This window comes from Salmo salar, chromosome ssa14 (assembly GCF_905237065.1).
Source record: "Salmo salar chromosome ssa14, Ssal_v3.1, whole genome shotgun sequence".
Classification (NCBI taxonomy): domain Eukaryota; kingdom Metazoa; phylum Chordata; class Actinopteri; order Salmoniformes; family Salmonidae; genus Salmo; species Salmo salar.
Window position 1 is genome coordinate 86,350,744 of NC_059455.1, and position 235,701 is coordinate 86,586,444.

Here is a 235,701-nt window from a genome sequence, read left to right on the forward strand (position 1 = left end):
GCATGTAGAGAAGCTGGCCTTCCTGCAGCAAGTTAAGCAACTGGAGACCGGTTTAGCCCGGTCCCAGGAGTTCACGATCACCGGAGAGATGTTGGACGGGACGGCAGGTCAAGCTGGGCGGTGTCTGGGTTTGATCCCGAAAGACCAGGTCCGTGAGGCCCAGCGTGGCCACGGAGAGAGCGAAAATAAGCAGCCAGACAGAGCATCATCCACCGGTAGGGCCAGGGTCTGCTCCAAAGCCTCATGGCGAGAGAGGGGAGACGGAAGGGTTCACATAGATAAGTCAGCACTGAATCGTATCACCTACATCCTTTACAAATGCTGTGCCTTTTGGCTACAATTTAATCACGAAGCTTCAGGCTTGCAAGTCCGGAATTAAATGTCCCAAAGGTGTTACGCACAGATGTTGTTGTTCTACATTTTTTCATCCATGCATGGTAATTCCACCACCAGCCTATATTCTTCCCAAAATCGTATTTCTATGCACTTCGCCTTAGCTTGGACAAGTGCATCCGAAGTGCCGGTGGTTTGCAGTTCTATGCCCCTTGTTCGTGATGCTCATTGCTGTGGGAATGAGAGAGGTGCGTAAAATATGCCCTTCCACTGCGCTCCCGTGGTCCTAACGCAAGATTTAACCCTTGCAAGAATAACGGATTTGAAGCATACACCTGTTCAAACACTGTAGCTCTCTGTCACCATAATGACTTAATGGGAATAACAGTTTAGGAAAGACCAAGGTAAAATTTGTTTTATATTGGATATTCGGTAGATGTTCGGTTTTCTCTCATCAATAGCTTTTGAACCAAGCATGCCATGACTATGAAGATGGTATATTCTGAATCAGATTGGATGGAGATAAAGCCACATCAACTTTTTTTTTATAATAAGATTTTGGCTATCAATCTTTAATAGCTCTTACACAAAGCGTTCCATGAATATGAACATTATATTTTCGGAATCAGGTGAGGATGGACAACAATCCACGGCTTTGAAAAAAAGTATTATATATATTGTTTTGGTTTCAATCTTCAATAGCTCTTACACAAAGCGTGCCAAGTCTATAGAAGTTATATATTCTGAATCGGGAGGATAGACAAAAATCTAAGGCTTTAGTTTTTTTACAAATTTCGTCATGGCACACTTTGTGTAAGAGCTGTTGAAGACTGAAAGCAAAAATCAAATAAATAAAAATAATACAAAATAAAAACAGTGGATTTTTTTAATTTTAGGGAACCAATATCTATAGCCTTAGGCAGGCTACTATAAAAACAGAAAAGAAAATAGAGGCAAATAACTAAAATACAATAGGTCATCCAAATCCATTTGTCATTAGTAACTATTTAGCCATCATTAGGGCCTATATCTGTTGTCAAACTGAAAGAAGGGGCAGTATAAACAGAGAACAGACCTGCTCATCAACATCATTTATTTGTGTGGCTCAGTTAGTAGAGCATGGCACTTGCAACACCAGGGTTGTGGGTTTGATTCCCGTGGAGGACCAGTATGGGGGAAAAAAGTATGAAAATGTATGCACTCACTACTGTAAGTCCAGAGCATCTGCTAAATGACTACAATGTAAAAAAAAAATGGTGTGTGAGCGTACTTCCCTCCTAGCAGCGACCTCAAGACAGCATCTCTCCCTGGTGCATCACACATCAAAGTTTTTCCCCGAGCCAGCTGGCCAACTGCTTCGTGGTCCCATGACTGACTGTTTGCGCTGTGAGGCCGGTGGCCGCAGACACGATCTCTCCAGTTTTCACATTGATTATTGGCAGCCTCCACGGCTGTTTTCTTCCCCACTGTTGGAAGCAGGGCTCCACAGGGGCCCAAGTCTCCTTTCCTCCTCCCCTCCCTTTCGGTCAACTTTTAGATTGAACATATTTTCGATGAGAACCATGCAGCCAACTTTAACGCTAGTGTGAAGGTGGCCACAGTATGCTGAAAGGACAACATGAGAAATACATAGTCTACATAGTCCATATAGTCTTAAGTCTGTCTCTGTCTTGTCTCTTTGTATGTTTTTCCTTATGTCTCAGTCTCATGATATATCACAGGGGTGGGCAACTCCAGTCCTCGAGGGCCTGGTTGGTGTCACACTGTTTCTCCATCCCTAGCAAACACAGCTGATTAATCATATTGAATTCTAAACTGAAGATCATGATTGGGTGATTATTGGAGTCAGGTGTGTTAGCTGGGGCTAAACTGTGACACCAATCAGGCCCTGGAGGACTGGAATGGCCCACCCCTGATATATCACCTCGGTGTCCCATGGTCTTCTCTCTGTGTTGACATGCCTGTCTGTCAGTGTTGACAGAGTTAGTTCTGTCTTTATAGTTGGTTGTCTCTATAATTACACCGAGTGAGTGGGTGGTTTAGCTCTGCCCCCCCTTCCCCCACTAAACGGTCCCCTCCAGGATGAACTCTGCGTCCCCCCCACTAAACGATCCCCTCCAGGATAAAATCTGTGTGTCCCCCTCTAAATGGTCCCCTGGATAGGATGACAGGACGGAGACATCAGTCTCCCTCAGGCCCCTGGGTAATGATGGAGTCCACTGAGGTCTGTTGATTCCATGCTCCCGTGTGTGAAGTCTCCCCTAGATACAGATCTAGGATCAGCTTCCCCTCCCTTAATCCTAACCTTAACCATTAGTGGGGATAATGCAAAGTTGACTTTAGGTCAGCATCTAGGGGTGACCACCCTACTCCTGATTACACAGGAGGAGGAGAGGGAGGGCACACCTGGAGAGAGAAGGAGGGGGAGAGAGAGAAGTAGAGAAAGAGGTAAAGTGAAGGAGAGAGGATGAGATGGAATGAGAGGGAATGGAGAGAAGGGAAGAGAGAGGTGAAGAGAGAGCCGAGTAAGGGAGAAAGAAAGACTGACTAAGTGACAGAGGGGGTGAGAGGAAAAAAATAGGATCTAGAAAATGAAAGAAAGGAATGTTAGAAAGAAGAAAGAGAGCATAAGTTACTGGGCAGATTTCTCATCCCACACATCCTCCTCAGGAATGTTCCTTCCTCGTCTAGAAGCCAGTGGTGTAAGTAAGGAGGGGGGCAAGGGCTTGCTTGTAACCACCACCCTCTCACACACACAAACACACACACGTGTGCATGCACGCACGCCTTAAAAACACACACACACACACACACACACACACACACACACACACACACACACACACACACACGTCAGAGAGGTATGTTAGTTCTGAATAGCCTATTTCTATCTGACCGTTCCAAGGCGTTGGGTCCTGCTGAGTAGGTTGTATTTGGTCGTCACTAGTTAACACAACCCTAACCTTAAATTAAGACCAAAAAGCACATTTTTGTAGCCAAATTTGACTTTGTGACTGTGGAGTCTGATTTTGTTGCTGTGTTATGTATTGGAAGCCCTTGTTTTCTGTCAACACTTCCTGGTTTTGTGTGAACTCAGATGACAGTTATCAGGTCTAGCCAGCAGAGGGGGGCATGAGTGTTCTGTCACAGCCAGAGAGTAAATATTCTCGGTGTCCTGTGCTTCAAGATCAGTAGCTCTGGATCATTAGTTTTCCAGATTCCAGCAGACCCTTCAGCCATTGGGACCAGAGTGACAGCCAGTAAATCAAATAAAAAATTCAGGTTAAACAGGTAGAGGCCTCCCTCCCAACCCCACAAGACCTTTCTCTATGTAAATAGTTTTCATTACATCACTTATTTGAAGCTTCACTAAGATCCTTTCATTTTCAGCCAGAGCTAACATAGACTATATCCCCAGACCTCAGACATCATCAGAAATATTGTAAATTGTGAACCAACCCCCGGTCACACAAAACCAATATACATTGGAGGTTGGTTCACTACAAACAATAGATGAGTTGAAAATGTCATTAGATTTTAAAAACCCAAGACAAACAAAGATATTTATGTGTGTGTGTGTGTGTGTGTGTGTGTGTGTGTGTGTGTGTGTGTGTGTGTGTGTGTGTGTGTGTGTGTGTGTGTGTGTGTGTGTGTGTGTGTGTGTGTGTGTGTGTGTGTGTGTGTGTGTGGGTGTGTGTGTGGGTGTGTGTGTTGCAGTTTGGTGCCTGGAGAAGCGTTGGACAGCGAGGACAGCATCATGGTGTCTCAGACCCACTGAGACTATAAACAAGAGCAACTCAATCTATACAGAAATAGTCTCCACTTGTGAACGAGACAGTTATCACTCAAATTACAATGTTCGTTAATCAGATCCCCAGAACAGAAGTGTAGTCTGGCTCTGCAATAAGCCCTGCGCTAAGAATAGACATACACTACATGATAAAAAGTATGTGGACACCTTCTCGTCAAATTTTTCATTCAAAAATCATGGGCATTAATATGGAGTTGGTCCCCCCTTTGCTGCTATAACAGCCTCCACTCTTCTGGGAAGGCTTTCCACTAGATGTTGGAACATTGCTGCGGGGACTTGCTTCCATTCAACCACAAGACCATTAGTGAGGTCGGGCAGTGATGTTTGGCGATTGGGCCTGTCTTGCAGTCGGCGTTCCAATTCATCCCAAAGGTGTTCGATGGGGTTGAGGTCAGGGCTCTGTGTAGGCCAGTCAAGTTCTTCCACACTGATCTCGACAAACCATTTCTGTATGAACCTCGCTTTGTGCATAGGGTATTGTCATGATGAAACAAGAAAGGGCCTTTACCAAACTGTTGCCACAAAGTTGGAAGCACAGAATCGTCTAGAATGTCATTGTATGCTGTAGCGTAAACATTTCCCTTCACTGGAACTAAGGGGCCTAGCCGAACCATGAAAAACAGCCCCAGACCATTATTCCTCCTCCACCAATCCTTACAGTTGGCACTATGCATTGGGGCAGGTAGTGTTCTTCTGGCATCCGCCAAACCCGATTCGTCCGTCGGACTGCCAGATGGTAAAGCGTGAATCATCACTCCAGAGAATGCGTTTCCACTGCTCCAGAGTTCAATGGCGGCGAGCTTTACACCACTCCAGCCAACGCTTGGCATTTTGCATGGTGATCTTAGGCTTGTGTGTGGCTGCTCAGCCATGGAAACCCATTTGATGAAGCTCCCAACAAACAGTTCTTGTGCTGACGTTGCTTCCAGAGGCAGTTTGGAACTTGATAGTGAGTGTTACAAACGAGGACAGACGATTTTTATGTGCTTCTGCACTCGGCGTTCTGGTTCTGAGAGCTTGTCTGGCCTACCACTTCGCGGCTGAGCCGTTGTTGCTCCTAGATGTTTCCACTTCACAATAACAGCACTTACAGTTGACCAGGGCAGCTCTAGCAGGGCAGAAATTTGACAAACTGACTTGTTGGAAAGGTGGCATCCTATAACGGTGCCACGTTGAAAGTCACTGAGCTCTTCAGTATGGGCCATTCTACTGCCAGTGTTTGTCTATGGAAAGTGCATGGCTGTGTGCTCGATTTTATACACGTCAGCAACAGGTGTGTCTGAAATAGCCGAATCCACTAATTTGAAAGGGTGTCCAAATACTTTTGTATATGTAGTATATCACACAACGACTAATGCCTCCTCTACATTTCCCTCTTGTTTCTAATCCAATTTTCCTTCTTCTTTGCTGCCTGAATCTCAGTATTTTCATTCTTCCTTCATCTCCTCTTTTATTTCTTCCTGTCCCTGAGACTATTTTACCTCACCCTCTGCTTCCTGTCCCTGAGACTCTTTTACCTCACCCTCTGCTTCCAGTCCCTGATACTCTTTTACTTCACCCTCTGCTTCCTGTCCCTGAGACTCTTTTACCTCACCCTCTGCTTCCTGTCCCTGATACTTTTTTACCTCACCCTCTGCTTCCTGTTCCTGTTCCTGGGACTCTTTTGCCTCACCCTTTGTTTCCTGTCCCTGATACTCTTTTACCTCACCGTCTGCTTCCTGTCCCTGAGACTCTTTTACCTCACCGTCTGCTTCCAGCCCCAGAGACTATTTTACCTCACCATCTGCTTCCTGTGCCAGAGACTATTTTACCTCATCATCTGCTTCCTGTCCCAGAGACTCTTTTACCTCACCCTCTGCTTCCTGTCCCTGAGATTATTTTACCTCACCCTCTGCTTCCTGTCCCAGAGACTATTTTACCTCACCCTCTGCTTCCTGTCCCTGATACTTTTTTACCTCACCTTCTGCTTCCTGTCCCTGAGACTCTTTTGCCTCACCCTTTGTTTCCTGTCCCTGAGACTCTTTTACCTCACCCTCTGCTTCCTGTCCCTGAGACTCTTTTACCTCACCGTCTGCTTCCTGTCCCAGAGACTATTTTACCTCACCCTCTGCTTCCTGTCCCATAGACTCTTTTACCTCACCCTTTGTTTCCTGTCCCTGATACTCTTTTACCTCACACTCTGCTTCTTGTCCCTGAGACTCTTTTACCTCACCGTCTGCTTCCAGTCCCAGAGACTATTTTACCTCACCATCTGCTTCCTGTCCCAGAGACTATTTTACCTCATCCTCTGCTTCCTGTCTCCGAGACTCTTTTACCTCGCCCTCTGCTTCCTGTCCCTGAGACTCTTTTACCTCACCGTCTGCTTCCTGTCCCAGAGACTCTTTTACCTCACCGTCTGCTTCCTGTCCCAGAGACTATTTTACCTCACCCTCTGCTTCCTGTCCCAGAGACTCTTTTACCTCACCCTCTGCTTCCTGTCCCTGAGATTATTTTACCTCACCCTCTGCTTCCTGTCCCAGAGACTATTTTACCTCACCCTCTGCTTCCTGTCCCTGATACTTTTTTACCTCACCTTCTGCTTCCTGTCCCTGAGACTCTTTTGCCTCACCCTTTGTTTCCTGTCCCTGAGACTCTTTTACCTCACCGTCTGCTTCCTGTCCCAGAGACTATTTTACCTCACCCTCTGCTTCCTGTCCCATAGACTATTTTACCTCACCCTCTGCTTCCTGTCCCTGAGACTCTTTTGCCTCACCCTTTGTTTCCTGTCCCTGAGACTCTTTTACCTCACCCTCTGCTTCCTGTCCATGAGACTCTTTTATTTCACACTCTACTTCCTGTCCCAGAGACTCTTTTACCTCACCTTCTGCTTCCTGTCCCTGAGACTGTTTTACCTCACCCTCTGCTTCCTGTCCCTGAGACTCTTTTACCTCACCGTCTGCTTCCTGTCCCAGAGATTATTTTACCTCACCCTCTGCTTCCTGTCCCAGAGACTCTTTTACCTCACCCTCTGCTTCCTGTCCCTGAGATTATTTTACCTCACCCTCTGCTTCCTGTCCCAGAGACTATTTTACCTCACCCTCTGCTTCCTGTCCCTGATACTTTTTTACCTCACCTTCTGCTTCCTGTCCCTGAGACTCTTTTGCCTCACCCTTTGTTTCCTGTCCCTGAGACTCTTTTACCTCACCCTCTGCTTCCTGTCCCTGAGACTCTTTTACCTCACCGTCTGCTTCCTGTCCCAGAGACTATTTTACCTCACCCTCTGCTTCCTGTCCCATAGACTCTTTTACCTCACCCTTTGTTTCCTGTCCCTGATACTCTTTTACCTCACACTCTGCTTCTTGTCCCTGAGACTCTTTTACCTCACCGTCTGCTTCCAGTCCCAGAGACTATTTTACCTCACCATCTGCTTCCTGTCCCAGAGACTATTTTACCTCATCCTCTGCTTCCTGTCTCCGAGACTCTTTTACCTCGCCCTCTGCTTCCTGTCCCTGAGACTCTTTTACCTCACCGTCTGCTTCCTGTCCCAGAGACTATTTTACCTCACCCTCTGCTTCCTGTCCCAGAGACTCTTTTACCTCACCCTCTGCTTCCTGTCCCTGAGATTATTTTACCTCACCCTCTGCTTCCTGTCCCAGAGACTATTTTACCTCACCCTCTGCTTCCTGTCCCTGATACTTTTTTACCTCACCTTCTGCTTCCTGTCCCTGAGACTCTTTTGCCTCACCCTTTGTTTCCTGTCCCTGAGACTCTTTTACCTCACCGTCTGCTTCCTGTCCCAGAGACTATTTTACCTCACCCTCTGCTCCCTGTCCCATAGACTCTTTTACCTCACCCTCTGCTTCCTGTCCCTGAGACTCTTTTACCTCACCCTCTGCTTCCTGTCCCAGAGACTATTTTACCTCACCCTCTGCTTCCTGTCCCTGATACTTTTTTACCTCACCTTCTGCTTCCTGTCCCTGAGACTCTTTTGCCTCACCCTTTGTTTCCTGTCCCTGAGACTCTTTTACCTCACCCTCTGCTTCCTGTCCATGAGACTCTTTTACCTCACCCTCTGCTTCCTGTCCCTGAGACTCTTTTACCTCACACTCTACTTCCTGTCCCAGAGACTCTTTTACCTCACCTTCTGCTTCCTGTCCCTGAGACTGTTTTACCTCACCCTCTGCTTCCTGTCCCTGAGACTCTTTTACCTCACCGTCTGCTTCCTGTCCCAGAGACTATTTTACCTCACCCTCTGCTTCCTGTCCCAGAGACTCTTTTACCTCACCCTCTGCTTCCTGTCCCTGAGATTATTTTACCTCACCCTCTGCTTCCTGTCCCAGAGACTATTTTACCTCACCCTCTGCTTCCTGTCCCTGATACTTTTTTACCTCACCTTCTGCTTCCTGTCCCTGAGACTCTTTTGCCTCACCCTTTGTTTCCTGTCCCTGAGACTCTTTTACCTCACCCTCTGCTTCCTGTCCATGAGACTCTTTTACCTCACCCTCTGCTTCCTGTCCCTGAGACTCTTTTACCTCACCCTCTGCTTCCTGTCCCTGATACTTTTTTACCTCACCTTCTGCTTCCTGTCCCTGAGACTCTTTTGCCTCACCCTTTGTTTCCTGTCCCTGAGACTCTTTTACCTCACCCTCTGCTTCCTGTCCCTGAGACTCTTTTACCTCACCGTCTGCTTCCTGTCCCAGAGACTATTTTACCTCACCCTCTGCTTCCTGTCCCATAGACTCTTTTACCTCACCCTCTGCTTCCTGTCCCTGAGACTCTTTTACCTCACCCTCTGCTTCCTGTCCCAGAGACTATTTTACCTCACCCTCTGCTTCCTGTCCCTGATACTTTTTTACCTCACCCTTTGTTTCCTGTCCCTGATACTCTTTTACCTCACACTCTGCTTCCTGTCCCTGAGACTCTTTTACCTCACCGTCTGCTTCCAGTCCCAGAGACTATTTTACCTCACCATCTGCTTCCTGTCCCAGAGACTATTTTACCTCATCCTCTGCTTCCTGTCTCCGAGACTCTTTTACCTCGCCCTCTGCTTCCTGTCCCTGAGACTCTTTTACCTCACCGTCTGCTTCCTGTCCCAGAGACTATTTTACCTCACCCTCTGCTTCCTGTCCCAGAGACTCTTTTACCTCACCCTCTGCTTCCTGTCCCTGAGATTATTTTACCTCACCCTCTGCTTCCTGTCCCAGAGACTATTTTGCCTCACCCTCTGCTTCCTGTCCCTGATACTTTTTTACCTCACCTTCTGCTTCCTGTCCCTGAGACTCTTTTGCCTCACCCTTTGTTTCCTGTCCCTGAGACTCTTTTACCTCACCCTCTGCTTCCTGTCCCTGAGACTCTTTTACCTCACCGTCTGCTTCCTGTCCCAGAGACTATTTTACCTCACCCTCTGCTCCCTGTCCCATAGACTCTTTTACCTCACCCTCTGCTTCCTGTCCCTGAGACTCTTTTACCTCACCCTCTGCTTCCTGTCCCAGAGACTATTTTACCTCACCCTCTGCTTCCTGTCCCTGATACTTTTTTACCTCACCTTCTGCTTCCTGTCCCTGAGACTCTTTTACCTCGCCCTCTGCTTCCTGTCCCTGAGACTCTTTTACCTCACCCTCTGCTTCCTGTCCCTGAGACTCTTTTACCTCACACTCTACTTCCTGTCCCAGAGACTCTTTTACCTCACCTTCTGCTTCCTGTCCCTGATACTGTTTTACCTCACCCTCTGCTTCCAGTTCCTGAGACTCTTTTACCTTACCCTCTGCTTCCTGTCCCAGAGGCTATTTTACCTCACCCTCTGCTTCCTGTCCCTGAGACTCTTTTACCTCACCGTCTGCTTCCTGTCCCAGAGACTATTTTACCTCACCCTCTGCTTCCTGTCCCTGAGACTCTTTTACCTCACCGTCTGCTTCCTGTCCCTGAGACTATTTTGCCTCATCCTCTGCTTCCTTCACCCCTCTCTTCTTCTTTTACTGAACGCTTCCTACAGCTTGCCTGCGAGATCCTCTGTCTTCTGAGCTAGCAGACTGAAACAACAACAACAACCGACGCATCTGACATATCGCCCCAAAATGTATTTTAGCTTATGTCAAAGCAGTGTACACTTCTTCAATAGGTACGAACCAGCAAGTCTCTTACTAACTCCCTTTACCTGCATTAAAGCCCCTGTTCCACTCTCAGCAGTAGTCCTCAGTTCCTCCTTAGCCCAGGGGGAGATGGATGGGGGGAGGAGAGTTTGTTGCCATGCAACACAGGAAGGAGGGACCTCGATGGAGGGAGGGGCCATGTCTATCTACCACCCAGGCCACGCCCCTTGAGTCCGATCACCCCTCAGCTACGGCCCCAGCCCCTTAACCACCAGGATCCCGGTCCGCCCACGCCCCCACCCAGCTCTACGTTCCACTCCGCTCTGTCAGACTCATCCCGCTCCGACTCCATGATGTTCTTGGTGGTGATCTCCTTCTCACGGTCAAACTCAGCTCCGGCCATCATCTTCCGGATGTCCCCCTTGGATTCCATGAAGATCTTCCTAAACTGGTCATCCGTCTGAGCTTCCCAACCCCCCTCTCTGATCTCATTCACCATCCTCTTCATGGGCTGCTCCACACGTCTTTGTCTCTTTCTACAGCACTGGCCCTCGTGGATCAGACCGTCTTTCCTAGTTCTCTCCCGAGCTCCAGGCTTTTCTCCAGGCTCTCTGCTGTCCTCTTCACTTAATCCAACTGCGCTTAACATTTACTTACTAAACCATTTGGTAAACTTATAGGTTTTAAACTGGTTTGTCTACTATATATTGATTTAGAGAACTACATAAATAAAATGTTTGTTTGTAAATTATAAACATCTAAATGACATGTATGGTACAAGATAACCATACATAATGACTACTGTAAATTATAAACATCTAAATGACATGTATGATACAAGATAACCATACATAATGACTACTGTAAATTATAAACATCTAAATGACATGTATGATACATGATAACCATACATAATGACTACTGTAAATTATAAACATCTAAATGACATGTATGGTACAAGATAACCATACATAATGACTACTGTAAATTATAAACATCTAAATGTTTCACATGTATGGTACAAGATAACCATACATAATGACTACTGTAAATTATAAACATCTAAATGACATGTATGGTACAAGATAACCATACATAATGACTACTGTAAATTATAAACATCTAAATGACATGTATGGTACATGATAACCATACATAATGACTACTGTAAATTATAAACATCTAAATGACATGTATGGTACAAGATAACCATACATAATGACTACTGTAAATTATAAACATCTAAATGACATGTATGATACAAGATAACCATACATAATGACTACTGTAAATTATAAACATCTAAATGACATGTATGATACAAGATAACCATACATAATGACTACTGTAAATTATAAACATCTAAATGACATGTATGGTACAAGATAACCATACATAATGACTACTGTAAATTATAAACATCTAAATGACATGTATGATACATGATAACCATACATAATGACTACTGTAAATTATAAACATCTAAATGACATGTATGATACATGATAACCATACATAATGACTACTGTAAATTATAAACATCTAAATGACATGTATGGTACATGATAACCATACATAATGACTACTGTAAATTATAAACATCTAAATGACATGTATGATACAAGATAACCATACATAATGACTACTGTAAATTATAAACATCTAAATGACATGTATGATACATGATAACCATACATAATGACTACTGTAAATTATAAACATCTAAATGACATGTATGATACATGATAACCATACATAATGACTACTGTAAATTATAAACATCTAAATGACATGTATGATACATGATAACCATACATAATGACTACTGTAAATTATAAACATCTAAATGACATGTATGGTACAAGATAACCATACATAATGACTACTGTAAATTATAAACATCTAAATGACATGTATGGTACAAGATAACCATACATAATGACTACTGTAAATTATAAACATCTAAATGACATGTATGATACATGATAACCATACATAATGACTACTGTAAATTATAAACATCTAAATGACATGTATGATACAAGATAACCATACATAATGACTACTGTAAATTATAAACATCTAAATGACATGTATGGTACAAGATAACCATACATAATGACTACTGTAAATTATAAACATCTAAATGACATGTATGGTACAAGATAACCATACATAATGACTACTGTAAATTATAAACATCTAAATGACATGTATGGTACAAGATAACCATACATAATGACTACTGTAAATTATAAACATCTAAATGACATGTATGGTACAAGATAACCATACATAATGACTACTGTAAATTATAAACATCTAAATGACATGTATGATACATGATAACCATACATAATGACTACTGTAAATTATAAACATCTAAATGACATGTATGATACAAGATAACCATACATAATGACTACTGTAAATTATAAACATCTAAATGACATGTATGATACAAGATAACCATACATAATGACTACTGTAAATTATAAACATCTAAATGACATGTATGATACATGATAACCATACATAATGACTACTGTAAATTATAAACATCTAAATGACATGTATGGTACAAGATAACCATACATAATGACTACTGTAAATTATAAACATCTAAATGACATGTATGATACATGATAACCATACATAATGACTACTGTAAATTATAAACATCTAAATGACATGTATGATACAAGATAACCATACATAATGACTACTGTAAATTATAAACATCTAAATGACATGTATGATACATGATAACCATACATAATGACTACTGTAAATTATAAACATCTAAATGACATGTATGGTACAAGATAACCATACATAATGACTACTGTAAATTATAAACATCTAAATGACATGTATGATACATGATAACCATACATAATGACTACTGTAAATTATAAACATCTAAATGACATGTATGGTACAAGATAACCATACATAATGACTACTGTAAATTATAAACATCTAAATGACATGTATGATACATGATAACCATACATAATGACTACTGTAAATTATAAACATCTAAATGATATGTATGATACATGATAACCATACATAATGACTACTGTAAATTATAAACATCTAAATGACATGTATGATACATGATAACCATACATAATGACTACTGTAAATTATAAACATCTAAATGACATGTATGATACAAGATAACCATACATAATGACTACTGTAAATTATAAACATCTAAATGACATGTATGGTACAAGATAACCATACATAATGACTACTGTAAATTATAAACATCTAAATGACATGTATGATACAAGATAACCATACATAATGACTACTGTAAATTATAAACATCTAAATGACATGTATGATACATGATAACCATACATAATGACTACTGTAAATTATAAACATCTAAATGACATGTATGGTACAAGATAACCATACATAATGACTACTGTAAATTATAAACATCTAAATGACATGTATGATACATGATAACCATACATAATGACTACTGTAAATTATAAACATCTAAATGACATGTATGATACATGATAACCATACATAATGACTACTGTAAATTATAAACATCTAAATGACATGTATGGTACAAGATAACCATACATAATGACTACTGTAAATTATAAACATCTAAATGACATGTATGATACATGATAACCATACATAATGACTACTGTAAATTATAAACATCTAAATGACATGTATGGTACATGATAACCATACATAATGACTACTGTAAATTATAAACATCTAAATGACATGTATGATACATGATAACCATACATAATGACTACTGTAAATTATAAACATCTAAATGACATGTATGATACAAGATAACCATACATAATGACTACTGTAAATTATAAACATCTAAATGACATGTATGATACATGATAACCATACATAATGACTACTGTAAATTATAAACATCTAAATGACATGTATGATACAAGATAACCATACATAATGACTACTGTAAATTATAAACATCTAAATGACATGTATGGTACAAGATAACCATACATAATGACTACTGTAAATTATAAACATCTAAATGACATGTATGGTACAAGATAACCATACATAATGACTACTGTAAATTATAAACATCTAAATGACATGTATGATACATGATAACCATACATAATGACTACTGTAAATTATAAACATCTAAATGACATGTATGGTACAAGATAACCATACATAATGACTACTGTAAATTATAAACATCTAAATGACATGTATGATACATGATAACCATACATAATGACTACTGTAAATTATAAACATCTAAATGACATGTATGATACATGATAACCATACATAATGACTACTGTAAATTATAAACATCTAAATGACATGTATGATACATGATAACCATACATAATGACTACTGGTTATTGCTAATGGATTTCACATAGTGGTAACCACAATTGGTCACCATATAGAAGGGGGTGTTTGAACACTCTCAACATGGAGCAGATAGACAACAAGGGAGAGGAAGAAATCAAAGAGCTCATGGACACGGGGCCCCTCAGAGAGGTGGGCATGGACCCCAACAAAGAGGTGGGCATGGGCCCCGACAAAGAGGTGGGCATGGACCCCGACAAAGAGGTGGGCATGGGCCCCGACAAAGAGGTGGGCATGGACCCTAACAAAGAGGTGGGCATGGACCCTAACAAAGAGGTGGGCATGGACCCTAACAAAGAGGTGGGCATGGACCCCGACAAAGAGGTGGGCATGGACCCCGACAAAGAGGTGGGCATGGACCCTGACAAAGAGGTGGGCATGGGCCCTAACAGAGAGGTGGGCATGGACCACGACAAAGAGGTGGGCATGGACCCTGACAAAGAGGTGGGCATGGACCCTGACAAAGAGGTGGGCATGGACCCTGACAAAGAGGTGGGCATGGACCCGGACAACGAGGTGGGCATGGACCCGGACAAATAGGTGGGCATGGGCCCCGACAAAGAGGTGGGCATGGGCCCCGTTAGAGGTTTACATCAGAGAGAGGGAGGCAGACGGCAGGGAACTGTTGTGTCTAATGAAGTCCGGGCCATCATCGGTGACCATGTGGTTAACAGAGGCCTTACCATGGCAGAGGATGATTAGTTAGGTTAGTTCAACACAATCTGAAAAGATCAACTGTCAATTCGCCAAGAAAACCAGTAAGTCTGCAGGATATGGACTATGCTTTACCATTACATCTACAGTAAATTACATTTTGTAATGCATGTCAATTCACAAAACATGTTACACTATTCTTACAGTATGATCTATTGACAGTATACTGTGTTCTACCCTCAGAAGACCCCATGGTGGTGGCCGTGTGCTGACCGATCAGCAGGAGTGGGGAGTGGTGGAAATGGTGAGGGCCAGGAATGACATACGTCTGTCTGAAATAAAGCAGGCCATTGAGGAGAACAATGACACCTTTGCCAATGTGGCATCCATCAGCCTGCCAACAATCGCCCAACTTTTGAAGAGGCATCCAGGTATCTATGAAACACATTTACCTGGTGCCTTTTGAGTGAAACAACGACTGGGTGAAACAATTGCAGGCTGAGTATGTTCAGTTACAGCACTACTGTATATACTGTATTACTATTACTATTAATGCACATGCTACTTCACAATATCATATTGGAACTATACTGCAAAAATAACTAACCAAAATATATTTTTAGAGGGTGATGGTGCTTGATGTTGCTGTGAACCATCACAAGTATATCTTCGTTGATGAAACAGGCTTCAATCAGGCCAAAACTCGGCACCATGGGTAGAACCTCACCGGCCAACGGGCGACCGTCCAAGCGCCTGGACAACGGGGGGAAACATCTTCATGTGCACAGTTATCTCTGAATAGTATGGTATGGTAGGATATAGGCCTACCATCATGGTGTGGTAGGAGGTAGACCTACCATCATGGTGTGGTAGGAGGTAGACCTACCATCATGGTGTGGTAGAAGGTAGACCTACCATCATGGTGTGGTAGGAGGTAGACCTACCATCATGGTGTGGTAGGAGGTAGGCCTACCATCATGGTGTGGTAGGAGGTAGACCTACCATCATGGTGTGGTAGGACGAAGGCCTACCATCATGGTGTGGTAGGACATAGACCTACCATCTTGGTGTGGTAGGAGGTAGGCCTACCATCATGGTGTGGTAGGAGGTAGACCTACCATCATGGTGTGGTAGGATGTAGGCCTACCATCATGGTGTGGTAGGAGGAATTGCAGGCCGAATATGGAAACCATGTGTTTGATGTATTTGATACCATTCCACTCATTCTGTTCCAGCCATTACCACGAGCCCATCCTCCCCAATGAAGGTGCCACCAACCTCCTGCGATGCAGACAAATGTCAAGCTTGGATTCACCATGCCATGTTTTATTTTCATTCATTTCATTTCTCACATTTGATTAGACAGTATGTTGCAATTATATCTGAAAATTCATTGTTTTTATTTGCATGAATGATTGTAGAGGACGTTTTCATGGAATACATGTTGGATAGATATGATAGATTTTCTGTAAATTTTTTGGGGTAATGTAAGTGTATTGCCTAATGTGAAAACTGTAATCTGCTATTCACAGGACTGTGTTCCTTTCAGCACCTCTAAGGGGGATTTGAAACGCGTATCTTGCATTGTTTGCTATTGGATTAACTGGGAGTTAAAAATAATCAATTGTAAAGACATCATTATGTTGTGTTCTGGTGAATAAACCAATGTCACATTACATTTCACAATAAACTTTGATTTTAAATGAATGGTTGTGTGGTGCGATATGTTTACAATCCAAATGAATGCACAATGAAAGGTTTTCAATGAAAGACTGGCTGTGTCACAAGTGTTACCAGTTTGGAGTTTTGTACTAAGAGTTGTGAAAATGTACCACATACTTGTTAAAACAGTACCAGAGCGATTTTAAAAAACTAAGGAGGTTTTCACCACTATGTAAAGTGTACAAGTCATACATCGAACGCTACAGTACCCCCCCCCCCCACACACACACACCCACCCCACACCCCACTCCTACTGAATTTAAGCAAGCAAAGGCATGGAGACTTTATCTGGTTGCTGGACTCAGGGTTGTTGATCGTGATCCTGCGGTCACCAGCATGTCTGGACTCCACAGTTGGCTCATGACAGTCATCAATCTGCAAGTAAACTACAGAGAAATTAAAATGAGAGAGAGAATATAAATACTGCAGATATTCAGTTGTTTATTCAATGTACTGGTAGAGTATTGAGTGAGTGAGAGCCAGAGAGTGAATGTTCTCTCTCTCTCTCTCTCTTTCTCTCTTTCTCTCTCTCTCTCTCTCTCCCTCTCCCTCTCCCTCTCCCTCCACGCACCTTCCGAATATTTCTATTGAGTGTAGAAATCGTTTGCTGTCCTAATGTCATGTGACAAGGCAGACATGGGTCAGTCAGTGGTCCAAACTGGTGTCTCTTGTTAAACTCTCTAATTGATAGGACATCTCAGATGGTCACATGTTCATTTGTGCTTATCAACCAGGCCATCAAAAGCAGATAGTTGTCACGTACACTACCGGTCAAAAGTTTTAGAACACCGACTCATTCAACGGTTTTTCATTATTTTGACTATTTTCTACATTGTAGAATAATAGTGAAGACATCAAAACTGTGAAATAACACATATGCAATCATGTAGTAACCAAAAAAGTGTTAAACAAAAACATTTTATATTTGAGATTCTACAAATAGCCACCCTTTGGCTTGATAACAGCTGTTTTGTTTCTTTATAGTATGCAAGTGTAATTCAGCAGGGGAGAATGTAGCAGGGTTGGTTATGTTTCCACTTGCCTCTAAAGAAAGGTGTATTTAATGTTCAAGCATTCTTATTGGTTGGTTCAATTACAATGACAATAATGCGTGTTGTGATTGGCCCCGCCTGCAGATAGGGGGAGATCCCGAACGTCAGGTCTCCCCAGTATGAAAATGTGATGCAAGGGATTTGCATGTGTGGGTATATGGTACCTGTTAGGGATTGAGGGGCTTTCTGGGATGTGCTTTGGTATATGATTGCTGTATATAAGTGTGTTAGCTAGCATGCTGGTCACATAAACCCACTGCTAACACAGTTGTTTTCATGCTACAGATTTTACCATCGACAGCCATCAACATCATCAAGCCCTGCACAACTAAAGTGCTGTTTCCTATTTAACAACAGGTATTTACACATGTTATATTTTGTATTGTATTTTTGTATTTTGTTTAGTCCCAGTATGAAAATGTGATGCAAGGGATTTTACCATCGACAGCCATCAACATCATCAAGCCCTGCACAACTAACGTGCTGTTTCCTATTTAACAACAGCAGATAATAAATAATGCTCAACTGGGACCGCTGGCTGGGGTGATTTATTTGGACAAAACACAATGCAAGGAGAGTACGATCAACATCTGTTACAAAGGCACACCTGTTAAATGAAATGCATTCCGTATGACTTCCTCATGAAGCTGGTTGAGAGAATGCTAAGCGTGTACAAAGCTGTTATTAAGGCAAAGGGTGGCTATTTAAAGAATCTCAAATATAAAATATATTATGATTTGTTTAACACTTTTTCGGTTACTACATGATTCCATATGTGTTATTTCATAGTTTTGATGTCTTCACTATTATTCTACAATGTAGAAAATATAAAAAAATGAAGAAAAACCCTTGAATGAGTAGGTGTTCTAAAACTTCTGACTGGTAGTATGTACGCAGGTGCAGAAGGTGAGTTTAATAATAAAGAATGCAGATTAACAAAACATGAGAAGCATACAGAACATGAATGAAAACAAACCAAGACTGCCTGATGACTGAGACTACTGAGGGCTAAATAAAGGGAAGGTAATCAAGGTGATGAGGAAGTCCAGGTGTGCGTAATGAAGATTGCCAGGGCCGGTGGTTAGAAGCACAGGAGTGGGCATAGGCGTGACAATAGTAAACACGTTATTTTGGAGTGAGAAATTGTATCATTCATTTGAATTGTTTTCACAAATGGTGTTATATGTGTTTTAATTTAATGAACCCAAATATGAATTCTCAGAGCAATAATGTTTTTTTTTGTCATACAGGAACCCAGTGCCTGATTTGGATTGATTGAATATGACCCATTGAGTCTGACAAAGGGGAGGTACAGTATAGGCCAATTCGATTGTATAGATGGTTAGTTTGTCAAAAACAATGTTATTAAATTATCATTAGGATTCATCAAACAGCACCACGTGATGGCAGGACCAAAATGATTGACTATATCGGCTAGAACAGGTATAGCAGCGTTCTCAACTTCACTGGTTTACCCAATCATCTTTACCACCTGTCATTGATATGCCTCCCACGTGCCTGTTAGGCTACTCTCATGATAATCCAGTATTTTCTCACTAAACAATACAGAATTGTAGCTACTTGTAGCTAACAGAAAGAATCCCTGCACTACTCAAAATGTCATAACAAATTGCAGCCGTTTTTTATTAAATAAAACACACTTTTGATAAGAATCGAAATAATATATTTGTGAAGACCAATAGGCTAGCCAACTGTAGGTTACATGACAGATTTATCATTGCCTTGTTTTTGCACTCGCTGGAGCTGTTCTCGTGACAGCAGACTGATGGCCGGTCACGATGATCGTCACAGGTTGGGCTGAGTTAACGAGACGGCTCGCGCGTCATAAGATAACCGCACACCTTCCGGTTTGTATAGGGCAGTATAGACCTATACCGCTGCGTTGACATGAATTTGGGAGAAGAGAAAAGTTCCTCATTTTTTAGATGACAATGTCCCAAGACCTATGCTGTAAAATTCGTCAGCTATACGTTGAATAAAGTTATTTATTTGATTATGCAATTTGTGCGTAAAGGCAGCATTTCAACAGGAATGTGGCTTTAAGGAAAAGGCTATAGGCCTAAACAAATATGTATTTATTAGCCTATCGAAATATGTTTTCTTTTGAAGTTTTACCTAAATTGTTATTGAGTTTTGTTTAAAAATGGTTAGGATTTGAACAACACAATACTCTATTTCGAAAATATTATCTGCATCAATAAAAAAAACTCGGTAATAAGGCAAAATTCAAATTAATAGGCTCTGTTTGATCAAGATGTACAGGAACTGTCATGATTGAAAATAGGCTTTATGTAGAATATGTGAATATTTTGATAAAATAATATTCGATATTTTAATTTTTACAATAACTCGTGAAATAGCTTGGGTCTCTATTTCATTGAATTTCGATGCTTCATACAAATCCAGACCTGGCTATAGGCCTTTTAGCCAGACAAATCCTAATTTGTTCACGTCTGGAGTCTTCTGAAAACTACCAAATTGGACTAGGATTTGGACTCCATGCGTATAGCTTCTACCCTTTCAGACCTCCAAGTATTCTTCCACTTCCTGGATACTGGTAAATTATTATTTATGTTGTTGTTTAGGTGACGAGAGAACATGAGACGTTTTTTAGGTGTTTCAAGTGTAAGAGACAGGACAGAGCAGAGGGGGTGGGGACTGAGACGGTCCACATGAGGCTCGCGACCTAATGAAGGATGAGATGCGTCTTGTTATCAACATCACATGTTTGCGCGTGCATGCAGCCCTGTATTAAATTATGGAACTCGGGGCACGCGGGGGAAGAAAGGGAGAATACGTGTGTGTGCAGTTCTGTTTTTGGTGGGGTCTGCGTGAGGAGCAACTATCTTTGGGGTTTTGTGGATATTACAGGTGCAGCTTTTTATTCAAGTCGAAATGGGAGCTTTACATTATGTGTGTGTTCTGGCTTGCACTGTTTTCGTTTCTCAAGCAAATGGACTCAAAAGTAAGTACATTTTTGTTAGCTTTTTGGGTTTTAGCTCTACCCATCAATCAAGTTTGCGGTATAGGATGCAGATGACGTATTAGGTTTTGGCAAATGAATAACTAAAATGATATAGGAATACTTTTTACATTGTTAATTGATAATTGCTATGCGGTTTGTTTTACATTTGTCATTTTCAGCCTGTAAAGGTTTATTAATGCACTCAGTCAAGTATTTCAAATAACTATAGGTCGAAATAATTTACATTTATATGCCTTTTTCTCAGTTTACCCTGTGGTTTTCTAATTATCCTTTACAAGGAAAAGGCAACGCTCCTTTAATTGTTTTCTTCTGACCTTGCTCATCTCATAAGAATTTCAGAGAAGCGCGAGTTGTTATTGCGTTGCCAGCGTCTGTGCGCTTGTCCTGTCAGTCACAGTCCCATGAGCCCAATTACACCATTTACGCGCATGCACTTGGAGATCTGTCTTCTGCATTTTCCAAAGGCTACTTTTATTCAGTATATAACACGACTTTAAACAAAATCTATTGAACTCGTCAGTCAATATCCAGAATATTACAGTTTATTATGGTTAAGGTAATAGGCTTTTTTTCAACGAATTAACACGATACACTTACATTAGGGCTCTCACATTAGATAGATTTTCCAAAGTTTTTAAAAGCGCAATTTTAACCATAAATCTATAGGCCTAAGTCTTAAAACAAAATTGTACCTCTCTCTCTCTTCCTCTTTCTATCAGTTTACCGGGACATGTTCCCTCACAAGCATTCATTGTCGATGAAGTTCCCGCCGATCCCCGGTTGGAACCCAGACAGCAACCCGTGGGATGACTATATCTACCCACCCTTTGGTCCCAAGGAACTAACGCGGAGAAAAGGTGAGCACCACCAGCGACCTTGTTAAATTATGCGAAGAAAGTTTATAACGTTCTCACTTTAAAACATTACAACATTTATCAACTAATTTCACCTCTGGATCCAGGTAAGCCCGTCAAAGTACGCCTGACCAGCGACAGTCCAGCAATCAAAGGTTCTATGGTGTCATTCACTGCCAAGCTAGAGTACCCGCCATGTCAGAAGGAGGACACCAACGGGGAGCTGGTGTGGGATGAGCGCTGTCCAGATGGTATGGAGCTGGAGGCCTCAGGTGCTTCCCACAAACCACTCTACACACGCACTGTCACAACACACCCACACACACACCTAGCACAAACAAACCCACACACTCCCACCCAGAGACACACACCACACACCTAGCCTGAACAAACCCAGACACACAGACACACACATTCACAGTGGTGGACTTACCATGAGGAGCAATAGGTAATTACCTCAGGCCTCTCATCATCAAGCGGCCCCATGAGACCCCCCCCCATGCTCCGCTCGAGTTTTACTCCTAATATTAGAAAGTGTCATTAATCACCCACGGACTGGTTCATAATAAAGGACTATTCCATCCCGACAGAGTTCCCGTGCATTGTTTCACGCGATATGATTGCAAACGTGACTGTCACTGAGATTAAGTTGCAGCAATGAGAAGAAACAGAAAGATGTAATTTTTAACAGTAAAATTACCTAAGTTCTTTAGTAAAACGACATGTACTGCTGATAATAAGGTGCTGCTGATAATACTGCCATAGTCATCGAGGCAGAGGACATGTCCCACTGGGCACACACTTGTTGAATCAATGTTCCAGATCATTTCAATGAAATTACGTTGAACAAAGGTAGAATAGACGTTGAATTTGTGTCTGTGCTCAGTGGGGTATGTATAGCCCATGTATCTGATACTGAGTGGTATGTCATACTGGTATGTCATACTATTTTCAGCCAGACAGCATCAGATACATGGGCTACACATAGTAAGAGAGAGGGGCGTTGTTTCGCTCACTAGGATGCGTTCTCCTGTGAGATAGTTTCAGCCACTTGCGAATTGAAGGAAAGTTGGAAAGTTGGCGGATACACAGTGCACTGTTCGGATCCTGCAATTATTTTGGAAGAACGTGCAAAGGTAACCTACTTTTTGAAGTGATTTGTTTGAAAATCAGCTGAAAGCTGGTTGTGTTCATGGCACATTAAAAGGTCATACATTTTTACAGTTAAATTAAATGTCTATGACAAAACCCATTTTCAAAATGTGTGCACGTGCCTCAGTGTGTCCTCGGTCTGGCCTCTGCCTGGGGCCTCCAAATTGTATTGTATTTATTAAGGATCTCCATTAGTTTCTGCCAAGGCAGCAAATACTCTTCCTGGGGACCTGCAACATTAAGGCAGTTAGATACAATAAAAATATTACATTACATTTTATAAAACTTTTCACAACACATCAAGTGTGTTCTCTCAGGCCACTACTCTACTACCACATATCTACATTACAAAATCCATGTCTACCTATGTGTAGAGTGTGTGAGGTATCGTGTGTAGTTGAAGTCGGAAGTTTACATGCACCTTAGCCAAATACGTTTAAACTCTGTTTTTCACAATTCCTGACATTTAATCCTAGTAAAAATTCCCTGTCTTAGGTCAGTTAGGATCACAACTTTATTTTAAGAATGTGAAATGTCAGAATAATAGTTGAGAGAATGATTTATTTCAGCTTTTATTTCTTTCATCACATTCCAAGTGGGTCAGAAGTTTACATACACTCAATTAGTATTTGGTAGCATTGCCTTTAAATTGTTTAACTTGGGTCAAATGTTTCGGGTAGCCTTCCACAAGCTTCCCACAATAAGTTGGGTGAATTCTGGCCCATTCCTCCTGACAGAGCTGGTGTAACTGAGTCAGGTTTGTAGGCCTCCTTCCTCGCACACGCTTTTTCAGTTCTGCCCGCAACTTTTCTGTAGGCTTGAGGTCAGGGCTTTGTGATAGCCACTCCAATACCTTGACTTTGTTGTCCTTAAGCCATTTTGCCACAACTTTGGAAGTATGCTTCGGGTCATTGTCCATTTGGAAGACCCATTTGCGACCAAGCTTTAACTTCCTGACTGATGTCTTGAGATGTTGCTTCAATATATGCACATAATTTTCCTGCCTCATGATGCCATCTATTTTGTGAACCTATTTTGTGAAGTGCACCAGTCCCTCCTGCAGCAAAGCACCCCCACAACATGATGCTGCCACCCCTGTGCTTCACGGTTGGGATGGTGTTCTTCGGCTAGCAAGCTTCCCTCTTTTTCCTCCAAACATAACGATGGTGATTATGGCCAAACAGTTCTATTTTTGTTTCATCAGACCAGAGGACATTTCTCCAAAACGTACAATCTTTGTCCCCATGTGCAGTTGCAAACCGTAGTCTGGCCCTTTTATGGCGGTTTTGGAGCAGTGGCTTCTTCCTTGCTGAGCAGCCTTTCAGGTTATGTCGATATAGGACTCATTTTACTGTGGAATATCAATACCTTTGTACCTGTTTCCTCCAGCATCTTCACAAGGTCCTTTGCTGTTGTTCTGGGATTGATTTGCAATTTTCGCACCAAAGTACGTTAATCTCTAGGAGACAGAACGCGTCTCCTTCCTGAGCGGTATGAAAAATTGTTTGTGTCATGCACAAAGTAGATGTCTTAATCGACTTGCCAAAACTATAGTTTGTTAAGATGAAATTTGTGGAGTGGTTGAAAAACGAGTTTTAATGACTCCAACCTCAGTGTATGTAAACCTCCGACTTCAACTGTATGTGTGTGCCTGTGTGTCTCTTCACAGTCCCCTCTGTTCCATAAGGTGGATTTCTATCTGTTTTTAAATTCTGATTCTACTGCTTGCATCAGTTACCTGATGTGGAATAGAGTTCCATGTAGCCATGGCTCTATGTAGTACTGTCCGCTTCCCATAGTCTGTTCTTCACTTGGGGATTGTGAAATCACTAAGTACGCCCCTGCACATAAAACACACACACACACACACACACACACACACACACACACACACACACACACACACACACACACACACACACACACACACACACACACACACACACACACACACACACACACACACACACTTTACAACACCACGACAGCTGATAACAAGTTCATTATACAGTTAGCAATTAAGCATTCACAAAAACTGAATAACTCAACATTGAGACATGAAATAGGCTAGGGTGTACTACATTCTGTGAATTGACTGTAATTCTCCCCTCCACTGCCCTGGTCAGCTAACAGTCAGCTTAAGACTGGCTATGTGTTTAACTGGACCTCCTGGCTAGATGACTACGGCTTTGGAAAGTGTACTGACCTGAAGAGATGTAACGTCTTCCCAGACGGGAAACCCTTCCCTCAGAGCAACGACTGGAGACACAAGGGCTACGTCTACGTATGGCACTCCATGGGTAAGAGTCTCACTCAAACACAGTCAATTACGCATAGACATGCACACAGTCATAAACAAACACACAGATACATGCACAATGTCCCTCTCCCTGTCCTCCTGGAGGACCTGAGCCCTAGGACCATGCCTCAGGACTACCTGGCCTGATGACTCCTTGCTGTCCCCAGTCCACCTGGTTGTGCTGCTGCTCCTGTTTCAACTGTTCTGCCTGCGGCTATGGAACCCTGACCTGTTCACCGGACTCTCTCTCTCTCTACCGCACCTGCTGTCTCGACCTGAATGCTCTGAATGCTCGGCTATGAAAAGCCAACTAACATTTACTCCTGAGGTGCTGACCTGTTGCATCCCTCTACAACCAATGTGATTATTATCATTTGACCCTGCAGGTCATCTATGAACGCTTGCACATCTTGGCCATCTTCTGTTATAGTCTCCACCCGGCACAGCCAGAAGAGGACTGGCCACCCCTCAGAGCCTGCTTCCTCTTTAGGTTTATTTCTAGGTTCCTGCCTTTCTAGGGAGTTTTTCCTAGCCACCGTGCTTCTACATCTGCATTGCTTGCTGTTTGGGGTTTCATCCGCCACATCGGTGGATGATTGAATTTGATTGATTAGATGAGCTCTATTAAAGGTGAGGAGGCAGGTGCTTAGAGATGGAGATCTGCTATTACTCAAACTCTTTCTGCACTCTGATTCCTCCCTCCCTCCCTCAATCTCTCCTTCCTTCCTCCCTCCCTCCCTCCCTCCCTCCCTCCCTCCCTCCCTCCCTCCATTCTCTCCTTCCCTTCTCTCTCCCTCCCCCAGGTCAGTACTCTGAGACATGTGATGGCTCCTCCTCCACCCTGACAGTGAACACCAGTGACATCATTCTGGGGGCAGAGCTGATGGAGGTCATGGTGTACAGGAAACGTGAGCGCAGGAAGTACAGCCCCCTGGCCACCGACAAAGCCGTCTTCTTTGTCACAGGTGAGTCCGCTGTATACACTTCATGTCTACTCTCCAAGCATCACGTGTCTCAATCAGCAACCTTGCTTCCTCCCATCTACTATTCTTCCTTCCCCATATACATCTTATAGGACACCAAGCCCTTCCCCATATACATCTTATAGGACACCAAGCCCTTCCCCATATACATCTTATAGGACACCAAGCCCTTCCCCATATACATCTTATAGGACACCAAGCCCTTCCCCATATACATCTTATAGGACACCAAGCCCTTCCCCATATACATCTTATAGGACACCAAGCCCTTCCCCATATACATCTTATAGGACACCAAGCCCTTCCCCATATACATCTTATAGGACACCAAGCCCTTCCCCATATACATCTTATAGGACACCAAGCCCTTCCCCATATACATCTTATAGGACACCAAGCCCTTCCCCATATACATCTTATAGGACACCAAGCCCTTCCCCATATACATCTTATAGGACACCAAGCCCTTCCCCATATACATCTTATAGGACACCAAGCCCCTTCCCCATATACATCTTATAGGACACCAAGCCCTTCCCCATATACATCTTATAGGACACCAAGCCCTTCCCCATATACATCTTATAGGACACCAAGCCCTTCCCCATATACATCTTATAGGACACCAAGCCCCTCCCCTTGTACATCTTATAGGACACCAAGCCCCTTCCCCATATACATCTTATAGGACACCAAGCCCTTCCCCATATACATCTTATAGGACACCAAGCCCCTCCCCATATACATCTTATAGGACACCAAGCCCTTCCCCATATACATCTTATAGGACACCAAGCCCTTCCCCATATACATCTTATAGGACACCAAGCCCTTCCCCATATACATCTTATAGGACACCAAGCCCCTCCCCTATGTACATCTTATAGGACACCAAGCCCCTTCCCCATATACATCTTATAGGACACCAAGCCCCTTCCCCTATGTACATCTTATAGGACACCAAGCCCCTTCCCCATATACATCTTATAGGACACCAAGCCCTTCCCCATATACATCTTATAGGACACCAAGCCCCTTCCCCATATACATCTTATAGGACACCAAGCCCCTTCCCCATATACATCTTATAGGACACCAAGCCCCTCCCCATATACATCTTATAGGACACCAAGCCCCTCCCCTTGTACATCTTATAGGACACCAAGCCCCTCCCCTTGTACATCTTATAGGACACCAAGCCCCTCCCCATATACATCTTATAGGACACCAAGCCCTTCCCCATATACACCAAGCCCTTAGTCAGGTGGAGCTTTAGCACTTTGCTTTCACTTATTCAATCAATTCTGACTAGCCGTAGGGAGTCAAGGATTTTGCTGATTGGAACGCAGGCATAGTATAGTCTCTCTTACACATCATCCAAACAGCCTTAGAAGGAGGCTAAACGTTACAGCCACAGGCCTGCTCATGGCTTTGAGCAAGAAATTGACTGTCAGGAGTTAAATGGACTTGACATGGGGAAAGGCATTGTGGGATGTTTTGAAAACTAAGGGAGGAAAATGTTTTTTTTACAAACTTGTTTTGTACTGTGAAGTTAATCTGAATATGTACTTCATGTTTTCACATAGGCAGGAGGCCTATATATTCTCATATGTGTGCTCTGCTGTAGCCTATATTCATTTATTTTATTTGAAGTTTCATTCTGATATTGTGATATTTGCTCTACTGCGACATTGATATCTTGGAAATTATATGACATTCGGGTGTTGTAAGCCCCACAGCTGAGTGTGTGTGCATATGCATATGACGTGTGTTCTACAGTGACGTAAATGTCGCAGTACATTGATGTCTAGAAAATGAGGCTATAAGAATTTCGGACTTGTGTAAGCCCCACAGCTAAACTCAAGTGTGTGGGCTTACTGCAGTGACGTCTAAAATGCTTTGAATTAATCAGCACCTTGGAGAGTGCTGTCCATTTCACCACCAATAGGCTACTTGGCTGTTTACTCTGTCTGCTGCGGTGCTATGTGGAGTTTGTCACTTTTTTTTCTCAATGTGTTCCAGTACCTCATACCTCCCCCAGATTAACAAACGCACCCTATGTGTTCCGGGACCTCATACCTCCCCCAGATTAACAAACGCACCCTATGTGTTCCGGCACCTCATACCTCCCCCAGATTAACAAACGCACCCTATCAAATCAAATCAAATCAAATGTATTTATATAGCCCTTCGTACATCAGCTGATATCTCAAAGTGCTGTACAGAAACCCAGCCTAAAACCCCAAACAGCAAGCAATGCATGTGAAAGAAGCACGGTGGCTAGGAAAAACTCCCTAGGAAAAACTCCCTAGAAAGGCAAAAACCTAGGAAGAAACCTAGAGAGGAACCAGGCTATGAGGGGTGGCCAGTCCTCTTCTGGCTGTGCCGGGTGGATATTATAACGGAACATGGTCAAGATGTTAAAATGTTCATAAATGACCAGCATGGTCAAATAATAATAATCATAGTAGTTGTCGAGGGTGCAACAAGCACGTCCGGTGAACAGGTCAGGGTTCCATAGCCGGGGGGGGGTTAGAAGGATTACTTTATCCTATCCCAGGTATTCCTTAAAGAGGTGGGGTTTCAGGTGTCTCCGGAAGGTGGTGATTGACTCCTCTGTCCTGGCGTCGTGAGGGAGCTTGTTCCACCATTGGGGTGCCAGAGCAGCGAACAGTTTTGACTGGGCTGAGCGGGAACTGTGCTTCCTCAGAGGTAGGGAGGCGAGCAGGCCAGAGGTGGATGAACGCAGTGCCCTTGTTTGGGTGTAGGGTCTGATCAGAGCCTGAAGGTACGGAGCTGCCGTAGGCAAGCACCATGGTCTTGTAGCGGATGCGAGCTTCAACTGGAAGCCAGTGGAGAGAGCGGAGGAGCGGGGTGACGTGAGAGAACTTGGGAAGGTTGAACACCAGACGGGCTGCGGCGTTCTGGATGAGTTGTAGGGGTTTAGTGGCACAGGCAGGGAGCCCAGCCAACAGCGAGTTGCAGTAATCCAGGCGGGAGATGACAAGTGCCTGGATTAGGACCTGCACCGCTTCCTGTGTGAGGCAGGGTCGTACTCTGCGAATGTTGTGGAGCATGAACCTACAGGATCGGGTCACCGCCTTGATGTTAGTGGAGAACGACAGGGTGTTGTCCAGGGTCACGCCGAGGCTCTTAGCACTCTGGGAGGAGGACACAAGGGAGTTGTCAACCGTGATGGCGAGATCATGGAACGGACAGTCCTTCCCCGGGAGGAAGAGCAGCTCCGTCTTGCCGAGGTTCAGCTTGAGGTGGTGAACCGTCATCCACACTGATATGTCTGCCAGACATGCAGAGATGCGATTCGCCACCTGGTTGTCAGAAGGGGGAAAGGAGAAGATTAATTGTGTGTTGTCTGCATAGCAATGATAGGAGAGACCATGTGAGGATATGACAGAGCCAAGAGACTTGGTGTATAGCGAGAATAGGAGAGGGCCTAGAACAGAGCCCTGGGGGACACCAGTGGTGAGAGCACGTGGTGCGGAGACAGATTCTCGCCACGCCACCTGGTAGGAGCGACCTGTCAGGTAGGACGCAATCCAAGCGTGGGCCGCGCCGGAGATGCCCAGCTCAGAGAGGGTGGAGAGGAGGATCTGATGGTTCACAGTATCAAAGGCAGCAGATAGGTCTAGAAGGATGAGAGCAGAGGAGAGAGAGTTAGCTTTAGCAGTGCGGAGAGCCTCCGTGACACAGAGAAGAGCAGTCTCAGTTGAATGCCCAGTCTTGAAACTTGACTGATTATTCTGAGAGAGATGGCAAGAGAGCTGGCCAAGGACGGCACGTTCAAGAGTTTTGGAGAGAAAAGAAAGAAGGGATACTGGTCTGTAGTTGCACCCTATGTGTTCCGGGACCTCATACCTCCCCCAGATTAACAAACGGTGCGTTTGTTAATCTGGGGGAGGTATGAGGTCCCGGGATCGAGGTCCCGGGTATGAGGTTCCGGGATCTCATACCTCCCCCAGATTAACAAACGCACCCTATGTGTTCCGGGACCTCATACCTCCCCTAGATTAACAAACGCACCCTATGTGTTCCGGGACCTCATACCTCCCCCAGATTAACAAACGCACGCTATGTGTTCCGGGACCTCCCGATTTACAAATGAAGCACTGGATACAGATAGATGAATGTATAGATGAACGGATGTGTCATGTCTGAGTGTTTCTCGTTAACCTTTACCCATCCACAGACAAGATCCCAGTGACTGTGAATATTTCCCAGAAGGCATCAGCCAACCTGTCGGACAGCGTATTTGTGCGTGGCGAGGACGTTGTGTTCAGTGTGTCGGTTCACGACCCCAGTAACTACCTGAAAACCGCAGACGCTGTCAACTACATCTGGGACTTCAAGGACGGCAACCAGCTGGTCACCCATAGCAACGTAGCCACTCACTCCTACAGTGCGGTTGGAGATGTCAACGTGAAGCTGAGGGTGGAGGCAGCGTTCAAGATCCCATGTCCTCCGCCCACGCAAACTACAGGTAAGCACACTTGAGTCACACACTTCACTTCAGTGGATATTGCAGGTACACAAACCTAGAAGTACATAGTACACACTAATGAGCTCCATCTTTCACCATACTACTGGCACTCCAGCCTGGAATAAGGTATGCACCATTGGGGGAATGTTGTTTTAACTGATTGCACTGCAGCCCCATGTCCGTCTTCGAAGCGTTATGTCATATCTCTCTTTTTCTCTCCTTCAGCGGCCCACACACCTCCCCCTGGCACTCACGCCATCACTCGCAAAATGGAGACAACCCATGGTTTTGGTAAGAATGACCTCTGTAATGTGCGTTGAATAGAAGTGTCTGCCAGAGTGTATGAGGAAGTGTTTTCTCTTCTGAGTTTAGTTCTATTCAGCTGACATAAACTGTCCAAATTCCACTGTCTCGTTTCCAGTGCCAGTCACCACTGCCAGACCCGCCTCCAACACACCTGTTCCTATGACTACAGGCTTCCCGACAACAGAGCCCCTCCCCCCAACGGTTGCTGACGTGACCTTGGCGCTGTTCAACCCGATACAACTTTTTGCCCAGTTCTTGTTAGCTGGCCCCACCCCCATGTCCCTGCCTACTGGCCCTACCCCAATGTCCCTGCCGGCTGGCCCCACCCCCATGTCCCTGCCTACTGGCCCCACCCCCATGGCCCAGCTCCGCCACGCACATTTGGCAGCCAATGACTGCTTCCGCTACTTCTACGGAACCTTCCAGACCAACATCACCATTATTGGTGGGTGGATGAGGATATTGTGCGTCTCAAATGGCATCATATTCCATTTATAGTGCACTACTTTGGGGCCCATAAGGCCCATATGTCTCTGGTCAAAGTAGTGCCCTATATAGGGAATAGGGTGCCATTTTGTCCGTAAACACTCTCATAGGGGCAAGTACTAAGTTCCACTGCCCAATGTCTACACAAATGTTCACTTAATCATGCATTGATATCAATGGGAGTGGAAGTTAGTATTTGCCCCGTTGTGAAAAGTATTCAATCCAAGCGTGTTTTAATCACTCCATCCATGCCTTACCCAATCACAGAACCCAAGCACTTAATCAACAGCCAGCCAGCCAATCGGATCGTGGACGTGTCTGCTGCCAAGGTCACCAACACTGACATCAGCTTCCTGGTCAAGTGCCTGGGCAGGTGAGTGGAACACAGTTGGATGTGGCTATGGCAACCCTCAGACATGTTTTTGGACTAGTGAAAAATGTCATTTGTAATGAATATTAACCCACAAACCACTCCATAGTTGCCCCATCCATCTACCATAATCACCCTCCTCTCTCCTCCTCTCCCCCAGCACTCCCACCTTAGCCTGCACCATCGTCTCGGACCCCTCTTGCCACCAGGTGAGGAACATCGTGTGTGATGATGTGCCCCCGTCGTCGGAGTGCAAGGTGCGCCTGCGGAGGACCTTCCTGGAGCCAGGGACCTACTGTGTCAACATCACCCTGGAGGACGCCAGCAGTCTGGCCCTCACCACCACCACCACCATCACCATAAGCAACACTGACCCTGACACACCCAGTAGGTCACAGGGCTAGACCCTGGGGTCTTATTCAAGTTGAGTCCCAAATGGCACCCTACAGTCAATTCGGAAAGTATTCAGACCCCAGGACTTTTCCCCAATTTTCTTACATTACAGCCTTATTTTTTTTATGGATTAAATAGTTTTTTCCCCCTCATCAATCTACACACAATACCCCATAATGACATAGCAAAAACATGTTTTTAGACTTTCTTTAAAACATTTTTTAAAAAGTATTATAAAATATTAAATGCTGAAATTAGACATTTACATAAGCATTCAGATCCTTTACTCAGTACTTTGTTGAAGCACCTTTGACAGCGATTACAGCCTCGAGTCTTCTTGGGTATGACGCTACAAGCTTGGCACACCTGTATTTCTGCCATTCTTCTCTGAAGATCCTTAGCTTGTTAGCATTGGCCTGCTAACTGTCTGAATGCCTCTCTCTAATATCAATATGCCTTGTCCATTACTGTCCTGCTTAGTGATTACTGTCTTATTTCACTGTAGAGCCTCTAGCCCTGCTCAATATGCCTTAACCAACCATGTTGTTCCACCTCCTAAATATGCGATGACATCACCTGGTTTAAACGTCTCTAGAGACTATATCTCTCTCATCATTACTCAATGCCTAGGTTTACCTCCAATGTACTCACATTCTACCTTACCTTTGTCTGTACACTATGCCTTGAATCTATGCTATCGTGCCCAGTAACCTGCTCCTTTTACTCTCTGTTCCGAACGTGCCAGACAGCCAGTTCGTATAGCCTTTAGCCGTACCCTTATCCTACTTCTCCTCTGTTCCTCTGGTGATGTAGAGGTTAATCCAGGTCCTGCAGTGCCTAGCTTCACTCCCACTCCCCAGGTGCTCTCATTTGTTGACTTCTGTAACCATAAAAGCCTTGGTTTCATGCATGTTAACATTAGAAGCCTACTCCCTAAGTTTGTTTTACATTTACATTTTTTTACATTTGAGTCATTTTAGCAGACGCTCTTATCCAGAGCGACTTACAGTAGTGAATGCATACATTTCATTTCATACATTTTTTCCCCCTTTTTTTCCCTCCGTACTGGCCCCCCGTGGGAATCGAACCCACAACCCTGGCGTTGCAAACACCATGTTCTACCAACTGAGCCACTGCTTTAGCACACTCTGCCAACCCGGATGTCTTAGCCGTGTCTGAATCCTGGCTTAGGAAAACCACCAAAAACCGTGAAATCTCCATCGCTAACTATAACATTTTCCACCAAGATAGAACTGCCAAAGGGGGCGGTGTTGAAATCTACTGCAAAGATAGCCTGCAGAGTTCTGTATTACTATCCAAGTCTGTACCCAAACAATTTGAGCTTCTACTTCTAAAAATGCACCTTTCCAGAAACAAGTCTCTCACTGTTGCCTCTTTCTATAGACCTCCCTCTGCCCCCAGCTGTGCCCTCGATACCATATGTGAATTGATTGCCCCCCATCTATCTTCTGAGCTCATGCTACTAGGTGACCTAAACTGGGACATGCTTAACACCCCGGCCATCCTACAATCTAAGCTTGATGCCCTCAATCTCACACAAATTATCAATTAACCTACCAGGTACAACCCCAAATCTGTAAACACGGGCACCCTCATAGATGTCATCCTGACTAACTCGCCCTCCAAATAAACCTCTGCTGTTTTCAATCAAGATCTCAGCGATCACTGCCTCATTGCCTGCATCCGTAATGGGTCTGCGACCAAACAACCACCCCTCATCACTGTCAAACGCTCCCTAAAACACTTCTGCGAGCAGGCCTTTCTAATCAACCTGGCCGGGGTATCCTGGAATGACATTGACCTCATCCCGTAAGTAGATGATGCCTGGCTATTCTTTAAAAGTGCCTTCCTCACCATCTTAAATAAGCATGCCCCACTCAAAAAAAATTGAACTAGGAATAGATATAGTCCTTGGTTCACTCCAGACCTGTCTGCCCTTGACCAGCACAAAAACATCCTGTGGCGTTCTGCATTAGCATCGAATAGCCCCCGTGATATGCAACTTTTCAGGGAAGTTAGGAACAAATATACACAGGCAGTTAGAAAAGCTAAGGATAGCTTTTTCAAACAGAAATTTGCATCCTGTAGTACTAACTCAAAAAAGTTCTGGGACACTGTAAGTCCATGGAGAATAAGAGCACCTCCTCCCAGCTGCCCACTGCTCTGAGGCTAGGAAACACTGTTACCACCGATAAATCCACTATAATTGAGAATTTGAATAAGCATTTCTCTACGGCTGGCCATGCTTTCCACCTGGCTACCCCTACCCCGGTAAACTCTCCTTCACCCAAATCCAGATAGCTGATGTTCTGAAAGAGCTGCAAAACCTGGACCCATACAAATCGGCCGGGCTAGACAATCTGGACCCTCTCTTTCTAAAATGATCTGCCGAAATTGTTGCAACCCGTATTACTAGCCTGTTCAACCTCTCTTTCGTATTGTCTGAGATTCCCAAAGATTGGAAAGCAGCCGCGGTCATCCCCCTCTTCAAAGGGGGTGACACTCTAGACCCAAACTGCTGCAGACCTATATCTATCCTACCCTGTCTTTCTAAGGTCTTCGAAAGCCAAGTTAACAAACAGATTACCGACCATTTTGAATCTCACCGTACCTTCTCCGCTATGCAACCTGGGTTCAGAGCTGGTCGTGGGTGCACCTCAGCCACGCTCACGGTCCTAAACGACATCATAACCACCATTGATAAGAGACATTACTCTGCAGCCGTATTCATTGACCTGGCCAAGGCTTTCGACTCTGTCAATCACCACATTCTTATTCGCAGACTTGACAGCCTTGGTTTCTCAAATGATTGCCTCACCTGGTTTATCAACTACTTCTCTGATAGAGTTCAGTGTGTCAAATCAGAGGGCCTGTTGTCTGGACCTCTGGCAGTCTCTATGGGTGTGCCACAGGGTTCAATTCTCGAGCCGACTCTCTTCTCTGTATACATCATTGATGTTGCTCTTGCTGCTGGTGATTCTCTGATCCACCTCTACGCAGACGACACCATTCTGTATACTTCTGGCCCCTCTTTGGACACTGTGTTAACTAACCTCCAGACAAGCTTCAATGCCATACAACTCTCCTTCCGTGGTCTCCAACTGCTCTTAAATGCAAGTAAAACTAAATGCATGCTATTCAATCGATCACTGCCCGCCCCTGCTCGCCCGTCCAGCATCACTACTCTGGACGGCTCTGACTTAGAATACGTGGACAACTACAAATACCTAGGTGTCTGGTTAGACTGTAAACTCTCCTTCCAGACTCACATTAAGCATCTCCAATCCAAAATTAAATCTACAATCAGGTTCCTATATCGCAACAAAGCATCCTTCACTCATGCTGCCAAACATACCCTCGTAAAACTGACCATCCTACCGATTCTCGACTTCGGCGATGTCATCTATAAAATAGCCTCCAACACTCTACTCAACAAACTGGATGCAGTCTATCACAGTGCCATCCGTTTTGTCACCAAAGCCCCATACACTACCCACCATTGCGACCTGTACGCTCTCGTTGGTTGGCCCTCGCTTCATACTCGTCGCCAAACCCACTGGCTACAGGTTATCTACAAGTCTCTGCTAGGTAAAACCCCGGCTTATCTCAGCTCACTGGTCACCATAGCAGCACCCACTCGTAGCACGCGCTCCAGCAGGTATATCTCACTGGTCACCCCCAAAGCCAATTCCTCCTTTGGTCGTCTTTCCTTCCAGTTCTCTGCTGCCAATGACTGGAACGAACTGCAAAAATCTCTTTAGCTGGAAACTCATATCTCCCTCACTAGCTTTAAGCACCAGCTGTCAGAGGAGCTCACAGATCACTGCACCTGTACATAGCCCATCTATCTACCTACCTCATCCCCATACTGTATTTATTTATTTTGCACCCCAGTATCTCTACTTGCACATTCATCTTCTGCACATCTACCATTCCAGTTTAATTGCTCTATTGCAATTACTTCACCACCATGGCCTATTTATTGCCTTAACTTACCTCATTTGCACTCACTGTATATAGACTTTTTGTTTTCTTTTGTTCTACTGTATTATTGACTGTATGTTTTGTTTATTCCATGTGTAACTCTGTGTTGTTGAATGTGTCGAATTGCTATGCTTTATCTTGGCCAGGTCGCAGTTGCAAATGAGAACTTGTTCTCAACTAGCCTACCTGGTTAAATAAAGGTGAAATGAATAAATAAAATAAATCCTCTCAAGGTCTGTCAGGTTGGATGGGGAGCATCGCTGCACAGCTATTTTCAGGTCTCTCCAGAGATGTTCTATCGGGTTCAAGTCCAGGCTCTGGCTGGGCCAGTCAAGGACATTCAGAGACTTGTCCCGAAGCCACTCCTGTGTTGTCTTGGCTGTGTGCTTAGGGTTGTTGTCCTCTTTAAAGGTGAACCTTCTCCCCAGTCTGAGGTGCTGAGTGCTCTGGAACAGGTTTTCATCAAGGGTCTCTCTGTTCTTTTCTTCGTTCATCTTTCCCTTGATCCTGACTAGTCTTCCAGTCCCTGCCGCTGAAAAACATCCCTACAGCATGATGCTGCCATCACCATGCTTCACTGTAGTGATGGTGCCAGGTTTCCTCCAGACGTGACGCTTGGCATTCAGGCCAAAGAGTTAATTCTTGGTTTCATCAGACCAGAGAATCTTGTTTCTCATGGTCTGAGATTCCTTTAGGTGTCTTTTGGCAAATTCCAAGCAGGCTGTCATGTGTCTTTTACTGAGGAGTGGCTTCCGTCTGCCCACTCTACCATAAATGCCTGATTGGTTGAGTGCTGTAGAGACGGTTGTCCTTCTGGAGGAACTCTGGAGCTCTGTCAGAGTGACCATCGGAGTCTTGGACCCTTCTCCCCCGATTGCTCAGTTTGGCTGGGCGGCCAGCTCTAGGAAGAGTCTTGGTGGTTCCAAACTTCCATTTAAGAATGATGGAGGCCAATGTGTTCTTGGGGACCTTCAACGCTGCAGAACATATTTTGCTACCCTTCCCCAGATCCGTGCCTCAACACAATCCTGTCTCGGAGCTCTACGGACAGTTCCTTCGATCTCATGACTTGGCTTTTGATCTGACATGCACTGTCAACTGTGGGACCTTATGTAGACAGGTGTATGCATTTCCAAATCATGTCCAATTAATTTAATTTACCACAGGTAAATCAAGTTGTTGAAACATCCCGATGATCAAATGAAAAAGGATGCACCTGAGCTCAATTTCGAGTCTCATAGTAAAAGGTCTGAATACTTATGTAAATAAGTTATTTCTGTTTTTTAATTTTAATACATTTGCAAAACATTTTAAAACCTGTTTTTTCACTTTGTTATTGAGTTATTGTGTGGAGAATGATGAGGATTTAATTTTTTTTAATCCATTTTAGATTAAGGCTGTAACATAACAATATTTGGGAAATATGAAGTGGTCTGAATACTTTCCTTGTGCACTGTATATAGTGAATAGTTTGCCGTATGGATGGGCCCTGGTCAAGGTAGTACACTATATAGGGAGTAGGGTGCCATTTGGGATACAATGTTGTGAATGTGTATAAATCCAAAGTCATAGATGGGATTTTAATTTTGAAGTTTATGTTTCGTTTGATGGTATTTAGGCACAGTTTACACCTGATACTAAAGTGGTTTATTTCTCTCCTAATCTCATCCCACCTCTCTCCACTTCTTTCCACCCCCCCACCCCCCTTTGATTCTTGACTCCCCTCGATCCATTCCACCTCTCTATCACTGTCAATTTCCCTCACATTTTTGTCTCTCCGTCCATCCCTCCCCCCATCTGTTTGTAGAGTCTAAAGCTCCTCATGCTGCAGAGGTTGTCCTCTCCTCCAGTGCTATTCTGGTAGCCATCTTTGCCTTTATCGCCTTCATGGTCTACAAGTAAGTCAAGCCACTCAGTATTACATGCGCACAGTTTCCCTTACTCATGATCTCCCCCACTTCATCTCTCTCCCCTATCCCCCTCCCCTACATCTCTCCCTCCTCCCCTCCATCTCTCTGTCCGCTCCTCCTCGTCTCTCCCTCTCCCCCATCCCCTCCATCTCCCCCTGCCCTCCATCTCTCCTCCCTCACTTCCCCACCCCATCTCCCCCTACCCTCCATCTCTCCTCTCTCCATCTCTCCCCCTTCTCTCCATATCTCGCTCCCCTCTGTCTGTTATCTCATCTCTCCTCCTCCCCCTCCCATCCATCTCTCCCTCCTCTCATTTCCTCTCTCTCCCCTCCCAGGCGCTATAAAGTCTACAAGCGGGTGAGGAGGTCCCTGGTGGAGGATGCCAGTGGCCATGTTGGTGTTGGGGGTCGTATGGGCCGGCTGAGGGAGGTAATATTCCCCACCAACGAGGAGAGGAGTCGCCTGCTGTCGGACAGACACCCCCTGTAGACCCACCGACGGTACTACAGCCACAGGCTGCAAATTTGGGGTGTATTCAGTGGTGTGAAACGTTTTGAACGGTGCAGATAGAAATAGAATAAAGAGCTTACTGGATTCCCTTTCGTACCAGACAGACAAGCATATCTGTTCTACACAATACATTTCTATCTCAATGTTCTGCGACATTATATAATCCTTAACAGGCCCCAGGATTTTTACTCAGAGGTTCTTCAGTACCAAGTTTAATTTTAGCACATTCATAAATGCATCACAAATAAGATATCTATACCAATAACTAAGTGAACTAACAACTGTTAATAAGATAGCAAGAGGAACATTTAACTTTTGATAATAAATATGAAAATACTAATGCATTTTCTGTTTAGTTGACTTTGTTGTAGAAAAGTATGTCTATAGGAAGTCTACACCCTCCTTGGATTTCTTCACATATTGTGTTACAAAGTGGGATTAAAATGGATTTCATTGTAATTTTTTGTCAACAGCCTACACAAAATACTCTGTAATGTCAAAGTGGAAGAAAAGGTATATCTTTTAAAGATGAATGAAAAATAAAAACACTAACATACCTTAAGTATTCACCCCGAGTCAATACATGTTAGAATCACCTGTAGCAGTGATTACAGCTGGGTCTTCTTGGGTAAGCCTCATAACAGCTTTGCACACCTGTAGTGCAATATTTTCAAGCAGATAAGTCAAAAGTGTAACTTGGCAGCTCAGGAACATTCACCGTCTTGGTAACTCCAGCGTACATTCGGGCTTATTGTCCTGCTGAAAGGTTAGTTGATCTCCCAGTGTCTGGTAGAAAGCAGACTGAAGCAGGTTTTCGCCTGTACTTAGCTCCATCCCGTTTCTTTTCACTGCATTTGCTGATGTCAAGCAGACCCATTACATGATGCAGCCACCACCATGCTTAAAAATAAGGAGACAGTTCCTCAGTGATGTGTTTGCTCCAAACATAAGGCTTTGCATTTAGGCCAAAAAGTGTATTTTATTGTATTATTTTATTTCTTAGTTGCATACAGGATGCATGTTTAGGAATATTTGTATTCTTTACACTGGTCTTATACAGTGCATTCAGAAAGTATTCAGACCCCTTGACTTTTTCCACATTAAGTTACAGCCTTATTCTACAATGGATTAAATACATTTTCCCCCTCAATCTACACACAATACTCCATAATGACAAAGTGAGAACAGGTTTAGACTTTTTTTCAAATGTATTAGCAATAAAAATGAAATCTTATTTACATAAGTATTCAGACCCTTTGCAATGAGACTCAAAAGTGCGCTCAGGTGCATCCTGTTTCCATTGATCATCCTTGAGATGTTTCTTCAACTTGGGAGTCCACCTGTGGTAAATTCAATTGACTGGACATAATTTGGAAAGACACCTGTCTGGTCCTAGAGATGGCCGCCCTGACAAACTGAGCAATCGGGGAGAAGGGCCTTGGTCAGGGAAGTGACCAAGAACCTGATGGTCACTCTGACAGAGCTCCAGAGTTCCTCTGTGGATAACCATTTCTGCAGCACTCCACCAATCAGGCCTTTATGGTAGTGGCCAGATGGAAGCCACTCAGTAAATCACATAACAGCCTGCTTGGAGTTTTCCCAAAAGGCACCTAAAGGACTCTGACCATGAGAAAAAAGATTCTCTTGTCTGATGAAACCAAGATTTAACTCTTTGGCCTGAATGCCAAGCGTCACGTCTGGAGGAAACCTGGCACCATCCCTATGGTGAAGCATGGTGTCAGCATCATACTGTGGGGATGTTTTTCAGCGGCAGGGACTGGGAGACTAGTCAGGATCGAGGGAAAGTACAGAGAGGTCCTTGATGAAAACCTCCAGAGCACTCAGTACCTCAGACTAGGGCAAAGGTTCACCTTCCAACAGGACAATGACCCTAAGCACACAGCCAGGAGTGTCTTCGGGACAAGTCTCAATGTCCTTGAGCGGCCCAGCCAGAGCCTGGACTTGAACCCGATCGTACATCTCTGGAGAGACCTGAAAATAGCTGTGCAGCGACACTCCCCCTCCAACCTGCAGAGAATTAGAAATACAGGTGTGCTGAGCTTGTAGCATCACACCCAAGAAGACTTGAGGCTGTAATCGCTGCCAAAGGTGTTTCAACAAAGAATTGAGTAAAGGGTCTGAATACTTAAGTAAATGTGATTATTTTATTTTTTTATAAATTTGGAAAAATGTCTAAAAACCAGTTTTTTTTGTCATTATATGGTATTGGGTGTAGATTGGTGAGTTAAATGTTTTATTAAATACATTTTAGAATAAGGCTGTAACCTAACAAAATGTGGAAAGCGTGACGGGGTCTGAATACTTTCCAAATGCAATGTATGTCATTATTGTGGAGTCATTACAATGTTAATCCATCCTCAGTTTTATCCCATCACAGCCATTGAACTCTGTAGCCTTTTTAAAAATCCCCAAATGGCCTCATGGTGACATCCCTAAGCAGTTTCATTCCAGTCCTGCAGCTCAGTTCAGAACATCTGATGTGTCTGGGTGGTTTAATCCATCATAAATTATTCACTTTATCATGCTTAAAGACAGTATCATTTTTTTTTTAATGTAGAAGTTACCAGGGGTGTTGACTTTCAATAGGCACTGTACGGCAAATGACAAACAGTTTGGGGTGGGGCAATGTTTGAGGCAGCTCTGGTGGGAGAGGAATAGTAAGTTCCAGTCCCATTTCAATACCTAGCCGCTTCCATTAGCCTTTTTAGATCTGTGAACACTAAAGGGAAAGGGCCTAGGAACCAAAATGAAGCTGGGCTGAAAGTTGTTTTGACAGATCTTCAGAGGTATTGATTTTTCTCACTCATGAAAATATCTTTATGCTGTGCTTCAAGCTTAATGGCTTACTTTTAGAAAATGTAAAAAATAAAAAGTTAAACTTATCAGTTTGACATTACTGTCCATTCTCTGTGCCATCTACATGTGTTGCACAAAATGTACTAAAGTTACTAGTTACTGAAAAGCCATATTTTTTAGATTTGGTGTGAAACTGACATTTCATTCTGGAAAGTTTAAGATCGGTTTTGAATATACTGCAAATGTGTAACCTACCTACCTGCATGCGTCTCTTTGGGGGCTCACAAGTGATGTAACCTGATTAAATACAATTTATAAAAATTGGACTGGACACTATTACACGGTTGTAGTAAGGGACCAACTAACAATTTTGACAATTGCACCCATGCCAATATCACTCCATAAAATGTTTTGCTAGCGGTAGCTAGAGTATGTATTGGCCGTTTAGAGAAAACCAAACCATAGATTACAGTTTCTCCTGGCCGATAAACTACTTTCAGGGTGAGGGACCATTAACGTCAAGTTGTAATATCCTGAACTTCCGCTTAAACAAAAGGTTAAATTACACAAAACATTTCGAAAAAGCGCATCTTACAGTAGATGGAAAAATACATTAGAAATAAAGTGTAGGACATAGGAGCCAATTTCACTTTGTTTTTATTCAGAGGCGTTTGACAAGTTGAGCTGTGTGAGGGGGGGGGTGAAGGGGCACAAGCATGTTCGCAGAGGGGGCAGGGAAGAGAGGGTATCGTGCCTAAACCAGACAACTTTTCCAAAAAAAGGGACTCCCTAACCCAGTCCCTCCACTTTCCCCACAAAAACATGAATTTCCATGTTACACATCGAAGAAAATACTAACAGAACAAATCGCTATCAAATGAATGTAGCATTCGTGAAGACAAAGGTAAGAAAAACCGTATTTATTGTTAGTCTAAAACCAGAAACAAAAAGGCAGGCCCCCCTTTTCTTTTTTTTTTACAGTTTATAAGTTTTACTTATCGTCCATTCACTGAATCAAAAAAATGCACGGGTGAAAACACCTTTTTTCACAAAAAAACCCAAGCAAGAAAGTTCAATACATGGAAGCCACACTACCAAAAATAAAAGCAGAAAAAGCAACGTTTGAGGATTTTCAATCAATTAAGCAGGAGTAGATTATATAAATGCTAGCAAAGGAAATATTTCTGATCACTTTTCAATTTTTCCTTTAAATTCTAAAAGAGTACAACATGATTTGTTTATTTTCATTTATATCTGGGAAAGCAGAAGGGGGGGGACAGCAGAAGGGGGGACAGCGGGAGAAGAACCCAAATCTAATAAATAGAAGTATGCCTCTAATTCAAAATGTGTTTCTAAAGAGGTAGATCAAAAAACAGATGAGGAGGGGGGGGGATAAACGTCACTTGTGCCCCTCATGTACGTAAGCGCGAGGATGGACCGCGTGAGCACGCACGCGCCCATGCAGAGAAGTGTTGGGGGGGGGGGGGGGGGGGTACTGAAGTGTCGGAGCGAGTGCGTGGGCACTAGGGGGGGGTGAGGGCGCAGGCGCTAGGCGGGGTGAAGGGCACTAGGAGGGGTGAGGGCGCTAGGAGGGGTGAGGGGCGCTAGGAGGGGTGAGGGCGCTAGGAGGGGTGAAGGGCGCTAGGTGGTGTATGGGAGCGAGCGCTAGGAGGGGTGAGGGCGCACGCCGCCACAAACCCACCCCCTCGGCTGAGGTAGACAGCGTTCTATTGTGGAAGAATGGATACACTCAAGCACTTTTACCACAAATCAAAACATATTTACATTCTGCATAAAAAATAAAAAAGGATAAACTTGGTATAGTATTTCTTTGTCGTTGGATTTTTAACCGATCTTCCTCGTCCCAAACAGGGTTTGTTTAGTAAAATGTGTGCCGCTTGGCTTTTTGTAATGAATACTAATTTGAACTGCTTTCTCTCACTTCAATCAAAGGTTACAGCTGCTGCTGCTGGTTAAACAGTTACAGTAGATTCCATAAAAGCATCCATCAGTGTGACTCCCCCTACCGTCACCATGCAGTAAACTACACTAACAGACTGACTCGGCGGCTACTGGGGCCACTGCAAAGTCGCTCTAGAATTTTTGTTTTAAAAACCATCAGGCTGTGGACCGAACTTTAGCTTGTCAGAAACTTCCAAATTTCACCCTATTCCCCATGTATTGCACTATAAGCAAATTTGAGACTATGATGGTTCAAGGCCTAAGCAGGTAACAGAAATACAACAAACAGACCGTGCTGCTCTGCCATGTCCATTTCTATGAAGGCTACAGAGAGAGAACTCAGTGCTCAGGCCCCTCCCATTGCCCTTCCAGGAAGACAGAAGAAAAGAAAACATTTAAACGTACCGTCAACAATAAGTGTCAGAATCCCAAAACTAAACGGCGTCACTGCAGTATGTACGGTTGGCATGAATCGGCATTACTCTAATATAGACGTGCTTTTTGTAGTTTTCAGAAGGTGGTGGATTCCTCAGGAAAACTGAGGCGATGTATTCTCTCTCGATACTCCCATCAGCAGCCAACTGAGTTGAGCGCTAACTTCGCCCTTGGCTCTATGTACAGACAGACTATGTACAGGGCCACCGTCATCATGTTGATGTTGCTGGAGAGCACTAGAGTTGAAGGCAAGGTCATTTGGCAGCTGACCAAATTGTTAATTTTCTTAAAAAAATAAAAATTTTCAAGAACTATTAGCTTTATAAAGTATACAAAATACCACAAAGCAAATTAAAAAAAAAAAAGGATTTTTTTTTTCTCATATATATTATATATATCAATTTTCTTATTTTTTTTCTCGTCGTCTTGAGGTACTAGAGATCCTGAGGTAGTTCAGTAAAATGCATATTAAATTCGTTTTCCTGGCCAACACTGTTCAACCCGTCCCTTAAGTGTTAACTTATCCTCAACTCTAAATATATATTTATATATCTATAAAATGCATCCGAATTTATAAAATGCCACTATCAATACCAGCACAGGGGCGCCCCTTTAAACCACCACTGGGGCCCCTGTCCAATCAAACATGAGTATTACCCCTAGCCCTGCCCATCCGTCTAAACCCCTTCCCGTAATCTTTCATCATCCTACCAGGACTCAGAGCAATGCCTTTTTCTTTCCACAGAAAACTCAGGAGAGAAAGCTTCAACCAATTAAACAAACACTTCATCCAGGGCAAAAAACTAAAGTAAAAACTGAAACGAGTGTCAAAATGAACACCTGTCATCAACATGTGAGGTGGTGAGTGTTACCACACCAGGGAGGGGGATAATTCTTATGTCTTGGTGTTTTCTACAAAAAAATAACAAAAAAAATAAAATAAAAAGAGGAACCAATCAGGACCCATCCGTGTGGTGAGAGGGTGTGTGACAACATTGGAACCCTCTGAAGTATAATCTCACAGAGAGGTGAGGTGATGGGGGGGGGTTAAGGTCTATCCACACTGTGGTGTTGGTCAAGGAGGTCATTGAGGGGGATGGGGTGTACAGTCGGGTACCCATGACCCTTAACCCCTGAGATGAGCATGTCGTCCCTGCCCGTGTTACCCCTCTGGTCTCTGCTCTGTCTTCGGGCGGTTCAGTCACTGGCCCCCAGGTCTACTTCCGGGAGGGCCGGGCGAGCCCGTCCCCACGGGGCGAGGGTTTTGGCTGTTGTTGCCGCCTCACATGGGACAATATCTCCTGGATCTTCCTCTGGGCCAGCTGGGGAGAGGTCAAAGGGCAAAGGTCAGGAACCTCATCTAACACTGGCATGCACACATCCATTGCTTCTAAGGTGAGTAGAATAAAGAATTCACCAAGAAGGTTGTGGAGGCTTCTGAAACGGCACCCTATTCCTTATATACAGTGCCTTGCAAAAGTATTCAGATCCCTTGGATTTCTTCACATTGTGTTACAAAGTGGGATTAAAATGGATTTATCAACAATCTACACAAAATACTCTAGCATATATTAAAGCTGAATGTCTGTTGCATTAGTATTCAGTTTCCTGAGTCCATACAGGTCCGACACCTTTGGTAGCCATTACAGCTGTCTTCTTGGGATTGTACAATATTTGCCTATTCTTTTCAAAATGCTTCAAGCTCTGTCAAGATGTTGGGGATCATTGCGAGACAGCAATTTTGAAGTACTGCCATAGTATTTCAATCAGATTTATGTCAAAACTAACTTAGCCACTTCAGAACATTCACAGTCTTCTTGTTAGGTAACTTGTGTAGATTTGGCTTTGTGTTGTAGGTTATTGACCTCCTGACGGGTGAATTCATCTCCCAGTGTCTGGTGGAAAGCAGGTTTTCCTCTAGGATTTTGCCTGTGCTTAGCTCCATCGCGTTTCTTTTCATCTTGAAAAACTACCCAGTATTTGCAGATTTCAAGCAGACCCATACCATGATGCAGCCACTACTACCATGCTTCAAAATAAGGAGACAGTTTGCCACAAACGTAGGGTTTGGCATTTAGGCCAAAAAGTGTGTTCCTTTGCCATGTTCTTTTTTTCAGTATTACTTTAGTACCTTGTTGCATACAAGATGCATGTTCAGAATAATTGTAACTTGATAATTGGTGTTCTTTTCACTCTGTCATTGAGGTCATTATTGTAGAGCCACTACAATGTTGATCCATCCTTAGTTCTCCCGTCACAACCTCTGAAATCTGTAGCTCTTAGAACCAAACGGCCTCATGGTGACGTCGCTGAGCAGCTTCATTCTGGTCCTGCAGCTCAGTTCAGTAGGACGACTTCATCTTCGATATGTCTGGGTGGTTTAATACATCATCCACAGCATAACTGTTCACTTTATCATGCTTAAAGAGATATTCAACGTCTGATTTGTTATTGTTACCCATCTACCAATAACGGCCCTTTATGAGGCTTTCAAACAGCTCCCTGGTCTTTGTAGTTTCATCTGTGCTTGACATTCACTACTTGACTGAGGGACCTTATAGATGTTTGGTTACTCATTTAAAAAGCATGTCAACACCATCATTCCACAGAGTGAGTCCATGTACACTTTGTGATTTGTTAAGTCACATTTTACTCCTGAACCAATTTAGGCTTGACAAAAAAATACAATTAAATAGCACTTTGTAAAAATAAAATGTGAAGAAATCCAAAGGGTCTGAATACTTTGGAGCACGACCCTGGTCAAAACTAGTGCCCTTGATAAGGAATAGGGTGGCATTTCAGATGCAGACATTGGTTAATGCTACACAGCTGTGAAGCAGTATGGTGGACAATCATTACATAAGGAAGCAGACATTGTACATTTTACTCAAACCACATCGGTTGGCTTTACCAAGGTTCAACAACCCAACTATACTCCCTTTCCCCTACAGCAGTGGTTCACAATTACATTTTTTGAAGGAACTCAGTCCAGCTTTCAACTTACTTACAAGTTGTAATAGTAGAATGCACAAGGTACATTTGTAAATTGGGTAGAGCATCAGTTTTCCTGTCATGTCAGTCATTCCATACCTTAGAGATATTTATAACTTGTCAGAAATGCCCAGATCAACTAGCCCATGTCAGCTAATGTTTTTTAGCCCATAGATTTTGTTGTAATGATTGAGTCACTCATATCAAACACACATTAGACATGGCAAAATGTATAGAACTGCAGGAAATAAGCTTTGAACCTGCAACATGAGGGGGGGAGAACAGTTTGTGTCCATAGATAGACGGGGTGCATGCACGCGCACGGGGGGGGGTGCAGGATGTTCCCCAATGCTGGAAGGGGCCAGAGTGAAGAAGTTTGGGAACCCCTGCCCTACAGCACACAACTATACTCCCTTTACCCTACAGTAGGGATTCATATTTTACAGAGAATCTACCAAGTTACAACACCGGGAAACATTCATATTTATCCCGAGAGCCCCGGGAAATACCCACTTAAAGCATTTAAAAATCAAGATAAGGCTGACATGCCAGGGATCTCCCCAAATAAGAGGGGTGCTGTGCCACCTTGTCAGCTTGGCTGCACCACTATGGAAAGATTAAACAGCAAATTAAACAGATTCAGTCATGCTAGAGTAACTATTTTTGATTACGTTATGAATTGCGAAACAGGCCATTCATAAATTGAGCGTTATCATGTTCCTCAATTCAGAGCATTTCAGCAGTAGGCCATCGACAGCGCGCACTGAAGACTCACCCAGAGTACAGCGTTGGCCAATCAAACATAACAGCAGTCAAAGGACAAAAGTTGCTAAGCTTGTTAGATAACCTCCAACGAATGACAATCTCCTATTTGTCAAAATCTAGTTGATTATACAGATCAGCTCATGAATAACTGGGAAGTGAAAATAGTTTAAATATCAAGGTATTTTAATGGGGACCAACTCGGTTTTAAAAATATCCATATCTAGTCATACCGTTCGTTGATCACACATTTTCTACCGAAGCTCTCATACGGGCAGCAAGTATGGGGGAAATGTTACAGCGGTATTTTGACATGCGTAGGCAATTAGTGTGCTTTGATAATGCAACCTATATATTACAGAATGAAGTTAGGAATCTTCATGTCAGACAGGAGTCAGGGTTTTAGGTTACAGTGGAATTGGATAGGAAGCGCGTAGGCTGTACGACAGGAGAAGATCATTCAGAGGGAAAATGCTAACAGACTTCATGTTTGACAGAGATGCATATGACGTGAACTGAGCATAGACCTATCAAACTTGTGACTGTTTGAAGTGTCACAATGACAGCTATAGGTTCTACTGCAGGGGTTTCCTGTAGGGATTATTAACTGCATTTGGGTTGTTTGTGCAGTCCGGCAGTGTCAATGCGTGTCCTCCGAATTAATGCCGGCGTTGTGTGAATTAAATATGCTAGGCTAAAGGCTTCCGTGGGACAACCCGTTTGGATAATACGCCATTTTTTTAAATTTTCTTATCTGATGCTGTTCATGTTGTGTATTTTGTGGAATTGCATTAGTGCAAAATGTTGTAATTTCCCAAGTCTTGTCATAACAGTGCCAGGATCCTTGTTACCCATGTTAATCCCTACAGCACATTGTAAATGGTCAGTTTCAGCATGAACCAGCCTTTTAGCCCATTGACCAGAGCTGACTGGGATGATATCCCCCTGCCAGATATGACTCAGTGCCACTAGCAGACAGTGCCTTGCCCAGTGACAGGGCTGGAGGAACATCCTTGAAATGATAGGATCAGATGGGTTCATCTTTCAGAACATCAGTTTGACCAACATTATTATTTGCTGTTGCAATTTTAAAATACACTAATCAACCTTCACTTGAAGTGTAACATACCTGGCTTGCATAGAAGTGTCCAGTGATTTTGACGATGACCTGGTCATTCTCATCAGGCGTCTGGTCTCTGGGGACCACCACCTCAGCACTGGTCAAGTTCTGTAGCTCATTCACCTGAGGGGAGGGCGACAAGTGGAGAAAACAACAACTTTATATTACAGCCTAGGTAATAGGTGGTGCTTTCAATTATTCTGGAGCAGAATTAGACTACATCTGGCAACCATAGTCACACACAGGAGTCTGCGTACCGTTTTGCCTCCCTTGCCGATGACACGCCCAGCAGCGAAGGAGGGCACCTTGATGTGAGCCTCCAGTTTCACCTCCTCCTTCGGCCCAAAGAAGTTCTCCTCCTTTAGCTTCCCAAAGATACGACCCTGAGCCTGGAAAAGGGCCAAGAGTCAGTCAGAGGAATTTTCACAACCCTTGATTGAAGCGTCTTCATCTTCAGAATATCTTAATTAACTTGACCGGGACAACAGGCATCGATCAACAGCTGTGAATGTGCCAGATTTAGTCAGCTAGCTAGTTAACTGTACAGACTACGATTTTGTTCTATGGATTTCTGTGAGCAAAAAAGACAACGCTTTTCCTCTGGTGTTCTGGGTATTGGACACAGCATGGCTGGTGGAGAAAGCGAGAGGGGTCCCAAGGGCTCCTACCTTGAACTGGGCCTCCGGTGGTCCAGCGATGATCACCATCCTCTGCTTGGCGTCCATGCCGTCTGGAGGTGCTACCTGAGGGGAGGGACATAACACGTTAACACACCCACACACTTTACCTGATCTAAATCAGGTCCCACTGCTTCCCTTTACCCCATCGGGGGTGCATCATAACAGCCTGAAGAGGGCGTCACCCAAACCCAATCTGAACTGGAGCTCTACTTCAATATGCAGTTGTGGAGATCTGAGAGGATTGATGGATATAAGACGAAAAAGGAATCTGAATGTTTGAAATTAAAATACCTGGTTTGCATCTACGACACGGACTTCATCCGCACTGATCTAAAATGGAGGGGGGAGAATAGGTGAAGAACAAAAATGATATGAGAAGCTATTTTAGGTTATTGAGATGCAGCTCAAACCCCTCCTGTCAGTTAAGTCCCACACCTTGATGGAGGCTCCGGCGTAGCGCGACAGCTGCTTGATGTGTTGACCCTGTTTTCCGATGATCGCGCCGACCGCCAGCGCCGGGATGAACAGATGGACCGTCTCCGACTCCGGCTGCCCCTGGCCCTGTGGAACAGTAGAGGCCACACGACCGTAATGAGAACACAACAGAGCCAGTCTGACCATAAGGAGACCACACCAGGCAAACAGCGATAGCAGCCCAGTTGACCACGACCAAGCAACTGATGCAGCAACACAGGAAGAAGCCTCACAGGGCTGGCGTTCCAAACGGTTCCCCATTCCCTCTTTAGAGCACTACTTTATTTAGATTTTATTTACCCCTTTTTCTCCCCAATTTCATAATTTCCAAATTGGTCGTTACAGTCTTGTTCCATTGCTGAAACTCCTGTATGGACTCGGGAGAGGCGAAGATCCAGAGCCACGCATCCTCCGAAACACGACCCTGCCAAGCTGCACTGTTTCTAGACACTTCTCGCTTAACCTGAAAGCCAGCCACACAATTGTGTCAGAGGAAACGCCGTACAACTGGCGACAGAAGAAGGCACCCGGCCCGCCACAAGGAGTCGATAGAGCACGATGGGACAAGGACATCCGACCAAACCCGGATGACGCTGGGACAATGGGTCTCCCGGTCGCGACACAGTGCACTACTTTGGATCAGAGCCCTATGAGCCATGGTCAAAAGCAGTGAAATAGAGGGAATAGGGGGCCTTTTAAGACACTGCCAGGGAGACCAGATGCAGACCTGATAGGAAACTTCCTAAGTGTTTTATTAAATATGAGGTATAACTTTGTTAACCAGTCAAATCTATCCCAATTTAACTTTATCCCCTCCGTAACATATAGTATCACAATATCACTGCATAACCATGAAACAACTGTACATACATATTTGAAGAGGTTGAATACAACTAAACAAAATCCTGAACTTCCGAATGTGGAGTGGGTCCCAATTATCTCTCCCAAAGTGAGCACTTGCTCACTTCCCTTCATGGTTTTGAAAAAAAAAAAAAAAAAAAAAAAAAACTGGTATATGGACATTCCCTCCTGCCCATGACAATACAATGCTTTTAAATTAGTGGAGAGTAGTGAACGAGTTAGGAAGGAGAGATTATTGGGACGCAGCCAGGCTATAAGAGACCCTGACTCAAGAAAAATGAGAAAATCTAGCACCTAGCTCAGGTAAATAGCATTCCCAAAGGGATCTCCATTTCTCTGTAGCAACTGAACACATCCGACTAAACCACAGTATATGGATGGACCACTCAGATAATCCTTTTCAGAATGCTTGACCCGGCTCAGTCACTCACCAGCGATTCCACACACACACACAAACATTACAACAGATTATTGTATTAAAAGGATGACCTGCAGCAAACTGCGTGGGCTCACTGCACATGCTTGGTGTTAGAGGGAAGTGAAATGGGTGAGATCTTTTAGATGAAGGGGCAGGGAGGCATGGTCCTGGAGGAGGCATGGTCCTGGAGGAGGCATGGTCCTGGAGGAGGCATGGTCCTGGAGGAGGCATGGTCCTGGAGGAGGCATGGTCCTGGAGGAGGCATGGTCCTGGAGGAGGCATGGTCCTGGAGGAGGCATGGTCCTGGAGGAGGCATGGTCCTGGAGGAGGCATGGTCCTGGAGGAGGCATGGTCCTGGAGGAGGCATGGTCCTGGAGGAGGCATGGTCCTGGAGGAGGCATGGTCCTGGAGGAGGCATGGTCCTGGAGGAGGCATGGTCCTGGAGGAGGCATGGTCCTGGAGGAGGCATGGTCCTGGAGGAGGCATGGTCCTGGAGGAGGCATGGTCCTGGAGGAGGCATGGTCCTGGAGGAGGCATGGTCCTGGAGGAGGCATGGTCCTGGAGGAGGCATGGTCCTGGAGGAGGCATGGTCCTGGAGGAGGCATGGTCCTGGAGGAGGCATGGTCCTGGAGGGATTACTATTCCCTATTTAGTGCATGCATAGGACTCTGGTCAAAAGTAGTGCACTATAGGGAATAGGGTGCCGTTTGGGACAGCGCTGCTGGTTTTAATCTAGAGGACACCAAGTCATTACACTTCAGTTGGGGGTGAAGTCATCCAACCCGAGATCACATTCAGAAGGCTCCAGATGGGAGCAAACCTTTTCACCAGGAGGCTGTTCCAGATCAAATCGTCTAATAGTTTGGAAACATCTGCGACCATTTGTAACCTTCTAAACATGCCATGGTGTTCAATTGCTGCACTTTCTTCAGCTGAAGATTTGAGGCCAAACTAAACCCAGTAGAAACTGTGGCCACCACCCAGCAGATTTTAGCCAAATGAACACAAACATGAGTTAGGCAATCCCTAGGGGTCATAGGTTACTGGGAGGGGCTTAGCTGTGGCAAGCCCTGCCTTTCTACCCAATCCAGAAGCTAGCAGCCAGAAGCCGTGCAAAGCACTGTGGGAAGGGAGACTTACAGAGAGGGGCTGGCTGCTCGCCGACAGCACAGACGCCCAAAATGGCCCTTCGCCCCCGAAGTAACTGCTCTATAGGAGAGAATAACACAAAACCAAGTCACTGTCCTGCCCCCAAATGGCTGCTCTATAAGGAGAGAGGAACAAAGACACGGTCACTGAAAGATCCAAAATGGCTTCTCAGTCAGAGGTTGGTCTGTTGTTGGTTTCTTCTTGCAGAACTGCTCTGTAAGGAGGGGACATCTTTAAGCATCACCAAAAGGCACTGTGTAGACACAGGGAGGTGGGGGTCCAGACACTCACCCCGAATGAGGAGTAGCCCCCCTGGGCACCGGGAGGTGGGGCGTTGTGTCCCATGGAGGGGCCCATTCCTGGAGCACCACCAGGGAACAAACCCAAGGCATTCAGGTTGAGTCCTGGAATCAGGTTAGACTGGAGCTGGGTAGAGAGAAATATTTACTACCAGACAAAATTAACCAAGAACAGAAACATTTCTCTGGGATAAAACCACTCAAATATAAAGTTAATTTTTTATGTGGGTAGCTGCACAGCCTAAAAAAAAAGCCATGATCTCTCAGGTTGCATCCCAAATGACACCCTATGCCCTATAGTACACAAAAGTTGATGTAGGGTGCCATTTTGAACAACTCCAGATTATTTGGTTCCACCAACAGAGTGCCCCCAGTGGGTTAGAACAAGGACCTACGTTCATTGCGGCCACGTCGTTCTCATACGACTCCCTGACCTTCTTCATCACTTCCTCCTCAGCACGGGAGCACGCCTCGATGGAACCCTTCACTGTGATGGTCCTCTCAGGGTTGTACAGCGTCAGGTCCTGGAGACTGGAGGACATCATTACCACCTTGGTTTCTAATGTGTGTGTGTCTTATGAGACATTAGTCATGACTGTCCCGTGAGGCTCTAAATAGGTCAGATCAGCTTGCAATAAATAACTTCAACCAGACCACCTCTCACCCGCAGGGGGGGGGACTGGTGGGGGTTAACACCTCATGCCTTGTAAATCAAGGACAGAACACTCCTCTCCAAATTCACCCAAGGAATGTGCTTTGTTTTAAGACTTTGATGAAACACGTTCGAAAGCAACTATTGGAACAATATTTGTAATATTGAACGTGGGGAACGGGCAGACGTGACCTAAAAGATGGCTAATGTCGTCTTGGTTGTTATTTTGTGGTGATGAAATAAAAAATGTTAAAGGAAATACTGTAACTTGAAAAGTATACACTACATGTACAAAGTTTCCATCTTGTGCATGCTATATGAAAAAAGTTTTTGTTGAGGAATATGATTTTAGAAACTATAAGAAGAAATTGTTTTTATAACTGCACAGTACGTAGTCACTGCCCCCTTGAGTGAGGTCAGAGAGCGTGTCAGCCTGACGGAACCGCCCCTTAACAAACTGTATAAAATGGGTTAAGAATTAACAGACGAGACGTAGAGCTGCAGCTCACATTTAAAGTGGTTTGAACTGAATCTCAACTTGGGGTAGAGATGATAGTCACCTCCCAGACAATCACTGGTACGCTGAATATCTGTCCTAAGTGTTTAGAAAAGTGAATTGAAGTGGGACCATTCTACTACTCTGCTCAAAATCATCGTATTACACTACTCTCACCACCCCACTGGGAACCATCTACACGGCTGGCCAGCCTACCTTCAAACCATCGTATTACACTACTCTCACCACCCCACTGGGAACCATCTACACGGCTGGCCAGCCTACCTTCAAACCATCGTATTACACTACTCTCGCCACCCCACTGGGAACCATCTACACGGCTGGCCAGCCTACCTTCAAACCATCGTATTACACTACTCTCGCCACCCCACTGGGAACCATCTACACGGCTGGCCAGCCTACCTTCAAACCATCGTATTACACTACTCTCACCACCCGACTGGGAACCATCTACACGGCTGGCCAGCCTACCTTCAAACCATCGTATTACACTACTCTCACCACCCGACTGGGAACCATCTACACGGCTGGCCAGCCTACCTTCAAACCATCGTATTACACTACTCTCACCACCCCACTGGGAACCATCTACACGGCTGGCCAGCCTACCTTCAAACCATCGTATTACACTACTCTCACCACCCCACTGGGAACCATCTACACGGCTGGCCAGCCTACCTTCAAACCATCGTATTACACTACTCTCACCACCCCACTGGGAACCATCTACACGGCTGGCCAGCCTACCTTCAAACCATCGTATTACACTACTCTCACCACCCCACTGGGAACCATCTACACGGCTGGCCAGCCTACCTTCAAACCATCGTATTACACTACTCTCGCCACCCCACTGGGAACCATCTACACGGCTGGCCAGCCTACCTTCAAACCATCGTATTACACTACTCTCGCCACCCCACTGGGAACCATCTACACGGCTGGCCAGCCTACCTTCAAACCATCGTATTACACTACTCTCGCCACCCCACTGGGAACCATCTACACGGCTGGCCAGCCTACCTTCAAACCATCGTATTACACTACTCTCGCCACCCCACTGGGAACCATCTACACGGCTGGCCAGCCTACCTTCAAACCATCGTATTACACTACTCTCACCACCCCACTGGGAACCATCTACACGGCTGGCCAGCCTACCTTCAAACCATCGTATTACACTACTCTCACCACCCCACTGGGAACCATCTACACGGCTGGCCAGCCTACCTTCAAACCATCGTATTACACTACTCTCACCACCCCACTGGGAACCATCTACACGGCTGGCCAGCCTACCTTCAAACCATCGTATTACACTACTCTCACCACCCCACTGGGAACCATCTACACGGCTGGCCAGCCTACCTTCAAACCATCGTATTACACTACTCTCACCACCCCACTGGGAACCATCTACACGGCTGGCCAGCCTACCTTCAAACCATCGTATTACACTACTCTCACCACCCCACTGGGAACCATCTACACGGCTGGCCAGCCTACCTTCAAACCATCGTATTACACTACTCTCGCCACCCCACTGGGAACCATCTACACGGCTGGCCAGCCTACCTTCAAACCATCGTATTACACTACTCTCGCCACCCCACTGGGAACCATCTACACGGCTGGCCAGCCTACCTTCAAACCATCGTATTACACTACTCTCACCACCCCACTGGGAACCATCTACACGGCTGGCCAGCCTACCTTCAAACCATCGTATTACACTACTCTCACCACCCCACTGGGAACCATCTACACGGCTGGCCAGCCTACCTTCAAACCATCGTATTACACTACTCTCACCACCCCACTGGGAACCATCTACACGGCTGGCCAGCCTATCTTCAAAGAGGCAGCTTCAGGAGCAAATGAAAAATAATAATAATAATAAATCCAACTCTGTAGTTCTGTTCAGGACTACACGACAAGTCACGGGATAACAGACAACTACAAAGGAGGACAACAGTATGAAACTTGTTGGAACCATTTTGGACAATCAGAGCCTTACAAGCGTGCCGCGAAAATTCCCAACCACCTTCCCAATTAGGCCAGTTCCGAGAGATACAACCTTTCACGTAAATACATTCATGATTTGTTAGTCCAAGCGGGCGGCGGTGTGTATGTAAAGTATAGGTGCTAAAAGTCAGAGTAGTTTATAAAATGTACCAACGTTAAGTCAGTCTCAGTCCCTCTTGCCCCTCTTGCCCTCTCCATGTCTTTTGTAACAAGCAGCCATATTATTGTCCGTCTGCTAGGGACCTGTTTTTAAATGTATTCAGTCTGCATGTTTGTCCTGTTACCATTTAGTTAGCTAGTAAATAAATAATTAAACTAATGTGTAGTACTGAATAATAAGGCTGGGATTTGTGCGGATTCAGGAGTTTACGACTGTTCAGAATGATGATATGATACGAGGTAATGATTAATAAGATTACTGTTTATCGATGAAATTGGTAAAGATATGAGCTTAATTCGGGAGATGGTAACTAAAGAACCGCTGTTGTGGTGCCCCAAATCCTAATCAGTTAAATGTTGCATGATAAATAAAAAAATAAAAAAATGGATAACAATTAAACATGGATTAAATAAATCTGATTAATGTTAGAAGTCAAGTCACAAATAAGGTTGCAAAGGGTCGGAAACTTTCCGGTAAATGTACAGAATTTTTCTGAAAAGTTAAGCCCGGGAATTTTGCTTAAATTAAAAAGAAAAGATCACTTATAACAGTTTACTTTTTTGGGGGGGATACACAAGGCAATTCTAGGACTTGTGGCATATTATGGTTAAACTATCCCCAATTCAATGGAATTGCAACCCTCCGCATGCACAGTGCATTCCTCCATCACATGTACAGCTGATTCTCAAGATCTTGCACACTACTGAGATGCTATTGAGCCCACACTACTACAATGGAGACAAGGACTACATGCTTTCTGGTAAGATTTGATTACAATACTGGGTGGGGTGAATATATTTTATATGAAAAATTATTTTTGTTAACTAGTAAATAGTAGCCTACAGCCAAGTGTGTTTAACTTAAGGTATAGGGGGCAGTATTTTCGTGCCCAGAATCAAATATTTGTATATTATTAGTGGATTTGGATAGAAAACACTGAAGTTTCTAAAACTGTTTGAATGATGTCTGAGTATAACAGACATAACAAAAATCCAACCAGGAAGTGGGAAATCTGATGCTTGTAGTCTTCAAGTCATTGCCTATCTACCACAGTGATTTAGGGTTCATTCTGCACTTCCTAAGCCTTCCACTAGATGTCAACAGTCTTTAGAAACTTGTTTCAGGCTTTTGCAGTGAACAGAGTGAACAAGAAGGCCGGGAAGTTGGTGACTCAGAAAATGACATGAGTTCATTGGTGCACATTCACGTGATGAGGTAACTGTGTTCCATAACGTTTTTCAAGACATTAGAATCGTCCAGTTGGAATATTATTTAAGTTATGTTAAAAAGGCCCTAAAGATTGATACTATACAACGTTTGACATGACAATGCTATTTATGATTTTAGATGACTCCAAAATGGCGGGTATCTGTATTGCCTGATGTATTTTTCTGAGCGCCGTACACACATTATTGCAAAGTGTGCTTTCCCCGTGAAGCTTTTTAAAATCTGTCACAGCGGTTGCATTAAGGAGATGTTTAATATTTTATCAACGTTTATGAGTATTTTTGTAAATTGTTGTGCTAATTCACCGGCAGTTTTGGAGGCAAAATATTTTCTGAACATCACGCGCCAATGTAAAATGTTTTTTTTTTTAATATAAATATGAACTTTATCGAACAAAACATACATGTATTGTGTAACATTGAGTCCTAGGAGTGTCATCTGAGGAAGATCGTCAAAGGTTAGTGCTTAATTTTAGCTGTATTTCTGTTTTTTGTGACCCCTCTCCTGCTTGGAAAATGGCTGTGTGGTTTTTCTTGTGTTGGCACTGTCCTAACATAATCTAACTTTATGCTTTTGACCGTAAAGCCTTTTTGAAATCAGACAATGTGGTTGGATTAAGGAGAGGTGTATCTTTAAAATGGTGTAAAATAGTTGTATGTTTGAGAAATTTGAATGATGACATTTTGTTAATTTGAATTTGCCGCCCTGATATTTCACTGGCTGTGTGGCACAGGTGGGACGCTAGCGTCCCAGGTAGCCCATAGAAGTTAAATAATTTCTAAACTTACTCATTTTTGCTAGTTAGTTTTTGCTACCATATGGGTTTTAGCTTGCTTGAGGCGGCTAACTGAGGAGTGTTAATTCACCTGTTTACATACATGTTTCATTTTAAAACATTTATCTGACAAAGGAGTTGTTTAACCTCTAGGGTCGGCGGGACGAAATCGTCCCACCTACGTAACAGCCAGTGGAATCCTGTGGCGCGTTATTCAAATACCTTAGAAATGCTATTACTTCAATTTCTCAAACATATGACTATTTTACACCATTTTAAAGACAAGACTCTCGTTAATCTAACCACACTGTCCGATTTCAAAAAGGCTTTACAACGAAAGCAAAACATTAGATTATGTCAGCAGAGTACCCAGCCAGAAATAATCAGACACCCATTTTTTCAAGCTAGCATATAATGTCACATAAACCCAAACCACAGCTAAATGCAGCACTAACCTTTGATGATCTTCATCAGATGACAACCCTAGGACATTATGTTATACAATACATGCATATTTTGTTCAATCAAGTTCATATGTATATCAAAAACCAGCTTTTTACATTAGCATGTGACGTTCAGAACTAGCATACCCCCGCAAACTTCCGGCGAATTTACTAAATTACTCACGATAAACGTTCACAAAAAACAAATTATTTTAAGAATTATAGATACAGAAGTCCTCTATGCACTCGCTATGTCCGATTTTAAAATAGCTTTTCGGTGAAAGCACATTTTGCAATATTCTAAGTAGATAGCCCTGTGATGCCAGGCTAACTATTTAGACACCCACCAAGTTTAGCCCTGACCAAAGTCAGATTTACTATAAGATAAATGTTATTACCTTTGCTGTTCTTCGTCAGAATGCACTCCCAGGACTTCTACTTCAATAACAAATGTTGGTTTGGTTCAAAATAATCCATAGTTATGTTCAAATATCCTCTGTTTTGTTCGTGCGTTCAAGACACTATCCGAATGGTAAAGAAGGGTGACGCGCACGACGCATTGTGACAAAAAAATTCTAAATATTCCATTACCGTACTTCGAAGCATGTTTAAAATCAATTTTTATGCCATTTTTCTCATAAAAAAGCGATAATATTCCGACCGGGAAAGCGTGTTTAGGTTCAAAGAGAGAGAAAATAAAAACATGGGGTCGACTCGTGCACACGCCTCCGTCCCATTGTCCTCTGATAGAGCACTTACCAAAGGCGCTAATGTGTTTCAGCCTGGGGCTGGAATTACATCATTCAGCTCTTTCCCGCCTTCTGAGAGCCTATGGGAGCCGTAGGAAGTGTCACGTTACAGCAAAGATCCTCAGTTTTCAATAAACAAAGCCAAGAAGAACAAGAACTTGTCAGACAGGTCACTTCCTGTAAGGAATCTTCTCAGGTTTTTGCCTGCCATATGAGTTCTGTTATACTCACAGACACCATTCAAACAGTTTTAGAAACTTTAGGGTGTTTTCTATCCAAAGCCAATAATTATATGCATATTCTAGTTTCTGGGCAGTAGTAATAACCAGATTAAAATTGGGGACGTTTTTTATCCGGCCGTGCAAATACTGCCCCCTACCCCCAACAGGTTAATCTAACTGCTTAACTACTTATCTGTACATGGATTTGTATTTGTTTGTTTTACTCTTTTTTCCTAATCTTCACAGGAAAATGCCACAGACACTATGACGTGTGGAGACATTTCAGTGCAGCTAATTTAGAAGGAAAAGCTGTGTACATTTGCAAATACTAGGCCAAATCATATGTGAAGAATGCAACAAAGATGCAGAATCATCTGGCCAAGTGCATAAAGTTCCCTCAGCGCTCACAACAAGCAACCTCTGACAAAAGTCCCTCTACTTCTATTTGATGTGAAAATTATGAATCAGACACCTTATCGATAGCAACAGCCCATGGTCCTCCTGGAATCAGAACTTTTTTTGACTCAATGGAGGACCGTAGTCAGAGAAATGCTGATGAATGTCTTGCTCGAGCTGAGTATGCAACTGGTTCACCTCTGATGCTCAGGCAATGTGTATTGGAAGAGATTTATGAATGTTCTTCGCCCAGCATACACCCCTCCAACCAGACATGCTTTATCTACTCATTTGCTGAATGCACAGTTCAACAGAGTTCAAGTGAAGGTCAAGCAAATCATAGAGAAAGCAGAATGTATTGCAATTATCTGATAGGTGGTCGAATGTTCATGGGCAAGGAATAATTCACTACATCAATCTCCACTTCTCAACCAGTATTCTACCAGAGCAGACAAGGGACAGACACCGGTCTCTACATTGCAGATGAGCTGAAGGCAGTCAATGACCTTGGACCACAGAAGGTATTTGCACTGGTGGCAGACAATGCTGTGAACATGAAGGCTGCTTGGTCTAAAGTGGAGGCCCATTGGCTGTGCTGCTCATGCATTGAATCTGCTCAAGGACATATCACTGAAAACAATGGATACACTCAACAAGAGAGTCAAGGAAATGGTTAGGTATGTGAAGGGTCATCAAATTATAGCAGCAATCTACCTCACCAAGCAAAGTGGGAAGAATAAGAGCACCACATTGAAGCTGCCCAGCAACACCCTATGGTGTCATCACTACCGTGTCTCACCACCTTGGCCTGGATGAAGGCAAGGCTCTTGGCAGTCTGGAAGAGTACACTTCCAAGCAAGGGCTTTGGGATGGAGATGTAATATGGCAGTTGTGCCAACATATCTCATCAGCCACCTGGTGGAAGGGACTTTGTGGATCTGAGGCTCTTTCCCCTGTTGCCTCCATCATACTCCAAATCCCACCAACATCAGCCATCTCAGAGCGCTACTGGTCCTCGTTTGGGAAGACACACAACACACACACACACACACACACACACACACACACACACACACACACACACACAAGCACGCAACAGGCTGACCAAGACAAGGGTTGAAAAATTGGTGGCCATCGGGCAAATTTGAGGCTAACAACAAGCCATCCTCAACAAGGTTGGCAAGAGACAGTGAAGATGAGGCCTCAGAGTCTGATGTTCAAGAGGTGGACATTGAGGTCCAGGGAGAAGACATGGAAGCCTGAGAGGAAGACAGTCTAGAAACTAAAGCTTTGGTTGTCTTTTTACAGATGTATGTTGAAAACGTTTTTGGGAGATGGATCATTCAATATTCCCTTTCTTCTGTTGTTCAGTGAAATCATCCCATGTGAAGAGTGAACTCATTTAATTAAAGTTAAAATCGTAACTAAATCATTTTTCCCTTTCTATTGGAAGGATTTAATCATTTGCAATTTTGTCTACTTATGATAAGGTAAAAGGTTTGTGTTTGTCTCCATACAATATGGTAAATATATTCAATGTAAAAAAACATCTACATTTAAATGGTATTAATATTAATTCGCACATATTCCCGTTAATTCGCACCGAAAGTTTCCTCCTCTGAATATTGCCCAAAATGTGTAACCCTTGTCATGACACATTCATCTTGTTTGCAGTAATCATTCTGATGGTATGTGCAAAGAACCTATAGATTAAGAGCTCCAGAAACAGTCTACTTTGCAATGCTTTCCCAGAATTGTTAGCCAGTCAGAAATCTTGGTTTGAAAACTGTGGCTCGTGTATCTGAGTTTATGGGTGATTGTATGGGGATGTTGGTCTATTTACGGGGAGATGGTGATCTTGGTCTCTGTGTCCACTTCAATCTTTTTTAGGTTCCGTCCTTCCTTCCCGATCAGTCGGCCCACAAAGTTGTTGTGAGCCAGAATCTTCAGTGGAATCTCCTCAGTACTGTGGATAAAGGAGACACCGAGATAAGAGAGAAGACGGCTCAATGGGTCAAGTTATAGAATAATAATTAAGAATAGAAGTTGGGTATCCTAACATGACTGACTAGGGCAGTTGGTTTTGGAGGCCTGCTGGTTATGTGCGTGTGTGTATGTATGCATTCTCCAGCTGAACTCACAACTTGGTGTCAAGGGCCTCCTTCTGCATGATCTCCATGATGGTTCTGCAGGCGTTGGAGCAGCCCTCTGGGGTGGAGTGGACCGTGATGGGCTTCTCTGCAGCTCCCGCATTCTCCTTTCTGTGGATGTCGATCCTAGAGAGGGGCAAGAGAGAGACTGATTTAGAAGGGAAGAGTCGTTTTTGTCACCCTCTAAACCTGCTACCGGCTGGTCCCGTACTACTCCCAACCGGAGACAGTCGTTCAATACCCGTGTCCACCTTCCGTACTGGCTCAATCTCACACAATCACTAAAGATAGGTGAAACGGTCAACATCCATCGTTATCAACTTGTGAAACTCTCAAGGCATCTCATCAATAGGTAGTTGGAGCCAAAATTAACATTTTCTCAGTGAGTCATTTACTCTGTGGGAGTGAGCTTTATATTACCAAGCCTCATAAAATGTATTGATATTTATGGTTATAAATGAAGGCCATGTTCAGTAGCCAAACATAGCAGATAGAAATGTCATTAAGAGCTTAAGAGCCAATATGATTCCTAATTCTACATCTAAGAGAGGGGTGTTTGTTGTACATGCACAACGTTGTGTCCTGCTGAATGCACCCCATTAGAATGTTGTGTACATGAATGTGTACATGATCAGGGAAGCAGTCCTACTTTGAGTGTGTCTGTTTTGTGACATTGCGAATCGTGGCTCCTTCCTTGCCGATGATGGCTCCTACGAACTGTGTGGGGACGAGTATGCGCAAAGGGACGTCCGACTGCAGTTTGGGGCGCGCCCCCAGGCCTGGGGAACCCGATCGCAGAGGACCACGGGGGACAAAGCCCCTCTTACCCCCACCCAGGTTCGGGGTGGCAGCAGCCGCCGTCTCGTCGGGGATGTACGACACCTTCAGGGCAAAGTCCTCCATCAGGAAGCCATTCAGCTTTTCCATCGCCCTGGCAACCACAGAGAAAAAGCTGTCAGTCACTAGGCAGGTTTCCATTGATGTAGGTTTATTTGAAAAAAGCAATGTGGCAAAAAAAATAAAACGTGTAATGGAAACTTCAGATATAGGATACATTTTCTAAAAGAGAATTTTTACCCGTTCGATGGGGTTGATTTTTATTTTGTTGAACATTAATTATTGTGACAAATGATGGAAACTGTGCTTTTCAAATAAAATGATTGCCCAATAATTTTGAAGGTACGTCATGGCCCCAGTTGCATTTTCAAACAAATAATTTCTCTGTACGGAATCCATATCCTATATGTTAACATAGGGTGACCGTGAGCTGTTAGCTAAATAACCAGACGGGAAGTTAACAATGGCTTATTAGGCATAAATAAATGGTCTTTTTTTACCCCCCATATCATCATATCCAATTAGGATCTTGTCTCATCGCTGCAACTCCCCAACGGGCTCAGGAGAGAAGGTCCAGTCATGCATCCTTCGATACATGACCCGCCAAACCGCGCAGCTTAACACCCGCCCGCTTAACCCGGAAGCCAGCCATACCAATGTGTCAGAGGAAACACCATTCAACTGACGACCGAAGTCAGCCTGCAGGCGCCCGGCCAGCCACACAAATGTTATTTGTCACATGCGCCACATACACATGCACCGAATACAAACTTACCGTGAAATGCTTACTTACAAGCCCTTAACCAACAATGCAGTTCTAGAAATAGAGTTAAGAAAATATTTACTAAATAAAAAGTAATTTTTTTTAATTAAAAAAATCAAATCAAATAAAAATAACAAGGTTATGTACAGTGCATTCAGAAAGTATTCAGACCTTGACTTTATCCACATTTTGTTACATTACAGCCTTATTCTAAAATGGATTAAGTTGTTTCTCAATCTACACACAATACTCCATAATGACAAAGTGAAAACGACTTTAGAAATGTTGGCAAATTTTGTTAAAAAAAATAAATAACAGAAACACCTTTACATAAGTATTCAGACCCTTTGCTATGAGACTCGAAATTGAGCTCAGGTGCATCCTGTTTCCATTGATCATCCTTGAGATGTTTCTACAACCTGATTAGAGTCCATCTGTGGTAAATTCAATTGATTCGACATGATTTGGAAAGGCACACCTGTCTATATAAGGTCCCACAGTTGACAGTGCATGTCAGAGTGAAAACCAAGCCATGATGTTAAAGTAATTGTCCGTGGATCTCCGAGACAAGATTGTGTCAAGGCACAAATCTGGGGAAGGGTACCAAAAAAAATGTCTGCAGCATTGAAGGTTCCCAAGAACACAGTGGCCTCCATTCTTTTTTATTTTACCTTCATTTAACTAGGCAAGCCAGTTAAGAACAAAATCTTAATTACAATGACGGCCTACCCCGGCCAAGCCCTAACCTGGACAACGCTGGGCCAATTGTGCGCAGCCATATGGAACTCCCAATCATGGCCGATTGTGATACAGCCTGGAATCGAACCAGGTCTGTAGTGAAGCCTCTAGCACTGAGATGCGGTGCCTTAGACCGCTGCGCCACTCGGGAGCCTTAAATGGAAGAAGTTTGAAACCACCAAGACTTCTTAGAGCTGGCCGGCAGGCTAAAATAAGCAATCGGGGGAGAAGGGCCTTGATCAGGGAGGTGACCAAGAACCTGATGGTCACTCTGACAGAGCTCCAGAGTTCCTCTGTGGAGATGGAAGAACCTTCAAGAAGAAAAAACCATCTCTGCAACACTCCACCAATCAGACATTTATGGTAGAGTGGCCAGATGGAAGCCAGTCAAAGCAGGTTGTCATGTGCCTGTTACTTAGGAGTTTGCCAAAAGGCACCTAAAGACTGACCATGAGAAACAAGATTCTCTGGTCTGATGAAACCAAGATTTAACTCTCAGCCCTGAATGCCAAGCATCACATCTGGAGGAAACCTGGCACCATCCCTACGCTGAAGCATGGTGGCAGCATCATGCTGTAGGGATGTTTTTCAGCATCAGGGACTGGGAGACTAGTTAGGATCGAGGGAAAGTGCAGAGAGATCCTTGATGAAAACCTTCTCCAGAGCACTCAGTACCTCAGACTTGGGCGAAGGTTCACCTTCCAACAGGACAATGACCCTAAGCACACAGCCAAGACAACACAGGAGTGGCTTCGGGACAAGTCTCTGAATGTCCTTGAGTAGCCCAGCCAGAGCTCGGACTTGAACGTGAAAGAACAGCTCTGTAGATACCTGAAAATACAGCGATTCTGTACAGAGATTCTCCCCATCCAACCTGACAGAGCTGGAGAGGATCTGTAGAGAAGAATGGGAGAAACTCCCCCAAACACAGGTATGCCAAGCTTGTAGCATCATACCCAAGAAGACTCGAGGCTGTAATCCCTGCCAAACAAATTACTGAGTAAAGGGTATGAATACTGACGTAAATGTAATATTTCAGTTTATTTTTTATATATTTGCTAACATTCCTAAAAACCTGTTTCTGCTTAGTCATTATGGGGTATTATGTGTAGATTGATGAGGGGGAAAAAACAATTGAATCCATTTTCCACAAAATGTGGAAAAAGTCAAGGGGTGTCTGAATATTTTGAATGCACTGTACAGGGGGTACCGGTACTGAGTCAGTGGTTAGTCGAGGTAATTTGTACATGTAGGTAGGGGTAAAGTGACTACGCATAGATAAACAGCAAGTAGCAGCAGTGTAAAAACAAAGGGGGGGGTTTCAATGTAAGTAGTCCGGTGGCCACTTGAATAATTGTTCAGCAGTCTTATGGCTTGTGTGTAGAAGCTGTTAAGGAGCGTTTTGGACCTAGACTTGGCGCTCAGGTAACGCATGCCATGCGGTAGCAGAGAGAACAGTCTATGACTAGGGTGACTGGAGTCTGACAATTTTTTGGGCCTTCCTCTGACACCACCTAGTATATAGGTCCTGGATGGCAGGAAGCTTAACCCCAGTAATGTACTGAGCTGTACGCACTACCCTCTGCAGTGCCTTTACGGTCAGATGCCGAGTAGTTGCCGTACCAGGCGGTGATGCCGCCGGTCAGGATGCTCTCGACGGTGCAGCTGTAGAACTTTTTGAGGATCTGGGGACCCATGCCAAATCTTTTCAGTGCCCTCTTCACAACTGTCTTGGTGTGCTTGGACCATGTTAGTTTGTTGGTGATGTGGACACCAAGGAACATCAAACTCTCGACCCGCTCCACTACAACCCTGTTGATGAGAATGGTGGCATACTCGCCCCCCCCTCCCCTCTTTCCTGTAGTCCACGAGCATCTCCTTTGTCTTGCTCAAGTTGAGGGAGAGGCGTCTGACCTCCCTATAAGCTGTCTCATCGTTGATCAGGCCTACCACCGTTGTGTCATCAGCAAACTTGATGTGTTAGAGTCGTGCTTGGCCATGCAGTCGTGGGTGAACAGGGAGTACAGGAAGGGACTAAGCACGTTCCCCTGAGGGGCCCCTGTGCTGAGGAACGGAGTGTTAGATGTGTTGTTGCCTACCCTTACCACCTGGAGGAGGCTGTCAGGAAGTCCAGGAGACAGTTTCCAAGTTAAAAGAAACATAGCTAGTGTCACAGCACTGATAATATAAAGCTGTCTGTCACAGGAACTTGCTTGACCCCTCTGGATAGGCTACTGATGCAAGGTCAGTTGTGATCCAAAGTCAAATGACAATTTTATTTTCTCTCTCACTACTGAAACAAGATCTGGATGATAAAAGCATTAGAAGAATCATGTGTATTAGTGCAGGGGTGGAACAAAACCCTGTTGCTCTTCAAGGCCAGGACTGACTGTTCAAATGATCCCATTCATTTTCATACACCGTCCACGCCCACTTTATCAGGAATGGTCAGGGCTCCACACACCAGAGGGCAGCAGTGAGCTTGCTTCTCTCAGCCAGCATGTTACTCCTATAGCAGCAACTTAGAATGGACTGCTTTGGAGGGTGACGAGGAATGCGCTGCACTAACAAATCAAAGGGGATCAATTCAAATGCAGTGTGGGGAAAGGTGCAAACCACCTAAACAAGTCTCTGCATTCTACAAGAGCAGTCTTAAACTAAGGAAAGGTGTGCTTACTGTCTGGCCTGGTCCTTGGCACCATATCGGACGTTGACCACTGCCGTGTCGGTGTCTGTATTTACTGTGGAGGGAGGGAGAGCACAGACTCAACACCCACAGGGAATACAAGTTTATACACTAAACATGCACTTCAACTGAACAGTCACAGACTTGAACAAAGACCTACTAGAAACAGCAGATACAGAAGAAACAGAAAGGGTATGGTGTGTGTGTGTGTGTGTGTACCTTGCTCGCAGTTCTCCACTGTACCATACTGAGCCAACATGCCATCCAGAACCTGAGTCAGAACCACAGGGGAGAGAATGTGATTAGAACCAGACCAGAGAGGAGTTCCAGTGAGACACCAATGTATTTTTCACACTGTCATGGAGACTCAAACTGGCTTTCTAGTAAGTACAGTTTAGTAAGTAAGCCTTGTGTGAGAGAACAGCCCATGTCCATCTCCTGTTTCTGTAGCGGGAGGCTGCTTGATGCATCAGTGGACAGGGCAGGACCCTGGGCAGGACCCTGGACAGGACATTAGTTCAGTGCAAAACAGGAAACAGCAGAGCAATTTTACTTCAATTCCGTAAGATTATACAGGTTAACGCCAACGTTCGTCAACACCCAGCAGGTGATCAGGAACACATGCCCTGGGGATAGGTTTCCCCTAGGTACAGATCTAGGATCAGATTTACCTCCCAATTCTAAATGTAACTATTAGTGGGGGAAATGCAAAACTGACCGAAGGGTCAAGGGGCAACGCACTACAGCCACATCCCAATGTCAAGCCCATGGGCCAATCACGATAAAACATTTACAGTTAAGCCACAACACATTCATCAATATTTGTATTTATTATGGATCCCCACTACGCTTCCTGGGGTCCAGCAAAATTAAAGGCAGTTTATACACTTTTAAAAACAATACATTCAGACTGTGTGCCCTCAGGACCCTACTCCACACACACACACACACACACACACAGTCCAAAATCCATGTGCACATGGGTAACACCAGAGCCCTATACTACAAATCTGGTCTGAGGAATTAGCCAGGTAATGGAGTTCAACTCGGGATAACCGGTACCACCAATGTGGCTCACCTTTTAGCCAGGTACATTTCTATGGCAACGAATCCTCCAGAACTAACCTGCTCCATGGTAGGCTAACTCAGGGTTAAACTCCAGTTATCCTGAATGAAGTGTTTGAGCTGTGAGTTGAAGACCAATCAAATTCCTTCATTCTCCAGACCAAATGAGGAAGACTGATTAAATATTTTATTCATCAAGATGTTCATGAGTTAAAAATAGTCATGTTCAAATACATAGACATTTCAAACTAAAACGTGCAGTAAAACTTTTGTAAAAAAGGGACTTGTGCATTGATAACAGCTCAAAAACAAAATATTAGATTTGTTCTGACAAGCACACCAAAGAAAGATAAGGAAAACTGCCCTTCTAATAATCCATTTCACATGTCCTGCTAAATCTGCTGGTAAACTTCTTTCATTTAAATTTCGGCAAAAATGAAGTTGTGGCACAGACATGGGTTGATGTTTCAACATCATCTCATTGACAGTTCGGCGTTGGACTAGCCATGTGCGACGTGAACACGCAGTTACAAGCCCAGATGGACCAGGCTCCAGTAAGCAACAGATGCACAACCTATATCTACCATCGTAACATGGATGAAGCTTGAGCTGGAATGTGATGCTGAAGCTAGCTAATTTCAAATAAGCCCGAGTACATCTAGCTAGATTTGTACACTTTTATTTAACTAGGCAAGTCAGTTAAGAGCAAACTCTTATTTACAATGACGGCCTCCTGCGGGAAGGGGGCTGGGATTAAAAATACAAATATATGAGCGCGCGCACACACACACACACACCCCCCCCCAGGGAGACCTAAGACAACATAGCAGCAGCAGAACATGGTAGCAGCAGCAGAACATGGTACAAACATTGGGCACAGACAACAGCAAAAAGGCAAGGTTGTCATCAGCCCTGTGATCCAACTGGCCCTTCAACACCACCCATCAACCAGGCTGTACGAGTCAAGCAAGAGAGAGATCTTTCTAAATTCATGATCTTTAATTTCCCCACATTATCAAGCTGAACTGATCTTTATCCACTTGTGAGTCCATAGAGAAAGAGACCAAAAATCTGTCAGAGCCATACCAATCTGGAAAACTTCAACTAGCTAGATCTAATGCTCCTCTTCAAGTGTAGTCATGGATGAGAAGGTGGGAGAGAGAGCGAGGGACAGGAGTCCAAACACAGCCTACAGGGAGAGGACCTCCAATCATGCCCAGGCTTACTGAAAGCCACACCCCTGAGCACTCACAACCCCCCTTTCTGAACAATCAGATTCGCTCCCGGCCCCCTTTCTCCCAACCCACCAATCCCCTTCCTTCCCGCCCCTGAACCATCTCAAAGCCGTCCCATTGGCTGTTCCAGTACTGATCCTACGTTCCCTGTGGTGAAGAGCACCTGCATGTTCACTGGCTGCCACATCTGCCCGTCTCCAGGGCTCAGCCAATGAGAATCCAGGCCATTCAGGAAAGGGTGGAGTGCATTCCTGCAGGAAGCGGTGGTTGGGTTGGGGGAGGGGTGGGACAGGAGTAATGCTACACATTCTGTGAGTGTCTGTCCATAGCACATGGAGGCAACACAGAGCAGGCCCACCCACCCACCACGAGCTAGCCTAGCGAACAAGCCAGCTCTTTGCCTGCATGGCTGTGTGCTGAGGCACCATGTTGTTATCTCCCTGATAAGATACAAGGTCTCCTTTATGTCAAAGACTGTTCTGTGGTCAGTCCCTCCCCCATTCCAACCCTATCCCCATTCTGGTCAAATAACCATCAGCTAGATAACATGCTATAGACTACCGCCCATTTACACAGCACAAGACAACCAGCACAAAATGCTTTTTGTCAATTTAGAACAGTTAAGTCAAAGGTGGAGAGGCTCAAATCAGTCATACTTTGGCCTATGCACTACGAGTTTAGAATGGAAGAGAACGTTGTCCATTAACTGTATTCTATTTGGTAAAAATTAGACAAACCACCCTTTTGTAAAGTAGATGTTTCCTGTGAAACAGACCCAGTCCATTATCTTATTTAGACAGCGAGCAGAAAGGATCGAGGATTATCTTAGACAAGTGGAACTAAATGAGCAACCTGTGGGAAATACCGAAGATGACTTAGGGTTGAGCGGTAAATGTTCATACCATTTCTGTATTATAATGGGATAAACAGTATTACCAGAAGTGCACACCAGGGGCGCAATAAAAAAACTAAATAAACATTTTTTGTGCACAAACAATTTAGACACCAGGGATGTTGATCCAGGAGGGGTTTGAATGTCTCTGCTGTAAACAAGAAGCTTGAGCTTGACATCAGGTACTTAGCTAGCAAGTTAGCAAACCAAATGCACAGCTGGAGCCTAGCGCTGGATATCATTTGACGTTACATTTCTTATAGTTCTGCTAAACTTATAGTTCTAAGCAGTGGCATAGCACAACCCTGCTGCAGGGGTATTAAATCATACCGACAGTATTTGGAAATACCCTGGTATAAGGTACATCTCCCAAGCCTACTAAGAATGCGTCTGATTCTCGAGACAAACGACCACTAGTATAAATCCCTTTCTGAAGGCAGTACTGCAGGGCAATATCCAATTGATAATGAATGGGAGTAGGTTGTGTGTGGAAATAACAACAGATCTGACCATGTCTGCATGAGCAAGGTTTGATCTCTCGCACAGGCCGGGGATGCGCGTCACACAGGCCGGGGATGCGCGTCACACAGGCCGGGGATGCGCGTCACACAGGCCGGGGATGCGCGTCACACAGGCCGGGGATGCGCGTCACACAGGCCGGGGATGCGCGTCACACAGGCCGGGGATGCGCGTCACACAGGCCGGGGATGCGCGTCACACAGGCCGGGGATGCGCGTCACACAGGCCGGGGATGCGCGTCACACAGGCCGGGGATGCGCGTCACACAGGCCGGGGATGCGCGTCACACAGGCCGGGGATGCGCGTCACACAGGCCGGGGATGCGCGTCACACAGGCCGGGGATGCGCGTCACACAGGCCGGGGATGCGCGTCACACAGGCCGGGGATGCGCGTCACACAGGCCGGGGATGCGCGTCACACAGGCCGGGGATGCGCGTCACACAGGCCGGGGATGCGCGTCACACAGGCCAATGCGCGTCACACAGGCCAATGCGCGTCACACAGGCCAATGCGTGTCACACAGGCCAATGCGTGTCACACAGGCCAATGCGTGTCACACAGGCCATGCATGTCACACTCTTGTTGCACAACACACACCTTACTCTACACCTGCAGTGCATTAGTAGGTCACCCGCCTAAAAGGTAATCCTCTGGCGTTACACAGACGACCATACAGACGACCACAGCTCCAATGATCACACACACACGGCATGAGCACAACAACCAACAAGTCTGCAGCAATGAAATAGATGAGGTAATGTAGGCACATTTGAAATATGATACTGTCATTACCACCAACAATAGCTTGAAAAAGACTGTTCTATGCTTGTTTTATGCTGCTACTCACTTACCTCCTTATCAGGTTTTTCTGGACGAAATAGTCTGACAAATCAACTGCTAAATTAGTACCTGTACTAAAAAGGTAAATTAAGTACCAAAACACAAACTATTCCCTTCATAGTGACCCTATGGGACCTGGTCTAAAGTAGCACACTACATAAGGAATAGGGTGCCATTTGGGGCGTGAGCCTAAGTATAGGGTCTTCCCTGTGGCTCAGTTGGTAGAGCATGGTGTTTGCAACGCCAGGGTTGTGGGTTCGATTCCCACGGGGGGCCAGTACAAAAACAAAATGTATGAAATGAAATATATGCATCCACTACTGTAAGTCGCTCTGGATAAGAGCGTCTGCTAAATGACTAAAATGTAAATGTATAAAAGTACCATAATGGGACAGCCAGAAGAAAAATGGCGACATGCAAGACCAGCCTCTGTTCTAAAGAACTAATGAGTGAATCCAAAACCAAAATGGAACGCAAAGATGGCAAAGAACCTCGTCAGTGGACTCGTTTACACCCAATAAAAAGCCTTACATTCACATCCTGTTTCAAAGTATTTTTTTAACGTTAGTTCCCATTGAACAGGACCGAGTATAGATCGTTAGATCCAAAGCTTTACCAATGGACCAATTAACACTTACCTCCCACTGCAGATGAGGCGGGATGTTCCTGATCTGCAGCTTACAGCTCCTAAAAGGAAACAGAGGGGTAGAGAAGGGAAGAGAGAGTGGGAGAGTCAGTGAGCATTAAGGGTTGGTTGGGCTAACGGACAAATTGACCCGTTCAAAAAAATAAAAGTAATAAAACAGCAAGCTAGTAGATGCCTCCTTCCATCATTCTGTGCTCTGTAAGAGGGGAGAGGTGCACAAGCTGTGGACATGACTAATGTTTTAATACCACTCCCAAGCCCAGCGGGTGTGCACCAGAGGAGGGAGGAATGGATGGAGAGCGGGAGGGAGGGAAGGAGAGAGAGGCTGTTACATTGTTGGACTGGTAGCTTGATCGTGTGGAGAAACTGTTCAAACCAGCTGATAATGAGAAGCATCGGGTGGGAGAGAGGGAGGGAAGAGAGGCGTGGGAGGGAGGAGAGGTAAGGAGGGAGGAAGAGACAGGAAGAAAGGAGAAAGGAGGGGAGGGGCATGGAGGAGAGAGGAGCAGAAAGGAGAAAGGCAGAGGAGGAGAGTGAGCGCAGAAAAGGGAGGGATGCCAAGCCCAGGGAAGAGGGTACCTCCACTAGCTGTCAAAGCAGAGAGAACAGATGGGGATTCAGAACGAAGGAGCGCTCACATCACAGTCAACAGGAGCACAGTGGCGCAGAACAGACTATCCTACCAATTACTGTACAACTCTGGCTTAGTATTCAGAATGTCCTGCATTTCAAACTCCAAATCACATTTTGAAAACGTTTGGTTTCAATGAAAACATTGTGAAAACCAAGGACACAAATACTTTAGAGGTCATACAAATGCTTGATTGGAGTAGTGAATTGTAACGAGTCTGGATATAAACTCGTCAAGACAGGACCCGTGTGGCTCAGGTGGTACAGCATGGCGCTTGTAAGGCCAGGGTTGTGGGTTTCGACTCTCATGGGGGACCAGTATTGGAAAGGAGTATGAAAAATGTCGCTCTGGATAAGAGCATCAGATAAATGACTAAAATGTACTATGTAATTTGGTGTACTTGTGACACGTTTCATAAAAAGGCGATGGTTTGGACCAGGGAGATATAAACGTGGGAAAAGTGTCCAGGCTGCTCTAAAGTCCACCACCTGTTCCCACACACTAAAGGAACACAATGTACATGCAGCTGGGAGTTCCAGCACAGACTGACCCCTACTCAGTTCTACACAGACCGTACACCCACCCACAAAACACGATATCCAACACTCCTAACAAAAACCTAACCCCTACAATCTTACTGTAAACTTCTCCCACTGACATCTAGACAAGCCAAACGACACCAAAACAACAAACACCTTCCACAAGGACCAACAACAAAAATCCATATCATTGGCGAAAAGCACAGTTTTGACCAGGAAATGAAGACTTGGGTGTGGTTACCATGAAATGTCAAAAGATCTTTTGACACCTGACAGAAAACACGTTGGAAACTTTGTATTTTGTGGGTCAGGACTAAAGCTTTGCAGAGCAGCAATGAGCAGGCCTCAATTCTTCATCTGTATTATTTGTTCCTCAAGTTTAGGATGTGCATATCGCACTCCTGCTCTTCACGGACTTAAAAGTTTAAAAAAGTAGAGAAGTCTAATAGACTATACAATCGAAATATGATTGAGTTCAAATTGAAAACATGCTTTCCTACTCAACTGGTTTTAAGCTGTGCATGTCAATGAGTGAGTCAAATGTTAGTGTTTTGATGAACAGGCTGGTTGGTAGCCTTAAAGATGTTTCTGAGCCCGCCACCCACACGGCCCAGCTCACACTTCATTATATACACACACACACGACCCAGAGAGAAAACAAGCTTTATGTTGGAGCATACTAAAAATGTGATGCACAGAAATCCACATGTGCAGTCTAGAAGGTTTGTGGGCTTCCATGCATGCAGGACTAGGCCACAGTGAAAACTTAGTAGGGGAAAGTTCAATGACATTTACCCTTGGTATTCATTTATTTCCATCACCCCCACGTACAAACACAAAGATTTACAGATTCTTTAACATGCACTCTCAATCTGGAGGAACTTTCAGCATTGTCACACCGACAGGGCCTCAAATGAATTTTATTCATTTATTTGGACCATAAAGATAGGTTCTAAATGGCGAATTGTAGAAAAAAATACCATTAGGCGTCCGAGAGGAATTCCAGCCCTTTCCGGTCTACTGTGCCATTCCTGGCTGATCCGGCCCCCTTTTTCCGTGTGTGCGTTGCTCTGCATTGCAGTGGGAATGCTGTGCAAAATGTGCAAATGCACCAAGCACTTCAAGCCAGTTTAACCTATAGCTCCACACACACGGACGAAGTCAGCCAGGGTATTGGGGTGGGGGGGGGTGCATTCCCCTGTCCCAGCCTTTGATTTGGGAAAAGGGGAGGTTTGGGGACACACACACACACACACACACACAAGGGCCCTCTGCCCTGTAGGGGTGGGGTCCCGTTTCCATGGACACAAAGTCCACTGACAGAAACATGGAGGGGTGTGGGGACTGAGGGCTGAGTTGTCATGTGATGTAGTGTGTGTGTGTGTAAAACCCATAGGAGGAATCCCATGTCGAGCAACAGACTTCCCCACATCCATCCCCGTTTCTCACTACCATGATCATCCATGTCACTACCCCTCCCCCCACCATCCATCTTATCATACAAACAATACTCAACAGAAACACTGGCACCCACACTATAAAACCCATCCATGTCAGGAAACACACAAACTCACACCCAGGTCTGTGCTCAACGCCCATCCATCCACACTCATTGACTATTCAGCATGCAGGCGTTCTGAATGACTCAACTCAAAACTGCTCACTTTCCGCTGCACTCTTACATGGGTCCTTCCCGTTCACAACAACTGTCCATTCTGCAGTAAAAAAAAATCTAAAATGTATAGCAAAAAAATAGCTAAATTCATTTGAGCAAGAATTTGAATATTTCTAAATTAAATCTGATGATTTACACATAAATAGCTAAACATTTTACTTTCCCTGCAGCATGGTATGCAATGGTTCTGTAGCATAAAAATCCACACTATCAGTGTCTCTTGCGCCATGATAAGCATGAGGGAGTTTAGGGACCTTTAGTCCCACTAGCTAGATGGGACAAGAGGCCATAGAGAATTTCGGGCACCCCCGTGCTTCCATCCAAAATCCCTTCTTTGCAGGTTGGGCCCCACAGTGACCTCCTGACCCCAAATTCTTTAATATGAGCTGGGAGCTACTACTCCTCACAAAGCCGCAGTTACTGGGTTAGAATGACCATGGAAGTGGGCTTTGCTTTTACGACTTGGGATTTTTTTGTCTGTTAGTTAAAGGAATAGAGCAATGGGTGTATTTCTTTGTTTAAATGACGATGGTTAGGATTTAATGACCTACGCCATTTGATGAGAATATTGATAATATTTTATCTACATCTGCGACTTTAGAACGTGTGAGAAAGTTACTGTGCCAATAAAACTTCAGATTTGTTGCCTGGTATAAAAAAAATATATTAAAAAAAGGTCTTAGACTAATACTAAACTAGGTTCAAGTTGAACCATCTTCACAAGGCAGACTGGTACAAGTTGTGGAATTTTACATTACTGACATTCAATAACACTGATTCATCAACACTTACACAGCAGCTTCCTACTCGCCCCTTGACCTGACTGAATGCCCCGACACACACGGGCCACCTCTCAAATCACGCCATTCTTTTTTTCAAACAGTTGGGAGTTATATTTTATTTCAGTGTTTTACTCAAAGTAATGAATATAGCTTTAATCAGGTCACAGTGTAACATGTTATAGGGTTTGTGTGTGTCCTACAAACTGACTAGTACAGCTAATAGGGCATGAGAGTAAACATGAAATAAAACAAATTAGTGAGCAACTATAAGTAGCCAAAATACACCTACACCCTAAATTTGTGTGGCTGTCCGCTGGCCCCTAAACAACCTTAACTTATTGCATTATTACATTTTCAACTCTTGTAACCCCTCATGATCAAGCTACAGAGATTATATTATGTAGGCCAAAGATGAACAGCGACTATGGAAAATGTCACCTTGGAGTTGGACTAAGGCAAATGGCACACTTGCACCAAAACCTAGCCCCCCCACCCCAACAACCTGCACGCACCCCTCAATGTGCCTATCCCACCCAGGCCCCCAGTGTTTGGTCTGGAGCTCTGCTGGTCGGCTAATGCGTAGCAACCTAGCGGTGCCAAAAGCCCTGGGACCTCATTTATAAACCATGTGTATGTACAAAATATGACCCTAAACATGGGGGCGCTAGTTCACACGCAAAAGTTGCCATTTATTTTAAAAAAAACTGAAGTTGAAGTGAGATTGTGGGAAGCTTCCTACAAACTTTAGACCATGTGTACACAGTTTCTAGTGGTGGAACTATTGCATTGCAAGCAGCCAAGTATTTTGTTACATGGCGGATAAGATGGACTCGTTCATAACAAAAAACAGGTTAATAACAATATGCAATTGTTTGTCGTTAGTGAGAAGTGAGATCAATTTAGTTTATCTTGGCATTCTAAAATATTTAGAAATAGGCATCTATTTTGCTCGGCTATATTAATTATATTATGTCCATGATAATTGCGGGCTCCAGAGTGGCACTGCGGTATAAGACATTGTATCTCAGTGCTCGAGGCGTTACTACGATTCCAGGCTGTTAACACAAGCGGCCGTGATTTTCAGTCCCATAGGGAGGCGCACAATTGGTCCAGGTTAGGGTTTGGCCGGGGTAGGCAGTCATTGTAAATAAGAATTTGTTCTTAACTGACTTGCCTAGTTAAATAAACTAATTCAATTGCAGAAAAAAATTCCTCACCTTTTCTGTGATGTTTTCATACTCACCAGGTAGCTTATAGGCCTACAACAAGTTCCAATACCATTCTTCTGATCTTTCGTTTAATAGGACACTTGATAACTTATTTATTTACTACTATTTCAAGTGCGTTGCTCGATGCCGTCTGGTCAGGAGCGTAGTTTAGCGGTAGAACGAACGATTACACTGCCCTACCACGCAAAAAGGCAGTAACTGCTCATTTGGTGAGAAATGTGTTATTTATTGTAGCAAAAATGACTACATGCTTAATCGTGTGGACAAGTATCCTGCCTCTTGTGTTTTGGAGAAAATTGGGGTCATGTTAGCATTAACTGCATAAAGTTACTGTAAAACCAAGGTAAATTAAACCCATATTTCTCAGTTCCAAGCTATGAACAGTTACTGCCTTTTTGCTTGGTAGGGCAGTACAGGCTACTTCCATACATCTCAATACTGTCATTTCAAAGTGTGTGTGTAGATCATATTTTATTTGTAAACATAATATATTTTCATAACCTTTGCAAAATAAATTCCTCACCTTTCTGGCCTTGATAGGTTCATAGTCCCGAGGTATCCTACAACAAATTAATTGGGCCCCATTAGACAGGCTATTTTTTCAAATTTTTGCTCTATAAGATATGGAGCGTGGTTTATAACAGTATAATTTAACAGGTGAACAGAGAACTCATCTTCTGCATTGAAGTGTGTATGGCTACCACTAAGTAGACGTCGTGTCAGAAGTCGTGGGCAGTGAAGCGTAACACCTGTTTACAAAACACCTGTTTACAGGTCCACAGCAATTTGCAATTGTGTTTGTCTTTCAATACCGTTGTCTGTCAGGTAGCCGAGGAGTGCAGAAAATGTCATGCCTATCAAACCACCAAAGACCTTTGATCAAGTTCGCCATTTCTTTCAGAAAACTGCCTCGGCCTAATTCCAATACTTGCAAAGTTTGCAGAAATAGGGGTTATTGTTGTCACCATAAAAAAGGTGAATAATGGGCATTTTTCAGGTGGAGTAGTAATGTTTGTTCGCAGAATTTCAGGACATTCTGATTTATAAATGAGAAACATTCGTATGTATGGCGTGCGACAAGTTCATAAATCTCTAGATATTTTTGTACGAGCGCAGTCTTTTCAGAAAGGGCGGACGTAAATAGTGTGAAATTTACACAACAGTTATGAGGCCCCTGGTCTGCCCTAGAAAGCATATGGAAATTACGATCCCCAGAATCGCTAAACAATTTATAGAGAGACGTTTTGGGATCTAAAATTTGTTGATGAGGATCAAGTTAGATTCCCACGGTGAATCCTTTAAAAGTTCGCCATAAATCAAGATATTTAATGAAATAGTGATCCATTCTGACTACTACATTTGTAGTCATACATGACCACGTGCTGACAGACCAACCACGGGACGGCAGGCTACAATGAAGCTCATGCCCTCATCAACTCTGGACCTCAAAGCTAGTTCCACTAACCCCCCATTGTTCCCCTCTAATCAGGCACCGATTTAGATCTGGGACACCAGGTGGGTGCAATTAATTATCAGGTAGAATAGAAAAGCAGCAGGCTCTGGACCTCGTAGGGCAAGACTTGAATACCTCTGCCTTAGACATTAAGGTTGACTCTCTCGGGCAGGATGAAAATGACTGCATTGACCACAATCCTTTGCTAGTAAAGGCCACTTTCACCATGATCCTTAAATATTTTTTTGGTGCCATTCAGCAATATGGCGGGCTTCAAATTCAAATACTTCCGGCTTCACGTGCCATTGGGAGTTTTCCACAGGAATAAGTGGATGACGTCAGCGCTATCACCATCTACTGGTTTTAATGTCTACGGTCCCACCCTGGAACACTGGAGGACACCAGGAGCCTCTGCCTCCTTGCTCGCACTTCCCCTTCCCACAAGTTCAAAGGTTAAGTTGTGGTGATTGGCCGAGCCTCCAGCTGACACTCAGCGGGCTGGAATGCAGAGGGGCCCCAGTGCACACTTCAGTGTGTGTGTGTGTGTGTGTGTGTGTGTGTGTGTGTGTGATGGGCAGGATACTGTTCCCAGTCGCTCCTATAACCTTTCCTGTGGCAAAAGGGGGACTTCATCTTTCTCTTTTTTTGTAGGTGGAGGTCAAAAAGCACCAGGCTTACACTTCACTATATATTTTTATTTTATTTAACTAGGCAAGTCAGTTAAAAGGCCTACCCACTATAAAGGCCTACCACTACAGATCGCCAGTGTGTGTAAACCTACACATGTTTAAGTCTAATAATTTAGCAAAAAATATCTAGCACTTTGGGAGGGGAAAGGTCAACAAATTGACCAGAGTGATTAGGCTTTTTTTTAATTTATTTTTTAAAAATAGGTTCATGATTCCATCCCAATAATGAACGAGCTAAAAGCAGTAAACGTATTTAGGGGAAGCCCTTGCGGAAGTTCATTTTGGCCCTAACCTCGACAATTCAATGCATGGACAATTCAAAACATGCAAATAAATATATCCACTATAATAATTGTATATTTTAAATATGTTAACACCATTTTGTGCAGAACGTCAATAAAACAGATTATTCGATTTAGTAGGCCTAAATGGTGGTATCGGCAATTATACAAATCCTAATTCTGTTAAACTTGACTTCAATATACAGTTTTAAAAGTTGTGATCAGATGCTTGTTTCTAATTCCTTACAAACATAGCAGCAGCCTTTATCTACTGCTTTTAGCCCAAATTATTTAAATCATTAAAATGCACATCTAAACACATTAAAGTGCATTTCGGCTCTAAATCCTCTTCCTCCAAATCCTCAAATGATTCCAATAATTACTCATTTCAATGACAGCAATTAAAATCCAAGAAAGATTTAATAAAGGACAAAATGTTTCATGTGGCGGATATCCTAAACGCCACGCCAAATTGTTGAATTTTTTTGTCCCTCGTCCACGTAAATGAGGATCAATATCGCCCAAGACTAAAGGCTATAACTCAGCATAGTTTAATCCTGTTGACTGTAGCCTACACCGAGCTACATGGTCTTTAGCAGACCGGGGGTTTTCCGAGTCCATCTCGTGCACCATCGCGATGAGAGCAGAAGCGTGGGGCAGCAAGGGAGAATCACGGCCAGATCCTTCTCAAATGGACGACTTCAGAGGGCCTACGCCTCAACACACACATTCATACATGTACACACACCTAAGCAGGCCCAGAATGCTATTGCTGCTTAAAATAGCCCTACAGTTTCCAAGTGTTAAACACTTGGAGATTTGCACTATATAGGCTAACTACTTCCACAGATGGGAATGGTGTCTAAAATAAGGTACATTATTCCAAAAAAAAGTAGCAGCATATTTTAGGTCGCCATAGGCGTGACGGTATGAGATCCTTCATGCCCTTATAATTCGACCTCTACACACACCCTATGAATTTCTGCTTGCCCCAAATGAACAAATGTCCCTTCCTGCTGACGCCCCAAACACACCGACTACAAGACACAATCAGACGACTTCAATCAAATAACGTTACAAAAATAACATGTTTCCAGAAGTGTCGATGGAGATATGTACAATGTGGCTGAGGACAGCAGCAGCCCCTTATAGCGTAAATGGATCAGTTGGACAATACATGAGTTTATAATCAGAATTTACCTTTGACGTTTAGGGACTGAGTGTTCCACCTCTAGGAGTTTTCCATGTAGTTCAACTTTACCTATAGTGAGGAGAATAAATGCAATTTTAGTTCACAATTAGTTTTGTTCTCTTCAGCTGTTCTCATAGGCAGCCAAAAGTAGGCCTCAACTATAGTTTATGACCAAAAAGGCCTGGCACGATATTACGTTAATTTCAATCGGAGGCACAATTGTGTGACCATTCAAATTACACAAATTACTTTATTTTCACCCAACGTAACGTGAATGTCTATTCTAAAAGGTTAAATATGGTATCGGTGACAAGCATGACACCTGAGCTCAATACGAGGATAATTTCGTAAAATCGTAATTTTTTTTCTTCTAGATTGTGGCTTGCTGAATGTCACTGTTTGTCCCACATTGCGTACATTTGTTGTCGTTTCTAAATTGTAAATAAAAAGTAGTTTGCATTAGTCTTGCATTTCGTTGGCCTACATTTGACCAATACACAATTAAGCCACCTGGTGTGTCTGCATAGGGCACATGTACTGTGTACTATAATTTAACAAGTTAGGCCATACTTCCATTGCGACTTTGTTGGTCCACTTAGAGAGTGTAAGCTCAAAGGCGGCAACAAAAGTAACATTACAGAGTTACATTTAATCGAAGTGATCCATGTTAGACACAAGCCTACAATGTGCGGCCACTGCCTGTGTGCCCCATTGCTCTGACTGGCGTTACACAGGACAGGCGTTCCTTCCTTCACTCAAACAAGTTACTTCAACGTTTTTGTACTAGATAAAATTCACACTTTGAATTTATCAAAGGCATGGACTATCCTTCTACGGTGTCAGGAGCCAAGTGTGAGGCAAGGCGACAAGCTTGGATACACCCCCACCCTATTGGGCTCCATGCATCCATCTACAGCGGTTAAAGTAAACCCGTAGCCATTTCCGCAATTAAAACACCGTTTACGCACCGCTCGAACGCCTTTTTTATTGTCTCACCTGAAAGAATGTCGATGGCCATCATTGCATTCTTTTCATCGGGGCAATCCACGAACGCATAACCAGTTTTGACGAGAAACGGACCACTGTGCGGAATCTTCCACTGCTCAAAGATAGTTTCCAAGTCCTCGGCACTCGCCTCTTCACTCACGTTTCCAATGTACAGCTTATTCATGTTCTGCGCTGAAATTGACAATCTTTACGCAGAAGGAAATCGTGATTTGCTCTCTCGGGTTTGGAGTCGCCAAAATCGCCTTACTACTCAACGGAGTGGCGGTGGCGTGCTTCCCCCAGTCGTTGAAGCCACAGAAATATTTGACGGGCAACCTCGTCGCGTTTGCGCTTACTCGCCCTTCTCTATCGCGAAAAAAAATCTTAATTATTTATTCCGTTTCTCCAAAACGATAGCTGACTGAGTGAAAAAGGAGGAGACACGACTTTTTTTTGTCTTCCTCCAAACCCCTTGGCAAAAAGACAGAGAAATTCACACACGTTAAGGCTCGTGCCCGCCTCTGAATAAAACCAATATGAAGAAGGGGAAGGAAAAAAACGAGGATATTCCGGCTTTTTTGAATGAGCCACGTGTTCAAACTACAAATCAACCCCGCACGTGAGGAATCCCAGTCGCTCAATTAAGTGTTGGATTGGGAAAATGTCACGGGAATCTGGGGTGGGGACCGTGGAGTCGAGAGAAAATGAGGGGAAGAGTGGATTGGTGTTGAGGGGAAAAACCTGGCGAGCTATGTGAGTTAAGAGATTCCGTGAGAACCCAGTGTATCTTTTACTAGAATCACATTTGTGTGCCTTTCTCTGCAAAGCCTCGCTTCCCATTGGCCGCTGGTCGAAGTAGTAAAACAGCAGTGCGCGCACGGATATAGCAAGGGGCAACAGTGTTGCGGAGGTTTGCGCGCACGCGAGACTGCGGTGGGTGTAGGGTAGGGATACTATAGAGAACATTATGGTGGGAGAGGAAGAAGGGGGAGGTGCCATTCATAAATTATGTCGCTCGATGTTATAATTTATGCATGTGAGTCACATTTGAATTGGATTGAATCAATGAAAGTTTAGAATGCGTCCTCCCCTAGGCCCATGGCCCGGTCAACATGGGAATGACACGCTTACTACCAACCACATGACGGCATCCATCTTCTCTAACAAGATTCAGGTGGTTCCCTGCTTTTGTCTACAATACAGATGTATCCATGTCCACACGAAATGGCAGAGAGGGGAATAGGATGTCTTGGGGCGAGATTACTTGTTTGTTTTCGAAAACACTCATCTGGAGAAGAAACCTATAGTAGAAGCTACTGCATATGGCGAACGGCTTACTATTTCCGGCATGGGTATATATATGCTATGTACAGAGAGGGAAGGTCTCGTCATCCAGAGAAATGCCCCTAGCGAATTGGCGACAACAAGCAAGCACGTTTCTTTCAAATGCAGTCTGGCTGGGCTTAGTACATTAATTGAGACAATTAATTACACTTGTTAATATGTATCCAGTGTAAAATAATTGTAGTTATGGGTAGATGAAATTCACAAACGTGGACCTTCATTGACAAGTACCAAATTACTAGGCTACATTTACCATACGTAAGATCTCAGTCCGTCAAATATCCATGCTGATATTCAGGCTAAAATAAAAAAGATGTTCAGCTAAAGACATTTTGAGGGAATAATAGAATAAAAGTGTAATCCATTAAATTAGAATTGGTCTAATTATTCTACGTTCTAAAGTGGATTTATATCGGCTCAATAGGCCCACATTCGAAACACATGCAAGGCCACTGTTGAATACCGTTTTAGTGATTTTACGCACACATACCTGAGTAGAGTTGGATAGTTCATAGTTTAGCCAGTACCTATACAACTTGTTTAGTACTACACAATATGCATGGGAGTGCATGGAGTTTATTCAGCTGATTATTCAACTTTTAGAAAATGTGTGTGAGCAACACCTAATGCCGTATTGATAAAATGCCTTCTTCAAATGTATACTGCAGGAAAAGTTAGTATTTTTTTTAAGAACAATTGATGATTTCAGTTTTATGGACATGTTCATGTTAGGCATAAGGAAATAAATTGTGACTTGTCAAAGCCTCAAACGGTAGGCCCTCTGCTATGGCACACTGGCAGCACTTTAGTTGACGTACTCTGAGCTGGACAAACAGAGTGCTCTTCTATTGGTTGGAAAGACTGACCAATCACAGAGCTCATTCTCACTCCCCTACCACTCTGGCTGGCTCGAGCTCAGCGTGTTCAGTCATTGGCTCTTTTGCACCGCTATTCTATATGAATTAGCGCGCGAAAGAAAATGTAGTTTTTCTCCTTATGAATAAAGGTGATAATCAATTATTAATCTAACGAAATAATTAAGATGCAACTAGATACATGTTAGGCTACGCCACAAAAGCAGTCCCATTATTTGAGTTGGTAAAGTGAGTTAAATTTGGAGATGGAAATTATCTTATATAAAATGGAAATAGAATTACAAGGAAGTCCTAAATGAAATGGTTTCAAACACACCACTATTAGGCCTACACGTTCTTCTGCTTCGCAAATTCACCTGTAACTGATTAAATGGTGAACATTAGGATATGTGTAATCTTTTCCTAAGCATGTAAAAGCCTATTAAACTTTAAACAATCAATGAACAACCGCGTTATGAATTCGTTACAGTTCAATAGCCTATATTGATTCAATGTATTAAATGAGCCCAACTCTAGTTACATGCGTTGTGAAATAACGAAATGTTTATATGAGACAGCCTATTACACATTTACAGAAAACTATGTGTTCATATAGATAAAAGATTGGACTATCAGTGTGACTTAGAGTCTACACTTTGTTTACGTCCAACAAAAGTCGCAGTCCTTCAGGCTTGAACAAGGCGCTCAGGGACTGCGAAAGGGTGAATATATCCGTGAGGAATGTACATAATTAGCCCCGCCCCCATTCTTTGGGGGAAACTTCGGTATGGCTGTATTCCATAGGGATAAACAGGCTTCCATAAAGAAAGTTTCATACCCGAGACTACGTCTTGTGTGGAATGTTTAAAGATTGTTATGAATGGAAAGCACACGGGAAACATCGGTGAGATTTTAAGATCAAATAGGATTATATTTCTTTCCATAAGGAAGTTTAAACAATATATATATAGTAAGTGATATATCGTGTTGTGGCGAACAATGTCTCATTCGTTCCGGTTGTTCAGTGAAACAAGGGATACCGTTTTGGAAACAAGGGATACCGTTTTGGGTGAAACTACAATCTAACCCTTAACAACTACAATCGAATCCATATCTATTTATTTATACTTCAGTCGACTATCTCTAATCATCTCTTTGTTAGTCTCGATGCATTCCAATGGCTGACTGCTTGAGCTAGAACGTATGGAACATTCTTGTCGTGAACGCCATGTTGTAGTGAATTTCGAAAAAACGTGTTTGAGAACTTTTCTCTAAGGATTTTTATAATTGATGTGATATTGGATAAATTGCTTTTTGAAACTGACATTCATATATGGCACTTAAATTGCATTAAATGTACCTTAAATGTTTTTAAAGAATTGTATTGGTCTTTTCCCCTGTGAGGTCCCCCTATAGACTTCCACTAATATCTTCCACACAGAAAATGGCGGTATTCTGCCTAGGCCTATTTCAATAATCATTCTAGAAAACAACGTCTATTGGTAATGAAAGTTTCTAAGCAAATGACAAAATATGACATGAATTAACATTAACTTTCTAAACATTGTTTGTTCCCTTTACATAGTCCTTTAAAAAAACGTGTGATGTTAAAGACTGTTTCTGAAGTGATTTGCATTGGACTATGCATTCAAATTGTTGTTCAAGACTCGTTTTTGTCAGCCTCTGGACCTAGGCCTACTTTTATGTGAATGTAAGTGTGATCTTTTTAATTAGTGATTCATAGTATTGCTGGTGAAGATGTTCAAGATTTCTTGTAATGAACTTAGAAATAGCTTAGGAAATGTGACTCACAGGAACTTTTTAGGAATGTTTTAATAATTCAATATTTGTTTGATAACAGCAATTAACTTGTCCAGAAAAATAGATGTTGATATATTACACTGTACAATATTACATTAAACAATAGATCAAATGATTTCTAAATGTCAGCTAATTGTTTTCTTGATAGAAATGAATTGTCTAATATCAAGTTGCAGTATATTGTCATTTCATGGTACATTTTATTTACTCCAATTCAATACAAAAAAACACATTTATGAATGATAACCTCAGGGAATATTATGCAGTTGAATTCTATTTCAGTAAACGTCATGATTTAAAAATATCTACATGTTTTTTTTATATATTAAATGATATCAAATTAGTTTCCTGAATGGTCTTCAGGTAAAATGGAACTGACCCAAGCTCTGATGCAAACTACTCTTCAAGTGATTAGCCTATGTTAATTTATTAACACATTTCCAATTTGCTTTGGAATATATATATAATTAACTTGTGATCAATGTTTGATTATGGTGTTATGAAATCATATTTGAAACAGTTATTTATTGGTGTTGTATTGAAGCAACTGTACAAAGAAATGTAAGAAAAAAATAGGTTTTACAGGGTCAGACATAGTAGTACAGCACCCCTGGATAAAATTATGGTTAAGGGCATTGCTCAAGGGAACATCAACATATTTGTTGCACCTTGTCTGCTCAGCTATTCGAACCACCAGCCTTTTGGTTACTGGCCTAATGCTCTAACCGCTTGACTAGCTGCCACCCTTAGTGCCAATGGTAAGATCATTCATAAGAAGACAACAAAATGTACTTAAGTTCAGATCTAGCCTCTGCAAGTTTGAAAACCAAACAGATTAAAACGCCTCTCACCAATAAAAAAAAAACTATACTGGCATGCAAGCTGGCAGCTGGTATAGGCTTTCAAATGAATAAAAAACAAACACATCTAGAAATACAACTTGATAATAAATTTGAATTAACAACAAGTGACAAATTAGCAGAGTGCAACTTTCAGAAGGTTGCAGATAAATGTGTGATGAATAGAGTATAATGACTTATGTATTACATGATAAAGTATCATGTCTGTTCTATATTCTGGACATCATATTTTCATCTGCCGTGGTGTGAACTTGGCACCCAGAATCAGAATAACATATGTTGTCCTACAAGAGGAAAATCTTTAAAATAAACCTTTGGTCAATGGAAAAGAGATCTTGCCTGATTCATTTAGATACTACATAATCATACCAACTGAATAATAACTCCGTTAAAGTAGGTCTATAGACAGTCATGATAGATCAGGGAGGATGAACAGTTATCATCTCAGTCCAAAAACCACCCCTAGACCCTTACCTACTCATTTGGTGTTTGTAGATCTGAAAGAGACAGATAGGTTTGAGCAATATGGCAGAGAAAACTTTAGAGGTCTATCACCAAGTTGCTTACACCTATCTGTCTCTTTCAGATCTGCAGATACAGAAGCGATAGGAGCTAGGGTTGTTTTGGAACCGGGCGGAACTAGTCATTAGTAATGCACTATTTAGGGAATAGGGTGCCCTTTGGGGGACACATTATGTTTCTGCTCATGAGGTCAGGGAATAGGCTATCAGCTCATCTTGACTGTGAGGAAGAGGATATCCTTGTGCCACTGTTTCTCCTTGCAGACATATAGCAGAGATAGCCGTGCAGTTGTGTCGGGGTTCAACCTCAAGGGCCACTCATCTGGTTTCCACACATGTGAAAGTCACTTTTACATTTCCTAACACAACTTTGTTTTTTTGGTTTAACCAGTGAATGTTTGATTCACCAATGTTTGGATATGATTTAGTTGATTATGTTTTCCCAGTCTCATCCAGTGAAAAGCAGGTGACGCTTATGGTTCTGAGGTCATCTGTATTTTGAATGTTAAATAGTTGTGATCAATAACTATGTATGATCAATTTTCAATAAGTAATCAAGAACTATGTATATATATCGATGATCAATGTTCTACAATGTTTACATTACTATTCACCAACAAGTGTCTGTAACAGATGGTGATGCCGATTTAAAGGTGGTCAGAGAAAGGTGAAAGTGGTCTTTTGAGTTGTTTCCCTCTTTCAAACGTGCTACTCTACTTTAATTCAACCATTACTTTTCAAAGATAGCCTCAAAGTTAGTTACGAAACGTGGTGACGTCTTCAAATTGTGTAGACAATGCCACGCACATTTACGTCGAAAAATTCCTAGCATCCCTTGTCTGTCACGAATGTTGAGTCATTTTATATACTGAACAAAAAGATAAACGCAACATGCAATTATTTCAAAGATTTTACTGAGTTATAGTTCATTTTCACATGACTGGGAATACAGATATGCACCTGTGGTGGTCACAGATGCATTTTTAGAAAACCAGTCAGTATCTGGTGTGACTACTACTTGCCTCATGCAGCGCGACACATCTCCTTTACATGGAGTTGATCAGACTGTTGATTGTACCTGTGGAATGTTGTCCCACTCTGTTTCAATGGCTGTGCGAAGTTGCTGGATATTGTCGGGAACTGGAACACGTCAGTCCAGAGCATCCCAAACATGCTCATTGGGTGACATATCTGGTGAGTATGCAGGCCATGGAAGAACTAGGACATTTTCAGATTCCAGGAATTGTGTTCAGATCCTTGCGACATGGGGCCATGAATTATCATGCTGAAACATGAGGTGATGACGCCAGATGAATGGCACGACAATGGGCCACAGTATCTCTGTGTATTGAAATTGCCTTCAATAAAATGCAATTGTGTTTGTGGTCCGTAGCTTATGCCTGCCCATACCATAACTCCACCGCCACCATGGGGCACATCATGTTTATAACATTCACATCAGCAAACCGCTCGCCCACACGATGCCATCCACATGGTCTGTGGTTGTGAGGCCGGTTGGCCGCATTGTCAAATTCTAGAAAGACGTTGGTTGAATTCTCTTATGGTAGAGAAACAAACATTGTATTCACTGGCAACAGCATTGTGTGAGAACTGCACATTTTAGTGTGGCCTTTTATTGTAACCAGCACAAGGTGCACCTGTGTAATGATAATGCTGTTCAATCAGCTTCTTGATATGCCACACCTGTCAGGTGGACGGATTATCTTGGCAAAGGAGAAATGCTCACTTACAGGAATGTAAACCAACTTGTGCTCAAAATTTGAGAGAAATAAGATTTTTGTGCAGATGGAACATTTCTGAGATCTTTTAGTTCAGCTCATGAAACATGGGACCAAGACTTTACATGTTGCGTTTTATATTTTTGTTCTGTGTATTTAAACTTACTCTGCCAATTGTCTGTGGTTTTGGTCCCTCATCTGGTTGAAATTTGAGAGAAAATAGCCACAGGAAAGTATTATAAAACCGGGATCTATTTATGTGACAATCAAGATTGTCTTTTGCTCATGACCGAATGCATGAGCACAAAATGGAAGTACACGCACGCGAACCATGCATACTAACCAAAGTCTTGCAGGTGTTTACATGGTTTTGCGCATGTGCCAGGTGATATACATTTCTACTTCTGTCACGGGTACTTAGGGCAGGAGGAAGGAGTAGAGTCAAATGCAGGAGATATCATCCAGTAGCTCGAAGTTTATTCACACCCACACACTAGGTGATCAAAAGGCACTGGGAGTGCACAATACCCAAAAGGGAAACAGGTAATCCACAAAGGGAAAATCACGCACGGGGCGCAGCCCGGCGAGAAAATAAATCCTCCAATATAAAAACGATAGAGAAGAAACGGCCACAGCGTAAACCCGCTGACAAACAAACAATCCCGCACAACACACAACCCCAAAGGAACAAACTAAATACCCCCCACTAATGACAGAAATGACAACAGGTGCGGACCTAGACAGACAAAACACAATGAACACAGAAACACAGATCGGCGGCAACTAGTAGACCGGCGACGACGACCGGCGAGCGCCGCCCGGCCGAGGAGGGGCACCATTTTCTGTGGATACTGTGACAACTTCAGTACCGGTTCTCTAAAAAGTCAGGAAAATAATACTTTCCTGTGAATATTTTGTCATAAATTTCGAGCTGTTGGATCTATAAATCCAAATATAATTGTATTTAACAATCCGGCTTGTAGAGGACCTGAGAGGCCCATTTCCAGAATCAAACACTGTCATGTTCCAGACGATGTATTAAGATATTCACTGTCTGGTCCCCAGGAAACCTCAACGTACGACCTCTTTCACTGTAGCTATTCCTCTTTACATGAGGAAGATGAAACTCTATAGGTCAACATCAGTGGTGTAAAGTACTTAAGTCGTTTTTTGGGGTATCTGTACTTTACTATTTATATTTTTGACAACTTTTACTTCACTACATTCCTAAAGAAAAAATTGTACTTTTTACTCCATACATTTTCCTTGACAACCCAAAGTACTCGTTACATTTTGAATGCTTAGCAGAACAGTAAAATTGTGAAATTCACACACTTATCAAGAGAACACATGGTCATCCCTACTGCCTATGTTCTGGCGGACTGACTTATTAACACAACAGCATCTTTTGTAAATAATGTCTGAGTGTTGGAGTGTGCCCCTGGCTATCCATAAATTAAAAAAACAAGAAAATGGTGCTGGCTGCTTTGCTTAATATAAGAAATTTGAAATGATTTATAATATTTAAGTATATTAAATATTATATTTAAGTATATTTTAGCAATTCAATTGTTATACTTACAGTTGAAGTCGGAAGTTTACATACACCTTAGCCAAATACATTTAAACTCAGTTTAATTTAATCCTAGTAAAAATTCCCTGTCTTGGGTCAGTTAGGATCGCCACTTTATTTTAAGACTGAAATGTCAGAATAATAGTAGAGAGTGATTTATTTCAGCTTTTATTTATTTCATTATTGGGGTCAGAAGTTTACATGCTACAAAATACTAATTGAGTGTATTGCCTTTTAAATTGTTTAACTTGGGTCAAACGTTTCGGGTAGCCTTCCACAAGCTTCCCACAATAAGTTGGGTGAATTTTGGCCCATTCCTCCTGACAGAGCTGGTGTAACAGAGTCAGGTTTGTAGGCCTCCTTGCTCGCACACGCTTTTTCAGTTCTGCCCACAAATTTTCTATAGAATCGAGGTCAGGGTTTTGTGATGGCCACTCCAATACTTTGACTTTGTCCTTAAGCCATTTTGCCACAGCTTTGGAAACGTGCTTGGGGTCATTGTCCATTTGGAAGACCCATTTGCGACGAAGCTTTAACTTCGTGACTGATGTCTTGAGATGTTGCTTCATTATATCCACGTCATTTTCCTCCCTCATGATGCCATCTATTTTGTGAAGTGCACCAGTCCCTCCTGCAGCAAAGCACCCCCACAACATGATGCTGCCACCCCCGTGCTTCACGGTTGGAATGGTGTTCCTCAGCTTGCAAGCCTCCCCCTTTTTCCTCCAAACATAACGATGGTCATTATGGCCAAACAGTTATATTTTTGTTTCATCAGAGCATTTCTCCAAAAAGTACAATCTTTATCCCCATGTGCAGTTGCAAACCGTAGTCTGGCTTTTTTATGGCGGTTTTTGAGCAGTGGCTTCTTCCTTGCTGAGCGGCCTTTTAGGTTATGTCGATATAGGACTTGTTTTACTGTGGATATAGATACTTTTGTACCTGTTTCCTCCAGCATTTTCACAAGGTCCTTTGCTGTTCTGGGATTGATTTGCACTTTTCGCACTAAAGTACGTTCATATCTAGGAGACAGAACGCATCTCCTTCCTGAGCGGTATGACGGCTGCGTGGTCCCATGGTGTTTATACCTGCGGACTATTGTTTGTACAGATGAACGTGGTGCCTTCAGGGGTTTGGAAATTGCTCCCAAGGATGAACCAGACTTGTGGAGGTCTACAATCTTTTTTCTGAGGTCTTGGCTGATTTCTTTTGATTTTACCATGACGTCAAGCAAAGAGGCACTGAGTTTGAAGGTAGGCATTGAAATATATCCACAGGTACACTTACAATTGACTCAAATTATGTCAATTCGCCTATCAGAAGCTTCTAAGGCCATGACATCATTTTCTGGAATTTTCCAAGATGTTTAAAGGCACAGTCAACTAGGTGTATGTAAACTTGTGACCCACTGGGTCATCGGACAAGCTAGAGTCACACCGCCCCGGACCATGACGGACCCTCCACCTCCAAATCGATCCCGCTGCAGAGTACAAGCCCCGGTGTAACGCTCATTCCTTCAACGATAAACGCGAATCCGACCATCACCCCTGGTGAGACAAAACCGCAATGCGTCAGTGAAGAGCACTTTTGCCAGTCCTGTCTGGTCCAGCGACGGTGGGTTTGTGCCCATAGGCGACGTTGTTGCCGGTGATGTCTTGCGAGGACCTGCCTTACAACAGGCCTACAAACCTTCGGTCCAGCCTCTCTCAGCCTATTGCGGACAGTCTGAGCACTGATGGAGGGATTGTGCGTTCCTGGTGTAACTCGGGCAGTTGTTGTTGCCATCCTGTACCTGTCCCGCAGGTGTGATGTTCGGATGTACCGATCCTGTGCAGGTGTTGTTATACGCGGTCTGCCACTGCAAGGACGATCAGCTGTCCGTCCTGTCTCCCTTTAGCGCTGTCTTAGGCATCTCACAGTACGGACATAGCAATTTATTGCCTTGGCCACATCTGCAGTCATCATGCCTCCTTGCAGCATGCCTAAGGCATGTTCCCGCAGATGAGCAGGGACCCTGGGCATCTTTCTTTTGGTGTTTTTTAGAGTCAGTAGAAAGGCCTCTTTAGTGTCCTATGTTTTCACGACTGTGACCTTAATTGTCTACCGTCTGTAAACTGTTAGTGTCTTAACGACCTTTCCACAGGTGCATGTTCATTAATTGTTTATGGTTCATTGAACAAGCATGGGAAACAGTGTTTAAACCCTTTACAATGAAGATCTGTGAAGTTATTTGGATTTTTACAAATTCTTTGAAAGACAGGGTCCTGAAAAAGGGACATTTCTTTTTTTGCTGAGTTTAGATACAAAAGTATCTATTTCCTCCAGCATCTTCACAAGGTCCTTTGCTGTTGTTCTGGGATTGATTTGCACTTTCGCACCAAAGTACGTTTATCTCTAGGAGACAGAACGCGTCTCCTTCCTGAGCGGTATGACGGCTGCGTGGTCCCATGGTGTTTATACTTGCGTACTATTGTTTGTACAGATGAACGTGGTGCCTTCAGGCGTTTGGAAATTGCTCCCAAGGATGAACCAGACTTGTGGAGGTCTACACTTTTTTTTCTGAGGTCTTGGCTGATTTCTTTTGATTTCCCCATGATGTCAAGCAAAGAGGCACTGAGTTTGAAGGTAGGCCTTGAAATACATCCGCAGGTACACCTCCAATTGACACAAATTATGTCAATTAGACTATCAGAAGCTTATAAAGCCATGACATCATTTTCTGGAATTTTCCAAGCTGTTTAAAGGTACAATCAGCTTAGTGTATGTAAACTTCTGACCCACTGGAATTGTGGTACAGTGAATTATAAGTGAAATAATCTGTCTGCCAACAATTGTTGGAAAAATTACTTGTGTCATGCACAAAGTAGATGTCCTAACCAACTTGCCAAAACTACAGTCTGTTAACAAGAAATTTGTGGAGTGGTTGAAAAACGAGTTTTAATGACTCCAACCTAAGTGTATGTAAACTTCCCACTTAAACTGTATGTGTGTGTCTGTGTGTCTCTTCACAGACCCTCTGTTCCATAAGGTGTATTTTTATCTGTTTTTAAATTCTGATTCTACTGCTTGCATCAGTTACTTGATGTGGAATAGAGTTCCATGTAGCCATGGCTCTATGTAGTACTGTGCGCTTCCCATAGTCTGTTCTTCACTTGGGGATTGTGAAATCACTAAGTACGCCCCTGCACATAAAACACACACACACACACTTTACAACACCACGACAGCTGATAACAAGTTCATTATACAGTTAGCAATTAAGCATTCACAAAAACTGAATAACTCAACATTGAGACATGAAATAGGGTAGGGTGTACTACATTCTGTGAATTGACTGTAATTCTCCCCTCCACTGCCCTGGTCAGCTAACAGTCAGCTTAAGACTGGCTATGTCTTTAACTGGACCTCCTGGCTAGATGACTACGGCTTTGGAAAGTGTACTGACCTGAAGAGATGTAACGTCTTCCCAGACGGGAAACCCTTCCCTCAGAGCAACGACTGGAGACACAAGGGCTACGTCTACGTATGGCACTCCATGGGTAAGAGTCTCACTCAAACACAGTCAATTACGCATAGACATGCACACAGTCAAACAAACACACAGATACATGCACAATGTCCCTCTCCCTGTCCTCCTGGAGGACCTGAGCCCTAGGACCATGCCTCAGGACTACCTGGCCTGATGACTCCTTGCTGTCCCCAGTCCACCTGGTCGTGCTGCTGCTGTTCTGCCTGCGGCTATGGAACCCTGACCTGTTCACCGGACTCTCTCTCTCTCTACCACACCTGCTGTTTCGACCTCTGAATGCTCGGCTATGAAAAGACAACTGACATTTACTCTTGAGGTGCTGACCTGTTGCACCCTCGACAACTACTGTGATTATTATTATTTGACCCTGCAGGTCATCTATGAACGTTTGAACATCTTGACCATCTTCTGTTATAATCTCCACTCGGCACAGCCAGAAGAGGACTGGCCACCCCCTGTAAACTTCCGACTTCAACTGTAAGTATACTTAAACCAAATACTTTTAGACTATTACTCGTAGTTTTTTACTGGGTGACTTTCACTTTTACTTGAGTCATTTTCTATGAAGGTATCTATACTTTGATAGTATGCATGACAATTGGGTACTTTTTTGACCACTGGTCAACATTGACTAGTGGAGTAGGTCTCCTTACTTATATTTTCCATAGTAAGTGCATCTTGGAATAAAAATTGTTTTGATCTTGAGAAAAGACTTTGTTCTAGAACTAATGGTTTCTTATGAATCTGTAGCATTATCTTCTATAGTTTATGTTCCTGACCCCACGGCCCCAGTAGTGTGATGGTAGCCATTACCCAGTGGGCTCCGCTGTCATTAGGGCCAAGGTCTCCAGATAAACATTTGTTATCTCCCTTCTATTACACCATTGTCTCTGATCAGTCACCTAGCCTGCCTGAATCACAATGATCTTCATTGGCACTTTTTTTACTTCTCTCCAAACCAATCTGTGTTACTTACATTGACCCCTCCCCCCGATCACACCATCGACCGTATGGATCACACCCATCCCAATCAGTGTTTACTTAGACAAGGTGTGTCACTCACTCTTGGACTGATTGGATTATCCAGCATGGCAGAAACACAATGCATAGAGCTGACAATCCCTGTGATCTGCTCTTCTACACCACATTTATCTGAACGCTATGTCCTCTTGAGTGAAGTCTGCCGGCCCTCTTGAGGATTGCACATAGAAAATAGAGCAGTAATTCACATTTTATGTGGAGAACTGGTTCTTTCTACAGTATGTAGTGTATTGCTATCTACAGTGTTGGGTATGGTTCCCCCTGCTGAACATACACTATTAAGGAATGTCTGACTAGTGTAAACATTAACAAGTATTATCAAAAACAGGAGCAAAGAGGTGTGAATTTAGCTTGTTTGATCAGATGGGCTGAATACAATAGTCGTCAGTCAGGGATAATTACCTTGAGAAGTAGGCACATTTCAGTGAAGGGATGAATGTCAAAAGCAGCAGTTTCATTTATCAATCATGTGTGCTTATACTGTTCTTACGAGCAAGTCATTGGCAAATACAATGAACAAAAATATAAATGCAACATGTAAAGTGTTGGTCCCATGTTTTATGAGCTGAAATAAAAGATCCCATACATTTTACATATGCACAGGCTTTCTCTCATTGTGTGCACAATTTTGTTTACATCCCTGTTAGTGAGCATTTCTCCTTTGCCAACATAATCCATCCACCTGACAGGTGTGGCATATCAAGAAACTGATTAAACAGCATGATAGTTACACAGGTGCACATTATGGTGGGGACAATAAAAGCCCCCTCTAAAATGTGCAGTTTTGTAACACACAATACCACAGATGTCTCAAGTTGAGGGGGCGTGCAATTGGAATACTGACTGCGGAAATGTCCACCAGAGCTGTTGCCAGAAGATTGAATGTTAATTTCTCTACCATACGCCGCCGTCATCATTTTAGAGAATTTGGGAGTAAGTCCAACCATCCTCACAACATGTGTAACCAGCCCAGGACCTCCACTTCCGAGTTCTTCACCTGCGGGATCGTCTAAGACCAGCCACCCGGACAGCTGATGAAACTGTGGGTTTGCACAACGAAAGAATTTCTGCACAAACTGTCAGAAACCATCTCAGGGAAGCTCATCTGCGTACTCATTGTCTTGACCTGACTACAGTTGGGTGTTGTAACAGACTTCGGTGAGCAAATGCTCACCTTTGATTGCCACTGGAGAAGTGTGCTCTTTATGGATTAATCCCGGTTTCAACTGTACCGGGCAGATGGCAGCGTGTGGGCAAGCGGTTTGCTGTTGTGAACAAAGTGCCCCAAGGTGGGGTTATGGTATGGGCAGGCATAGGCTGTGGACAATAAACGGCAATTTGAATGCAGAGATGCTGTGATGAGATCCTGAGGCCCACTGTCGTGCCATTTATCCGTCACCGTGTTTAAGCATAATGCACTGCCGCAAGGATCTATACACAATTCTAAGAAGCTGAAAATGTCATTCTTCCATGGCAGACATATCACCACCCGTTGAGCATGTTTGGGATGCTCTGGATCAATGTGTACTAACTGCGTGTTCCAGTTCCCACCAATATTCAGCAACTTCGCACAGCCATTGAAGAGTGGGACAACATTCCGAAGGCCACAATCAGCCCGATCAACTATGCAAAGGAGATGTCACTCTGCATGAGGCAAATGGTGCTCACACCAGACACTGACTGGTATTCTGATCCTCGCCTCTACTTTTTTTGTTGAGGTATCTATTCCGTCATGTGAAATCTATAGATTTGGGCCTAATGAATTTTTCAATTGACAGATTTCCTTATGAACTAACTCAGTGAAATTGTTGCATGTTGCTTAAACAGGTTAAACAAACGTATCTTGTTTTGTATTTTTCATTAGGCTGATAGATGCATGGTGATTAGGACTTGCACTGTGGTGAACAAGTACATGAAATCTTTTGTTCAAAGATCTGCATTGCCATGCGGATCCCAGAGACAACTCTGCTGAATGATACCTTAAAAGCTTCATGTTTAATTCAGAATTCAAAAAATTTTACATTTAGGGATTTTTTAAATTTATTTCCATAAAAACAAAATAACATCAAAATAAACATCTCTGGAGGGTATCCCAATAACGTCTGAAACTAAAAGATGTCACTTAATAACAAAGACCCTCCTCAAACCAGTGATACTTTCGAGATCAATTTCACATTTACTGCCAAAACCAATGAGCCTGTTTGAATACTAAACATCCTTCTTTCCTTGAGGTAACCACTGATCTGACAAGGCTGGATTGGTGAAAGCAATACAACGGACACAACAATTTATCCAGTCACTTATAGATCAGTGACAAGCTGAAGAGAAGGGAGTGTTATTAAAGATACTCAAATGGGCACAAATAGTTTCATTACTCCCCTCTGGGTCTTCAGCACAGACACTACATGGATGCGTCAAAGTAAAAAAATAAAGACATCTACAGCACGTAAACAAGACTTCTTACAAACTGACTTTCTTGCAGAGGCGCTTCGTCTGTTGATACACTTTAGTTAGCTTGACAACGCTCCCGACCCGCTCTGCTCCAATGTGTTTAACGGAGAAAAATAAAAACTTGACCTTGATGAAAGTTTGTTAGTATCGACCTGTAAAGAGACAAGGATCCATGTTAGTGTGATAGGCTTCATGTAATTGTGAGTCCCTCAGACAAACAAAGTATAGTTAAGAGTTGAACAATGGCTTTTGAGGTGTGTGTGGACATGCGTGTGTGTGTGTGTGTGTACTTACGTGGGCTGTATGAGCGAGACCTGGAGCGCGACCTGTATCTACTGTAGTAGGGTGAGGGAGAGCGTCTGCGACTGAAGGACGGAGAGAGAACAGATTTATACTAGTGTGAGGAATAACTCACCATACCCCAACAGGACTAGTAACCCCATTCATCCCCTCATATTTAACCTGAAGAACAACAGTGTTAACGAGTTAAATATGTTCATTCTTATTCCAAATACAGTACCAGTCAAAAGTTGACACCTACTCATTCCAGGGTTTTTATTTTTACTATGCCAAGAGTGCAAATCTGTCAAAGGCAGGCTACTTTGAAGAATCAAAAATATATTGATTCATTTAACACTTTTGGTTACTACATGATTCCATGTGTTATTTCATAGTTTTGATATCTTCACTATTATTCTACAATGTAGAAAATAGTAAAAATAAAAACCTTGAATGAGTAGGTGTCCAAACTTTTGACTGGTACTGTATATTCATAGCTAACCAAGGTTATCTCCGAGGTGAATGTGAATCTATTGAAAGAATTCAACATCTTGAGTATCACTCACCTGTACTTGTCGTACTCGTCATATCTGTCGTATCCCCGGTCTCCACGATCGTATCCACGGTCATATCCACGGTCGTAGCCACCACCGCGTCGATCGTCGTATCGGTCGTACGAGTCCCGTCCCCTCCTCCCTCCACCACCGCTGTTGCCGCCATTGTTTCGTTCCCCCCCACCACCACCATTACTGAGGAAAGGGACAACAAGAGTTAAGATTTCCTCAAACAGAATCACTGGCTACATCCAAATGGCACCAGATTCTCTATGTAGGGGATGGGGTGCCACTTCACACAGCTCATAACTCCCAATAAACTAAGTCATCCCCCAGTATCACCACTTCACACCAGGACAATAAACTAAGTCATCCTATCCCCAGTATCACCACTTCACACCAGGACAATAAACTAAGTCATCCTATCCCCAGTATCGCCACTTCACACCAGGACAATAAACTAAGTCATCCTATCCCCAGTATCACCACTTCACACCAGGACAATAAACTAAGTCATCCTATCCCCAGTATCACCACTTCACACCAGGACAATAAACTAAGTCATCCTATGCCCAGTATCGCCACTTCACACCAGGACAATAAACTAAGTCATCCTATCCCCAGTATCGCCACTTCACACCAGGACAATAAACTAAGTCATCCTATCCCCAGTATCGCCACTTCACACCAGGACAATAAACTAAGTCATCCTATCCCCAGTATCACCACTTCACACCAGGACAATAAACTAAGTCATCCTATGCCCAGTATCACCACTTCACACCAGGACAATAAACTAAGTCATCCTATCCCCAGTATCACCACTTCACACCAGGACAATAAACTAAGTCATCCTATCCCCAGTATCACCACTTCACACCAGGACAATAAACTAAGTCATCCTATGCCCAGTATCGCCACTTCACACCAGGACAATAAACTAAGTCATCCTATGCCCAGTATCACCACTTCACACCAGGACAATAAACTAAGTCATCCTATCCCCCAGTATCACCACTTCACACCAGGACAATAAACTAAGTCATCCAGCCCAGTATCACCACTTCACACCAGGACAATAAACTAAGTCATCCCCAGTATCACCACTTCGCACCAGGACAATAAACTAAGTCATCCTATCCCCAGTATCACCACTTCACACCAGGACAATAAACTAAGTCATCCTATGCCCAGTATCGCCACCACACCAGGACAATAAACTAAGTCATCCTATGCCCAGTATCACCACTTCACACCAGGACAATAAACTAAGTCATCCTATCCCCCAGTATCACCACTTCACACCAGGACAATAAACTAAGTCATCCCCAGTATCACCACTTCGCACCAGGACAATAAACTAAGTCATCCCCCAGTATCACCACTTCACACCAGGACAATAAACTAAGTCATCCTATCCCCCAGTATCACCAGGACAATAAACTAAGTCATCCTATCCCCAGTATCACCACTTCACACCAGGACAATAAACTAAGTCATCCTATGCCCAGTATCGCCACTTCACACCAGGACAATAAACTAAGTCATCCTATCCCCCAGTATCACCACTTCACACCAGGACAATAAACTAAGTCATCCTATCCCCCAGTATCACCAGGACAATAAACTAAGTCATCCTATCCCCAGTATCACCACTTCACACCAGGACAATAAACTAAGTCATCCTATCCCCAGTATCACCACTTCACACCAGGACAATAAACTAAGTCATCCTATGCCCAGTATCACCACTTCACACCAGGACAATAAACTAAGTCATCCTATCCCCCAGTATCACCACTTCACACCAGGACAATAAACTAAGTCATCCTATGCCCAGTATCGCCACTTCACACCAGGACAATAAACTAAGTCATCCTATCCCCAGTATCACCACTTCACACCAGGACAATAAACTAAGTCATCCTATGCCCAGTATCACCACTTCACACCAGGACAATAAACTAAGTCATCCTATCCCCCAGTATCACCACTTCACACCAGGACAATAAACTAAGTCATCCTATGCCCAGTATCGCCACTTCACACCAGGACAATAAACTAAGTCATCCTATGCCCAGTATCACCACTTCACACCAGGACAATAAACTAAGTCATCCTATGCCCAGTATCGCCACTTCACACCAGGACAATAAACTAAGTCATCCTATCCCCAGTATCGCCACTTCACACCAGGACAATAAACTAAGTCATCCTATGCCCAGTATCGCCACTTCACACCAGGACAATAAACTAAGTCATCCTATCCCCAGTATCACCACTTCACACCAGGACAATAAACTAAGTCATCCTATGCCCAGTATCACCACTTCACACCAGGACAATAAACCAAGTCATCCTATGCCCAGTATCACCACTTCACACCAGGACAATAAACTAAGTCATCCTATCCCCCAGTATCACCACTTCACACCAGGACAATAAACTAAGTCATCCCCCAGTATCACCACTTCACACCAGGACAATAAACTAAGTCATCCTATCCCCCAGTATCACCACTTCACACCAGGACAATAAACTAAGTCATCCCCCAGTATCACCACTTCACACCAGGACAATAAACTAAGTCATCCTATCCCCCAGTATCACCAGGACAATAAACTAAGTCATCCTATCCCCAGTATCACCACTTCACCAGGACAATAAACTAAGTCATCCTATCCCCCAGTATCACCACTTCACACCAGGACAATAAACTAAGTCATCCTATCCCCAGTATCACCACTTCACACCAGGACAATAAACTAAGTCATCCTATCCCCCAGTATCACCAGGACAATAAACTAAGTCATCCTATCCCCAGTATCACCACTTCACACCAGGACAATAAACTAAGTCATCCTATGCCCAGTATCACCACTTCACACCAGGACAATAAACTAAGTCATCCCCCAGTATCACCCCTTCACACCAGGACAATAAACTAAGTCATCCCCCAGTATCACCACTTCGCACCAGGACAATAAACTAAGTCATCCCCCAGTATCACCACTTCACACCAGGACAATAAACTAAGTCATCCTATCCCCCAGTATCACCAGGACAATAAACTAAGTCATCCTATCCCCAGTATCACCACTTCACACCAGGACAATAAACTAAGTCATCCTATCCCCAGTATCACCACTTCACACCAGGACAATAAACTAAGTCATCCTATCCCCCAGTATCACCAGGACAATAAACTAAGTCATCCCCCCCAGTATCACCACTTCACACCAGGACAATAAACTAAGTCATCCTATCCCCAGTATCACCACTTCACACCAGGACAATAAACTAAGTCATCCTATGCCCAGTATCGCCACTTCACACCAGGACAATAAACTAAGTCATCCTATCCCCCAGTATCACCACTTCACACCAGGACAATAAACTAAGTCATCCTATGCCCAGTATCACCACTTCACACCAGGACAATAAACTAAGTCATCCTATGCCCAGTATCGCCACTTCACACCAGGACAATAAACTAAGTCATCCTATGCCCAGTATCGCCACTTCACACCAGGACAATAAACTAAGTCATCCTATCCCCAGTATCACCACTTCACACCAGGACAATAAACTAAGTCATCCTATGCCCAGTATCACCACTTCACACCAGGACAATAAACTAAGTCATCCTATCCCCCAGTATCACCACTTCACACCAGGACAATAAACTAAGTCATCCCCCAGTATCACCACTTCGCACCAGGACAATAAACTAAGTCATCCCCCAGTATCACCACTTCACACCAGGACAATAAACTAAGTCATCCTATCCCCCAGTATCACCAGGACAATAAACTAAGTCATCCTATCCCCAGTATCACCACTTCACACCAGGACAATAAACTAAGTCATCCTATCCCCAGTATCACCAGGACATTAAACTAAGTCATCCTATCCCCCAGTATCACCAGGACAATAAACTAAGTCATCCTATCCCCCAGTATCACCAGGACAATAAACTAAGTAATCCTATCCCCCAGTATCACCAGGACAATAAACTAAGTCATCCTATCCCCAGTATCACCACTTCACACCAGGACAATAAACTAAGTCATCCTATCCCCCAGTATCACCAGGACAATAAACTAAGTCATCCTATCCCCAGTATCACCACTTCACACCAGGACAATAAACTAAGTCATCCTATCCCCAGTATCACCAGGACAATAAACTAAGTCATCCTATCCCCAGTATCACCAGGACATTAAACTAAGTCATCCTATCCCCCAGTATCACCAGGACAATAAACTAAGTCACCCCCCAGTATCACCAGGACAATAAACTAAGTCACCCCCCAGTATCACCAGGACAATAAACTAAGTCATCCCCCAGTATCACCAGGACAATAAACTAAGTCATCCTATCCACAGTATCACCACTTCACCAGGACAATAAACTAAGTCATCCCCCAGTATCACCATTTCACACCAGGACAATAAACTAAGTCATCCCCCCCAGTATCACCACTTCACACCAGGACAATAAACTAAGTCATCCTATCCCCAGTATCACCACTTCACACCAGGACAATAAACTAAGTCATCCTATCCCCCAGTATCACCAGGACAATAAACTAAGTCATCCTATCCCCCAGTATCACCAGGACAATAAACTAAGTCATCCTATCCCCCAGTATCACCAGGACAATAAACTAAGTCATCCTATCCCCCAGTATCACCACTTCACACCAGGACAATAAACTAAGTCATCCTATCCCCAGTATCACCACTTCACACCAGGACAATAAACTAAGTCATCCTATCCCCAGTATCACCACTTCACACCAGGACAATAAACTAAGTCATCCTATCCCCAGTATCACCACTTCACACCAGGACAATAAACTAAGTCATCCTATCCCCAGTATCACCACTTCACACCAGGACAATAAACTAAGTCATCCTATGCCCAGTATCACCACTTCACACCAGGACAATAAACTAAGTCATCCTATCCCCAGTATCACCACTTCACACCAGAACAATAAACTAAGTCATCCTATCCCCAGTATCACCACTTCACACCAGAACAATAAACTAAGTCATCCTATCCCCAGTATCACCACTTCACACCAGAACAATAAACTAAGTCATCCCCCAATATCACCACTTCACACCAGGACAATAAACTAAGTCATCCTATCCCCAGTATCACCACTTCACACCAGGACAATAAACTAAGTCATCCTATCCCCAGTATCACCACTTCACACCAGGACAATAAACTAAGTCATCCTATCCCCAGTATCACCACTTCACACCAGAACAATAAACTAAGTCATCCCCCAATATCACCACTTCACACCAGGCCATCCAAGAAGATAAAACAGCAATACACACGAGAGAAATAGTTACAGCAAGAGAGATGGAAATCTGCATAAAACCACACAATGAGCAGAGATTCACCATCCTATACTTACTGTGTGGGTCGGCCCATGTAGATGCCAGGCGTAGGGGTGTGGGCCCTCTTGGTGATAGAGAAGTCCACTCTAATACGTCTCCCATCCAGCTCCATACCGTTGGCCCGCTCCATTGCCTAGGGAAACAGAGGTACAAAAAGACAGCGGTTTAAAAATCAGTCACTGAAAATGAGCTCCATCTCATGGGTTCTACATGTACAGGGAAAGTTTGAGGTAAAAAATTGAAACGGTTTAATGTGTGTTCATACTGAGCACAGATCGAACCATCCCATTGGTCCAACGCTGAACCAAAGATGATTCAGTATGAAGATATGTAGACACTGCTTCTCCAATAGACGCAGTGTAGGCGATGTCAAGGCGACAGTGGCTAGCTAAGCTCATGTGTAGAAACAAGTCAACAGGGCAAACGGTTGTCTCACGCCGAACTGCGCATCAAAGGCACCCAAGAAAGTCATTTTTGATGACAGTGTAACTTTTAGGAGGTTGGAGTAATAACATGTTCAGCTACTTAAGACATTGGCTCAAACCTAGGTTGTGCCTTTAGATGGTTAAAATGAAGAACTAAGGAATAACTTCACTTCTCAAACCCCAGTCTGCTTCGCAAGCATTCCCAGAGGTCTCGCCATGTTGGGCCTCTGGTATTAACCTTCATTACAGTGATGAGTTCCTCGTGTCACTTGTACCACTTCATGTGAGTGGCAAGACTGACACCAGGTGGTGCTTATGAGTAATCACACTTTACACAACATGAAAACAAAACTAGTGTACAGACTAGTCAGTGTACAATATCAATGGTTCCAGGCGAATTAGCATAACAGGCTTATTGAAAATGTTACATCTTTAAGAACCGAGGAATAAGGCCATTGATGGCACCAAAAGCAAAGTTACCATCGGTTCTTAGGTGTATCACAACATGATCAACAGCATTACTTCTTATAACAAAATTCATTTTAAATAGGACCCATCATATGCTTCCTAATCCATGGCTCTTTCTCAATCAATCTTTTCTTGATTCCTGGCATTCTCACCTTCTCAAAATCCATTGGATAAGTTCTGAGTGGAAGGGCCTCGGACACACAGTTGAGAAGACAAGGAGATAGAATGCAATAGTCGAGGAAAAACTAATCTGAGAAAGAGGCCCAGACTGTTTGTCCCATACCTCCTTGGAATCGGCGATCCTCTCGAAGTAGACGAAGGCGAAGCCACGGGAGCGCCCGGTGCGCTGGTCATAGACCACATTAACCCCAGCCAAAGGGCCGTACCGGCCAAATACCTCCCTCAGGTCCTTCTCCGTGGTGTACAAGCTCAGTCCAAACACCCCCAGACACTGGTTGGGGTCAGGGTTCGCCTGGAGGTCAAAGGGATCAGAGTTCACAGCAGCTGATATGAACATTACCATCCACTAGGTGTAGCATGCCATCTCTGCCCTCACACTCTTCGTCTCTCTGTCACACACACACTGTGGCCCACTGTGTTAAAACACTATGTAGAAGGCAGAAGGTATTACAGTAAGAAGATGTACATACCCTGGCATCCTCACCACCTCCTGCTCCCTGACTGAATGTCTCTTTTCTGAAGTCATGGCTCTATTGGAGGGTGAGTTAATAAAAGGGGTTATTAAATACGTCACATTCTGTTTCCTGTAACAAACAATACAAGAGGGGTCAGGACAGGAGCAGCATAGGAATACTAACTGGTAAATTAACATGCTACCTATACATCAAACTGTGTCAAACATTCCTACCATAAACTACATACACACACCTTAATCAAATCCCATAAAGCAGCTGCAAGCCATAAAACACATCTGACAATTGTATTTTCTATACAACACAGCGGTCCCTCTAGCACAGGGTTTCCCAACCGTGTTCTTGGTAACGAGCTGATGTTTAACATACCTGTTGTATCCCTAAACTGGCCCACCTGGTTTAACCAGTTAACTTATTCAACAAGCCCTTAACTAGTTGAATAAGGTGTGCCAGTTTAGGGCTACAACAAATATCTGAAACGTCAGGAGGAGAAGGTTGGGAAGTACTGCTTTACCCCCATCAGCAGCCAGACCCTGACCTTTGACCTGTAAATGATGTGTCACTCACCCTGCTGCTGGGGCGGCGGCGGTTAGGCGATGCACTCTGGCTCTTCTTCTTTCGGTATTCCGGGCTGTAGGAGCGGGACTTCTTCCGGTTGGAGGGGGAGCGAGAGCGGCTGTACCGGCGGTTAGAGTGCCTACGAGAGTGAGACCTGGAGAAAGGATTTAGTGTCAAGTTAAGCAAAAGCACAATTTGACATTACCCTTCACAAAGAGAATGGAATCAATGAGATAGGAAGTGGGGGTTCCAATAACAGGAGGACAGGCTCACCTGGACTTAGAGCGGGACCGAGACTCTGAGTGTTTAGCAACGCGGGATGGGCTCGGGGAGCCGGATCTGCTCTCCGACTTGACCCGAACAGGACTGCCACGGTCCGATTTGGATGGGGAGCGAGAGTCCTAATGTTACAGTAACCGCATGTTAAAAAGGCCCGCTCTTACTTACACACACAGGAACAGACAAGCAACTGTTCAAAGTCAGACATACACAACTAGAGCACATACACTGTGGAGGAAAAGGTTAGCGCTCCACCACATCTATTACATGTGATAGAAAAGCAACAACAAAAAAAGTCTTCAATTGGAATAATAATTTGCTAGAACCCTGTCATAATGTTAACAAATGCCATGTCTCGTTTCTTCTACCTGGGTCAAACTAAAGTCATCATGCATGTTTTATCTATAGAAAGGGAGCATAGTAGTGTAAAGACACTTGGAACATATACCATACATTTACTTAACCTAGGGACACATTCATTCTTTCTTCCAGTTTCTTTATATACTCTACTTCTTTCTCTCAGGAATTCTACTGTTCTTCGTCGTTCTTCTTTTTTCAGTTTTCATTTTCTGATTCCGGGTTCTCTCTTCCCCAAATAGAAACAATTTTCACCTTTAGTCATACATACTGCAAGCGCTTCTATATCTGACCACCAATCTTCCAGTTTCATTGATTTTCCCCTTCCCACATCTATGTTCTGCTCTGTAACTGTTTTTCATAAGGCTTCGTTTATTCTTGGATATTTTCTTCCACATTCTTGGATAAAACTCTTCAAATCCTTCACGATCATTAACCTTAATGAAAAAAGAACATTTAATAAAATTAAAGATCATGAATTTATAGAAAAATAAGATCTTTCGTTAAATAATGTATACAGTATCTGTAGCAGGACAAGTACTTGACTTGCAGAAATGTTGTATTACCCTACATCTCAGAAGGGTTCAGTAATGATGACTACAACTTTTCAAGAGGTACACTGCAATACATATTTTTTTCTTTCTGCAATACATAGTTGTAGCACACCGAGTAAATTAACATTGTGAGATAACAGTTCTGTCTCACCACTAGCTACCGCTAACTTATTTAGTTACACTACAGGAAGTGGCTTGAAGCTCCGATTGCTTGACTGCAACTTACTTTTGCGACAAAGGCTTCCACCAAACTTACCTGGGAGCTAGCTAGAACCTAGCAACAGCTAACGTTAGCTAGCGTATCTTTGTAACGTGTATAACGTTGCATTGACGCTACCGGTAGCGTCATGTCCGATAACGTCGTTAGCCACTTAGCTATGGAAGTTAGCTTGCAAGCTATTGTATTGTTCAGCTGGCAACAAATAGCTAAAGGTAACGTTAGCTAGGTAGCTAATCTGTTTAATTTTGAAGAAATATGTTGTTCATCTCGTTAGCCCAGCAATCTTACAATTGTGTGAGGAACATTTTAAGTTGCCATCTAGCTACTTTTTATTTTAAATTACCAACTCAACTCGCAAATTATCTAGCAAGCCACCGCGTTAACTTACTAACGAATACACTGATAATAACCGTAACTAGCTAACGTTAGCTAGCTATGTCAGCAAAAGAGAGGAACGATAAGACATGATTTTGGTTTCCGTTGCAAGTTAATACTTACTCGTCCATCAAAGTGTCCATCCTCTAGGTCACTCATTTTGTAATTAGAATAGCTAACGATATAGCGCGCTACGTTTTCAGACAAAATAATAGCGTCCTCCTTTGTGCTTGTCTTTCTCGCGGTGTAATAAGATGGCGGCGACTGCAGTTTGTTTATAAACTGAAGACTGTGCCGACGTCATCGTGATTCCTGCCACGCCTTTTTGAAACGTAGTCCATCCAAATGCAAGCTATGAATGACAATCAACTGAGAACCTTGACTAGCCAAGTTATCGCTAATCATTGTGTACTAATTCCTCGTGTTATTATTTTTCTCCTCAGCATTGTTGGGAAGGGCCCGTAAGTAAGCATTGCACTGTTAGTCTAAACCGATTGTTTATGAAGCAAAATCAAATCAAATTGTATTAGTCACATGCGCCGACTACAACTTATGAGCCCCTAACTAACAAAGCAGTTAAAAAATAAATAAAACAAGTCTTTTTTTTTAAGCATGTGACAAATACAATTTGATTTGAGATGTAGCTATGGTATTACAATAGTGTCCATTGCTGTATGGCCCACATGGTCATCAAATGTGTACCATAGTAAGCCATTGCAACTCTACCCATTTGACCATTGATGGATATTTGTCTCTCAGTTTTGAATACAAAACTCAAGAAATAGGAACAGGAAAATAGTACACAATGCAAACATCAGTCAGTTAAGACACATTTCAGATAAGTATTTTACTAAGCATTTCATGTCACCTCATTTTATTCTCGGGGTCTAATGAATACATGAAATAATTAAAAGGGGTCAAATTATCACATGGATTGACTGAACAAGGTTGCAACCAGTTGGGAATCTCATCCCTATAGTGCTCTTGTGAATGACTGTGTTAGCCCATTAGCTAAATGGGCTAACACAGTCTTGAGACATGTAGGAGACCCGGTTCGAACCCAGTCATTCACAAGAGCAAGATTAAATAGGGAGTGGAATAGCTATCCTTAGAAGTGCTATTCAACTATACTGTTATGCGGTCAATTTACATTTTTGTCACACTCCCTTCTAATATAGAGGGGAACAGAAGGCACGACCATGTTCCAGAGAGGATTCACTTTCAGGAATTGGACATAATAGCTTATAGCCCAAACGGCAGAGCCAAATTCATATTAAGAAATTTCATTCAACATGCCACATTGGCTTCAGAAAACACCCAAAACATGTTTAAGAGTCAAATACAACATATGTATTACTGTGAAATGCTTATTTACAAGCCCTTAACCAACAATGCAGTTCTAGAAATAGAGTTAAGTATTAACTAAAGTAAAAAAAATATTTTTATTGTAACACAAAATTACATAACAATAATGAGTCAATGTATGGGTGTACAGGTTAGTCGAGGTAATTTGTACACGCAGGTAGGGGTAAAGTTATAATAAACAGCACGTAGCAGCAGTATAAAAACAAAGGGGGTTCAATGTAAATAGTCCGGATGGCCATTTGATTAATTGTTCAGCAGTCTTATGGTTTGGGGGTAGAAGCTGTAAAGAAACCTTTTAGACCTAGACTTGGTGCTCCGGTACAGCTTGCCGTGCGGTAGCTGAGAGAACAGTCTATGACTTGGGTGACTGGAGTCTGACAGTTTTATGGGCCTTCCTCTGACACGCCTAGTATATAGGTCCTGGATGGCAGGAAGCTTGGCCCCATTAATGTATTGGGCCATACACACTAGCCTGTGTAGCTCCCTACGTTCAGATGCCAAGCAGTTGCCATACCAGGCGGTGAAGCAACCGGTCAGGATGCTCTCGACGGTGCACCTGTATAACTTTTTGAGGATCTGGGGACCCATGCCACATCTTTTCAGTCTCCTGAAGGGGAAAATGTGTTTTCGTGCCCTCTTCACGACTGTCTTGGTGTGTTTGGACCATGATAGTTTGTTGGTGATGTGGACACCAAGGAACTTGAAACTCTCAACCCGCTCCACTACAGCCCTGCCTGTTCTGCCCTCCTTTTCCTGTAGTCCACAATAATCACATTGTTTTGCGTGTTTGATTATATTTGTTTTCTTCTACCATTCCTTGCATGCAAAGTACTGGATGTCGTCTCTGGTTTGAATCTGAATTGAGGGAACTGAATCTGAGAATTTGAATATGAAACTTTGGTCAACTAGAAATTATAGTTTGTAAACTTGATAGACAATGCATGCAATATTTACCATATTGATACTGAAACTGAATATATAAATATTGAATTTGAATTCAATTGAATTTTAAAACTGAATGCAATATTAATTCAATTAACTTTCAAATCATGAAATACAAGTTCAATTTATGAATTCAATTATTCAATTTGTGCATTACAAATTCAAAAATATTGGCTTCAAATTCAATATCTAAATAAAAAAATATTGAATTCAAATAGTTTCCGTTGGCACTGAAATCGCTCCAAACAGAAGTCCATGTGTCGTTGCGATTCTGGATGGCCAGATAGCTCGCAACAATGACAATTAACTACCATGTGGGGAAACGTAAGTGGCTAGTTTCAGCTAGTTTTATCTTGTTCTTGATACCATGTCTTGTTTTGAGGTGTTTTCACTGATGTCACGTCTATGCTAATATGGCTCAAATTCACTAGCTAGCTAACCAACAACTGTAACTATGCATTTGATAGACAAGTGCTCATTGTTAAACTTTATTTATGCATTTAATAAACATTGTAAACTATTGTGCACGTGTCAGTTTTGTTAAACTACAAACCCATCTATTAAAAATATAATTTGGGATCTCCAGTGGGTTTCTGCTTTGGCCAACTTGCCATTGTCTTGTCAAACAAGGGTGCTGTGTGAAGTTGCCCCTGAATGCTGATCTTGGGTTTTGCTTAAACCAATCCAATGCTTTTAAATCCATGACAGGGAGTGTTCCAAGTGCACGCTTCTGAAACAGTGGAGAATCTGGAGGCAGCCCATGGTTTGTATTAAAGGGGTACGCGTGTGCCATAGAAAGGCACTCCCATAAGTAAAAAAAACACAAAGATTGGGCTAGCCCACTATCTTTTAGGGCTTCCCCAAACAGTCACTGTGTAATGTGATCTCAGACTAAAGGAACTGATATGTGTAAGCAATAGGCAAGCAACTCCCTCAGAGGGCTAAATTGAGACAAAAGCAGGTTGTACATTGATTGGGATAGGAGTTTTTACTGGTCAGGTCAGAAAACCCCCTGGTCCTAACCATTCTGATCTGCAAAGGGAAATCGACAAGGACTAACAGTCTGGGGAGTGACGAAGGGGAAAGTTGGAGTTGGAATTGAGCAATAGCAATCACTTGGTCATCATCCGCTTATCGACAGTTACATTCGACATGTTATACACATACTCTAAAATCATCACTCAGTCAAAGTAAAAGCACATTTCTCAAGCTTTCAAGGAGAGTGCAAATAACATTCTTTGGATCATCACTTTTATCCTTTTAAAGTCTACTGTACAACGGCTAAATTATTATTTAAATGTTTTATTTGATTACACACACACACACACCAGGAGCTGCTGCAAACTACAAAACATTTCCCAAACTACCATGAGAACATTTTTGAGTTCAGCATTCTGATATAGATGGGATTAGAAGCAGTATTGCAAATTGGCAGGCAGTATGTCCGAGGTAAGTCATATCCGGGTGGGAGTGCCATTCACCTTCATCAGCTTTCTTGAAGACACTACAGAGTATAGACCTTTGTCTATTTCCTCTACTATTGTTGATGCTATGTTGTTGCCCACAGACATCCTCAAAGACATCCGCAGTTTCTAGACCCATCCATGATGAAACCATTAAAAAAGGGAAGCTAAAATTCAAGTCTAAGAGAGTCCATGACTGAAAGTATTAAAAAAGGTGCTAAAATGTCTTCATAAAAAAATTGAAATCAGCCATGTAGTTATTGGAAATGAACAGGCAGTCAGTCCTTTCTCAGGGTTAGGTTTAAATGATCTGGAATATATATATATATATATATATATATATATATATATATATATATATATATATATATATATATATATATATATATATCTTTCCTTGCTCCCTTGAGATAATCACTGATCTGTAAATTAATAGACAAGTGAAATGAGAGTTACCACCCTACCAACCTTATTAGATCAGTGACCATCTTATGAAGAAAGGATGTACTTGTAAAGTACTTGAACAGGGCCTCAATCGCTACCCAACCTACTATACCCCTGGCCGAGCTCTGTTGGCTGTGTGTGGAGGGATGCGAGCGGTTTCCAGGCGGTGGTTGCCTGGCGTGTCCTGTTTGCTGGCTTTGTGTAAGGCAACTGGAGCTGAGCCCAGGGCACCCACTGCAGGATGGGAGGAGTTAGTGACTGAAGTGTTGGCCACCAGCTCAATCTTCCCCTCCAGCTTGACCAGGCGCGTCAGGATGTCGTCCAACAACACCGCTATGGTCCTCTTCAGATCAGCTGTGTGTGTGAGAGAAAGATAATTAAAATATAAAACAATTTGTTTGGTTCAAGTAGAATGTGGTAAGTAGTTTTGTTTAAGTAGTAGATGAGTGTTTCCTCATTTCCAGCGCCACAACAAAACAGTAAATGGTGGCTTCTGGACTTTTCTCTAGCTCTAAAGCAACCCTTACCGTAACCAGCCATGGAGGTGCCCTGCGGTCCTCCCGGTGCATTCTGGTTCTCCTCGGTGAGCACCTTGACATAGCGCCGGCTCAGCTCCAGGATCTGTTGATGCAGCTCGCCACTGCTCTGGTGGTGTGGCTGCTGCCCGGTGTAGAGCAGCAACATGAGCCCCCACGCCAGCCCCATGATGATCAGCAGCACGCTCAGCTTCTGGGACATGTTCCTCCCCAGCATGGTACTGGGGCTGGATGTGGGGCTGGGCCAGGGGAGAGGGGTAGGGGTCTGGGTGATAGAGGGTGGGACTGGAAGAACAGGGTTGGGAGAGGGGCTTGGGGCTGGTACTGGGTCTGGAGGTGGCTGGTGTTAGGAAAGAAAGGAGAGCGATCTGGAGGCAAAGGGTTAAGGGTTTGGGGCTAGTAGTGTGTGGAGCTCAGGCTAGTGAGGCAAAATAATGACACAGGGCTAAGGGGTTAGGACTGGGGGATATAGGGCTGGGGTTGGAGGAGTAGAACACTATACAAACCTAGCAGCCAACCATGGGGCCCAAACCTGGCAGTCAACCATGGGGCCCAAACCTGGCAGTCAACCATGGGGCCCAAACACATACATAGCTGCCTGAGTCATTCAGAGAGGGAGGATCTGAAAGAGAGAGACAGAAACACGCGAGTCATCCGTGTCATGTTTCAATCTGTGGAGAATTTATGACACCAAGACACAATCAGAAATCTGGGCCGGGTTCAGAAGGGCACATCAATGTTGTGTAACGTACTTCAGAAAGAAAGCACTGTGTTGAACAGATGTCTTTGACAGGCAGGTAGCCTAGTGGTTAAGAGCGTTGGGCCAGTAACCGAAAGGTAGCTGTTTCGAATCCCCGAGCCGACTGGGTGAAAAATCTGTCCAGAAAGGCACTTAACCCTAATTGCTCCTGTAAGTCGCTCTGGACAAGAGCGTCTGCTAAATGACTAAAATGTAGAAGAAACAACTCAGTTAATGGCATTTTTATCTGTATTGCACCACTCATGAGGCTGTAGAAATAAATGAATGTAGTAGAACTTAAACGATGCTCTGTTGTGCGGACTTGGAATTCATGACAGCCGCACTATACATTATATTTAGCCTACATTCTAAATGTTTCTCCCCATAGCATAAACCCCTGGCCTAGATCTATGGATTATGAACAGGGCAAAATCACCTCTCTCTGTAGTAGGCCTATTTTACCACTTTTTCTTCCCAATTTCGTGATTGTCTCATCACTGCAACTTGGGCTTGGGGGAGACGAAGGTCGGGTCATGCGTAGGGCTGTTGCGGTGACCGTATTACTGCCACACATTGGCGGTCACGAGTCATGAAGGCAGTCAAATTCCAAGTGACCGTTTAGTCACGGTAATTAGGCTTCTCAAGCTCTGATGCTGCAAATGGTCATTAGTGGCCTACCAAACGTGCTAACTGCCTGGTATTCAGCACTCTATTGTCCCTCTAAATCACTCTGACATCAATGCAAATGTCTTCGAAAAAAAAATCTAATCAAACACTTCATGAGAGCCCATGAGCTCATGTTGCGCAACATTCCAATAGGCTATGCAATTGCAGGAGAAAACAGAGTGATGGCCTCTACTAGAAATAGGAGGATCAGCTTTATATAGGCTAGGCCTACTATATTAAATTCTCAACTTTCCTATTAAGCACATTGCTTATATTCACAACAGGAGTATAGCCTACCTGGCTGGCATGAAACTAATTCACGGGGAAAAGCGCCCACCATTTCGCTATTTAAGTGCATAGATGACATGTATTTTTCCCCGCTGATCCTGTTTCGATACAGGTGCGTGATAATGGTCAATTCTAAATCAAGACACATTTCACACATATATTTAGTATATGTAAAGACAAGTTTAAATCAAGAATAGTCTGATGGGTGACAGTATTAGCCTATCACTTGTGAATGATGCCCAGCATAAAAAACAATGCCTTTCTTTGCGACTTTTCGAATCATAGTCGTACAGCTCATGTAGCCTAGCCCATAGGCTTATATGTTTTAAATTAATAAGGTTTGTATCACAACTAAAGTGGCCAAATAACTTTAAGCACATTAATCTGCTTTACAAGGAGTGTAGAGCCTAACTGGCATATATAAGCAGAGTGTAAGTCAAGTTTGGGGAAGACAATTTTCACCATAACAATGCACCTTTATAATAATGGAACATTCACACTTATAGCCTACTACTATGTGCGCATTGCTGTGCTTATAACGTGACGAAATAGCCTAATAGTTTATCAACATTTTAAGCTAAACATTCATTTTTCAGCCACATTGCATAAAATGTTATTTTTTTTATGCTAGTGGTTGTATTAATTTGGGATCTATCGAATCCCACAACTGTCCCAGACTATGTTTGGAATATTTATTTCTCGCACAGAATAGGTCGACCTTTGTACTATGGGGGATAGTAGATTGACATAGGCTAGTGCTTTTGCTGTTCTTCAATAGGCACCTCGGAATTGGATTAAGGACCCACGCAGCTGCGTCCCCAATGTGTACGTCTTCACTTGTAGCCTGTGAGAAAGACCCGATCACGTGATGGAGACCGCAGCACTCAGGAAGAAGCGCAAAACGGCCACTGGCCGCAAAAGGCATGGATTTGTTAGGGTGCATTACGGCCACATGAAGGGGATGCCGTCGTGAAATTCTAGGCATTATCATGTGCTTGTCAAATTGTGAATGAGTGACTGTGCAAAAAACAAAGCAGAGTTCTTGTCTTTCAAGCAACTTTTTTCAAATCATCGCATCATGCAGCCTTCCAATGTATTAAACATATAAACATATAGCCCAACGTTTGTTCAATAACTAAAGTTATATTAATAACATTAATAACTCTAAATTAAACTTATAGGAATACTTATTACTTTGTTAACCTCTCAAGCATAGCGCACTTCCTTAAACCGTTTGGAGAAAATACCCTTTATTTTATTCAGCTTTGTTCAATTGTATTCTTCATACTATAAAATAATGCCACTGGACTCTAAGGAAATCTTGTCTGCTAAATGAACTAGTGTAGCCCACAGCCATTTGGCATAGCCAGATCAGGACCTAACATAAGCACAACTCAGAGTACGCTATTCTGTTCTTCTGAAATAGACAACATTTTCTTCATATCATGCTTCTTTAGACCTGTCTAAAATAAATAATGTATTTATTGTGATGGTGTAGGCTATATTACATGGATTTATTAGACTTTTTAAAGTGTAGTTGTTCCAAAGGTAGGCTGTGAGGAAGCCAGGAGATGCTAAATGTGTTTATGTTAATTACCATGAGACCGACAGTTATTTGCTTGACAATCACCGACTGACAACATTTCATGACCGCCACAGTCCTAGTCATGTGTCCTCTGAAACATGACCTGTCAAACGGCGCTTCTTAACACCCGCTCGCTTAACCCGGACGCCAATGTGTCGGAGAAAACCCAGTTCAACTGACGACAGAGGTCAGCCTGCAGGCACAAGCAGTCGCTAGAGCGTGATGAGCCAAGTAAAGCCCCCCTGGCCAAACTCTCCCAAACCTGGACAACGCTGTGCCAATTGTGCGCCGCCCTATAGGACTTCAAGTCACAGCCGGTAATGACACAGCCTGGGATCAAACCCCAGTCTGTAGTGATGCCGCAACACTGCGATGCAGTGCCTTAGACCACTGCGCCACTCGGGAAGCCCAGTAGGCCTATTTTCTAATACAGACAGTGATATATATATATATATAGGTTACTTTCATTTTCTAAATCAAGACTGCATAATACATGCAGGTAAAACTGACATAAAATAATCATCTCTCACTTTTCACAGCAGTTCTGTCAATGCTTTAATTATTTCTCTGCGGTTCCATGAGTGTGGGAGTGACATCCTATTGAGGGAGTAGATAAGGGACACTGAACGGAGGGGAATAAATGATGAAAACAACAAGAGAAGCTCAGGTTCAGTGTACTGTTACACACATGCCCTTCCTGTGACCTCTATGGTACCGGCCACACTGATACAGACAGTACAGCAGGCAAAACAACTTGGGTTGGGGGGGTGATGACAAGCTACCGTTAAGCCCTTTCAGAGGCCTCACAGGGTGGCCATAGGAACAGGAACGGCCTGACTAGCAGATTGTAACGGGCTAATGTGATGGTCCATTAGCCATTAAAAGATATGCACTGTTTGGCTTAGCACAAAGAATTTTCAACCAAACTTGGCGAAATTATCTTCGTTCTTGATTCGGCCAAACATGTTATCTTCCGTCATTCCGCCATTCCGATTAATCGGTCGACCTCTAATTGATATACCTGTGCTAATTAGCTATTTGCGCCTCCGAACATCTGTGTGTAAACGCAAGACAGACGTCACAAGCATGTTGTCACTGAAAACTACCGTCGGCAGCAACTGTTTTAAAACAGTGTGCATTTTGCATTAGTGAAATGATTTTAATGTGATATGAAAGTACAGGGATTCATGTTTCTTGAACCGTACAGCAATTGAGAATCATCCACGTTTAGATGGAGTATTTGGCTGTTTTGGCTTCCAGAGCTGATTCGCCATTTAAACAGAACATGTAAGGTCCTTGGGACTGACGTTTGGCTCTTTTAGTCCAATATTGGGCTAGGAAAGGCAACGCATTGGAATAGCCATGCTATAAGCCCTACAACCACAAAATCCTAGGAGACTAACTAGCATTTTGTGACTTTTTGACATGGCTATTTTATTGCATGACGTTCCTGACGACAATAGATGAGAGTGCAAAAGTCCTGATCCATCTCTTACTGCTTTCATGGGAATATGTGGTTTCCTGGATGAAGGGGAGAACTTCATGTTGATATCAAGGCATAATAAATTGTAATCATGCAACTGTAGTAGTAAATTAATTCAGAACCAAACTAGGGGTGGGCGGTATACTGGTATCAATGTGAATATCAGTATGACGTTCTGCCATGATATGGATTTTGCCACATCGTACATATCATGAAACATTTATTAATTTATGAAATAAGCCGTTTTTGTTTAGTTGAACATTTCAGTCGAGTGATACAGCCTTGTGGGCTAGTTCAGTCTCTCTCCTACTAAAAACATAGCCTTCTTTAGCAAAGAAAACAAACTAGAAACATGGTCGTTACACGCTATCTGCCTGCCAATCAAAGTCAACAAACAAGCATGCGCAACTGCAGAGTAAGCGAACATTTAGTGAAATAAACTCCTTTCGTTAGCAAAAGTGTCCGAAGAACAAGCGCAAAAGTGTAAACAAGAATTGAGGATGACTGAAGACAAGGAAAATAACGCTACTGAGGATGATTTGCAGGACGGCGAAGAACAATTGGTTTGAGAAAAGGGGGCCTCTGTCGTTTGGAACTGGGTTGGCTTTAAGTTATCCGACCTCGACCAACAAAAGGTTCTGTGTAAATTGTGTCGATGCATTGTGCTAGCCAAAGGTGGAAACTGCAATCTTTTTCACCACCTAAAAACCCTGCATGTGCGCGAATATGAAGAATCGATCAGAATACGTGCAACAAACCCCGGAGCAGCGGAGCAAGTCCCAAGACATCTTCAAGACAGACCTGCACTCAGATATCACTCAAGGCAGAATTTGTTAGTGGTACTTCCTGACAAGAAGAGCAAGAAGTGGAATGAGATAACGAGTGCAATTACATATCACATTGTGAAAGACATGGAACCAATTCAAACTGTGGATTAAGACAGTTTCAGAAAGTTGATTCGAACTCTGGACCCAAGATACGAGATCCCGAGCCGTAAATACTTCAGCAAAACATGTCTACCAGAACTCAAAGAATGTTGTGACAGAACTCAAAGAATGTTGTGACAGAGTTACCAATGGAATCCGTAACGCTGCATTCTTCTCTATCACTGCCGACTTATGGTCAAGCCGGACCACAGAGCCATACATTAGCCTCACAATTCATTACATTACATTCATCTTATTTCCCAGATGACCACACCTGAGAAATAATTGCAGCTGGGCTGAGGGAGGCACTTTCATCCTGGGGCTTAAAAGAGTTGCGTCAAGTATGTATGACTACCAACAGCGGATCGAACATGGTCAAAGCATTGGAGCTGAACAAATGGACAAGACTAGGGTGTTTCGGACACAGGCTACAATGTTATTGGTAAGTTTCAACGTCCAAAACACAGAGCTAGGTAGAAAAATAAAATAACTTAAAAACAACAACTTAAAATGCGGGATAAACTATTGTATTCCTTATCTCTGTTTAAAGTTTTAGCTGGGGCGGCAGGAAGCCTAGTGGTTAGAGCATTGGACTAGTAATTGAAAGGTTGCAAACTCGAATCCCCGAGCTGACAAGGTAAAAATCTGTCGTTCTGCCCCTGAACAAGGCAGTTAACCCACTGTTCCTAGGCCGTCATTGAAAATAACTGACTTGCCTAGTTAAATAAAGGTAAAATAAAAATATAAATAGCTGACTACACTGCCTGATCCTTCTTATACGTTAAGCCGAATATATACAGCTATGCAAATCTATAATATTTTGTAAATGTGTGCAATATCCAAACATTACATGGATTACATTGCTTTTCACATTTCAGTCGAATGCATTCAGTTGTACAACTGACTAGGTATCCCCCTTTCCCTTTTATTTAGAATTGATACATTGGCCTATGGGTTTAAATATATGAATCTATCCTCTTTCAATAATAAATAGCCTACTCAATAAATGATCCCATTTTCTAAAGGAACATAGCTCTCTTAATCACAACAGTTGTATGTAAATCTATAGATGGATTAAATTTGTAATCACGCCAAGTGTCCATGCTGTAAATTGTAATTACAGCAGATGTAAAGTTATTTCTATTGAATAATTGTGATTCATATGTAATAATTGTTCACCTTTTTATTTTTTAGAGAGGAGTGTCCAAAACAAACCTCGGGTTTCCACAGGACTGTGTGAGAAAGTGGTCAGCACATTTTCCTATAGTTGGAAGAAGCAGAAGGCCCTGACAAGTGCACAGGATAAACTGAGCCTGCCCTCCACAAGCCCATCACGGAATCCCCGACAAGGTGGGGATCTCCACTGCAGATGATGGAAAGTGTCCTGGAGCAGGAAAAGACAATCACACAAGTCCTGGCAGCAGACAAAAAAAACACGGTACCCTGCACACTCCTGGCAAGACATTGTGGTCTTAGAATCTGTCACGGCAGCACTTACGCCCCTCCAGGATTCCAGATGCCCTGTCAGGAGAGACATACGTGGGTGTGTCCTATCTGAAGCTGGGCCTCCATTTCGTCAAGACGGAGATTCTGAAATCAAATGAGGGCGAAGCCAAACTGACCCGAGAGATTAAGATGATGATCCTCAATTACCTGAATGACAAATACACCGACCCTGAAACAGTAGAGCTGCTCACCATGGCTACCTTTCTGGACCCAAGGTTCATGACCACCTACATGATCACTGAGAAGCTGGTGGAGGTGAACGTGAGAGCTGCCTCCGAGACAGAAGCCCTCCTGGTGGGGAACACAACTGTGGGAGACTTCTCTCTTGAAGAGGACCAGAGTGAGAAAGAAGCTGCCACTGCTCCACAATCAGTAAATAAAGTCCAAGAAGAGCCTTTTTTAAGAAAACCAGTAGTGCACCGGTCTTAAGAACCCAGAGACAGGTCATTGAGCAAGAGCTGGACAGCTACACTCTGATGATGGCAGCAGACAGTGAGGCTGAGCCTTTGGAGTGGTGGCGAGTCCACGCATCCAACTTCCCACAAAGAAATACCTATGCCTCCCTGCCACAAGTTGGCCCTCAGAGAGCATTTAGCACTGGGGGCAATGTGCTCACAGGGCAACTTTGAAGCCAGAAACTGTCAAAAGGCTGGTGTCCCTGACACGGCACTGAACTGCAGTGAATTGTTACATGGTGAACTGAGAAACATACAGACTGTTTGGTTAATGCTTGAAGAAGTTAGTTTGAAAAGGTTTACAACTTGAATTCATAATGACCAGTGTTATGCTGAAAAAAAGACTGCACTTCTTATATTTGGCCTGAAAAAGTGAAAAAAGTTTACATTTTCTTTACATCCTGAGTACTTAAAATATTTTTGTATTTGATTTTACTCCATGTAGCTTTGTTTATGTTTCATGTTTGCACAGTTTTACCACAGAAGTAAAAAAATATGCAATGCCCCCTTTCTGTTTCTATAAGGTTAAAAGCAATATTTTGTCATTCATTAAAATTTGAAGTGCTCATAATTTCTTTTTAATTGTACGGTATATCATGATATTCTATCGTTATCTTCCGGAAATATCGTGATAATTTTTTTGTTAATATTGTCCACAACTAAAACAAACCCATAGGCTATCCTACATTGTTCTTTACAAAAGCACAATATCAACTTCGGACAGCAAGTCTGTTCCACTTATGTTAGTGTTCATACAAAAAGTGGACATGTGAGGGGGAAGGATGCAATAAGATATGCTGTCCACTTCACCTAACCACATATGCTGCTGCTAGTCACAATTACCTTGTTTGTACTCCTGCAAATCGACTGAATGCTTGTACTCCCTATATATAGTCATGTTATTTTTATTCGTTATTTACCGTGTCACTATTTATATTTTTAGCTCATCTTTAACTCACCACAGTAAATGTGTTTTTACTTTCAATATTCGGAGTTCGCTCGTCAATTCGCTCAATTTGACATGAATATTTCCTGATATATTCAACAGCTCACTGTCTATGAGTTACAGATGAACAAACAAGTGTATTGGTTTCCTTGACCTCTCTTATCAAAGGTACAGCTTTTCTTTTTTTCAAAATTCCTCACCTGTGATTTAAATAAAAAAAATATTTCCCTTATTATAGCCGTGGTTATTAATTCATATACAGATCTAATGTTCAATAGCTGCCAATCCAAATGACATATACATCTAAAATAACTTAGTTGGTCACTGACATCCCTCCTCCATAGTACACCCATTAGAATTGCCCTTTTTCATTTCACAAATTTTACATTATTTCCTGTAATAAGTCTAATTTGCAATAGTTCACTGTCGATATGAGCTACAGATCTACAGACAAGTGCGATGGGTTCCTTGACCGCTCTTAAAAGGTAAAAACATAGTTGGTTTAAGATCTCTAGATAATTTAATTGAGACAAAAATGTAGTTTCTGTAAACAGCAGGTTTGGCTGATTGCACTTTTAAGACAGTCCCTTAGCCACCAGTGTGTAATATTCAACCACTGAAACTAGCATAGTCACTTTGAAAACGAAGTAAAACAACAACATTTTGGCTGTACCTTGCTCTCTATAGTCATCCGATTCTAGATTTATCACCCTAATCATCCTTGGACCTTCCGTCGAAGAGGTATTGATGAGCAAACTCTAAATATCCTAAACTGAAAACTAATTTACTGTGGTCTTTAACCCTACATTGTTGTAAAAGGACCAGTAAGTAAGCATTTCACTGTTAGTCTACAAAGCATGTGACAAATACAATTTGATCTGTCTGTCAAGCATTGTTATCAGAGCTGCCAACTCTCACTCATTGGCTGTGAGACACGCATTTGACCATCTTCTCATGCATTGAAAAGTACTGCTTTTATTTTTCTAATGTGTCCATTTGTATACTGTGTTAACATTTCATCTGTGCTCCAAATAATTTTTGAAATCGGAGCATCTGCAATTTAACACCACGAGTGGAACCTCTATCATTGTCCTGTCTTGCCATAGCACTATGAACCGTGGAACATGAAGCATATGATTGGTCTAGTTATGTAAGGGATCAATGGGATTGGATGTGCATTTTAAAGAAACACTCCTCAAGATTAGAGTGGAGCTGAATGGAGAGAGAGAACATTCTCCGCTGAGTTGATAAAACTGTAAAAAAAAACAGCACGGTAGAGCTGTTTTATGTACAATGTTGTCAACAAAATGAGGTTGCTGTTACTCCCATCCCTATTGCAGAATTCTGCCTTTTGATAGCATGTACTAAAGTCCACACTTGCATTAGTCCCCTCTTTTGGTGATTGCCATTTAGACTGTGACAATGAAAAAGCAGCAGACAGACCTACAGTCTGTTTTAGCAGGGAAGTTTGGTAGGGTGACCTGATTTGGAACTATGAAAATCAAACAGATTGAGAACCCAAAAGTGTAAGTTTGATTCTAGAGGGAGGACAATAACTAGAAAAAAATATTTGATTAGGGCATAGGGGCAGATTTGTCATCTTCAGGAGCTTTTATTAACAATTTACTTTATTTAGTTTGATCAGTGGAACAATTCTCATTCTTAACAGTGGGCTACAATAAAAAGGGCAATCAGTGTACTTGTCAGCAATAACACTGTTATTCCCTACACTTACAGTATTTTATTATTCCACTTCTTCCCAATTTAGCCAGTGTAATCACATATATGAAATCTGATATGCCAACTTGTCTTTGAAAATGAATTATATGAGGCTGTTTTTAGCAGCCATTCACAGACAGTTTTGAATAAGTCCTACAAATAAGCATTGGATATTAAATGCCCCAGGCCTCAAATATAATTTGACATTTTAATAGTGTGCACATGCTAGGTAGAGATGGTAGGTGGACTCAACTCATATACACATCATACTTGGTCTATGTAGAGTCAGATGACAGCAAGGATCTTCAACTAGTGGGCAGAAACCACCTGAATATTGATATTCATTAGACTGTTCTTTAAGGATGGGTAATTTTGACAAATGAATTGTTATAACAAGAACATTTTCAAACACCCAGCACTAGAAACATTGATCAGGGTTGGCCAAACCTCCTGGAGAACAAGCAGGATTTTCTTCCAGACCTATTTTAAAGAGAGAGTTCACAAAATATTTGTGTCCTTACCTTGAAAGCAGTCTATGGACAAGGAGACTGCAGTCTATTTGTTGGTTACCCACTGCCATCAACCTTTAATATTAGTATTTCCCAGAGGTGTGGACTCGAGTAACAAATTTGATGACTCAACTTGATATAAAATAACTAGACGTTGAGCCTCAAGACTCAACTTTGAGTCCGAAGACATAGCTACCCAACTCGCATGTTAACTAATAACTCATACTTCACAACCGTTTGACAAAGACATACGTTTCAGCTTGATATTAGTAGAGATAGCTTAACCGTTAGTCAGACAGCTAGATTTCTAGAAAACTATAGATAACTAGCTTCCAGTGCTCAGAGTTAGCTGCTAGCCTAGCTTGTTGCTAGCGTGCCTGACGTCAACATGGCTGGCGCTAGCTAGTCTTGACATAGTTCATCGAACAGGATAGGTGCCCCAGTGTCAAATCAGACATCCACAAAGTTGGCTCACACCTCAAACAGTATTTCATTGCCTTTTATCAAATCCTTATAAAAATAAATGAACGTTATATTACCTGGATATGTTAATTTGAGTCACTGTGCTGTTCAAAACGTCAGTCTGCAATCCCATTCCAAAACGGAGAACAGATGAGTGCACCGGGCAGATACCGAAATGCCACTATCAAGATTATGCTTCTGCTAGCACGGGTTCTAACAATTCAATAATCTTCATAAGCAATGTAACTGAAACAAATAGCCAGTTCTGAAGTAAAAATGACATTGTATAATTGTTTGCATGTCTAGGATTTTTTTTTATTCGTTCGCGAGTTCAGCCGGTTTCTCCTCGTGTTGTGTTCTGCGTCATCACGAGTCACTGTTTGCTGTAGGGATTTGTGGGAAATGTATTGCTCATAAACATGCATGCAAGTGTGTGGTCAATGTGTCCAGTGTGCTCATCCACCCTTATCATCACGGTGCTAAATTGAGAAAAAAAACATTAAACAAGTTCAAATTCAAAAGTGTAAGCGTTTTGGAAAGAAATTGTTAGATGGTTTATTTGACAGACTGGTAGATGAGGTATAGGTAAACCAAGGTACCTGCGCCCACAATCCTAAATCAATGGTGGGAGAAAGGAAAGGGGGAAAGGTGCAGAGACCATTGGTAGAGACCGTTGCCATTGCTTAACAACGTGAACGTCATGTGCTGAAGGTATGTGAGCACAGGACTTCATTCGAGGAGCAGATGGATTTTACAACAAAATCTAGCTAAAACAGTATCTAAAAACTTGAGTGATGGAGAGGATGTCTTGACAAGACTCCATCGAAGGCAGTGGAGGACTATCTGGAGTACAGAATGTTTGTTTTGCCAAATAACATTTATTCTAGGATTATATTCATCCTGGATTACTGCTGGAATTTCCTTCTGTCACCTCACTGACTTTATAAGGCTATTTGCTTTGTTATGTTTGCCTTCAGTTCAGACAATTTAGAAAGTGCACACATCCCTTGTATGTAAAATTTCACCAAGTCCATTTTGTTTGGAGTCAGTGTATTTTACAGCCTTCCTCCCTCCATTCCTTGTTTCCTTCCCTTTATCAGCAGATCAATCTAATTGGACTACATAGGTGAATAATTATGAAGTTGAGATCATGAGCTTTGGAGAGTGAATCACAGGAGTTTGGTGGCACCTTAATTGGGGAGAACGAGCTCGTGGTAATGGCTGGAGCGGAATCAGTGGAATAGAATACTGATGCCAAAGTACTATCCTATATGGTGGACTATTAGACATTCACACCAGAGGAGGCTGCTGAGGGAAGAACAGCTCATAAACAGCCATTCACATGAGCTGCTCTCCCCTCAGCAGCCTCCTGTGGTGTGAATGTCTAATAGTCTACCATATTTTTTAATTTTACCTTTATTTAACTAGGCAAGTCAGTTAAGAACAAATTCTTATTTTCAATGACAGCCTAGGAACAGTGGGTTAACTGCCTTGTTCAGGGGCAGAACGACTGATTTTTAACTTGTCACCTCGGGGATTCAATCTTGCAATCTTTCGGTTACCAGTCCAACGCTCTAACCACTAGGCTACCTGCCGCTCCTATTGGATATATAACAGGGTTTCCTGTTATAGATCATATATATCCTATAGAGATCCTAAACAGAGATTAAATTAGTCTCATTATAGATGTATTCCGTTCATTTAATGGTGCATGTTTCCCTCTGATGTGTAGAGGAGAGCTCTCTGACCAGGGCTCTGTCTGACCTGAGGACCAGAGAGGAGGAACACATGGCCTACTTCGAGAGACGCTACCAGGAGAGGGAGAGGAGTACAATTCTCTAATGAAACACTGGAGTGCAGCAGAGAACTGTAGCACACTGCTTTAAAGATAGAAAAGAAGTGAAGTTTAGACCAGAGTAGAAATCAAGGAAGCAGAGAGAATGAGAGAATGCCAAGAGTGTGCAAAGCTGTCATCAAGCAAAAGAGTGGCTACTTTGAAGAATCTCAAATATGAAATATATTTTGATTTTTTAAAACACTTTTTTGGTTACTACATGCTTCCATATGTGTTATCTCATAGTTTTGATGTCTTCACTATTATTCTACAATGTAGAAAATAGTACAAATAAAGAAAAACCCTTGAATGAGTAGGTGTGTCCAAACTTTTAACTGATACTGTATGTAGTTGAATTTAGAGTGAGCAGTGCAAAACAGCAAATAACGGAACAATTCATTGACAATCTATTAACTACAGATGCCACTTTTTGTTGTACAACAGATATCTTGTGATGCTGAATTACTCAGGTCTTGTTACCCAGACAAATAGTATATACTACTTCTTTGTAAACGTGGCACTCAAATAAGCACATGATATGTAAATTAATGACTGAAAAATGTTATGTGATACTCATCCAGTTTCTGTATCCAGTGGCGATTTTAGCAAGGAAATCTTGGTGGGGCAAACTAAAACATTTTTTTTTAGATGCATGCCAGCAAAGCCACTACACAACACTAAACAGTACATTAATTTCACTATAACGGTGATAAACGGTGCCCACAAACTGTTAAGGCCTACATAAAGCTGTCCCAACAGCAGAATCCCAACAGCAGTCCCAACACCTTACCACTGCTACACCTGGCTTTCAGCGGAGCCTAGTCTGGCAGCAAAACAGTTCATTCAGCCTCCTTTTCTGCCTTTAAAAAAACCCACAGCTGATATGTCTAAATTCTTTAAACAAATGTGGTTTCTACTGACAATTGAGATGTACAAACTATGGCATAAGGGGACGACGAGCGGACAAGAGGCAATCCGTAATTTCGATTAAGCCTTTAATGAGCGAGCTAGGATGGACACAATCAATATAACTATTTGTTCAGCACATTTGAAATGTACAGTGACAGAATTCAGAACATGGGCTGTTCTTACAGTATTCTCATTGTACACCAAGTCAGAACCGTATGATAAATAAAGGGGGCAGATAAGCAGACAATGAAAGCTCTTACAAAATTTGATGATTACATTTCTCTAAAACAGGCTATAGACTACATGTGCACCACCAAGTGAGAACAGTTGGTGAAATTAAGAGGTGAAAAAGGGACCAAATTATTATGGTGAGGCACATGGGCTACTAACAGCATACTACACAACATGTAGTGCCGTCGGAAAATACTCAGACCACTTTACTTTTTCTGCATTTTGTTATGTTACAGCCTGATTATAAAACATATTAAATCGTTTTTTCCCCTCATCAATCAACACACAATACCCCATAATGACAAAGCAAAAACATGTTTTTATAAAAAAAATTCTAAGGCACTGCATCTCGGTGCTTGAGGCGTCACTACAGACACCCTGGTTCAAATCCAGGCTGTATCACAACCGGCCGTGATTGGGAGTCCCATAGGGCGACGTACAATTGGTTCGATTCAGAATAAAGTTTGAAAGCCATGTTGAGTCTTAAACTTACCCGCCTCCCACTTCAACCTCGTTCTCCGTTTTTTGTTGTTGCCTTCATTTGATAGTTTCACCTTACAAAATAACACTGTCTCTACCTGCACCACAGGGGGTTGGTGGCACCTTATTTGGGGAGGATGGGCTCATGTTAATGAGTGGAATGGTATCAAATGGTTTGATTCCATTCCATTTGTTCCATTCCAGCCATTATTAAGAGCCGTCATCCCCCTCAGCAGCCTCCACTGACCTGCGCTGTACTGTTCAAAACCAGGATATGGAGAATGCATTCATTTTATTGATCATGGTTATCAGGATGCCGTACTCCAGTCCATAGGGGCGGTATTGTCTACTCTGATAGATACCGTATCCTGCGTCCCAAATGGCACCCTATTCCCTATATAGTGCACTACTTATGAACAAAGCCCATAGTCTTCCATAGGGCCCTATGGGCTCTGGTTAAAAGTAGTGCACTATATAGGGTTTAGGGAGCCATTTGGGAAACAAATCTTGGGATATTGATTTGTTCAGTCCTTTGGAATCTACAGTATATAGAAAGGTTTCTACATAAAATGTCTGACAAATTCCTATAGTTTGCCGCTGTATACACAGTAGGTAGACCATATGCATACTCTACATACAAAAAATCTCATACTGTTTCTCTAAATAGATCAAACTGCACACAGACCAGTTGATGACGAATCCACACACAGCTCTGGAAATATTTAAAAGATTCAATGACACACAAATGTGGTAAACAGAATAAAATGAAAATTATACTGTATTTCAGAAGAGCCACCGTGACAATACAGTTAATTTCAATATGCAGATAGATGTTAGGATTAATGAATCTAATTATTCTCGGCAGATCAGTGTTAATGAAAATAGGTTTAATCCAAAGTTTAAATGGAGAAACAATCAATGTTCCTTTACAGGCAACATTTAAGGTTTTAGTAAAGATTCAGATTAACGAGGATCTCAACAACACAGACGCCCACTCAAATGTTCTCTACTTGTCAGGCGTGGGGCCAAGTCACACTGGATCAATCTCTGATTGGTGCGGCTGCAACACTGAACATGGTCACATCACACGTGTCCATGTGTCGTCATCCTGGCAGTCACCTGTTTAGTTGTGTCTCTCGTGTGTGTGTGTGTTGAACAGGTGTTAGTGGAGGGTAGTGTGGTGGGGGTGTTAGTGGGATGGTATGGTTGCACCTGTGTCCTCCTGGTGTGGGACCGAAGAGGAAGCCGGTGGAAGAGATCCTGTCTGAAAGCTGCCACTTTGATTTAATGTGTGTGATGACAGGAATATCTGCCACACACACACACACACACACACACACACACACACACACACACACACACACACACACACACACACACACACACACACACACACACACACACACACACACACACACACACACACACACACACACACAGAGAGAGAGAGATGTTTCTCTTACGAATAACAATCACAGAATAAGACTACTTGACCTAACATCAACATAATGTGCCTGTCCACATCACAAACTTAAGGGAAAGAGCGAGAGAGAGAAAAAGATAACCAAGTTATTTTGGAACGGGGAGGACAAAATGAGTCTGGCATGGCTAGGCCTACCCTGTTAAGTGTAATTGGCTCGCCATAGCAACCCTACTCGTGGCTGAAAGCTAATTGGTGAGTATTGACTTTGGTCATCAACTGAAGAAGAGGATGACTACTTCTACTCCCCTATTGCCATGGGAACCACAACCATTTTGATTGACAGGGCCCTTCACCTGGAAACAGACAGCAACAATAAGAGATTAAGAGGGCAATTACTCAGAAGGTAAACACTCCATAGAACACGACATGCCGTAACATGCAGGTTTAATTGGAGACATTTTAACATGGAGGAGAGAAAGGAGAGGGAAAGCTGAGGGAAATAATTTGACGTGCTGTTTGGATGGTTCGAAGAGTGTAACATCAATTATAAGAATAGTTAAGACTTGACAGTCAGCATAAAAAAGGTCATAATACGTGAAACATCCACCATCTCACTAACCAATGATCATCAACTCCAATGTTCCACTCTTACAGAATTAAAGAACCTCATGAAGTGAGGCAACACACAACTAATCAAGCCATTGCTTTGAACAATTCAGCCCATATCCCAAATCTTAGGAGGGACTTGTCCATTTTCTGTCCTCCTAATCTATTTTCTATTCTGAGGAAAGAGACCAACATGGCTATGTCAACATTGTAGGGACAGGATGATTTTATGTTTTACAATGCTTTCTCTGTCTAAGAAACTTTGGTTTGTATTTCTTTCTCAGACACATAGATTTGTCACAACAAAAGGACAACACATCAAAACCCCTGCACAAAGCTTAGATTTTGTAATGAAGAAACTTGAAAATCGAAAATGCTATAATTTCATGGGGGGGGGCTGCTTGTCTTTAGTCTGTTGATCACCACCTCTGTTTTCAGGATCTTTGAAGGATATGAGAATAGATGGAGGAGAGAGGGTAGAGATAGGGGGTGGAGGATAGGGTTGCAGGTAGCCAATTTGACAGCGCTTGAAGATTTTCTAAGAGAGTAATGGGCCAATGTTGCCCAATCCAGGTGTGGAAAGCTCTTAGAGACTTACCCAAAAATACTCACAGCTGGAATTATTGACGCAGGAGTGTGAATACTTATGTAAATGAGATATTTCTGTATTTCCTTTCCAATAAATTAGCAAAAATGTCTAAAAACATGTTCTCAGTTTGTCATTACGGAGTATTGAGTGTAAATGGGTGAGAGAAAAAAATTATTTAATCCATTTTGAATTCAGGCTGTAACACAACAAAATGTGGAATCAGTCAAGGGGTATGAATACTTTCTGAAGGCAATGTAACCCTAATTGCTCCTGTAAATCACTCTGAATAAGAGCGTCTGCTAAATGACTCAAATGTAAATGTAAAAAAATGGGATGGAGGGATGGAGGAAAAGCGTGAAGGAATGATGAGGACTAAAGGAGTGTTTCTTTTATTCACTGCGTTCTGGAGTTAAAGAAAGTTCTGGAGTTAAAGAGAACGCTACATCGTCCAGCTGTGTAAAAACAGTGGCTGACTACCAAAGAGCACACACACACACACACACACACACACACACACACACACACACACACACACACACACACACACACACACACACACACACACACACACACACAGCTCCCCCAAAACTCCCACCCACCCACAACACTCCTAGTATGCACAGCCAGATCGTTCAAGATTGACTTAAGAATTGGACATCTATCCATGTCCTGAGGATGTCGGGAAATGCCTTCAAAACTGGCCACTAGGGGCAACAGTGGCTTGGGTTTTGACGGGGGTGGTGGATAGGCGTAATCCCATGAATCTGGATCTCATGACTCTGGATCAGAAGGTTGCGTTTTCGATCCCAGTCGTGGACACTGGTTTTAACCCTATCCCACACCTTAACCCTTACCGTAACCATTCAGAATGACTGCCTAAACTGAATATTTTAACCCTTGCCGAACTTTAACCCTTACCTTAACCATTCAGAATGACTGCCTAAACTGAATATTTTAACCCTTGCCGAACTTTAACCCTTACCTTAACCATTCAGAATGAGTGCCTAAACTGAATATTTTAACCCTTGCCGAACTTTAACCCTTACCTTAACCATTCAGAATGAGTGCCTAAACTTAACCCTTAACTTAAAAATTGGACATTTGGAGAAATGGAAAGATACAGAGCAGCAGGAGCAACAAAAACACTTTGGAATTTTACGTTTGGAGAATGTGGATAAACGTCTAATTCTGCAGTGAGACTGTGAGAGCTTGTTGAATATGCAGAAACTGTGTATGACTGAAGGCCAAAACCAACATACACACTTCAGTTCTACTCAGACAATCAAGGTAGCGTCTCAACAGTTGGAAAACAAGGACCAGGTAGAAACAATAAAGTACCGGTAAGGAAGTATGATTATGCGACCTCTGATTGGAGGTGATACTCAAATGTGTAGACACAAAATCAAGGAATGAGATGCTCTCTGACTTGAGATAGAAAAAGATGATAGAGAGTGAGACAGAGTAGAGTGAGAGAGAGAGAGAACGTAAGGTAAAGGGAGAGGCAGACTGGTGGGGAGAGAGAGAGAGACATAGAGAGAGAGAAAAAGAGACAGAAAGTCAGCGCTAGAGAGAAAGAGAGAGAGAAAAGGTGAAAGACAGAGCTAGAGAGAGAGAGAAAGTTGAGAGACAGAGAGAGAGAGAGTGAGAGAGAGAGAGGACAGGCACTGTGGCGTTTCCTTAGTGCCAGACTGAGCCTGTAGATTAGAAGCCAGTTGATCCACTGCTATCTCTGTCGATTCTCTACCTCACACAGAAGGTCTGCATCCCAAATGACACCCTATTCCCTATAAAGTGCAACATTTTTGACCAGGGCCATATACGGCCCATAGGGCTCTGATCAAAAGTAGAGCACTATGTAGAAAATAGGGTGCCATTTGAGACGCATACTAAGCCCCCTCTCTCCTTAAAAACCTCAATTTTTTTTTTAAATAACAAGAAAGGAGAGTAACAGGAACAGGAAGAGATATGGACATGAATAATTAAAAATACACAGTAACACACAAAGGAGAGAGGCGAGAATGAGGACAGGAATATGTAGAAGAGAGGAAGAAGACTTGAGAGAGTGATAAAGGTGTGAGTCACAGAATAAGGTTCTGTGTGTTTGTGCAGTCAAGTATAATAATGTTAGTGTTGGGAAGAACTAATGATTAGACCTCAATGTCAGCATCAGTGTGTGTGTGTGTGTGTGTGTGTGTGTGTGTGTGTGTGTGTGTGTGTGTGTGTGTGTGTGTGTGTGTGTGTGTGTGTGTGTGTGTGTGTGTGTGTGTGTGTGTGTGTGTGTGTGTGTGTGTGCGTCTGTCTGTGCGCATTTTGTCAAGATTAAGGGCAGTGGTGCAGAAACTCAACTCAACCTCACGTCTTATGTTGCAACAGGCTGCAAATAAGAAGAATGTTGTAAAAAAACAGTGCAAGATGTCTTGGTTCTTCCATGTCAATCAAGGCTCAAACCAGCAGCCCCCTGGCATGATGCCCCCAGCTGCTGGTACCCTGTCCAGCAACACATGCTATCTCAATATCACGAACAACACACTGGAAACAGCTAACACTGCTGGACAGGGTTGGCTCTGCACACAGTCCAGCTCGTCTTCACCCAGCCTGGCAGACTTTCTGTCAGTACCACAGGGTTCAGTGCCTCCCAGCTTGGAGAACCTATCTTGTACCTCTCTGAACTCAGCGGCAGGCAGAGAGCCCCCGCCACTCTCAAAACGCTACAGGTTAAGGACTGCCCACCAAAACTCTTAGAGTGCCAACTGCGCCTCTGGACCCAATTGTTTGAGTCATGGAGTGAGGAGGAGAGGAACAGTTTCCTGCACGCACATTCTAGAAGAGAGGGACCCGATCTTTGTTGCCCACTTCTGCAGAGGAGTAGCTGGGACAGCAGGCTGGGACTGAGGGATACGGGAGAAGAGGGTGTAGAATGGATAGACAATGAGTGGGTGGAAGACAGACAGAAACAAGTCAAGTTGATGGAGTGGAGTACCTTTAAAAGTATATGTGTAGGTAGCAGGTAGTCTAGAGGTTAAGAGCATTGGGACAGTAACTGAATGGTCGCTGGTTTGAATTCCCAAGCTGACTGGGTGAAGAATCTGTTGATATGCGCTTGAGCAAGGCACTAAAATGTAAAATGCTTGGACTCGAACACGAGCCTTCCATTCTCACACAATGGAGTGTTTAAACACCACTGGAACTTCCGTGTAGTAGTTAAACCTCCAACACTAACCAATCACTTCCTTCAAGCCCCTTGGGACTGACGCAAATAACAAAGTGCTTTATAATGCTTTGATTCACCTTGAATAACTCTGTAAAAAGATGCATTAACCTTCAAATAAATTCTGTTCAGGTGTAATGTGTCTGGAGTCAAGACCTATGTGTCTACACATTCATTTACTGTCTAGAGTCTAGACCTATGTGTCTACACATTCATTTACTGTCTAGAGTCTAGACCTATGTGTCTACACATTCATTTACTGTCTAGAGTCTAGACCTATGTGTCTACACATTCATTTACTGTCTAGAGTCTAGACCTATCTGTCTACACATTCATTTACTGTCTAGAGTCTACACATTCCTTACCAAAGAGACACACAGGTTGGAATATTCACACACATAGAACATAGACACACGTAGGTCTGCATGCACACACACCATCCCCCTATACATCAACCTCTGAACCCCTCAGTATTCCCTGTGTGTCTCACTGGCAGATATAGGGGTCCGTTTAAAAAATAAATAATAATAATAATAATATTTTTAGGGAGTCAGTTACATTGCAGCCTTTTCCTGCAGTCAAATGACCTAGTGGCCTCATTGGTGGAATGTTAAGATTATTCATAATTTCATAATTAATAAACATTATTTTAAAACAAAAGCAGAACATCTTGTGTTTCTCTGTCAAACGTTTGTTATAAAGTTCAATATCGGGATGCAAAATAAAAATGTAATACATTTCAACTCTATATCTGACATGGTACAAGTCTCTTCTTTTTTGAAGCCCATAACCATGTGTGAGGTGGTAGATTTGTTTGAAACTACCAACAAACACTGTGTCACTCTGATTTAGCCAACTGCAGTAAAAGGTTAACGTTTTATTGGCCCTCAATGGTTGAATGATGTTCAATGGTTAAAGTGACAACTTTCATTAGATCTCTCAGTATTTGTGGTACTGACAACTAATGTATGACCCCTGACCTATGAGGTCACAGGTGTCGCATCATTGTCAGCATCCTCTGTCTTTGTTCTGTCGGTTTTAATGTTCTTGTCTGTTTTAAAGGTTGTCATAATGGTGCATTTTATTTGTAAGGTCCTCATCCACATCTAATGAACTTGTTCTGTTCTCAAAAATAATGTCAGATATAGAAGCAGAGTGCAAGCACACACACACACCACAAACACACACAAGCATGCACACACACACACCACACACAAGAGCGCATGTACTCACACACGCACACACACGCGCGCTAAAGAGAATTGTACACACGCAAACCTTTCTAATAATTATCACTGTACAAACAGCACAATTGGAAGAGAATTACAAAATACATTAATTTCATGAAAGATTATTGCCTTAACTTCGAATAGCTGTAATCTCAAAAACATTATTTCAAGAGATAATTGGCCTCAAAGCTATTTACCTTTTGAGGGAAAATAAGGATAGTATCTTTAATGGGGGCTACAGGTAGCCTAACCGTTAAAGTGTTGGGACAGTAACCGAACGGTCGCCTGGTTTGAATATCCAACCGACTAGATGAAAAATCAGTCGATGTACCCTCGAGCAAAGCAAGGCATTTAACCCTAATTGCTTCTGTAAGTAGTTCTGAATAAGAGCGTCTGCTAAGTGGCTAAAATCTAAATGAAATGTCTCAAGTTGGCTGCAGTAAGTATGTTCCGTTGTCATTGGGTTTTTCCTGGTAGTAATCATTGACGTATAGGGGGCGGTAATAGTAGGGGGTGGTAATAGTAGGGGGTGGTAATAGTAGGGGGTGGTAATTGTAGGGGGCGGTAATAGTAGGGGCGGTAATAGTAGGGGGCGGTAATAGTAGGGGGTGGTAATAGTAGGGGGCGGTAATAGTAGGGGGCGGTAATAGTAGGGGGGGCGGTAATAGTAGGGGGCGGTAATAGTAGGGGCGGTAATAGTAGGGGGCTGTAATAGTAAAGGGCGGTAATAGTAGGGGCGGTAATAGTAGGGGGGGGTAATAGTAGGGGCGGTAATAGTAGGGCGGTAATAGTAGGGGCGGTAATAGTAGGGGCGGTAATAGTAGGGGGCGGTAATAGTAGAGGGCGGTAATAGTAGGGGGCGGTAATAGTAGGGGGCGGTAATAGTAGGGGGCGGTAATAGTAGGGGGCGGTAATAGTAGGGGGGTAATAGTAGGGGGTGGTAATAGTAGGGGGTGGTAATAGTAGGGGGCGGTAATAGTAGGGGGCGGTAATAGTAGGGGGCGGTAATAGTAGGGGGCGGTAATAGTAGGGGGCGGTAATAGTAGGGGGCGGTAATAGTAGGGGGCGGTAATAGCAGGGGGTGGTAATAGTAGGGGGTGGTAATAGTAGGGGGTGGTAATAGTAGGGGGAGGTAATAGTAGGGGGTGGTAATAGTAGAGGGCGGTAATAGTAGGGGGTGGTAATAGTAGGGGGCGGTAATAGTAGGGGGTGGTAATAGTAGGGGGTGGTAATAGTAGGGGCGGTAATAGTAGGGGGCGGTAATAGTAGGGGCGGTAATAGTAGGGGGCGGTAATAGTAGGGGGCGGTAATAGTAGGGGGTGGTAATAGTAGGGGCGGTAATAGTAGGGGCGGTAATAGTAGGGGGTGGTAATAGTAGGGGGCGGTAATAGTAGGGGCGGTAATAGTAGGGGGTTGTAATAGTAGGGGGTGGTAATAGTAGGGGGTGGTAATAGTAGGGGCGGTAATAGTAGGGGGTGGTAATAGTAGGGGGCGGTAATTGTAGGGGGGCGGTAATAGTAGGGGGGGCGGTAATAGTAGGGGGTGGTAATAGTAGGGGGCGGTAATATTAGGGGGTGGTAATAGCAGGAGTTAGGGGATACTGTGTTCTCTGTTCTCCCTCCCTATCACACACATGGGGTATAAGCAGGCAGTGTAAGCAGGCAGTATAAGCAGGAAGTGTAAGCAAACAGTATATGCAGGCAGTACAAGCAGGAAGTGTAAGCAGGCAGTGTAAGCAGGCGGTATAAGCAGGAGGTATAAGCAGGAAGTATAAGCAGGAAGTAAAGGCAGGCAGTGTAAACAAACAGTATAAGTAGGCAGTATAAGCAGGAAGTATAATCAGGAAGTATAAGCAGACAGTGTAAGCAGGCAGTATAAGCAGGCAGTGTAAGCAGGATGTTTTATTATTATTATTTTTTTATTTCACCTTTATTTAACCGGGTAGGCTAGTTGATAACAAGTTCTCATTTACAACTGCGACCTGGCCAAGATAAAGCAAAGCAGTGCGACAGAAACAACAACACAGAGTTACATGGAATAAACAAGCATACAGTCAATAACACAATAGAAAAAAAAGAATGTCTATATACAGTGTGTGCAAATGGCATGAGGAGGTAAGGCAATAAATAGGCCATAGTAGCAAAGTAATTACAATTTAGCAGATTAACACTGGAGTGATAGATGAGCAGATGATGATGAGCAGATGATGGTGTGTAAGTAGTGATACTGGTGTGCAAAAGAGCAGCAAAGTAAATAAAAACAATATGGGGATGAGGTAGGTAGATTGGGTGGGCTATTTACAGATGAGCTATGTGCAGCTGCAGTGATCGGTTAGCTGCTCAGGTAGCTGATGTTTAAAGTTAATGAGGGAAATGTTAGTCTCCAGCTTCAGCGATTTTTGCAATTCGTTCCAGTCATTGGCAGCAGAGAACTGGAAGGAAAGGCGGCCAAAGAGGTGTTGGCTTTGGGGATGACCAGTGAGATATACCTGCTGGAGCGCGTGCTACGGGTGGGTGTTGCTATGATGACCAGTGAGCTGAGATAAGGGAGAGGTTTACCTAGCATAGACTTGTAGATGACCTGGAGCCAGTGGGTCTGGTGACGAATATGTAGCGAGGGCCAGCAAACAAGAGCATACAGGTCGCAGTGGTGGGTGGTATAAGGTGATTTGGTAACAAAATGGATGGCACTGTGATAGACTTCATCCAATTTGCTGAGTAGAGTATTGGAAGCTATTTTGTAGATGACATCGCCGAAGTCGAGGATCGGTAGGATAGTCAGTTTTACTAAGGTAAGTTTGGCGGCGTGAGTGAAGGAGGCTTTGTTGCAAAATAGAAAGCCGATTCTAGATTTGATTTTGGATTTGAGATGTTTGATATGAGTCTGGAAGGAGAGTTGACAGTCTAGCCAGACACCTAGGTATTTGTAGTTGTCCATGTATTCTAGGTCAGAAGCGTCCAGAGTAGTGATGCTAGTCGGGCGGGCGGGTGCAGGCAGCGAACGGTTGAAAAGCATGCATTTAATAAGCAGGCAATGTAAGCAGGATGTATAAGCAGGCAGTGTAATCAGGAAGTATAAGCAGGCAGTGTAAGCAGGCAGTATAAGCAGGAAGTATAAGCAGGCAGTATAAGCAGGAATAATAAGCAGGCAGTATAAGCAGGCAGTATAAGCAGGCAGTATAAGCAGGAATAATAAGCAGGCAGTATAAGCAGGCAGTATAAGCAGGCAGTATAAGCAGACAGATTACGCAGGCAGTATAAGCAGGAAGTATAAGCAGGCAGTGTAAGCAGGCAGTATAGGCAGGCAGTATAAGCGGCCAGAGCATCAGACACAAAGAGAGACGAGATAGTGAGAGACCGAACCTCAATTTTCTGCTGGCCTCAATACAACCACTCAGGCGAATGCCGCAATTCACCGAACAGCAAATTATCAACAAAGAAACATTGTTTTATCTGTAAAGTATTATTCTGACATCTACAATACATCTTGAAGTGATAGAGAATACATTCTGGAAAAAAGAAGAAGAAGAACGAGAAGCAACATAAGAAGCTATACAAATATGTGCACAAAAAAAACATCAAGTTATCTCTTGCATTCGGGGACACATTTTGAAAAAAGTAACTTATAACTTATCCTTTTCCCCAAGGATACACTCTTTCTTTCCCTGACGGTTGTTAGGTTGAATTGTCGATCTGTCTTTATGTCTGTATGTCTGTGTGACTGTCTTTATGTCTGTGGGTCTGTCTGTCTCTCTCCTCCCACCAACTCTCACTCCTCCTCTCTCCCACTTCTCTCAGACTCTCATATATAGTCTAGTGCCCACTGGCCTGGCTCAGCCTATAACTATGTAGTCTAATGCCCACTGGCCTGGCTCAGCCTATAACTATGTAGTCTAGTGCCCACTGGCCTGGCTCAGCCTATAACTATATAGTCTAGTGCCCACTGGCCTGGCTCAGCCTGTTGTTTACAACTTCGGGCCAATGACCCATCGGGGTATAAGAAAAGACATGGGGGAAATGTAATGAAATGCATTGTTCTCATTTTGCTTCCTACTTTGAATAAGGAGGAGGAAAGTAAAACAAATCATAGTGGACGAATCATGTGAAATATTTATTCACTGCGGACAGATGTCTTTTTCTAGCACCAAGAGGAGCTTCTTCAACAGAAATCTACACAGGCAGTACATCTTAGTGGTCGTGAGATTCTCAGAGAATTCCCCTCATCATTGAGTAGCATAGACTATGAGCCCTGCTGTGTCTGAGAGACATAGGCTCTGTAAATCTGATATGAGAGACATGTAGCTAATAATGACATTTAATAATGTTTCACTATCCACCAATCCTGGACCAGTACATACAGATATGAGTTCAATGTTCTGCCACTCCAGTTATACAAGTCACACACACGCACGCACACACACACATACATACACATACACACACACACACACACACACACACACACACACACACACACACACACACACACACACACACACACACACACACACACACACACGCACGCACGCACGCACGCACACACACACGCGCACACACACACACAGACACATACAAATGCACACACACACACACACCATGTGAACTTGACTGAGTAGCAGCTTCTTTACCCTTCATATTCCTACACGTCAGACAGAAAGAAAAGAAAGCGCTCTTACACGGTTACAACAAAAGACCTTAACTCAAGAGTGATGTGATAGCTTGGCACGTCATCCAAGCATCCACCCAGCTGACGCACAAACCTCTTACTGTAATAACACTTTAAATAGCATTCAATAGAAGTTTATCTATGATTTGAGAGCATCATTCAATATCCACACAAAATTCCTTTAAAATCTGTATCAGAGTCAATGGTAGCTTTTCTATAAAAATGATTTGGGATTCGGTGCTCTGAAGTGCTGCCCATCCTAAAGTTAGAATCAGGAGGATGTGTTTTGTGCTGTCATGACGTGGGAAGCGTTGGAGGGCGTAGGATGGGGATGATGCTCAGGCTATCAAGGATAAGTGGAGCAAGAAGCATGACCGGATTCAATTTATATATATATATATATATATATATATATATATATATATATATACAGTTGAAGTCTGAAGATTACATACACTTAGGTTGGAGTCATTAAAACTTGTTTTTTAACCACTCCACAAAATTCTTGTTAACAAACTATAGTTTTGGTAAGTCGGTTAGGACATCTATTTTGTGCATGACACAAGTAATTTTTCCAAAAATCGTTTACAGAAAGATTATTTCACTTATAACTCACTGTATCACAATTTCAGTGGGTCAGAAGTTTACATACACTAAGATCACTGTGCCTTCAAACAGCTTGGAAAATTCCAGAAAATGATGTGAAGGCTTTAGAAGCTTCTGATAGGCTAATTGACGTCATTTGAGTCAATTGGAAGTGTACCTGTGGATGTATTTCAAGGCCTACCTTCAAACTCAGTGCATCTTTACTTGACATCATGGGAAAATCAAAAGAAATCAGCCAAGACCTCAGAAAATAAATTGAAGACCTCCACAAGTCTGGTTCATCCTTGGGAGCAATTTCCAAATGCCTGAAGGTACCACGTTCATCTGCACTAACAATAGTACGCAAGTATTAACACCATGGGACCACGCAGCCGTCATACCGCTCAGGAAGGAGACGCGTTCTGTCTCTTAGAGATTAATGTACTTCGGTGCGAAATGTGCAAATCAATCCCAGAACAACAGCAAAGGGCCTTGTGAAGATGCTGGAGGAAACAGGTACAAAAGTATCGATATCCACAATAAAATGAGTCCAATATCGACATAACCTAAAAGGCTGCTCAGCAAGGAAGAAGCCACTGCTCCAAAACCACCATAAAAAAGCCAGACCACGGTTTGCAACTGCACATGGGGACAAAGGTCGTACTTTTTGGAGAAATATCCTCTGGTCTGATGAAACAAAAATAGAACTGTTTGTCCATAATGACCATCGTTATGTTTGGAGGAAAAAGGGGGAGGCTTGCAAACCGAAGAACACCATCCCAACCGTGAAGCACGGGGGTGGAAGCATCATGTTGTGGGGGTGCTTTGCTGCAGGAGGGACTGGTGCACTTCACAAAATAGATGACATCATGAGGCAGGAAAATTACGTGGATATATTGAAGCAACATCAAGACATCCGTCAGGAAGTTAAAGCTTGGTCTCAAATGGGTCTTTCAAATGGACAATGACCCCAAACATACTTCCAAAGTTGTGACAAAATGGCTTAGGGACAACAAAGTCAAGGTATTGGAGTGGCCTTCATAAAGCCCTGACCTCAAGCCTATAGAAAGGTTGTTGGCAGAACTGAAAAAGCGTGTGCGAGGAAGGAGGCCTACAAACCTGATTCAGTTACACCAGCTCTGTCAGGAGGAATGGGCCAAAATTCACCCAACTTATTGTGGAAGCTTGTGGAAGGCTATCCGAAACATTTGATCCAAGTTAAACAATTTAAAGGCAATGCTACCAAATACTCATTGAGTGTATGTAAACTTCTGACCCACTGGGAATGTGATGAAAGAAATATAAGTTGAAATAAATCATTCTCTCTACTATTTTCTGACATTTCACATTCTTAAAATAAAGTGGTGATCCTAACTGACCTAAGACAGGGAATTTTTGTCAGGAATTAAATGTCAGGAACTGTGAAAAACTGAGTTTATGTCACATCCTGACCATGGTAAGCTGTTATTTTCTATGGTACAGTAGGTCAGGGCGTGACAGGGAATTTATTCTATGTGTTCTATTTCTATGTTGTTAGGTTCTAGTTTTTGTATTTCTATGTTGGTTTGTTTGGGATGATCTCCAATTAGAGGCAGCTGGTCCTCGTTGTCTCTAATTGGAGATCATACTTAAGTAGGGTTTTTTCTACCTGGGTTTTGTGGGTGATTATTTTTGAGTAGTGTTTGTTTTACCTCTGCGTCACGGTTTGTTGTTTTGTTTATTCAGTTTATTTATGTATTGCATAGTTTCACAGAGTAAATAAAAATGTGAAACGACACACACGCTGCTCTTTGGTCCGCTTCTTCCTATGACAACCGTGACAGTTTAAATGTATTTGGCTTAAGTGTATTTTGGTGTATTTCCGACTTCAACTGTATATGTGTGTGTGTATATATATATATTATTGGTATTTTTTATTTTTTATTCATCTGAACAATAACTGATCTTTCTGTTCATTAGAAATACTTTATATTTTCCCCACATTTCAGTTGAGGGGCTTAAGGAGGGTGTTAGAGTAGCATGAAAACACATTCAGAAAACGTCTAGGAGAGAAAGAAAGGATGCTAATGAGATCTAATCAATTCCTATCACATTTCTCTTTTGGGGGTGTGGGTGACAGAAAAAAATATGTAATTTGATTGACTGTAAAACATAAAAGAGAGAGGAGGAAAATAACCTCCAGGGGACCCCATTGATTTTGTTTGTCACTCTCTCTCAAATATCATAATAAGATGTCATAAGTCATTGCAAAATATGTTGAATTGGAGGAAATTAGCTTTAAAACCGCAACAATTTCTCAACACCCCATGACAAAATGTGTAGAATTGCAGGAAATGTGTTCTGTCAAGCGAACTCATTTGTTTACTTTTGTTAATAAAATATGTTTTTTGCTAACAGATCCCTCTGTAAGTATTACATGATAGTTTTTAATCCCGGTCCTGAGTTAATGTTATTGTATAGCTAATGGGCTGTGTGTTTGTAGATGGACTGAGGTGATGGAAGCTATAGCAACCAATGTGATAATGGCTGGGGTCATTTTTGCTTGTTTTTGCTGTTCTCCAAATAGCATTTTAGAGTTTTTAAATTGCATAGAAATGCAGCAAATGAAGTTCAACTTTCTTAACCCATCCCGTTACGGACCTCACTAGAACTCAGACCCTGGTTATGGCCCTGTGCTTGTGTGCATGCGTGTGTCGGTGTGTGTGCAGCGTGTGTGTGTGCGCGTGTGTTTAAGTGGGTGTGTGCGTGCGTGCTTGTGGCGATTAATGGAGGTTTTTAAAATAATAAACACATTTTTCACTCAGACTTTGTCCCCAAGTGAGACAATTCTGTCGATATTGACAACCCAGGCATCATAATCATCACATAAATTGGTCTTGGTTCTGCGCCATGTCTCTTCAGCCCATTTTATTCCACTCCAGAGTGATGTTGTTAATTCGTTTGAGAGGGGAAAAAAATAAATAATTTCCACCACTATTGACATTTTTTAAAAAGCAATCATTTTTTTAACGCATTAATTAATATAGTTTAAAATGGGCGATGACAGCTTGCGGTGACGCGTCTGTCCGCGCACATTTTCAGAATCGTGATTTGGAGACTTACGTTCAATGGAGCGCATCTTGTGATGTGCCCTCCCCACCCAGTATTGCGCTCAGCATTATAAAAATCGCGCCCCAGAGTGGGTACCCTATGCAGAACGCACAGCAGCAGAAAGACGCCTGAGGACAACTTCTATCCAAACTATAATTTAAACCTTCAAGTCAATGTAAGTAGCATACCTCTATTACATCTATAGACATGATTTAAACAAGATTAGATTTTGATTTCTTAACCTTTTTATCTAATGTACCTACCGGCTTTATAGGGGTTTTCTATAAAGCTTGTATCCTATCTACTAATTTCATTGCCTTCACTGAAACGGACATTTTTAAACAATTAATCTGAGGAAGTCAATAAATAGATATCATTTTAATTTTAAACAACAATTGTAGATAACCATGAGTCATCCTCCAGTTAATGTAGACTACGGTTTGTGGGGTAGTAGTAGGGAACAGACATCATTATTGTCTTGAACATATACAACTTCTAAAAGTTTTCCCCAGGTAAACTAACTTTGATAAGACTGCGTAGCCTAAGCAATTCAGACCCTGATATTTTTCTTGATTCGTAAACATTAAAGATGCATCCTAACTTGGGTACCTGGCTGGGCGCAGTGACGCTCCTCGTCTGGACCTTCATATGCATCGGGACGCTTGCGGAAGGCTACCCGGTCAAACCCGAAACCCCCGGCGAAGATGCGCCCGCGGAGGAACTGGCCAAGTATTACTCCGCTCTCAGACATTACATCAACCTCATCACAAGGCAGAGGTGAGTGCTGTGATCCGGGTGTGATACATTGCTGATTTAATTAAAGGGCTGAAGTTTGGATTTGTGATTATCCAATTGAAATATTTGATTAGTGAGCCACAGGCTATTAATTCATAATGACATCATCATATGATACTGTAGTAGGCTAATAATAACGTATATGTTAGCACCTTTAATACAAACGAATGGGCTTCAGCCCAAAATGCTGTGCAAATGAGCACTTAAAAGAAACAACAATACAAATTGTGCAAGTAGGCTAATCAAATGAATAATATCAGACTATAGATTACTGTACCATAGGCTAAACCTTTCAATAACTAGCCTAACTAGCTAACTAGCTAACTTCCTAACTAACTAACTAACTAACTAACTAACTAACTAACTAACTAACTAACTAACTAACTAACTAACTAACTAACTAACTAACTAACTAACTAACTATATGGAGTGGGACACTATGAACTCAGCTACTAGTAGCTAAAATTACACTTTGGTTTGAAGCTTAATATTTGTGTTATTACTGGCTCTAGTCCAAATACCAACTAATCCAATCATTCAGGGGACTAAAATAATAAAGATGAGTCACATTAACTTGTCACTAATTACTCGATGTGTTGTCTATATGAAACAACGTCTTTATTTCAACAGCTGCACCCCCCTGATTCTTAATTAGCAACATCCCACACACCTCTTTACAGATGAAGCCCGTCACCCTGCATCCACTCACACTCTGTTCACTAACCTCAGTGTAAAAGTCGTTTTCTGGTACATTTTTTGCTGGTGTGCCCATGGCTACAATAATTTAAATGTCCAGATTTTATTGTGAATGTGTTTCTTCTGTTAGAGTGTTGGTGTTAAGAGTGGGGAAAGGGTCTTAACGAATTCCAATAGGGCTTATCTTCAGAGGAGCAGACTTGACAACCAACAAAACAGTCCTCTCTTTTTATACAGAAGGGCTCTAATTTTTTTTACCAGACATATATTCATATTGACTCTAGAACAGTTGGGGTAAATCATCTTATGGGGGCAGCACACATGGTCTAGTTCCTGAAGTTTAGTCTATGCAAATATGAATTCCTGAAATTCCTGTCTCACCCTCTCCCATTTCTCTTTCTCTCTCTCTCTCTCTCTCTCTCTCTCTCTCTCCCAGGTATGGGAAGAGGTCCAGCCCCGACACACTGGATACACTGATCTCAGAATTGCTGCTGAAGGAGAGCACAGACACGCTCCCACAGTCCAGGTACTGTGTGTGTGTGTGTGTGTGTGTGTGTGTGTGTGTGTGTGTGTGTGTGTGTGTGTGTGTGTGTGTGTGTGTGTGTGTGTGTGTGTGTGTGTGTGTGTGTGTGTGTGTGTGTGTGTGTGTGTATTGATAAAGTGTTTCAGAGTAGGAGTGCAGGTTCCCTCTGTCTATGTAATCTTATTTATTTTTATCTAAAAGTCTAAACTGATCCTAGATCAGAACTCCTACTCTGAGACGCTGTATAAATATGGGCCCTGGTCCTCTGGTCTCAACAGAAGAAAGTACTGTGGTAGTTTGGACATCATTTTTATCTGATACTTTATATTTTGTCTCTTCCCAGATATGATGAACCGTCGTTGTGGTAATAGTGTCTCTGTCCCGGCCCAACACCCGGGCTCATTGCCGTGGCGACGAGCAACTGACCTCAACAACATGGCCGCCTCACCATGGCCGACGTCCCATCCTAGCAACCCCAATGGGTTTCATGACGTATGCATCCCCCTCTCTCCCCATCCTCCATCCAGAGGCCAGATAACTGTTCAGGGTCTTATGAAAGTCATTATCTGTGCATTGTTATTCTAAATCAGGGGAGAGAATTATTGATTGTATGGTCAAAACTGTGCTATTAAATATGAATTATATAACGGATCTACTTCTCTTCTGTAGTTGTACACTTATTTGAAATGAGTCTTTAGCCAAGAGCATAAATGAAGGTTCCTTCTGGCTTTGTACATTCTACTGGAGAGATTGTACGTCTTTAAACACATGTGTATGCGCACTCTCACATCACAACACATTTTTGCAATTCCCAGAGAGCTATTAGATGCATTGTACTCAACTCTTTTCAGGCCAATGGCAATTTGGTGGCTAAGGGCGCACTCTTGTGGTTGATAGGTTTTACTGCATTGAACACGATATGGCGTTTCCTGGCCTGAAGTCAGAGTAACTACTGTGTAGGTAGTCTCCCTGTAGAAAGCATTACGCTTCTTTCACATAGGTGTTAATGCAAAAAGGTATACAAAATATTATACTATAACGTGGGACATTTGTAATGAACTGTCCATTGCAATGGAATAACCTTGGCAACACTTTGTCATATTATCCAACATCAAGTCATCATCGAATTATTGTCATGCCAACAAGTGTAGAATGTGAATGAATAGAATGAGTATACTGCTATTGGAGGAATCTAGACATAAAATAGGACAAGGTGAGGGAGTTAGAGGAGAGAGCAGATAAAATGTCATTCAAAATGTTGTGCATTTTGATGACAGAATGTTTCTGATTAATATGCTTGTTGTTATGGTGAATACTGACCTAAATAGCCCACCTATTTTGAAATCTCAGGTTAAGTGCAAATTACCATCTAATAGGATGGGTCCTTATGTTATTCTATAGCCTGTCATATCTGGCACACAATGTTCATTCAACACTGCAGGCTATTTGTACAGCTAGTCTCAAATGGTGCATAGAAAACAAATTCCTAATCCTGCCCTCTAATTCCCAGTTAATCCCACACAATGTTTAATTCCCACCCAATTTAATTCAATTAACTAAGCACGCCATTGTCTACTTTAATGGTCCACAGTTGCCTACTCTTAACATTGAAGCTCTTTACGTAGCCTTTTTCACACATGTAAAATAATACATAGGCAAGGCTGTAATATCAATACCATCAAGGGCTCTCTATTTCATGAATAAAGAATTCGTGAGTAAAAAAAAATCACAAATGTAACATTCAATTACAATGTCATTCGCGTTATGAATTGTTCCACTGTATCCCATCGTTGGACGTGGGGGATGGATCTCCCGATAGAGCTCGGCTATGATTCGTCCATTTCTGATATAGGTCATCAGCAGGGGCGCGGTGTAATGGTTTGATTGACATCGTGTACACACGGCTAGTAAGCAGTGGGACCAGGACAGCTGAGGGGGGATTGAATTTCCAACTGAGACAGCCACACGATTACCGGTAAGTCAGAATGGGCGATTGAAGTTGATTCTACAGAGAAACTATATGTGAAAGGAAAGGGGGACTTTTTGGTCTCCAAGATGGATTTAGCACGTAAGGATGAAGTCAAACCTTGTGTGCTGTCCGTGATGTGTGTGTGGCTGTGGGACCTGTATTTGGAATGGTTTACTGCTCGTCCGATGTGATTGCCTTGCTCATACGCTGAGTGCTTGTTTTGGAATCGGATGCTGTTGACTATGATGATAATACTCTCCAAACGTGCAGGCTACAATGCCTTGGATGGGTAACAAAAATGGCCGCATGTGTGTGATGAGTTTAATGTTATTTGCTAACAATTGACAGCAAAAACAGACCCATAATTTGGAACGCGTGTAGACCACTCGTCCGCCCATTCATTATTTCCTGGGTATCGGTCTATTTCTAATCGCCGTAACGGGATCTGTACCTGAATATATCGCGCCGCTGATAGGAAGTGTCAGGCAGCAGGAATCCCCACTATCCCAAAAGCACCGCACCAGCAGAGACAAGGGAAGTGGTGTAGAATGTTCCAAGGCCCCGACACGATTTGATAGGCTAGAGTGAAAACACCATTGTTTGTTGACCAACTAGCAGGTTTAGTTTATTTGTGCTGAGCTGGTGAATGGACGTGGGTCGGGTCGGGTCGGGTATAGCTGTAGCAGCGTCTGGTCCGAAGGCAGAGGGCAGCAGACGCAGGATATTGATTTTGCCTTCAGATTTGTCTGAGTAGTGTAGAATGCCTTCTAATGTCACTACTTAGATAAACTCGTAATCCTGACCATCTGAATTTGATAATCTTAGTCATTATAAAAGGTTTAGATGAATGAACCTTTTGCCTGTAAACCATTGTCCTTTTTGGTCATAGTGACGCTGGTTAGCTTTATTCTCTTGCGTATTTTTCTGGCTGGGTTTAGAAGTGGAGGTGATTAGGTACGTCCCGGTGGATCCTTGGGGGTGGAATTGAGGCTGTTCTGAGGGCAAAAGAGGGTGCAACTCAATATTAGGAAGGTGTTCCTAATGCTTTGTACACTCAGTGTATATCTGCAGTAATAGTGGAATGATAGTGTAGTGTTTCACAGTATTACTTACCCGCCAATGTTGTGATTGGCTTTGATATTCGCCTATTGGTTTCTCTCGCCGGAGCGTCAAAATGTGAAAACTGTTCTGACTTTGTGACTGTGCTATCTAGTGGAAATCGCGCTGTCTCTCAATTTCAGTTTATGTGATTAAACAAGCAATGAACAGTGTAGGGAATCATTGTTCCATCTAAATCGCCGTGAAATGTATGTTCAATACCCAATAATATAGTATTTACAGCTGTTTGAAGCTGGTGGACCTTTCGGTTTTGTTCCACGCTTCAAACAGATGTAAAAACGATATATATTTTAAAGATATGCCACAGCGATTTTAGATGGTACAATAATTCCCTACACTATTATTGTTTTCTCGCACAAACTGAAATTGAGCGAAAAGTGTAAAATTTTAGCAACCCAGGAAATGACAGTGATTTCCACTAGATAGCACAGCCACAAAGTCAGAACATTTTGACAACAGATGCCCTCCAGCAGGAGAAATCAATTGGCGAATATCACAGCCAATCACAACACTGGCTGGTAAGTAATACTGTGAAACACTATCATTCCACTATTACCGCCAGATATATTATTGACATTTTCTGAAATTACATTGCAAAACATCCAATGTGCAACACCTTTAATATCATGGTGTTACTCCAATTCATCAGAGCATCTACAAGGTGTCGAAAGCGTTCCACAGGGATGCTGGCCCATGCTCACTCCAAAGCTTCCCACAGTTGTGTCAATTTGGCTGGATGTCTGTTGGGAGGTGGACCATTCTTGATACTTTTGAGTGTGAAAAACCCAGCAGTGTTGCAGTTCTTGACACTCAAACAAGTGCGCCTGACACCTACTACCATAACCTGTTCAAAGGCACTTAAATATTTTGTCTTGCCCATTCACCCTCTGAATGGCACACATACACAATCCATATCGCAATTGTCTCAAGGCTTAAAAATCCTTCTTTAACCTGTCTTCTCCCCTTCATCTATACTGATTGAAGTGGATTTAACAAGTGACATCAATAAGGGATCATAGTTTTCACCTGGATTCACCTGGTCAGTCTATGTCATGGAAAGAGCAGGTGTTCTTAATGTTTTGTACACTATGGATATTATGCATTATGGATATTTTCTGAAATTACAACGCAAAAATACAAATAAATCCTATGTGTTGCACCTTTAATGTAGGCTTAGGTAACTGTTCAAATGAATGCATATTTCTTTCCTTCCTTGGGTGATATAGCCTATAACATAACTGGATTGGTGGAAAGCTAGTCAAGGAAGGAATGAGGGTTGGAATCAGTCCATCTTAATATGACAACCCTTATTCCGTGCACGTAAGCGGAGTATTTGGTTTTGTACTGGCTGGTGTACGTTCTTGATTTAGTTTAGTTTATTTGCTTACTGCACTGCTGCATAGATTAAAGGTGGATAGCAGCAGTCTCATGCCGTTCCTGATCATGAATCGCCCAAGCAGAGCTAGAGAGACCGACATGACCTACGCCCAGTGGTGGGAAAAAGTACCCAATTTTAATACTTGAGTAAAAGTAAAGATACCTTAATAGAAAATGAGTCAAGTAAAAGTGAAAATCACCCAGTAAAATACTACTTGAGTAAAAGTCTAAAAGTATTTGATTTTAAATATACTTAACTATCAAAAGTAAAAAAAAAATGTTTAAGGATTGCCAGCGGCACACTCCAACACTCAGAAAAAAATTATAAACAAAGCATTTGTGTTTAGTGAGTCTACCAGATCAGAGGCAGTAGGGATGACCAGGGATGTTCTCTGTTTAGTGAGTCTACCAGATCAGAGGCAGTAGGGATGACCAGGGATGTTCTCTGTTTAGTGAGTCTACCAGATCAGAGGCAGTAGGGATGACCAGGGATGTTCTCTGTTTAGTGAGTCTACCAGATCAGAGGCAGTAGGGATGACCAGGGATGTTCTCTGTTTAGTGAGTCTACCAGATCAGAGGCAGTAGGGATGACCAGGGATGTTCTCTGTTTAGTGAGTCTACCAGATCAGAGGCAGTAGGGATGACCAGGGATGTTCTCTGTTTAGTGAGTCTACCAGATCAGAGGCAGTAGGGATGACCAGGGATGTTCTCTGTTTAGTGAGTCTACCAGATCAGAGGCAGTAGGGATGACCAGGGATGTTCTCTGTTTAATGAGTCTACCAGATCAGAGGCAGTAGGGATGACCAGGGATGTTCTCTGTTTAGTGAGTCTACCAGATCAGAGGCAGTAGGGATGACCAGGGATGTTCTCTGTTTAGTGAGTCTACCAGATCAGAGGCAGTAGGGATGACCAGGGATGTTCTCTTGATAAGTGCATCCTATTCCCTATATACTGCAGGACTTTTGACCAGAACGCTGGCGCTGTTGGGATGCACACTCATGCTTGTCTCACACCCACAGAGCCACAGTCTGGAGCTGGACTCGGTCATTGTATCTTCTGAATAAGTGGATGTTATGACATGTCCAATCTCTGTTAGAATATAGCAGACATTACAACCTGGGTTTCCTCATTTCAATCAGGCCTGAGACGCACGCACGCACACACACACACACACACACACACACACACACACACACACACACACACACACACACACACACACACACACACACACACACACACACACACACACACACACACCCTGACCTGCTCTTTCCTACTCTTTCACCTCTCTACCCATCCCCCTTTTCTTCTTGCTCTCTTTCCACACCTTTTGCTGCTTCTCTTGGCTTTCTCCTCTTTCATTCATCTCTCTTCTCCCACTCTCTGGTAACTATTAAGACAGCAGTTGGTAGAGGAGAGAGACTGGAGGAAGACAGCAGTTGGTAGAGGAGAGAGACTGGAGGAAGACAGCAGTTGGTAGAGGAGAGAGGCTGGAGGAAGACAGCAGTTGGTAGAGGAGAGAGACTGGAGGAAGACAGCAGTTGGTAGAGGAGAGAGGCTGGAGGAAGACAGCAGTTGGTAGAGGAGAGAAGCTGGAGGAAGACAGCAGTTGGTAGAGGAGAGAGGCTGGAGGAAGACAGCAGTTGGTAGAGGAGAGAGACTGGAGGAAGACAGCAGTTGGTAGAGGAGAGAGGCTGGAGGAAGACAGCAGTTGGTAGAGGAGAGAGGTTGGAGGAAGACAGCAGTTGGTAGAGGAGAGAGGCTGGAGGAAGACAGCAGTTGGTAGAGGAGAGAGACTGGAGGAAGACAGCAGTTGGTAGAGGAGAGAGGCTGGAGGAAGACAGCAGTTGGTAGAGGAGAGAGACTGGAGGAAGACAGCAGTTGGTAGAGGAGAGAGGCTGGAGGAAGACAGCAGTTGGTAGAGGAGAGAGGCTGGAGGAAGACAGCAGTTGGTAGAGGAGAGAAGCTGGAGGAAGACAGCAGTTGGTAGAGGAGAGAGGCTGGAGGAAGACAGCAGTTGGTAGAGGAGAGAGGCTGGAGGAAGACAGCAGTTGGTAGAGGAGAGAGGCTGGAGGAGGACAGCAGTTGGTAGAGGAGAGAGGCTGGAGGAAGACAGCAGTTGGTAGAGGAGAGAGGCTGGAGGAAGACAGCAGTTGGTAGAGGAGAGAGGCTGGAGGAAGACAGCAGTTGGTAGAGGAGAGAAGCTGGAGGAAGACAGCAGTTGGTAGAGGAGTGAGGCTGGAGGAAGACAGCAGTTGGTAGAGGAGAGAGGCTGGAGGAAGACAGAGGGTCATGTGACACGATAAGTTACTGTATATCATGAGATATGGGCTCCCGAGTGGCGCAGTGTCTAAGTCTCTGCATCTCAGTGCTAGAGGCGCCACCACAGACCCTGGTTTGATTCCAGGCTGTATCACAACCAGCTGTGATTGGGAGTCCCATCGGGCGGTGCACAATTGGCCCAGCGTTGTCCGAGTTAGGGTTTGGCCGGCGTAAGCCGTCATTGTATATTGTAATGTGTTCTTAACTGACTTGCCTAGTTTAAATAAAGGTTAAATAAAAATAAATAAAGATGCTGCTCGTTAAGGGCTCGTGGTTGTGATAAGCTGTGTGTGTGTGTGTGCTGGGGGTTGTGATAAGCTGTGTGTGTGTGTGTGCTGGGGGTTGTTATAAGCTGTGTGTGTGTGCTGGGGGTTGTGATAAGCTGTGTGTGAGTGCTGGGGGTTGTGAGAAGCTGTGTGTGAGTGCTGGGGGTTGTGATAAGCTGTGTGTGTGTGCTGAGGGTTGTGATAAGCTGTGTGTGTGTGCTGATGGTTGTGATAAGCTGTGTGTGTGTGCTGAGGGTTGTGATAAGCTGTGTGTGTGTGTGCTGAGGGTTGTGATAAGCTGTGTGTGTGTGCTGGGGGTTGTGAGAAGCTGTGTGTGTGTGTGAGTGCTGGGGGTTGTGAGAAGCTGTGTGTGTGTGTGAGTGCTGGGGGTTGTGAGAAGCTGTGTGTGTGTGTGAGTGCTGGGGGTTGTGAGAAGCTGTGTGAGTGCTGGGGGTTGTGAGAAGCTGTGTGTGTGTGTGTGCTGAGGGTTGTGATAAGCTGTGTGTGTGTGTGTGTGTGTGTGTGCGCTGAGGGTTGTGTTAAGCTGTGTGTGTGTGTGTGCTTGGGGTTGTGATAAGCTGTGTGTGTGTGCTGAGGGTTGTCATAAGCTGTGTGTGTGTGCTGAGGGTTGTGATAAGCTGTGTGTGTGTGTGTGTGTGTGTGCTGGGGGTTGTGATAAGCTGTGTGTGTGTGTGTGCGCTGAGGGTTGTGATAAGCTGTGTGTGTGTGCGCGCTGAGGGTTGTGATAAGCTGTGTGTATGTGCAGAGGTTTGTGAGAAGCGTGTGTGTGTGTGTGTGTGTGTGTGTGTGTGTGTGTGTGTGTGTGTGTGTGTGTGTGTGCTGGGGGTTGTGATAAGCTGTGTGTTTGTGCAGAGGTTTGTGAGAAGCTGTGTGTGTGTGTGTGTGTGTGTGTGTGTGTGTCTGTGTGCCGAGGGTTGTGAAAAGCTGTGTTTGTGTGCTGGGGGTTGTGAGAAGCTGTGTGTGTGTGTTGGGGGTTGTGATACGCTGTGTGTGTGTCTGTGCTGGGGGTAGTGATAAGCTGTGTGTGTGTGTTAAGCTGTGTGTATGTGTGTGCTGGGGGTTGTGATAAGCTGTGTGTGTGTGTTAAGCTGTGTGTGTGTGTGCGCGCTGGGGGTTGTTATAAGCTGTGTGTGTTGGAGGTTGTGATAAGCTGTGTGTGTGTGTGTGTGTGTGTGTTGGGGGTTGTGATAAGCTGTGTGTGTGTTGGGGGTTGTGATAAGCTGTGTGTGTGTGTGTGCTGGGGGTTGTGATAAGCTGTGTGTGTGTGTGTGCTGGGGGTTGTGATAAGCTGTGTGTGTGTGTGTGCTGGGGGTTGTGATAAGCTGTGTGTGTGTGTGTGCTGGGGGTTGTGATAAGCTGTGTGTGTGTGCTGGGGGTTGTGAGAAGCTGTGTGTGAGTGCTGGGGGTTGTGAGAAGTTGTGTGTGTGTGTGCTGAGGGTTGTGAGAAGTGTGTGTGTGTGTGTGTGTGTGTGTGCGCTGAGGGTTGTGATAAGCTGTGTGTGTGTGTGTGCGCTGAGGGTTGTGATAAGCTGTGTGTGTGTGTGCTGGGGGTTGTGATAAGCTGTATGTGTGTGTGCTGGGGGTTGTGATAAGCTGTGTGTGTGTGTGCTGAGGGTTGTGATAAGCTGTGTGTGTGTGTGTGTGCTGGGGGTTGTGATAAGCTGTGTGTGCGTGCTTGGGGTTGTGATAAGCTGTGTGTGTGTGCTGAGGGTTGTGATAAGCTGTGTGTGTGTGCTGATGGTTGTGATAAGCTGTGTGTGTGTGCTGAGGGTTGTGATAAGCTGTGTGTGTGTGTGCTGAGGGTTGTCATAAGCTGTGTGTGTGTGTGCTGAGGGTTGTGATAAGCTGTGTGTGTGTGTGCTGAGGGTTGTGAGAAGCTGTGTGTGTGTCAGTGCTGGGGGTTGTGAGAAGCTGTGTGTGTGTGTGAGTGCTGGGGGTTGTGAGAAGCTGTGTGTGTGTGTGAGTGCTGGGGGTTGTGAGAAGCTGTGTGTGTGTGTGTGAGTGCTGGGGGTTGTGAGAAGCTGTGTGAGTGCTGGGGGTTGTGAGAAGCTGTGTGTGTGTGTGTGCTGAGGGTTGTGTTAAGCTGTGTGTGTGTGTGCTGGGGGTTGTGATAAGCTGTGTGTGTGTGCTGAGGGTTGTGTTAAGCTGTGTGTGTGCTTGGGGTTGTGTTAAGCTGTGTGTGTGTGTGTGTGTGTGTGCTTGGGGTTGTGATAAGCTGTGTGTGTGTGCTGAGGGTTGTCATAAGCTGTGTGTGTGTGCTGAGGGTTGTGATAAGCTGTGTGTGGTGTGTGTGTGTGTGTGTGTGTGTGTGTGTGTGTGTGTGTGTGTGTGTGTGTGTGTGTGCTGGGGGTTGTGATAAGCTGTGTGTGTGTGTGTGTGCTGAGGGTTGTGTTAAGCTGTGTGTGTGTGCGCTGAGGGTTGTGATAAGCTGTGTGTATGTGTGTGCTGGGGGTTGTGATAAGCTGTGTGTGTTGGGGGTTGTGATAAGCTGTGTGTGTGTGTGTGTGTGTGTGTGTGTGTGTGTGTTGGGGGTTGTGATAAGCTGTGTGTGTGTTGGGGGTTGTGATAAGCTGTGTGTGTGTGTTTTGGGGGTTGTGATAAGCTGTGTGTGTGTGTGTGTGTGTGTGTGTGTGTGTGTGTGTGTGTTGGGGGTTGTGATAAGCTGTGTGTGTGTGTGTTGGGGGTTGTGATAAGCTGTGTGTGTGTGTGTGTGTGTGTGTGTGTGGGGGTTGTGATAAGCTGTGTGTGTGTGTGTGTGTGTTAAGCTGTGTGTGTGTGCGCGCGCTGGGGGTTGTGATAAGCTGTGTGTGTGTTGGGGGTTGTGATAAGCTGTGTGTGTGTTGGGGGTTGTGATAAGCTGTGTGTGTGTGTGTGTTGGGGGTTGTGATAAGCTGTGTGTGTGTGTGTGTGTGTGTGCGCGCGCTGGGGGTTGTGATAAGCTGTGGTCAGGATGTAATTATGTGTCCAAAACAAACGTTCAGCATCAAATGACAGTGCATTTTTGGTTAAATTATATGGAGATTGTAGTGAAGTATGATTAAAAGTCAGTCTGGATAAGAGCATCTGCTAAATGACAGAAATAAATGTACTGACGATGGGATAAATGTGATTGTTGTTAAAATGAATATTATTATTAATCTGTCAACATGGCCATCTTGTTTCTGGCAGTGTAATCCTCTTATTTAGAGGCACACAGTCTGACCGGGGGCTTGTGGCAGCGGCTGCTCGGTGTGTGTGTGTGTGTGTGTGTGTGTGTGTGTGTGTGGGGGGTGGTTTAGGGTTGGGATGGTTGTAGAGAAGTCATTAGAGATTGGCTAAACTAGCAGCCTCTCAACCAAATCCTCCTCTCCCCACAACACACACCAGCCAACACACGTGGCATACCCCACTGTCCAGAGAAAGCTCTGCTAGAATTGAATAACACAGTCTCTGAGTGTACAGGCTATTGTAGCAACGTTGCAGCAAAGTTCACTAATTGCTCCGCGCTACCCCAGGAGTCCTAGCAGCCAGCCCTGCTCGGGAGGACATGGTGGCTTCAAGGCAATCCGGGTTACTGGCCTCCTTTGTGATTCTCAATTGACTGAGAAAAATCCAGAGTGACAGCTATTACTCTGTCCTCTCTGCTTCTTTGTGCTGGGGAGATGGACAGAGAGAAAACAGTCACTCTCACTTGTTTATGTGTTTGTTTGTTTGTGTGTACATGAATGGATGTTGCGTTAAGATGCAGTGTGTGTGTGTGTGTGTGTTTCATTTAAGGACCTTTGAGGATGTACTTAAATGAGTAGAGCATTCACAGAAACTGAGAATCAAAACACTTCAATGGAGATCAGTTTGTAACATTTATAGGATTTAGATCTCAGTCTAGTATTTCTCCTCTCATAGGGGTCACCAGAGGCCACAAAACGATTCTCTGTGCTTTTAATACCGTGTGGACACACACACACACTCCTGCATGCATAACACAGACATGATCTGCTGTGGCGTTTTACACAAAAACAGACACTCTGATCCTTCATAATCCCTCCGTCACGAGCTGTCCGTCATCTGGTTGCATGGCAACCAGGGGCAAGGGGAGGCCTCTGGTTGGTTGTTGGTTCACACACGTCCCTGACCAGCCATCTTTGTGTGCTGGTGACCCTCCCTGATATTGCTTTCTGTACTCTCTGTACTGAAAAGGATGGATTTTGTATGTGTGTGTATGCAGCTGCCTCTCTCCTTGCTCTTCTCTCCTTCAGGACCTAGGCTATGTGTACACTGCCCCTTTCCTCTCATCCTCAGGTCTTTTAAGTCCCAAAAGTGTGCTCTCGCTCTTATTCTCTACTTCTCAGGTGTGTGCACCCACTCTCTTGTTTCCATCAAGGTCCTTCAAGTACTGAACAGCTTCTGTCTCTCCTGTGTCTGCTCTCTCAATGTGAGTTCACCCCTTTCCTCTCCTCTGTTGAGATGAGAGCACACTAAGGTCTTGTCTCCTCTCCTCTTCTAAGAGCTGATGCCCTTTCCTCTCTTGTCCTCATCTTTTGTCCTCTCTCTCCTTCCTCTCTCGTCCACTTATTTTGCTCTCTCTCCTTCCTCTCTCTTGTCCACTTCTTTTGTCCTCTCTCCTTCCTCTCTCTTGTCCACTTCTTTTGTCCTCTCTCTCCTTCCTCTCTTGTCCTCTCTCCTTCCTCTCTCTCCTTCCTCTCTCTCTCGTCCACTTCTTTTGTTCTCTCTCCTTCCTCTCTCTCTCCCTCTCTCGTCCACTTCTTTTGCTCTCTCTCTCCTTCCTCTCTCTCATCCACTTCTTTTGCTCTCTCTCTCTCTGCTTCCCTTCCTCCTCTCTTTTTTTTCTCCACTTCTTTAAGTGTTCTCTCTCTCCATGCTTTCCTTTCCTTCACTCCCTCCTTTACCTCGGCCGTAGAGAGACCCTGGAGGGGCCCAGTGGTGTGGATGATTCGATGAGGAGGAAGAATTGCCCTAGTGGCTTTGCTGCCATTAACATTCTTCCAGGGGATATCTTTCACTCCCAATCAGCGTGCAGGGACTTATTGTAATCTGCATTACGTAATGAAACCGGCCAGTAAACCTCGCTCTATCTTTCTCTCCGCTGTAATGGGCCAATTAGCACTAACATGATGGACGGACTGAGTGGATTCAATGGAGAGAAGGCCGATATGAAGGAGGGCGGTGAAATTAAAGTGCTGCTCATTAAAAACGGTGCCCAGGAAGTAGGATTGTAATATCCTGTGATCTGCTTGCATTGCCAGTCAGATGTTATTTTTTTATTGAACGCTTTATTTAACTAGGCAAGTCAGTTATGAACAAAGTCTTATTTACAATGACGGCCTCCTGCGGGGACGGGGGCTGGGATTAAAAATAAAAATATAGGACAAAACACACATCACGACAAGAGAGACAACACTACATAAAGAGTGAAGCAGCAAAGCAGCAACACATGACAACACAGCATGGTAGCAACACAACATGACAACAACGTGGTAGAAACACAACATGGTAGCAACACAAAACAGGGTGCAAACATTATTGGACACAGTCAACAGCACACAGGCCAAGAAGGTAGAGACAACAATACATCACACAAAGCAGTCACAACTGTCAGTAAGAGTGTCCATGATTGAGTCTTTGAATGAAGAGATGGAGATAAAACTGTCCAGTTTTGAGTGTTTGTTGCAGCTCGTTCCAGTCGCTAGCTGCAGCGAACTGAAAAGACGAGCGACCCAGGGATGTGTGTGCTTTGGGGACCTTTAATAGAATGTGACTGGCTGAACGGGTGTTGTATGTGGAGGATAATTAGGCTGTTAATATGTCCCAAATGGCACCCTTTTCCCTATTTAGTGCACTACTTTTCCCTTTATATAGTGCACTACTTTTCCCTTATATAGTGCACTACTCTTCCCTTATATAGTGCACTACTCTTCCCTTATATAGTGCACTACTCTTCCCTTATATAGTGCACTACTCTTCCCTTATATAGTGCACTACTCTTCCCTTATATAGTGCACTACTTTTCCCTTTATATAGTGCACTACTTTTCCCTTATATAGTGCACTACTCTTCCCTTATATAGTGCACTACTCTTCCCTTATATAGTGCACTACTCTTCCCTTATATAGTGCACTACTCTTCCCTTATATAGTGCACTACTTTTCCCTTTATATAGTGCACTACTCTTCCCTTATATAGTGCACTACTCTTCCCTTATATAGTGCACTACTCTTCCCTTATATAGTGCACTACTCTTCCCTTATATAGTGCACTACTCTTCCCTTATATAGTGCACTACTCTTCCCTTATATAGTGCACTACTCTTCCCCTTATATAGTGCACTACTCTTCCCTTATATAGTGCACTACTCTTCCCTTATATAGTGCACTACTCTTCCCTTATATAGTGCACTACTCTTCCCTTATATAGTGCACTACTCTTCCCTTATATAGTGCACTACTCTTCCCTTATATAGTGCACTACTCTTCCCTTATATAGTGCACTACTCTTCCCTTATATAGTGCACTACTCTTCCCTTATATAGTGTACTAATTATTATTATTTGACCCTGCTGGTCATCTATGAACATTTGAACATCTTGGCCATGTTCTGTTATAGTCTCCACCCGGCACAGCAAGAAGAGGACTGGCCACCCCTCATAGCCTGGTTCCTCTGTACATTTCTTCCTAGGTTCTGGCCTTTCTAGGAAGTTTTTCCTAGCCACCGTGCTTCTACACCTGCATTGCTTGCTGTTTGGGGTTTTAGGCTAGGCATCTGTACAACAATTTGAGATATCAGCTGATATAAGAAGGGCTTTATAAATAGATTTGATTTGATTTACTACTTTTCCCCTATATAGTGCACTACTTTTCCCTTATATAGTGCACTACTTTTCCCTTATATAGTGCACTACTTTTCCCTTATATAGTGCACTACTTTTCCCTTATATAGTGCACTACTTTTCCCTTATAGTGCACTACTTTTCCCCTATATAGTGCACTATTTCTCCCCTATATAGTGCACTATTTCTCCCCTATATAGTGCACTATTTCTCCCTTATATAGTGCACTATTTTTCCCTTATATAGTGCACTACTTTTTATATAAAGGTAGTAGACTATATAGGGAATAGGATGCCATTTGGGATGCTAACTAAGACTTTACTAGCTGTAATTCTATGGTGGCTGTACTTGTTTGACCATATTGTCACACAGTGGTCCAGATTGGAGCTGAAGGTCAAAGGTCATCAGTAGGGTTTGACCTCCTTGGTCATCTTGGATAGGGTTGGAAAATTCCAGTAACTTTCCCAAAGTCCCGGTTGGAAGATTTCTGGAATTGGGATGAAATAAGCAGAAAATCCGGAATCCTCCAACCCAGATTTCTATGGAAAACCTGGGAAATTTGGGAAGGTTACCTGGATTTTGCAACCCTAATCTTAAGGCTTGCTGCCATGGTTAAGACCTAAGCAGTGGGTGATTATTTTAATTGCTTGATGGCTTCCTCTGCTAACCCATTTCATCTCATCAGAGTTATTCAGAGCTCCCTGCGTGGGATGGAGGGATCGGGCTTAATGCTGCTGACCTGTAATAGAGGACATTTACATTCTGATGAATTGACATTCAGGCTGATGATGTAAGCAACGTCCTTAAGTGACTGTGGACACAATGGCCATCAGAGTCATGCTGAAGGAACGATGGACCCCATCAGTACCTGGGATCTTTGTCCTTGTCTGGTCTCCTCTGGACAAGAATGAGATGACCCTCCAGAGAAAGAGAGAGAGCGAATAGAGAGAGAGCGAATAGAGAGAGAGCGAATAGAGAGAGAGCGAATAGAGAGAGAGCGAATAGAGAGCGGGAGCAAGACTGTGTCAGATACAGATTGTGTAAACCCCTGGTCTAGGGCTGGGGGAATTGGCAAAAATATCATATCACAGTATTTAGGGAAAAATGACGGTATTTTATGTTTTTAAATAATAAAAGGTCAACATTTGCTTTATGGGTAGTGTGTGAGCCTAGGGTGCTTTATGGGTAGTGTGTGACCCTAGGGTGCTTTATGGGTAGTGTGTGACCCTAGGGTGCTTTATGGGTAGTGTGTGACCCTAGGGTGCTTTATGGGTAGTGTGTGACCCTAGGGTGCTTTATGGGTAGTGTGTGACCCTAGGGTGCTTTATGGGTAGTGTGTGACCCTAGGGTGCTTTATGGGTAGTGTGTGACCCTAGGGTGCTTTATGGGTAGTGTGTGACCCTAGGGTGCTTTATGGGTAGTGTGTGACCCTAGGGTGCTTTATGGGTAGTGTGTGACCCTAGGGTGCTTTATGGGTAGTGTGTGACCCTAGGGTGCTTTATGGGTAGTGTGTGACCCTAGGGTGCTTTATGGGTAGTGTGTGACCCTAGGGTGCTTTATGGGTAGTGTGTGAGCCTAGGGTGCTTTATGGGTAGTGTGTGAGCCTAGGGTGCTTTATGGGTAGTGTGTGACCCTAGGGTGCTTTATGGGTAGTGTGTGACCCTAGGGTGCTTTATGGGTAGTGTGTGACCCTAGGGTGCTTTATGGGTAGTGTGTGACCCTAGGGTGCTTTCCTGCACTCAGAATATAATAGTGAATACAGTGTTTGACGTGACAACAAATGAAAATGCCAGGGAGGAGATATTGTGACAGTGTTTCCTAGGGGACCCTATAAATCTTTGGCTACATTGAATGTTTTCTCTTATCTACTTCATGTATCTAACATATTCCTGCTTAATGTATTTCTCTTTGATTTAGAATATACTGTTGCACAAAAAACATGCAGATGTACAGTACCAGTCAAAAGTTTGGACACACCTACACATTCAAGGGTTTGTCTTTATTTTTACATTTTTTTTGCTCAAACGCATTAAGAAAGGAAAGAAATTCAACAAGTTATCTTTTAACAAGGCACACCTGTTAATTGAAATGCATTCCAGGTGACGACCTCATGAAGCTGGTTTAGAGAATGCCAAGAGTGTGCAAAGCTGTCATCAAGGCAAAGGGTGGCTACTTTGAAGAATCTCAAATATAAAATAGATTTTGATTTGTTTAACATTTTTTGGGTTACTACATGATTCCATATGTGTTATTTCATAGGTTTGATGTCTTCACTATTATTCTACAATGTAGAAAAACCTTGAATGAGTAGGGGTGTCCAAACTTTTGACTGGTACTGTAGGCCTACACCATCACTGGTATTATCAGGCTGTATAGCTAGTTATCCTCTTACATCTAGATGTTCCGCTAGCGGAACGCCTCGCCAATATCCAATGATAGAGCGTGGCGCGAATTACAAACTCCTCAAAAATCCCAAAACTTCAATTTTTCAAACATATGACTATTTTACACCATTTTAAAGACAAGACTCTCCTTTATCTAACCACATTGTCCGATTTCAAAAAGGCTTTACAACGAAAGCAAAACATTAGATTATGTCAGGAGAGTACCCAGCCAGAAATAATCAGACACCCATTTTTCAAGCTAGCATATAATGTCACAAAAACCCAAACCACAGCTAAATGCAGCACTAACCTTTGATGATCTTCATCAGATGACACTCCTAGGACATTATGTTATACAATACATGCATGTTTTGTTCAATCAAGTTCATATTTATATAAAAAAAAAGCTTTTTACATTAGCATGTGACGTTCAGAACTAGCATACCCACCGAAAACTTCCGGTGAATTTACTAAATTACTCACGATAAACGTTCACAAAAAACATAACAATTATTTTAAGAATTATAGATACAGAACTCCTTTATGCAATCGCGGTGTCCGATTTTAAAATTGCTTTTCGGTGAAAGCACATTTTGCAATATTCTGAGTAGATAGCCCGGCCATCATGGCTAGCTATTTTGACACCCACCAAGTTTGGCACTCACCAAACTCAGATTTACTATAAGAAAAATTGGATTACCTTTGCTGTTCTTCGTCAGAATGCACTCCCAGGACTTCTACTTCAACACCCAATGTTGTTTTGGTTCCAAATAATCCATAGTTATATCCAAATAGCGGCATTTTGTTATTGCGTTCAAGACACTATCCGAAGGGTGACGCGCCGGCGCGTATCGTGACAAAAAAATTCAAAATATTCCATTACCGTACTTCGAAGCATGTCAAATGCTGTTTAAAATCAATTTTTATGCGATTTTTCTCGTAAAATAGCGATAATATTCAGACTGGGAGACGTTGTATCCGTTCAAACACTGAAAGAAGAAAATGGTGTCTTCACATGCACGCGTGCGCCCGTGTCATTGTTCTCAGATCGACCACTTTCCAAATCCCCTACTGTTTTTCGCCCAGGGACTGCAGAGTCATCATTCCCCGTTCTGGCGCCTTCTGAGAGCCTATGGGAGCCTTAGAAAATGTCACGTTACAGCAGAGATCCTCTATTTTCCATAAAGAGGCTATAGAAGGACAAGAAATGGTCAGAAAGGGCACTTCCTGTATGGAATCTTCTCAGGTTTTGGCCTGCCATATGAGTTCTGCTATACTCACAGACACCATTTAAACAGTTTTAGAAACTTTAGGGTGTTTTCTATCCAAATCAAACAATTATATGCATATTCTAGTTTCTGGGCAGGAGTAATAACCAGATTAAATCGGGTACGTTTTTTATCCGGCCGTGAAAATACTGCCCCCTATCCTAAACAGGTTAAGTTTGCTAGTACATTTATTAGCTAGCTAGCGATTAGCATTAGCGATTAGCGGCTAACAAGATTTATGCCCAACTTACTAAGAAAAGACAAACGCTAGTGGATTTATATTAACAAGCAAAGTGAAAACAGCATCGTTGTCATCAACATTGTTTCATGTGCTGCATTGACCATGCAGATTGAACAGAAGTGTCTCATGCTCGAGGAATAACAAATGTGCTCCTTGAGTGACAGGGGTGGGGCTAGGTAAAGTAAAATACAAACCCAAACTGGACCTTGCATCAATACTGGTATATTGTAAAATATGGTATACCTCCCAGCCCTCTCTCGCTCTCTCTCTCTGATGAGTAGATTGTAGAAGGACAGGGAGGGTTGGGGTTAACCGTCAGACACAGGTAAGATCACCACCTGTCCTCATCTTTATCCTACAGGTGTCATTATATGTGTTTGTGTTTAGGCTATGGGAATGTGTGGGTGTGTCTTAAATGCATGTTTATTTGAATGCACTTTCCATGTTTAAAAGCATCTGTGTGTTTGTGTGTGTGTGAGAGCGATAACTATAGAGGATGTCTCTTTGTATATAAACAAGCGTTTGTGTGGGTGTAATGTACTGAATGTGCCACTATCTGACTTTAGCCTTGTGTTGCCCCTGGCTACTACCACTATCTGACTGTAGCCTTGTGTTGCCCCTGGCTACTACCACTATCTGACTTTAGCCTTGTGTTGCCCCTGGCTACTACCACTATCTGACTTTAGCCTTGTGTTGCCCCTGGCTACTACCACTATCTGACTGTAGCCTTGTGTTGCCCCTGGCTACTACCACTATCTGACTGTAGCCCTGTGTTGCCCCTGGCTACTACCACTATCTGACTGTAGCCCTGTGTTGCCCCTGGCTACTACCACTATCTGACTGTAGCCCTGTGTTGCCCCTGGCTACTACCACTATCTGACTGTAGCCCTGTGTTGCCCCTGGCTACTACCACTATCTGACTGTAGCCTTGTGTTGCCCCTGGCTACTACCACTATCTGACTGTAGCCTTGTGTTGCCCCTGGCTACTACCACTATCTGACTGTAGCCTTGTCTCTACAGTTCCACCCTGACAACCCAGTCACAACCATGATTACAGGTAGAGGAAGAGATCTCCTGTATCTGCTATTAACACTGGTACACTCTATGGCAGTGCAAAAACCTGTATATTGCTAATATAATGCTGATATAACATTGGTATAACGCTATTTGTGAGCACACTTTCTAATGTTAACACATCTCTGTTTCTCTTGGTAGGCCTTCATTGTAAATAAGAATTAGTTATTAATTCTTAATAATATAAAAAAAATTATTGAGTGCATATATCAGATACCATGTCTTTTGGAGATTTACCGCAGTGATAGAGAGTACCGCACTTTGAGAACTGAGAGAGAGAGGTAGAGAGAGAATCCAGAGTAGATTCTGTAATCCTGTGTTTTTGCAGTAGGATTAAAATCCTGCTCAGATTTGCTGTGGATGGGGTTGGGGCTGACTGGGAATAGGGATGGGGTGGGGCTTACTGGGAAGAGGGAGGGAGGGATATGGGTGGTGAAGGAGGGGGGCGGAGTGGATTAGGGACTGCAGATCATATCCTCTTAATCTACAGCTGTGTGAGAGGGGGAGGGGCATTGAGAGCGAAGGGGAGGGGCTCACAGGAGTACCACCTAATTGTGTAGAATGTAGAATGTAGATGGAATGAACATGTCCCCTAGACACAGATCTAAGATCAGTTTGTATCAGTCGCCTGTAGAAAGGGAGAGGAGTTTCGAAGGGCAACCGAAAGAGTCCAGAAAAATGTTAATGATTGCATGTGAACTCAAACAAACGCTCAACAGCAGGAGAGGATTTGGGGATTTGGTGTAAGGAGGGGCTAGGAGGGTGTGTGTGTGTGTGTGTGTGTGTGTGTGTGTGTGTGTGTGGTGGGGGTGAGGTATTAAAGGGAGTGTTGAGGGAGGGGATTGAGAACGACTGAATCTGTGTCCACATCTGTGTGAGCAAGCTATCTGTCTCCATCTCTCTCGATCTCTCTCTGTCCTTAGTGTCTCTCTCCCTTTTATTTCCTTCTAGTTCTATTTCTTTCATCTCCTATCTCTGTCTTTCATCTCCTATCTCTGTCTTTCATCTCCTATCTCTGTCTTTCATCTCCTATCTCTGTCTTTCATCTCCTATCTCTGTTAAATTGCTTTTCTATTGTTTCTCTCAGTCTTTCTCTCTTTCTCTGTCCTTAATCTCCTCTGCATCTTTCTTTATCTCCATCCCTTCCTTCTCTCCATCCCTTCCTTCTCTTTGAGGGTCTTTCATCGTGTAGTAGACTGAAGGGTAGAGACTGTTGATCATTGTGTAGTTGACTGAAGGGTAGAGACTGTTGATCATTGTGTAGTAGACTGAAGGGTAGAGACTGTTGATCATTGTGTAGTTGACTGAAGGGTAGAGACTGTTGATCATTGTGTAGTAGACTGAAGGGTAGAGACTGTTGATCATTGTGTAGTAGACTGAAGGGTAGAGACTGTTGATCATTGTGTAGTAGACTGAAGGGTAGAGACTGTTGATCATTGTGTAGTAGACTGAAGGGTAGAGACTGTTGATCATTGTGTAGTAGACTGAAGGGTAGAGACTGTTGATCATTGTGTAGTAGACTGAAGGGTAGAGACTGTTGATCATCGTGTAGTAGACTGAAGGGTAGAGACTGTTGATCATTGTGTAGTAGACTGAAGGGTAGAGACTGTTGGTCATTGTGTAGTAGACTGAAGGTTAAGGGCAGAGGAGCCAGTTTTAGACCAGCTATCACTTAGTGGTGGTGGTGGTTGACTTGTGGTTAGGTTAGCATAGCTGCGGTCGAAGAGCGTTCATGGTCCTGGCTATGGAGGACGCCTGTCCCAACGGGGTGGAGGTAGCGGTGGAGTCCCCTCCGGATGCAGCCGGGACGGGAGAGCAAGGCGAGACAGGAGATGGGTCGGCCAGGGAGGGGGTGGCTGCTGAGCCCACAGAGGGAGCCGACACATCCGGAGGTGAGATTCTCAGTTGCAGATATTGATACTGTGGAAAAATGTTGTTACCAGATAGATATAGTTTAGCTGTGAGGGGTGATATATGTGGTTGCCAGATAGATATAGTTTAGCTGTGAGGGGTGATAGATGTGGTTGCCAGATAGATATAGTTTAGCTGTGAGGGGTGATATATGTGGTTGCCAGATAAATATAGTTTAGCTGTGAGGGGTGATATATGTGGTTGCCAGATAGATATAGTTTAGCTGTGAGGGGTGATATTTGTGGTTGCCAGATAGATATAGTTTAGCTGTGAGGGGTGATAGATATAGTTTAGCTGTGAGGGGTGATATATGTGGTTGCCAGATAGATATAGTTTAGCTGTGAGGGGTGATATTTGTGGTTGCCAGATATATATAGTTTAGCTGTGAGGGGTGATATATGTGGTTGCCTGCATATGCATGATGCAATGAAAAATGATGCGCGTGTATGCGCGTGTATGCGTGTGTTCTAATAATACCTCTTCAGATCATGCCATGGTTCAGGTCTGTGAGTGACAGAGATATTTCTATACTCCCCATGAATTACAATGAGATTCAGGCAGAGATCCATTTATATAAAGCCTGGATATTACTATATTATTATACATACAGTGCATTTGGAAAGTATTTAGACCCCTTGACTTTTTCCACTTTTTGTTACGTTACAGCCTTGTTCTAATATTTTTTCCCCCTCATCAATCTACACACAATACCCCATAATGACAGAGCGAAAAACAGGTTTTTAGACATTTTTGCAAATGTACACTACCGTTCAAAAGTTTGGGGTCACTTAGAAATGTCCTTGTTTTTGAAAGAAAAGCAATTTTTTTGTCCATTAAAATAACATCAAATTGATCGGAAATACAGTGTAGACATTGCTAATGTTGTACATGACTATTGTAGCTGGAAACAGCAGATTTTTTTAATGGAATATCTACATGGGCGTACAGAGACCCATTATCAGCAACCATCACTCCTGTGTTCCAATGGCACGTTGTGTTAGCTAATCCAAGTTAATCATTTTAAAAGGCTAATTGATCATTAGAAAAACCCTTTTGCGATTATGTTAGCACAGCTGAAAACTGTCGTCCTGATTAAAGAAGCAATAAAACTGTCCTTCTTTAAACTAGTTGAGTATCTAGAGCATCAGCATTTGTGGGTTCGATTACAGGATCAAAATGGCCAGAAACAAATAACTTTCTTCTGAAACTCGTTAGTCTATTCTTGTTCTGAGAAAGGAAGTCTATTCCATGTGAGAAATTGCCAAGAAACTGAAGATCTCGTACAACACTGTGTACTACTCCCTTCACAGAACAGCGCAAACTGGCTCTAACCAGACTAGAAAGAGGAGTGGGAGGCCCCGGTGCACAACTGAGCAAGAGGACAAGTACATTAGAGCGTCTATTTTGAGAAACAGACGCCTCACAAGTCCTCAACTGGCAGCTTCATTAAATAGTACCCTCAACACACCAGTCTCAACGCCAACAGTGAAGAGGCGACTCCGGAATGCTGGCCTTCTAGGCAGAGTTGCAAAGAAAAAGCCGCATCTCAGACTGGCCAATAAAAATAAAATATTAAGATGGGCAAAAGAACACAGTCACTGGACAGAGGAAGATTGGAAAAAGTGTTATGGACAGATTAATCTAAGTTTGAGGTGTTCGGATCACTAAGAACATTCGTGAGACGCAGAAAAAATGAAAAGATACTGGAGGAGTGCTTGACGCCATCTGTCAAGCATGGTGGAGGCAATGTGATGGTCTGGGGGTGCTTTGGTGCTGGTAAAGTGGGAGATTTGTACAGGGTAAAAGGGATCTTTAAGAAGGAAGGCTATTACTCCATTTTGCAGCGCCATGCTTAATTGGAGCCAATTTCTTCCTATAACAGGACAATGACCCAAAGCACAGCTCCAAACTATGCAAGAACTATTTAGGTAAGAAGCAGTCAGCTGGTATTCTGTCTAATGGAGGGGCCAGCATAGTCACCGGATCTCAACCCTATTGAGCTGTTGTGGGAGCAGCTTGACCGTATGGTATGTAAGAAGTGCCCATCAAACCAATCCAACTTGTGTGAGGTGCTTCAGGAAGCATGGGGTGAAATCTCTTCAGATTACCTCAACAAATTGACAACTAGAATGCCAAAGATCTGCAAGGCTGTAAAAGCTGCAAATGGAGGATCCTTTGACAAAAGCAACGTTTGAAGGATACAATTATTATTTCAATTAAAAATCATTATTCATAACCTTGTCAATGTCTTGACTATATTTCTTATTCATTTTGCAACTCATTTCATGTATGTTTTCATGGAAAACAAGGACATTTCTAAGTGACCCCAAACTTTTGAATGATAGTGTACAGTTAGGACTCAGCTAAGGGCTGTGTCCAGGCACTCCGCGTTGCGTCGTGCTTAAGAACAGCCCTTAGCCGTGGTATATTGGCCATATATCACACCTCCTTGGGCCTTGATTCATTCTACTACAGGACCGTATCGTGGGAAACCAGAGAGAGACCAGCAGAAGGAGAGAGTGGAGGAGAAACTGTGAAGAGAACTAGATTCTTGCAGAGGACTTCATTGTCTTCATGGCTTTACATATTTAATCTCAGGCACACAAACACACACACACACACACACACAAATGCATGCACACAAACGCGCACACACATACACACACACCTCCACAGTGCTGTAAGTGTATTACAGGGGCTTACCGGTGCTTTGAGACCCTAGGTTTAACGTCTTAGCTCTCTGATACCTGGATAGTCCACACCTCTCTCCTTGTCAGGACAAGAGAGGACACACACATGGTCAGAGAAGTCTTCATCTCAGGACCAGACTGAAATGGAATTCATTGAGATAATTGGAAAGACGATATAACCACTATTTTCTGTCTAGTGGACTTCTGGATGGAAGTTGTTTTCCTTTGAGGAACATTTCCCGGGCTGATGGACAAGCTTCAACTCCAAAACCTAACTACCAAAAAAAAACTACAGAAGAACTGATTTGCAGGCTTGTCTAGTTTTTGACGTTGTCTTTTGACTGACTGGATTACAGTTTGGATTTGAATTGGACAGTTTTTTATTGCTGTGACCTATCAACTGCAGTGAAAAGGACTGGTCTATTGAACTACATTGAGAGGGAGTGAATGAACTACAGTCATGGCCGCAGGTTGCACAGACTTCTACTGTATTCTATTGGCATGAGAATTCTAAGTAGAATTTGAATGTGGTTGTGTGTTTTGGCTGGACTGTGCTAAAGCAGAATGAGAGGGTACAGACGGGGCAGGTGTCACTAAGGCAGTATGAGAGGGTACAGACGGGGCAGGTGTCACTAAGGCAGTATGAGAGGGTACAGACGGGGCAGGTGTCACTAAGGCAGTATGAGAGGGTACAGACGGGGCAGGTGTCACTAAGGCAGAATGAGAGGGTACAGACGGGGCAGGTGTCACTAAGGCAGAATGAGAGGGTACAGACGGGGCAGGTGTCACTAAGGCAGTATGAGAGGGTACAGACGGGGCAGGTGTCACTAAGGCAGAATGAGAGGGTACAGACGGGGCAGGTGTCACTAAGGCAGTATGAGAGGGTACAGACGGGGCAGGTGTCACTAAGGCCTACGCTTTCACTTGCTCTATTTATTTTTTTCAACTAACTTTTGTTGCGTGTGTGTCTTGCATCTACTGTATGTGTGTGACTTACTCAGTCCCTCCCCCTCTCTCCCCCCTTCCCCTCTCTAACCTCATCCCTCCCCCTCTCTCCTCCCTTCCCTTTCTCTACCCATCTCTCTCCCTCTCTCCCCACTTCCCCCTCTCCCCTATCCCTCACCCTCTCTCCTCCCTCCCTCTCTCTCTCCCCCTCTCCTCTCCCCCCACAGCGATGCAGCAGGTGTTGGACAACCTGGGGGAGCTGCCTACCTCCACGGGGGCCAAAGACATCGACCTCATCTTCCTCAGAGGCATCATGGAGAGTCCCATTGTACGGTCACTCATCAAGGTAGCAGACACACATAGGGGAGAACACACTGAGAGTGACTCACACACTGACAGGCCACAGGCTGGCAGGCCACAAGCTGGCAGGCCACAAGCTGGCAGGCCACAGGCTGGCAGGCCACAGGCTGGCAGGCTACAGGCTGGCAGGTTACAAGCTGGCAGGTTACAAGCTGGCAGGTCACAAGCTGGCAGGTCACAAGCTGGCAGGTCACAGGCTGGCAGGTCACAGGCTGGCAGGTCACAGGCTGGCAGGTTACAGGCGGGCAAACCACACATTGGTAGGTTACAGGCTGGCAAACCACACGTTGGCAGGTTACAGGCTGGCAGACCACACGTTGGCAGGTTACAGGCTGGCAGACCACACGTTGGTAGGTTACAGGCTGGCAGACCACACGTTGGTAGGTTACAGGCTGGCAGACCACACATTGGTAGGTTACATGCTGGCAGGTTACAGGCTGGCAGACCACACGCTGGCAGGTTACAGGCTGGCAGACCACACGCTGGCAGGTTACAGGCTGGCAGACCACACGCTGGCAGGTTACAGGCTGGCAGACCACACGCTGGCAGGCAGCTCCTCGCTAAGGTATCACCATGCTAATACGTAACACAACCCTGATGGTTGCCCTGATGATCACAATGACACAAGTCACACACACACACACACACACACACACACACACACACACACACACAAACGCTCACTCTAAGCTAGGGGGGTCAAACTCATTCCATGGAAGGCCTAGTGTCTGCAGATTTGAGTTTTTTCCTTAATTAGTGGTCCTAATTCATAAATCAAGTAGAAGGGAGGAGTGAAGACCCCCAGACTCACCCCTCTGTGGGTTGAGATTGACACGGGCTGTAACCCATGTACACAACACTGATCTGATATATTCACATGGGTGGGTTAGTCACTGCTACAGCTGATATATTCACATGGGTGGGTTAGTCACTGCTACAGCTGATATATTCACATGGGTGGGTTAGTCACTGCTACAGCTGATATATTCACATGGGTGGGTTAGTCACTGCTACAGCTGATATATTCACATGGGTGGGTTAGTCACTGCTACAGCTGATATATTCACATGGGTGGGTTAGTCACTGCTACAGCTGATATATTCACATGGGTGGGTTAGTCACTGCTACAGCTGATATATTCACATGGGTGGGTTAGTCACTGCTACAGCTGATATATTCACATGGGTGGGTTAGTCACTGCTACAGCTGATATACTCTATAGTGTACCTTTAACCTCTGACCCCCACAGGCCCACGAGCGATTGGAGGACGTGAGGCTGGAGGCGGTGCAGGACAACAACATGGAGCTGGTCACAGACATCCTGGGTGACATCACCGCCCTCAGCGTCCGCGACGACAGTGCAGCGGAACTCTCCCGAATCCTCCAGGAGCCCCACTTCCAGGTGAGGAACCCAGTCACTAAAGTTTAAGGTTGTATTTGATGCTAATGCTAGCCTTTATTTATTGGTTCTTCTTGTGAATCTGAAAGCATTGGCTACACTCTTAGAAAAAAGGGTTTCAAAAAGGTTATTCAACTGTCCCCATAGGAGAGCTTTTTGGGGGAAAGGGTTTTACCTTGAACCCAATAGGGTTCTACCTGGAACCAAAAGGGTTCTTCAAAGGGTTCTCATATGGGGACAATTTTGGATTGGGCAAAAGATGAGCAGAAAATGTTATGGTGTTATTCAATGTTTATGGTTCTATATTGGTACAGCAACAGTTCTATACTGTACATGTACTTGCATCTCAGCTCTTGTTATGAAAGGGGAGATGGTTTAGGATCAAACCCCTCCCTTAGGTCAATGGATAGAGGTCAGTATTCTATCAGAGGACTTAGAGGGATTTTCAGAGTGTGAACCAATAGGATTTATATATTTGAGAATGGAATATCTCTGCACCAATCAGAAGCATGCATGCTGTCAGCTCAGAGATAAGACCTTGATATGAGAGAGAGAGAGACAGACACAGACAGAGTAAGAGAGACAAGACAGACAGTGAGAGAAGAGTGAGAGACAGAGACAGAGAGAGAGAGTGTGATTGTGTATGACAGTTTTACGGTGTAGGCTATGTATGGAGTTATGTTCTGTTCTCTTACTCAGCCCTCACTTAACAACACATGCCTTCCATATATTACATCTCTCTCCCTTCATTTGCAGGAGGTGGGAAAAAAGTTGATTATTCTTCCCTTTAAACTAGGCTGTTTTTCTCCCCTTTAAACTAGGCTGTTTTTCTCCCCTTTAAACTAGGCTGTGTTTCTCCCCTTTAAACTAGGCTGTTTTTCTCCCCTTTAAACTAGGCTGTTTTTCTCCCCTTTAAACTAGGCTGTTTTTCTCCCCTTTAAACTAGGCTGTTTTTCTCCCCTTTAAACTAGGCTGTGTTTCTCCCCTTTAAACTAGGCTGTTTTTCTCCCCTTTAAACTAGGCTGTGTTTCTCCCCTTTAAACTAGGCTGTGTCTCTCCCCTTTTAAACTAGGCTGTTTTTCCCCACTTTAAACTACCATAATTTCCGGACTATTAAGCGCACCTGAATGTAAGCCGCACCCACTGAATGTAATTTTTTTTTTTTTTAACATAAATAAGCCGCACATGTCTATAAGCCGCAAGTGCCTACCGGTACATTGAAAGAAATTAACTTTACACAGGCTTTAACGAAACACGGCTTGTAACAAAAATAAATAGGCTTTAACGAAACACGGCTTGTAACAAAAATAAAAAAATTGTAGTAAGCTTTAGTTGTCTTTTTGCACTGAGTCAATTCCTCACGCTGCTGTTTCCAACGTCTTATCATCGACTCATTAAGACCAAGCTCCCGTGCAGCAGCTCTATTTCCTTTTCCAACAGCCAGATCAATCTCCTTCAACTTGAAAGCTGCATCATATGCATTTCTCAGTGTCTTTGCCATGATGAGGGTGACAAAATGACTACCGTAATCAGAATGATGGGAAGTTTGAGAGCGCTCAATTTAATCTAAACAGTAAACAAAAAAGTTGTTTGACCTTAACCCGTTCAGCAATTTCATTGGTCTAATGAAAGCTTCATGCCGCCAAAAAACTGAGCACGTCACAGAATGTGTTTTTTTGCGGGAAAAATACATATATTATCCGCATCATTGTTTAAGCCGCGGGGTTCAAAGCGTGGTAAAAAAGTTGCGGCTTATAGTCCGGAATTTACGGTAGGCTGTTTCTCTCCCCTTTAAACTAGGCTGTTTCTCTCCCCTTTAAACTAGGCTGTTTTTCTTCCCTTTAAACTAGGCTGTGTTTCTTCCCTTTAAACTAGGCTGTGTTTCTCCACTTTAAACTAGGCTGTTTTTCTCCCCTTTAAACTAGGCTGTTTTTCTCCCCTTTAAACTAGGCTGTTTTTCTCCCCTTTAAACTAGGCTGTTTCTCTCCCCTTTAAACTAGGCTGTGTTTCTCCCCTTTAAACTAGGCTGTTTTTATCAACTTTAAACTAGGCTGTTTTTATCAACTTTAAACTAGGCTGTTTTTATCAACTTTAAACTAGGCTGTGTTTATCAACTTTAAACTAGGCTGTGTTTCTCCCCTTTAAACTAGGCTGTGTTTCCTCTCCCCTTTAAACTAGGCTGTGTTTCCTCTCCCCTTTAAACTAGGCTGTGTTTTCCTCTCCCCTTTAAACTAGGCTGTGTTTTCCTCTCCCCTTTAAACTAGGCTGTGTTTTCCTCTCCCCTTTAAACTAGGCTGTGTTTTCCTCTCCCCTTTAAACTAGGCTGTGTTTTCCTCTCCCCTTTAAACTAGGCTGTGTTTTCCTCTCCCCTTTAAACTAGGCTGTGTTTTCCTCTCCCCTTTAAACTAGGCTGTGTTTTCCTCTCCCCTTTAAACTAGGCTGTGTTTTCCTCTCCCCTTTAAACTAGGCTGTGTTTCTCCTCTTTAAACTAGGCTGTGTTTCTCCTCTCCCCTTTAAACTAGGCTGTGTTTCTCCTCTTTAAACTAGGCTGTTCCTCTCCCCTTTAAAGTAGGCTGTGTTTCTCCTCTTTAAACTAGGCTGTTTCTCTCCCCTTTAAACTAGGCTGTGTTTCTCCCCTCTGTCAGCCCTTACACACACACCTCCTGCCAGCTTCTCCAAGGAGGGAGGAGAACTGGGAAGGAGTGAGGGAGGGTTTGGGGTTTAAGATAAATGGTTCCATCCCTGTAATTGTATGTGGGACATTTATTTTGGTGGAGCCTAATATTTTTTTTACGTCAGAAAGGGACTGGTGTTCATGTTGTAAAACACAACTTCCAATTTACAGCTTAACTTCTCTAGGGTAGGGGGCAGTATTTTGACGTCCGGATGAAAGGCGTGCGCGTAGTAAACTGCCTGCTGCTCAGGCTCAGAAGGTAGGATATGCATATTATTAGTAGATTTGGATAGAAAACACTGAAGTTTCTAAAACTGTTTGAATGATGTCTGTGAGTATAACAGAACTCATATGGCAGGCAAAACCCTGAGAAGAATCTAACCAGGAAGTGTGGAAATCTGAGGTTTGTAGTTTTTCAAGTGATTGCCTATACAGTGACTTAGGGTTCATTTTGCACTTCCTAAGGCTTCCACTAGATGTCAACAGTCTTTAGAATGTTGTTTCATGCTTCTACTGTGAATCGGGAGAGAACAAGTGCTCCTGGAAGTAGATGAGTGAGAAAATGACATGAGCTCAGTGGCGCGCACTCACATGAGAGTTAGCTGTGTTCCATTTCTTTTTTGAAGACAAAGGAATCGTCGTGTTGGAATATTATGGAATATTTATGATAAAAACATCCTAAAGATTGATTCTATACATCGTTTGACATGTTTCTACAAACTGTAGTATAACTATTTTGACTTTTCGTCTGGAGTAAACTCACACGCTTAGTGAATTTGGACTGCTGGACTAAACGCGCGAACAAAATGGAGGTATTTGGACTTAAAGATTAACTTTATCGAACAAAACAAACATTTATTCTGGAACTGGGATTCCTGGGAGTGCATTCTGATGAAGATCATCAAAGGTAAGTGAATATTTATAATGTAATTTTTGTCATTTCTGTTGACTGGCGGGTATCTGTATGGCTTGTTTTGATATCTGAGCGCTGTACTCAGATTATTGCAAAATTTGCTTTCGCCGTAAAGCTTTTTTGAAATCTGACAGCGGTTGCATTATGGAGAAGTGTATCTATAATTCTTTGAATAACTGTTGAATATTTTATCAACGTTTATGATGAGTATTTCTGTAAATTGATGTGCTCATTCACCGGAGGTTTGGGAGGCAAAACATTTCTGAACATTACACGCCAATGTAAAATGGGGTTTTTGGATATAAATATGAACTTTATCGAGCAAAACATACATGTATTGTGTAACATGAAGTCCTATGAGTGCCATCTGATGAAGATCATCAAAGGTTAGTGATTCATTTTAGCTGTATTTCTGGTTTTTGTGACGCCTCTCCTTGCTTGGAAAATGACTGTGTGGTTTTTCTTGTCTCGGTGCTGTCCTAACATAATCTAATGTTATGCTTTCGCCGTAAAGCCTTTTTGAAATCGGACAATGTGGTTGGATTAACGAGAAGTGTATCTTTAAAATGGGATATAATAGTTGTATGTTTGAGATTTTTGTTGTTTTGAATTTGCCGCCCTGCTATTTCACTGGCTGTTGAATAGTGTGTCTAGCGTCCCACATTCCCCAGAGATTAAGACAACAAACACAATTTATAACCTCCATGTTTTTCTTCCCTCCCATCTTTCCTTCTCCTACCCGTCTTCCTCTCCTTCTCCTGCTCATTCTCTATCTCTCTATCTCTCTATCTATCCCTCTCTCTCCCCCTCTTAGTCCCTCCTGGAGGCCCACGACATGGTAGCATCTAAGTGCTATGAGGCCGTGCCCCCAGCAGAGCTGTCCAATGAGGCGCTGGTGAACAGTGCTCTGATGCAGGCCGACGCTGTACGCATGATCGGCATCCGCAAGAAGGCTGGAGAACCACTGGTGAGAGGGAGACAGAGGGAGTCAGAGGGGGAGTGTGTATGTGCACATATTAGGTTGTTTGTGCGTGTGCGTGTGAGCATGTTTGTGTGTGTTTCTGCATCTCTGTAATATGATTTCATTGACCTTCCGTTCCTTCCCTCTCTCAGGGAGTGACGTTCAGAGTGGAGAAGGAGGAGCTGGTCATCGCTAGGATCCTCCACGGAGGAATGATTGACAGGCAGGGTCTACTACACGTGGGTGACATTATAAAGGAAGTGAATGGGCGGGACGTAGGTAACAACCCCACTGAGCTGCAGGAGATGTTGAAGGACTGCAGCGGAGGAATCACTCTGAAGATACTGCCTAGTTATAGAGATGCACCTGCCCCACCACAGGTACACAAACACACACACACATGGATGCAAACATGTGCCCTCTCTCAAGCATTTATGCTTTCTCTCGCTCTCTCTCGGTCTCTCTCTCACTCTCTCTGTCTCTGTCTCTGTCTCTCTCTCTCTGTCTCTCTCTCTCTGTCTCTCTCTCTGTCTCTCTCTCTCTGTCTCTCTCTCTCTGTCTCTCTCTGTCTGTCTCTCTGTCTCTCTCTGTCTCTCACTCTCCGTCACTCTCTCTCTTTCTCCCTCTCTTTCTCCCTCTCTTTCTCCCTCGCTCTGTCTCTCTCTCTCTCTCTCTCTCTCTCTCACGCTCACTCTCTCTCTGTCTCTCTCTCTTTCTCCCTCTCTCTTTCTCTGTCTCTCTCTCTTTCTCCCTCTCTCTTTCTCTGTCTCTCTGTCTTTCTCCCTCTCTCTTTCTCTGTCTCTCTGTCTCTCTCTCTCTCTCTCTCTCTCTCTCTGTCTCTCTCTCTGTCTCTCTCTCTCTGTCTCCCTCTCTGTCTCCCTCGCTCTGTCTTTCTCTCTCTCTCTCTCTCTCTCTCTTTCTCCCTCTCTCTGTCTTTCTCTCTGTCTCTCTCTCAGTAACCCCCCCCCCCAGACTGCTGCTGCAGATGTTGTGTGGTGGTGGGGAGGGGCTGGTGGTGATGTTAGTCTTGGGGCAGTCCCAGAATGCTCTGCTCTGGAATCTAAACCCTGGTTGACAGCCCTGTTAATAACTCTCTACATGATATCTGGGCCACATAAACACAGACGCACAAACACACATAAACACACACACACATTAACACAGACGCACACATGCACGCACACACGCACACCCACACACACCAACTGACACATAGTGAACAGACACACACCCATACTGTACACCTCACACACAATCTCAAATGTCACACACACATCCAGTCTGGATCTTGTTTCACTGTTTCTGTCTGGCTGACAGTGTAAGCTGACACAGTGCCTCTCTTGGCAAATACCACTGTTGGTGTGAACATCTGTGATCTGTTCTGCACTAGATATATCCCAGTGTGTGTGTGTGTGTGTGTGTGTGAACAGCATGACCTTCACCCCAATACATTCCAGTGTCTGTACAGTATACAGTGCATTCGGAAAGTATTCAGACCCCTTGACTTTTTCAGCATTTTGTTACGTTACAGCCTTATTCTACAATGGATTAAATAGTTTTTCCCCCTCATCAATCTGCCTACAATACCCCATAATGACAAAGCAAAAACTGTTTTAAAAAAAGGTCTTTTTTAAAATTAATATATTAAAAAAACTTAAATATCACATTTACGTAAGTATTCAAACCCTTTACTCAGTACTTCATTGAAGCAACTTTGGCAGTGCCTACAGCCTCGAGTCTTCTTGGGTATGAAGCTACAAGCTTGGCACACCTGTATTTGGGAAGTTTCTCCCATTCTTCTCTGCAGATCCTCTCAAGCTCTGTCAGGTTGGATGGGGAATCATGTTACACAGCTATTTCAGGTCTCCAGAGATGTTCGATAGGGTTCAAGTCCGGGCTCTGGCTGGGCCACACAAAGACATTCAGAGACTCGTCCCGAAGCCACTCCTGCGTTGTCTTGGCTGTGTGCTTAGGGTCGTTGTCCTGTTGAAAGGTGAACCTTCGCCCCAATCTTGAAGTCCTGAGTGCTCTGGAGCAGGTTTTCATCAAGGATCCCTCTGTACATTGCTCCGTTCATCTTTCCATTGATCCTGATTAGTCTCCCAGTCTCTGCCGCTGAAAAACATCCCCACAGCATGATGCTGCCACCACCATGCTTCACCGTAGGGATGGTGCCAGGTTTCCTCCAGACGTGACACTTGGCATTCAGGCCAAAGATTTCAATCTTGGTTTCATTAGACCAGAGAATCTTGTTTCTCGTGGTCTGAGAGTCCTTTAGGTGCCTTTTGTAAACTCCAAGCGGGCTGTCATGTGCCTTTTACTGAGGAGTGGCTTCCGTCTGGCCACTTTACCATAAAGGGCTGATTGGTGGAGTGCTGTAGAGATAGTTGTCCTTCTGGAAGGTTCTCCCATCTCCACAGAGGAACTCTGGAGCTCTGTCAGAGTGCCCATCGGGTTCTTGGTCACCTCCCTGACCAAGGCCCTACTCCCCCAATGGCTCAGTTTGACCGGGCGGCCAGCTCTATGAAGAGTCTTGGTGGTTCCAAACTTTTTCAATTTAAGAATGATGGAGGCCACTGTGTTCTTGGGGACCTTCAATGGTGCAACATTTTTTGGTACCCTTCCCCAGATCTGTGCCTCGACACCATCCTGTCTCAGAGCTCTATGGACAATTCCTTCGACATGGCTTAGTTTTTTCTCTGACATGCACTGTCAACTGTGGGACCTTATATAGACTGGTGTGTGCCTTTCCAAATCATGTTCCATCAATTGAATTTACCACAGGTGGATTCCAATCAAGTTGTAGAAACATCTCAAGGATGATCAATGGAAACAGGATGCACTTGGGCTCAATTTTGAGTCTCATAGCAAAGGGTCTGAATACTTATGTAAATAAGGTATTTCTGTTTTTTAAGTTTGAGTACATTTGTAAAAGATTCTACATACCTGTTTTCACTGACATTATGGGGTATTGTGTGTAGATTGATGAAGGAAAAAAATAATTTGATCCGCTTTAGAATAAGGCTGTAACGTAACAAAATGTGGAAAAAGGGAAGGGGCCTGAATACTTTCTGAATGCGCTGTCTACCTGCACTTAACGGGGGCTGAACTCACTAATTTTACAAAGGCTTTTCTGCTGCTCATTAAGAAAAAAACTGATTTGCGTCTTGTGGTTTGATGTGGGTGTGGTTTGATGTGGGTGTGGTTTGATGTGGGTGTGGTTTGATGTGGGTGTGGTATGTTCTTTATATATATCGCCGAGGAGGTCTTAGTCAAGCAGTTTTACATCTAACTAGTTTGGTGCCGTATTTCTCAAGTTAAAACATTTGCATGAACAGTAGTCTATATGTACTGCAGACAGTATTCGGTCAGCTGCTGCTGGCTGCGCTCATGGCTGATTTCTGCTAACATGTATACAACTTCATGATAAGCACTGTCAAACTATTGTAAATCATGCACAAGTTACACACTGTTTATCAGTGACCCAAATCACTTGCTAGATGGAAATTTAGCTATGTTTTTGTCAATGAAGCTAGCTAACAGGCACATTGAGCCAGCAGGCTACGTTAGCTAAATCAGCTTCTCAAATCACTGTGTGCTTCTGTGCCGTTTTGTTTTACAACTTTATCTATTACAATCCCATGTTAGTGGGCAAGTGGGCATGATGGTAATCCAAACCCAACCCTCATGTAGCTCCCACTTGGTACACACTGGTTGAATCAACGTTGTTTCTGCGTTGTGGAATAGGCGTTGAATTGATGTCTGTGCCCAGTGGGCTAAGTCTTGACTACCTCAGTTACACAAATCTCACACAACTCAGTTTTGGAATGTACTGACCCCAATAATCTTACACTTTTTAGTACATTTTGGCACTGGAATAAATGTTTCTGACTAATATCAATGCCACATTGACCATTTTCAACCTGAGAAGTATTTTTTTGTGCGTTCAGTTGCCCTTTAATTCTGTTTTAAACCAAAACTTCAGTCTAATCTCTAACATTTCTAAACGCAAATCATTACACCAACATTATCTACCTGGCTGCTGTAAATAGAGAGAATCAGATTGACTTCATATAGTTTTAGGTTGGTTGTAGAAGCACCATTGATTACCATCATACCTCCCTTTTTTCAGGTGTATGTGCAACCACACTTTGACTACGATCCAGCCAATGACCATCTGATCCCTTGTCGAGAGGCGGGGATTGGCTTCAAGAGGGGGGACCTCCTTCAGATCGTCAACAGAGAGGACCCCAACTGGTGGCAGGTGGTGATGATGACGTGTTTCAAGAGGACGTTCTCCTCCACTAGATTTTATACATCCACACATTTACAGACCACATCCTCAAAAACAACAACAAACTGTTTTTATCTACTGGTTTTTAATGTTGTCTACTGGTTGTTCACTGTACTCTGCTGGTTTGTACTGGTCTCTCTACTGGTTTTAAATATGTTACTACTGTCTACTGGTTTTGTATTGGTTTCTATAGATAGTAAATAAGATGTTTTATTGTCACATACACTGGATAGGTGCAGTGATATGTGTTGTTTTACAGGGTCAGCCATAGTAGTACGGCACCCCTGGAGCAAATAAGGGTTAAGTGCCTTGCTCAAGGACACATGGACAGATTTTTCACCTTGTCGGCTCGGGTTTTTGAACCAGCGGCTCCCTGGTTTTACTGGTTTCTGCTGGTTGTATAGCGATTTCTACTGGTTGAGTGAGACTGGTTCTGTCGTCTGATGTGCTCTGTCCTGTGCTAGGCATGTCATGTGGTTGGTGGAGCCACTGGACTGATCCCCAGTCAGTTTCTGGAGGAGAAGAGGAAAGCCTTCGTCCCACGAGACTTTGACGGCTCAGGTAGGCTTTACTTCGCCTCTTCGCTCCATTTTCAGCAAGATGCGCTAAACTGTCAAAGACTCCAGCCACCCAAGTCTTAGACTGTTCTGTCTGCCACCGCTCGGCACACGGTACCGGAGCACCAAGTCCGGGACCAAAAGGCTCCTGAACAGAGCACCAGGTCTGGGACCAAAGCCTCCTGAACAGCTTCTACCCCCCAAGCCATAAGATTGCTGAACAGTTCATCAAATGGCTACCCGGACTATTTGCATTGACCCCCTTTTTATTTGCACTGACTCTATGCACTGGATTCTACCCACACACTCGCTGGACTCTACCCACACACTCGCTGGACTCTACCCACACACTCGCTGGACTCTACCCACACACTCGCTGGACTCTACCCACACACTCGCTGGACTCTACCCACACACTCGCTGGACTCTACCCACACACTCGCTAGACTCTACCCACACACTCGCTGGACTCTACCCACACACTCACACATACACTGATACTCCAACATATATTTACACACACACACACACACACACACACACACACACACACACACACACACACACACACACACACAATCTTAAATAAGCATGCCCCTTTCAAAAGTGTTAGAACTAAGAACAGATGTGGCCCTTGTTTCACTCCAGATGTGACTGCCCTTGACCAGCACATAAACACCCTGTGGTGTACTGCACTAGCATCGAATAGTCCCCGCGATATGCAACTTTTCAGGACCCAAAACACACAGTCAGTTAGGAAAGCAAAGGCTAGCCTTTTCAAACAGAAATTTGCACCCTACAGCACTAAAACACATACACACACACACACACACACACACACTACATACGTTCAGACACACAAAACACACACACATGCATATTGACACCACACACATGCATACACACACACACACACACACACACACACACACACACACACACACGCATATTGACACCACACCACACACATGCATACACACACACACACACATGCATATTAACACCACACACACACACACACACGCACACACACACACATGCGTATTGACACCACACACACACACACACACACACACACACGCATATTGACACCACACACACACACACACACACACACACACACACACACACGCATATTGACACCACACATTGACACCATACTCACTACCAGTACTCCTTCTATATAGTTTCTTTATTGCTATTTTATTTTGTTACTGTTTATTTAGAAATGTGTTCCAAATTGTTCTTACTTTTTCATTCTGCATTGTTGGGAAAGGGCTCGGAAATGAGCATTTTTCGGTAAAGCCTACACCTGTTGTATTCAGCGCATGTGATGAATATAATTTGATTTGAGCTGAGCTGACTGGCTCATGCTCTGAGCAACTCTGCGAGGACCTTTTCCATAACACATCCATGACAGTGGAGAGCACTTACTTGAAATCGTTTAGTTTGTCTTTAAACTGTGAGACCAGCCAATGAAGTCATAATGATTTAATAGATTATTACCTTAGAATGGGTTGAGCCTGCCTCCTTGTGGCCTTCAGATGCAACGACAGATAGGAAAGACTTGCTTCCACTTGTATTGATGTGTGTGTTGATGTGTGTGTTGATGTGTGTTGACGGGTGTGTTGGGGTGTGTTGATGTGTACTGATGTGTATTGATGTGTATTGATGTGTACTGATGTGTGTTGATGTGTGTTGATGTGTACTGATGTGTGTTGATGTGTATTGATGTGTGTTGATGTGTATTGATATGTACTGATGTGTGTTGATATGTACTGATGTGTGTTGATATGTGCTGATGTGTGTTGACGTGTGTTGACGTGTGTGTTGATGTGTGTTGATATGTACTGATGTGTATTAATGTGTATTGATATGTACTGATGTGTGTTGATGTGTATTATTGTGTGTTGATGTGCATTGATGTGTGTTGATATGTACTGATGTGTATTGATATGTACTGATGTGTGTTGATGTGTATTATTGTGTGTTGATGTGCATTAATGTGTGTTGATGTGTGATGTACTGATGTGTGTCAACAGGGATCCTGTGCGGTACAATAACTGGAAAGAAAAAGAAGAAAATGATGTACCTAACAGCAAGGAACGCAGGTAAGCATTCATACCCTTCTCTCATTGGCTAAATCTGTCATGGCTCATTCTTGTCATTGGTTGTTTTTGCTGGGGCTCACTCTTTTACTTCCTGACTTGTGTAGTTCCCCATTTACTGATCGGCTGTTTATCTCCACATTCCCTTCCCCTATTGACTGACAACTCAACATTCTCCTGTCTGATTGGCTAACTCTCCTGTGTTCCTCTCTGTGATTGGCTGAGGGCAGAGTTTGACAGGCACGAGCTGCAGATCTATGAGGAGGTGGCCAAGATGCCCCCGTTCCAGAGGAAGACCTTGGTTCTGATTGGAGCCCAGGGGGTGGGCCGCCGTAGCCTCAAGAACCGACTGGTGGTCCTCAACCCAACACACTTCGGAACCACCATCCCCTGTGAGTCTGTAACCCATAGTGTTGTAATTACTGTTGTCATTACTGGTTTAATTACTGTTGTAATTACTGTTGTCATTACTGGTTTAATTACTGTTGTAATTACTGTTGTAATTACTGTTGTCATTACTGGTTTAATTACTGTTGTCATTACTGGTGTCATTACTGTTGTCATTACTGGTTTAATTACTGTTGTAATTACTGTTGTCATTACTGGTTTAATTACTGTTGTAATTACTGTTGTCATTACTGGTTTAATTACTGTTGTAATTACTGTTGTCATTACTGGTTTAATTACTGTTGTAATTACTGTTGTCATTACTGGTTTAATTACTGTTGTAATTACTGGTGTCATTACTGGTTTAATTACTGGTGTCATTACTGGTGTCATTACTGGTTTAATTACTGTTGTAATTACTGTTGTCATTACTGGTTTAATTACTGTTGTAATTACTGGTGTCATTACTGGTTTAATTACTGTTGTAATTACTGTTGTCATTACTGGTTTAATTACTGTTGTAATTACTGTTGTCATTACTGGTTTAATTACTGTTGTAATTACTGTTGTCATTACTGGTTTAATTACTGTTGTAATTACTGTTGTCATTACTGTTGTCATTACTGGTTTAATTACTGTTGTAATTACTGGTGTCATTACTGGTTTAATTACTGTTGTAATTACTGTTGTCATTACTGGTTTAATTACTGTTGTAATTACTGTTGTCATTACTGGTTTAATTACTGTTGTAATTACTGTTGTCATTACTGTTGTCATTACTGGTTTAATTACTGTTGTAATTACTGTTGTCATTACTGGTTTAATTACTGTTGTAATTACTGGTGTCATTACTGGTGTCATTACTGGTGTCATTACTGGTGTCATTACTGGTGTCATTACTGGTTTAATTACTGGTTTAATTACTGTTGTAATTACTGTTGTCATTACTGGTTTAATTACTGTTGTAATTACTGGTGTCATTACTGGTGTCATTACTGGTGTCATTACTGGTGTCATTACTGGTGTCATTACTGGTGTCACTACTGGTGTCATTACTGGTGTCATTACTGGTGTAACTACTGGTGTAATTACTGGTGTAACTACTGGTGTCATTACTGGTGTAATTACTGGTGTCATTACTGGTGTCATTACTGGTGTAACTACTGGTGTAATTACTGGTGTCATTACTGGTGTCATTACTGGTGTCATTACTGGTGTAACTACTGTTGTAATTACTGGTGTAACTACTGTTGTAATTACTGGTGTAACTACTGTTGTAATTACTGGTGTAACTACTGTTGTAATTACTGGTTGTAATTACTGGTGTAACTACTGTTGTAATTACTGGTGTAATTACTGTGTGTAACTGCTGGTGTCATTACTGTTGTAATTACTGGTGTCATTACTGTTGTAACTGCTGTTGTAGTTGCTGGTGTAGTTACTGTTGTAATTACTGTTGTAACTGCTGGTGTAATTACTGTTGTAACTGCTGGTGTAGTTGCTGGTGTAGTTACTGTTGTAATTACTGGTGTAGTTACTGTTGTAATTACTGTTGTAACTGCTGGTGTAATTACTGTTGTAACTGCTGGTGTAACTGCTGTTGTAACTGCTGGTGTACCTGCTGGTGTAACTACTGTTGTCATTACTGTTGTAATTACTGGTGTCATTACTGTTGTAACTGCTGTTGTAGTTGCTGGTGTAGTTACTGTTGTAATTACTGTTGTAACTGCTGGTGTAATTACTGTTGTAACTGCTGGTGTAACTGCTGTTGTAACTGCTGGTGTACCTGCTGGTGTAACTACTGTTGTCATTACTGTTGTAATTACTGGTGTCATTACTGTTGTAACTGCTGTTGTAGTTGCTGGTGTAGTTACTGTTGTAATTACTGTTGTAACTGCTGGTGTAATTACTGTTGTAACTGCTGGTTTAACTGCTGTTGTAACTGCTGGTGTAACTACTGTTGTAATTACTGGTGTAACTACTGTTGTAACTGCTGGTGTAATTACTGTTGTAACTGCTGATGTAATTACTGTTGTAACTGCTGGTGTAATTACTGTTGTAACTGCTGGTTTAACTGCTGTTGTAACTGCTGGTGTAACTACTGTTGTAATTACTGGTGTAACTACTGTTGTAACTGCTGGTGTAATTACTGTTGTAACTGCTGGTGTAACTGCTGGTGTAATTACTGTTGTAATTACTGGTGTCATTACTGTTCTATTTCTATGCTAGAACCCCCTCCCCCTCCAGAACCTAATGGACCACTGTACGCTCAGTACTCTCTGTCAGATCAGACAGAAACCCAATAGAACATTTAATTTGAATGTTTTAAGTCAGACTGACTTGTGAGCTTCCCTCAATGCTCCACTCTTCTCTTCACTCAATCATATACATTCTCTCTCATCTGTCTCTTATCTCTCCTCTCTCTAACTGTCTCTCTGTTCTTGTCGCTCCTCTCCTCCACCCACCGCTCCTCCCTCAGTCACCTCCCGGCGTCCCCGTGACGATGAGTTGGACGGTAACTCGTACCAGTTCGTAACACGGACGGAGATGGAGGCGGACGTGAAGGCGGGCCGTTACCTGGAGCACGGCGAGTACGACGGGAACCTGTATGGAACCAAGATGGACTCCATCCATGAGGTGGTGGACACCAGACGAACCTGCATCCTGGACGTTAACCCACAGGTCACAATCAAATCAAATAAAACTTTATTTAAAGTGCATTTAAAAAGTACAACATAGTTTTACTGTAAAACAACACCTTTCAATTCCAGATAGAATCCTAGTATGAGATACTGTACATATGTGCCTGCCTGTCTGTCTGTCTGCCTGCCTGTTTGTCTGTCTGTCTGTGGATGTCTGTCTGTCTGTAGATGTGTTTGTCATCTCTAGCTGGTTGACTGACCCTCTCTGTCTGGACAGTAGGCTCTGAAGGTACTAAAGACTGCAGAGTTCATGCCGTATGTGGTGTTCATCGCAGCACCAGAGTTCGAGACGCTCAAGGCCATGCACAAAGCTACGGTGGATGCCGGAATCGCCACCAAACAACTCACGGTCAGGACCTTTTCCTGGGCATAGACACAGCCACTTATTCCTAGATTATTTTCACATGTTGCTTTCTGGTATCCTTCCATTGTAATGTGATTTCAGGGCGTAACACAGGTTTCTATGGAACATTATCTCTCTAGAACACACAACACTCACATAGTGACTTGTTACCCATACTGCATCACAGTAAGGTTCACACACACACAGAGATAAAGACACACACTCACCCTCTGTCTCTGTCAGGATGTGGATCTGAGGAAGACTGTTGATGAGAGTGCTCGTATCCAGAGGGCATACAACCACTACTTCGACCTCATCATCACCAACGACAACCTGGACCGCGCCTTCGAGACGCTACAGGCTGCCGTCGACAAACTCTGCTCCGAACCACAGTGGGTCCCCGTTAACTGGGTCTACTGAACCCCAACCGGACACTGTCTGACTGGGTCAACTTGACCGTGTGTGTTCAACCACCGAGGCGGGGGAAAGGACATGAGAAAGGGGGTTGGTAATCTGTGGTACTTTGACGGGGGGAAAAGCAACCAAACCAAGCGCCGCCTCCTCTCTCCTTACTTCCTGCACACAATGCAACTGTTTTCTACTGGAAACTCGAAGGGAAAGAGTTCTTAAATATTTTAGTATTTTGTAACTTTTTACGAACGATCTTTCTATTCATACCAATGTGGAATTCAAAAACAAACAAAAAATAAACATCAAGGCCAAACATTTGGGCCATATTTTTTTATTTATTTGTTATTACAGTAGTTTTTTTGTAGTTGTATCCCGAGAATGAATGATGTTTTTTCTTCTTGTCTGGGGACTGCTCTAGAAGACTATCTATTATTGTTAAATCAACACAGGTCAAGAATGAAGGTGAGACACTATGCAATATTCCAGAACTCTGAGCAGTGTTGCCAAGGAAACCTTTTATACAGCGCATGTCATTGCCATGACAACTAGTGTGTCTCAGACCGAATCCTGTGGACATCCCTTGTGTGATTGTCGTAGACCCCCCCCCAATACCCTACAGTGTACTTAGGCTACCCCCTGATTTGTTTGTATTTACCTCTTTAGAATTGTGACCTCGGCAAAAATGAACTTGTCTGAATATCTATCCCTCACACATCCTACAAAGAGAATGAACGGAAAAGAGCTTTACACTTTACATTGTACTATTGAATATCAGCATTTTAACACTGTGTTTCTTAGTTTTTCTTTTATTACCGTAGGATTCACTGTCTTTTGTGGCTATGATGATCATTTTTAGCTTAGTGAATTTTGTCTCCCATGATCCTTTGCTTTGTGTTGTTTTCTAAATTGAACAGACTACATCCTGTTTTTACCATCTACCCTGATCTGTATGTAAGGTGCTTGACGTTTTTTAATTAGTTGCTGTGGCACGAAACAATACTATCCCACAGTCCTCCTCCAGTGTCAAAGCACCAAAGCCCTCCTTTGCTGTAACACAAATACTATATTCTGACTGTTTTCTGTGGTCATTCTGAACAAGGTCCCAACAACAACCTTGTGTTTTGAAACATCTCTAAAGCAATACATTGTTACATTAAATTTACAGAAATTCATCTGGAAAGTATTTGTCCTTTGTTGTTTTGGGTAATGGCTATGTTTAGTTAATATTTAACGCCATTCAGAGACAATGGATGGTTCATAAATATACAGTACATTTTATTAAAAACACAGAATGCATAGTTTAGCGGCAGCATTGCAAGTACGTAGAACTGTGAAATGCAACATATTGATATATTATTAAAAAGCCTGATAATCTTACACAAATAGTAATATGCTTTGACTAGATGTCTTACAGAGGCAATAGACAGGTAACTGCCAAGATAATATAAACAGGCATACAAAGCATATTTAAAGCAGGTGCTTCCACACAGGTGTGGTTCCTGAGTTTATTAAGCAATTAACATCCCATCATGCTTAGGGTCATGTATAACAATGCATGATATTTAGGCTACCATGGCTATGCCTCCATAGGATAACAATGCCCCTATCCACAGGGCAGGAGTGGTCACTGAATGTTTAGTTGAGCATGAGAACTATGTAAACTATATGCCATGGCCATCTCAGTCACCAGATCTAAACCCAATTGAACCCTTATGGAAGATTCTGGAGTGGCGCCTGAGACAGCGCCACTCCAGAAACACAAAATGACATTTCTTGTGGAAGAATGGTGTCACATCCCTCCAATAGAGTTCCAGACACTTGTAGAATCTATGCCAAGGCACATTGAAACTGTTCTGGATTGCAGTGGACCAATGCTGTATTAAGACACTTTATGTTGATGTTTCCTTTATTTTGGCAGTTACCTGTAACTATATACACATCAATTGCACAATACATGAAAAGCAAACACAAAACGTGAAAAACAAAACAAGCATTTGAAACAAACATTCTTCAGTACAAAATGATGCATTGTGTCATTTGAGTCACTTTTATTGTAAACAAGAATATAATATATTTATAAACACTTCTACATTAAATGTAGAGGTAATATACTGTGAGGGCTCTATTCAATCCGCATTGCATAAGTTCAGCTTTACAGCATGATTAACATTTTAAGGCAATTTTCCTGCTTTAGCGGAGACGCCGTTCACGGTAAACGCTGCGTATGTCGACTCAATCACAAATGACTTCGGTTTACAATTTCTTTCCAAACACAAAGTTTCTGAAAACAAGTCTTACTTTCATATTCTGGAGTAGATTCTCTTACAGCTTTTTGTAAGTGTCTCCAAAAATACATAATTCATTGAGTGTACAGTCGTGGCCAAAAGATTTGAGAATGACAAATATACATTTTCCCAAAGTCTGCTGCCTCAGTTTGTATGATGGCAATTTGCAGATACTCCAGAATGTTATGAAGAGTGATCAGATGAATTGCAATGAATTGCAAAGTCCCTCTTTGCCATGAACTGAATCCCCCCAAAACATTTCCACTGCATTTCAGCCCTGCCACAAAAGGACCAGCTGACATCATGTCAGTGATTCTCTCGTTAACACAGGTGTGAGTGTTAACGAGGACAAGGCTGGAGATCACTCTGTCATGCTGATTGAGTTCGAATAACAGACTGATAGCTTCAAAAGGAGGGTGGTGCTTGGAATCATTGTTCTTCCTCTGTCAATCATGGTCACCTGCAAGGAAACACGTGTCGTTATCATTGCTTTGCACAAAAAGGGCTTCACAGGCAAGGATATTGCTGCCAGTAAGATTGCACCTAAATCAACTATTTAATCGGATCATCAAGAACCTCAAGTAGAGCGGTTCAATTGTTGTGAAGAAGGCTTCAGGGCGCCCAAGAAAGTCCAGCAAGCGCCAGGACCGTCTCCTAAAATGGATTCAGCTGCGGGATCGGGGCACCAGCAGTACAGAGCTTGCTCAGGAATGGCAGCAGGCAGGTGTGAGTGCATCTGCACGCACAGTGAGGCGAAGACTTTTGGAGGATGACCTGGTGTCAAGTAGGGCAGCAAAGAAGCCACTTCTCTCCAGGAAAAACATCAGGGACAGACTGATATTCTGCAAAAGGTACAGGGATTGGACTGCTGAGGACTGGGGTAAAGCCATTTTCTCTGATGTATCCCCTTTCCGATTGTTTGGGGCATCCGGAAAAAACCTTGTCCGGAGAAGACAAGGTGAGCGCTACCATCAGTCCTGTGTCATGCCAACAGTAAAGCATCCTGAGACCATTCATGTGTGGGGTTGCTTCTCAGCCAAGGGAGTGGGCTCACTCACAATTTTGCCTAAGAACACAGACATGAATAAAGAATGGTACCAACACATCCTCCGTGAGCAACTTCTCCCAACCATCCAGGAACAGTTTGGTGACGAACAATGCCCTTTTCAGCATGATGGAGCACCTTGCCATAAGGCAAAAGTGATAACTAAGTGGCTCGGGGAACAAGACATCGATATTTTGGGTCCATGGCCAGGAAACTCCCCAGACCTTAAATCCCATTGAGAACTTGTGGTCAATCCCCAAGAGGCGGGTGGACAAACAAAAACCCACAAATTCTGACAAACTCCAAGCATTGATTATGCAAGAATGGGCTGCCATCAGTCAGGATGTGGCCCAGAAGTTAATTGACAGCATGCCAGGGCGGATTGCAGAGGTCTTGAAAAAGAAGGGTCAACACTTCAAATATTGACTCTTTGCATCAACTTCATGTAATTGTCAATAAAAGCTTTTGACACTTATGAAATGCTTGTAATTATACTTCAGTATTCCATAGTAACAAAAATATCTAAAGACACTGAAGCAGCAAACTTTGTGGAAATTAATATTTGTGTCATTCTCAAAACTTTTGGCCACGACTGTATATAAGGCAAACACACAAGCGATGCACTGGAATTTACAAAAGGTAATACATTTTAAACATACCCATCCATCTATCTATGCCCGCTACTCTTTCCCAGTATACAGAGATGTAAGTCCTTGCACAGCGATGCACATGACCAATGGAAAAACTCCTGGCTTTCTTCCTGTCTCCGCCCAAAGCCTGTCAGTCTCTCTCCGCAGCGTCACTTTGGAGGAGAAGAGGAGCTGCTCTGCCCAATGGAATGCCCCTTCATCCTGTAGGGGGAGGGGCAGCGACTCAAGGGGGAGGGACTGACTGTTTACCTTTAGCTTGGTCACCTGTGGGACAGACAACACAGGTTGGTAAGAGTTACAGGGTCTACAGTGGAATAGATAATGACTAGTATCTGATTCATTATTTCAGTCCATGTTTTGTCCAGAGTATTCATATCAAAGCCTTATTTGTGAATCAGGAATAGTGAATCGTGAGTTGTATAAAGTCACTCATGAATCATAAAGTGAATTGAATCAGACTGACCAGAGGGTTGAGGGCTTCAGTATTGAATGGTGAGTCGTTTAAAGTGACTTGTGAATCATAGTGAATAAAATCATACTGACCAGAGTGTTGAGAGCTTCCAGGACATCAGGGCTAGATTCTCCCAGCAGAGTCAGAGCAGCTTTAGGCAACGCTACAGAAATGCAACACACATGGGTTAGAGAATGCAACACACTCTCACACACACACACACACACACACACACTCACCCTCCAAGGCGCTGACCAGCAGGTGAGTGGCGGTCAGGTGAGGGGAGGCGGAGGCTCTGTCAGCCTGTATCTCATTGGTTGGGCCTTTCTGGACCAGGTCCAATAGGGCGAAAACAGATTTGTTTTGAGTCACAGTTAATTGCTTTACCTCTGCAGGGTCAGGTTCCTCACCTCTACACAACCCCTCCAACTGAGAGAGAGAGAGAGACAGAATTATTTCCAAATCATACTGTGTCAGATATGACTGTGCCTGGTCTAAAAACTCCACCAAATAATGCCATCAGACAGGGGCTGCATTCCAAATGGACCCCTTATACCTTTATAACGCACTACATTTGGCCCTGGGCCCTGTGAAACTTACCATGTGTTCCAGAACCGAGAGTGTGGTTCTGTCCACTAGAACCTCCCGGAGTTTTTGTAACAGAGCGAACCGGGTCAACTCTGGGAGAACCGCTAACTGACCTGCATAGACCTCCAAGTCCAACCCCTGCAAAACTGTAGGGGAGAGAGAGATAAATAACCAATCAGAGCTTGACTATTAGGCTCACTTTTCTGATGACACATCATTGACGACAGAACGAACAGACCACTATATAACGCTGTTTCTGTGTGTGAAAAATCACAACAACGTAAATCACAATTGTTACATTAAATATTTTATCCAAAGTTACACAAACTCAGCACTGCACTTCCTCTCTCAGTATTATTTATTTGATGAAAAGAAGAAGACAATTCTCAACTTCTTTTGTGGAATAGCTGTCTACAGATTTCACTTCCTGTTTTATACATTGACACAATATCACACACAAACACATGTTGGTCAAATCAACTGCTGTATATCTCAACGTCAACATTAAAGGGAACTCAATTATCAACTGACCTGGATCAGCAATGAATGAGTGGATGGATGTATAAATAAAGAAACATACTTTTCTGCAGTGTGCTGAGTGGTGCTCCTTCAGGAATCTCCTTCTCCGTCCACTCCAGCCCGTCCACTACACACAGGGCATCAAAGGAATCCTGGGACGGCGAGGTCCTCCCAGAGTCTGCCTCGAATCCTCCAAGAGTACCATGCTGGAGACACAGCTCTGACAATACAGAGAAAATACAGAGAGAGAGAGAGAAAGAAAGAGAATTACTCATTCACCATGTAAAACCGCAATGTAATAGTACCTATAGCAGTAGGTCACACACATATCACACACAGCCTTTCATGATACAACTACACACACACACACACACACACACACTCACCATAGTGTCCATCTTTCCTGACCTCTAGCTCTATGAGGCTGTAGGCGATGACAGTGAGAGGGGGAATCTCCAAGGAAATGTCACTGTCCATCTCTATACTGCCATTCTCCTGCACACACACACCTGATGAGTTTCAGAAGAAAGATCTTCGTTTCTGGCCATTTTGAGCCTGTAATCGAACCCACAAATGCTGATGCTCCAGATACTCAACTAGTCTAAAGAAGGCCAGTTTTATTGCTTCTTTAATCAGAACAACAGTTTTCATAATTGCAAAAGGGTTTTCTAATGATCAATTTGCCTTTTAAAATGATAAACTTGGATTAGTTAACACAACGTGCCATTGGAACACAGGAGTGATGGTTGCTGATAATGGGCCTCTGTACGCCAATGTAGATATTCCATTAAAAATCAGCCGTTTCCAGCTACAATAGTCATTTACAACAATAGTCATTTACAACATTGTCTACACTGTATTTCTGATCAATTTGATGTTGTTTTAATGGACAAAAAATGTGCTTTTCTTTAAAAAACAAGGACATTTCTAAGTGATCCCAAACTTTTGAATGGTAGTGTACACACACATTTAATAATGCATGTGTCCCCAGGTTGCCCAGTAATCCCAGAACCCTCTGGCAGGTGCCCTGTTCCTGGACCTGTTCTGAGATGGAGCAGGGGATGGTGGTTAGGACCCTCTCCTTCAATACAGCAAACACCTCCGTATGCTTCTGACACTGCTGCACTAGAATATGCTGCATGTCCACCATCCTACACACAGAGAGGGAGGTTAAAGAGGTTGAATGGGATGTACATGAAGACAACTGGAGAGACTGGGTCTGGTGTGAGGAAGGAAAAACAAGAGAGATAGAGAGAAACACTAACCATTTGCACATCGTTATAACACTGTACATAGCCATAATATTACATATGAAATGACTCTATTCCTTTGAAACTTTTGTGAGTGTAATGTTTACTCAGTTTTTGATTTATTTCACTTTTGTTTATTATCTATTTCACTTGCTTTGGGAATGTAAACATATGTTTCCCATGCCGATAAAGCCGTTAAATTGACATTGAGAGAGAAGTACCTGTCATTGGAGGCTAGCAGTAGCTTCTGTATATCAACATCCTGTTTCTTCAGTTTGCCGAATGATGATTGGAGCCTGGAGGAGCCCCTCCCCTCCAAGTTGACACTGACGTTCCCAGCCTTGGCATCCAGCTTCCCACTCAGGTTGTCTCCAAACCTACCCTCATAGGACAGGAAGTCTGACTCAGACACGTCTGCGAGAGCAAGCACAGAGACAGAGACAAGAGCGTAGGAAGAGTGCACCCACATTCAGACAGACAGACAAACGCACAAAGTAGGATTAAGTCAGATGTGTAAGGTATGAATGGCCAGATATGTTTTAGACAGCTGTGTATGGGCAAAATATGAAATGTATGTGAGGTGTATATGAGGAGTAACCATGGCTCTACTTTACCTGGAGTGAGTTCTTTGTCTCCTAACAACAGGTGACTGAGTGTGAAGCCAGAGGGCTGGTACTTGGGCTGTTGCCAGAACCAGAAACGGTTGCGCTTGACGACCAGTGCCATGGGAACCAATTTGTCTGAGTCGTTAAGGCGTGAGACAGAGATCAGAGTTCCATCCGGGTCGATCTGACGGACAAAGTTTGCGGTCGCCTTGGCAAACATCACTTGTTGGGGGGGACAGGGCCAACACCTGTAGGAAGGTGGAGACACGATTACTTTAGTATTTGAGGCGTTTGTGTGTAAGATGAAGTTACCTATGGCAACTATGTCAACAATTTTGACTACTACCTTTTTGAAAATTGTTATTATTATGTGTTAAACAAAAACGTTCTCTGAGCAATTGTATTAGTATAAAATAATATAATTTAGCAATTTTTTGGAGTATACATTATAGCTCCTTATTTGAATTATTTATTTTATACAGTCATTATCGGTAATCTTTATCAAATCGAATCAAATTGTATTTGTCACATGCGCCGAATACAACATGTGTAGTAGACCTTACAGTGAAATGCTTACAAGCCCTTAACCAACAATGCAGTTTTAAGAAAATACCAACAACAAAAAAAGTAAGAAATAAGAATAACAAATAATTAAAGAGCAGCAGTAAATAACAATAGCAGGGCTATATACAGGGGTACCGGTACAGAGTCAATGTGGAGGCTATATACAGGGGTACCGGTACAGAGTCAATGTGGAGGCTATATACAGGGGGTACCGGTACAGAGTCAATGTGGAGACTATATACAGGGGTACCGGTACAGAGTCAATGTGGAGACTATATACAGGGGGTACCGGTACAGAGTCAATGTGGAGGCTATATACAGGGGTACCGGTACAGAGTCAATGTGGAGACTATATACAGGGGGTACCGGTACAGAGTCAATGTGGAGGCTATATACAGGGGTACCGGTACAGAGTCAATGTGCAGGGGGCACCGGTGTTGAGGTAATATGTACATGTAGGTAGAGTTATTAAAGTGACAATGCATAGATAATAACAGAGAGTTATATACAGGGGTACCGGTACAGAGTCAATGTGGAGGCTATATACAGGGGGTACCGGTACAGAGTCAATGTGCAGGGGGCACCGGTGTTGAGGTAATATGTACATGTAGGTAGAGTTATTAAAGTCACAATGCATAGATAATAACAGAGAGTTATATACAGGGGTACCGGTACAGAGTCAATGTGGAGGCTATATACAGGGGGTACCGGTACAGAGTCAATGTGGAGACTATATACAGGGGTACCGGTACAGAGTCAATGTGCAGGGGGTGTTGAGGTAATATGTACATGTAGGTAGAGTTATTAAAGTGACAATGCATAGATAATAACAGAGAGTTATATACAGGGGTACCGGTACAGAGTCAATGTGGAGGCTATATACAGGGGGTACCGGTACAGAGTCAATGTGGAGACTATATACAGGGGTACCGGTACAGAGTCAATGTGCAGGGGGCACCGGTGTTGAGGTAATATGTACATGTAGGTAGAGTTATTAAAGTGACAATGCATAGATAATAACAGAGAGTTATATACAGGGGTACCGGTACAGAGTCAATGTGGAGGCTATATACAGGGGGTACCGGTACAGAGTCAATGTGGAGACTATATACAGGGGTACCGGTACAGAGTCAATGTGGAGACTATATACAGGGGGTACCGGTACAGAGTCAATGTGGAGGCTATATACAGGGGTACCGGTACAGAGTCAATGTGGAGACTATATACAGGGGCACCGGTACAGAGTCAATGTGGAGACTATATACAGGGGTACCGGTACAGAGTCAATGTGGAGACTATATACAGGGGTACCGGTACAGAGTCAATGTGGAGACTATATACAGGGGTACCGGTACAGAGTCAATGTGGAGACTATATACAGGGGTACCGGTACAGAGTCAATGTGGAGACATTAAATAGTACCGCAAAACACCAGTCTCAACGTCAAGAGGCAGAGTTGCAAAGAAAAAGCCTTATCTCAGACTGGCCAATAAAAATAAAATATTAAGATGGGCAAAAGAACACAGACACTGGACAGAGGAACTCTGCCTAGAAGGCCGGCATTCCAGAGTCGCCTCTTCACTATTGACGTTGAGACTGGTGTGTTGAGGGTACTATTTTATGAAGCTGACAGTTGAGGACTTGTGAGGTGTCTGTTTCTCAAACTAGACACACTAATGTAATTGTCCTCTTGCTCAGTTGTGCACCGGGGCCTCCCAATCCTCTTTCTATTCTGGTTAGAGCCAGTTTGCACTGCTCTGTGAAGGGAGTAGTACACAGCGTTGTACGAGATCTTCAGTTTCTTGGCAATTTCTCGCATGGAATAGACTGATGAGTTTCAGAAGAAAGATCTGTTTCTGGCCATTTTGAGCCTGTAATCGAACCCACAAATGCTGATGCTCCAGATACTCAACTAGTCTAAAGAAGGCCAGTTTTATTGCTTCTTTAATCAGCATGACAGTTTTCACCTGTGATAACATGATTGCAAAAGGGTTTTCTAATGATCAATTAGCCTTTTAAAATTATAAACTTGGATTAACTAACAACGTGCCATTGGAACACAGGAGTGATGGTTGCTGATAATGGGCCTCTGTACGCCTATGTAGATATTCCATAAAAGCAAAATCTGCCGTTTCCAGCTACAATAGTAATTTACAACATTAACAATGTCTACACTGTATTTCTGATCAATTTGATGTTATTTTAATGGACAAAAAAAGCTTTTCTTTCAAAAACAAGGACATTTCTAAGTGACGGCAAACTTTTGAATGGTAGTGTATGTCGGTTGTTTTTCTTTAGGACACCTACAACCCCCACACGCGTCACGGGACTCGTCTGATGTCGGTACCACCGATCTGCCATCTTCTGTCTGTAGCGTCTGAACAGTTTGGGTTACACACTAATTTGACCCCTCTATGGAAAGGTGAGACTCTCACGACCACGTCGTTGTTTTACTCTAGGTTCTCTCAGATAGAAAACAGACACTTAAAAACAATTGTCCTTTTGATACTTTTTTTGATACCTAAACGGTACCTAAAATTCTAAATCAAATAGCTAAATGATCCATGGTATGACCATCTTAAAACAATTCCATATGTTAGCTTAGTAGAACCCCCTGGTGGCAATAAGCTAATAAAGCCAAAAGCTTACCTTGACTTGGAAGACTTCCAGTGTTGGATATTGAGCTGGGTGTTTGAGCATGCTAAACTAGCTAGGTGCATTCACTAGCTAAGTGAAAGCAACAATAAAAAAACTACGAAATATAGCACTCGCTCTCTTTCTCTCACTTCATATTTTAAGAAATGAATTTGATCAAACTGTTCAACTATTGTCTTTCTCTCTCTTTGATTCAACTACTCACCACATGTTATGCACTGCTGTTCTAGCTAGCTGTAGCTTATGCTTTCAGTATTCATTATTTGGCCCTTTGATTGGGTGGACACCATGTCAGTTCATGCTACAAGAGCTCTGATAGGTTGGAGGACATCCTCTGTAAATTGTCATCATTTGTGTATAGGTCTATGGAAGGTGAGAACCACGACCCTCCTAGGTTTTGTATTGAAGTTAATGTACCCAGAGGAGGATGGAAACTAGCTGTCCTCCGGCTACACCATGGTGGTACCCTACAGAGTGCTATTGAGGCTACTGTAGACCATTGCAAAACAGTGTTTTAATCAATTATTTGGTTACGTGAATATATTTTTGTATAGTTTTATCTAAAATTAACTTTGACTGTTTCACTATTTAAAAAAAAAAAATATATATATATATATATATATATATATTCACTGATGGTCCTCCCCTTCCTCCTCTGAGGAGCCTCCACTGATCAATATTTGAATTGTTTATTCTATACAGTCATTATTGCTCATCTTTATCAAGGGTGTCAATAATTTCAGACCCCACTGTATGTCTCCAACCTGCGCCCCTATTTCCTACCAACATGAATCATACAAAGATTTGACTACTGTTGTGTTCTTTAGTGATCTCCAAATGTCATACCGTATTTCCCCTAATTTCACCTTCAAATGTGTAGGAGGTGCACCTAACACCCCAAGTGTGTTCTAACAGACTCACTAATTTTACAAGAGGGAAGCCCCCTGTGCTGTGTTAACATAACACCATTTACCCCCTAACGCCACCCCTCGCAATCTAGCAGCTCAGAAAACAAGTTTAAAGCAATCTAGCGGAAGAGCGGCGAAGAGAGAGGGAGATTGAGGGAAAAAGAAGGAGAGAGAGAGAGAGAGAAAGAGAGGGAGGAGAGGGTTGAGAGAGAGAGAGAGAGAGAGAGAGAATAGCATAATCCATCTCAGTGTTTGGAATGTTTAAAATAAAATAACTCACGATAGGAGTCAGGGAATGAAAGGGAGAGAAAAGGGAAGCAGAAATCAGAAATCTTCAATGAGAGATCAAGAGAGAAATGAGGGAAGGTAGCTACCAGAAATCAGATATGTAACCATGTGTAGTCCCAACACTGCCCTCACTTCTTTCTGTTCCCTCCAGACCAGTGCCTTCAACCCTTCCCTGAACCCAGTCTTAATGAGGTTATTTCAGTGTACTGGCTCATATAGTGGTTGGGAAATCCCAATTTGGTAAAAGGAGGACCCCCTCCCCTCCTTAGTCCCTCATTATGGAGCGGCAGGTAGCCTAGTGGTTAGAGCATTGGACTAGTAACCGAAAGGTTGCAAAATTGAATCCCTGAGCTGACAAGGTAAAAATCTGTCGTTCTGCCCCTGAACAAGGCAGTTTTAACTCACTGTTCCTAGGCTGTCATTGAAAATAAGAATTTGTTCTTAACTGACTTGCCTAGTTAAATAAATAAAAAAATAACTAAATGACGCATGCTTTGCTGATGCCCAAAAGTATAAGATCCCAAATAAAACATGATTCTGATTAGGAATTCCAAGAAAAAGTGCTGTTATTGAAAGAAAGCTCATCATTTTCAGCAGTAAAAATCATATGTATATAAAGTGGATGTGGACAGGAGGATAGAAACAAATGATCCAATACACCATATTATGAAATAAAATGTAAGGTTTGAATGTGGAAAGAGAAGTATGTAAAACAAACACTAATTCACCTCTACTAACCTGTACCTTCCGCACATTGGCTCGGTACCAGTACCCCCCTGTATATAGCCTCGTTATGTAATTTTCTTGTCTTGTAATTAGGCATTTCACGTTAAGGTTGTACTAGGTGCATAGATTTGATGAAAAAATTAAGTATATTCAACGCCAAAAAAACACTCGTTCATAACCTACCTTGTTGTAGAGTCTGGATTTATTAAACAGGGATCGAGTGCAGCGCATCCACCCTGTCACTTCTGGAATGTCGGTTCTAGTAAAAGTCACCTGAGGCACAGCAGCGAAAGAAAGTGTAAAACTATTCAGATGCCCTGTTCTTATAACTTGAAACTGTTGTACTCTGTTATACAGTAGTAGACAAACAGTTTACCACCCATTGATACTTATCCCGCTACTTGGATTTTTATTTTACATTCTGATGAAATGAGTGCCGCTACACACCAACAACTATACGATAGGGTATCCAAAGATTGTTACGGTATCGATTGGAGCAGAGAGTTGTCAGTCAGACAAAGTGGGTTCGTCCTACTTCTGCACTTTTGAAAGGGCAGACTTTGGGCCTCTGTTTCCACCACGCCCCCACAGTGTCTACCGAGGTAATTGACATCACATGAGCAGTGTGTGTGTGTGTGTGTGTGTGTGTGTGTCAAACTCAGTCCTAACTTAACATGCATCAAGCAAACTGAATTCCACACAGTGTTTCTGAAATCAGGTGTTGTCCATTACATAATCAGAACCCAAACATAACTGCTACTTTGTCCTTTGACTTACAATATGAGGAAGGAGTCAAGTCTCATTATCATTCTGTATTCATCATCCTAACTGTTCTTTCAACAGCAGTCTTCAGCTGCTAATGATTAACACAAAGGTAAAACAAGGTTCCTGATTGCTGTAACACACACACAAGAAACAAATGCATCAGCGCATTATCGAGCACATGAAGATAAAGACAATAGACAAGGCAGAGAGTGAAGGCCAATTTTTACAACACCATGTCATAACACCAACAATAAAAGTGTCATAAAAATCAGGGTGTGAATTACACGGGGCCTCAGCTCCCCTAAATGCAAAAAGGTCCAACTTTGGGTTATCTAAATAATGCTAATTTAACCCTTCTATTTGTTACAAATGTAGTGGTAAATATGTTTTACAGTGGTAAATATTGAAATAAAATCTTCCAAACACCCACACCTCTCTTCCTGTCCACTCAGTAGTGCTGAATTTAGGCCTCAACTGCAGTCCTTTAAACACATGGATTTCCCTTTGTAGGCTACTTGCTCATTTTCACAATTTGTTTGCCATGCTCCCTTCAAAAGTCTATTCCTTCATCATTGTTTGCAGTCAGCTGTTTAGAGCACTCATTGCTTTGTTTATTATCAGGTGCATGTGGGTATTGGTGTAGACCATTTATTTCGCTTTATCACTTTCTACCAATATTTATTTTCTAAACATCTTTGATAGTCCTTAACATACACTACACAGGGCTTTCAGAGTATTCAGATCCCTTGACTTTTCCACATTGTTACAGCCTTATTCTAAAATATATTTTTACAGGTTGACATTTTTGCTAATTTATTAAATATAAAAACCACAAGTATCCAGACCCTTTACTCAGTACTTTGTTGAAGCAGTGATTACAGCCGAGTCTTCTTGGGTATGATACTACAAGCTTGGCACACCTGTATTTGGGGAGTTTCTCCCATTCTTCTCTGCAGATCCTCTCAAGCTCTGTCAGGTTGGATTGGGAGCGTCGCTGCTCAGCTATTTTCAGGTCTCCAGAGATGTTAGATCCGGTTCACGTCTGGGCTCTGGCTGGGCCACTCAAGGACATTGAGACTTGTTCCAAAGCCACTCCTGCAGTGTCTTGGCTGTGTGCTTAGGGTCATTGTCCTGTTGGAAGAAGAACCTTAACCTGCTCTCAGGACCTCAGACTGGGGCTTTCATCAAGGATCTCTCAGTACTTTGCTCCGTTCATCTTTCCCTCAATCCTGACTAGTCTCCCAGTCCCTGCTGCTGAAAAAATATGGTGCCAGGTTTCCTTGAGATGTGACACTTAGCATTCAGACTAGGACCAAGGAGTTCAATCTTGGTTTCATTAGACCAGAGAATCTTGTTTCTCTGGGCTGTCATGTGCCTTTTACTGAGGAGTGGCTTCCATCTGGTCACTCTACTATAAAAACCCTGACCAAGGCCCTTCTCACCTCCCTGACCAAGGCCCTTCTCACCTCCCTGACCAAGGCCCTTCTCACCTCCCTGACCAAGGCCCTTCTCACCTCCCTGACCAAGGCCCTTCTCACCTCCCTGACCAAGGCCCTTCTCCCCCAATTGCTCAGTTTGGCCAGGCGGCCAGTCTTGGTGGTTCCGAACTTCTTCCATTTAAGAATGATGGAGGCCAATGTGTTATTGAGGACCTTCAATACTGTAGAAATGTTTTGGCACAGATCTGAGGAAGGGTACCGACACACAATCCTGTCTCGGAGCTCTATGGACAATTCCTTTGACCTCATGGCTTGGTTTTTGCTCTGACATGCACTGTCAACTGTGGGACCTTATATAGACAGGTGTGTGCCTTTCCAAATCATGTCCAATCAACTGAATTTACCACAGGTGGACTCCAATCAAGTTTAACATTTTTATTTTACCTTTATTTAGGCAAGTCAGTTAAGATCAAATTCTTATTTTCAATGACGGCCTAGGAACAGGGGCAGAACGACAGATTTTTACCTTGTCAGCTTGGGGATTTGATCTTGCAACCTTTTGGTTACAAGTCCAACGCTCTAACCACTAGGCTACCTGCCATTGTAGAAACATCAAGGATGATCAATGGAAACTAGATGCACCTGAGCTCAATTGCAAGTTTCATAGCAAAGGGTCTGAATACTTATGTAAATAAGTTCTGTTTTACATTTTTTTTATTATACATTTGCAAACATAAAAAAAAAAAACTTTTCGCTTTGTCATTATGTGAAGATTGAGGAAAAATTGAATCAATTTTAGAATAAGGCTGTAACATAACAAAATGTTAAGACAAAAAAGGTACTAAATACATTCTGAAGGCACTGTATATACACAAAGTATGTGGACACCCCTTCAAATGAGTGGATTCAGCCATTTCAGCCACACCTGGTTACAGGTGTATAGAATCTAGCATCGCTATGCAATTTCCATAGACAAACATTTTCAGTAGAATTGCCTTACTGAAGAGATCAGTGACTTTCAACATGGCACCGTCCTAGGATGCCACCTTTCCAACAAGTCAGATTTCTGCCCTGATCAACTGTAAGTGCTGTTATTGTGAAGTGGTAACATCTAGGAGCAACAAAGGCTCAGCCACTAAGTGGCAGGCCACACACGAGCACAGAACGGGCCCGCCGAGTGCTGAAGCGCATACAAATCGTCTGTCCTCAGCTGCAACACTCACTACAGAGTTCCAAACTGCCTCTGGAAGCAACGTCAGCACAGTAACTGTTAGTTGGGAGCTTCATTAAATGGGTTTCCATGGCCGAGCAGCCGCACACAAGTCTAAGATCACCTCACGCAATGCCAAGCGTTGGCTGGAGTGGTGTAAAGCTCGCCACCATTGGACTCTGGCGCAGTGGAAACACGTTCTCTGGAGTGATGAATCATGCTTCACCATACTTTGCTCATGTAGTGTACCTCATGGTCCGTTCAAGACAACTGGGAACTTGGGGGGGGGGGAATAAAACTGGTCAAAATCATGACATCAGTGATCTTAGAAAGAGATCTCTAGAAAGAAGCTTGAGTTTGACTTGGAATTCCGAGTTAGACGACCATTCAAACTGATTTTCCCCAGTTAGAACTCGCGACCCCTCATTAGTAGTATGCTAGTCAATGATGCATCAATGCAATATTGGCACAATGGGAAAAAAAAGTTCACCTTGAATTTGTAAAATATCCCTCTAGTGGCCAGGGTTGACCTATTTAATAAATGCCCTTGGTTGGTGGATATAAAGTCTAAGATCTTTGATAGGCTGCTGAAGAATTTGTTTCAGGAAATAAAAAAACACTGCTATCTGGTGAGGTTAGCAGAGTGCGAACATGTGCAATGTTATCTGATGGGACCAGCTACAATGTAGCATTCTCTCGCATGCAAGTAAATCAACGATTTGAGCCAGAGAAACCATTTAAATGTAAATGACTGCTTGTGTTAGCAAGTATGGGCCCTAAACACTTTGTCTCACACCCACTAAACACAAAAGTGCTCGTTTGAGTGGTAAGGCAACAGACTGTAGACAAAAGTCAGACACTGATGTGGTTTTTCAACAGCAAGGGTCAGCCCAACATGCCGGTGTTGCCATTGTTTCTAAGTTTTTCTTTGTAATGTCGAAATAAACATGTCTCCAACCCCCATATCACAAATTCAGAAACTGTAAATGTGTGTACATTATACTATCAACTGGTGAGAGCCTCAAATATCACATTTGTACATATCTACTGTATACATGAATCACAGCAAAGTTAGTTCTGGTTTCAGTCAGGTCTTTGGTCACGTTCTCGTGGGTCAAACAAAAACACCCTAATGATTGATTGGCAATACAGACTCCCAAAATGCAGGCTGATTAACTTGACGAAGAGCAACTGCAGAAACTTGCAGTCGACTGAAGTCAAAACTTCATGACTTTTGATCACATGGTTTATCCCCATAATGGAACACACTTTGGAAGGCGGTGACCATCAAAGACGATCCTCTGGAATGCACCCAAACACTCACTAGAACACCCAATCAGAGGCGGCTGGTGGGAGGAGCTATGAGGCTCATTGTAATGGCTGGAACAGAATCAATAGAACAGTCTCAAACACAAACATGGAAAAGAGGTTTGACTCCGTTCCTATAGCTCCTCCCACCAGCCTCTGCAATCCAACACACACACACAAATATAGTATAACAGTCTCACTGTTTATCGTTTATCTTCAAAGATAGTACGGCCCTATTCTTTACTGATATACAGTATACATCTTATCATAACCGGGCAACATACAGGCTTTAACACGCAGTGTTAGGAAGTTCCATAAGGCCTTATTTCATACGTACTGTCAGCCAGTGGTTAAGGAGTATTAAAACAATCTGTATTGTGATTGGACAGAATCATACTCTTACAGTAGAATGCTTGACATTTAGAACAAGTTAAATCCCCCTAGTTACAACCCTTGACTGTGTCCCACATGACACCCTGCTCCATATTCCATAAATAGCACTATATAGATAATAGGTTGCCATTTGGGATGCATACCTCAACACCCCACCAGTGATCTTCTATATAGACCACATTAAGAATGACATAAGTGCGCAGAAGCACCAACTCACCAATAGTGAGTGAGGATTTGCATAATCATCTACAGCAGGTTACTGTGAATAGAACAGCATTCCATATTAAGGCACTTTGGTGGCTGGACTGCATCCGAACTACAGTGACAGTATAAAATATACATAGAGAAAATGATCAAATTGAAAGAAGAAAACCCTATCCCTGGAAAGACTAAAGTCATGCCAAAAAAATTAAAAGATGCTTTCTTTTCTTTTAAACAAAGAATCAAGTGAAAACTCTGTATTAGGTTGAAGAGATCGAGCCCTAGTTAAGCTCTACCTACAGACACGGGAAGCTCATTTTTGGTCTTGGTCACCCTGACACTCAGCAGTCCCCAGTCACCGGGTCAGAGCTTTGACTAGTGTTGTCTCCCGAGTGCTGATCTAAGGTCAGTTGTGAGTTTTCCCTGTATTGGTTAAGGTTTGTTGTGGGCTTGCTTGTGGTAGTCCATCGTATCCGATGAGGACTTCCACCTCTTAGTTAACGGTCAATTCTTTAGTGAGTGTAGAGTCCAATCTGAGATCCAAACTTTATTGCAGGTGGGGCATATGTCTGTGTTGGCGGGGGCAGGCATAGTTCTGTCTCTCCGGAGCTCCTCTCCTCCTCTGTAGACCGCTCCGGAGCTGCCTCCAGGTGGAACGGTCGGCAGCAGCATCCTCCATGTCTGTGGGTTTGATGTTACACTTCCTCAGCCACGTTTTTAGCTGCCCCCCCCCTGCAGACCGCCGGCCAAGATGTATCTTGCCATACAGGATCTTCCACAGCAAGCACTCCCAAGATATTCTAATGACATGCCCAAGCCAGCTCAGCTGGTGTTGGGTGACCATGGCCTCCATACTCTTGCAGTTGGTCTTAGCAAGTATTTCTGTACAGGACACAGTCACACCAGGCGATTCCCAGGATGCGCTGCAGGCATCTTCTGTGGAATCGCTAGAGCTGCTTGTTGTGGCGACTAAGTGACCCAGGCTTCACAGCTGTAAAGAAGTGTGGTGATGCAGACGGCTTGATAGACGGCAATTTTGGTGTGGAGGTGGAGATCCCCGTTTTGGAAAATCCTGTGTCTGTTGTGGGCAAGGATAATCTGACCCTAGATCTGTACTCCTGTGGGGTTACAGGGTCACCACAGCACAGGGAAGTCCTCTGTACAGCTGAATCCAGGGTCCTTCCGCTGCTCCCAGTATGTATTAGAGCTCAGCCACGTGTCATCCTTTGATTTCCTGTTAAATAAACAAAAACAGCAGTCACATTTCTATATATAAATAAAACTTAACACATATTCCAAACAAACATACTGCATAACCTGGCTGTAAGTGTACAACCCTAACCCTCAGTACACCTTCAAGTAGAACAGTGAGATCTCATGACTACACAGAACAACCAGTCAGACACTGAGGGGCTCCATGTTCGGCTGGAAATAAGGCGGTGCTAGTGTCAAATGCACGTTAGGTTTGCAATTTCGTCATTTAAAAAAACTGTCGCACCGGCATTTCCCAGCCCTAACGCCAAGTTTGGCAATTCACCTGTCTAACATCAGCATGCTTGCGCCCAGATGGGAGAGGTGGAAATATTTGAGGTGTGTCCTTAAAAACATGATCCAAGTTTCTATTTTCAGGCAGTGCTGATAGGATACTTAAGACCAACCAAAAGCTGGTTTTAGTGGTAACACAGTTGGTTATGATACAGCCTATCCAGCCGTGACACACACTGCCCATATGAACATAGAACAAGAGCAGCCTAATGTGATTTTGGTGCCTTTATACTTTGTATTTAGAACCATAAAAAACGAATGTTTCCCCCCCAACCATTTAATGTATTTGGTTAAAAACCAAGCATAGCCTCCTTTCCTCTCAATAAAGGCTTTTTTTTGTCCTGCCCAACACAACAATGAAGTAGACAAGACTGTTGATAAAGAGTTCGGCTCCTGAGACCGCTGGGAAATAAATCTTAATCACCAAAGCTTTATTCAAATAGAAGCAAAACAGTGATCTGACATTCCCTTTCTATCTATGCATCGTAGGCAGGCCCACATTATTTTAGTCATGCAGGTCCCGTTTTTGGATGCGTGTAAAACCCTCCATAGTCGATGTTGTTTTAATACTCTATGCCCACGGGACAAATGATGGTGCCTGTAAGTGTAACATAGTCTATTTAAAACAAGTTGTTTTGTTTAGAATTTGATTCAAATTATTCCTTTTCTTTTTAGGTCTTAAAAATACTGAATTCAATCTTGCTTATTGTCATGCTCAGATATAATGTCATTTACAGTAGCCTAGCCCCTATGTCAGTGTGAATGCTATTGAGGCCATGCAGTGACTTAGAACAACGTGGACTGCAAATGGGTTCAAGTTAACGTATTTAGCAAAGATAATGTAGACCCATGTTATTTAGTTTTTGTAAGCCAATTAGATCTACCATTGCATTAGATTTGTTAAAATGGAGCCCAGAGGCTAATGGAGTGTTATTCACATGACAGACCTGTGACAGTGTGGTAAGTTATATAGACAGAGTGGTGCCATTCCGTCAGACCTTTTCTATATTGTACAGCAGTGGTTCCCAACCAGGGGTCCTTGGCCTATCCACACAGGGTACGTGAGAAGACTCATGAGATGATAGGCTTACTGGTAAGCGAAAAATGTTGGGAACCACTGCTGTAAAGGATACTGTGCAGTTAAGAATTAAGACAGCCTTGTTCTGTCTACGTGGCTAAATGTGTGAACAATGAACTCCCTTGTCTGCTGGAATCAGACAGAAAGGCAGGCAGGCAGGCAGGCAGGCAGGCACACGGTGGCGTACTTGAAGAAGCGTGGTTTGTGCGTCATGTTGTTCTCCTCCAGGGCTTTTCTCCTTTCTCTCTGGAGCAGCTCTATCCTCTGTTTCTGCTCCTCAGCCCCCTCAATGTTCCCTTCTTCCAAACACCTGAGACAGAGAGAGAGACAGAGAGAGAGAGAGAGACAGAGAGAGACTGAAAAGAGACACTCGAGTGAAAAGGATCCTATGAGAAGGGTGATATAATACAGGGAAGTATGAGAAAGGAATACTGGATTAGGGAGAGCTAGGAAGAAGAGAGAGAGGAAGAGAGAATCCCGGGGTTTGTCCTACCTCTGGTCGAGACGGAAGCGTGTGTCTGTGGGGGGTAGGAAGGGCTTCAGGGCGGCATCAAGCTCATTCAGCTCCACACCAAACTGTGTAAAGCCATAGTACTGGTCCTGGTCCACAGGCATGGGATCTACACAAACACATGACAAAAATCACTATTTTAAACTATTTTCAAGGTAAAAGATCATAAGCTATAATATTTACGTGGAATGCCACTTTATGTTTGTGAATATGGGTGTGTGAGTTGTGACGGACAGCCCAAAGAGCCAGTCACTCACTTGCTCTCCAGATGCAGATGGCAGAGGGCGTGTCTCCTTGGTACACGCCTTCATGCCATTTGCCAAAGAATGAGTGGATGACACACCCCCCACTGTCTGTGACCACTCCCTCTATCTTGTTCACCGTTGAGCTCCACGATTTCGCCTGTGGATTAAATATGCACAACATGAATAATAAACAAATTAAACTAATGATGCAAAACAAAAACAAATGTACTGTTACAAATCGGAAACCCATAAAACGCTGTCAATCATGTGATGAATTCTAAATAATACATGAATCCATCCACCACTCATTAGTTACTGAAGGTTTCCAGGATAATGGTCACCAGGATGTTGTTCCTCCTGTTCCCCAACAGATGGTGCTGTTACACCTGATAATACCCTCAGGGGTGTGTTGGGTTTTTGCCCTAGCACTACACAGCTGACTCGAATTATCAAAGCTTGATGATGAGCTGATCACTTGAAAGGTGCACCCGTTGGTCCCAGGACCGAGTTTGGGAAACGCTGGCCCAGGGTTTCATACGTGTTGGCCAATTTACATTGAATTGCGTTAGGCTGTTTTAAATAACACCCTATATAGTGCACTACTTTTGGTCAGAGTCCTATGGGTAGTAGTGCTCTGTATAAGACATAGGGTGCCTTTTGGGACGCACCCTTCATGTAACAGGTATGGTATAGTCCATCTCCTCACCTTGATGAAGGTCACTGTACACTGGCAGGCGTCACTGCTGGTGTTTTTGATTGACATCTCTCCGTAGTGTTCTATCCAGCGCTGGCCACTCAGGATGTTGTGGATGCAGGACGTTACCTTGTTCCACTCATAGTGGTCTCCCAAACCTGAGGATGACAAACAACTGTCACACACACACACCTCTATTTCATATGAAAGCAGCTCTGACACACACACACTCTATCAAATCAAGGAGACTCACCCTGGCAGGGTCACATGAGTGGTTCCCATGGGAACAATCTCCATGGACTTCCCCCAGAACTTATTCTTCCACTGGACATCTGAGAGAGATGGGACAGAGAGACAGACAGGGGACAGAGAGACAGACAGGGGTAGTAGGTGAGTGGCGCAGATAACCTCACAATAACAATCAGAAATAGAAGGAAAAGGTGGTGACATGTTTACTGAAAACATAGAAGCTCACCTTGCCAGAAAGTGAAGTTGTTAGAGTCACAGTGACATGCTGAAACAGGTGGGTGATGGCTCACCTAAGACAGACAGGGGGTTCAACTGGTGAATACATGTGACTGACAATGTTATGAGTCTTCAGTCATCCTATGCAACGGTTCTGTTCCAAATGGCATCCTTTTCCCTATATAGTGCACTAGTTTTGACCAGAGCACTATGGGCCCTGGTTAAATTTAGTGCACTAAATGGGAATAGGGGGTCCAACCCCCTATTTAGTGGAAAGCACTAAATGAATCAGCCCAGTGATTCTTGGTTTACTGTATGTTATTTTATTTGACCTTTATTTAACTAGGCAAGTCAGTTAAGAACAAATTCTTATTTACAATGACGGCCTAGGAACAGTGGGCTAACTGCCTTGTTCAGGGGCAAAACGACAGATTTGTACCTTGTCAACTCAGGGATTTGAACTTGCAACCTTTCGGCTACTAGTCCAACGCTCTAACCACTAGGCAACGCTGCCGCCCCAACTTGTTCCTGTAGGTATAGTTCCTGTTTACCTGTTCTGCTATGAACTTGAAGCCCTTGTCAGGTCTGTCACACTCGTAGGTCTCTCCCAGGACAGGGTTAAAGGGTTTACTTCCTGCCCGGTGGTAACTGGAGGCATATGCAGACACTGCAAATGTTGCCACATACACCTGCAGCACAGGACACACACACACACACACACACACACACACAGAGACTGTGTTACTTACCATGTGTAGGTAGAGGTTGCGTGTCTGGGTTCCCACAATGCATCATAAGAATCATGGTGTGAGTATGTCCAAATTCTCTCACCATGCGTTGCTAGGCATTGTGTGTGTGTGTGTGTGTGTGTGTGTGTGTCCTTGCATCCTATACCCTCACCATTCTCTGGTACGGGTCTTGTGTGTGGTTCGCTGTATCCAGCAGCTCAGAGTACTCCACCTCCTCACACAGCCTCTGTAGTGTGTTGAGAGGCTCATTGAGATGAACAGGCATGGCTACCTTGGACAGGTCCTTCCCTATGTTGTTCTTGAGGATGTTCCATAGACTGACACTGCTGCTGCTGGGCTGGGGGGAGGGGAGGGTAGTCCGCCTGCGGGCCACCTGAACACCACTTCCTCCTGAGCCTGCTGAGTGGGTTGGGGGGTGCTTAAAATGGAGGTAGCAAACTTTTGCTCACTCGTACAAATTGTATGCTTGTCATAGAAATACTCATATGCTGGCCCATGCACCCGCACGGCATACCAGAGTCATGTCTCTCACTTCCTCCCTCGTTGCTGTAGCCGGTGTCCATGGAAACACTGTCGCTGACATCACTGATATACGAGTCATCATCAGAAGCCTGGAGACAAACAGAGAAAAAAACATATGAATGACTGTTCAGGGACAGATCATTGTTGATCTCCCTAATGGTTAGGGTTGGGTAATCTGATCTTAAGGCTCACCTCGTTCTCAGAGGAGCTGGAGGTCAGCTGGTACTCCTGAGCATCAAAGAACTCCGACATGGACTCATTGGACGCCTGGTGGACAAGTTGGCGGGATCCATCTGGGAGACCCTGATTGGTAGAAGAGGTTGATTGGCAGCAGAAGTTCAGATCAGTCCCAATGTCATGTTTGGCATATAAACAATCTCCTGAAATCAACTTGACATGTGCAGTATTGTGGAACACAGCACATACACACGCTCTCTCTCAAACACACCCAACTCACCGAGCCATAACCGGCCTTGAGGCCCATGACCTGTGCTGGAGGAGGGGCCTTCAGGTCAATAGTGTGTCTCACTCTGTCTCTCTCTGCTGATAGAGAACTATAGGCTGACCGCAGAGTGGAGTGAACTGGAGACACACAGAGCGAGAAAAATAATTGTGTTTTAACCATCATACCCAGCCTGTAAAATACCTGTACTTGACCCAGTGGACCGATCTGACACCAGGGACTCACTATTGTTAGCCAGCCTGCAGAAGTCTTCCTGGAGGCGGTTGGCATCAGTCGGTGAGTCTGGGGTTTCCAGGAAGGAGGTGTTGGCTTCAGCAGTAGAGAGGTTTGGGTGGGAGGTATGGAGATGAGGAGAGGCAGGCGGTGAGCCACAGCCAGGAACCTGGTGGAAGGAGGGACCTCTGGGTTAAAGACAACTACAGGTGGGGGATGTATTGGGTGTCACGCAGAACTATTTTCCTAGTAGTCTTTAGTCAATGCAACACTATCAAGTGGCTGTAAGATTTAGCACAGGTCAAAGTTAACATGGAATGGTAGCAGCTGTTGCTTTGAGAGAACGTGAAACAGCTTGTACCTGTAGCGTGGCCGGGGCATCTTTGGTGTAATTCTTTGAACGCCACTTCCTGGGACCCCTCTTCTCCTTCTTGGGAATGTCATATGTTGAGGCCTGGTGTCCCAGTGGAAGTGGAGAGGTTAGGGTTAAAGTCTAGGGGTTAGGAGAGGTGTGCATACCTACCATGTACTCATAGCAGGGTCAGAGTAAGGGTAGTGAAGGTTAAAGGGGCTGAGTACAGTATGTGTACTGGGTCAAGGTTAGGGTCAAGGTTAAAGGGCAAAGGTTGTGTTACCATGAGGCTGATGGCGGGGGCAGAGTAAGTGCGGTGGAGAACCTCCATACTCTTCAGCAGCAGGTTGAGTTCCAACAGGTAAGACTCACAGTCCTCCAAGTCTGACAGAATGATGAGGGATATGAATTAGAGAAGGTGAGAGCGAGTCGATACAGAGAACTTAAGTAAGGTGAGATCCATCAGGAGATGTTTGATCTCCCTACCTCTGCAGCACCTGTCCATGTCTTCTGAGGAGTGAAGCCAGGCACTGACCTTAGCCTGCTGGACTACTGACGCCTGTTTAGCCAGACTGGAGTGCTGCTGAGAGAGAGAAAGCAGGGGAGGGAGAGAGCGAGAGGAAGGGTGAGAGACAATGAATTGAATATGCATAGACATACAGTGATTCATATAAAATACATACAGTACAATAATGAAATTATGATTGGTCAGTCAAGAAGCGTCAGTAAGAGTTTGCTCTTAGGCACAGATCTAGGGTCAGCTTACCATCTCCAAAATTTGAACCATTAGGGGGAAAGCACAAAATGTATCATATATCCCTGTCTAAAGAGAAGCGTACCCGTCTCATGGACTCGTTGAGGTTAGGGGAGAGGTGTGAGGAGGGGTGGAACAGGTGCCTCTCGTGGGGGTACATGGCAATCTCGTTCTGACGGAAGACACGGTGATGTCGTAGCTTCGACACCCAATCATCAAACAACTCCTGTGACTTCACTTCCTGAGACTTCTCAGACTTCACCTATTGGACAGCGAGATGTGATGTCATTTAAACAGAAGAGGGAGAGAGAGAGAGAGTGAGAGAGAGAGAAACGAGAGAGAAACCTTGAGGTGATAAATGTTGTTGTTGGCGTCCAGATCGATGGCCTTGGTTTTCTTTTTGATTGACATGACAGACAGCCCCACATCAATGCAGCCATGCAGCTTGCCTTTCTTCAGCTGGAAACAAAAGCAAAACGTCAGTGTGTGTGACTAACTATGACGCATACATTAACTCAATTGTGTGTGTGTGCATTGCATCTGCTTGACAGATACTTTTGAATAGGCACTTACATCAGCTCTACATTTGGAGTACTTCAGAATGCCTTTCTCCAGCAAGAAGTATCTCTGGATAGCAAGAGAAAGTACAAACTGTTTTAGCCATCCATCTGTCACGTTCAAACTTTCATTAATCTGCTTTGGGCCAAGGAAATAACGTCACAACAATTTAGATATTACAGTTGTGGACAAAAGCTTTTTACATGAACAAGATATCCATTTAAACTTCACCTCCAACTTAACATAAGCGTCTTATCAGCGCTTTAGATAAGCACCATGTACGTGTCAGGTAGAACACCTCTATGTGCCAGCCCTTCAGGTAACTCAGGGGTTAAAAAGAGCCAAGTGCCTCCTTGATTCCTCACGTCCTCTCCGCACATCCTTCAGTTCAGAAGAGAAGGTCTGAAGAGAACCTATGACCTTCTCCTCCAATGTATGTAGAGAAGGTGAGGAGAGAGGATGCAAGGAATCAAGGATAGACACTTGAGATTTACCTGCAGCAAGAGGTAAAGAGGTCAGGGAGGCTGCACCCACCTTGTGCCATCCCTTCATGGGCCATTTCCTCCTCTTGAGCAGGAAGCCCTCCTGTTTCTCTGGCTCCTGGATGTTGCCAGGGTTACCCTTCAGCCCCTCTATGATCTCCCAGCTGTCCTGTAGACAGAGACGCATCGGGTTACACACATACACAACCACGTGAACAGAGGAGGAGAGGCTGCATCTCTGCCTTAATGTGTCCTCTAACCCAGGCAGGGAGGGTTAGGAGTGTTGCTAGGTACCCTCCAGTCAGGCCATAGCCAGTTCATTTCAGTTCAGCTGACGTTTGGTCAGTCAAGATAAGCATCAAAATATTAATGTCGCAACAAGACATTTGAGACAGAGCGGAGTTCATTCAGACAGGCACACACACGCAGAGATGCGCACGCACGCACGCACACACAGAGATGCGCACGCACGCACGCACACACAGAGATGCGCACGCACGCACACACAGAGATGCGCACGCACGCACACACAGAGATGCGCACGCACGCACACACAGAGATGCGCACGCACGCACACACAGAGATGCGCACGCACGCACACACAGAGATGCGCACACACACACACACCTGATGGATGCCATGTTTGGACGAGCCGCTACTGCTGTCGCTGTGGGAGGGGGATGTTGATGTCATCTTTCTGTGACTCGACAGTTGTGCTTACGATCGTCTAGTCTCAGTGGAAACCAACAAGATCACAACGGGGTCAACAGGAACATCACCTAGCACACCGACCTCAAGAGGGCGTCATCATGAATAACCCCTGTTGAATAGGAAGAGAGAGACGCGGTGATTAACAGAACATTATTACTTCATTTTCAGCATGTTGAGACAAACAGGTGAGCTGAGAGAAATGAAAGCCACATTCCACTGTAGGGTTGCTTTAGTGAAGCAGCAGACCAATGAGACGTGACTTCTCTCAGAGAGAACAGACAAACTATCCTACCTCCTCAAAACTAGGTGCACTTTTAGGTTAGGCACGAGATCGTCAGGTGTTCTTTATGTTTGCATGAGCTCTCTGACACAAACACTTCCGCAGCATACACCCTGTGTATGGGGAAATGCCAACCTCTCTATATGAACTATGGTGTAGTGCATTGAACCAGTGGCAGCAGCCCAGTCAAATCCACATGACTCCCAGGCCAGTCAGTCACAGCTACTGTGCTGATCAGCAGAGTCCACAAGTGAGTCAGGGTTATACAAGTCTTCAAATCTCAGAGGACTAGATTAACCAGTAGCTACACATGCTAATACTCAAACACTGGTAGAGACACAGAATTCTGCTGTATTGCAGTTGCTAGTAGCATAAACATTATTGTGATGAATAAAATGTCCACATTCTGTGAATTTGGAGACAGGAAACGTTAGTTGCTAGCAGCACATATTAGTAAAGCAATGCCAATTCAATGTCCACATTCTATACCAAGGCACCAGGCCAAAACCTATGTAGACATTACCTTGGCTTCGATTACAGCACTGCAAACACCTGGGTCGTAATTCACTGCACCAAACAGAAGAAAACGGACCAAAATGGGGAGGGACTGCCTGAACTTGTTTAACAACAAAGGGGCGGCAGGTAGCCTAGTGGTTAGAGCATTGGGCCAGTAACCAAAAAGGTTGCTAGATCGAGTCCCTGAGCCGACAAGGTAAAAATCTGTCGTTCTGCCCCTGAACAAGGCAGTTAACCCACTGTTGCTAGGCCGTCATTGTAAATAAGAATTTGTTCTTAACTGACTAGTTAAATAAAGGTTAAATAAGAAACACTTGTTTTCACATTGCATAATGTTTTGCTGTGGTGTACAGTAATAAATAAATACAAGCCTGCTTTTTTCCAAGGCTGCTTTTGCAGTAAAAAAACAAATGTAGAGGGGTGAAAACCTTCTGAAGTCACTCTTGACTCATTCCATATGTTGTGTTACAGCTTGAATTAAAAAATGGATGAAATTGAGATTGTGTGTGTCACTGGCCTACACACAATACCCCATAAATGTCAAAAATTAATTATGTTTGACATTTTTACAAATTAATAAAAAAATGTAAAGCTGAAAGGTCTTTAAATCAATAAGTATTCAACCCCTTTGTTATGGCAAGCCTAAATAAGTTGAGGAGTATATATTTGCTTAACAAGTCACATAAGTTGTATGGACTCACTGTGTGCAACAATAATTGGTTAACATTTTTTTTTTATGACTACCTCATCTCTGTACCCCACACATACAGATAATTGTAAGGTCCCACACATACAGATAATTGTAAGGTCCCACACATACAGATAATTGTAAGGTCCCTCAGTTGAGCAGTGAATTTTAAACAGAGATTCAACCACAAAGACCAGGGAAGTTTTCCAATGCCTCAAAGGGCCCCTATTGGTAGAGGGGTAAAAAAAAGCTGACACTGAATATCCCTTTGAGCATTGTGTAGTTTTTAATTACACTTTGGATGGTGTATCAATACACCCAGTCACTACAAAAGATACAGGCGTCTTTCCTAACTCAGTTGACGGAGAGGAAGCAAACTGCTCAGGGATTTCACCATGAAGCCAATGATGACTTTAAAACAGTTACAGAGTTTAATGGCTGTGATAGGAGAAAACTGAGGATGGATAAACAACATTGTAGTTACTCCACAATACTAATCTAAATGATTGAGTGAAAAGGATGAAGCCTGTACAGAATACAAATATCGCTTACCAAGACGCTTACCAAGACGACATTGAATGTTCCTGAGTGGCCTAGCTACAGTTTTGACTTAAGTCTGTGGCAAGACTTGAAAATGGCTGTCTAGCAATGATCAACAACCAACTTGACAAAGCTTGAAGAATTGTACAATCGAGGTGTGGAAAGCTCTTAGAGACTTACCCAAAAAGACAAAGCTGTAATCACTGCCAAAGATTATTGTAACATGTATTGACTCAGGGTTATGAATACTTATGTAAATTCAATATTTCTGTATTTCATATAGATAAGCAAAATGTATAAAAACATGTTTTCAGTTTGTCATTATGGGGTATTGTGTCTAAATGGGTAAGAAAAAATATTTTATCCATTTAGAATTCACACTGTAAGACAAAATGTGGAATATGTCAAGGGGTATGAACACTTCTGAAGGCACTGTAGATCAACATTCTTAGTGAGGCACAGTATGAAAAACATGTTGATAATCAGGATGTACACTGCGTGTCAATGGTTAATAAGAAGTGAACAAATCTGCCCACATTCTCACATTCCTCTCTTCTCCATCCAGGCTGTGGCATGCCCAAACCTGGTGTGTTATAGACCCACTCCCTAAACATGGAAATGCTTTGGGTGGATTGCAGTTTGTAAGAGACTGAATACTGTGGAAATTTACACAGTGCCTTATGGATAGAATGCATGCGTCTGTGTTTTTCCAACGTGCTGTCTAGTTCAACTAAAGGCGCTAATGTTTGTGTGTGTGGTGGTGGTTTGTCTGTTAGTGTGTGTACACTGTCTGGTTCCCCATAGGCCTCTCTCAAGAGTCAGAGCCATGCCCAGGACATGAGTCATCAGCAGGAAGGAATGTTCGCTGGGACACAACACTCCAACCACTGAGTATTTCCATGGAAACGGACCCATGATCAGCAACATGGGAAGTTCATAGGAGCATGTCTAATTGGGTGTCAAATGAAAGCTATTGTAAGAGTCTATATTTTGGGGAAATGAAGGCAAGGATACATTTTTCAAACATTTTCCATTTTAGGCAGAAGTAAAGGCTTTGATTTCAGGATAAAACAGATGGAAAGGGGATCTTAGAAAACTTCTAGCAGAAAGTATAAAAAAAAGGTATCAGAACTACAACAACACAATAACGTTGACGTTTTGTAGAAATTGTTTACCTTCTGTAAATGTAAGAAATATTGCCTTGTGCAATATTATCTTTAATATATTTTTAGTTTTGCTCCCTCATGGAGGGAGGATACAGTGGCTTGCGAAAGTATTCACTCTTAGCATATTTCCTATTTTGTTGCCTTACAACCTGGAATTAAATTATTATTTTTTTGGGGGGGGGTTGTATCATTTGATTTACACAACGTGCCTACCACTTTGAAGATGCAAAATGTTTTTTTTTTTGTGAAACAAACAAGGAATACGAAAAAAAAAAAAAACTTGAGCGTGCATAAATATTCACCCGCCAAAGTCAATACTTTGTAGAGCCACTTTTTGCAGCAATTACAGCTGCAAGTCACTTGGGGTGTCTCTACTTGCACATTCATCTTCTGCACATCTACCATTCCAGTGTTTAATTACTATATTGTAATTACTTCGCCACCATGGCCTATTTATTGCCTTAACTCCCTTATCTTGCCTCATTTGCACTCACTGTATATAGACTTGTTCTTTTGTTCTACTGTATTATTGACTGTATATTTTGTTTATTCCATGTGTAACTCTGTGTTGTTGTATGTGTCGAATTGCTATGCTTTGTCTTGGCCAGGTCGCAGTTGCAAATGAGAACTTGTTCTCAACTAGCCTACCTGGTTAAATAAAAGGTGAAATAAAATAAAAATTAAATAAGCTTGGCAGATCTAGCCACTGGGACTTTTGCCCATTCTTCAAGGCAAAACTGCTCCAGCTCCTTCAATTCTGACCAGTTTCAAAGTCCCTGCCGATGTGCCATCACCATTCTTCACTGTGGGGATGGTGTTCTCGGGGTGATGAGAGGTGTTGAGTTTTCGCCAGACATAGTGTTTTCCTTGATGGCCAAAAACCTACATTTGACCAGAGTACCTTCTTCCATATGTTTGGGGAGTCTCCCACATACCTTTTGGCGAACGCCAAACGTGTTTGCTCATTTTTTTTCCTTTAAGAAGCAATGGCTTTTTTCTGGCCACTCTTCCGTAAAGCCTAGCTCAGTGGAGTGTATGGCTTAAAGTGGTCCGATGGACACACTCCAATCTCCGCTGTGGAGCTTTGCAGCTCCTTCAGGGTTATCTCTAGTCTCTTTGTTGCCTCTCTGAATAATGCCCTCCTTGCCTGGTCCGTGAGTTTTTGGTGGGCAGCCCTCTCTTGGCAGGTTTGTTGTGGTGCCATATTCTTTATTTTTTTTATAATGGATTTAATGGTGCTCTGTGGGATGTTCAAAGTTTTTTTTAGAACCCAACGCTGATCTGTACCACCACAACTTTGTCCCTGACCTGTTTGGAGAGCTCCTTGGTCTTCATGGTGCCGCTTGCTTGGTGGTGCCTGCCCCTTGCTTAGTGGTGTTGCAGACTCTGGAGCCTTTCAGAACAGGTATATATATATATATATATATAGAGAGAGATCATGTGACACTTAGTCCACCTGTGTGCAATTTAATTATGTGACTTCTGAAGGTAATTGGTTGCACCAGATCTTATTTAGGGGCTTCATAGCAAAGGGGTGAATACATACACCACTTTTCAGTTTAAAAATATATATATAAAAACATTTTTAAAGAAGTTGTTTTTCAGTTCACTTCACCAACTTGGACTATTTTGTGTATGTCCATTACATGAAATCCAAATAAAAATCCATTTAATTTACAGGTTGCAATGTAACAAAACAGGAAAAAACGCCAAGGGGAATGAATACTTTTGCAAGGCACTGTAATTAAAGTTCACAGAACTAACAAGTAATGTTAGACCTACCAATTAGTTAGTGATTTTACTGATATCAATATTTCTTTGAATTATAAAGTGATTAAAACTGGTAATTTGTGGAAAACCCCTCCCTCGCTCTGCCTCGCTGTCCAGTTCATACCATCTCTCCCAGCGCTTATTGACACTCTTTCTTCCCATTTACCACTGAGCACCGACAGACACCGGATGTCCATGTACATTGAAATTTAGTCAGTCCACTCTGGCCTTGATGTTATCAGACAGACTGGAACAAATCTGAACATATAATAGACGTAAGTTCCACAATTTTGGATAGCACAGCACAGTACAGTGAGTAAAGCACAGTCTAATATAGTATATTGTATACTATACAATTGTATTGTATAGTACAATTGTATTGTATATTGTAACAGTATAGTATATTGTGCTGTGCTGTCCAAACTTGTAAACATGAGGAGAATGACATATCCATTATGATGCATTTCTGTGTTGTCCAGATCAGGGACCCAGGATGTAATTCCATTATCGGGTGTAAATCCACTTCACTTACTGTAGTTCAAATCACAAGGTGCCATGTCACAGCTGACAGCCCATTCATCTTTCAATCTTCATTCAGAGCAGATATTTAACAGAATTAAATATCAGAGGGAGATTTTACCGTGATCCCGTTGCCAAAGTTTGCATCTACGCAGTTCTTCCACTAAATAGGTTTTGGTAAATTGTTCAACTTTCAAATTACATTTTAAAAATCAAACCTCAATTCCGTTACTGTGGAATTGCACCCCCAAGTGGCACCCTAATTCCCATTTAGTGCACTACTTTTGGCCAGTGCACATAAGGCTCTGGTCAAATACAGTACACTTATATGATTTAGGTTGCCATTTGGGAGGTAACCAACCACTGAGCCTAGATATCAGACTACACCTCAGCTACAGCAGTCATGGCAACAGATTATTACACTAAGACTGCATGGATACCCTTTAGTATGGCAGAACTCTCCAACAGTTTATTTATTTAATTTTTTATTTCACCTTTATTTAACCAGGTAGGCTAGTTGAGAGCAAGTTCTTATTTGCAACTGCGACCTGACCAAGATAAAGCAAAGCAGTTTGACACATACAACACAGAGTTACACATGGAATAAACAAACATAAAATCAATAATACAGTCGAAAAATCTAGATACAGCATGTGCAAATGAGGTAGGATAAGAGAGGTAAGGCAATAAATAGGCCATGGTGGCAAAGTAATTACAATATAGCAATTAAAAACACTGGAATGGTAGGATGTGCAGAAGATGAATGTGTAAGTTGAGATACTGGGGTGCAAAGGACCAAGATAATCAAGTAAATAAATAAATACAGTATGGGGATGAGGTAGATTGGATGGGCTATTTACAGATAAGCTATGTACAAGTGCAGTGATTTGTGAGTTGCTCTGACACCTGGTGCTTAAAGCTAGTGAGGGCGGTAAGAGTCTCCAGCTTCAGAGATTTTTGCAGTTCGTTCCAGTCATTGGCAGCAGAGAACTGGAAGGAAAAACGACCAAAGGAGGAATTGGCTTTGGGGGTGACCAGTGAGATGTACCTGCTGGAGCGCGTGCTACGGGTGGGTGCTGCTATGTGACCAGTGAGCTGAGATAAGGTGGGGCTTTACCAAGCAGAGACTTGTAGATGACCTGAAGCCAGTGGGTTTGGTGACGAGTATGAAGCGGGGGCCAGCCAACGAGATCATACAGATCGCAGTGGTGGGTAGTATATGGGGCTTTGGTGACAAAATTGATGGCACTGTGATAGACTGCATCCAATTTGTTGATCAGAGTGTTGGAGGCTATTTTGTAAATTACATCGCCGAAGTCGAGGATTGGTAGGATGGTCAGTTTACGTTTGGCAGCATGAGTGAAGGATGCTTTGTTGCGAAATAGGAAGCCGATTCTAGATTTCATTTTGGATTGGAGATGTTTAATGTGAGTCTGGAAGGAGAGTTTACAGTCTAACCAGACACCTTGGTATTTGTAGTTGTCCAGGTATTTGTAGTTGTCCACATATTCTAAGTCAGAACCGTCCAGAGTAGTGATGCTGGACAGGCGGGCAGCGATCGGTTGAAGAGCATGCATTTAGTTTTACTTGCATTTAAGAGCAGTTGGAGGCCACGGAAGGAGAGTTGTATGGCATTGAAGCTCATCTGGAGGTTAGTTAACACAGTGTCCAACGAAGGGCCAGAGGAATACAGAATGGCGTCGTCTGCGTAGAGGTGGATCAAAGAATCACCAGCAGCGAGAGCGACATCATTGATGTATACAGAGAAGAGTTGGCCCGAGAATTGAACCCTGTGGCACCCCCATAGAGACTGCCAGAGGTCCGGACAACAGGCCCTCCGATTTGACATACTGAACTCTAATCGGAGAAGTAGTTGGTGAACCAAGCGAGGCAATCATTTGAGAAACCAAGGCTGTTGAGTCTGCCAATAAGAATGTTGTGATTCGAAGATTCGAAAGCCTTGGCCAGGTCGATGAATACGGCTGCACAGTAATGTCTCTTATTGATGGCAGTTATGATATCGTTAAGGACCTTGAGCGTGGCTGAGGTGCACCCATGACCGGCTCTGAAACCAGATTGCATAGCGGAGAAGGTACGGTGAGATTCGAAATGGTCGGTAATCTGTTTGTTAACTTGGCTTTCAAAGACCTTAGAAAGGTAGGGTAGAATAGATATAGGTCTGTAGCAGTTTGGGTCTAGAGTGTCTCCCCCATATCTCAGACAATATGAAAGAGAGGTTTAACAGGCTAGTAATAGGGGTTACAATAATTTCAGCAGATAATGTTAGAAAGACAGGATCCAGATTGTCTAGCCCGGCTGATTTGTAAGGGTCCAGATTTTGCATCTCTTTCAGAACATCAGCTATCTGGATTTGGGTGAAGGAGAAGTGGGGGAGGTTTGGGCGAGTTGCTGTGGGGGGTGCAGGGCTGTTGACCGGGGTAGGGGTAGCCAGGTGGAAAGCATGGCCAGCCGTAGAAAAATGCTTATTGAAATTCTCAATTATTGTGGATTTATCGGTAGTGACAGCGTTTCCTAGCCTCAGTGCAGTGGGCAGCTGGGAGGAGGTGCTCTTATTCTCCATGGACTTTACAGTGTCCCAAAACTTTGAGTTTGTACTACAGGATGCAAATTTCTGAAAAAAACTAGCCTTAGCTTTCCTGACTGCCTGTGTATTTTGGTTCCTAACTTCCCTGAAAAGTTGCATATCACGGGGCTATTTGATGCTAATGCAGAAATCCACAGGATGTTTTTGTAATGTCAAGGGCAGACAGGTCTGGAGTGAACCAAGGGCTATATCTATTCCTAGTTCTACATTTTTTGAATGGAGCATGCTTATTTAAGATGGTGAGGTTGGCACTTAAAGAATAACCAGGCATCCTCTACTGACGGGATGAGGTCAATGTCATTCCAGGATACCCCGGCCAGGTCAATTCGAAAGGCCTATTCGCAGAAGTGTTTTAAGGAGCGTTTGACAGTGATGAGGGGTGGTCGTTTGACCGCAGACCCATTACGGATGCAGGCAATGAGGCAGTGATCGCTGAGATCTTGGTTGAAAACAGCAGAGGTGTATTTGGAGGGCGAGTTAGTTAGGATGATATCTATGAGGGTGCCCGTGTTTACGGATTTGGGTTGTACCTGGTAGGTTAATTGATCATTTGTGTGAGATTGAGGGCATCAAGCTTAGATTGTAGGATGGTCGGGGTGTTAAGCATGTCCCAGTTTAGGTCACCTAGCAGCACAAGCTCAGAAGATAGATGGGGGAAATCAATTCACATATGGTGTCCAGGGCACAGCTGGGGCAGAGGGTGGTCTATAGCAAGCGGCAACAGTGAGAGACTTGTTTCTGGAAAGGTGCATTTTTAGAAGTAGAAGCTTGAATTGTTTGGGTACAGACCTGGATAGTAAGACAGAACTCTGCAGGCTCTCTCTGCAGTAGATTGCAACACCGCCCCCTTTAGCAGTTCTATCTTGGCGGAAAATGTTATAGTTAGGAATGGAAATTTCAGGGTTTTTGGTGGTTTTCCTAAGCCAGGATTCAGACACGGCTAAGACATCCGGGTTGGCAGAAGGTGCTAAAGCAGTGAATAAAGCAAACTTAGGGAGGAGGCTTCTAATGTTAATATGCATGAATCCAAGGCTTTTACGGTTACAGAAGTCAACAAATGAGAGCACCTGGGGAGTGGGAGTGGAGCTAGTCACTGCAGGTCCTGGATTAACCTCCACATCACCAGAGGAACAGAGGAGAAGTAGGATAAGGGTACGGCTAAAGGCTGTAAGAACTGGCCGTCTAGCACGTTCGGAAGAGAGTAAAGGGAGCAGTTTAAATCCAGTCCATTAAAAAGCTATGTCAGTTCACTGCATAGATACCCTCTGCCAAAGCACTGAACATTAACCATTAAATCAAAACACTCTGCACACAACTTCTACACACAAAACCCTTATCCATTGAGTCCACTGAATTGACTGTACACAGCAGCGGTGTTACCCTCCAACTGGTTCCATAGATACTAGCTAAATAAACACTGAGTCAAACTAGAGCGAGGGTGAGTCACAGAGGGAGGGTGAGTCAGACAGAGGGAGGGGAACACCAAAACATTATAGAACACGACAATACCAATCCACTGCTTTTCAGATCTCCTGTAGGCTTGAATGCAAGCTGCAACTCAATCATTTACAACACGCTGTCAAGTACTCAGCTCCGTTTCAAGTTAGTTTTGCTCTACTTAGGGAAGTGAAACCGAAAACAGTATGGTTTTCCAGGCTAATCAACTGCAGCAGAATTAGATTGTATATGTCAACACAAAGCATTGCTAATAGCAACAGGAAGACCTATATTGCAGTACATGCTTTGTTGTGCTCTGCATAACCTTGACAATAATCAGAAAATAAGTGTTCAAAACACTTCAGTTACCTTATACTGTACACCCCTGGAGGTGTATCTGGTTGGGCACTGGAAGTTCTATTGTGGCCTTGTGTCTTATGAAACCAAGGCAATGATTAAGGCCATGACAGCTTGTAAATGACCTGGTTAAAGTTATCACATGATATTGTCAAGAGAAACACTGTGGGAATATATCAAAGCATCAGCATCTTGACTGTCTTTTCATCGTGAAAGCAGCTATTCGAACGCATCAAACACGAGTGATAAAAGTCAACTTTAAATCACAGAGTTAGGCTAACTCAGGCACAGAGCTGATGGAACAGAGGTAGCCCTGTGAAGCAAAGCCAGTCTGCCAGGTAGCTCAGGACCATACAAGGACAGTTGCATTTACACAGCCACCTCCCTGATTAAGATGGGGAAGGGAGTAGGGATGTGACGTTTAAACGAATTTGGAATTGTTAAAGTTTAGAAAACATACTTAACCGAAAATCATTGTTCTTTTCACTAAATTAAAATCACAGTGCAGTTATCACAAAACTACCATTAACAGGTTCTGATCATGATCATAAAAGCAAAAATGTAAATTCACCAAATACCTTACGCAACAATGCTGTAAGTAGGAAGAGATGGCTATGCATCTTTCAAATGATTTTCCACGAATATAAAGTGCTCCACACGTCATCGTTAACAGTTGGATAAATGGCAGACAGTGAGACAGGGAAGCAACAGCAGTGAAGTCCTGTTTGGTAATAATTTGAGAAGTTAAATGAGAAGGTGATGAAATAAGAAAATTAGTTTTGATCAGTCGTGGAAATAAGTGCTATAAACAAATTGTCCCTCTATTTCAAAAGAAGATGGAAAACAAGCTATGAAGGAAAAAAATACTGGAGTTGTGCAAGTACTGCCAACTAGCGCTAAAATAATATTGCGATATTATTGACAATGTGCCGTTTTGACAATATCTTGATATGTAACTATCGACCCCCCCCCCCAGCACTATTAAATACCTAATAGCATATCTAGAACCAGACTACAAGATGCCGTGCCTAAAATCCATGACGGCCCTGATAAAGAAATTGTGTGTAGCTACCTGTCTGAGCAGGCTAGTGAGTCTGAGCTGTCATTCCAATGCACCACAAATATGCTATGCTAGTCAAAAGAGCAGGACCACACACACACACACACCGCAGGGGTGGGCAACTCCAGTCCTCGAGGGCCTGGTTGGTGTCACACTGTTTCTCCATCCCTAGCAAACACAGCTGATTAATCATATTGAATTATAAACTGAAGATCATGATTGGGTGATTATGGGAGTCAGGTGTGTTAGCTGGGGCAAAACTGTGACACCAATCAGGCCCTGGAGGACTGGAATTGCCCACCCCTGCACTACTGTATAACTCTTTCGACTAAAGCTGAGACATACTGAAGCCAAACCTCATTCTATACAGTTACCATGGAGACAACCGACATGGGAGGGGATGTATTCCGTTTGTTTGGGCTTCAAGGAAAATTTGAGGGCATATCACATGGATCTATTTATAGTACCGGAGCCATTATCGACCAAAACAGGATCTCTTTTTTGGTGTTGCCACCAGCTAGAGTTAAAGTAACTGTCCAGTGTTTGAGATGTCAATGAAATATGACCTATAATTAATTACAATATGAGTGAAATAATTAAAACATTTTGGAAGGAGAACTATATTAAAAAGAAGCTTTTCTGTGTTTGAATGGTGTGGGCCTACCCCAACAAAAGAATGGTGTGGGCGTATACGTCATAAAAAATATTCAGGAAAGTAAACAGCTGATTGGCCTGTTATATACAGTTTAGATGTGTGAGATTAGAGGTGTAATTTTTTTAAGTGTTTTTTCTGGATTTTCATTGGACAGTTACTTTAAAATGTAGCCTAAGTCACATCAAAGGGTGGAATCATTATTTTGAGAGCTCAGATAGTTAGAATGATTAGTGAATAGGCCTACATTATAGTCAAGGAAATCACAAAATCATATAGAGATGTTCTGTATTAAGCTACATTTCTGTGGGTGCTCTGTCAATATGAGTCATTAGGCTATGTGGGATATTTCCGCCCTAGACAAGACGTCGCAATGAAAATTCCCTGAAGTGACTGATAAGGAGTGTGTTGCTGACAATTTAAGACAGACCTATGCCCCATTCAAGATAATTAACTCAGAACTCAGAAAGCTCCAACCTCCGACTTTAGTGCGTTCAAGACAAATTAGGAAGAAAAAAAAAAAACTAGCTCCTTCTGGAAAAAATATATTTAATGGTCACCCAACTTGGGATTCCAAGTGGGAAACTCGGGCATCATCCTTGAGCTCAGACTTTCCAACATGAAGATTAATGACGTCACGATTTGACCTCACTCGAGTTTACAGTTGCCTTGAAAGCACCACTACTCTGAAATCTAACCAGGGTCATCTGACAGCCTAACGAAATAGTCCAGGGTCATCTGACAGCCTAATGAAATAGTCCAGGGTCATCTGACAGCCTAACGAAATAGTCCAGGGTCATCTGACAGCCTAATGAAATAGTCCAGGGTCATCTGACAGCCTAACGAAATAGTCCAGGGTCATCTGACAGCAAAGGTCTGCCTTTACTGCCACGACTGCTTGTCTTTCCCCTTTTTCCTTAGGATCACAAGAAACTCAGCACAGCACAGCAGGCATATTCAAATCATATATTTGAGAATATTTCAGATGGTCCAAATGTCCTGTTGGAATGTGCGTTTTACAAGTTCAGGCTACCACCATCATCATACTGGGCGCATTCCTCTACCCAGGCGTTGTTGATGCTTGCCAGAGCTTACAACGCCTGGAAAGGTATTTTACCTATCAGCTAACCACATCATAAGTTAAAGCAACCATTGGTTGATGCATGCAACGTCTAAGCAGTGGAACGCGACCCATAACTTGTCTTTAGGCTAGGCTTCCTTCAATTTAGAATATAAAGACATGCCAAGACAACCTAAAGCAATTCAATAACAAAATAGCCTTAGCTAATCAAATGTAGTAGGCTAGTCAGGCTGTAATACACAATTCTTTGCCTGAAACTAATGCCTGCAAAATCATGTAAATGTTCCTTACAAGCCAAAATGTTTAATAAAATTAAACTTACTCTACCGGTTGTTTGAATGTGCAGCAAAAAGACCAACTGCACATACTTTTTTTTTTAACAAAATATCCACCTGAAAATATTGTTTACCTGACTTATTAGCATTATATGGTTCAGAACCGAGGTAAAGTTAGTTTTCTACTTGATATTTGGTTCTCTCGTCAATAGCCATGACAATTAAAATTGTATATTCTGAATCAGGGGAGGATTGAGAACCTTTTTTTTTTATATATAACTGCTAGTAGTTAGCACAAAAAAATGGTGTGAATTGTTCTCCAGCCTCCCCTGATTCTATTCCATTTTCAATGTCACGGCATGCGTTGTTCAACAGCCTTTACATTTAGTCATTTAGCAGACAAACTTACATTAGTAAGTGTTTCCTTTTACATACTGGTCCCTCGTGGGAATCTATTGACGAGAAAAAAAAAATATATATATATAAAATTCTCTTTACCTCAGTGGCAAACGGAACCATATAAATACTAGCTCCCTAAAAAGTCAAGTTAAAACACTTTCCTGTGGATATACAGACAACCAGTAGAGTAAGTTTATTCAACATTCTGGCCTGTATGGAACATTCAGACAATTCTACAGGAATTAGTTTCAGGCTACATATACCAATTAATTGTGTATTACATCCTGATTATATCAGACTAGTAGTAGGCTAGCCTGGCTGGGATTAAAATGGATTTAATTGTCATTTTTTGTCAACAATCTACACAAAATACTGTCAAAGTAGAATATTTTATTTTTTATTTTTTACAAATGTTAGAATTTATGAAAAATAAAAACTCATATCTTGATTAGATGAGTATTCAACCCCCTTAATCAATACATGTTAGAATCAACTAGCATCTAGCAGCAATTACAGCTGTGAACTTTTATGGGTAAGTCTAAGAGCTTTCTACACCTGGATTGTGCAACATTTGCCCATATTTATTTTCAAAATTCAAGCTCTGTCAAATTGCTAAACAACTTTTCAGGTCTTGCCATAGATTTTCAAGTAGATTTAAGTCAAAACTGTAACTCGGCCACTTAGGAACATTCACTGTAATCAACTCCAGTGTAGATTTGGCATTGTGTGTTAGGTTATTGTCCTGCTGAAAGGGGAATTCATCTCCCAGAGTCTGGTGAAAAGCTGACAACCAGGTTTTCCTCTAGGATATTGCCTGTGCTTAGCTCCATTCCGTTTATTTTTTACCCTGAAAAACTCCCAAGTCCTTAACAATTACAAGCATACCAATAACATGATGCAGCCACCACTATGCCAAATATGGAGAGTTGTACTCAATGTGTTGTATCAGATTTGCTTCAAACATAAAACACTTCGTATTCAGGACAAAAAGTGATTTGCCTTGCCACATTTTTTGCAGTATTACTTTTGTGCCTTGTTACAAAAATTATGCATGTTTTGGAATATTTTTATTCTGTACAGGCTTCCTTCTTTTCACTCTGTCAATTAGGTTAGTATTGTGGAGTAACTATGTTGTTCACAGCCATTAAACTGTTTTAAAGTCACCATTGGCCTCATGGTGAAATCCGTGAGCAGTTTCTTTACTCTCCGGCAACGGAGTTAGGAAGAACGCCTGTATCTTTGTAGTGACTGGGTGTATTGATACGCCATCAAAGAGTAATTAGTAACTTCACTATGTTCAAAGGGATATTCAATGTCTGCTTTTTTTTTTACCCATCTACCAATAGGTCCCCTTCCTTGCAAGGCATTGGAAGTCCTCCCTGGTCATTGTGGTTGAATGTGTGTTTGAAATTCACTGCTCAACTGAGGGACCATACAGATAATTAATTGTATGTGGAGTACAGACAATGTGGTCCTTCAAAAAAATCATGTTAAACACTTATTGCACACAGTGTGAGTCCATGCAACTTATGTAACTTGATTTACTCCTGAACTTATGTAGGCTTGCCATAACAATGGGAATGAATACTTATTGACTCAAGACATTTCAGTTTTTCATTAAAAGATATCTATAGAGAGAGAGATATCTATCTATCTCCACTGACATTATGGGGTATTATCGTGTGTAGGCCAGTGACCCAAAAAAATCTGACTAACAAAATGTGTAAAAAGTCAAGGGGTCTGAATATTTTCTGAAAGCACTTATTTTCAGGGGTAGTTTTTCGCTGCCAGAGTATCTAAACGTGAGTCAATTGTCAATTGCAATAGTTTTAGAAAAATAAAAGGTCTTTACTTTCATGTCACATCAAAATAATCCCACAAATGCTAAATATACACTTACTAGGGATGGGACGATTGCTACCGGAGCTCCGATGCAGTTTCTGACTCACTACCGACCCGACAATGTATCGATGCTTGTTTCAAAGGATCATTATCACGTGATCAATAACGTCCAAACCTTCCGTTTGATCACGTGGTTTTTCAAACAAAACGCGAGATCACACCGATTTCGCTGCGGTTCCAGTGCTTTCTTCGATCCATGTCGTTATCAAACACTAGCTCTACTAGACACCCTAATTACAATGTAGTTAGGATTTGTTTATGTTCTGTCAACTGAACGGTAGCTCAGTAGGTAGAGTCGGGAAGTCATGACCAGGACACAGACTGCAGGGGATGGGGTCGAATCCGGCACAAGGCATAATTGTTTATGCACATTGTTGTTCAAACAAATCGTTTTATTTAGTAAATTATCTACTTCTGTCTTACGCATCCTAAGTAATGTCATAGATTCAGTGTCAGCAAAGGGAAGCATGATGGAAGTTGCGAACCTGCATGGTAGGCTAACTCAGGGTTTCCTAAACTCAGTCCAGGTGCCCGTTTAGTTTGTTGCCCTAGTACTACAGTTGATTCAGATAACCAACATCCAGCTTTAGTTATTTTAAATCAGCTATGTAGTGCTAGGGCAAAACAAATAACCAGACGTGCACCTAGATGGTGCCTTAAGACTTAGTTTGGGAAACCCCGGGCTAACTTATAGTAGGCTACTAAGAGAATTTATGCTTGATTTGAAAATGTGTTCGGAGCATCGCCTCAATCACACCGACAGCGTTTTGCATTTTGATATGCCAGAAGTACATTCATTTCCAATGGAACGCTGTTTGCCTTGCAGCGTTGCAGAGGCAGTTGCAATGCGTTCTGTGTGGTTCAAAAATTGGATTTATCGAAGTATGTGTCAAACTGTATGCATAGACGGCTTGACAAATGGTAGCAGAAGGTGAATGTTGAATTTTTGTTGCACACATAGCCAGAAGATGCTGCGTACCATTTTAACGGTGAAGGTGTGATGGAGGCATATGGATCGTGTGACGCAATTGCAGTTAACGTGTTTCCCGGCCTTTTCCGTTACACACAGGTGTTTGGAGTATGCTAGATAGCACAAGTAACGTGGAGATATGGCCTTGTGGCAACGCAAACCGTAAAAAGGTGTCATCTAACGTTAAATAATTTTCAAAAATCAAATAGTTATCGCTGATATGAAAGATGGGTTATACGTTTTCAAAACCTTAACGCAAATGATGCGTGCTGACGTTTAGAGCAAGCGTCAGGGCTCTTTAAAAAGTCCACCGGGAAGATACCTTCAATAAGCGTTAAAGGTAGTTCGCGTCGATGAATTGCGTAGCCTAGGCGTAATTATAGTGATGAGGGTGCCAAATTATGATGAGGGTGCCACATCAGACACCAGCCAACGTGGTAGCCTACTGCAAAAGCAAAGTAAACAACATTTTCAGATGCCTAAATACTAAATGAAATACAAAAAAACGCTTACTTTCACTTTTGAGATGAAAACTTCAGTGAATAAAATCCAGCACAAATTGTAGGGAACTATCACTCTCTGGCTTGCTGTGTGAGTGAATGCATCGATGGGAGAGTCTAAGGCTGGGGTGATTGAAAGCCTTTTACTCCAATGACTCGCGAGTAAAAAGAGCATACGTCACTCAACAAACATAAGGGGGCCGGCACATTTGAACACACCACCGTACAATGACGTGGTAAAATACTTTAGAAATGTCCAGGTGGTAGGTCCAGCTTGCTCTCATGAAAATGTGCTACTGAATTACTACTCATCACTACTACACAATATCTACACAAAACCTTTTACTACTTGATTGCTGTTTAGATGTGTAGTAAACCAGTAGTGATTAATGTAGTAAATACTTGGCGCGGCAGGTAGCCTAGTGGTTAGAGCGTTATCGAATCCCTGAGCTGACAAGTTAAAAATCTGTCATTCTTCTCCTCAACAAAGCAGTTAATCCACTGTTCCTAGGCTATTGAAAATAACATTTTGTTCTTGACTGGCCTAGTTAAATTTTAAAAAGTAATTTAATGAGTGGTAAATTGGCAGGTGGGGCAGAGACTGTTTTGGGGGCTTGCCTGTTTTGCATAGAGGTTCCCCCACAGTTTCAATTTGAAAACCCCCCTAAGGATACTCCAGGAACCTTCTCTTTTTAGAGTGTAGTTCTGTGCTTTCTGTGTTGGTGGGGCATTACCAGCAGAAAATATGGAGCGTTGCGCCGGGATTGGCCCAGTGTTCTGTCACTCATGGGAACATTATGTCACCGCCAAGTCTAAGGGTTGAGATCGAAAATGTAAGCCCCTTGGGTGCTGCCGTAGAGTTACATTAGAAGTGCCCATCCAAGAAGGCTCAAGGTCATTGGCCACAGATAAAATGATGTCAAATCACATTATATCTACAGTAGCTTTGATTGGACTGATCATGTCAACATCATACTTTCAAAATCTTAGCTAGCAGTCATCATCATGAATCAAGTCAACAATCTACTGGCAAATCCTTTTTAATCCTTGTCATATGAAGAGAAATAATGAAGAGAAATGATAGATAAAACGTATTGGTGCTTATCGGCCATTGGACATAAACATTACACAACAAGTTGGAAATTGCAAATTCAACAATGAGTGGTTTGGAAGGAATCCGTGGCTAACTGCAAGCAATCATTAGCCTGCTATTCAGTTGAGTGGCTGTGTGGTCCCAAGTCTAAGATTAAGGATATCTTTTCCTAGTTTAAAATTATAAACATTGGCCATGCTGTCAATGAAGAATGATTTGTGCTGCGCTCAAAACAACTGTTCTCTCGGAACTGCAAAATCTGACTAGTGACACAACTGGGAACTCGGAAAAAAATGATACGACTGGGAAAATAAATGTTGAACTTTCAAAAAACTTGTAAATCCGGAACTCGAGCCACTTTCTAGAGCTACGACCTGAAGATCACTGACATCGTCATGATTCAACCTTTTTTTACCTCGAGTTGTCTTGAAAGCACCATAAATACAGAGAATGGCAGACCTCAATATTAAAGTTTGATGTCAGAATGTGCGCACAAATGTCTTGTATGCTGCTGCATAAATGATGTAATATGCCAGGGAGATATGTACAGTTGAAGTCGGAAGTTTACATACACTTAAGTTGGAGTCATTAAAACTCGTTATTCAATCACTCCACAAATTTCTTGTTAACAAAATATAGTTTTGGCAAGTCGGTTAGGACATCTACTTTGTGCATGACACAAGTCATTTTTCCAACAATTGTTTACAGACAGATTATTTCACTGTATCACAATTCCAGTGGGTCAGCAGTTTACATACACTAAGTTGACTGTGCCTTTAAACAGCTTGGAAAATTTCAGAAAATGATGTTGTGGCTTTAGAAGCTTCTGATAGGCTAATTGACATCATTTGAGTCAATTGGAGGTGTACCTGTGGATGTATTTCAAGGCCTACCTTCAAACTCAGTGCCTCTTTGCTTGACATCATGGGAAAATCTAAAGAAATCAGCCAAGACCTCAGAAAAAATGGGTAGACCTCCAAAAGTCTGGTTCATCCTTGGAAGCAATTTCCAAAAGCCTGAAGGTACCACGTTCATCTGTACAAACAACAGTACGCAAGTCTAAACACCATGGGACCACGCAGCCGTCATATCGCTTAGGAAGGAGACGCGTTCTGTCTCCTAGAGATTAACGTACTTTTGTGTGAAAAGTGAAAATCAATCCCAGAACAACAGCAAAGGACCTTGTGAAGATGCTGGAGGAAAAAGGTACAAAAGTATCTATATCCACAGTAAAACGAGTCCTATATCAACATACCTGAAAGGTCGCTCAGCAAGGAGAAGCCACTGCTCCAAAACCGCCATAAAAAAGCCAGACTACAGTTTGCAACTGCACATGGGGACAAAGATCGTATTTTTTGGAGAAATGTCCTCTGGTCTGATGAAACAAAAATATAACTGTTTGGCCATAATGACCATCGTTATGTTTGGAGGGGAAAGGAGGCTTGCAAGCCGAAGAACACCATCCTAACTGTGAAGCACGGGGGTGGCAGCATCATGTTGTGGGGGTGCTTTGCTGCAGGAGGGACTGGTGCACTTCACAAAATAGATGGCATCATGAGGAAGGAAAGGTATGTGGCTATATTGAAGCAACATCTCGAGACATCAGTCAGGAAGTTAAAGCTTGGTCGCGAATGGGTCTTCCAAATGGACAATAACCCCAAGCATACTTCCAAAGTTGTGGCAAAATGGCTTAAGGACAAGAAAGTCAAGGTATTGGAGTGGCCATCACAAAGCCCAGACCTCAGTCCTATAGAAAATTTGTGGGCAGAACTGAAAAAGCGTGTGTGAGCAAGGAGGCCTACAAACCTGACTCCGTTACACCAGCTCTGTCAGGAGGAATGGGCCAAAATTCACCAACTGATTGTGGGTGTAACGGGTGTCGTAAGGATCAGACCAAAACGCAGAGGGAACGTGTATACTCATCTTCTTTTTAATGTGAAGAAGGAAAAACAAACAAATCACGTATACTATACGAACGCCACTAACAGTCCTATCAGGTACTCAGACACTAAACAGGAGACAACTACCCACAAATCCCATAGAAAAAACACCCCTCTTAAATAAGACCTTCGATTAGAAGCAACGAGGAGCAGCTGCTTCCAATTGAAGGTCAACCCCATTAACTAAACATAGAAATAAAAAGACTAGAACTAACATAGAAGATAAACTAACAAGAACATAGCCCAAAAACCCCGGAACACTCTAAACAAACACCCCTCTTACATAATAACATAACCCAACAAACCCCGAACCACATAAAACAAACACCCCCCTGCCACGTCCTGACCAAACTACAATAACAAATAACCCCTTTACTGGTCAGAACGTGACAGTGGGAAGCTTGTGGAATGCTACCCGAAACGTTTGACCCAAGTTAAACAATTTAAAGGCAATACTACCTAATACTAATTGAGTGTATGTAAACTTCAGACCCATTGGGAATGTGATGAGAGAAATAAAAGCTGAAATAAATCATTCTCTCTCTAATATTATTCTGACATTTCACATTCTTAAAATAGTGGTGATCCCAACTGACCTAAAACAGGGAATATTTACTAGGATTAAATGTCAGGAATTGTGAAAAACAGAGTTTAAATGTATTTGGCTAAGGTGTATGTAAACTTCTGACTTCAACTGTATACTGTAGCTAAGAAAGTAATACTAAGTGTATGTTGTGTAGTAAGCTATTAGTAGCCCATTTGCCTCACCCTAATAATTTGGTCTATTTTCACAACAAAATGTATAAGTCTCCTAATCCTGTGTTTAATACAGATCTTATTTTTGGCATTTATCCAAAAACTATACACAATTTAAAAAAAAGAATACTCCCAAACCATGGAGATAGTGCCTACAAAAAGACACCATTTCTATTTCTCTCTTAGTGTAACATGTGACTAGTGTGACCTAATTATACCAAACATTAGGAACAGCCTCAATTCTTCAGGGCATGGACTCTACAAGGTGTCGAAAGCGTTCCACAGGGATGCTGGCTCATGTTGACTCCAAAGCTTCCTACAGTTGTGTCAAGTTGGCTGGATGTCCATTGGGTGGTGGACCATTCTTGATACACACGGGAAACGGTTGAGCGTGAAAAACCCAGCTGAGTTGCAGTTCTTGACAAAACCGGTGTGACTGGCACATACCAGTTGAAAGGCACTTCAATATTTTGTCTTGCAAATTCACCCTCTGAATGGCACATATACACAACCCATGTCTCAATTGTCTCAAGGCTTAAAAATCCTTCTTTAACCTGTCTCCTCCCCTTTATCTACGCTGATTGGTTTTTGTTTTTTCCTTTCAATGAATCCCTAGATGGGCCTCACGAGTGGCGCAGCGGTCACTACAGAACCTGGTTGGATCCCAGGCATTGTCGCAGCCGGCCGCGACCGGGAGACCCATGAGGCGGTGCACAATTGGCCCAGCGTCGCCCGGGTTAGGGGAGGGTTTGACCGGCAGGGACGTCCTTGTCCCATCGAGCCATAGTGACTCCTGTGGCGGGCCTGGCGCATGCACACTGACACGGTCGCTAGATGTATGGTGTTTCCTCTGACACATTGTTGTGGCTGGCTTCCGGGTTAAGCAAGCATTGTGTCAAGAAGCAGTGTGACTTGGCGGGGTCGTGTTTCGGAGGACGCACGGCTCTCGACCTACGCCTCTCCCGAGTCCGTACTGGAGTTGCAGTGATAGGACAAGACTGTAACTACCAATTTGGATATTACGAAATTGGGGAGAATTTTACAAAAAAAATCCTAAAATAAATGTGTAGTGATAGAAACACATTTAGCTAGTTGTTCAAGATATTGTATGAATAAAAGGATAAGTAGCATATTGTTTGTAAATGTGTGCATCTTATCCCCTTTAAATCAACAACTGATTCTAAGGGAGTGTGGCAGATTTTAAAACACTTCCGCGCTACCTGCCAGGAGGATACTCTTGTGCATCCTCTGCTGAAGTAGGTAATGGAGGAGGGGTGCAGACACCTAATAACAAATGAACACTCTCCTCGATCACTCAACCACTTATCGGCTCCCGGTCACAGAGGAGGACGGAGGAGTCGAGGAGAGACTTTTATCCAATTGAGAATCTCCCCATCAGTCATCTATATACTCGAAGTGTGTCTGTCTGTCGGTCCATGTTGGCGTGTGTGTGTGTGTGTGTGTGTGTGTGTGTGTGTGTGTGTGTGTGTGTGTGTGTGTGTGTGTGTGTGTGTGTGTGTGTGTGTGTGTGTGTGTGTGTGTGTGTGTGTGTGTAAGAGAAAAAGAGAGATGAGAGAGATGAGAGAGAACCTGTACTACTGTACTATGTGATTGTGCTACCTGTTGAGCTACACATACTTCATGCTCTTGACAAGCAGTTCTTTGGAGCTTTCTCATTTGGGAAGGAACACACACCGTTCAAATGAACTGCTTTAGTCCGCTTTAGTTAGCTTCACTCCTACATTTGTTTACTAAACAAAACAAATGTCCTACTTTGCATGGCATGAGTGCTTCCTGCCCCAGCCCACTGCTATGACAACACAGACATGGAAAACAACAAGCAGAAAAAAGATTGTCTGAAAGGCTAGCTGCTGTTGGGTGAGGACCCTGCCCTAACCTAATTTTGGATTG

General features: G+C 43.1%; 8 protein-coding genes and 1 pseudogene across 18 annotated transcripts; 4 read left to right on the forward strand and 5 right to left on the reverse strand.

Moving 5' to 3' along the window:
- Positions 1-20,830: 20,830 nt before the first annotated feature.
- LOC100380457 (glycoprotein (transmembrane) nmb) lies at positions 20,831-39,397 on the forward strand. 2 transcript variants are annotated; one of them, XM_014142929.2, is made up of 12 exons: positions 20,831-21,048; positions 21,789-21,926; positions 22,031-22,195; positions 25,202-25,375; positions 26,178-26,339; positions 30,565-30,855; positions 31,081-31,146; positions 31,277-31,606; positions 31,915-32,020; positions 32,178-32,404; positions 38,223-38,313; positions 38,661-39,397. In XM_014142929.2, the coding sequence occupies exons 1-12, from the start codon at positions 20,979-20,981 to the stop codon at positions 38,812-38,814; spliced, it is 1,974 nt and encodes a 657-aa protein (XP_013998404.1). In that variant the 5' UTR covers positions 20,831-20,978; the 3' UTR covers positions 38,815-39,397.
- Positions 39,398-42,292: 2,895 nt separating this feature from the next.
- Positions 42,293-82,639, reverse strand: LOC106570533 (insulin-like growth factor 2 mRNA-binding protein 3). Of its 2 annotated transcripts, XM_014142965.2 has the most exons (17): positions 81,808-82,639; positions 80,820-80,880; positions 72,333-72,381; positions 67,362-67,413; positions 67,134-67,197; positions 62,768-63,049; positions 62,110-62,244; positions 61,812-61,934; positions 53,199-53,334; positions 52,796-52,930; positions 52,496-52,564; positions 50,038-50,163; positions 49,894-49,932; positions 49,591-49,665; positions 49,180-49,311; positions 48,932-49,045; positions 42,293-45,371 (listed from the first exon to the last, which is right to left on the reverse strand). In XM_014142965.2, exons 1-17 carry the CDS (start codon positions 81,980-81,982, stop codon positions 45,267-45,269), a joined length of 1,872 nt encoding a protein of 623 aa, XP_013998440.1. In that variant the 5' UTR covers positions 81,983-82,639; the 3' UTR covers positions 42,293-45,266. The 2 variants fall into 2 exon arrangements, with proteins under 2 accessions (XP_013998440.1, XP_013998441.1); XM_014142966.2 differs by lacking the exon at positions 52,496-52,564 and having other exon boundaries at positions 81,808-82,638.
- Positions 82,640-97,056: 14,417 nt separating this feature from the next.
- On the reverse strand, positions 97,057-108,043 carry LOC106570531 (transformer-2 protein homolog alpha). Its single transcript, XM_014142960.2, has 9 exons — positions 107,797-108,043; positions 106,162-106,289; positions 105,898-106,042; positions 105,328-105,387; positions 104,961-105,149; positions 103,802-103,917; positions 98,377-98,559; positions 97,826-97,896; positions 97,057-97,683 (listed from the first exon to the last, which is right to left on the reverse strand). Exons 1-9 carry the CDS (start codon positions 107,830-107,832, stop codon positions 97,673-97,675), a joined length of 939 nt encoding a protein of 312 aa, XP_013998435.1. The 5' UTR covers positions 107,833-108,043; the 3' UTR covers positions 97,057-97,672.
- Positions 108,044-110,455: 2,412 nt separating this feature from the next.
- On the reverse strand, positions 110,456-124,080 carry LOC106570532 (coiled-coil domain-containing protein 126). 2 transcript variants are annotated; one of them, XM_014142964.2, is made up of 4 exons: positions 123,785-124,080; positions 112,930-113,045; positions 112,415-112,791; positions 110,456-112,241 (listed from the first exon to the last, which is right to left on the reverse strand). In XM_014142964.2, the coding sequence occupies exons 3-4, from the start codon at positions 112,638-112,640 to the stop codon at positions 111,994-111,996; spliced, it is 474 nt and encodes a 157-aa protein (XP_013998439.1). In that variant the 5' UTR covers positions 112,641-112,791; positions 112,930-113,045; positions 123,785-124,080; the 3' UTR covers positions 110,456-111,993. The 2 variants fall into 2 exon arrangements, with proteins under 2 accessions (XP_013998439.1, XP_013998438.1); XM_014142963.2 differs by lacking the exon at positions 123,785-124,080 and adding an exon at positions 123,258-123,758 and having other exon boundaries at positions 112,415-113,045.
- Positions 124,081-132,191: 8,111 nt separating this feature from the next.
- LOC123726641 (uncharacterized protein C14orf119 homolog) lies at positions 132,192-132,671 on the forward strand (annotated as a pseudogene).
- A 9,986-nt stretch (positions 132,672-142,657) lies between these two features.
- Positions 142,658-144,963, forward strand: npy (neuropeptide Y). Its single transcript, NM_001146681.1, is given in 4 exon segments — positions 142,658-142,731; positions 143,146-143,333; positions 144,484-144,573; positions 144,914-144,963. Coding segments are annotated over 3 exon segments (303 nt in total). The 5' UTR covers positions 142,658-142,731; the 3' UTR covers positions 144,939-144,963.
- Positions 144,964-146,443: 1,480 nt separating this feature from the next.
- On the forward strand, positions 146,444-187,264 carry LOC106570530 (protein PALS2). Of its 7 annotated transcripts, none has more exons than XM_045694908.1 (13): positions 146,461-146,545; positions 164,630-165,329; positions 169,211-169,329; positions 170,593-170,745; positions 175,144-175,296; positions 175,443-175,670; positions 179,423-179,554; positions 180,049-180,145; positions 182,184-182,252; positions 182,480-182,641; positions 185,116-185,318; positions 185,559-185,687; positions 185,925-187,264. In XM_045694908.1, exons 2-13 carry the CDS (start codon positions 165,170-165,172, stop codon positions 186,099-186,101), a joined length of 1,782 nt encoding a protein of 593 aa, XP_045550864.1. In that variant the 5' UTR covers positions 146,461-146,545; positions 164,630-165,169; the 3' UTR covers positions 186,102-187,264. The 7 variants fall into 7 exon arrangements, with proteins under 7 accessions (XP_013998433.1, XP_013998434.1, XP_045550864.1 ...); XM_045694909.1 differs by lacking the exon at positions 146,461-146,545 and adding an exon at positions 164,294-164,311; XM_014142958.2 differs by lacking the exon at positions 164,630-165,329 and having other exon boundaries at positions 146,444-146,545.
- A 77-nt stretch (positions 187,265-187,341) lies between these two features.
- LOC106570529 (gasdermin-E) lies at positions 187,342-200,240 on the reverse strand. 2 transcript variants are annotated; one of them, XM_014142954.2, is made up of 11 exons: positions 198,810-200,237; positions 193,495-193,733; positions 193,102-193,294; positions 192,598-192,781; positions 192,017-192,125; positions 191,692-191,850; positions 191,124-191,257; positions 190,763-190,952; positions 190,616-190,686; positions 190,082-190,336; positions 187,342-188,837 (listed from the first exon to the last, which is right to left on the reverse strand). In XM_014142954.2, the coding sequence occupies exons 2-10, from the start codon at positions 193,703-193,705 to the stop codon at positions 190,103-190,105; spliced, it is 1,485 nt and encodes a 494-aa protein (XP_013998429.1). In that variant the 5' UTR covers positions 193,706-193,733; positions 198,810-200,237; the 3' UTR covers positions 187,342-188,837; positions 190,082-190,102. The 2 variants fall into 2 exon arrangements, with proteins under 2 accessions (XP_013998429.1, XP_045550867.1); XM_045694911.1 differs by lacking the exon at positions 187,342-188,837 and having other exon boundaries at positions 189,766-190,336; positions 192,017-192,139; positions 192,598-192,674; positions 198,810-200,240.
- A 3,291-nt stretch (positions 200,241-203,531) lies between these two features.
- LOC106570528 (oxysterol-binding protein-related protein 3) lies at positions 203,532-230,128 on the reverse strand. The gene is made up of 22 exons (XM_045694912.1): positions 230,015-230,128; positions 213,201-213,393; positions 212,626-212,742; positions 212,107-212,160; positions 211,879-211,992; positions 211,619-211,795; positions 211,266-211,362; positions 211,063-211,163; positions 210,789-210,881; positions 210,440-210,596; positions 210,209-210,333; positions 209,944-210,054; positions 209,744-209,840; positions 209,381-209,628; positions 209,032-209,169; positions 208,491-208,554; positions 208,269-208,347; positions 208,028-208,190; positions 207,334-207,478; positions 207,059-207,185; positions 206,753-206,875; positions 203,532-205,176 (listed from the first exon to the last, which is right to left on the reverse strand). Exons 2-22 carry the CDS (start codon positions 213,264-213,266, stop codon positions 205,077-205,079), a joined length of 2,496 nt encoding a protein of 831 aa, XP_045550868.1. The 5' UTR covers positions 213,267-213,393; positions 230,015-230,128; the 3' UTR covers positions 203,532-205,076.
- Positions 230,129-235,701: the final 5,573 nt, after the last annotated feature.

Bases quoted from the DNA above. Each gene is read 5' to 3' on its own strand.
- LOC100380457 (XM_014142929.2), top strand. From the start codon at position 20,979: ATGGGAGCTTTACATTATGTGTGTGTTCTGGCTTGCACTGTTTTCGTT. The intron at 25,376-26,177 runs GTAAGAGTCTCA...TCCCTCCCCCAG, and splicing joins CTACGTATGGCACTCCATGG to GTCAGTACTCTGAGACATGT. The intron at 31,607-31,914 runs GTGGGTGGATGA...ACCCAATCACAG, and splicing joins GACCAACATCACCATTATTG to AACCCAAGCACTTAATCAAC.
- LOC106570530 (XM_045694908.1), top strand. From the start codon at position 165,170: ATGGTCCTGGCTATGGAGGACGCCTGTCCCAACGGGGTGGAGGTAGCG. The intron at 182,253-182,479 runs GTAAGCATTCAT...GGCTGAGGGCAG, and splicing joins CCTAACAGCAAGGAACGCAG to AGTTTGACAGGCACGAGCTG. The intron at 182,642-185,115 runs GTGAGTCTGTAA...CTCCTCCCTCAG, and splicing joins CTTCGGAACCACCATCCCCT to TCACCTCCCGGCGTCCCCGT.
- LOC106570533 (XM_014142965.2), bottom strand. From the start codon at position 81,982: ATGAATAAGCTGTACATTGGAAACGTGAGTGAAGAGGCGAGTGCCGAG. The intron at 62,245-62,767 runs GTAGGACTGCTT...GCCCCTCTCTAG, and splicing joins ACAAAACAGACACACTCAAA to GATCGACATCCACAGAAAGG. The intron at 61,935-62,109 runs GTGAGTTCAGCT...CTTTATCCACAG, and splicing joins GAGGCCCTTGACACCAAGTT to TACTGAGGAGATTCCACTGA.
- LOC106570529 (XM_014142954.2), bottom strand. From the start codon at position 193,705: ATGTTTGCCAAGGCGACCGCAAACTTTGTCCGTCAGATCGACCCGGAT. The intron at 190,953-191,123 runs GTAAGTTTCACA...TCTCTCTCTCAG, and splicing joins TCTCGGTTCTGGAACACATG to TTGGAGGGGTTGTGTAGAGG. The intron at 190,337-190,615 runs GTCAGTATGATT...TCTGTCCCACAG, and splicing joins TGGAAGCTCTCAACACTCTG to GTGACCAAGCTAAAGGTAAA.
- LOC106570528 (XM_045694912.1), bottom strand. From the start codon at position 213,266: ATGACATCAACATCCCCCTCCCACAGCGACAGCAGTAGCGGCTCGTCC. The intron at 210,334-210,439 runs GTGAGTCCCTGG...GTGTGTCTCCAG, and splicing joins CTGCAGGCTGGCTAACAATA to TTCACTCCACTCTGCGGTCA. The intron at 208,348-208,490 runs GTGAGCTTCTAT...CATCTCTCTCAG, and splicing joins CAACTTCACTTTCTGGCAAG to ATGTCCAGTGGAAGAATAAG.
- LOC106570532 (XM_014142964.2), bottom strand. From the start codon at position 112,640: ATGCTGGGGAGGAACATGTCCCAGAAGCTGAGCGTGCTGCTGATCATC. The intron at 112,242-112,414 runs GTAAGGGTTGCT...TCACACACACAG, and splicing joins CACCTCCATGGCTGGTTACG to CTGATCTGAAGAGGACCATA.
- LOC106570531 (XM_014142960.2), bottom strand. From the start codon at position 107,832: ATGAGTGACCTAGAGGATGGACACTTTGATGGACGA. The intron at 105,150-105,327 runs GTATGTACATCT...TTTGACCTCCAG, and splicing joins GAGGTGGTGAGGATGCCAGG to GCGAACCCTGACCCCAACCA. The intron at 103,918-104,960 runs GTATGGGACAAA...CTGTTTCCCTAG, and splicing joins GGATCGCCGATTCCAAGGAG to GCAATGGAGCGGGCCAACGG.